General features: G+C 33.3%; 6 protein-coding genes across 17 annotated transcripts; 3 read left to right on the top strand and 3 right to left on the bottom strand.

Annotated features, from left to right (window-relative positions):
* Positions 1-7,859: 7,859 nt before the first annotated feature.
* LOC129003732 (cilia- and flagella-associated protein 251-like) lies at positions 7,860-11,288 on the top strand. The gene has a single exon (XM_054432028.1). The coding sequence runs from the start codon at positions 7,860-7,862 to the stop codon at positions 11,286-11,288; it is 3,429 nt and encodes a 1,142-aa protein (XP_054288003.1).
* A 40,297-nt stretch (positions 11,289-51,585) lies between these two features.
* On the bottom strand, positions 51,586-59,217 carry LOC129003002 (mitochondrial ribonuclease P protein 1 homolog). Of its 2 annotated transcripts, XR_008491609.1 has the most exons (4): positions 58,034-59,217; positions 54,518-54,832; positions 52,240-52,290; positions 51,586-51,763 (listed from the first exon to the last, which is right to left on the bottom strand). XR_008491609.1 is itself a non-coding variant. In XM_054431180.1 (3 exons), the coding sequence occupies exons 1-2, from the start codon at positions 59,154-59,156 to the stop codon at positions 54,522-54,524; spliced, it is 1,434 nt and encodes a 477-aa protein (XP_054287155.1). In that variant the 5' UTR covers positions 59,157-59,217; the 3' UTR covers positions 51,586-51,763; positions 54,518-54,521. The 2 variants fall into 2 exon arrangements, 1 of the variants encoding a protein (XP_054287155.1); XM_054431180.1 differs by lacking the exon at positions 52,240-52,290.
* Positions 59,218-62,109: 2,892 nt separating this feature from the next.
* On the top strand, positions 62,110-81,389 carry LOC129002959 (uncharacterized). Its single transcript, XM_054431097.1, has 6 exons — positions 62,110-62,276; positions 63,368-63,497; positions 67,178-67,317; positions 71,146-71,353; positions 77,278-77,428; positions 80,471-81,389. The coding sequence occupies exons 2-6, from the start codon at positions 63,369-63,371 to the stop codon at positions 81,169-81,171; spliced, it is 1,329 nt and encodes a 442-aa protein (XP_054287072.1). The 5' UTR covers positions 62,110-62,276; position 63,368; the 3' UTR covers positions 81,172-81,389.
* Positions 81,390-105,116: 23,727 nt separating this feature from the next.
* On the bottom strand, positions 105,117-130,674 carry LOC129004223 (uncharacterized). The gene is made up of 4 exons (XM_054432710.1): positions 130,556-130,674; positions 114,041-114,152; positions 106,465-106,671; positions 105,117-105,592 (listed from the first exon to the last, which is right to left on the bottom strand). Exons 1-3 carry the CDS (start codon positions 130,650-130,652, stop codon positions 106,479-106,481), a joined length of 402 nt encoding a protein of 133 aa, XP_054288685.1. The 5' UTR covers positions 130,653-130,674; the 3' UTR covers positions 105,117-105,592; positions 106,465-106,478.
* LOC129003731 (uncharacterized) lies at positions 130,654-135,408 on the bottom strand. Its single transcript, XM_054432027.1, has 5 exons — positions 134,926-135,408; positions 131,222-131,406; positions 131,053-131,190; positions 130,889-131,017; positions 130,654-130,853 (listed from the first exon to the last, which is right to left on the bottom strand). Exons 1-5 carry the CDS (start codon positions 135,240-135,242, stop codon positions 130,654-130,656), a joined length of 969 nt encoding a protein of 322 aa, XP_054288002.1. The 5' UTR covers positions 135,243-135,408.
* Positions 135,409-143,845: 8,437 nt separating this feature from the next.
* On the top strand, positions 143,846-250,663 carry LOC129002832 (neo-calmodulin-like). Of its 11 annotated transcripts, none has more exons than XM_054430919.1 (9): positions 191,308-191,431; positions 207,960-208,179; positions 219,857-219,898; positions 229,439-229,687; positions 240,654-240,687; positions 242,232-242,333; positions 244,313-244,448; positions 245,217-245,365; positions 246,595-250,663. In XM_054430919.1, exons 2-9 carry the CDS (start codon positions 208,093-208,095, stop codon positions 246,624-246,626), a joined length of 831 nt encoding a protein of 276 aa, XP_054286894.1. In that variant the 5' UTR covers positions 191,308-191,431; positions 207,960-208,092; the 3' UTR covers positions 246,627-250,663. The 11 variants fall into 11 exon arrangements, with proteins under 11 accessions (XP_054286898.1, XP_054286897.1, XP_054286894.1 ...); XM_054430918.1 differs by having other exon boundaries at positions 207,950-208,179; XM_054430914.1 differs by having other exon boundaries at positions 191,308-191,437.
* Positions 250,664-265,701: the final 15,038 nt, after the last annotated feature.

The following is a 265,701-nucleotide window of genomic DNA, read 5'->3' as shown; positions in this document are numbered from 1 at the left end:
GATTCTTTGGAAAAATCTTAATAAAATAAAAAAATAAAAAATAAATAAAAAAGTGAGATTAAAAGTTAAGACAAAATGCTATGATATCCCCCAATTCGGCAAACCTGCATATAAGGACAATCCTATTGAGACAAGATCGTATAGAAAATCGACAAAATACAAAATTATACCCCGGTTTTAGCAAATCTGCACACTAAGTAAATTACCAGTAGCTTTTTTGATCAAAGTATCAATATACAACACACTTTTTTGCACCATACCTGCATATAAGATTGGAACATAATCGTATCAATAAATCTACAATGTACTAAATTAATCCCTGTCGCAGCAAACCTGCCTATCCTGTAAATATCCCGGTTATTTTAAGTCATTATCTAAATACAACAATAATTCAAGTTGCTTCAAACCTGCATGATGATTTCAAGTTGGTTCTTACTATTTGCAACATAGTCATCAATAAGTCATAAAAAATTCAATTTGTTGCAAACAAAACTGCACGGTAAGTGCATTTCCAGTCACTGTACTTCTAGTGCCAAATTACAAAAAAATACAAAATACTTTCCGTTGCTGCGAACCTGTATGCTAAGTGAATTTTAAACTGTATTTAGACGATATCATCAAAACATTTTCAATGGGGTTTCGTAAGCTCATACAACACGAAAAAGAAAAGATTCTCAAACAGGAAGACAACGATAATAGCTTCAGTCAATCTCTAGAAAATTACCATAAGAAAATTTTAAATTTTAAAAAGTTGAATCTTTAATACTGAGAATAAAATACATTTAGTAAATTTGTCCATATTTTTTCTTCTTTCGGTGGGAGAATTATTCTATTTTTTTCTGAACAATGTACTCTGGTTCGGTACTTTGGTAAACCAATATAAGATTGCAGAGGACATTAAAACATCATCACTAAAAACATTGTAATCCCGTACAGTGAAAGGCAATACCGACTATAGGCGACTAGGCATATGCCTCAAGTGTTACTGTCGGGAACATAATTTAGATAAAACTAACTTGCGTAGGCGTAATTTAACACTACACACCCACTATTTTGATGATATAATACAATTTTGTTTGTGTTATTATGTGATTATAAACAGATTCCCTAATTAACAATACACCTACTAACTCGGTCTACAGTCATGAAATTTCCCCACATTATTTTAATATGACTAAACCCAAATGTTCACATAACTAACCAAACGAACGCATGACTCTGCATCACACCAAGAGATTTTCGACTATTTCTGCTTTGTTTACTAGAAATGGCAAATCCTGCAGAGAATGGCAAGTTAATTGGCAGGATTCCACGGCGAAACTTACAACAGGTCACCTGGGCTTTGTCAGGTGGGGAATCCCCAAACCCGCCCTGGCGTAGGAATCTAGGACGTCGAGCTGTCTACTGCTGCAACCCCTACGTGAACACCCTTGGACTCGGACAGTCAAACAAGTTAATAGTATTATGTCGCAAGTCGCAAGCAAGTCGAAAGGTAGGAGCGACTGAAGACGAGTCGGCTAGGTGTATATAGTGGGTAGGGTTGCGGCTGTTAATTATATTAGGGTGATATTAGGGATGTTCCTGTTAAAGGGAACATTCATTATTATCGACGATTTTTTTCGATTCATCAATATTCTATTTTTTGATCCGATATACCAGTATTAATGAACGAGATGTCAGCTGACAACTTAGATAAGTTAATATTGTTCAGTATCAACAAACAATTTACAAATGTCATATTGAAATGAAACTGTTCTAAAATAACCTTACCTAACCAACCAAACTTGCTGTAACATTTCCAAATCCCGTTTCATATTACTTACATGCCTTTTCTGTTATCAAACGAAATTTTGAAATGTTAGCCCTACAGTTTGGTTAGTTTATGTAATCTTTGGTTATAGTTATGTTAGGTTAGTTTAGAACAGTTTTACTTATTTCTGGATCCACAAGATATACTATTTTTGCCTAAACAAGATCAGATGTCAATTTGTAATTTAAATGTGTTTGAAGATATTAAAACAGAAGGCATGGATCGTAAAGGAAAACAGGTACTTTCCTGTTAAAGGGAACATTCATTATTATCGATGATTTTTTTCTCGATATATCGATGTTTTTGTTTTCCGATCCATTACAAATTGACAACAAGAAATGAAACTGTTCTAAGCTAACCTAACATAACCAACCATACTTGCTGTACCATTTAAAAATTCCCTTTGGTTTTGAATATAAAAGGCAAGTTTTAAACGCGGAATTTTTAAATGTTACAGCAAGTTTGGTTAGTTATGTTAGGTCATTTATTTTAGAACAGTTTCATTTCATTAATGTTTGTTGATACTGAACAATATTTTTTGTCACTGTCAGCTGATATGTTTCAATTTATTAATATCGATATATCTAGAAAAAAATCATCGATAATAATGAATGTTCCCTTTAACAGGAAAGTACCGGAAAACAAAAATATCGATATATATATATATCGTCAGAGATCAGATCGAATGAATGTTCCCTTTAACAGGAAAGTACCGATATGAGTATCCTGTATGGAACATTCGAAATGTGTACTGGCTGTCCCACGTATACGTTTAATTTTATATTACTGGACCCCAAATGCAAATGGGCAATTGAGTACAAAATGACAGATGTTCAAAGATTAATTGCATTTGAAATGCTATTATACACTACCTCCTCAAGGGGCGCCCGCTAGAAGACGGAAGAAAATCATGAACGTAAGCATAGGTCGAAAAAAATAACAACAGATTAAAGGTCTTTATTAGTAGTAGTGCAATACCGCAAACGCGAGCTCAAAAGAAGAACTAAGTAAACAATGGCAGTCGTTTAAAGTTTCAAAATTGCAGATTCAAGAAATCTTTGAACGGCTGTCATTTTTTAACTGGTTGCCCATTTCAGGTCCGACTTGCGGCATTGTTTTTAGTTGAATAAGACGATTAATTGTATGTACATATCAACCTATGCTTACCTTTAAGATTTTCAACTTACTACCTATGGACCGCCGGGGTGACATCCGATCACCATGTACACAAAACAGTAGCTTACCAGTAATGATGTGCCAAATTTGGTTTGATATCTCTTTTCGTTTTAAAGTTATAGTCGTCCTAAAACATAATAATTGTCACCCTGTATGTATTCCCTTAAGGGCTGGAAATAACTGTAAAATATGCACAGAGGCAAATGTGATAAGTACAGATACATAATACAGTGGGTAATAGGTAGGTGTAATACTGATAGATACATCGGCTGGTTTAAGAGATTCAAAATATTGCCAACAAGAAGAGTAACTCATATTAGAATTCACAGATAAATTAAAACAGTTATCAGTGGAGGTGTCGGTACGAGTACTACAAATAGATACAGGGTTGGGCAAATGTGTGGATACCCCTAGTTAACTTTTAAACGCGTTGCAATAGGAAAACCAAACTCGGCACATATTTACAACATAAGAAATTGCACTTTTTCATCAAAGTTACAACTTTGCCCCAGCCCCCAAAATGGGGTATTTTGGGGGCAGCCCCAAATTTTCAAATGTAAACACCTATCATGTGACCCCTCATTTTAAAGGGTTTATTAAGAGAAATTGAATGGCTCAAACCAGAGGTCAATATTCCACGCCTAATCAAAATGGCAGCCATTTTGTATTATTTAAGATGAGCAATCATGATAAAGTCTAGACACCCCCCAGTTAACTTTAAAAACTAAATATTTTAATACTGACCAAAAGGTGAATTCTCTTTTGTCATAAAGGTATGCTGAGTTCAGTTTTCCTGCTATAAACTGTTAAAAAATTAATAGGGGATATTCCAAAATGACTGCCATTTTGATTAGGGGTGCGATATTGACCTCTAGTTTGCGCCATTTAATTGTAATACCCCATTTTGGGGGCTGGGGCAAAGTTGTAACTTTGATGAAAAAGTGCAATTTCTTATGTTGTAAATATGTGTCGAGTTAGGTTTTCCTATTGCAACGCGTCAAAAAGTTAACTAGGGGTATCCACACATTTGCCCAACCCTGTATATGCAATAGGTTAGAGTTAGGGATGAAGACTAGATATTCCCAGTGGGAGGGGTAATACGGTTAATAGTGAGTAATACGGAGAAATGTATGCAGAGGGGTTGGATATGAGTAAGTAATACTGTTAAATATACACACCTAACGTGTTTTGCATCTTAAGAGTCTTTATCAGTGGTAGCCATATTGGATTTTAGTCCCATAAGAGCAATGTTAAATTTGACAGAACATACCATTATTTGAAGCAGCATGCCAGTGTTATTTATAAAGATATAGTTTTGAAAATTTATAATTAGGTTTATAACATAGAGTACTAGGGAATGAGGAAATTATATTTCAAATATTTGTTTTTGTCTTTTCTTAATAAATTATTAAATTAAAGGCTTTTTAATGCTCATTAACTTATTAAGTGGAGGAAAATTACAAAACTAAAATCCCCAATCCCTGGAGGACCAGTAAAGCTTAATTTTAACTCCTCAATCATTATTTTATCACAACAGGTTTTTTTAGAAATTCTGTTACCAAGTTAACATTGCTCTTATGGGACTAAAATCCAATACGGCTACCACTGATGAAGACTTTTAACTTAAAAACCCCCTAAGCTCTCTAGTATTTTATAATCACATAAAACTTTGTTGTGCTAAAATTGTAGAATTATTAATGCTAGATGCTTAACTTTTAACCGGGCATGATGTAGGGCCAACATGCATGTTGGTTGCGTCCAACGAGGTAACAATTTGATGAAAATTTTCTGTGTTTGTACTATTCATTTATCAGAAAAAAAAATCTACAAACAATGGGCAAATGTTCGATTCCAAATCCACCCTGATAACAAAGATTTAGAACAATATGTTTAAACCATAGTTCTTAAACCACAGAGTTTTATATAAGTGGTCAATGACTAATAAATTGAATATAAGGAGTCCAAGCGTTAACATAATTATGACATCGGTTTTCGCTGGAAAATGATGTAATCCATTATAAGGAAAATGGATTCGTTTACTCAATATAACAAATTAAGTTGAGTAAAGTAATTAAATTAGGTATTTCTGAACGCCGTTTTTCTGGAGCGTGTTAGTCCATATCATTTCATACATTTAGGGAAACATACTTTGGAAAAAGACATGAATATACAAACATATATGATTAATGGTTAACAAAAGACGAAGTTTATCACTAGTGTGAGCTAAACACCTGTCATTTGTATGGTTAAAATATGTGAAGTTTGGTTAGATTGATGTGAAAAACCACTAATCTTGTTTGCAAAATAAAGAGTAATACTATATTACCTAAACTATGCAGTATTTACTTGTATAGGCAAAACACAATACACAAATCATAAAAATAGGAATGAGCTTTAAAAATAAGTATGATATTAAAACAATAAGTTGTGCTAAACAATTAATACTGAACAGTGTAAGTAAAATTTAAAATCAATGTCTTAATAAAAGTGCGATCTGTTGTACTCTAGTTCCTTTATAAAACAAATATAAAGTGCTAGATGAAGGGAATTTCTAAAAATTATACCGGTAATTATGTGCCTAAAACCCCTGCGTAAAAAAATTGTTAAAAAACAAGTAATATTTAAGTTTGTAGGTAAATGCTAGTTTATTTTGTTTTTGCAGATATAAATGAATGTGTATTGTGGTAGAAATTAAAAACATAAGGTAATAAAAGAAATTTTCTAACAATGTGAATAGAGTAACCTGTTAATCTTTTAAAATGAAAAAAATAGTGTTATCGTCCTCAATGTTAACCCTTCTAAAGCTAATCCCTCTAACGTCTAACGTATAGGAAGTTATTTTTTAAATATTCCCTAAGTCTAACTTTGCTAGTCTACCTCTATCTGTTAAACCGTAAAAAACACCCATTATGCTTTAGTTTGCTAATCAAACCATCTTCTGCATAATCACCAAGATGATCCGCCAAGCTTAACTTCAATCCCCATCTGTTTAATGACCAAATGGGTTTTCAAGTTGAACTTTGCTAGTCAACCCCCTCATAGCTCATCTTTGCTAGTCAAACCATCATCTCCTCAGATACCAACCTTCTCTTCAAACACTAGAATGATTGTTCGAGCTTAACTTTGATAATCAAACCTTCTCCTCTTTAGACCTCAAAATGATCCTTCAAAGGCATGTTTGCAAGTTAAACCTCCTTCTAGTCAAACACTAAAATGATCCTTCAAGCCCTACTTGACTAGACCGTGCACGAATCACGTACGTACTCCGGTCTCCCGTCTTGTGGCCACGCTAGTCGGTAGTAGCAAACCTGTTAATTAATTTATTAATCGTGACTTAATTACCCTAATTTGTTTGCTCGGCGGCGCGTAAGCGTTTATTTCTGTCAAGGTCGGTCACGACTCAGAAACAACTTCCTTTACTCCCAGGTATACAATATGCAGTCTGTGGAAACTGATGGGATTGTCTCCTAGACTGATGTAATCACTGATTATCAACTGTCTTTATTTTGGCAAGTACGATTTCAACAACTTTTGATTACCCTTTGTATTACCAGATCATGTACTGGACAATATTTTCGTGTCCTAAAATGATTTAATACTAGGACCCCTTCTCCTTTGCCTCTGCAATGGTAAACTCCCTAGTTGTCAAATAGTTGTTCATTACCTCTATGCACAATGGCGAAGAATTACCAGCCAATAGCATTACAACAAATGTATAAAAATGACGTGAATATCACTAAACTCTTGGTGGGAATAGTTCATCAAATAGTGGCAGAGTACCCGTTCTTCGTACGCGGTTGGTGTATAAAATGCTTATTGCAGTTGTACTCGTGCTTTAGGTTTGCATAGGGGAGGATATGATTTGAGAAGATTTGGTTCTTTATATTTACGGTATGCTTAGTATTACACGTGGGGAGCGAGCTGGTCTAGTGGTTAGAGCGCAGAACTCCGGTTCCTGGGGTCCCGGGCTCAAATCCCGCCAAATTACCAATGGATTTTATCCAAGTGATAATGCCGTAACCCCTATAATGGTCTAACCTGAAGTTATGTGAAAAAACAATTCCGGGCTCCTGCCTAGCGCCTTAGGACAAAAAAAGTATTACACATCTACCATAGCCATACTTTTCTACCACTGCACCTAAACAATAGAAAAAAGTATATTATCAAAAATTTGCACAATGCCATACATTATTTATACAATTAAAAACATAAACATAGCTGTAAGCAATCATACTTTAACAGTAGTTCTCATTGTGTATCGCAGCTTTTTGATGTTGCTTACTTAATTAATTAATTAATAAGATAATTGCTGCACCCTGTTGGTAAACCTTATAACTTTTTAATGCTATTGCATATCATATAATCATAGACATATATAACCAACTTGTTTAGTTGAATAATGGTTGAATCAGCTTAAAAAATATTTAATTCCTTTTAAATGTTAATACCCATAAGTTTAACATGGGAAACTCCAGAGCCACTGGGGTGGAGCCTGAAAGGACTGTTGAGATAAGAATGTGCCTAAATGTTAACCGGGAATGTGAGCTACCATCATGCAAAAATGTTAGCCCAATATGACCAGTAGTCAATGCGTGATTGAACTTCAAAAAAACAAACAAACTAACTTTCACAATTATAATATTACAGTATATCCTCTTAACTGTTTTCTTGTTTACATTTTCAATCATATGCCATCTTGCGTTATTTATACAATCGTGCCTAGTACATTTCTGTACACATGTGCTATTTTATTTCTTTGTTTATCGAAGTTAAAGCTTTGTAAATAAAGTTGTCAAAATAAAGTGTCGTATGCTCACATATAGCCTCTACACTATGCACTAATTATACACATAAAAGACTCTAAATTTGTAAAATGGCGTCTTCTAATGAAGTGTCCAAAGAGATGTTACAAATAACAATTAAGAAAGCTAAGCCAAGTGATATAGGAAGGTTACCTGCGTTGAAGAAAAATGAGTTAATTCTTAACAGATTGAAAGCTTTGGCTGACGATGGACATAATAATGGTGACTCAAAGTCTGACGTTTCAATTATTTTGGAAGGAGAAGATTTGTCTAATAACTATGGTAAAATAGTTGTATCAAAGGCCCAGTCAAGTATAACAGAAGAAACCAATGTGTCATCAACTCCACCAAATATTAGTTTCAGTCACAACAAAGAAGAAATAGCCAGGTATATAATAGATGAAATATTTTCAAGATGTGATGTTTATAACTCAAGAAAAGAAAGTGATAACCTCAATAGAAAATCAATTCGTACTTCTGGTCATTCAAAAAATTACGACAGTACTTTGATAGGGAATATGGGCGAACCTAGAAAACGAAGGTTGTCTTCAGTTGTCCCCGCACTTGATCTCCCTATCTCCTTACCGGAGACTAAAACTCCCGGAGAAAGCCGTCCGCGGCTAGAGAAGCCAGTTCTAGATGCACAAGTAGCAATTAGTGCAACAATTATTGGAAACCAAGGAGATAAAAATCACGAAGAATCACCGTCAGATGTAAATATCGAAACAAAAAAGGAAAAAGAACTCTCGACAGTTGATAGCCCTTTCGACTTGTGCTGGTGTTTTGGGTTTAACGAAGAAGTGCCTGTTGTCAACCTCTCAGACGACGAGTCATCCCAAGTGGTATTCGCGAACTCTATGTACGCAGTGATCTATGACTTCCATGAGAATTCTATGTTGTTCTTGCAGGGTCATATGAACACAGTGAGCTGCGTGTCTTCCAATTCTTTGGGTAAATTAGTAGTCACAGCAGACTCTGGTTGGGACATTGGAACCTCCAGAGTGATCGTGTGGGACAGACGTCCATGTGTACTACAGGTTCTTGATAATGTCCATCCATATGGCTGCCAACACGTGGCGCTTAGTACCAAGGGTGATTTTATAGTCACCGTCTCCGCCAACGAGAACCCTGCCTGCATCAACATTTGGGAATGGATGAGAGATAGCAAAGCTCCTGCGGCCACGGTGAGCGTAAAAGAATCTTTAGGAAGTGTTAAGCGTCTCACAATACGCTCTGCTTCAAATGGTGAGTTCGCCTTAACATATGACAGGTGTGTTGTGTTTGTTCAGGTAATATGGCAAACGATATTTCAAGGTTATTTGGAGGCAGTTAGAGTAAAAGAAAAGATAATTGACTGTGAGTCCGACATTTGTGCAGTCACTGCACCCAAGATTGGAGCTTTGACAGACACTACGTTTGTAGAATACAACGAAACTGTCGCGTTCTCTTCTACGTGTAAAGGTTATGTGATAGTATGGGAAAATAATTTGAACCAACAAGCTACAAGAATTTATAGAAAGTATGTCCGGCTACACCTAGATTGCATATCCAGTATTCAGGTAGTTGATGAAAAAATTGCTGTCGCTACAGTTTCAGGCAATGTAAGCTTTTATGATTTTGAACTTAAAATTTTGTTCAGCCACAAACTTTTTAGTGAACGTGTGGCGTCTGTTTCCTTTAATTTAAGCCCTCAATACCTTGGCGTTACAAAGTGCCAAGAGCATATGAGTTGTGCCAATACGTGGAAAAGAGAACCGAGGGAACTTGAGGATGCGACTCTTGAGGGAGAACCTTTCTCGGTTCGTCACTTCATAGTTAGCACCGAAAGTGGAAGAATGGCGTACGTAAACGCATCATGTGGAACACCCAAATATTTGTCTTTCCCTAGTAAAGAGCAATTTACTGCTCTGGACATATCTCCAAACAGTAATTACCTGTTTGTTGGCACGGCTTCTGGTAAGTGCATATTATTTGACGTAAATCAACGTAAAGTCAAAGTCACTAAACAAATTAGTGACAACTCCCACATTCACCAAGATGTTTCATGCATAAGGTACTCGCCTTCAGGGTACATAGTAGGTTGCGGAATGCGTTCAGGCAACATTTGGCTCCTGGACCCAGTCATGCTTACTCCGATATTGAACTCTCCGTTGATAGATTGCAACGGTTGTATAACACATATGGCATTTACCTCCGACTCGGAATATCTCATTGTTTCCGATGATAGTTTTTCCATTTCAGTATTTTTCATTGGCGAACAACCCTTATTAGTCAGACAATACGTTGCTCATTACAAACCGATTGTTGCATTGAACGTTGAAGCCAACGAAGGGGATAAGGAAATCAAGGTTTCAACGTTGAGCTCTGATCGCAGTATTTGTCAATTTCTGCTCGACAGAGAGAAAAGGTCCTTTGAATTTATACTTCATCAGCAAGTAGAGCAGACAGCAGTGCCGATGTATAGTGTGTATTACCCTAGTCAGTACTCCTCTGAAGGGACCTACCTCGGGGTGAACAGTAATTGTAAGTTCAAGGTCCACGACAACCCTTCCTTCAATCCTGCTAAAGGCAGATCGTACAGACGGTGCAGGGGCACGTTTCAAGCTCCTGACTTCGGTTCTCCCATAAACTACTTGGAAGTATTTGGTGATGAATCTAAACCTTATTTATTTTTCAAAACGACGAATCACATAGGACTTCACGTTTTTCCGATTGATGGAAATCCGTTCGGAGCTCTAGGCTTCAAAGCCAGTGCTACAGCCTTGATATGTTCAAAAGTATCACCAAATGGGAAATACGTGTTCACAATATCAGAGTATTGCAGTGGCATCAGTATGTGGAGAATAAACACTCGCGCGGTCGATGACTTCTACAAGAGCGGCGGGGAAGGTCTAGAGCCTTTTTTGAAAGTATTGGGCGAAGAAAAGGAACAAGAAATTCGTGAATTCTTCGATCTCGGACAATTCCTCCACCAAGGAGAACGCCCTAGTTTGGTGCGAACCCTGCAAGACTCACTTCCGATTTGTGAAATGGCTAATGTCCTCCAAGCTTTGGGATGCATGCTGACAAGGTATGACATTTACGAACTAATACATGAAGTGTTAAGTTCAGAGAACTATGAGGGTTACATCGAATATGATAGTTTTGTCAGATTGTACATAAACTATCGAAAACACAACAAACTCGACCTGAGGGATTTGCGGAAAGCATTTCGTGATTTCCACGCAGGCGTATACACAGCACCTTGCTGTATCAATGACGTTGACCCTGTGTTCGACTCCTCGTCTTTAATCGGGAAGCTCCTAGCGACTGGAGAAGAAATGACTCATGCAGAACTGTACGCAGACTTCAGCATTCTGACAGGAGGACAGCCCGATCCTCCTGAGGAGGAGTATATGATGTATCAAGCCCCACCAACTATGCCTAAAGAAATTACATTCAAAACGTTTGTAAAAGACATTTTAGGATTTCCAGTAGATGACACAATGTTTAAAGAATAAATTACAAATTTCGTAAGAAATATTGATTTTGATTATTTATACGGACAACAATTTAAAGAAGCAATTAAAATTACCTAAATAGCTTGGGCAGATATTTTTTTTAAGTAAATTAGTCTTACGAACCAACGGATGTAATTTTATACTAGTTTTCAAGAATTGTATTTAGATAGATAAATCTATTTTATACTCCTCTGTAACGCATTACATGTAAATAAACTATAGTGTCCATCGTGTGAATGTGTCTAAATTTTACAAATGTGATGGTTTAAATACCTTCAATAACTATTATACTCAGTACATAATGTTAGAAAACAATTTCCATTTTTATTCTATATTAATATATAGATATAGATATAGGCATTGTTGTGTTAGTATAGTGTATGCTGGGTTGATGAAACATACTCTTCTATAGATTCATAATTCATAGTATAACCTCTCCAAACAATCTTAAGGTCGGTTCTGGCTGTTTTATGGAGAAAGTGTTTTAATCTTTACTATTTGCTTCGTGTAGCTTAATAAACTTTAAACCCATTTCTACTGAATATACCAATATGTTTGTAAACTATTGTTAGTCCTCTGGTGTTATACTAAGAGTAAAGCAAAAATCGCGAAATCTATATGAAATCGGTGCCCCACCCAAAAACCACCAAAATGTAAAACACATCAGGTTTGAGATAATAGAATAAAACCAGAGCTCAACTTGAACTTTTCCAAGTCATTGCTTATCGTTGTAGGCTCCATGCGGGGACTGTATGAGCCACCAGGGGTGGTAAATGTTGAGACCTGCCCACAACGTCGACACTGCGTCGTCGTCGCCACTACAACTTGTTGACAGCTGTTATCGCCAGATCTCAGTTGATTATGGACGTGCGAACAGCTGATTGCTTGGCGGGTAACAAGCTCCTCGCTGGCGCCAAGTCGCTCCCATCCTATCAACTAACTGCCGATCTTTCCTTGACTCTTTGCTCGTCGTATAAAATGCAAATGATTAGCATATTAGTGTCGCGGCAGCATTTCCTTCAGTGGGAGTGGAATTGATATCATAATGGTGGAGGAGATCATGTTTCATGGAATCACAGAATGTTGGTGATGGAGGTCACAGTTGTTGACAACACAGTACTGTAGTTCTTGGTCGCTTACTTTGCGTTCGGTGGGAGTTGAATTGTGATATCTTGATGGTAAAGGGGATCATGTTTCATAGAAATCGCAGATTGATTAGAACTGGGAACTTCTTACCAGTAGGCTATGTGCTCTTGGAAGATTTTATGTTCGGCAAAACTTTCCAAGGGAAATCAGCAAAGGCTCGGCTAAATGTATAAACTCCCACTACAGTATCATGTGCCTTTTAAACACAGTACCCCTACAGTCCCAAAGGCTAGTTAATACTCTGCCATACATACAATCGACAACTATTATGTTGAAGGGTGACACTTTGTACATCACCAGCTGATTGGCCGTGCATGTGACACCCGAGCTGCCCCCGCCTGCGTCTGTTGCGGTCGTCTTCTGTTTCCAAACACTCGCTGCCCGCATCCCTCGTGGCCCTCATTGTACAGCGTGTTTCCACAAAACACGGATACCGTTTCGTCGCGCCCCGACACAAAAACCGAACCTTTAGAATCGCGCCGGTTTTCGATTTCGCAGATGACATAAGAAAGAGATTGACTGAGGAAGGTTCGGTTGGGTATCGGCCGGGTATTTCACTGACGATTGAGTAATATCTCCTATCGGGCTTTGTTGGAAAACATCTCTATATGAATGGTGTAAATGAGGTGACCCATTAAATGAAATTTTCATTCTAATTTAAATTGGATCTACTGTACTAACATCATTCCTGAGTGTACTAACATCATTACTAACGTCATTAATCTTGAAATTTGTATGACGTAAACTATACGTACATTTCCGAGAAGGAAATTCCACTCATGTGAGCAAGTTGTAGCAATGATTAAACTAAACATAATCCTAGAGAATCCGATCAGCTGAATACAAGTTCAACGTTAACGGAACGCTCGGCTAATTTTCTTTAAAGTAATACCTCCTACTTATTTGAACAGTAAGGCTTGAAAATAATCTTAACGGTAATATCTACTGATTACCCTAACAGTAAGACTTTATAATCAAATAAATATTGAGATCCAATGTTTATCATATCAGTACAATATATGAATTACACATAGACCTACATACAAGTCTACTGACTACCTTAACTTTTAGTCGTTAGCTTAAATGTAAGATTCGCTAATTATATGCGCACAAACAAAACACCCAAATAATTATATAAATCAATCCTCAATCTGTTTCCTGAAATAAAATCTGAGTCAATCTTGTGACTGCAACGTTCATCTACCGGAGCTAATAATTGTTTGTTCTCTTTTAGTCAATACGGAGAAATACTACTGACACATCCAAATCATGACCGCTTTCACGCTAAGCTCTCCGCCTGGGATTTTCTATGAGGATCTTGAGGAGAAATCCGTTCTATAGCGGGATATCTGATGTGAAAGGGATGATTCCGAGACCTTGGTTGTTTAATCTTTTAATAACACCAGATGTACAGATGTAGGTGGGAAGTGGGAGAAATTCACTTTCAGGTTGCACAATGAATCAAAATGTAACTTGTAAGTTGGGATGTTAAAGTGCTCACCTGAAAATCAAAAGGATGGTGGTTCGATCCTGAAAAAGTCAGTAGCCTTTTGATGGTTGAAACTGGACCCAGCTGTTCCTGATCATTGGGCTTTAAATAAATGATCCTGACTGATTAAACAGCTAATCATAGAAAACAAAACTACACAGATCATCTCAAGCCATTCTACACTCATCCTTAACTCTTATTTGGGTTAAAATACACACCTAGGTGGAGTCCCATCTCAAATGATAATGATATATGTAACTCATTTTCGTGATATTTAAGAAATTGATCGTTTATTAAAAGCGACATACAACAACTTATGTAGGTAAACATTTCACTTAAGGTGTTTAGAAAGAACCTTTCTCAAAACAGCTGATTGGTATTTTAGTCCCCTGTCAAATGTACATATACAGGCTCCCGTGTGCTCCTTCATGAGGCAGGCGTGGGAGTAGTCTTAATCTCTTCGTTTGACCTTGGAGAAATACAATTTCGATGGTGGCACTCTTGAAAATTGTGCGTTTGAACGCCGAATGGTAAAAAACAAAATGGCCGCCATCGCAAACTTGTTTTCTTACTTATATCAGTAACCGTTAGGGTTACAAAAGAATTGTTGATACCAAAATGTAGCTATTTTAAATCTGCACAAAAAATATGATTACAGTTTTTATGTAGGATCAACCATTATTTCATAAAACATAATTTTATATTTTTCATAAATAAAATTAATCAGGGTGGATGTAATGTCCCAGGACAGTTAAATATTTCAAAAAGTAATAGAGGGTGTTTCAGTAAAGCGTTGTGGACTGTGCAGATTCAGATTCTATGTGCAAAAATAAGTCAAATATGTTGTATAAATTTGATTCGATTTCGGCTTAGTTTAGCCGTAATCCGCCATTTTGAATTTTTTGAAAATAACTCATAACTCAATAGCCCTTGAAGATATTTTTATGAAACTTGGTATAAACTTTAAGTCTAAAACTATTAACATTCTCCGAAAAAATCTTTGATTGGGCTCATCGAATTTCAAAATGGCGGCCATTAAAAGTTTTTAAAGTCAAATTCCATGAAAACCAGCAATTAAAACAAAACTTTGAAACACAATATGTAAAGTCCTTTTTATTACAAATCGAACAACACTTTATTTGCGAAAATCGGATAATAAATAAAAAAGTTATGTAACTTTTATAATGTTTTTGTCACTAGTTTCTATGGAATTTAACTTTGTGGTGTTAAAATGACTGCCATTTTGATAATTAGCATTAATAACAAAAGTTACATAACTTTTTCATTTATTATCCGATTTTCGCAAATAAAGTGTCATTCGATTTGGAATAAAAAGGACTTTAAATAATGTGTTGCAAAACTTTATTTTAATAGCTGGTTTTCATGGAATTTGACTTTAAACATTTTAAATGGCGGCCATTTTGTTTTTTACCCACAGCGTTCAAACGCACAATTTTCAAGAGTGCCACCATCGAAATTGTATTTCTCAAAGGTCAAACGAAGAGATTAAGACTACTCCCACACCTGCCTCATCAAGGAGCACACGGGTGTACATTTGACAGTGGACTATTTATTGGATGACTAATGTAGTAAAACGTGAGAGAAAATGCAACGAATATAGTGGAAAACTGGATTTATGAACGTTTAACTTATTTACGTTGTTTACAAATGGGTTACACTATGTTTAAATAGCCACAGTAATCCTAAAAATTAGGCGAATACAAAGAAAACGTGAGAGAAAATGCAACGAATATAGTGGAAAACTGGATTTATGAACGTTTAACTTATTTACGTTGTTTACAAATGGGTTACACTATGTTTAAATAGCCACAGTAATCTATATAATTAATACGCTACATGAAACTTTGTCGGTTGAACTCCTCCGCCATTTCTTAACCGATTTTATCCATTGACGTCTCATTGGAAAGAGCGCGTCGCGTATATTTGCAAACTGGCCTTAAATTTTTCTAAAAGTCCCTTGGGCTCTGCCCCAGTGGCTTTGAAAGTTCCCATGTTATCCTTATGAAGAACATGATTGTTTACATTTTGATCAGCTGTATAGTTTAATTTATTCAATTCAATGAAACGCATTGAGCACATTTATTTACTACGAGTTTGTGTAAACATAACCCCCAAGATGGATCGTGTTAGTATGGTCGTATCTTAAATTTGTGTATTTATCGTTGTTTTGTGTCGCTATGAGGGATCGTGTTAGCATGATTGTAACATAAATTTGTGCATTTATCGTTGTTTTGTGTAGCTATAATTTGTTTATTTGTTGTTTTTTCTTTTAAATGCCTCCGACCCCGACGCGACAACGAAACATAGACAGGAAGGCGTAATCGTGATGACGACCGCAGCTACAGAACAGTGGCGCATAGGTTACAAATGCGCCCTAACTGTATACCCCAAAACGACTTTTCGTTCTCAATAATTGACCCTATATCAATGACCTGTGTTTCCTGTACTGCAAGGCATTTTGAGAAGAATAAAACTGGTCGGAATGGTTTATCAATAACAAAGATAAACATGGTCTGAGTTACACACCGGTAATCTTTGAGTTGACTCTTTTACTCATTATAAATATGACTGTTATTCGTTTTTAAATGACTCCTTTAATACTTTTCAATTGCTCGAATTCGAGCAACATGTACACTAGTCCTAAAAATTAGGCGAATACAAAGAAAACAGTTTATTCTTGGATGTTGCACTAGGTTATCGAGGTTATACAGCTTAAATTGCCATTTTCGTCCAACTGACACAATATAGACAAACATAAATCAGATATTCAGAAATCAGATTATTGTAGGGCATAACACGTAAAAAACTACATGACTCTACGCAATGTATAGACAAAACTGTATTTTTTATAGTGATTGTTCTACAGAGATTGTAAACATGTCCTTTAACACAACAAGATCCTGAATCCTTTAACTTATACACGATATTACAGAAATGCTCGGTCGATGTGTATTTGAAGAAACACAGAGCAGTAGCCATACATGAGTCAGGGCTGTAGTGATGTGGTCACTATATAAGGCAATGGACCTCACACAGTACCTCATACAAGCGCGGTCAAACAGCTGGTTAATAACAGTTTTATCCCGTTTGGGTACAAATTGTGAGTTTAACAACTATGAATTTTTTGCTGCTATGCGGTCTCCAGCGGACAAGTCAAATGGTTCTTTTTAACGTGTAAGGTCACTTATTATCACAGCTACGAATAATTGATACGAACATTTTATAGACATTGATATAAAACCCGAACGTATCCCTAGGCAATACAACATGTTCCTTACATATCGTCAACATAATCTTATACAAAATAAATTCGATTTTCCATAAAAAATAAAGGATTAGGTTACCGATTTAGATCATTAAAATCGCAACCGACTTGAGTTAGTGGAAAGAAGTTTGGTGGCGTAATTATACTTGGTGTTTAAAAAAGGATGGTGTATGATATGAACAATATAGATGGGATTTTCCCCTAGTAATGATTTTTGTAATAATGAGTCTAAGGATACAAAGGTTTAGATTCGTTTTTAAAATTTTGTAGTATTGACAATGCAAAGTCTTAAACCAATTAGGAGACTAACAAAATATGAAAAGAAATAGTATTGTTGGAGCATTGCTCTTTTATACAGTTTTAATAGTGTTTGAAAAAGTAATTAAAACACTACTTAAATTGAAAATTACTAAGGAATTCGTTATTTCAATAACATATTATTATGAACGTAACAATGACGTTGTTGGAAATGTAAAAAAAACGTAAAAAAACTTTTATAAAAACGTGTTAATAATTGGTGACGTCAGAGAGTATAAATCTTCACTAAGTCAATAAAGATAATCAAGTCTTAACTAAGCTAGTCTAAAGTCAGTCTAGCTTTAATCTGAATTATGTTTTCTCTTAACACAATAGTAAAAAGACTCTTTTAATTTTCGAGTATTAGAAACTAAAAGGTCTTGTACAATACTTGATGGAACAACAATACACACAAACAAATACACGCTTGTTTTTGTAAAGATATTAACAAACTTTTGAGAGTGTTTTATAACATTGAATAAATAAATAATATAAAGTTTATTTATGACTTTTTAGACCATGAAGTCACCAGGAAACGTGTTATCAAAATTCAAAAAGAGTTCTTAATGGTTATTTAATATATTGCACTGAATGAACTTTAACTTTATAAACTATCAAGTGAAATAGCCTAATTTTATTTAATTTTATTTTCAAGAGTGACAGGTAAAATATTGGTACAGCTATCTAACATTGTACTGTGATGTGTATTTCGTATTTTTATAAGGCCAAAATGTAATATGGTAACATGGCTTGATATTCGAATGAGCAGTAAAGATTTGTATTAAAATAGTGTAAACCGAGTGTCGATACAGATAATAATGTTAATAACCAAAGGGGCGAAGACCCAAACCCTCCTAGGATACGCTCCTAGGTCAGAGCCCTCCGAGTTACCTGCCCGGGGTTTCCCAAGGGCCCGACAGCTTCACTCCGTTGGGAACAAAGCAAGACTGTTTCTCGGAACTTAAAGATATTCTGATTTCTTTTCACATATCTGAAGTTGGAAAACGGTCGCTGGTTTTCCCGCAAAACCAAAGGCCACAGCCCCTAGATATTTAGACTGTTGTGAAAACAAAGACGAAAAGAAATGAATTCTAAGCTTATTTTCTATTAGATTAACAATGGATACTTTGTAGATGTCTTAGATTGTGAGAGATGTTACCACACTGTTGTTACTAAATGAATATGTTATCGAATTAGAAATTAACATTAAACACATTAACCACAGCAATGAATAAATTGATATCCTAGAATCGGATTACAGTACTAATAAGTGCCTACTTTATCTAGCAGTAACGTCTTATTAGAAATGAACAAATCTAGTAATATTGCATGATTGGAAATAAACAATGAACTAAGTACTTGCTCAACATCTATAGCGGAAAAGAAAAAACAAATTTAACTTCCATAAGAAATACATGGGGAGCAAATTTTGTTTCCGTTTAAGCCGAGTGGGACTGTAGTTTATTATATGCCGATGCTTGATGTGTAATCTGTGCGTGCTTACCATCAATTTGAGACCTCAATCATGAAAATTGGTCGAGTAGAAGAGCCTTACAAACACGGAAAAGAAAAACCAAATTTAACTGCCATAAGAAATCATGGGAAGCAAATTTTGTTTACATACAAGCCGAGCAAGACTGTTGATTAATATATGCCGTGCTTCATGTGAAGTCTGTGTGTGCGTACCTTCTATTTTAGACCTCAATTATGAAAATCGGTCGGGTAGAAGCAGTAGAAGACATAAGATAATACCAAAAAAGTGATAGCCCAAATAATTTGACAAGCATCTTAGTAATGATGAGGTCTGTGAACACTTTCAACGTCCGTTTATAGGTATGCCTATTCTCAGTTCATACACATACAGGAACAAACTAAAAAAGCCGATGACATTAAAAGTTAACTGACGAGGGTGCAAGTTTAGTAAATCATGTTCAATGTAGAACAGGTTTTTGCACCTACGCTATATCCTATACTCTTATATGAGCAAAGCTTTTCTTTGAAACTCTTGCTTACAGACAGCTCAAATATATGATTGAAGGCATTTCATGTTGAAATTGTTTAGGGAGAGTTTCTACACCGCTACAAGATGCCGGTTTGTCCCCTGAAAAAATCCTACGCGTGCTTTTCATCTTACATTAATAGAAAAACAAACAAATTACAAGCTTTTATTTTATTTGAGGAATGACTATTATCTTATACGCATGTAGTCTATGCCAGAACGAGGGGATCTTTCACTAAGTGTTTTCCAAGGCGCCGGAAGTGTTCCTTATTTCGACTCATCTCCCCAAATAATCGCCACAGATACATCCCATCCTGTTTACATCGACCTCGCTTCTCTGATTATTTTTGAAACTGTTTCAATATATTTGTTCTGGATTAGATTCCGCCACCCTTCCGTTTGATACGTTGCGATATACTGTCGGTTTTAGAATGCGGCGAGGAAATGGGTTAGAAGTCAGGATTACTTTTCCTTGGTGTGTGAATAGAATTACATGCACATCTAAAATGAAATATATTCATATTTAAAATATTCATTTTTTTCAAGAACGGATAGTGTAATGTAATGCCCTGATTCAATTCCCTCAATGAGAGAGGACCTCTATCAGTCAAACACAATTATAGCTGTATATGGGCATTATACTGTATGTTTTTCTTAATTTATACTGCAATAATATAAAATTTCTTTTTATTTATTTCCCAGTGGTAATAACTCCAATGGTAAATCATTTCTGTTGCGTTAACTTTTTTGAAGTTTTTGTTCTTGTTTTGTAGTCCTTGTTCTCTAAATTCGTCTGTTTTTCCAATATAATTCGCCAGAGTGTATTTAGGGAGATTGTAACAAGTTATTTTATCTCAGATGTCACAAACCGTGGCGAAGCATATTGGAGAAAATACAGACAAACGCTACAGAACACGTTACTGTGACGTATATAATAAAATACATATAATAACTGAAATTGTATCTAATCAGCCTGTCCAACGATAGGAAACACTGAAAGGGATATGTTTTTGCAAAACAGACACAGATCGAAATTTTTTCTGACGTTGTTGGCCCGAATCCTATACTAATCTATAAATATAAAAGGCAAAGCCCTCACTGACTCACTCACTCACTCACTCATCACTAATTCTCTTACTTCCCATTTACCTAGGAGGCTGAAATTTGGTACACTGATTCTTTAGGCATTAAATAGGAAAACTAAGCTGTTTTTATTCTGATCGGACTCTCGGGCTCCGCCCCAGTGGCTCTGGAGTTTCCCATGTTAACCTTATGAGTACTCATATTTAAATGGAATTAATGAATCTTAACAGCTGTTTCAATTAAACAAATTGGTTCTGTTCTATGATGTTCAACAGCATTAAAGTTACAAGGATTACCAACAGGGTGCAGCACTATTATTTCTTTTACATTTATGACAACAGCTAATTTGCAACCAAAAGGTGAGTGAGCGTAGCGAACGAACTTCAACCTGGAGGTGAGTTAGCGTAGCGAACGAGCTAACCTGAGGGCAAGTGAGAGCAGCGAACGAGCTCCAACCTAAAAGTGAGTGAGCGTAGCGAACGAACTTCAACCAGGACGTGATTGAGCCATGCGAACGAGCTCACTTATTAAGTTAAACGGGACAAAGCCCGCGGGTACAGCTAGTAGCATAGATAAAACATACTCCCTTATTGAACATATGTTTTAGCAGTTCCATTTAAGCAATGTTAAATAATGTTTTTTCGGGCCAAAAACGTCATTTGTTTATGTTAATGATCCATACCGGTATTTTTCTATATCCTACTAATATTATAAATGAGAAAGTTTGGATGGATGGATGTATGGATGTATGGATGTATGTTTGTGACAAGTGAACGCGAAAAATACTGGTCGGATTGGGCTGAAATTTGGCATGATGATAGCTCACATTCCCGATTAACATATAGGCATATTCTTATTTCAAAAATCCTTTCGGGCTCCGCCCCAGTGGCTCTGGAGTTTCCCATGTTAACCTTATGAGAAATGGAATTATTGAATCTTAACAGCTGTTTCAATTTTAACAAGTTGGTTCTGTTCTGTGATGTTCAATAGCATTAAAGTTACAAAAATTACCAACAGGGTGCAGCACTATTATTTCTTTTACATTTATGACAACAGCTAATTTGCAACCAAAAGGTGAGTGAGCGTAGCGAACGAACTTCAACCTGGAGGCGAGTTAGCGTAGCGAACGAGCTAACCTGAAGGCAAGTGAGCGCAGCGAACGAGCTCCAACCTAAAGGTGAGTGAGCGTAGCGAACGAGCTCCAACCTAAAGGTGAGTGAGCGTAGCGAACAAACTTCAACCAGGACGTGATTGAGCCATGCGAACGAGATACAGTAATCTTGAAAATTAAGAAGTTAAACGGGGCAAAGCCCGCGGGTTACAGCTAGTAGTATATATAGTATTATAGTATTCGTGCAATTAACTAAAAGAACAGCTGGTTGTATTGATTTAACTGAAATGAAAATATTTGAATTATTTTGTGGCTTGAAAATTAAATGGTGTTTAGTTTAACTGCATAACACTTTTTTGTAATCGTTAAATGAATTTAAAAATCAACATGTTCTCTATTTGTTGATGTTTTTAAGATCGGTTTTTAGCGACTAAATAACAGTAGGTATTTAAATGTGTTCCGAATATCAATGTCATAGGAACGATGATTTGCAATCACCTAATATTTTAAGGGACAGCATCTGCCTTCTTCTACCACTAGGCTACTTTATGATCATTTTTTTAATGGGTGCTCAAGACAGAAGATCAGAACTACTTGGTAAGTTCAATCACTTCCATCCCTATGCTAATAAGTGACATAACATCCTTGCACGGTGTTTTATTGTGTATCTTATAACCCTCAAAAGGTCTAAACAGTCGCAGGTCTACAGTGTCTATGATGTTTTAACTAAGCAGAATGTACTCACATGAAAGTTCCTTTTTTCAATATCTTCATAGTATGCATTTCTTTACGAAAAACAAAAACATATAAAGCTTTTTGTTTTTACATAATTCACCTAAAAACGTGAACTGGGGTTGTAAAGCAACATTCTCATCTGAAATTTAATGATTGTGCCAATTTTTATTTTGGTAATTTTTACTGTGTCAGTAGTGCGAGTTTATTAGACCTACGACGGTTTTCAATTACTTGAGACGAACGAATGACTTGATTTTGTGCAGGGTCATAAGTGTATTAAATGACCAATGCTAAATGGTATTTATGGGAATGTCCTTTTCTGTTGAAGGCCTACTGTATTTAGTAATTTGCCACTGTACTGTTGATGATTTATTAAGCATTAGACAATTCATTTACTTACATTTTCGTAAATCTGTCATGGCTACCTAGCTTTCCATTTAAGCATTAGACAATTCATTTATTTACATTTTCGTAAATCTGTCATGGCTACCTAGCTTTCCATAAGACTAATGTAAAAATATAAAAATTTCATTTAAAGTTTTTAACGAAAACTAATTTACAATTAATTTATTTAAATTTTAATAAATCTGTCATGGCTACCTAGCTTTCCATAATATCAATGTTAAAAATATTAAAATTTCTTTAAGTTTTTAACGAAAAACTAATTTCCCCAAAACAGCGGCTAGCATGGATAGTGTTTTTAGCCTGAAACTAAGATATTCCTAACATTTTAGGGGAAATCATAGGAGCCGTTTTTGAAATCATTGTGCGCAAACGTTACTCGTATCATAGTTTTTAGCCTGAAACTAAGATATTCCTAACATTTTAGAGGAAATCATAGGAGCCGTTTTTGAAATCATTGTGCGCAAACGTTACTCGTATCATAGTATAGATTTGACTCTAACTAACATACAATTAAAGAAACTCTCCTCATTTTGTTCACTGTACTTCTGTACGAATAACTATTATATATTGAAAACCAAACGAAGATTGACAGACCAAGATAGGTTCAACGGTTGTTGAGTGGAAGCCAACTGTAACATTGCAGATTGCTACTTCAAGTGTCTTCCTCTGGGGAGTATAGTCTCCAGTCTGCAGACCGAGCGTTGGTGTTGACTGTTGAGGGAGCCAGGAGCCAGTACCACTCAAGAGGTCAGACAAGGCAGACGCCAGTGGCTCAAGTACCTGCTTGCTTGACCTATTTGATTATGTCAGTTGCAAATCCATCAACAATGTGGTTTTCAGTGTTTAATATATTTTACCTAACCCGCCATGTTAAACTTCCCTATCCCAAGCGTGATGTATACAACTTCCTTACTTCTCGAATGATGTAAAGTTGAAATACCCCCGCCGCAGCAAACCTGCAGACTAAGCGAATTTCCATTAGCCTGATGGGATTTACACTAAAATGCCTCCTTAAAAATATCATATTTATTCCCTATTTAAATAGAATTAGTTTAACTCGAGTACTTAGGTTTGCTGCAACAGGGAGGGTAAAAATGTGGGTTTTTTATGTTAATAGTTTAGTAAGAAATTATTGTATTTCCCAAATTCGATCATAATATGTTCATAAACAAGCAAACTACAACAGTTGACTTATTCTCTATAAGAATAACATAGGGATTTTAAATTTACAGTTTTTTGGAATTTTCTCCGTAACCATTGAGGCGCACAAAAACGCTTCAATATACTAAATTATTTGTTTTTTTTATGCACTACAAAATAGTGTGAAAAGAAATTGTAAAATTTTGTGTTTTTAGGGTCAAAAATGGGAAAACCCGATTTTTACCCCATAAAACCCCCCATAAACCCCCGTTCCCATAGTCCGATCATGCTGATTCGCGAACTCGTTCGAATAAATGTAGGTTTACACGTTTGTACCAAATTTCATCAAAATCGGATCATTTTTGCTCGAGTTATCGTGCTAACGGACACACACACACACACACACATATATATATATATATATATATATATATATATATATATATATATATATATATATATATATATGAATTTGAACGGATGGTGTTTTTGGCCTCTAGGGACCTCAAAATGAAAAAATAAATCGGTCCCGGGTCCAGGTCTTACCATGAGTACTACGGTAATAGCTTATTCCCTATATGGGAAATTCGCTAAAAAACTCACTCGGTGATGAAATGAAACCCATTTAAATAACATTGAGTGATTAACTTAAAAAAATATACCTCTATGGAGGCATCGACGTTCAACGCTAGAAATCAGCTGTGCGCTTGAATGTTATTGTTATGCTTTAAAGTATTTTCCTAACCTAGCTTTTGTTTGTAAAAAAAACGTTACTGTTAGACGGTAAGTGAAATGGATAATGAAAAATATTGTATGTAAACCCATGTATATTGTCGGGTCAGGTAAAATCTTGTACGTTACACGTTACGCAAGAGCGTGTTTACATCTCTTTAGGTGAATTATGCAACAATCACCTGCGTGATGTAAAAACGCTCTTACTACACTTGTAATGTAAATAGCTATTACAGTAGTTCACTTTGTTGTTGAGGTTTTTTCATCTGTTTGGACAATCTTCAATCACATGTTAATAGTTCAATGAGTCGCCCACAGAGTGTGATACTGTTAAAGTTATATTTTTTTGCCCTCTTGGTATTTATATTCCCTTTCTTCTAATGTGTCCTTTCAAAAGTCAATGGGTTTACATTTTCGTTTGTGGAATTAGATTTTAACCTCTGTATCAAGATACCAGATTGCCTTCATGCACATTAAAATAATGTTCTGCGGGTTCCTTTGAGTATACTATAACACGTACATCCTACAATGTATATAAGCATTTTTCGTTAAACATCTCGTCTGACTCTCATAGTTAGCTGACGTAGGAAATGAAAGAAAATATTCGTTTTACGGAATACCAGAGCCAATAATACCCCAATAATACAAAATAATAACACAATTGTACTCAAATATAAATACAGTACTATGTAAATGTGGGGAATAACACCATCCTTGTATATATTTGATTGTCATTCTCAACAATTATCAATAGTAATAAATTAATGAATTCGGAAAAATTAACAATCAATATATTGCAATAGCAATGTCATTAAACAATATTATTCATAAATCAAACTGAACAGAGTTTTCTATTGATAATATTTTTAATTGATTTTAGGCCTACTGTTAATCTTTATAAGGACACTAGGACAATGTGTTAAATGTACTAATTCAATTTTAGAGGTTATAAATGCCTTACATTCTTGTTTACAATGGTGATTTACGAATGACACATTCATTTGACCAAATCAGAAATATAAATTTTATTTGAAAACTGTTCTAAGTTAAACTGGTAAACTTAGTTTTCCCAATACTGCAGCAAAATATCTTTTCAATCCTTGTTCATAACAACATGTTGAAATTTGAGCTCGGATTGAAAAGAGCCACTTTACGCCCAAAATAGTCTATTACAGCTGATTTATTTCTATTACATTTTGGAAGAGCAAGTAAAGAATGTATGTGTAATCTACGGCACAATTTAATTGACCAGTTTCATGCTGTTGTTCTCTTTTTTTAAGACGTTGAGGGGGTTGGATTGATAAGTCAAATGAACTGAGCGACGTACTACTTTGATAGACCAACACTAAGATCCCATATTCATCAACAAAGTAATTGTTACTATTGAACCTGATCGTTTTGCTTTAAAACAATTTGCTTTCTAACCTTATTGATTTGTTTATATTCCATTGGGACAAGCCGAGGTTTGAAGGTCCAGGAAAGCGTTCCCGAATCTCCTTCTACTTTGGCATGTCGTCACTGGCCGTTAACGAAATTTATTTTGCCGCTAATAAAAGATAATGAAGCCGATCTGACGAAATAAAGATCGCCATAACCATTACCTTGTAGCGGCTTTAGGCTACAGGCTACAGGTCCGCTAGTGTAAAGGTGTCGCGCCGACGCGCCTAAATATTCGGCGCTTCAGTTTGGTAGTTACCATCGATGAATGTTAATTTAGTTACTAAAATGTTTTGTGATGATTGTGACTTTTTACTCACAATATAATCTGATAAAGCTGGCATATTTGCTCATTCCTGCTTGGATTAAGGGCAAAAATTACTTTAGTTTATGGAATTTAATTAATTCTATTGTAGGCTCTAATTACTACTCACTAGCCCCACACGTAGGGGGTAGTACATTACTTAATTTTGAACTCCATCTTATTGTACTTTAATTCAACCATCAACAAGTTATTGATTGTAATCCCCCATAGTCCAGTCAATAAAGGGGTTGTAGAGAACATGGAGAGGGGGAAATTTTTTTTCTGCGGGAATGTGTTCGGGCTAGTTAGAAGATAAAAATACCAAAAGTCCCCGCCCCTGGTCCTGCTGCTTCAGCGGTGGGAGGGGGGGAAAGACCCCATTTTTTAGTTTTTTACTTCTACACTGAAAACCGTGCATCGTACGGAAAAAATGTAAATTATAAAAAGAAAGATGATGAAATTCTCTACAAGAATGGTCATATTCATTTCTTCCGTATATGCATTGGTTTAAAAGATATTCTCAAAATAATATAAAAATTCTTAAATAAATTTATTTTTCATGCGTTTTTTGTCAACTAAGTTTATATAATTCATTAGTCTGTTGTTGTTTAACATCAATCAGGATAGAAAACAGGTTTTTTAACATTAACCTATATAATATAATATATCAATCGTATATATTGTGTTAAAAATAGTGTATATAAATTTAAATAAGTTATGTATATTTGTCATGGAAACAAGTAATTTTGGCATAATTATTACACTAAAAATTAAAAAGATTATAGTTGTAGCTATATTTGTCCAGGTTTATTTATATCAATTACCGAAACCAAGACTTCATACTATTGTTCATGGTCTCGGTCTCTCCATAATCCAATTCTAGTTCATTAGACTCAATATCTGCTATCGATGTGAGAGTGCAGTGTATATATTCTTCATCATCCTCTTTTATCAGAATTGGCATTCTATTTAAACGGCCCCCTTAGCAGTTCTGGCATAACGGCCAACGAGGAACATTTAATGGACATTTCATTCCATGTACATCTTTCATTGCTACAATCTTTAGTATATTTGCAAAAAACAAGCCCAATATTTCTCATGGGTTAGGTGGTTCATTGGTTAAAACTGGGAATAGATTACCTTTTTTGCGCTCCCAATCCCACATTTCTGAGGGTAGTTGGTTTTCCAAACAGAGTTGTCCTTGATTAAATGATACAAATGATAAAATATCAAATATTTCTAAACTGACAGCAATGTTTGAAAATCACCCACTCTTCCCTGAAACTCAAGACATCATGTCAATAGCATCTGGGGTTGTAGAAGATGAATCCGTTAACTGTTACGATGCTGTATTGCTTGTAATCATTTGAAGACAACAGGCTGTCACGGGAAAATATGGCTCTCCCTTTGTCCTATGTGAGTTCAACCATCGATATCAATGATTAAAACGTTGCAGCAAAACCTTTAATTCTGTTTCAAAGGAGTTGTATAAGTTAAAAAAGTTATCAAGATTTAAAGGATTGTTAACGATTTGAACCTGCTCCATTTCTCTTTATTTAATGAGAGTGGTATGAGTAAAGACCAAAAATGCCTGCACTGTTCAAGTTCTTTGGAACCAACCAACAACAGTTTAAACGACTTTTAATTTGGTTATCGATGGGCTATTTCTCACGCATAAGGTTATATGGCAAACTCAAAGGGGATCTTCAGTGTCTGCGATATGTGATGGATACGTCAGGTACGTGGATACCTATTACCTTGTAAGGTAATGCATTGTTGTTTTTGACGGATATAGCAATTCAGAAAACAGCACGAAGATGGCAGACCAAGAAAGACGCTACAGATTGAAAAAATCAGTAGCAGTGGCGGTTCCAGGTTTTAATTTCCGTGGGGGGGGGGCCTACGGTGGTTAACCCCCCCCCCCCCCCGAAAAAATGTGGAATTTAAAGCACAATAACGTATTTTGATATGCATTTGAGCTCTAAAATATCTTCAAGCTAATAGTATTTATATTAGCTAATAAAATATTTCGGAGAGGATATATACCTCCCACCCCTAAGGGACCGCCACTGGTCAGTAGATATTCATTTGAACATAGACACCAAAATTATAGTAACCAGGAACAGTTAATCCCTTAACCAAGTATTTTGCATATGTACTAAAGATTATAACAGTGCCAGATGTGCAATTTGCGCATGCAAGAAAATGTCCAATAATTGTTCTCCGTTATGCCAGAACTGCTAAGGGAACTTTTTACATGAAATGCCCATTCTGATGAATGAGGAAGATGAAGAATATATAGGCCTACACCGAATTCTCACTTCGATAGCCAATATTGAGTCTAATCAACAATAATTGAATGATGGAGATGTCCTAGATGGTGGTTTTCAGTTCCAGATGGCACCAGTTTTTGGGACAGAAGTCGGACCCTCTCGTCCCAAGTGAGCCAGACCATGAACAATAGTATGAAGTCTTGGTTTCGGTAATTGATATAAATAAACCTGGACAAATATAGCTACAACTATAATCTTTTAGCGAATTTCCCTATAGGGAAGTAGCTATTACCGTAGGTCTCATGGTAAGACTTAGGCCCGAGACCGATTTACTTTTTCATTTTAATGTCCCCAGAGGCCAAAAACACCATTCGTTCAAATTTTTATATATGTATATATATATATATATATATATATATATATATATATATATATATATATATAGATTTATATATATATATATGTGTCCGTGAACACGATAACTTGAGTAATTTTTATCCGATTTTGATGAAATTTGGTTTGAAGGTGTAAGGCGGGATAAACTTGAATGAGTTCGCGATCCAGCATGATCGGACCATGGGAACAGGGTTTTATGGGGGGTTTTATGGGGTAAAAATTGGTTTTTCTCACTTTTTACCCTCAAAACACAAAATTTCCCAATTTTTCTCTAAACCTTCTTAAAGAGCTTAAAAAACAAACAATTCAGTATATCAAAGTGTTTTTGTAGGGTTATTGGTTACGGAGAAAACTAAAAAATTGTAAATTAAAAATTCCCATGTTATTCTTATGGAGAATATTGTAAAATGTTGTAGTTTGCTTGTTTATAGATATATTTTGATCAAACTTGGCAAATTTATTTATTTTATAGTAAGCTATCAATATTTTACTAAAAACACACTACTTTATTAGTTTCCTTGTAGCAGCAAACCTAGGTACTCGTTAAACCTAATGTTATTTAAATAGATCAATTGAAAATCAATTCGGCCAAATGGAAATTCGCTTAGACGACAGGTTTGTTGCGGCGGGGGTATTTAATTATTAGTGTAATAATTATGCCAAAATTACTTGTTTCCATGACAAATATACATAACTTATTTCAATTTATATACACAATTTTTAACACAATATATACGATTGATATATTATATTATATAGGTTAATGTTAAAAAACCTGTTTTCTATCCTGATTGATGTGAAACAACAACAGGCTAATGGATTATATAAACTTATTTGACAAAAAACGCATGAAAAATAAATTTATTTAAGAATTTTTATATTATTTTGAGAATATCTTTTAAACCAATGCATATACGGAAGAAATGAATATGACCATTCTTGTAGAGAATTTCATCATCTTTCTTTTTATGATTTACATTTTTTCCGTACGATGCACGGTTTTCAGTGTAGAAGTAAAAAACTAAAAAAATGGGGTCTTTCCCCCCTCCCCCCGCTGAAGCAGCATGGCCAGGGGCGGGGACTTTTGGTATTTTTATCTTCTAACTACCCCGAACACATTCCCGCAGAAAAAAAATTTCCCCCTCTCCATGTTCTCTACAACCCCCTTTTGAGCATTCATTGACTGGACTACCAAGCAAGTTGATAAAATAATGTATGTACACTTTTTCCAATAAACTAACCTGGTATTGATTTGTGTGTAGAAGCATTGACAAAATAATTAAATATTTATTCTGTTTGTCTCAGGTAAAAGCTTCCTTGGTACTTTCCTGTTAAAGGGAACATTCATTATTATCGATGATTTTTTCTCGATATACCGATAATAACAAATTGAAACATATCAGCTGACAACTACGATAAATATTGTTCAGTATCAACAAAAGATAATAAAATGAAACTGTTCTAAAAAAATAACCTAACATAATTAACCAAACTTGCTGTGTAACATTTACAAATTCCGTGTTTACCTTGCCTTTTCTGTTACCAAAAGGAATTTTTAAATAGTACAACAAGATTGGTTGGTTATGTTAGGTTAGCTTAGAACATGGTCTATTTTAGCCTAAACAAGGTCAGTTGTCAATTTGTAATGGATCGGAAAACAAAAATATCGATATATCGAAAAAATCTTCGATAATAATGAATGTTCCCTTTAACAGGAAAGTACCGATTCCTTATACTAGGCCTAATTCTGAAGGTTAAGTGGTTCAATCACTCAGTCAATGAGCAGGTTTTATTGATAAGGTTATGTGTTTTGTATAGGCTACAAATATACAACGTCAATGTTTCCTTAATATAATACGATTGATTGGTAGATTGTGTGATAACAATAATTATGCTGATTATGCCTGGAAGGTTAAATAGATAAAATAAAACCAAGCTTAGATGCAAAATTTTCTAGCGTCGATAGCTTTGTCGGATTAAAATTATTGCTTTCAACGTTTTTCCTTTACTGTGAAGAAACACCCTGGGTGGATTTGCATGGACAAAAAACTACGGCCACCTTTAAAAAACCGTAAACTGTTCAAATAGTTGAATTAAAGAATTACAAAACATTACTTATGCAAATCTTATTCACAAAATGTAAACAGAACTGTTCAATCAGTCATTACACATTCCTCATAAAATAATTGTAAAAGTCAATTTGTGAAAACACTGATTAGCTTCTCTTTGATAACAATGTTCCAATTCATCCGAGTATCAGTGTCAGATTTATACTCCATGAATGAACGCTGGACGGAAACTGTTTTTCTCAGAAGGCCCATTACGACCGCGATAAATAACTGGAATGATATTCGCCGCCAGCGTCAAGCGTTACTTTTGCTTTCTATTAATTTATTAGGCGCGTATGAACCGCAGTACGCATGCGCGTACGTTGACCCCACCTAACCTAACCTGACCTAACCCGCGTCCGCAACGTTTACTCCAGAAATTCTTTCGAATAAACACTCTAAATGCGGCTAGTGTTGTTGATGCACCACTTTGGGATGTTTGCGTTTCTATTTATGCCCCTGATTCATATCCCGGTTACGTTTTTACGTTTCATTCAATAGATTAGGTCAAGAGTTTAACCGATGCGCTTTACCTTTGTAGAACTAGGTTATTCCATTCCACATTAACGTTGTGATTAGTTGTAGTATTAACATTAACGTGGTTGGATTGAGCTAACGGCAAAGTATGCTGGAGTATGCTGTGAATTCGCAATTGTTTAATCAAAACAAATACATAAAGTACAACTGTTTACAAACAATATTAACTTTAATTACTACTGAACTAGCTCAATTACCAAAAATAGAGAATACATGGAAGTACATTCTGCGAGTTATTATATTCATTAACAAATGTTTAAGCGAATTTCTCATTTAGGGAATAAGCTATTGCCGTAGGTCTCATAGTCAGACCTAAACCCGGGACAGGATACTTTTTTAGTATTCATGAACCCAGTTCACCACCCATTCAATTCATAGTACAAGTCCAATAGCACGAAAACACGAGCAAATATTATCCAATTTTCAAGAAATTTGGCGCAAACGTGTAAACTAACATTTATTTGAACGAGTTCGCGAACCAGCATCATCGGACTATGGGGCTTTTTATAGGAAGGAGCCTTTAGATGTAAAAAATTAATGTTACCCAATTTTGACCTAAAAACATAGTTTTGCAATTTCCTTCTAAATAATTCTGTAGATGATATAAAATATGAATGTTAAAAATATCAATGTCAAGACTTAAAAAGACAATTAATTATTAAGTAATAGACTTGATAATATGTATTTGACAAAATGGACAATGACAATATTCTTTTAACCATAATAAAATATAAGAACATATGTTGTATCAATTAATCAGAAAAACCAATGCAAAAAATTACAATAATGAAGTATATAAGTCAAATCATAACGTAGAAAAAAAAACCGTTAATTTAGAATACATATACTGTAATAATTTTAAGGGAATAATTAAACTGTTGTGGTTTGCACGTCTACGAATATATTTTTATCAAATTTAGCAAATGTGTTTATTTTATACTAAGCTAATCAAATGTGAAAGTTCTCATTAAACATAATTTAATTTGTATATGGCATAATTTGACAATTACAAAGAAATATTTTAGTGAAAATCTGCTAATAGAAATTCGCAGTGTCTGCAGGTTTGCTGCAGCGGGGGTATTTTATATGAATGATCGGTTACACCTGGTCCATGTGGATAGGATGAACTTAAGCACCCAAAAGTCAATGTGAAACCCTATTTCTATTGAAAGTTTGAATTGTTTGTGGCCAACTCGAAGTTCAAATATTACAGAATAGTTTGGTGTAAATTGATCACAGCTGCCCTTTGAAATGTGACTGCGGTTCGCTGCTAGAAAGCACGTTGGATACAGTTAGGGATGAAGCTTCCCCAAAGTGTGCTATAATCCACACGGTCACTCACCCCACTCTACTAGACTGCTTGGGGCCGAGGACTTATATTAAATTTATCGTAATCTCTTCTTCATTTAGAAACCCGTCAGGATACTTTCCTTTATCCTCACGTGTGAAAGGCGACTCAAATAAACCTCTTGTACTTATCTTGTTGTGTTATAGGATCCAAACATTTTCAAACGACTTCATTTTGCCAGCATTATTAGTAGTTTACGCAACGATTGCGTAATGATAGTGTTAACGACACGAGTAGAAAATTTTAAGTAAGAGCCTTGGCGAGTGCCTTAAAAACTTCCACGAATGTCGTTAACACTATTTACGCGAATTGCGCACACTACTTTACCTACGACATTGTTTTATTACTAAAAATCACTAATCATAACTTTTAAGAGAGGTTATGTTTTCGTTTATAACCTCTCATTGCCAATGCAGTGATGCAACGAAACATTGTAGTACACACTAATTGCACCACTCAAAAATTAAATTGTTCTGAACAGCTGATTAGTTAAAGTTCGAATCATTACAATTTTACTTCTTTTCTCTCAATCCTTGAACCTCATTGGTCCGTTACCCGTGTTGGTATGAAAAAAACTACGCTGTTGTTATGATAAACTTTTCAATTCTAAGAACTGAACTCAAACGGCTACTTTAAAAACCGGTCGTAGGTATCTTCTTTTCGAATAAAACATTCAATCGTCAGTTTTATCGAGTTGAAAATATCTGTGCAATCTTGAGAATCGAATAAATCAATTCAAATTTAAAATACAAGAAGTCATCAAACATTTCACATTTGAAATTGATTAGAAACGTAGACCAAATATTCTCAAGAATAAAATACTCTAATTTGAGTATTTTCCGAAACGACCCTGTCCAAGAAACCTTGAAGAGTGAGCGAATGTCCATGTCCCTTCCTTTCAAACTGCAACAGTATCCTTATTCTCCATAAGGTAACATGGGACCAATTTTCTTTTTATTTCTCCGTAATCATTTGGCGTACAACAACGCTCATGTTTAGTAAATTATTTGCTTTTAAAACGCTTTAACAAGCATTAGAAAGAAATTGCAAAACTTTATGTATTGTCAAAAATGAGGAATACCAATTTTTACCCCATAAAATCCCATTAAAACCCATTCTTATAATGCAATCTATGCAGGTTCGTGAGCTCGTTCGAATAAACGTAGGTTTATACGTTTGTACTAAACTCCATCAAAATCGTACCACATTCGTGCGCATACCATCATAACCACCTTTAGAATTTTCAACAGAATCCTTGTTTTTTTTTTTGTGTAGCCAGATATCCAGTTCGACCGATAGTAAATTTGAAAACATTTCCTCCAGGTAATATTCTTGGTTTGTTAAGAACACAACCTCGTAAAGGTTTCTCCATAATTATCGGCCTTTTTAAGTGTTCTGAGATGTTTAATTCGCTCGGAAACCAACGTGTGATTTATTCTGTCTGCAGAATCTCGATCAGATGAATCATCACAGAGCCGCATGTTCTAGTGTAGAGGGACCCGAAATAAATAACAAAGCTGGTCTATTTTCGAAACATAGAATCTTTTGTTTTCGGCTGAACAACGTAACCGTCTGAGTTAGTGGTCCTTGTCGCCAGTAGACAACTTTAATGATCAAAAAGTCGCGTTGACTGTGAAAATAGTTGGGAAATAATAAAATGACGTATTTCACTATTTAAACTTAAATTTTTATCGTAAATAGACAATAAGTCGTATTGATGGCAAAATCTAGGAGTGTTCAACTTATAACAGTGAGAAAAGAAATACAGTAAGCCTATAGAACCTTCTATTAGGCCGAGTGCATCCCGACTACAATTAATTGTTGATGCACACTTACTAGTACAACATATCTCTTAACTGTAACTCCAAACCCCTGAGATATTAACCGTAAAAACGAATAAGAAGCGATTTCAGTCGTACCAGAATGGGTTTCCTGCTTGAGTGACTCAAATTTCTGCGTCCTAGTGAGGCGCTAGTATGACTGATGGAGTCTCCGCGCCAGAATCGCTATTTTTGGCGCCCCAATAATAATTAATCATCATATTTTTGCCACCAGTTCGTGGAAATGACTATCCTGGCCGGATGGACCGTCTCGGCAGTGTCAATATGATCACATTCTCATCATGGAATTACGACGGGGTGAGATCATCATAATTTCGCTGTCATCATAATAATCACGCCCACCGTGGTATAATGATAATGATTCAGTCATATCATCAATCATAGTGTGAATTCCATAAGCACCTAAATACGAAAATATTTTATTTTTGGGATTGAGACTTATATCTGGAATAGTTTTTTTTTTTTTTTTTAACAGTATTGGTATTTATGTTCAAACATATTACTTCAACATTTTCTAGCATAATCAACACCGAGTCTGAAGCCACCCTGCATATTAATCGAATTCATTGTTTTATTGAAGGGGTATTCAAACAGGTTAACAAGAGGAAATGTTTAACTTGGACACGAAGACATTGACGTTACGCGCAAGTTCTAAAGTTTGTTGGTATGAGAAATAGCAAATACTTAATGTTTTTTATACGAAATATTGAAAGCCAGCCAACATATGAACCACCGGTAGCTTATTGTTTATAAGGATAACATAGGACGTAACAAACTACGTTTAGAAATTTTAATACATCGGTAACCAATATGTTCAGAACCATGTAGCGTCCATAGCACGGTCTTATGGATATCTTAATATCTCCTGAATATTTGAGAAAGGTGGATCAAATTCAATATATTTTATAGACAAAGAAAAGGCCAAAACTTTTTATTTTTTTACCAATCCCTTCTTCTCACGTCGGATACAGCGGGTTTGCCAATCCGTTCTCTAGAGCTGGGTATGGTGCACACTCAACAATCAGGTAGCCGGGTACAATCCTGATAAAACCCAGCAGTTTTTTTGTGATTCAAAACTGGGCAACAGATTGGACATTGGACAACAGCTGATCTTAGCCAGTGTTAAGTGCATTCATAGCGGTTTGAGATTGAGTGTCGGACGACCTACACTTTTTCCATATTCAGTTATTAATTAATAAAGAAACCTCAAATGTCCTGTGTTTTCCAACTACAAATTATTAGACTTGATGTATCTTATTTATAATATTAAGAACCTAACATTTTTTTAATTACAGTATTGGTTTCCCATGATTATCCGCTCCTTTCAACAAATAATAAGTGATTTTTAACATGACAACACAATATGAAGCATTAGACCACAATGGTATTTTTGTGCACTTTATAGCACTTGTTGCCACACTAACTCACCAGAAGCCTGGGCAATTGTTTATTGGTATTTAGAAGCCATAAAATAGCCATAACTCACGATTGTTTGTACTGACAATGATTGAGTGTGCTGTGGTTAACATCGTTTATCTAGTTATTTCAGAATAAAAGTGTTTTATGGTGTTTGTAGGTACTGTCATGTCCTGTTTCCCGCTGAGCGCACTTGTATAGGTTAAGGACCACGTATCCTTAAAGGTCATTCGGACTATTGTTTGATTTCAACAGGATAAATTTGGGCTTAAAAGGAAAGATCAATGATACAGATTTTCATTAGGTTGATATTACTTACTCACACGTAAGTGGGTATTATTAGTTCAACGACTTTTATTTTATGGTTAAAATTATTAAAAATTATTCTACGTCATTTAGTGGAGAGAGACCTAAAAAACCAAAATTTCTCCTCGTCTAACAAACTGACTTTAGCCTCCATACAATCAAGTCATACTTAAATAGCTCAAAATCTAAGGCAATTAGGTGGATTCGAACCCAACCATTAGCATAGTACCTCGCCCAACCCTTCATAAAATCTTATATTTTATTAATCTTATATTTTATTTATTTTATTATTAAATGGTTATTCTAGCTACTAACACCTGGTACTTTATACAGGGTGTCACAAAAAAGTGTGATGGACTATACAGGGCCTAATTCTACATGCAAAAATAAGTCAAAAATGAAGAATAAATTTTTTTGGATTTCGGCTTAGTTTAGCCGTAATCCGCCATTTTGTTTTTTGGGGAAAATATTTATTATTTCAAAATCCCTTTGAAATATTTTTACGAAACTTGGCAAAATTGTTTACACTATAGTAAGTAACATTTATAAAAAAATTATTATTTTAACTTTCCAAATTAAAAAATGGCGACCGTTTGAATTTTTTAATGCCAAATTTCATGAAAACCGGTACCTAAATCATGTACTTAATACGTTATATAAATTATTTCATTACATTTAATACATTTTAATATTAATAATTTGAGTCTAAATTACTAAAATAAACACAGCTTCTTTATTTATGAACCGATTTTATTCATTTTTGTTTTGACGGATTTGTCATAATAAATACTAAAACTTTTGTGTCTTACAAAATTTTGATTTAGGTACCGGTTTTCATGAAATTTGCCATTAAAAATTCAAACGGCCGCCATTTTTTAATTTGGAAAGTTAAAATAATATTTTTTTTTATAAATGTTACTTACTATAGTGTAAACAATTTTGCCAAGTTTCGTAAAAATATTTCAAAGGGATTTTGAAATAATAAATATTTTCCCCAAAAAACGAAATGGCGGATTACGGCTAAACTAAGCCGAAATCCAAAAAGTTTTATTCTTCATTTTTTACTTATTTTTGCATGTGGAATTAGGTCCTGTATAGCCCATCACACTTTTTTGTGACACCCTGTATAAACCTTGTTTTTATACTTTTCATCTTGTATTGTGTATTCCAGCAGATAATGTAATGTGTATTATAAACTATCTATTCTTGTGTATAGCATAACAACCGACTCTTTATATCAAGAATGAGTTGCTCATAATCTATTACATTCTTGGTAAGCCATTGAAGCATCGACATCACATGTCTCAATATCAGTAAATTGATATTCTAAACCAACCAGCAACGAGATCTATGAATTTCACACCTAACATTCTTTTACATGAAGTTAGTAACTTACAGTGCTATCGTGATTTCAGAACATTGTTTTGACAATCATAGTTCCCATGAAACATTACAGGCCTGTCCTGTACTTTTATTTGAACATATTAAAGCTTGAAATATCTTCACTTTGGAGCATTTCTCTCGCCATCAACATTGCAGAGATTACCCTACACAACACAATAGAAGAATCCTAATTGATCTACAAAGCTTGTGGATCCAAGTTGTTTTCTCCGTCTTGTAAACTCAATTCGCGATCTCAGATGGAGTGCGGCGCGGCGGCGCCGGCCTGGGGCGCCAGTTCCGCCACAATCGCGATTCCAATTTTTACAACCATCTATATTTAGCTGTATATCGGTGGCCCAATTGCCTCATGTTGTTATGGTTCTTTTACGAGTTGAGGATCTGGCAGCATCCATCAACGTGCGGTTCTTAGGCACATGAACGATATCAGCACGGTAACGGCACAGCACGATATCAGCACAGTAGGCCTACCGGCGTAGCACTATATCAGCACTCTAACGGTACAGTGCTGATATAGTACTGAGGTGCGTGAACGATCTCAGCACGGTACCGGCACGACATGATCACAGCACGGTACCGACACGGCATGATCTCAGCACGGTACCGGCACGGCATGATCTCAGCACGGTACCGACACACCATGATCTCAGCACGGTACCGGTACGGCATGATCTCAGCACGGTACAGGCACGGCATGATCTCAGCACGGTACCGGCACAGCATGATCTCAGCACGGTACCGGCACGGCATGATCTCAGCACGGTACCGGCACAGCATGATCTCAGCACGGTACCGGCACGGCATGATCTCAGCACGGTACCGGCATGGCATGATCTCAGCACGGTACCGGCACAGCACGATATCAGCACAGTAGGCCTACCGGCGTAGCACTATATCAGCACTCTAACGGTACAGTGCTGATATAGTACTGAGGTGCGTGAACGATCTCAGCACGGTACCGGCACGACATGATCACAGCACGGTACCGACACGGCATGATCTCAGCACGGTACCGGCACGGCATGATCTCAGCACGGTACCGACACACCATGATCTCAGCACGGTACCGGTACGGCATGATCTCAGCACGGTACCGGCACGGCATGATCTCAGCACGGTACCGGCACAGCATGATCTCAGCACGGTACCGGCACGGCATGATCTCAGCACGGTACCGGCATGGCATGATCTCAGCACGGTACCGGCACAGCATGATCTTAGCACCTGTACCGGCACGGCGCAGCAATCGATGTATATATACATCGATGGGCGCAGCTACGGTAAAGGGGGCTATAGAAACGTCATAATTTGGGTTTGTGGTGTAGAATCGGAAAATCGGCGTCATTACATGTTTCCGAATAGAAACGACAACTGTATGGTACGACTAAGTTATCGGTAAAGCACCATCGCTACATTCATACGGTATCGGACCGGCAAACGCACGATACCGGGCCGGCAACTGTACGGTATCGGACCGGCGCACGACGACAGAAACTTGGCACATCACCAACGTGAGGTACATGTGCTCTCTTGTTTACTCTCGACTGGAATGCGTGAAGTAAATCGGTCCACAAATAGTGCCAATTACGCTGTGTAAAGAATGCTAAAATGAATTTATAATTTAAAATTCACTTGTGAAATCTTTCTTTGATTTAAGTGTATGATTCCATGGACATTTAAAACTTAAGTTTGTTCTTTGATTTAAAGTGTTTCTGCTGCCGTAGGAATTTAAAACCGAGGTTATTGATGATGCTTTAAATTACAGTGCATGCATATCGACCGGCAGTTTTGTGTTCCCTTTACTTGAGCTACAATTTTCCATTTCCCATTATTTTCCATTTTCCATGTTGACGATTCATTGTCGCCATGGATTCAGCAGATTTCCTTATGTCATGTATTTTTCATCGTTTTTGGTTTACTATAGACAATAATGTTACTGTTTCTTCTAACTCGAGGTTTTCCTTAAATTAAGTACTTACACCTCAAAATATGAAAAGAGCTTAAATCAGTAACCAGTTTTAAATCAAGACGATGATTGCAGTATTATTTTAAGTAGACCAAAGAAAGCCTTAGGTTTTGACAACGATTTTACCCTTTCGATTTGCATTTAAATGAAAGTCTTAACATCCTATTATTGATACATACAACGATAAATAAAATGTATTTTTTCAACTATTTTATTCGAGGTTGAAACATTTGCATTCCAATTCTACTGTCTTGGGTTTTTATTTCTTGATTCCTTGAATAAGTAAGTGTAGAATGGGGTGGAGTTGGATCAGTGTAGCCTTGTTACTGATATATATCAGCTGACCAATTATTTAGCCACGACCATTAATTAAAAGTCAATGGTCGAGGGAAGCTGAGTCCATCAAAGTATTTTTCTCAGGGTTGAACCAGCGATTTTTAGATTATCAAAAGAGAACTAATACTCTCTAATTCTTCACTCAGCTAAGTAGCATTACTTTGACGTGTTTTATTTGCATTTAAACACACATATAAAAACTCCCTATAAGATAACTTAATGTAACGTCATAGTTCATTGCCAGATACCTCTATAGAACACCTAGTGATCGTTGCAGGTCGCAGGCACAGGACATTCCTGTGGCCGGGATGACCCTCGTGTCCTCGCATCCTTATGAGCCAGTGGGGCTAAGCCCCCGGCCAGCCACGCCGACACGGTCGTTGGAATACTGCCTTTTAGACACTAGGCCATAAATAACTCTGTTAAGGTGTGAAAACCATACAATTATACCGAGACTTTGACTTATTCAGCCTGCAGAAACAGGACCTGTTGAACAGTTGCCATGAAATCGAACAGATGAATTAGACTTGTAAATGTGTAGCGATAGAGGAGATTTATTGGCGCGGGAAGAAATTCTATAAAAACTGTTTCGTAATCATCATGAAATATTTCTTTAACTAATTTAGCATAATGTTCACGTGAGGAATGGGAAAAACTACGAACAAAGCAAAACAAGTTTTACACTGTGGATGGATCAGAATATTTTTTACTGAAACTAAATCAGAAAAAAAGGTTTGACGTGGAGAATGGGACATTCTGTTTCAGCTCAGTGGACAAGAGGAATTTTTATACTCAATGTAAACATTACAACCAACACAGGGTAAATCAAGCAGGCTAAGGCTAAAACATTACAGACTATACACATGTTGGACGAACTTGTTACTTTACGTTTTGGTGTAAGGTATGTAGTAAGTTAGCTTAAATAAAAAAATAATAGTTTACTTTAACAGTTCCAAAAACTATATCACACCAAAAGGACATCTGTACGTTCCACTAAAGATTCATTCAAAATTGATAGAAACCTAAACGAAACACACCAATCAAGCAGGCTAAGGCTAAAACATTACAGACTATACACATGTTGGACGAACTTGTTACTTTACGTTTTGGTGTAAGGTATGTAGTAAGTTAGCTTAAATAAAAAAATAATAGTTTACTTTAACAGTTCCAAAAACTATATCACACCAAAAGGACATCTGTACGTTCCACTAAAGATTCATTCAAAATTGATAGAAACCTAAACGAAACACACCAAATAAGTTATGGGTTTGTGCATTTTTACAAAAAAGTGTATAGCCAAAAGAAAATTACTCTAGACCCACAACAACATAAATTAAATTTTCAATGAATACTTAGATTTTCTGCTACCCAGATCATAAAGGTGTTTTTCCTTATCTTTAAAATTTTACTTTAAATTAAAGAAATAATGCAGATATACCCAAGACCTTCTAAAGTACACTGTTATAAGTAAGTGGGTTATTCTCTTTAAAGATAACATAGGGACAATGTACTGCATTCAGTATTACATTATAAATAAAAATGCCTTTATTTATCAAGCGTTTCTCAGTACAACTGCTTTTCAGAACAGCTTTCAATTTACATTATAAAATAATAACGCAATATATCAAATTTAATTGTTTAAATATGTTGTGAAAACAAAATGATTAAATTACAAATCGATTTATTTTTCTGTAACATCAAACATTTACATAATATAACTTTTCACGTGTATTCGAGGTGGTGTGTGAACACATTCAAGTTTTGTCCCTTTTCGTGTTTAATTTCGTGTATCGAGATAAAATAACATTTTATACCGAGATTTATCGAGTCTGCAGAAACAATTAATTAGTAAAACACTCCGTTTTCAAATTACTGTTGAGACATGAATAGATTAATATTTTTAAATTTAAAATGCCTTCCTTCCATGTGTATTGCATTACTTAAAGACTGGCGACATCTTCGGCCCCATCTCTGAGTCAAAATTGAACTGTCATAATTATCAAAATTAAAACAAAGGTCTAAAAACCTTTTAAGCCCATTAAGATTGTCTGAGATGGCGCCTTGGCTTAAAACTCACTCTTAGTTGCTACATTTACTTTTTCTTTCTAATAGGTTGAGTAGTCAGTGAGATACTTGACATCGGTGGATCCATGTTGACTTGTTAAACACCTACTAGTTTTGGCAAGTAAAGATAAGTAAAATGTGGTAATTTATAAAGTAAAAATATAATAGCCAATTAATTGAAAATAATTAAGTAAAACTGATTTAATGTCTTTATTCATATATTGACAATATTATTGTTAAATACACATCAAACATATACCATTGTGATATGTTGTATGCACTAGCTCCTGTTCCAATAACAAAATATTGAATTGGAAACTGAAAACAATACCTATGAATAATGGTGTACACCATTAATTTAAATAGTTGGTTACGTATAACATACGTAACTTAATACTGATAAGTTGAGTTCTCACCTTATTGTAAAGTTTGAAGCCCGCGTTGATATATATATATTTTATGTCTTTTTATATTTGAGCGTGTGCATACCAATTATTTTTTTTATTTAGTATTCTTTTTATTTCTCTACTAGCTGTACCCGCGGGCTTCGCCCCGTTTAACTTAATAAGCATTCGCATGGCTCATTCACGTCCTGGTTGAAGTTCGTTCGCTACGCTCACTCACCTTTAGGTTGGAGCTCGTTCGCTGCGCTCACTTGCCTTCAGGTTAGCTCGTTCGCTACGCTAACTCGCCTCCAGGTTGAAGTTCGTTCGCTACGCTCACTCACCTTTTGGTTTCAAATTAGCTGTTGTCATAAATTAAAAAAAAAATAATAGTGCTGCACCCTGTTGGTAATCCTTGTAACTTTTATGCTATTGAACATCATAGAACAGAACCAACTTGTTTAATTGAAACAGCTGTTAAGGTTCATTAATTCCTTTTATATTTGAAACTAGCTGTAACCCACGGGCTTTGCCCCGTTTAACTTCTTAATTTTCAAGATTATCTCGTTCGCATGGCTCAATCACGTCCTTGTTGAAGTTTGTTCGCTACGCTCACTCACCTTTAGGTTGGAGCTCGTTCGCTACGCTCACTCACCTTTAGGTTGGAGCTCGTTCGCTGCGCTCACTTGCCTTCAGTTTAGCTCGTTCGCTGCGCTCACTTGCCTTCAGTTTAGCTCGTTCGCTTCGCTAACTCGCCTCCAGGTTGAAGTTCGTTCGCTACGCTCACTCACCTTTTGGTTGCAAATTAGCTGTTGTCATAAATGTAAAAGAAATAATAGTGCTGCACCCTGTTGGTAATCCTTGTAACTTTAATGCTATTGAACATCATAGAACAGGACCAACTTGTTTAATTGAAACAGCTGTTAAGATTCAATAATTCCATTTCTCATTAGGTTAACATGGGAAACTCCAGAGCCACTGGGGCGGAGCCCGAAAGGATTTTTGAAATAAGAATATGCCTATATGTTAATCGGGAATGTCAGCTATCATCATGCCAAATTTCAGCCCAATCCGACCAGTATTTTTCGCGTTCACTTGTCAAAAACATACATCCATACATCCATATATCCATACATCCAAACTTTCTCATTTATAATATTAGTAGGAAATCATAAGATTAACATGGGGAACTACAGAGCCACTGGGGCGGAGCCCGAAAGGGTTTTTGAGATAAGAATATGCTTTAATGTTAATCGGGAATGTGAGCTATCATCATGCCAAATTTCAGCCCAATCCGACCAGTAGTTTATGCGTGATTGAGCAACACACACACATACACACAAACATACACACAAACTCACAAACTTTCAGATTTATAATATTAGTAAGATTAATAATACCATTGACTATTGGATAATTAATTGTCCAAGATAATACTTAAGCGAACAATTTTAACTGCTTAAAACTAGTAAAAAATGAAATATTAGATACTAAAACTACTTTATATGTCGATAGAAACGCACGGTCCGAACCATATGGGAGAGTTTTTCATCGTTAACTCTGAACAGTACGAGTAGATTTGTGTTTATATTTGACTGTGCTTTTTGTAGACTAAATCTTTCAATCGTATTCCATGTTAGATCTGACGATATTGGTTTACTCTTGAATTATAGTACAGAGGACAAATAATGATTACTTGTTATGTTAATGGTTACCTAGTTAAAACTAATTTTAAGCCTGGTTAATCAAGAAATTACAAAACTGTAGCTACACAACAAAATGCTTTCCACATAAATAGGACATTAGTAACCTTAAACGTGTCTTTAGCTGATATACTTAATACGAGGATAGTAAAGATAAGGGAGTATTTTGTCAACCGTAGCCTAATGGTAGATAACTAATGCAGGCGAAGTGAATAAATTGCCAGTAAACAAAAACAGTTTCAATAAATAAAAAAACCACACAGCACCGAACATATGGGGCACGATGTGACTCCTTCATTCTAACTACCGCAATCCCAGTACATATTCGTACGACACACTGTGGATTGCGTTATCTAAGGCTAGGCGTTCAACCTCAGACGAATGTTATTCATATTCATCCATTGATTAATGACCATTACTTTCCATTGAAAGTAAAAGCATCCCCCCATTGACCAAACTTAACCCTAGATTGGTTTCTGTTCAACATAAAAAATTACAGTTAGTGTAAGCTTATGTGGTTGGTATTCCTCCTAAAAGTGCGATTGACTTTACATATTCTATCAACATGGGCCTAATCATCGGCTAATTATTCCTAAATATTTTGCGACTGGTTAAGGTTCCATTACACAGTTATCAAAACCAATAACTAAAATGAATTTCATCTGCATTGAAATGCATGCTTTTGGTTAGTTTAAGAAACGTAAAGAAATGGAAACTACCTCTAGGTTTTACTGTTATATACTGCATCTCTCTTCACTATACAGGGTGTTTTTTTTTTTTTTTTTTTTTAACCTACATTATGTAAAAACCGCAATAGATAGAAATATGCAGTTTGCGGGAATCATCTATTGACGTAGGGGGCCCAATTGTTTTGAATTCAACGTTACATTCACATTCCCCCCTTCCCTCCACTTATTATTTTTTTAATAGCACGGTACCCCTTGTGATATATAAAATGAAAGAGCATGAAAAAAAATGTTTAGTGAACAAAATTTTAAAATTGGCTCATGAATTTGTGAGATATTCCCCCCTCCCCACCCCGGAACTTTACTTATCATACACTTAAAAATACAAAAATTAGAAAGTTTTCACAGTAAAATAAAATATATTTTAACATTCGAAGACATAACTAAAAGAGTCTTAACAATAATTATAGGTAACGTTATCCCTGGTTTTATATAGTATACAGTAGATTTCTGAATTGACTTGCAAATGAGTAATCCAAATGTAATATTTCTTACTATGGCTTAGTGATAAATCACGATCAGCTGTATTGAAGTAAACAAAAGTCAGCAGTAAATGGCTTCTAATGCTATTCAATTCAATTAATATACAGCTGTACCAAGTAAACAGCCAAACTCCGGGAAATGGTTCTATGGGCCAAAATAAAGAGAAAATCAAGAATATCATTTTTTCCCAAAATCGCTTTGTTAAACAGATATCCGCCATTTGGTGTTTTTTACATAAACATTTTTATTTTTAGATTTTTTCTACCGATCTTTATAAAACTTGGTATGTAGGTTAAGGTGTAGAAGGGACCCATGTTAGAAAAAAATTCATCTTGATCGAACATAAAATTTCAAAATGGCGGCCATTTTAATTTTTTATACTTAAATAACTCAAAAACGGCTAATTTTAAGAAAAAATGTTTAGAACGCTTTTATTTAGCATTTTTAAATCCCTATCAAAAAATACCAAGTTCAAAAAGATCTAATAAGAAATAGCTGAAATATTACGATTTTTAGTTGTAAAATGGGGTAGAATAAGGCAAAAGCTAGTCAGTACACTAGTCAAACTAGCCATTTTACAAAATATGTTCATAATCAAGCAAACTACAACAGTTTAAAATTTTCTCCATAAGAATAACATGGGAATTTTAAATTTACACATTTTTAAATTTTCTCCGTAACCGTTAGGCATACAACAAAGCTTCAATATACTATCTTAATTCTTTTTTAAGCTCTACAAAATGGTTGGGAGAGAAATTCCAAAATTTTATGTTTTTAGGGTCAACAAATGGGAAACCCCTATTTTTACCCCGTAAAACCCCCCATAAACCCCTGATTCCATAGTCCCATCATGCTGGTTCGCAAACTCATTCGAATAAACGTAGGTTTACATGTTTGTACCAAATTTCATCAAAATCGGATGATTTTTGCTTGAGTTATCGCGCTAACGGACACATATATAAATAAATATATATATATACTAGCTGTACCCACGGGCTTTACCCCGTTTTACTTCATAAGTGAGCTCGTTCGCTGCGCTCACTTGCCTTCAGGTTAGCTCGTTCGCTACGCTAACTCGCCTCCAGGTTGAAGTTCGTTCGCTACGCTCACTCACCTTTTGGTTGCAAATTAGCTGTTGTCATAAACTAAAAAAAAATAATAGTGCTGCGGTTCTGTTCTATGATGTGCAATAGCATTAAAGTTACAAGGATTACCAACAGGGCACTGCTGCACCCTGTTGGTAATCCTTGTAATTTTAATGCTATTGCACATCATAGAACAGAACCAACATGTTTACCTAATTGAAACAGCTGTTAAGATTCATTAATTCCATTTTATTATGAGTACTCATAAGGTTAACATGGGAAACTCCAGAGCCACTGGGGCGGAGCCCGAGAGTCCGATCAGAATAAAAACTACTTAGTTTTCCTATTTAATGCCTAAAGAATCAGTGTACCGAATTTCAGCCTCCTAGGTAAATGGGAAGTGGGAGAATTAGTGATGAGTGAGTGAGTGAGTGAGTCAGTCAGTCAGCCAGTGAGGGCTTTGCCTTTTATATATATGATACTAGCTGTACCCGCGGGCTTTGCCCCGTTTAACATCTTAATTTTCAAGATGAGCTTGTTCGCATGGCTCAATCACGTCCTGGTTGAAGTTCGTTCGCTACGCTCACTCACCTTTGGGTTGGAGCTCGTTCGCTGCGCTCACTTGCCTTCAGATTAGCTCGTTCGCTACGCTAACTCGCCTCCAGGTTGAAGTTTGTTCGCTACGCTCACTCACCTTTTGGTTGCAAATTAGCTGTTGTCATAAATAGAAAATGAAAAAAATAGTGCTGCACCCTGTTGGTAATCCTTGTAACTTTAATGCTATTGAACATCATAGAACATAATCAACTTGTTTAATTGAAACAGCTGATAAGATTCATTAATTCCTTTTAACCCTTTCAGTGCTATGAAACGATATATCGTTGTTTTAAAAAATCTCTAAGGGATATAGAGAGGAAGGTTATTTTAACAAAAAATAGCAAAACGGCCATTGGTGACCTGCATGTTCATAGGATACACTATCAACCACTTAGCTAAAAGATTCGCCCAATCCGATGATTTCGAGGTGTATGTCTAAACCAAGGATTATGAACACCTCACTATGCCCCAGTGGTTGTAGTATATCGCTACAAACACACAGGTCACCAATCATTTGCCACACAGGATGGGATTCGAACCCGAGCAGACGAATGCCACTGGCCAAGTGACACACGCCCTAGCCTTCTCGGCTATCTGTGCTTGAAGACTGGGGAGTCAAAACCCGGTATTTAAGCTGTCGCCACCGATTGCGAATAGATGGCGCTGCAGATGGTTGTTCAATGCATTACTAAGTAGCAGCACCAGTTAGTCATGGACTATTTAGATGCAATCTTTTAGTTTAAACACAACAGTGATCATAAATGTATTCCTGAGACTTTGCTGCAAAACATTAGTTTCCCTAAAATTGCTATATTACGATAACCTCATTCAACTAAATCAAGGTTAAATTCAATATTACATTGTAAACTGTCTTTTGATTTTATGAGATTTTGGTTTCAAATAATGCTATCAAAACATAAAAATTTATAGGAAAACCAGGAAAATTACAAAAAAAACTAAGTTTTATTTAATGTTTACTACAAATAGCGGGATTTATCTTTCTTATATATTTTCTTATTGTGTTATTATTCAAAATTAGCCTAATTAATAAAATAGTGACATGACAGTTAAAATTCAACAACAGGTAATGGAATTAAAAGGCAAACAAAAAAGTCTTACAAAATAAGAATTATTGGCCTAGCACTGAAAGGGTTAAACATGAAAAATCATAAGGTTAACATGGGAAACTCCAGAGCCACTGGGGCGAAGCCCGAGTGTCCAATCAGAATAAAAACAACTTAGTTTTCCTATTTAATTCCTAAAGAATCGGTGTATCAAATTTCAGCCTCCTAGGTAAATGGGAAGTGGGAGAATTAGTGATGAGTGAGTGAGTGTGTCAGTGAGGGCTTTGCCTTTTATAAGCATAGATTAATAAATAACTAGTGGTCGTCCTGTGGTCGAAACTCGACCAAAAATAATTAATGTACAGACTTCTCTATTTTCTCCCCACACTGTAAATAACACATGTGATTTGAATTTCTTCCATTTGTTTTGATTTTCTGTTTACATTTTGTTGTTATTTCGTCACCATCATGGCAACCCATATGCTCCATGTTAATTTTTTGAAGTTTTCAAATTAATTTTTTGTGCTTATTTGTTAGCCTATTTTAATTTTTAGAGGCATTCTGCACATCTACAGGAAAATATCTTTCCAACAGTATGCGTAGATTTTCTCTGCGATGCACACGACCTGAGAAAAAAGGTTTTAAAGAAACATGCTTGCCTATTAATATATAGATAGATACACCATAGTACCCTTTTCTTAATTATTATTATTATTATTTTTTATTAATATTAATTACAGTAGCCCTACACGTGAACAATATCAAATATAATATCTATATAAATTTGAATGGATGGGGTCCCGGGTCCAGGTCTTACCATGAGTACTACGGTAATAGCTTTTTTTCCCTGTGGGGTTGGGGTAATAGCCGGCCATAGAACGATTGGCACACATTTTTACCCGATTTGGAATAGCACGACTGGCACAATCATTAGAGGGGATTAAGAAGGATCAACCTGTAAGGTTTGGAAAGGCACGATTGGCACAACAGACCCGTTAAGGAAGTAACAGCCAGGTAGCCACAATGCGGGAAAATTGAAATTGTTTTGTCCCCACAAATTCCCTGCTGTGGTGCTTTTTGGAGTAAGCAAGGTGTAAGTGTGCGCGACAAATCTGCAGCTACGGTCACTGCGCTAGCTGGATCCAAATAAACTACACTAACCTAACCTAACATAACTTAACCTTTGAAAATACGCGATATTACCGGCAAATGACTTTCGTAGCAGAGTTGACTGGGAAGTTTAAACTTCCCGTTTTCCCTCGTTCAAAATTGTTGACCACAGTCTAACAATGGTAAATTTACAAAATGGTGGAGCTTCCAAAGTGGATAGAAAGATTCTATACTATAATAGATATTGGATTGGTTTCTTCTGAAGTGATTAATATTTAAATATATTATGAGCTCTTGATCTCAGGGAGGGGTGGTCGTGCCGGTTCGAATGATATATTTAGGCTTTATTTAAAATGCAGATAATTTAATTATTGTTCTGAAATAGGCTAGGTTTTTTGTAATTATTTATTGTTGTATTGTATTATTATTATTGTAAAAAGCTGGTTTAATTCACATAAATGACACTTGCCACAGTAATTTTGATTTTCTTTGGATAGTTTTAAAAATAATACTATATTTAAGATGTTATTATTATATTGCAATTTTCTTACAATTATATATTATCATAGACTAACCAACACAAGTAGACATCTAATCCCATTGTAAATTTTGAAGCTCGTTTTTCATGTCTAGTTCATGGCGCCACATGTGTCGACGAAATTTTGTTTATATTATTTTAGGGTTAATTTCTTGATTTTTGCTTTACTGTTTGGTTAAATAACTAGGGGACAATTTTTTGTTTATGATTAGATCGTATTAGGTGGTTAAACAAGGTTTTAAATGACTGTATTAACGGGAAACAAATTGTAAACAAAACATGACCTCTACATAAACCGTACAGAACTAACAATAAAATTGTCTTCAGCTGTTCCATTAGGATGAGAAATCTACTAAGGGAGTATGTTTTATCTATGATATTATTCTAAGTAAATTTGATTATTGTTGGTTTTGATAAGTATAATAGGATAGATCTGGTGAGAATTTGCATAAATATTATATTGTAACATAAAATAGGATGATATTTCTGTGGGGTGATGGGATATTATATAACAATGAACAAAATTGGAGAAAATAATACATTAACATGGAGAAGAAGCATATTAAATAACTGATAACACATTATCAGGGGCATTAACAAACATTATGGGAGAAAATATACAAAATAATAGAGAAATTAATGTTAATGATGAATGAATGACATGTAATATTACAACGGTAAAATTATTGTAATTTACTTTACTGAAGAATATTAAAATTAAAATTTAATTTATTTAGGGAAATTTTTTTCTGTTACGGAGGGGTCTTTATGAACTAGAACTAGTCACCGATGGATCACATTAACCATGTTTCCCTGCTGGCTTTGGGTAGACCATAGAACTACAACAAGTACAACTTGTTGTAGTTCTATGGGGTAGAATCACGGCCACCTTTAACTACAGGCTGCGGCCTGGTAGAATTGGCAACGTCTTAAGTGGTGTTGTTTAGTGACAGACGTCCCATAAGATAACATGGCAGATAGGTGACATCAACTCATTAATTTGCACTTTATTGATTTAAATTTAAGAACATAAATTTATTAAAATATTGAAAAAAAAATACAGATTTGAAAACCGAAACAATATGAATTAAAAATCTATATCTCTGTACCTACATTTTAAGCGGAGTCGATATTGTCATAGTCCAGTAACCAATCTTTTGTAAATACACAAATACCATTAGCTGCTTCCAAACAAAACAGCTGTTAGAACACCACTTGCAATTTTGCCACTTCGAAGGCCACGGCCTGGAGGTTAAAGGCGGCCGTGGTAGACTGCAGGGTCTGTACAAATGCTGAACAAAAGATTCAATAGATTCAATTAATTATTTTGTCAGTGTTTCACTATTGTTTTCCTGCATATGATAGCAACATTAGGATTAGGGACATCTGGACATGGACAAGAATGGTGGGTGAAATAAATAGTTAACTGTAATTTATGGTCACAATTTTACAAAAAGACAAAATTCAATAATCAAGACAATCTTACCTAAGCATAATACTTGACTATCTGTACAGCATGGTCTAATTTACAATATTGATGGGATGTTGGACCCATCAGTGCTTCAACACAAACTTGACCTTATTTGGCAACTTGAAGATCAAGGACCAACCTGAAAATGAGAAAAACAAAATCATAAAACTGTCATAATAACAGAACAATTAAATCTGCAAGTGCTTTGAAAATTTAATTGACAGCAACACAAAACATGTATATTTCCATTTCCAATATCAAGATTAATGAAATAGAGAGGTTACCAAGGAAGATTAAGTATCTTATAGACATAGTTTATCGACCTACCAAACAATGTCTTGGATGCAATAGTTATTTGTGTAACTACTGTAGTGAGCGAAGTGGCACTTTGCTGCACATGAGAGAAATGTTTACGCATGGTGGAAAGTTTCTTGAGTGCAGCAAAGGCAGTTTGCACTCACGTTACACATTATATTTTTCCTACAGTTACTATAACGCATATAAATAATTAGTCTTTTAAACACTGTACAACACATTTTTAGGTTAGGTTAAATCCAAACATTAAACAAAATGGGAAACGCTGCACCAGCTGATCATTGTCGTAATCATAATCACCTTTAAGTGTTGCCAACTTCACTTCTTTTCAGGCGTACAGGTATTAAGTACCTAAAAAAACACGCTGTTTTTTTAATGTTTGGTTAGAATAGGTACTTGAGTGTGGTAAAAGGAAGTAAAATCAGCAGCAATTAGCAACTTTCTGTACTATTTATAATCAGAGCAAGGAAGGCTACTTTGCCAGGTGACAGCAAGAAATAGTTATTTGCTTCTTATGTTAAGGCAGGTCTACACGCAAGGATTTCGCGTACGTTTTACCTGCGCAGGTAAAACGTTGCAGTCAAGTTGTTGCAAAGAAATGCGTCCACACAGTACAGGTTTCAGCACCAGCTTTTAGTATAGTTTTATGCTAACTTTCAGTGTATGTGCATGTAATATCATGGATGATGTGTTACTGTGGTCAATTTCTGCAGCCAGTGTTACAAGAAAGTCAACCAATTACATAATAGTTTCTCTGTTCATGTTCGAATCTACTGCTTTGTATTTTTAAAAAGTCTCTTAAGTCTTTTTCTTATCACAGTCAACATGTTCCTTACTCTTGACCCTCCATAAATAAGGAAAACTTCTGTACAATTCGATGAATTCAACAATAAATCACGGGAACATTGGCAAAAATCTGCGATCCGAATTAAAAACACACTTGTACCTCTGACAGCACGCTAAGACAACATGCATACTGGGGTTTTGACCGTGAAGACGGAGTTGAAACGGATGACAGTGTACACACGCAACGACTTGTCTGAAATCGTTGTCAAAACTATGCTCTACGCAATAGTTTTATCGCTCCGTCTTCCGTCTCCGCGCAGTTCTAAAAAATACACAATTTTGCGGTACACACGCAACGATTTGATCCTTGTGTGTAGACTTGCCTTTACATATTAGACTACACACAAATAAGTCTAAGCAAGCAAATTTTCCTATCATTTTTGATTCCCTTCATTATTTATTGACAAACATATTTGCCGGATTGAACTACCAATTTTTCTGACAACATAGGTCAAGAGTGTATATATATGAAGTTAAAAATAAAATACTAACAAAAGTTGTTTGCTTTTACATTTTTGAAAAATTCCAGGAAAGTTGGGAAGTTTTTTGTGAAACACAGGACTGAATTACATGAAGCCCCTTCTTCCAAACCCCATGAAACAGAATTTGGTTTTGCTTAGTTGTTAATATTTTCATAGAGACATATTACCTAAGGGTTCGAGTTTGTAGTATAGGTGCTAAGGCTCTTCACAAACTGGATATTTAATTAGACCAAACAAGATCAGTTATCTACATACAGTGACCCAAGGGCAAAGTATGCCTAAATTCAGAGCTTCTATAAACGGTGAAACCTCATGTTAAAGGCGGCTCAGATATAAAACTAATCTAACCTCACTATTAGATCTTTTGTCCTCTTATAATATACTTTTGCCTTAAGCAGGATGGCAATAGTTTAAAATCTAATAGAATCATTGGCTAAACAAGCTAGACCCTTGCTGATTCTGGTGACAAATTTCTGAATCCATAGAGCTCGTGCGTTTTCTGGTGAAGCCTGGGGGAAGGTGGTTATAACGGCTCTTAGATGGTTTTGTAGGGGTGGGGTTACACCGAAAATCAGTCTGCACTCTCACACTGTCCGAGCAACATGGCAGATTCACTCTTTTTAAAAAAAATTTGGGATGTCAGTTTGATTATCTTAAAACTTAACTTGTTTATACAGTGGTGTGAAAATACAATTGTTTAGGTATGTTTAAGACATAGTTTCGTATAATAGTAATGCATTATTTGTACTTGTTTTTGCCCATGAAACATCTCTGGCTCATTAAAGTGTAATTTTTGGAGTAGCCTATAGAGTAATATAGAGAATTTTATAACATAACTTATGCTATTCTCCGTTCTTAAACATTTTCATCTTCCTCTTAATGAGGTAAAAAATTTGATATTTATTGAGAACACTCATTTCTGTTATGGAACCCTTAATTGGTCTACATTAATATGATCACACAACTTGTGCGAGCAACCTGAACCGCCTCCACACCGCGGTCCGAACTCCGAAAAACAGAGAAATGTCTTTAGTCAGACTAGTAGCAGAATAGGAAGACGAAGTCAACTTCCCCTCTCGCCCTCGGCTCCCCACTTGCCACTACAGCCCCTCACACCCAGGCTTCACGAAGAAACGCACAAACTCTACGGTTATCTCCCCTGAATAAATTCAGGGTTACGAGAAGCAGTTAAAAACTCAGCGATTGGTGGTCATCACATAAGTAATTACAGTTCAGTAGCATGTACTTACTTCATTAGTAGTTCTTCTTGATAAAATATGTAGATGGTTGAAGAGTTGTTCCTCTCTTGTATTGTCTTCTAGGATCCCTCACGTGTTCCCCAGGTACACGAATCTTCCTTCGTGGAACATGCTTGAATGCAGTATCCCAATTACCTGTCACTTGCAAATCATGCATTATCTTCACCACTTGATTCACTGTTAGAGATTTGTTGCCCAATCCCCATTCAAGGTATCGATCCAAAGGCAGCTGAGCCATCCGTAACCCCTCACTCTTCGCTTTAGCCAAAGTCAAAGGCATCTGGTTCACTCTATCCACAATTGCTCCTAGAGAAGGTTAAACAAATCATCATCATTAGTTGTCATAACTTCAGTTACACCAGCCTCCGTATCGTTCAAGTCTGTAAAAAAGTCAATTAAGTTAAACTAGTGTACCTGTTGCTCGAATTCGAGCAATTGCTAAGTATTACAGGCGTTATTTTAAAATGAATAACAGTAATTAATAATAACAATATAATTATTAATAATTTATTTGGCCGTCCTGGTCACCATCTTAAATAGTCTCCATTATGTCGAACGTTTTTTGGTTCGGTTTTGATTTTGTGCTAAATTTTAGTATAACCAGCTGTTTCAAATATCAGTGTCAATTTCAAAGTATCCATCTGTTCAAATGTAAACAAACATTTTCTCCCTAAGAATAACATGGGAACTTTGAAGGCCACAGGGGCAGAGCCCTGATGGAACTCCAAAGTTTGTTTTGTTTGATGGCAAAACTACATGCTAAGACCTTTCTAACGACACCTTGGACATGGTGATCGGTAGCACCACCACTCCAAAACAGTTATGACAAAAATATGCCTAGCGTATTAAATACATCTAGATATTGATACTTATGTAGGCCTATGGACTAGCAAACCTGTCGTGGCTTTGCTCACAAAAATTTAAATTAAAAGGCTAAATGTATTTAATGTTTAATCTGATAGGCAAACAAATTTTTATTTTTTTATTTTTAAAAAATAAAAAAAAACATATTTGGGCTAGATCCATTTGTCTATAGGGCCTATTGATTTAGTTAAGCATGTGTGACTAACGAAGTTAAAACTAAGGGAAGAAGTCTTCATTTAGGCTACAACATGAACGTTTTAATTTTTAGTTTGTAATTTACTTCAACCACTAATACTTTACAATACTTAATCCACCAAATGCTTGAACTCCGATTTTAACGACAACATAGGTACCGGTACTTTTCATTCTGCAATTGCATGATTGTGGCATTGTCATTATCCTACAGTATACTCCCTCTTATCCGGACACCTTTTAACCGGACATCGGTTTAACTGGACTACACTTGGTAGAAGTGGCATCTCTTTATCCGGATAATTTTTATTAGCACATCAGTTTAACCGGACTAGATCGGCAGGAAGTAGGCGGTACTGAAACGACTGTTCTCATGGGAAAGATTTGAGACCAGTGATTACGTGTCTAAATACAATGCTCTCCTAATTTTAAGTCAAATACTGTATAGAGTATGCATTTAAACGGTCCGTTTTAACGAGATTTTGGGGACATCGGATTAACCGGAAAACCTGTTATCCGGACGGGCCTCGGTCGCGAGGGTCCGGATGAGTGGGAGTCTACTGTATATCTAGCTAGGAATAGATTGGATTGTACCGGTAGTCTATTTATCAAAACACCAATTATAAATATGTAGTTCTTATAGTCCAGGAGCTGGTTTGAGCATGCATGAAAGTATTACGCAATGTTTTTGCTGATTATTGTAATATGGACTGTGGTGATAAAAATTACGTATGTCGCCTATTTCAAAAGTGGTCGATAAGGTGGGGGTGAGGGGGCAAACATGGCGGTTTGCGATATGCGTTAAAACGCTGATATTTTGAAAATGGTAAAAGATAGAACATCGGTTAAAACGTCGTTGTAATTCTAAAAATGTGGACTACAATAATGGTTATTGAGTCCGAGGTCGTATCTCTATAAATAAACAAGTTATTGTATAAAATATGTAAAAATGGACTTTTCGTGTAGTTTTTTTACCGATGGCCTAGAATTAATTTGTGAGTGTCGCAAAGAAGTAATATCAAATATCTTTGCTGATAGTTGTATTATGGACTGTGGTGATAAAAAATATGCATGTCGCCTACTTTTGAGGTGGTCGAGAACTTGGGGGGGAGGGGGGCAAAGATGGCAGAACGTGCTATGCATTGTAACGACTGTAGCTCAATAACGGTACAAAATGGGACATCGGTTAAAACGTAGTTTTAATCCAAAAAATATGGCCAATAGAAAAGGTTGTTGGGTAAAAAGTTGTATCTTAACTAATAAAATAGTTATAACAATAATAAGTTTAACAAAATCTACATTATAGGCTACAGCTATTTTCTTCAAAAATCATATGGATTGTTGTTAAAAAATAGTGTAATTAGGCCTACTTAATTACACATTGCAGATACCTTATTCTAATCGTCATAAACAGTTCCCACACTCCGGACTACTCGCCTTGACTACTTCCTTCACCACTTCCTACGTCGCGGACCTGTCTCCCTCCCTTCCCATAGCATTTTAGGATTGCAGATACCCTAATCTTATCGTCATAAACAGTCCCACACTCCGGACTACTCGCCTTTACTACTTCCTTCATCACGGACCTGTTTCCCTCCCTTTCCATAGCATTTTATAATTGCCTTTACTATTTCCTTCACCAATTCCTACGTCGCGGACCTGTTTCCTTCCCTTCACATAGCATTTTAAGATTCCAGATACCTCAATCTAATCGTCATAAATAGATACCAAACTTCGCACTGCTAGCCTTTACTAGGCCTACAATGTATTTGAGTAGGCCTACAGGTAATCTTCAGTATAATCTTTGATCAATAGTAACAAGTGATGTTTTTCTTTTTGTACTGTATTTTGTAATTTGCTAGTATACAACTTCAAGCCTTTTGTTTACTTTTTCCTTAATTAAACCAACATGGTTACTTAGCAAACCATAAGACTAATGTTAAAAAAAATGTGATTTTCAGTTTCGAACAATACCTAATTAGATTTTTGTTGGCAGTTCTATCTGCCGGAAACTCGTTTTTAGGCCAGAAATAAACTATTTACAAAATTTGAAGAAAATCGTCGAAGCCGTTTTCGAGATCTTTCTGCAAGCAAGCAAGCATACATACATAGCCTACATACAAGCAAACATTGCTCGTATTAGAGTATAGGATACTGTTATTAGGCCTAAAGAACACACAGATCTTAAAAACCACAAGAAATATAGTAGGGCCCACCACATCTTGATTTTTTGATTCATTTAACTAGGCTAATTAAAAATGTGTTAGGCTATGCAGTAAAACACCTTTTCAAGCCACAAAAATAATTTAAATATTTTCCTAAATGTTGGTTATTGTCAATTCTCTGCGGAACTGTATCCAAAAATAAGAGTTAATAAATACAGCAACATGGGGTTTAATCCCTAGATTAAGTTACCTTACCTAACTTACAGCATCTACTATTATATCTTACCTATGATATAAATATCATCAGGATTAAACTCCTTCAACTCAGTACGGCAATGAGGTGTAAGATAAACCAGTTTTTCTTTTTGAAATAAGTTTAAATAGTGTCCTTCATGTATGTTGATTGGAAAAGCTGGATCTTCAATGGTGGGAATAGATTTTTTTAGAAAATGATATAAACAGCTATCTTTTTTGAGGTTGCAAAAATGAATATTAAATGGGTTTTTAGAAATTCGATTTTCTGCAAATAAGTAAACCAATTGTTTACAGCACAATTTGTTCTCCATTTGGTTCATATCGTTATAGAACCCACAGTCAATTACAAGATTATGACCGAACATCATTGCTTGAATCAATCTGTTATTATCATGAGCATTAATCGTTGTGTCATATATCCTTACAAATATTGTACTGCCTTGAAATCCATATCTTATGTGTTCAGCAGGGCCATCAATAAGCTTAAGTGTATTTTCTGAGCGGGCCTGTTCCGTTGCTTCTCTTTTCAGTGTTTTTTTTCTCTTTTCATTTAATTTTTTCATTTCAGTTTTAAACAGATACATTAAATACTTGCGTCTTTGACTCCTAGTCTGAAGAGCAAATAATTCTTTCCACTGTTCAGTTGACATTTTGGAGGGAACACACATTCCGTCTTGTCGCATCACATCAAGTTCTAGCATGAGAAGCTTAAAACTATTAGTCTTTTCTTCATCTCCACCTGTAATTTCGTCAAAGTTTATGTCTTCAAATAAATCTATCCCACTTGGGCCTATCGCTTGACTCCCTAAAGTACTGCCTATCTGATCACCTGATTTGACCATTTGATGTTGATCTTGTTTATTTTCACTGTATTCACACAAAGTTGATTCTGGTGTTTTGAAAATTATATTTTTGGCTGAGGTATCTGTCTTACCACAAAAGTTTTTGCTGTTGAAGTTAGTGCTCAATCTTAAATTTCTTAACACGTTTGAAGAAGCCACAACTGTGTGGTTTAGCCTATTACTGTAGTTGGAATGATTACAATATAGAGATTCGTAAAAATGTGCTATCTTGTTCAATATACACTGTTTGTTAACATTTGAACTTGTTACACTGGAAGAGAAGCTCAAAACTTTCAAATAGTTCCTGAACATATTAACGATTAGATTATGAAGTGAACCGGCAACTTAAAAAGGTATAGACATAAAAACAATAACATAACCTCACTTTACAGTAATGTCGTCGTCCCATCGTCTGTATCTGTATCTGTCTGTATATTTTTTTCACGTTTGTTTTTGGTAGCCCTAATTTGATGTCATGTAACTTAATTTTACAAACATGAAATCAGTAACAGCAATCATAGTAAGGTAATCATAGTAACTACCTTACTTGGCTTATGCTGCAATCTACTAAAGTATAACAAATGTTCATTTCATTCTTTTATATTTATCACCAATTCATACTCAACTAGCAAAGTTAATACAATTTTCGTGTGAAATCAATAATAATTCCAGGGAAACTGAATTTGCATGCTGTTAGACCATTTTGAGGTATGCATTTTCCCAAAAGTCCCTGATCCCCCCTTGTGCTTACCTCTGTCTCCACTCGCCCCGTTTTAAGATTAATTTGCAGTATTTTCGAAAATTATCTACAATTCCAAAAACGGACATGACACAACAATAGCTTTATAATCCTCTTTGTGATAAGATTTTCTACAAAATAATGTTCTTACCACTAGCATAGATAAAACATACATGTTGGTTAGTCTATGCCACTAGCCAACATGTTTATAGTACTGACAGAAAATTTACATAAGTAGGCTAATTAATTTTTACGGTCTATTTTTTTAGAACGTGTTTTTCCTTTTAGATTTTAAATCAGAGGTCTATACGAAAAAATGATTTTTTTATATTTTTAGTACATCATTTTAGCTTTAAACCGATATCTACATGTTTAGTAATATCTGTGTGCGCATAGTGTTTAAATTAATATAAAATACAGCAAATAAAAACCGTAGAACAATACAATACATCACGAGAAAGACAAAGATGGGCCGCTATCTTCACAGGTAGCCATACAAAATCAAGAAAACATTAGATAGGTGTGCGGTGTTTTTTAGTCAGCCTTCTTTAAGGTACATGCCATATAGACCATGGCCTCCACAAGGGTGGGGCTGGTGCAATTCTGGTCACAGGGGCCCGGATTAGTTATGTTAATTTTGTTTGTTTATTGAATATTTTACAATGTATCATATATTTTAAATTCAAAATAGCCTACATAGTTATTTCAAATTAAAAGTGGAAAAAATAATATTCATTCTAGATTTAGGTTTAGTTTAATTGGGAAAACTCACTTGACTTTTCAAATGTTTTTAATGATTTTAGCAAAAATGATTGTTAAGAAAGCTATATAGAGTATATAGAGTATAGACCATGGACCATCAAGCGAGCAGTTAGAATTGGAAAATTTGCAGCATGAACATTACCTAACTACCTACAAGACCGATAAACCATAGACTAAAACACAGGGAGATTTCCCTAAGTAGATTTCCAAACCTTATAAAACAGCTGAAGCCAATTTTATTGCTAGTTCTGTCACGGCCACCTTTAACACCAGGCCGTGGCCTTCAAAGTGGCAACATCGCAAGTAGGGTTGTAACAGCTGTTTTGTTTTGGAGGCAGCTAATGGCATTATGTATATTTTTTAATAATATGAAAGCTTGGTTTACTGGGCTATGAAAATATTGACTCCACTAAATATACAAAAATAGATTTTCAATTTAAATATTGTTTTGGTTTTTCAATTTTAAATGTTTTTAATTTCAATCTTTTAATGCATTTATGTTCATAAATTTGAATTTAAACTAATAATACGCGAATTAATGAGCTGGTGTCACCTGCCTGCCATGTTCATGGGACGTCTGGCGCTAGACAACACTACTTGCAACGTTGCCAATTCTACCAGGCCGCGCTAGAAGGTGTTAAAGGTGGTAATGGTTCTGTCTAGTGTACCTGCAGAGTCGTGTTTTGTTTACAATTTGTTTCTATTTTTAGGGTTAGTTTCTCATGATTTGTGCTTCACTATTTGGTTATATTATACAGGGTGTTTCAAAAAGAATCATCCGATTTTGAAAAATCAAAGCTACTCATCTATGAATCCGATTTGATCGAACATTATACTGTTGCAAAGAGGAAATTCTCAAGTTTCACGGAAAATATCTAAAAGTCCCATTTTCAAATTTTAACCCCCCCCCCCAACAAAAAATCCAAAATTGTAGACATTTTAAACGGCTGTAGCTAGAACGTGGTAAGAGCTAGCAAAGATTTGAAAGAATTTTCACGGTCAGAAATTAAATTTTCTACAAGACACTCTTAGGCGTTTTCCGAAAATCGCACCCCTTCACCCCAGAAAAACGCCCTACTTTCAAAAATTTGCATTTGTTTTCAAATTTTTTATTATTTTTCACAACTTTTTTCTACCTTAGTAAATTTGTATTACAAGTTGCACATATGCTGTACATCTAAAGGAGACCATATTGAGCACCTGTAAATGGTATACGTAAAACACTTTATTATTTACTCTTTAATATAAAATTAACCTCATGTCCGTATGATTATTAGTTTTCAAATTGTAAACCTACGAAATCGGATGATTCTTTTTGAAACACCCTGTATAGCTAGTGGACAAGTTATTGTTTATGATTAGATAGTTTTATTTGGTTAAACGAGGTTTTAGATTACTGAAATAGTTAGAAACGAATAGTTCAAAACACGACTCTACAGTACACCGGACAGAACTAACAGTAAAATTGGCTTAAGCTGTTCAATAAGGATGGGAAATCTACTAAGAGAGAGTATATGACAAAACTACTGTATGTATGCCGTTATATAAGTTGAAATAGTGTGGCTACATGGTACTGTAGTTTAACCACGCCAACTGCTTATAAGCAAACAAGAAAAGAAGAAGAAGAACATTGGTCATTTGGAGGGATGGAACGGAAATACGGAATAGGATGACGATGAATGATGATAAGCGAGGTGGTGGTGATAAGCGAAAGCGATGCATGCTAGGCTATACTATATATGCAATTTACACTTTACACAAGCATGAACATTCCTGTTCCGGTCCTGTCTCATCCATTCCTGAGCGTTTGGGCTTGAGGACGATGGCTTAAAATGACCTGCCTATAGTTATAAAATCAGAATCAGAATAATTTCTAAAGCAGAAGCAGCTCCAGTGATTGTGGCAGCAGTTTTGTATGTTTTGACTTTCAGGTAGGTATTAATGTTAAACATAGTAGCCTAGTCCAATAACTTAGTGGTATCAAATTTCCAAATCTTCTCTCTTCCAAAATATTTTTTATTTTTATGGTCCAGAACTAGGTTGCATTTTAGAATTTTTTGAAATTTTTGGATGGTTGTCCTGGATCATTGGGCTTTTTAACCCTCGAGGAGGCGCTTCACCAGTAAAACAGGAGTGCATCGTGCATGCGGGGTATTCCGCAACACTAAATAGCATAAATTTTACCCATTTTACTTGTTATAACAAAATATTATATTTAAATGTTGAATAACGTAATCAGAAACCTAATTTCTTTGCTATTAAAATTGTTTGTTTAACCTAACTTTATATGAGTAATATTTCAAATAATCATATTGAGCAATTTTCTAATATAAAGGTATGTTACCAAAGAGGACGCGTGCAGAGTTTTGTTCCGCAATAATGCAATTATAATAAATGCAAACAAAATATATCTGATAATAATTATAAATGAAATAATTATTTTAAACATGTTTATAATTTTGTATGTATAAAATATACACACATAGTTTGACAATAGCGCATAAGGAAATAAACTCTGCCCTAAGGACTTATTCAGTAGGGCGCACGCGGAGTAAAACCTCCGCAAACTGACACCGCGTCTCTGAATTGCAACTGACAACAAAATGAGGAGACGACTGCCGAAACCCATTATGCATATTTATATTAACAAAAACTACAAGTGCGGGGGAAAACTTTGTAAGCGCCCGCCCGAGGGTTAATAAATGGTCCTAGTGAAATAAGCAGATTAAACGGATCACTAACATGAATCATCTGTTAAATCTGCTGTTAAATTCCACTTCATCCCATAATCATCCTGCATCATTCTGGTTTTTTTTTTTAAGAGGTTGGTGGCCTCTTTTTACTTGCCGGTCCACATAGACTAACCGCCTGTGTGTGGATAGTTTACAGCAAACCAAGGAGTGAGCCGTTACAGTACAAAGGTGATAATAAGCTTTTTAATAATGCCCATCTTGGTAGCGTTGTTATCTCAAAATACTGTAGTGATAAAATTGTAATAATAATTTCATTTGATTGTTCACAGAATGGCTCAAGAACCCAACCTCTATGTGGAGGTTGCCCTCACTGATCCTGATTACATAGTCTACCTTTTTGACCCTAAAGAAGAATACAATTGTTACTTTATAGTTGGAAACCCAGAATTGGGACCTACAGTAAGTAAAATTTTGACAACAATTACAACATTTCCATTAATCCTTTTATCTACTGTATCCATCAGACAATTTTATTAGCGAATTTCCCATATTAGGAATAAGCTTTTCCAGTAGGTCTCATGGTAAGACCTCGACCCAGGACCGATTTACTTTTTTGTTTTGAGGTCCCCAGCTGGGCCTCAAACATCTCTAGAGGCCAAAAACACCCTCCGTTCAAATGCATATATGTTTTGACGTCGGTTTTATTCAACCTTATATCAATCCGATGAATTCTATTAAATTTCAATTCAAAAATTTAACAAGTTTTTTAACCAGAAAAATACAAATTGTAAAAAAATGCATCATACAGGACAAAAAATCAACACTGCAGGACTATTGATAAAGAGTTCAAACTTGTGTTTCGTAAGGTCAATACTACACCACTACAAACATTACTTGTATAGCTATTGTTGTACAGACAATTTTTGTGCACAAAATTATTATAGTAGAAAACTATTATAGTATTAAATATAGAAAATACTATAGTAGAAAACACAAAAAAACAAGACCAGCTTTTTAAAAATGATAAGATATTTAAAAGAAATGTTGAGTACCTATATTGATCTGTTATGTTCATCGTGAGTATTTCCATAATCTTCGAGTCGACTCTTTTAAAGTCATCGGAAATTATGACTGTTATTTGTTTTAAAATAATGTTTGTAATTCTTTGCAAATTTTGAATTCGAGCAACAGGTACACTAGTATACTATGAAAACACAAAATCTAAAGTAATAATAATAGTCATTTTCTTATTTACATTTTATACAAATAATAACAACTAGTGTACATGTTGCTCGAATTCGAACAATTGCAAAGTATTACAGGAGTTATTTAAAAACGAATAACACAGTCATATTTAAAATGAGTTTAAAAGAGTGAACTCAAAGATTACCGGTGCGTAACTCAGACCATGTTTATCTTCGTAATTGATAAACCTAAAGCATTCCGGCCGGTTTGCTCCTTCTCAAAATGCCTCGCTGTGCAGGCAACACAGATCATTGATAGAGGGCCAATTGAGAACAAAAAGTCGTTTTGGGGTAGTGTTAGGGCGGATTTGTAATCTAATAGTTGAGCCCATGTAGCACAGATGGTTGGGCCAACGTTGGCCAACTGTGGGACAGTTGGTCGATGGTTGGTTGGAGCTTCCACAACCAACCAACCGTTGTCCAACTGTATATCTCGTAGTTGGGCCAACCAATATTTACAACTGTGGACCAACATTGGTTCATTGTTAATAAAATACATTAATATGCATTGTTGGGTATCATACATCAAGCCAACCGTTGTCCAACCGTCTTTCACTCCGTTGGACCAACAAAAGATACTTTTGTTGGACCAACGATGGTCCATAGTTGAGTTTACACGACTTTCATTCTCTGGGTCTAGCTTTCACAACATAATTATAATAAAATATCTGGTTTTACAATACCTTTATCAATTTACCAAGTTTTTGGAACTGATAAAGGTATTGTAAAACCAGATATTTTATATATTACAGTTCCGGGGCTACAACAATGAATTTTAATAATTATAATAATGCAAATATTTTTTAAATTAATATTCTTTAACTTATTTGCAACAATTTAAGGGGAAAGAGTAATTAATCATATAACAGTCAATTATAGCATTAATAATCTAACGGTAATTAATTAATCTATATTCAAATACCAGTATCCTCTCTAACTCAAAAAAAATAACTACTTATGATGCCTTAACAGATTAACAGAATCATATTATACTGTGTAGTATCAAAAATGTTTGAAGTATTGCGACCATTGCAACTGTCGGCTACTCTTTCACCACTTGAAAACTCTCTGTATCAACAATCACAGATAGCTCAGTGGTAAGGTAAGAGGCTCATAAGTCGAAGGACCCGGGTTCGAGACCCGTCTGGGCCAAAAAATTTTGTTCCAGCTTTTTTTCAAAATTTGTTTTTATGAACTATTTAATCAATTTACTCAACTAATAATTATGCTTTTCGTACTAAATCTTTATTATTTTGTGTGAAATAATTTTGGTTGGGCCATTGTTGGACAAAGGTTGGCTGGAAAACAGTTTAAAGAGGTGACATTTCTACCGTTGGCCAACTGTGTGGCTCCACAATTTACCAACGTTGGCCCAACCATCTGTGCTACATGGGGATTGTCCAGGGTCAGGTGCTTACTGTGATGAGTTAAGCCTGTTACGCGCCACTGTTCTGTAGCTGTGGTCGTTATCACGATTACACCTCCTGTCTATGTTTCGTTGTCGTCACGTCGGAGGCATTTAAAAGAAAAAAACAACAAATAAACAAATTATAGATACACAAAACAACGATAAATGCACAAATTTAAGTTACAATCACGCTAACTCGGTCCGTCATACCTACACAAAATAACGATAAATACAGAAATTTAAATTACAACCATACTAACCCCATCCGTCTTCGGGGTTATGTTTACACAAACTCAAATAGTAAATAAATGTACTCAATGCGTTTCATTGGATTGAAAAATAAATAACAGCAATTTAATTATACAGCTGATCAAAATGTAAACAATTATGTTCTTCATAAGGATAACATGGGACCTTTCAAAGCCACTGGGGCAGAGCCCAAGGGACTTTTTAAAAAATGTAAGGCCAGTTTGCAAATCTACGCGACACGCTCTTTCCAATGAGACGTCAATGGATAAAATCGGTTAAGAAATGACGGAGGAGTTCAACCGACAAAGTTTCATGTAGCTTATTAATTATATAGTGATAGATACAATATTTTACTTTACAGCTGTAAGATAACTCAATTTTTCGTATCGATGTAAACAAAATTGTTTAATGACCATCTGTTTTGATGTAAAATTGAAAAAGTTCAGACAATTGACATCAAAATTCAGCACAAACTAAAAAATTTTTATAGCCTGTTATAGGACAAAGGGTTTTCATGGGATATCATCCAAACCAGCAAAAGGCACATGTAAAGGATAAGAGCTTTACATTGATACCCAATATGCATATAAAAATCAATATTTAGGGGTCAATTAGCTGCACACAAAAATCCAACAAATTCTTTTAATAATATAGATACTGAATAGTTTGTGTAGGTCTGTTGCCATGCGAACCTCCACGAGGACGAGGACGTAGTCAAAACATGAAGCAGTAGATAGCGGCCCAGATCAGTGGTGATATTTAAAAATATTATCCAAGAGTCGTTTCAGTCAGCGGTCTGAGGATGGTCTTTTATTTATTTTCCCACTGGCAAGAACTACAAAATTAAATTATTTGAGTTACCTTGTTTACTAGCCTTTCTTCTTACAGAATATGTTCTTTCCTCCAATATATTTGCCACAATGTCCTTGTTGTTTAAATTCACTGACTTATTTCTGGGGATGTTTGGGGTTGCAGGTTGTTGAGATTTGTATTTATATTGTTTAATTTTTTTATTTAATTCCAATGCTACAAAAAAGGTTTACATCCACTATCCAGTTTCAATTGCACGCCCTTAATTAGCGTACAGGTTTTTTTTAAACTGTTTATTGATAGTTCTATTGGTCTATTTGATATATTGTTTTTTGCAGGAAGATTATGTGATTTTGTGTACATCTTTTTGATTTGCTATTGAATTTCAGTTGAATATTAGTTTTAATTTATCTTGTCTTGTTTTCAAGGAGAGGATTGGTGTTGTGAAGAAAATGTTATTGGCTCACAGTAAAGTTTTAAGATTATTATTGCAAGATTCTAAGATAGCTGAAAAGGGCGATGTCAAGCTCCTTGATGTGTTTCCTAGAACTTTCAAAAACTTTATGAGGTGAGTAAAACTATTTGGAGAAATGGGGTACTATAGCTACAAGCCAATTAATTGAAATGCAAAACTTATTTCTGTTTTACCTTCATTAAAAAAACCCAGTTTACTGTTTTAAGACGTAGGCCTAATAAGCTTTAAACACAGTACCTAGGATGAATGACCAAAATTGGACATTTTGAAATGCTGTATAATATCGATTCATGTTTCGAAGTATTCATACTCAAATTTGGTATTCTAGCAAAAAGCATAAGATCAATTGATTTCAGTAGGATCAGAATCCTAAATATTTCTGTGAAGTAACTAGGCAGGGATTATCCAGCTGCAACACCCCCCCCCCCCAGTCTTTCTTCTACATCATTGGCTGTTGGGGCGCGTGATGTGCGCCAATGTTTTGGTAATAATAAAAAACTAATACTTTTAAATGAACTATGATTTTATTGATGTAGAAATAAAAAAAAAAATATTAGTGAACTCTGTAACTGATTTGTGGTGAAATAAATTGCTATAAGGAAACTAATGCGGTTGTAACTAAATGTTAACTAATACTAAAAGTGAGATACGTTGAGGGATCTGCCTCTCACGTTCTATATATGAAGCTATGCTAAGTTGACGATGTGATGCTCGTCAATGCAATGACAAAAGACATCTCCCTGGACCCAGATTGGAATTACAACATTTGAAGAACTGGTCAAGGAAGGGCCCGTCCTTTCGCAGAAGGACGAGATTTATGACTCTGTGCATCTCAGACAGATCACAGGAATTGTCACTGGCCATGGCTTCCTTAAATTGCACCTGCATCGCTTGAGGATCCACAATGGAGACACTGCATGTAGGAAATGTGGGCAATCAGAGGAGACTGCTGATCACCTACTTTACGACTGCACAGCTCTGAATGAGGTAAGGGACAGTACTCTTGGTGCAATGACAAGGGGCAGACACCTTCCTCAGGAGGAGCTCATAGACAGGATGCTGAAGTTCATTAAGTAACTCAGGTTTTACAGACTCTGAAGTATCATGTGGGGAGCGCAAAAAGCCCATCAGTGGCTGACATGCAACAGGATAAGGTCCTCCCCTACAGAATCAATCAATCAATCAATCAATGACTCTGCGCTAAAAGCCGACAAGTGACCCTAGCAGAAAGAGCGTTTGGATTTAAATGTGACATTTGAATATGATAAACTATTTACGTACAATATTATTAATATTAAGAACATAAATAAAACAATAACCAATCATGATACTAAACACTGGCGATTATCAGCAGTCCTTGTGTTGTAGCGTTAAATAATCTGATAACCGTCTTTTCCAATCCACTTTTTCTACAGCCCTGCTCTATTGACCATTATTTAGCTTGATTTCTATTGAAAAATACATGCAGCTAGTTGGATATAGTTTGCCTGGTAAAGTTGCAGAATTGACCTAAGAAAAAATGCAGAAGCTCTTTTGATGGTTAGAAACTGGACCCAGCCTACCATGATTATTGGGGATGAATGTCTTAAAAGCCAGCTGTTCTTGGTCAGTAGCAAGGATGTCTTCTTATTCATTTGACACTCATTCTTCACTCACCTTTCCAAATAAGCACATTGGTAGTTTCTGTTGTTTGAATCTAATCTCATGCAGTTTTGATTTTTTATATTTTTGTTCAAGTTACATCACACTTTTGTAATTGTCTATTTGAAAGAAAAGTAGTTTTAAATTTATTTTCCTACATTTAGCTGACAAAGTGGTCTTCCTTGCACTGATTATATTATAGCAAAGTAGCTATAATTGCTTCATTTACTTACTCATTTTACTTTTGCCGCACTCCAGAATCACCAAACAACCAAACAACACAAATCAGTGTGCTTTTATTAGGCTGTAATATGTTGTAACGAGTCTTTTTCCTAGGGGGGGGAAATATTTGCTATTTGGCCGCGCACCCATTGTCGAGGTAAGCAAGCGTCGCAACCAAGCTCCAACCAAAATCCAAGCAACCAAGCAACCAAGCGCCCTTTGACCCGGCTTATCAGTATACCGATAAGCCTGGGATATCCTGGAACTTCAGGACAGTCTGGGACAGATATTTTTTCCAGTGTGAGAAAAGTGTGTCGCGATGTCTACGCTTTAAAATGAGTTGGCGATACTTAAAGATACTAACTACGAAATGCGTTTCCCATTTCGTTCAACGCTTGGATTTAACCTAAACCTAAAAATGTGTTGTATAGTGTTTGAAAGATTAATTACTTATGTGCTTTATAGTAACTATAGGAAAAATATAATGTATAACGAGAGTGCAAAGTGCCTTTGCTGCACCCGAGAAACTTTCCATACTTCAAATCAAATCAAATCATTTTATTGGGCCAAATTAACAATTACCGTATACAGTTTGCATTAGCCAGGTCAATACAAATATACTATACATCAATTACTAATATTTCTAATATTTACAATAATAATTACAAATTAGAGCTTTCAAAACATTTCAGGAATTCTTGGACGCTATAACAGGTTATACTTACTATCAATTTATGTTTTAATTGTTTTTTGAATTTTGAAAGGCTTGGTTCCAACTTAAGGGATAATGGAAGTGAGTTGAAAAGCTTTATGCCAATGTACATTGTGTGTTTTTTGAAAAAAGAAGTTTTGTGTTTAGGAATTGGCAAGTTAAATGAATTGCGCAATGTGTATTGATTTTTAGTAGAGAAGTCAAATTCAGGAATGTTTTGTTTCAAAAAGGTCAAAGTTTCTAGAATGTAGATGGAGGGAAAAGTCAAGATTTTTGAATTGAAAAAGTACTCTCTGCAGGATTGACGCCTATGCAAGGAGAAAATAGTTCTCACAGTCATCTTTTGGATTTTGAAAATAAATTTGGTTTGTTTGCTCTCAAATCCCCAAATTGCAACAGCATATGCCAGATGAGGATAAATGAGACCATAGTAAGCTGTCAGCAGCACATTGAGATTTTCATTGTTTCTGAGATTGCGTAAAACAAAAATTTCAGAACTGAGTTTACTTGAAATGTGTTTGGCATGGCTGCAAAAACTAAGTCTCTCGTCCAGGATCAACCCTAAAAAATTTACATTTGCAGTTGGGTGGACCTCAGTCTCGTCCAGGAGGAGACTAAACCCAACATCTCGTCTCTTATTTAAATGGAAATTTATAAGCTGAGTTTTTTCAGTGTTAATTTTTAATAAGTTGTCGTCAAACCATTGAATTAAATTATTTGCTTCAGAAAAAGATAATTGTTCCAGATTGTACAAAGTGGAGCTAGATATGGAAAGGGAGGTATCGTCAGCAAATAGTGATAATTTTGAGGATGTGGTGCAGGAGGGGATGTTGTTGATGAAAAGGAGGAAAAGGACAGGCCCCAGAACGGAGCCCTGTGGTACACCTCTCACAATGGATTTCTCAGCAGAGGGATAGGATCTCATGCAACCAGCTTCATCTATTGCCCTTATTTCAACAAATTGGCTCCTGCCGCAAAGATACGCTTCAACCCAGTCCAGAGCCAGTCCTCTCACCCCCACTTCATACATTCTATTAAGCAGCAAACCATGATCAACCATATCAAAGGCTTTACTTAAATCGAAGAAGAGACCAGCCGAATACTTACCTTTGTCTAGTTCTTGTATCACCTCAGTTATAAAGTTATACATTGCTGATGTGGTGGATTTACCTTTTAAGAATCCATGTTGGTTTTTGAAAATTATTTTATGTTTTTCTAGAAAATTCCACATCCGTGCCACACTTGCCTGCGGCTTGTGCGTAAACATTTCTCTCATATGTAGCAAAGCGCCAATTCGCACACTAGTTACACAAATAACTACTGCTCTGTTTTTATAATGTTTTCAGATTTGTTTATGGCCATGATATTACCCAGATGTTGAGTTTTAATGACGCAGATAACCTGTTGTATGTCGCTGACAAATACATGATGCGTAATTTGAAAAACAGATTGGCAACTCGTCTAATATCTATGTTGGACTACAATAACATTTGTAGTCTACTCAACAATCCTGCTTGCTACAATGAGTTGCAGCTGAAATCTGCTATCACTGAGGTTAGTATCTTACCAGTAATCAATATCGCTATCGTTGATAATTCGATACAGAAATGTATCAGTTCTTGTTTAAATCTTTGAACCAACAATAATTAATTCAGATTAATTATTGGCAATTCATTAGACGATGAAAAAAGTATCTATTTTATTAAAAGAATTTTTTGGAATTTTTTGTGCAGAAAATCAACCCCTAAATATTTACTTTTATAGGCATATTGGGTATCAATTTAAAGCTCTACTCTCTAGAGTCTAGATGTGCCTTTTGTGGGTTTGGATTATAGGTACCTATCCCATGAAGGCCCTTCGACCTATAGGCTTTTAAAATTTCATAGTTTTAGTTTGTGCTGAATTCTGTTGTCAATCATCTGAACTTTTTCAAGTTTACATTTGTTTACATCAAAACAGATGTCCATGATACAATTTTGTTTACAGCCATACAAAAATGGGGTTATCTGTAGTTGGTGATGTTTCAGTGAATTTAATCAAAATAGTTGTAAAGTTATTCGTATAAAATGTAAAGAAGAAAATTACGTTTTCATAGTATGTTTCATCAGTATTTGTAATTTTTCTAAGATACCTAGAAGAGATTTTGCACACAATGAAAATAATACAGCGCAATGCAAATAATAGGGGATGAAAAATAATTGTTTTCACCCTTATCAACTATATATCAAATATAATACGGATTTTGAAGTCACGAAGTGACGCAGGTTGCTAGTATTACTAAAAAAATGTAACTGACATAAAATTACAATGAATGAAGTAAACAAGCAAACAGATGTTAATTCTAACATATGTAAACTATTACAACAGTTCTTGATAGTGTGGCGTCAACTTAGCCACAGCTGTGTTGCCTTTGGTCTATGCTTTGTTTTCATATTTGTTGTGTAACAGCTGTTGCTTGTTTTTGTACAAATGTTCAGTTTTGATTATGTTATGATTCCACACACAACTTAATTCGTTTGTCAATAAAACTTATCTAAATATTCGTTCATATAGTGTTGATATTATTTCATACAGAATAAACATCACTATATTGGTGACCCCGAATAACGACAACAAGAAGCACGACATTCCTACATCAATATTACCAATATCGCTAGAAGAAATCGAAGCTCAATTGGCGAATCTACGAAAGCATCAAAATGAACTTTCGACCAACGTTCAGCAACGCAACGAACCTGGTAATGTATCAGTTAGTCGAGTAGCAGTAAAGCTTCCACCATTCTGGGCCGATCGACCTAGTCTATGGTTTGCTCAGGTAGATTCCCAGTTCGCCATCTCAGGCATCACAAATGATGACACTCGGTTTCATTACGTCGTTTCTCAGCTTGAAACACGTTACGCAGTGGAAGTAGAGGACATAATCACAAATCCGCCTGCAACGAATCGCTACGCAGTACTTCGTTCGAAGCTAATTGAGAGGCTGTCTAATAGTGAAGAAGAATGTGTTCGCCAGTTGATAAGTGACAAAGATATCGGAGATCGCAAGCCATCGCAGTTCTTACGCCACCTACGTTCTCTGCTCGGTCCAGCTCAACTACAGGACAACATCCTTTGAGCACTCTGGCTACGTCGTCTCCCTGTTAACATTCAAGCGATTCTCACAGCTCAAAATGAACTTCCACTTGATAAACTTGCGGATATAGCGGATAAAATCATTGAGGTTTCACCACAAGTATCAGTAAATGCTACGGCAACTCGTGAACACACAAAGTCAAGTGACGACCTCACTGCTGCTATTGCAAGACTGGCGCAGAGGATTGGCGCACTCGAAGTATCCCTCCGGCACGATCGTTCGACCAATCATAACAAGAATACATCAAAATACGCAAATCAAGATCAGCACAAATCTACAAGCCATATCTGCTGGTATCATGCCAAATTTGGTGAGCACGCGTCAAAATGTACTTCTCCTTGTTCTTACGCGGGAAACTCCAAGGACGGCCAGTAACAGCGGCGACTGACTGTCAAGCACCCAGCCGCAGAATTTTTGTCTCGGATCAAAAGTCGAATCTCCGGTTCTTGATCGACACCGGCTCTGACGTATCATGTTATCCCAAACGTCTTCTACGAGACCGTCGCACATCTACAGACTTTGAACTAAGTGCCGCCAACGGTAGTACTATCAAGACTTACGGAACCTGTTCTATGACATTGGACCTAGGCCTTTGCCGTAGTTTTGCATGGCAGTTCACAGTTGCAGATGTCAGTGTTCCAATCATTGGCTCAGACTTCCTCAGTTACTACCATTTGCTTCCTGACTGTCGATTGTTGCGACTTCACGATGCCACAACTGGACTTGTTACAGGAGGACAACTTTCCGTTACGACTCAAAGTAGCGTAAAATCCGTAGTCACTACTTCTCCCCTCTCTAAAATCTTGCATGAATTCCCTGAAATTACTCGCCCTCCAGGATTGCCTCGAGAGGTGAAGCACCAGACAGTACATCATGTACACACGACTCCAGGACCTCCTGTATTCTGCCGACCACGACGACTGGCTCCTGAAAAGCTCAGCATTGCAAAGAGTGAATTTGCCGACATGGTAAAATGTGGTACTGCACGTCCATCAGACAGTCCGTGGGCTTCACCCCTGCATCTGGCGCCAAAAGGAGAAAATGGATGGAGACCGTGTGGAGACTACCGTGCATTGAACGCACACACCACTCCTGACAGGTATCCTGTTCGACACATTCATGATTTTTCAAATAATCTTTCAGGCTGTAACGTATTATCTGTCATAGATCTAGTAAAAGCATACAAACAAATCCCTGTACACCCAGATGACATATGCAAAACTGATATCACAACTCCATTCGGCCTTTTCGAGTTTCCATTCATGACTTTTGGGTTACGTAATGCTGGCCAAACATTCCAGCGTTTCATAGATGAATTAACCCAAAACCTAGATTTTACGTTCAGCTACATTGATGATATTTTAGTGTTTTCCTGATCAATTGAAGAGCATGAGCAACATCTTAGGACTTTGTTCAAAAGACTCCATTCCTATGGTGTTATTGTAAACTCGTCCAAGTGTGTTTTTGCAATGCCCGAAGTGACGTTTTTAGGGTACAAAGTTTCAGCATCAGGTCTCTACCCTCCACAAGACCGAATATCTGCTCATCAGGAGTACCAACTACCTAAGACAATGCGGGGTCTTCGACGGTTCCTAGGTATGATCAATTTCTATCGTAGATTCTTACCTAAAGCCGCGGAACTCCAAGCACCTTTACACTCTCTGCTTGGTGGTGCAAATAGCAAGGGATCACTTCCTGTGCCTTGGACCCCAGAGACTGAGGCAGCGTTTCAAGCTTGCAAGTCTAGCTTGTCGTCGGTGACACTCCTATTTCATCCGAAACATGACGCCCCTCTTGGACTGTTTACAGACCCCTCTGACGTTAGTGTAGGAGCTTGCCTTCAACAATTTGTTGAAAATTCCTGGCAGCCACTTGGATTCTTCTCTAAGAAACTTTCAGCAAAGCAAAGCTCTTGGCCGGCGTACTACCGTGAACTTCTTGCTGTGTATGAAGCAGTACAGCATTTTCGTCATTTTTTGGAAACCACGGCATTTACCATTTTTACGGATCATAAGCCACTGATCTTTGCTTTTCATCAACGTCGTGAGAAACTTCCACCTGTTCAACTACGTCAGCTTTCATTCATATCCGAGTTTTCTACAGATATAAAACACATCGGAGGTTCAGAAAACATTGTTGCCGATGCTTTATCACGTGTAGAGGCTATTTCATGTTCATTGGATCCTGAGTCAATTGCCAAAGCACAAAGCTCAGATGACGAACTCATCAACCTCATAAACAACAACAATTCATCTCTCAAAATTCAGAAGATCCAAATCCCTGGAACAAACTCATTCATCTTTTGTGACACTTCCACAAAGACCCAAAGACCTTATATTCCAGTTGAACTATGGAAGAGGGTATTTCATTCGCTACATGACCTCAGCCACCCAGGCATTAAAGCTACTGCAAAACTTGTAGCGGATCGATTTGTCTGGCCAAGTATTCAAAAAGATTGTCGTAACTGGGCTCGTACTTGTGAGCGATGCCAACGTTGCAAGGTAACACGACACGTTCATGCTCCTCTTGGAACATTTTCTTTGCCATCATCACGTTTTGAGCACATCCATGTTGACATAATTGGGCCTTTACCACCAGCAGGACCATACAAATACTGTCTTACAGTCATAGACCGTTACACTAGGTGGCCTGAGGTTCATCCTTTAAAGGGGATTACTGCAGAAGAAGTCGCCGAAGGTCTAGTCTCGTGCTGGTTTTCTCGTTATGGCGCTCCTTCAAGAATAACTACTGATCAAGGCCGCCAATTCAAATCATCCCTTTTCAAGTCCCTTGGAAGAACTTTCGGCTCTGAAAGAATCAGGACTTGCAGTTACCATCCCTGTGCAAATGGATTGGTGGAGAGATTCCATCGTCATCTGAAAGCTTCACTGATGTGTCATCACGATTCATCCTGGCTGGAAGCTCTTCCGATTGTCCTCCTAGGTATAAGAAGTGCGTACCGCGAGGATATTCAAGCATCAACGGCAGAAATTGTTTTCGGACAACAGTTGAGACTTCCAGGAGAATTGTTTGATCTCTCTGTTGACGGACCCAGGCATGAAGATCCTACTGATTATGTAGTACGGCTCCGTCAACACATGTCTTCAATCAAACCTGTCCAAGCTTCACGCCACGTCAAACCCAAAACTTTTATATATCAGGATCTTAGAAAGTGCACCGATATTTTCCTAAGAGACGACTCTGTGAAACGTGCTCTACAGCTTCCTACAACGGACCATATCCTGTAATTTCTCGTGATGAAAAATCCGTAGTAATATCACAGAATGGCAAACAAGTGCGAGTGAGCTTAGACAGGGTGAAGCCTGCATATATGTTACCCGAAAAGTGTAATCACCCAACTCGGTATGGACGAAATGTTAAGCTCAAGCTTCCTGGACTTCCAGTCTCTGCGGGGGGCTGATGTGGCGTCAACTTAGCCACAGCTGTGTTGCCTTTGGTCTATGCTTTGTTTTCATATTTGTTGTGTAACAGCTGTTGCTTGTTTTTGTACAAATGTTCAGTTTTGATTATGTTATGATTCCACACACAACTTAATTCGTTTGTCAATAAAACTTATCTAAATATTCGTTCATATAGTGTTGATATTATTTCATACAGAATAAACATCACTATAATAGCAATAGATTCTTAACTTTTGGGATTGATACCTATTCAATTTCGCAATTAGTTATAGCTGTCCAAAATGAACAATAAACTCAGGCTTAAAAAACAAAAGTTTTTGAAGCGTGTGGTATTATTTATTTGTGTGTATATATATTGCAAAGGGGCGCTACTGAGTGAAAATTTAAAAACGTACGTTTTCCATAGACCTTTTACGTCCCTGGCCTTTTACTTCGTAGATACTGGATTTGTAGTTTATTATTATGTGTTTCAATATTTCTTGGGACGGGGGCAACATGTTACACACATTTATTTGGTTTTAAATAGGTTCTAGGTATTTTTTTCGCATTTTTAAAGTCTCGAAATTCGGCCATGACGTGTCCCTAGGGTACATTTTCCAACTTTCACGCTGTTTGTAGACTAATTATTAATGCCGAAATATATAAAGCCATATTTTAATGTCATCAATAGTTATTAAACTTACAAAAAAGGAGCATATTATAATTTTATTATCATTGCAAACTGACTACCATGACAAAATAAGTCTGTCCCTCGATTTGGCGTCACGACCATTTGGGAAAAATTTGCAACTTTGGAGCACGACAGTGGCAAGGTTGGCGTCGATTGCGGGGGTCAAAAACGGGCCTGTATTGAATAACCTTTAGTAGTTAGTTTTGGCAATTGGACTGTGTGATGATGATGTCAATCAAATATTTCTTTATAGATTCTACAGACAGAGACAAACCAAGTGTTAACTAGTCCTTGCTTCCCTGATCTCTCCCCAAATGGTTTCTTAAAAATTTTGGAACAGGAGATTTGTAATGTGGCTGAGATTGAGCTCTGGAGGTCTGCCATTGATTGGGCCAAGAATCGAGGTAATTATGTAATATGTACAGACTGTTTTGTGTTAATAATATTTCAAAATGAACAAAAACAATTTTAAACCAAATTCTCAGGGTAGTTTAATAAAATGTACATATATTTGAACATGTATATGCATACATATATATATATATATATACATATATTGCACATATACTTAGTCTATATATTTAAAGCTATAAATCAGAAACAGAAAAAACTACAATCATGGAACGATTATTATCTATCTATTACTTATTTGATACTCAAGCAGGTTTGTTGTGACAATTACTCCTCCGAAACTACTGAACCAATTGACATGTTTTTGGTGTCATTGGAAAGAGGGTAACGTGGGAAATAATTAGAGAATGAGGCCATGTCCTATTTCTCCATAAGATTAACATGGGAACAAACATTGTTATGAAACTCCAGCTGTTGTCAGAAATTAAAAGTGAGAAGAAGAACATATGTTTATTGTAAATCTATATATATCAAATCCAATGTATGTTTGTTTGTTTGTTTGTCCTTTATAAACTCCAAAACCGCTCGACAGATTGTAATGAAACTTTCAGACATTATTAAGCATTATTCAAGAATGGTTTGTGTGAAGTTTGGTGCAGATCCGTCAAAAGGGCTCCGCCCCAGTGGCTCTGGAGTTTCCCATGTTAACCTTATGAGTACTCATATTTAAATGGAATTAAAGAATCTTAACAGCTGATTCAACCGTTCAACTAAACAATTTGATTCTGTGATGTTCAATAGCATTAAAAAGTTAATAGGTTTACCAAAAGGGTACAGCACTATTACTTTTTTTAAATTATGACAACAGCGCAACCAAAAGGTGAGTGAGCGTAGCGAACGAACTTCGACCTGGAGGCGAGTTAGCGTAGCGAACGAACTTCGACCTGGAGGCGAGTTAGCGTAGCGAACGAACTTTAACCAGGACGTGATTGAGCCATGCGAACGAACACATCTTGGAAATGAATTTTGACATAAAACCACATTAGGACAGGATGACGTCTGTCGGGCCAGCTAGTAGTAAATAAGTTTGCTAGTTTGCTACAAACATTATTTACTGACTTGGTTGAAATAAAATATTTACTGTTTGAATTTGGGTTGGCGTTAATATTACATTGGAAAAAAGCGAGAGAGCCTTGATAATTTGATATAACGTACTAAACAGAAATTGAATGAACACTGCTGCATTTCTTAGTAATTATTGAAAGAGCTGATTTGCAAACTATGGAAACATAGGAAAGTCATAGATCAACACCACAAAGGAGAAGAAATAGAAATAATGTTGTTGTTTTTTTTTAAATTTCTAATCGTTATTATGGACAATCTAATGGGGCATTTTCCCTCCTCTCCCTTAAAAAAAAAAAAACGGGCTATGAGAAAAAAATCAGCTTTTAAAAAATGATAAGATATTTACAAGAAATGTTGATTATATCAATCTGTTTTTTGTACATCTTGAGTATTTCCATAATCTTTGAGTCAAATCTTTTAAGTCATCAGAAATTATGACTGTTATTCGTTTTAAAATAACGCCTGTAATACTAAAAAATTGCTCAAATTCGAGCAACAGGTACACTAGCTAGTTAATATTACTCAAAATAGAATAATTAATAGACCGACAGCGGTGCTGCGGTTGTGGCGTCCATCGCTAGGAGTGCCATAGTTACGGCGCACACCCCTGGCAGGTGAGGAGCACACCCCTGCAGGTGAGGAGCCATATGCTACCAGCAGATGCTGCAGCAGTGTGCGCTGTAACTATATGACACTCCTAGCGGTGAAGGCCAGAACATATGCTAACCGCAGCTCTGCTGTCGGTCTATATTTATTCTATTTGTCTATGGTTTTAGTTACTCTATCACTCTATCTCTATGATATGGTGGGTTGGGTCAGATTCTAGATCCTGAAACACAATGATAAATCTTTTTTACTAATCATGGTTTAAAATGTCTGTAATAATCCCTCAAATTACCAATAAAATGGCTATGTTAATTTTACAGTTTTTGAAATTTCCTATGTAAACTTTCAGCGTACAACACAGATTTAATTTACTAAGTTATTTGTTTGTTTTTTAGCTCTACAAAATGGTTTGGAAAGATATTGTGAAATTTTATGTTTGACCTCATGGTCAAAAATAGGATAATCCAATTTTTACCCCATAAAACCCCTTTCCCATAGTCTTATTATAAAATAAACATAGATTTCAAGTTAGTACGAAATTCCATCAAAATCAGATGATTCTGAATCTTGGTTAAACAACTTGTTGACTGTGACCTTTCCATGGTCTTGTATTGTGTTAACCACAGCATAAAAAAGCTTGATATATGTTCCACTTTTCAAAACAATCAATTACATGGATTAAATCATACTTAGAAAACCGGTTTCAAAGAACTGTAATTTTGAAAATTATTTAATATCAAAGTATCCTTGGGAGAATATTAAAATTGGTGTTTCATAAGGGTCTATCTTAGGACCTTTGCTCAAAGTATATATAAATGATTACCTAGAAATGTTTCATCAACAATTCAACAATTAACTATCTTAAATTCAGACGATACAACTGCAATGATCGAAGTCCCAAAGTGTTAATTTTATTCTCCATTTCACTTTGGATCATACTTTCTTTGAATTCACCAGCTGGTTTGAAGCTAATGGACTAAAACTTAATCAAAATACAACTCAAATATAAAATTTTCCTAATGCACAGTCTAAAGAAGAATTACAATTCAGAAATCATCCTTCAGTACCAGCTGATACCGAACACTGAAAAGAATTTTGGCACTGCAAAATCCCTTAGTTTGGAACTGGCTATTAATTTTTCTTGGACTAACTGTATAGATAATATTATTAGTAAATGACATTCAGCCTGTTATCAAATGCTAGTTCTACATAATTACAGACCTTAAAACTAGAACTAATATTCACTATCCTTTTTTTTAATTATATACTATGGGATTGAGTTGTGGGGACTATCATGTGATTCAGTTTAAGTTTTTAAAGTACCGTACAGACCCTTGTTGTTTCAAAACTTTTCTTTATTTCAGGAGGATCAGAGGATGGGAACGTTTTGAGAAGTGAACTGAATGAGCACCTAAAACACATTCGAGTTTGTTCTATGTCTGATGAAGAAATATTGACTGAAGTGCTAACCAAAGAAGTACTCACACGTAGAGAACTGAAATTTATTGGCGAAACTCGTAAAACAAGAAAAGCACATCCTAACTTGAAAACGGTTTGCAACAAAGTAATGAAAAGGGTTTGCCCTTTTGTTCAATCAGAGTTGACTGAACTATCTCTACGCTGCGGAAGTGCCCATGGAAACAGTTCAGACTCAAAATTCAAACTCAGAATTGAGAAAGCGGGAATAGAACTGTGCTCTGTAGAACTTGACAGTTCAGAGATGGAAGCTCATCAGTGCAAATGCACTATATCTGTGAGACGAGAGGGTGAACCACCAGATATTGTTGAATTTCAAGGACAGCTCAACAAAGATTCCTCTTGCCTTGTTCCACTCCTTATAGAGAACGAGTATGTCCGGTTGCTGCCAAACTCCAACTATTTGATCAACTTTAAATTGTCATGCTCTTCCACTCATGTAGCAATGCATCCATCTTTTGGCTTTTCCCTTTGGGTGACAGGAGACCACTTTACAGTCAATTTTGAATCAAATTCTGAAGGAAATAAAGTGGTTCATGTTAAGAAAATCTGGTACAAAACACTGACTCAGAGAGTGGAAACTGTTTAGACTGCTATTGGGAACATGTGGTCTAGCATTTCAAACAAAACTCCAAGATAAAAGTAAGCCTAAAGAATAAGTGATGTACCAGTGAATTTGTTTCATCTGTCTTACATCAGATGAAACATCTCCTGATCAAATATTTTTGAATTTTAATTAAGTAGCTTTGGTGCAGATGAGATAACCATTAACAAAATTTATTGATGGTAAAATAAGAAAAGAAAAACTATATATATGGAATATGTTGTTTTTGTAATTGTTATTGGTTTTGTTTGAAATTATAATATTCAATAGTAATATGCTTTTGTGATTTAAGTGTTAAAAATCTGTAGTAATATAGTATGATCTTTATTTTTTTCTCTTATACTGTTAGATGAGAAAGGTTTGACTACAAAGTACCATTTTACTTATGAAAAGCTAAAAGTAATAATTTATTTTTGTAAAAAAATACAACCGACTTCAAACGCTCTAAAAAGAATGAAATAATTTCAATAAAGTAAACTTTTGTATTAGGCAAGCTCAAGTATTTTAAGTCGGCGCGGCTCTATGATGATTTTTGATACAAAATTGAAATAGGGTGTCCATATTGCAGGTGACTATCTATAACTAAAGGTGTTAATCTGCATGTCTTTTTCATAGTTATGCGTTAAGTGTTATTTTATTACCGTAATCAGAGATCGGCATTATAGTGGTATTAACGAGTATCTTTAAAAAGATTATAACGCATTTAGATGTTTCTAACTTGGAAAAGTAACGTTTTAATACTAAACTAGCTTCTTTTCCCTATCACAATATCAAACTAAATTATTTTTCTATTCATATAGAACATTTGTGTGTGTTATTTTCATAATGCATTTATTCTGAAGTAAACATAAAATACAAGAAAATATTTCCTTTAATATATAAACAAAACAGTTCAGTATGTTTTTTATATATTTATGTTATCCAGCTACAATTGATTGATTTTCAAAATACACACACAATATTTAATTTCAATCATATTTGCAGTTTGAGCCGCGCCGACTTGAAACACGTGAGCTTGCCTAATACAAAAGTTTACTTTATTGAAATTATTTCATTCTTTTTAGAGCGTTTGAAGTCGGTTGTATTTTTTTACAAAAATAAATTATTTCATGATTTTTAGTGACTGTATAATTTTTTGTATATTAATTACTTGAGGTTTTTTGATAAGCAAAACTGTTTGAAACAATCAAAAGTTCCACAGAACAATCATTATTTTAAAACTGCTTGAGTCACCTGTTCAGGTTACATAATCAATGGGTATGAAAATAAACATTTTTAGATATTCCTTAAGAAAGAAAGAGTTGTCCATTACATTAGGCCTAATGAAAAACTAATTGTCTTTTCTAGATACATTGAAATGTCAGACACCATCGTTTCCTGCAATCGGTGTAATTCTATACATTATAAAAATAAGTACAGTAACGTCTCAAGCCTTTTGGAACAATATGAAAGTTATTCCTCAGCTACCAGCACTAAAAAATCTCCCAAAAGTGAAAAATTGATCGTTAACACGTATAGTACCTTTGGAAAATATTATATGAAAGATTGGTTCAGCTAAAAGTGGTGTAAGTCATGTAGGGGGTTTTGTTTGCTCAATATATAGCCTAGTCGAAATTGCAAATCATCTTCCTCTAGGACATTCCGAAGCAGGCATAATAGTATTGATATGTTATAGTAACTGGGTAGAGAATATTGATAAACATTCCACATCTGCAAATGAAATATGTATATGAAAGATTGGTTCAGCTAAATGTGGTGCAAGCCATGTAGGTGGTTTTGTTTGATCAAGATATAGCCTAGTCGAAATTGAAAATCATCTTCCTCTAGGACTTTCCGAAGCAGGCATAATAGTATTGATATGATATAGTAACTGGGTAGAGAATATCAATAAACATTCCACATCTGCAAATGCATGTTTAGTAATTAAAATATTTAACACTTTTAAGGCAATTGACTATTATGCACTGTCACACTTCTTAGGTCGTGTAAGGAATAATTGCATTTAATTTATATTTAGACCTGATTTACGAATGATTTGGTTTTCACAATACACCTTTATTTGTCAATATCATACAGCTATTCACTGAAACATATATGTTTTTGTATGTCAGAATATTCAATACTAAAAACAGAATTACTGTATACACAAATCAGGTCAAACGTTAAAATACATTTTTTATAGTAACCAAAACAAAATGTATTTTTCTCAATGTAATTCATTTAGGCTCCATGGAAAGAAATAGTTTATTCAATATGAAGCAACTGTTTCATGAAGAATTGTCTGTAGCTTCATTTAAATGGTTTCAACTAACAGCTGTAGGAATGTTATTATTATTTATTGCCTTCTCTGCACAAATGTAAACAATCTGCACAAATGTAAACAAAATAAATGTTGAATATTTAAGGTTTTCAGAATTTTTCACCGAAACAAATATTATACTTAAACATAATATATAAGGTACCAAATAGAAGCTCTCCTGGTTATTTTGGTGGTGGAACCACACTGATCGGTAAAAGAATCACAGAGAAATTGGTGAACATACATAGAAAAAAAAAACATCGCCACAAACAAATTGAGAACCTCCTCCTTTTGTTGGTAGTGGGGAAGTCGGTTAAAAAGAAACACTAATCCAGTGGCTAATTAATTTTACAAACACTGTACCGGTAGCTATTTGTTCACAAACAAAAGAAAAAATACATACGGCAAAGAACAATGAATTTGTTAAGATTGATTGAATAATGAAGTGTCATTAAACAAAATCCGGGTATTGTTGAAATATTAATTTCTCAATAACTGTTGGAGGTAGAACAAATGTTACAATGGCTAAAATAATGTATTGTTGTGTGTTCTCTTAATTTTGTTCAAACCATATTCTGTATTTCCAATGGTTAGTGAAATGTGGTAAAAACATTAAATCAGCTATTATTATCCAAGCACACCATGCACAAATGTATATACACCACCATGTGCACCATGAACTGATGTGCATGAATGTTAAGTGATTCTTAATATTTTTTTTTCCAGATATAGGCGTTTTTGACCTATAAACCTATGCTATAACTAAACTAAATGCTTACTAAAGATTACTTGAATTTTTGGTCTAATTATTGTTTAATACTTTAAGCTTGTTCACCGTATTTCAATGATTATTTTTAAATCTGTTAAATGCTGGGTTAACTACTACGGTATCTACTTTCTCCTCTTTACAAGTTTTGCAAATTTATAAATAAATATCATTAAGTATAAATTTTCAACATTTTGAGATGAGATTAAGTATTCCACTAATCTTTTGTGAATTGCTCATTTCTAACTAAAGCTTGATAGAATAAAAAGTATTAAACACGTTGTTGTAAACTCTGGTGTAAATTTGGCATCTCACCCTTACCACTACGGTCTAATATCTGCTCACTTTTCACTCAATAATATGTTAAAACTAATCAATCTATGTGCATATGTCAATTTAAAGTAAAATATCACAACTAATTTCAATAAATATGAATTTCCAAAAGTACAATCACAAACCTTCTCAATAGCCTGTGTGCATGTACTCTGGAGTGAAACTTGTATTTATCAAGATTCTGAATCAACAAAGGGTAGGCCTAAACAAAATGAAGGTGTCTCTTTACTTCTACCCAATTTCTTTATCTGAAATTAAAGCAGTAATTAAAAAACTTCCACTCCGTAAATCACCTGGCCATGACCTCATTCCTAATATTATTTTGCGAAATCTCACCAATAAGGGCTTTTCATATTTCACATCAATTATTAATGCATGTTTGTCTAAATCTTACTTCCCTTCTATTTGGAAGCATGCGGAAATATCAGTTATTCATAAACCCAATAAACCAAAGTCTTCTCCATCGAGTTACCGTCCAATCAGCTTACTTTCTACACTTTCTAAAGTTTTTGAAAAAATCATCTTGAAACGAATTGCCTGTTACATGGATGCTGCAAATATAATTCCTGCTCATCAATTTGGATTTCGGCCAAAACATTCGCCCCCACATCAAATCTTACGAATATATGAAACGATAGTCAAAGGGTTTGAGAGGAAACAGCACACAGTAACGGCATTTCTTGACATATCTCAGGCATTTGATAAGGTATGGCATGACGGTCTTGTCTTTAAATTGATTAATTTTGGATTTCCAAAATATTTAACCAATATTGTAAAATCGTTTCTCTGTCACAGGACCTTATCTGTTAAAATAAGTTCTTCCAAATCATCTATACGGCAAGTCAATGCAGGAGTTCCACAAGGTTCAATTTTGGGCCCTGTATTGTTCAATCTATACATGGCAGACATCCCTCTTCCAGAAGACGCCTCATTAGCTCTCTACGCCGACGACACTGCTATCCTGTGCCAGCATTCCGACATCCACGAGGCCACGTATTCCCTGCAATACTCTGTGGATCTTCTTATTGATTGGTTCTACAAGTGGAAATTTCGCCTAAATTCAACAAAATGTAAAACCAAAATATTCTCCTTGAAAAAACATACATCGCCACATGAAATTCAAATATATGGTAACTTTCTACCTTGGAACCCTGATGACCAGGCCATAAAATATCTTGGAGTATGGCTGGACAAAAAACTTAATTGGAACTACCACGTTAATCAACAACTGTCCCAAGGTTATGCACGCCTTGCAAAGCTTTTCCCTTTAATCAATAGGAAATCTACTCTGAAGCCAGCTTGTACAGTTCTAATCTATAAATCAATAATTCGGCCCTTGATTACATATGCATCTCCTATCTGGGGATTAGCTATATCAAAAAACAAACTCTTCAAAATTCAAGTGATTCAAAACAAAATTCTAAGAATAGCGGTGAATGCTCCCTGGTTTGTTAGAAACAGGCATATACATGAAGAACTAGGAGTGGAGTCTATCTCGGCCTTTATTGAAAAAACCACCTCAAAATTTCTAAAATCTTTAAACCATGTTCCTGGTGCATTAACTTTTCATCTTGGTGAAGCAACTGAGAACAGGAGGCTACGTCGAAGGCTCCCTCAAGATCTATTGGAGGAATGAAGCTTAAAGAAGATTAAATTATTCTCTAAATTAATTATGTTACAGGGTGACTCAGGTTTGGGCGAACCCACGAAGTTATTATAGTTAATTTCTTATTACTTTTGTTAACACTTCTGTGTATAATGTCTACATTGAACCAGAAATAAATGATGCTGTAAAAAAAAAAAAAAAAAATTTCTACCCAACCCAGATAAGAATCTCTCAGTTAATCCAGGGAAAAGGGGAATCGTTAACTAAGAGAATATGCCTATTTCAAAACTTACTGTGTATTTAAAATATAACTTCCTTTGGTCTGTCTTTGAACACACTAGTTTCAGTTGTTATAATGTGTTCAGTTATTGTCCAGTACTGTCTTGCGGTCAATTTTCTCCTGTATTCATTTTAGTGGTTTCATCATAGTATTATCTTGGTCAAAGGCTGAGACTACATACCATGAACCTACCTCAAGAATTCATATAACTTAAAAGTCTAAACACCAAACATTTTTGTACTTAAAAAATTAAGGCTGCGCTCTACCTGTCTGGCGAGCGCAAATGCAAGGGGTTTAGTTCTTACTGATTGTAGCCCAATTGTGAACCAATTTAAAAGATCTTGGGACCTCAAAACGAAAAAGTAAATCGGTCCCTGGTCCAGGTCTTACCATGAGTACTACGTTAATAGCTTATTCCCTATATGGGAAATTCACTAAAAATACCTGGAGATACAGTACCATGGATAACCCACATGTAGCTCTACACACATCCACACACCCACGCACGCTGAAAGAACTTTTACTACCTTTCAATTCCTTAATTTAACATAGGAAACCCCCTTCCAAAATAACATGCAAAACAAGAGACGGAACAGTCTATGAAAGTGAATTCATAGCGCACAGCGTGTTATAGAATGAGCATATTTATACAGGCTAGTTGTATCATGATTTCTACCTGATTGAGGTAAGTAAATGACTCTTTATGGTGTTATCTACAATCAAAAAGTTTAATTTATTGTTAATTAGTAGTTTTATTCGCCTAAAAGCTGTCTGAAACGAACATATACTTTGAATGGTGTAATGCATTGTTATTTCGTCTCGCAAACAAGTTTAGAGACCTATTAATTATTGAAATGAGCAATTTGTTCAGGGGCCCCTCGTTAATCCATTTGTATATTAATAGGCAAGCATGTTTCTATAAAACCTTTTTTTCTCAGCTTGTGTGCATCGCAGGGAAAATCTACGCATACTGTTAGAAAGAAATTTTCCTGTGGATGTGCAGAATCTATCTAAAATATATTAATAGGCAAGCATGTTTCTTTAAAACCCTTTTTCTCAGCTTGAGTGCATCACAGGGAAAATCTACGCATACTGTTAGAAAGAAATTTTCCTGTGGATGTGCAAAATATTTTTATAAATTAAAATAGGCAAAAAATCACAAAAAATAAATTTAAATTTGAAAAAATTAACATGGGCCTTGAGGGTTGCTATGCTAATGACGAAATAACCAAATATAAACAGAATATCAAAACAAATTAATGAAATTCCAATCACATGTTTTATTTACAGCGTGAGGTGAAAATAGAGAAGATGTACGTACATTAGGGGGCCTACATATTTTGGGTCGAGTTTTGGACCATTGGACGACCTCTAGTAGGACGCAAGCAGGTTTTTTTGGACAATAATTACTCCTCCGAAACTACTGAACCGATTGACATGTTTTTGGTGTCATTGGAAAGAGCGTAACGTGAAGTTGTGCAGGAAACTTTCTTTTTAGGAAAATAATTAGAGAGTGAGGCCCTGGGGCCCTTTAAAGTTTCGTATATCTCCATGAGATTGACATTGGAAACAAACATTGTTATGAAACTCCAGCTGTTGTCAGAAATTAAAAGTGAGAAGAAGAACATTATGTTAATAATTGTAAACAGTCAATGTCTAAAAAGCAAACAGAGATGCCTTTTTACACAAAGATATGGTGAACAGGGATATCCATCTTTACAACTAAATAATTTGATTCGTAGTTTGTTCAATTGTATTACAATAAGGTGTTTTACATTTTGAGCTTTTTAAGGACATACGTCCCTACTTGCCACTAGTATATATTATTTTATATAATATTCAGCATATATAACGCAATTAAATATAAATATTATGAATTAATTTGTAATTTGTTTGTATTTCATGTGCTCAAAAGAGGATCGATATGTAAATATATGAACAACGTAAATAATATCTTTCATCCCCTTAATCTATGATAATTGTCTGTATATGAATTTAATTTGCAATATGCTAACGTTAATGAGACAGTTTTAACTATTGAGTTGTTTTAAGATACTAGGGGACTACGTTTAACACTGAATTTGATTCCCTAAACAAAGAATGGATGCAGTAGTCTGTTACTATTGAAATCACGCTTATTTACTTTGTAAAATTAGAGTTTGATAGTTTAGGATAGGTAAGGGTAATATGAAAGCGTGGAAACCCCCGATAAATCTCAAAGGGATGGTTGAACTACACAGTAAACGTTGCTGAAAAAAGTCAGTGAAGTGATAAAACCAACAACACTATCAGCTGTTGTCGTCTGTTGCCTAGAGACATCAAACATTGGATATTGATCTGAACCTGTATTTCCTTACATTTCTTGCCCAGCGGCATGCTTCCCAGCAGACATGTGAGTAGATTAGACAATAGATAAGATCAAGTAGACATTTGGAGTTGGCTTGAACAGATAATTAGAAAATCCCTAGAGTACTGCCGAGTAATAGCGTTTTCCTTCAGGCAAACATGGGTTTGAACATAAAGGAATATTTTAATTCGGAATACCAAGTTAAAAATTATCTTCGTTCCCTCTAGGGATTCTGACAATACTAGATTTTTTTACTATTTCAATTTTCAATGTCTTCAACTTGAAATACGAAGTAGATTCCTAAATTATAACTTGGTAGGTATTCCGCTTGAAAATGAACATTTAGGTCTGAAGCCAGTGGTTGCCCGATTAATAAAGGTCAACAGACCACTTGGTAGTATTATTGTTTTTAAATGAGAACTTTTTTGTTTATACAGAGATTAAACATGTGTTAGGTACTTGCTTTACCATGTAAGGAAAAAAGAACGAACATACTAATTTGAGGGGTTTGATTAGAACTGAACCTGAACTTTGCAGTGTGGGATAGCTAGCCCCCAAGGCCGCATTGGATATATTATTTTTATATAATATTGGATAGCCTCTAAAACTTTGAGATAAGCATTTGAGGATTATTTCACCTGTGAATCAGTAAAACGATCCTGTGTAGTTGCAGTGATTACAATTTGCATCTGTTTCGTACTCATGAGTAATCCATCAGACCCGAAATAACTTATGTAATCACTTGAAGTTAAGATTGACATGATGATTTAAATATGACACATAATACGCTGGAGACTATTATATCACGAATAGTACTTATGCTCTTCCACTTTCCTACCTTCTACAGCATAGCGAATGAAAAATAACAGAGATAGGTACAATAATAATTAGGTCTGAGCATCGGGTCCAAAACATTCATGACGGCTTCAAAATCGTGAGACCACTTAACTTGACGTTTATAACCTTATGATGGAGTTTTGACTATGGAACCAGCGAACCACTGAAGTCACTAGGTCAATAACAATAACTTCACAGAATATAGTTTGACTGGATGTCACGTAAAACAAACCTTAACAGTTAACGCATTCACTGCCAGGTCACAAGAAAAGTCCTCATACAGAGGAGTGTGACAGCTAGTAGACGGATTGTTAAGTTAGCTTATTAAATCTTAAACATTTAGGAGTTGCAAATAAAAGAGAGGTCCAAGAACCACCTAATTACCAGTTACTTAGTGTAGGTATTTAACCATTAGCTTTAAAACCATACGCGTTTGTTCCTAACGTTCAGATAACGTTTAGCTCTCGTTAAAAATTGCAAAGGTACTTCTGAGGGTTATTATACTGATCGCATATACTCGTACAAAGAAAGCATTAAATCTGTTCTTGGTGATTTTAACGTTCCACCTGTCCTGGGACGCTGGGCTATTTTACACATTGCTTCAGGCTAGAAATGGTCTCGAAATTACCTCAGCTGATGCCATTAGTGACTGGAGGGATTTGAACCCGAAATATCGTGCACCAAAGACCCGCTGTATCATTAAGTAACAAACTCAATACCCTGGGTATTTTATGGTAGGTGGTGTTGTTATTTTTCACCTTAACTTTATTAACCAATAATTTAACGTATTTATTTTGTCCATACGGAAAACTGATATTCTGCTGTTAAAATTACTAACAAATTTAAGTCAGGATTAACAATTGTAATTGATTCCGGTACAAAATAATGTACAAGGCATCACCTGCTGTTTTCCCAAGTCTTAACCTTTCACCCTTTCAGCTTTAAGGAATGTAAGAGTATTGTGGGATTTTCTCACCTAAAATAAACAATTGTATAAAACCTTACTTTACAATTGCTCAAGGGTACAAATAGCACCTTTTCAGAGTGAAGTTTTGCTGTAAGTAGGTTCATGCTTAACACTCTTATCATTTAAACATGCTAAACATTTTAAGTTATAATTTTTAAGTAATTTATATCTGATTATTATAAGATGCCGACAGTTATAGTTGTATTAAGACGTAGTTTCTTGTCAAGGGTCCGGATGCTCCTAGTTCTGGAGGATCTTGTTCTAATACCAGCTTTGTGACAAGGCACAGTCGTAACCCATCTTAAGTGGAGGTACAATAGGTCCTATCTAACAATAGCTATATTACAACAATAGCTATACCTATATCAGGCCTGGGATCGTTCTCTGCTTTGGAGAACACACTCCATACATACGATAACACAGTGTATTGATACTGTAGATATTTTTGCCCAAGACCAAAAATTTTGGTAAAACTCATAATGTTCTCATTGTGTTGATTATTGATGTATTAATTAATTAGCTGTTTGAACACAAAACAAGTTAATCCTCTGGTCTAAATACTACAACCTATTGATACATCAAAGCATGCATCGTAATTAAGTGATATACATTGTGCTGTTTATACTTACACTGTATATTGCTTCGACTCAGAATAATTATGATTACCATTGAGGTAAATAATACTAAGGTTGAGCTAAGCCTATGAAACTCTATAATACCGTATTAAGCAGCGTAATGTTATGCTGTCATTTTCTTAACGACAAATCTATATTAATTTACTTGTAGCATCGTAAATGATAATATGTTTAATTGATGAAAACACTTTTATCCTTGTAAAAGTAATAACCGACATAGTAAACAACGTTAGGTATGTAATTAGGATGAATTGGTATGTGTGAGATAATAACATAGCTGCAACCATAAAAATGCGTAAACCTAAAAAGGAGAATACAGTAAGTTTGTAACCGGGAGCTTTTCAATATTTGATTTATAATAAAATCTAGACTCTTACAATTTCGAGACAGTTTTCGCTTTACATTTCTGCCACGAATATTAGAGCAGAAATGGTACATAAACACAAGAAAATTACGTTACTGGTCCGAATTTATATCATTGATAATAGTTAGTTGTAACAACTGGATTAAGTTCCAGTTAAATCATACTAATCCAACTAATATATTATATATGTGAAATTTTGTCTGTTTGTTTGTATGTATGTTTGTTTGTTTGAAGTTTAATCACGCATTAACTACTGATGGTCGGATTGGGTTGAAATTTGGTATGATGCTAGCTCACATTCATCTTAATATAAAAATTAATATAGCAAAAAATCTAATTATCTACATGTTACCAAACCTACACACAAGACAGTAAACGTTCTACAATAGAATTAGAAGATCTTTTACTATTCAAAGTATATTATTATAGCCTGATAAAACTGTGATGGACAGCGTTGAAAGTTCTGTCCCTAAACGATAATGACAGCTGTGTTTAAAAATTCCAAAATAAGTTGAAGACATATAATAGCAGATGGGAAGAGGTGAAATGGCCTTTGTAATCATATTTTGATTGTGATTTGTCTCACGAATTCAGATTTTACGTTTCACTAAAAGGTATAATTTTCAAAAATGAAATATAATTTTCAGGCGTGACCAGTCAACAGGTTATGGGAATGAGCTACTTAGAGTGCAGTTTGTTGATACACAACCTTACGAAAAATCCAGAGTAAGTAGTTTATAGCTTACTAGTCGATGCTTTTAGAAAATAATCTTTGTACGAAATAAAACGATTGGAGAGGTTATCCATATATTAATTTCACTACTAGCACCGAAAGTGGCATTTTCCGTTACGTGCTCAAGTTTCAAGTGAGGCAAAGCCGGACACAGCTACACCTACTTGCGAGATTCAACTAACTTAAGGGTCAGAGGTTTGTAAATCATATCATATCTTATAGACAAGTCGTAAAATTTATTTTCATTCAGTTTAGAACCTTTTTTAAGGTTCACTTATAATGGAAGGTTGCATACCTCATCATGCTGATGAGGTATGCAACTACCATGCTGGTCGTGGGAAAACCCTAGAAAATTCAAGTAACGATGTAATGATCTAAAAAAGCTGTGTACTCTGCAAAATGTAACCAACAATTTATTAATTACTAGGTGAACCCCGTCGAAATCGACGGTTACTTTCAAGGCTTACGTTAATTCATTTAACTGCGATAAATTTGGGAAAATATACATATTTTGAGCATTTAGCGTTGTTTAAAGGGTAATGAGTGTAAAAAAACAATAATGATTTTAATTGTGTTAGTTGCCAAATTTGGTTGATCATTCAATAATTAAAATATTTCCCATACCGTACGTCATCGGAGTTATTATTAGTATGTTATATGATATCTCTTCCTTTGGAAGAACCTTTAAATAGTATTTAAATCGTATTGGTGGATCTTTCATAGTCAAACACTTCTGTGATTTCATCAGTGTAATATGATTTTATTTGAAAAGAAAATATTTTTTGGGAAGACATATTCTAACTTCAAAGGGAGGCATATCCGTTACGGTGTAAGTTTGATTTTTCCTTCGTCACGTCGCGTCAGTTCATATCGTACTTCTGTGCCAATGAATGAACCCTCTAGCATAGTTTTGAGAAATTGATTGTGGGGTTACTATTAAAGCTGGAATTTCTTGACATGGGGGATGTCAGTTAGTTGTCTCAGCCTTATCAATGACATAAAGTTGTCAAAATAATCTCTCTACGGAATGTTAGGTGTAGTGGAATACTTGAAGTGAAGTTGGCTTTTATTCTTGAACTGTTAGGGGCCTCAGCATTTATATGGTCTTGGCGGCTTCATTGGAAACAAATACTGTAATGCAAATGACATAGCAATGGGACATTTCAAAAAAGCAAAAATACTGTGAATCGGCTGTTACGTATATATTGACGTTTACATATTGGTAATCAACGTACCTTATAAAGGATTATGTGATCTAGTTTATAAGGAGTATGACCTTTCTGTCATGACAGTAGCTGCTTAAATCATATTTTCTCTTTGTACCATATTTTACAGCCAAAATGTAGTGTTATTTTAAATAGTTTACCAACCCAGTGCGCCAAAGTCCGTAATAGGCCTATAGGCAGGTGCAAATAATTTGTCAAGATGGGTACCATTTTAGGCAAGGTTTCTATGTTTGGATTTTATTAGACACGATAAGAGCAGATATTTCTACATAAATATTTTGTAGGTGTAGAATGATTGATAAAATGTAGGCAAAAGTGGTGAAAAAGGCAAACACCAACCCGTACAATAGATATAAGATAGTTCAATAAGAAATAATTTAAGAATACTGATTTCATAATGGAACGTTATATTGCAAAACATGACATGATAAAGAGGAAAATCAATTTTAAAATCACAAAATAACATTGCAAATACTTATTTGGTACAATTCAGTAACTCCCAATAAATATGTGTTGTTTGAAATACAATTTAAAAATGAACAGCTGTTTTATTAAAAAGTATTATTCACATTTCCAAAATGTAAACAACTATGTGGAGGGATCTTTAAACACTTCTGGGGCAGAGCCCTAAGGGATTTTGCTTAGTTTTTCTTTTGATAACTCATCTACAGACCAAGACCTTTCTTTGGACACCTCTACCAAGTTTCTACGCCCAGCCGTTCTCTCAAATTAGTGGGGACAAAGTTTCCAATTAAATATTTAAATTACCCCCATGTTAATCTTATGGGAGAAAATCCAACTTTGATGGCCTGAGGGGCAAAGCCCGAGGATTTTTATTGCAGGAATTGGTGAAAGGGGGCGTCTACACAAAAAATACTTTTTTTTGACACGTCGTTTGTAAAAATCCGTCCATTATTAACGAGGAGTAGTGTTTTCTAGAAATCGCCTTCACGTATTATATATAAGGATTATAATTCAGTTGAACCAAACACATTACTGTATATGTTCAGGTGACGTCTATATTAATACTAAGGAAATAAAGATTCCAGTTTATTATTCTTTGCAGCGATAAAATATATTTTTAAAGTACGCTGATTGTTCAGCAAACTTTAATTTTATGTTTCTATTTTATGTATATTTCATAATCTTTGGTTCAACTGATTACTTAAATGTTTCACCTTCAAAAATATGTCCTTAATGAAATTGAATTATTTCTATATTGTTATATTATTGACATTATGTTCTATATGAAAGTAAATAAAGCAGCGTCTTGTACTCTTGTAATCCTAAAAAGTGTGTTTAATATTCCCTCTCATATTCTATCAATATTTCTCATACATCAACATTTTACCTCCTGGTCCTTCGAATTCTGTATTACTACTCTATATCTCAACTATTCTCTTTTCCCATCACTCTCTATAGTTATTTGTGTAACTAGTGGTGAAAGTGGCACTTTGCTGCTCACGAGAGCAATGTTTACGCACGAGCCGCAGGCGAGTGCGGAATGATCTCGAGTGCAGCAAAGGCCTTTTTCACTCGTGTTACACATTATATTTTTCCTACAGTCACTATAAAGCATATAAATAATTAGTCTTTCAAACACTATACAACACGTTTTTAGGTTCAGCTGGCAACACAAATGGTGTCCTAGAGAAAGTAGTACCCGCGGTCCGTATCACTCCGCTATTTTTCCTCGGCAAGAAATGTGCTCCGCGTTTTGAGAATATAGTTCCGTATGTTTTTGTAATTTGAAGTGGTTTCCGCGCCTAAAAAAAATGTTTTAAAGGTATTTTCTCGTTTATTAAGATCGTAGGAATGTTTTAAAAACGTTTAAAAGAAAAGTCCAGTAAGTTCAGAAATACCGAAACTATAAACACGAAATGACAGGTTAAATCGTAGTTATAATAGTCAATCAGCTGCTCATAGTATTATATTTATATTATTATCATTAAGTGTTGCCAACCTATTTTCAAGCGTACACAGATTACGTGCATAATAGAACCACGCTGTTTTGTGTTGTTTCGTTGGAATCCTGATGTGCGGCAAAGTATAAACCGTACGGCAAAGTATAAACCGTACGGCAAAGTATAAATATGCAGCAATTAGCAGCTTTCTGTACTATAAACAGTACAAGGAAGCCAACTTTGTCGGGTGACTGTAGGAAAAATAATATTTTATTCGCATACTAATATGATTCTCTAAAAATAAACCACTGGATGTTTCAAGTTAAGTTTTGCGTTGGTTTGTTTTGAAAAAAAAAATATTCATGGACGGTTTTTTCTACAGTTTGTGAATTGGTGTAGTTTGTATGATTACGAAGTCCATAAGGTCTGAGTCTTTCTATTCTCATGAGCCATTCGAACAAATACTATGTAACTAGCATAAGCCAAGTATTTATGACATGTCAATGCTCTGTAACTATTGAATGCGTCAAAGTATTGTGTACATCACGATTTTTGCGACGCACAAGATTGTTGTGCTTCTCAGTATTATTGTATAATTTCACTACTGTTATTTTGAAGTTAGTATACAACCGAATAAAATAATACATGTGTAAACAACATTATGTTCCACAGCCACTGGTGAAATTTTCTTTGCCGTCTGTGTACAGGTTCAGCAGATTTGATTAACATAATTTTCAGGTGGGTAGATGATGGATCATGAGGTTTTGTCAAGAGTCTTTTGTAAAAAAACCCATATAAATATTTTGCCATTTTTTGCAGATGCCATAAGTTTAATGGGCTTTGCTGTTACGGCAGTTGTTGTATCGTGGCTAGACACCAGAAAGACTTATGGACAAACTGGTACTTTTGGTAAGGATCATAAAAATATCATGGGATATTAATTATTAAGTGACTTTTACTAATATATATCTATACTTTTTAAAACATAAGAAGTCTCTCTTCAACTGAGTCTAAATTGGATGTACCTATAAGCTTTGACTATTAATACAACTAGACATTCCAACCCTATATTAAAGTTGTAACCAGTTTTTTTTTTAGAAATTGTGTAGTTGATGTGAGCCACTGACAGAGGGTGCTGATTTAAATTAATAATTTCTGTCGGATACACAGACTTTTTAACCAAATCAAACGAATGGAATGACTAATTGTGAGCTATAGCAACTGTTATGACCCATCAACTTGGTCGATAAAACTTATGTAGGTAGAAAATTTAACTTTAGACACTGGCACATTCTGTGACTTGCTCACACTCTTTTAATAACAAATTGGTGACAGCAGGTCCATATAGATGGGATGTCTACTTCAGTATCCAATAGTCAATGCTATGAGTCTAATCAAGATCAAGTTATGCGTCCAAGCTAGATGAAGGAATGTAACTGGAGCAACCAAATCTTGATATAACAATTAACGAAGTGTTTAAATTGTAGGATCAAACTAACTGTGTTTCTGAAATAGGATACAATAATTGTATCCAATAACAGCTTCACACATAATTATTATGGGTTAAAACTGTGCTAAATTGAAAAATAAACTGTTCAAACTTTATAAACAAAGATTCTAAATGGTATAAATTTGTGAGTCTAAAACTAAAACTAGAACTAAAAATGTGTCCAAATTAGTTTTGTCTAGCTAGAGAATTAAAATTACTATTTAAAAAAACTATTTGTCCCAAATATTCAAGTTTATCAGTTCAGATTTAATAAAACTATGTGCCAAAAATTTTATGAAATGGTTCGTAAAACGTCCATCAACGTCTATAAATTGATCAAAATAATAGTAGGATTAGACAAAAATTGTACCAAATTCGGAGCAAATCGTTTCTCTAAAACTTTCCAAACCAAGTGTCCGAATGGGATCAAACTATTAATCAAAATTGGATCAAAATGAATCAACATTAAATCGAATTTGGAACCAACATTTTATCAAACGTGCCATAAGTGGATCAATCAATTGGTTCTAAACCATCCGAAACATGTGTCGAATCAAATCAGTTTACTTATCAAAAATTGGTTCAAACTATGTATCCAAATTCAACCTCTGAGCCTAAATCAGACCAGACGGTAAGCCAAAGTTTGATCTAACTACGTACCAATAACGAACCAACCTGTTTGTTAATAACTGTCCGAACTATTGTTTTAAATTCAATCAGACTATTTGATCCAAATAAGATCAAATCGTAAACCAAATAAACAAACCGTGTATCAAAATGTAAGCAAACTGATTCTAACTGCGTCTCTACACAGGCTCGTGGTGATGCTGGTGGGTCTGCTAGTGTTCATGTCTTTCGCCTCCTATGTGGCCGGTTCGTGCAAGCGGCGACGCCATCATCTCATCCGCATCCGCAACGCGTCGTGCAGCGCCACGGCGGCGTCGGCGTCGCTGGCCTCGGGATACGGGGAGACTGATCCAGAGGGCATCATACAACCTCACCTCTCGTACAACAAGAAGAACTCTCACAGGGCAACGGCCATCATTGCCAAGTAAGCTGTAGACAGGCACATTGCTTAAACTTTACAGGGTGGAGTGTAGTAAATGACTTTTTATGTATATCTTTAGCAGCGTGGTTAGTTGTGAAGAAAAGACAGGAGGTGTTTATTGGTGAAAACATGAGTTTTTTTTTTATTTACCCAGTTGCGGTGGACACTAAAGTACTTAGTTTGTGATCACTTGCATTTTTTGATCTCTTTAGAATGATGATGCAGCTTGCATTTCGTTTGTAATTCGCGATTCCCCAACTGCATATATTTTTGGGTGGCAGTTCCTAAATGCTCGGAATACATTTTCCAATTTAAAGTTGTTACCTAGCTAAGATGACCATGCAGGGAACCGCGAATCGCAAATGGAGGCTGAGCTGCACTGCAACAACCGAGTGATTCATCTATAAGCATATCTCACATGGCCTTGCTTTATACAACTGAGAAAAAGAATGGATACAACAAACCTTAAATTGTTACGTATAAACTACGATCAATCCCCTTCCTCTTCAACAACAACGCCTTTACATGATAAATTAAAGCATAAATACCACGCTCGAGCGTGGTCCATACATAAACTTTTTCATAAGGGTCTACCCTGTGGTAATCTTAGAAATTATGTTTACTTAAGTCAGCGCTATGTGATCTATCTGGCAAGGCTCGTAAAGGATCGTCGTTTTACACATAACTCTGTTAAACGACTATTTATTTATTTTATTCCAATGTTGTAATAGCTATTTACCTTACAAGTGTAGTAAGAGCGTTTTTACATCACGCAGGTGAATGTTGTGCAACGAGCGAAAGCGAGTTGCATAATTTACCGAAGTGATGTAAACACGCTCTTGCGTAACGTGTAACGTACAAGATTTTACCTGACCCGACAATATACAGGAGGTTACGAACAATATTTTTCATTATCCATTTCACTCATCTTCTAACAGTAACGTTCATTTACAAACAAAAGCTAGGTTAAGAAAATTCTTCAAAACATAACAAATAAAATTCAAGCACACAGCTGATTTCTAGCGTTAAACGTCGTTGGCTCCATAGAGTTATATTTTTTAAGTTATCCACTCAATGTTATTTAAATGGGTTTCATTACATCACCGAGTGAGTTTTTTGATACTTTACATCACTCGAGAAGTAAGGAAGTTGTATACATCACGCTTAGGATAGGGAAGTTTAACATGGCGGGTTAGGTAAAATATTTTACCTAACCCGCCATGTTAAACTTCCTTATCCCAAGCGTGATGTATATAACTTCGTTACTTCTGGAGTGATGTAAAGTTGAAAAAAACTCACTCGGTGATGTAATGAAACCCATTTAAATAACATTGAGTGCTTAACTTAAAAAATATACCTCTATGGAGCCAACGACGTTCAACGCTAGAAATCAGCTGTGCGCTTGAATTTTATTGTTATTGTTATGTTTTGGAGAATTTTCCTAACCTAGCTTTTGTTTGTAAATGAACCTTACTGTTATAAGATGAGTGAAATGGGTAATGAAAAATATTGTTCGTAACCTCCTGTATATTGTCGGGTCAGGTAAAATCTTGTACGTTACACGTTACGCAAGAGCGTGTTTACATCACTTAGGTAAATTATGCAACTCGCTTCGCTCGTTGCACAACTTTCACCTGCGTGATGTAAAAACGCTCTTACTACACTTGTAATGTAAATAGCTATAAAAACCAACATTGCAGCATTTGTAGGGACTAGTGGGTCGTTTGTGTTTAAGACACATAGTCACATGATTGGTCTGCTGCCTTTATCGGCTCGCCACCATTTTAACTAAGCCCACAACTTATGTGGGACCAGCATGCCATGCCTACACAGAATAAATAATGAGACACTCTAATCATGTGTTTAGGTCTCTTACCTCCCCCCCCAACCAAAAAAAAAAAACAAAAAGCAAAAACACACCAAAAACTTACTTTGTATTCTGTTATACCACCTCCAGGAGCTGTAATGTGTGATATTAAGAACTTATTCTACTGGGAATAAAATTTATAAAACTTATAATTGAAATAATCTCATAAGTTATTCTTGAAAAGATTATAATGCTTAACTCAAATATTGAATAATTTTTTCTGGCATAATATTTTATGGGTTCTAGCTTTTCCCACGATAATCTACGAGTTATAGAAGTGAACTAGTTTTGAAAGAAAAAATACGACAGAGAAGAGCTTTTTGTTCTGAATAATGAATCAATTAAAGTAAAATGAAATAATTCAGGGCAGTATTTATTGCCGTATTGCTAATAGATTACTAGCTAATTGATATTGGGTCATTAGGGAGCTCACAATATGATTGATAGCAACTCGATATTACGCGATTATTTTGATCTGAACAAATAATTTATTTTTTCGTCATTATTCTGGCCTTCATAGCGAAGTAAGTTGTGAAATTGACACATTTGATGCATTTTTAAAGCGTAGCGTGTAGGCCTATATCTTAGTTGATGTCATTGAAAATTATGTGTCTTACTGAAATATGAATATAATTTGTAGAGTAATATTACTCACTATTGATACCTTAGCACTAATTGATGACGTGTCATACGTTTTTATGTCACATATCTTACTACAGATGTCAATAGGCTTAATTCCTCTCTTTCAATTCAATTTAAACACAAATTTGAGTAACATCAACGAAAATTAACATGCTTTTAGAATCGATCAATAAATAAGTAGTTTCTAAACTATAGCAGAGTGACACAGTAGGCCTACATTATATGAACTGTACGCTTTAAAAGTGTTTTAATTTAGTTTGTATGCTCAAGTACAGTTTATGAACTAACCTGTTTCATACGGATGTAAACATTTTCTTAAAAAAACTAACAGACTTAACTGACGAATGTGAGTCATGCTCTACTAGAACATTAGCAAACTCTCCATGATAGTTGTGAGGCCAGAGTGCAATAAGTGATAAGATTTATAATTATTATATAGCTTCAAGGAAATAATTGTTTTTAACGTAACCGATGTTTCCTCAAAATCCGTGAAAATTGCACAAAACTGTTGAATGATAACGTTAACAAGCGAGTCCAGAATTTGAGGGTTAGGATTTTATTTTTTTACAAACACAATGTTTAGTGTTATGCAACCGTAGAAAGAGGATTGAATAGCGAGACAGTGTCAAAGGGCAGTTTACACAAATTTTGTGCAGTTTTGTGCAAACACTAACAACCCCAGGATCGTTAAAACTGTCAATGTCTATATCATCAAACGTTTTACAGTAATATGTACCAGTTTGTTACGGTATCCGAAATGAAGCCAACCTAAGCTTTAACATCACAATAACTATATCATTTTGTCTAATTGATCCATAACTAGTTCCTTTAATAATTAATTTTGTATACAAAAAAGTGTGTCTGTTGCCTGTCAATATTTGATTTCTAAAAAGATACTGCCCCAATTAAGTTAGAATACTAAACATTCCGATTGAATATTATATTAAATTATACAAAGTGTCAACATTATTATTCAAAGCTTATTGTGTGTGATTCCACTAAAAAGGTTATAAACTGTGGACTCATTTATATTGCAAAGGATTATGTTTCCAAGTTATTGATATAGACAGAGGTGATTGTGGCTTGATCATTATCGTGGACTTTAAGGTAGAAAGGTACATTGAGTTGAGCATGAATGCAAAACTAGTGCAGAATGGAGTGAGATGATCTATTTAACTTTGGTACTGACTAGGATTCGCTGTTAATAAGTTAGAACTATTTGTTAGAGGCGCAATGGTCATGGGAATCTGGTACTAATGATTTGAGATGTGGTTCCAATTTTACAGTCTCATAACTGAAAGATAAAGTTTCTTTGTTCAGTTGAAAGGATTTACGAAAAGTTTTGCAATTGTATATAATGCAAATATTTGTTTTGTAGCGATACTCATTCAGACCTTGTTTGGTTAGCAATGAAGATGAGGTAAAATGAGACAATGTCATGTTCGGTAAACATATCTTTAAGAAAATCTAGGATTTAGCTAATGAAGCAAATTTTAGCTGAATATTCAGTTCATAACGCACTAATTCTGATCTATTAAGGTCCACATTTAGCTGAGGTGAAAAACCTTAAGAATGAATAAAAATATTTAATAAAATATAAATCAACTCTTTAAATGTTGGAACCAACTGCATATTTTCCAAATCATTTTCCAAAATTTTCCAAAATTTTCCAGTCATAGTCCTGTTCCACTCTCCAGTTTGCCTCAACTTTACCACAGTAGTATGTGTTCCTTAAACTTACGTTGTACTTCTGATGTTGCAGTCCAGGAGACCTGATGGTAGAAGACCTGACAGGCCCGTTGTCGCCTCCGTACCCTCCGGTACAACAGGTGACCATCGTCAGGGGCTCCGCCCCACCACTAGGCTTCCGCCAGACCAACCACTACACGGAGCTGGTCCTTCCCCCTGGCTTCGTGGACACCCAATACACGAAGAGATAACACGGCAGACTGACTTACCGCTGCCTCTCACATATGGGCTACCTGTCAAAGAAGATACAACAAAAGGAATTGATGCTCTGTGAAGAGCACTCTCAAATTTATTTTCTAAAACCCTTAAACCCCTTTTTAATGGGAAAATACTAACATAACTGACTTTGGACACTGAAGGAGACATCCCTTCTGCATGGACCAGTTTTAGACAATTTCTACCTTGATTTGAGTCAATGAGGTAGTTGATGCAACATAAAACGCTAACAACTTGTGTTAAGCCTTAATAGTTCTGTACAGTGAATATTTTCTTAGCATAAATATAAAATACGAAAACAAAATGTACATTTTGTTGTAAATCTAGTAAATCTATCTAGGAGCTAGAGCTGTATATTTGGATTGTTCGATTACTAAATTTGTTGCTTAAAGAATTATTGTTTTTTGATGGCTTAAAATCCACTTTAAAATTGATATTTAGTTTAAGGTTCTCAAACTATTATTTATAATATTTTTTATATAAATAATTTTATTGGTTATAAGCTATAAAATCAAAACTCAGAATATGCTCTGAGGGTAAATGGCCATAATGGTTCCTAAAAAGTAATTCCGTTTTATAACAACATGACAAACTATTTATTTTCAGACTCAACGCCAAAAGCGTTTTTCGGACAAACAAAACTGTCAGAAACAATATTGTTTTTATTGGAAAAGGTTAGACTGGTTAGACGCAGTGTTTTTGTTTTACGCCCGTGGTCAGACAATTAGTTTTATTTTAATTAATCTGTGATGTGGACATAATGGGTATTTGAACGAAAACATGTCTTGAAAAAAAGTAATTATGAGCCTAAGATGTGTAACAGAATTATGTCAGGTGTGATTCTGTGTGTATGCAAATATAATGAAAAGTTTGTGACCTATGTATTCTCTAAATTATTACACACTATAATGAAATAAAGTGGGAATAGAATACATTGAAAATGTTTCAAGTTAAATAAACGCATTAAAACAAGTTTACGACAGTTCTGTAACCAAAAAAGAGAAGTGGTAACTTAGTGACGACAGGTTGTTTGTAATGTCAGGAAGATTAACGTCAAGTGATGAAATGTGACTTTAATTTATAATGGAGCGTTTTGTATGTCCAAATTCTACCACTCTTCACAAAAACATAAATAAAACAATGTGGAAGAGGAATAAAAAGCTCATTATGCATATCACTAAAACTCTAAAAAACACTAATAAAAATACCCAGGAATATTAGAATATAGGAATATCTCAAAATGTGAAACAATCAGTCGTGGTTGATGCAAAAAAGAATTAGAAATTATGAGACTTAGACGTTGTAAGACTCTAATTTTATAAATTATCATGTTTATGGACAGTGTTGGAGATTATATCCTAGAGGGGCTTGAGCATTCTGAAATACCCCCATTTCATAATTTAGTACCTATAATAAATGGAAATGTTAAACTATTAAAAACATAACGTATTATAAAGTAACGTATTATGAAACGTATTCATTTGTGATTATATAAATGAATATAAATAAAAAATTACAACCCGTTAACGAATAAAACAGTAATCTAAATGGAGGTAGTTGGTTTCTATTTAAACTTTAAATGGAACCTGGATAATTCTGAGCGCTGAGCTTTTATAATTCTATAGTTAATGATGACGTTTGAATAATATCCTTTTATTCTCAATCAGGAAAGTTTTGCAATATTATGTTTGTATTTATTTGAGTATTTCAATTTAAAACGATCGAGTAGACTATGTTTAATATTTTTATTGGTTATTTAATCTGTGAATATATTGTTAGAGTTTTCAATTGTGTTTGAAATATGTAAAATGCTAAATTTCTAAAATGCTAAATTGTAAAATGTAAAAATGTAAATGCTATAATTTCACCTCAACTTGTGAATTATTATGAAATACGACTTAGTCGAAATATATTGATAGGTGAAATTAGCGAAGTCTCAACAATGAGTTGGATGTTATTTATTTTTGATTTTTAATCTAAATATTGTTTACTAAATACCACAGTTCAGTGCCTACTACACTTCGTCATTTGTCTGACGATGACAAAATTGAAGCTGAAAAACTGGATTATGATGAAATAATTAAATTAAATGTTTATTTACACCAAAATGTATTAACTCATTCACATATCTGTAGGAGAAACCTATTAATTCAGTATGTTTAATCATAATGAACATAATTGAATGGTTCTCTCAACGAATGTGCTAATGTTAAACTTCTGTATGTATACTGCAGATTTATAGTAAGATAAGAAGTTTACTTGAAACTATTTAAAGTCAATGGTTCTACTCAAAATAAAACGTAATTGATTAAGTGTCTCATTTTTCACTAACAACTTAAAATGTTCTCTTTTGGGTTTATAATATGATAGTGGATGGACAATATATGTTAACCATACTTTTTTCTTTCAGTTGACATTAATTGAATGGTTCATAAGGAAAGATGCATTTCATGGCAGCACACTGCATCCATGACTCAACACAATTATTAGCCTAATTTTTTTTAAACCTACCAAACCTTAAAAATAGAAATGCCATGTATACTTCACGGGAAAAAGGTTAAAAAAATGTTTAAAACCAATGTATATTTATTTACAAAACTAATATTTTAAAACAACATAGGAATGAAAAATGTTATGAAGAAAACATACATAGAAAAAATACAAATATAAATGCAAATGCTATTGTTATCATATAAACGAATATGGTAAATACAAATGAGCCACAACAGACTATTAATAGAAAGTTATTGAAGCCAGGGTTTATGACAGCTATACACTTATGGTTACAAATGAATGGATTGATACCTGTAAGGTATAAAAACAAAGGATTCACAATGGACAACCAAACAATGTCTCTATACTTATATAACATATATATATATCCCATATTTACATGAAAATAACATACAGTATTGGGACAACAGTTAAGAAGCAAAACAGGGAATACATATATCACATGGTCAAAAATATAATACAGCTAATTTAAAAATAGTTACACATTAATTGTGTTCAATATCTGCAAGTTCTTATTTCAGACGAAAAAGCAGAAAACCTTGTAGCAAACGTCTTTGGAATCCATCAGTCCACAATGACCACACCTAGAACACACAAAGTAAATATTAATTTGATGTTAATTTATAGTGTATTTAAATATATAGTGTATTTAAAGACCCCTGTATAATATATTGATTGTGATGAAAATGTAACCCAAATATCATATTGATTTAAATAGTTTTACAAACGGGATTTATTTGTTAGTGTCTTAATCTTTTGTAGCAAAAATGGCTATGTAAATAAAGTCCATAAGTGGGTATTTCGTATATATTTATATTAGTATTGAATAATTTAAATCTGAACATAATGCGCCTAGAATTCCTCTCAAGCATCAGGTGACTTGGACGTGACGTCAGATGCAGCTTAGTGAGAGGTGTTCGGTGTAGTCTAGAAAGTGAAGAGTGAGAGGCAGGTGCAGTGAAATTGAACTAGGAACTGTAACTGTTGCTTAGGCGCTGACAGGGAAATTAGGACTTGGAGCATAGATGAGGAAGTGTCAGCTGGGATATAAGATGAACAAACGTCGATAGAAAACGCACAAGAGACTTGGATATGTCTTGACAGGGTCTGGTGAGTGAGTGCTAGCCTAAGAATCATAAGACGCCGGTTCGATACTGAGTGTTCAGAATCGTTTTGATAAGTTAAAACTGGACCCAAGATCATTTGGCTATGGTCTTGGCTAAAGAAACAGGTAGTCTTAGTCAGTAATACAAGATTACTTTATACTCAATTACACTCATATTGGTTTATATGTTCTTCTTGTTCTGTACCAGCAATTTCTATGCCCCCTTGATTTGATCTATATGTTCTACGCGGTTAACGAATACTAATTTTGTTGACAGTTGTGTGGTCGACTATAGATCAAATGATATGTCACCAAATACCTTTGTGTGGTTTAACCTTGTTTGCCACTCACCAGTGTGGGTCTCTCTACACATGAGCGATATATCTGTCCAGGTTGGACCAATTGCAGGAGTAGTCTATCTTGAGGTGGCCGAATGTGCTGAGGCCGAAGTGTCTTGGCTGGTGTTGCTGATGTCTTCTTCTCCTGGCTAAAGACAACAATTCGTCGTACATTTCCTCCGTCTCCTCACTCGACGTGGAGATTGGCTGGATGTATTCTCTGTAACATAACTTAGATGGTGATATCTTGTTAGAATTACCGTACTTCTAAAGCTGTGATGTTGTGGATTGGATGAAATATACTCCATCTCAGATTTAAGAATCCTACCCTTGTTGATTTTCAAATGAAACGTGTGCTCTTCAGATTTAAACCAAGTTTGTATCACATAGTATTTATACATAGGTATCGTATTATGTAAGCTTATATTCATCGAATAAACTTTATAAATTCAAACTAATAACAAAAATCTTCTAATAGTTGAAATGTGAATTGTAAGCATCAACTAATCGATCCATATAATCAACAATTTTTGTAATGGAATAACGATTGTTGGTTCATAAAATACGCATTTTCATACTTTGAAACTAGAACTCGACAGATGAAAATTAGAGCTTGAAATTAAATGACACGAATGAAAGTCCGATCTCTAACAGCTGGGCGTCATCTGTCTCTGACAGCGAGGACGAGCACGGAAGAAACTGGCACGTAATTGATGAATGAAAGAGCAACAAACTACTGTAATAAGCGTGGAACGTGATACGTGAGAGGACCAAGGTCAGGAGAAAGTAGAGGTTGTGTATGTGTGTGTGTGTAAGAGAGTGAGTGTCGTAGGACGTATGTGTACAAGCAGAACAGGCGTGTGTAATCGAATGCATGAATTAAAGTGAATTAAAATAGCGTATTTAAATAATACATTCCGTTGTAGTTGAATTTGTATACAGTTAAAACAAAAGTTTCCCCTGATTTTTAATAAAAGCCATTTTTTTAGTGAGACTATCAAGTAAAATTTCACTTACCAATTTTGCTGAACATTATAAACTGATGTAGATTGTGTTTTAAAATTCTACAATGGTAAAACAACGGGTGGTCAGTTGGCTGCAGATTATTATTGGTTCCACATGTTCTAGTAATACTTATTCTACGTAATAATTTAAGTAGACTGATTATCTAATTATTTGTTATAGCTTACATAAGTTGCATCAACCTGGTACAGCACCAGGACATTATCTACGATTTCTTGGATCTTTCGTCACTCAACATAACATGGTTCTGGTCTGACCGAACACTGTGACGGCGCGGCGCTAGTAGGAAGTGTTCTTTGTTTCGCTTTCTTCCCCAAGAAGCACGACGGAACTTAGCTTATCAGCTGCTTAACTACCAATTACTTCATTTAATCACTGTTTACATCAGTTTGTAATATACCTTTCACTCAGTTGAAATGTTATCATTATGGACACCTGAAGAATATTTTGAGGATAGGTTTCTGTGGTGTACCTTTTGTTTAATCTTGTTATCCAACCAATTCGTAGATTATTAACTGGATTATATTTCGGCAACACCCACTAGAGAGGTAATGATTTTAAGAAAACAACGAGTGAAAGATTTGTGTTAATAAACGAGGTAACACAACGAGGTATTTACTGACTAAGATCAGCTGGTACCTTTATTAGTACTATTTATTATTCCCTACGATCACTGACTGTGGGCACAGTTTCCACAGAAAAGAGGACAACTCCTATACAAACAGCACCAAAACGTGTCGTTTTTGCTTGTTTTAGCTCTACTTATTGATATTTATCTAAAATCCAGGTCATAAACATGTTGCTTGAAATAATGCCTCTTAATCTAACAGAGAAGAAACTCTGTTATGTAGTCTAGATCATAAAACCCTGTATTTTATTTTTACCCAGTATTTCTGATTCTTCACAAGCAACATTAATCATGTTTCCCAGAAGTGTATCATAGTTTGTCTGTAGTTTGTCACAAGATCCTGATGATATCCGGACCACTTAGAGGCTCGTCAGCGTCGTTGCCGTTACTTGACCACTTCTATAAAACTCGGTCGAAGATCCATCCGTTCTACATCTTAGCTTCCCTATCACTAGTCTAGATCATGCACGTGCAGCGGCAAACTGCAGTTGAAGCAAATTAAAATCCGCTTCGTTATATTTAGATTATAAAACATTAATCGTGAGAATTTTAATCTTAGGTCCACGACCAGCAGCATGTAGCTTTAAAAAAAATTGCTCTATAAGTACTCAGGGATGTCTGCTACGGAGTATTGAATTTAAATTACTTACTTAGATAACCGGAGCATGTATCAGCCTTAAATCACTTAAGGAGAGAATATGCCAATATTGTAATGTGAAGTTGCAATCTTCCAAACATAATATCTCAGAAAATACTGAATGAATAATTGTGATGCAAAAATAGCTTCTACACGTACGGTACTTATAAACTGCTTTTGAATAATTCAATCAGAGTTCGACCCCACGGGCTTCTCGTTTTTAGATACTTTTATGAACTAAGTCTAATCGTCTAGTAACGTAAAAAAGATTCTCTGCCTACATTTGGAATTCAGATTTACCCATTCGTTAATTTACTCATCAATTAAATTCTATGCCCATAGTTGTTTCTTCGGTCTAATTATTTCATTGATTAGACTAAACTTTTACACAAAAGTGAACCCATCCAACATATAGGCATATTTATGTTCTATACTATAAAATACTAAGTCTTCGCCTTGTGAACGTCTAAGATTTCCGGTGTACTGCTTTATTGGTGTCAATGATGACAATTAATTAAATAAACTATAATACAGTATTTACATTTGCACTATTTCCATTTAATTCGACGAAGTCATTAATTTTACTCTGACACACAACTTATTGAGTAAGACATTTTCGTTTAACTAAGCTGTACATATGAATTTCGTCATTATGACTAACAGCATAGCCTTCTTTACAAGAGGCTATGCTATTATAGGCGTATCATTACAAGATCGCCAAGTTTTTGCGGCCTATTCCTACGGTAAAGAGAAAAAATGTCCTTCTAAATTCCCTAATCAATGTATTTATTGGAAGTTGAATAGCTTTGTATTTAGTTTCTATAGTGAATGGTTAAGTATGAAACTTTTTTTACTTGAACTGAAAAAAATAACACATAATCCCCCCCCCCCCCCCCGTTGTTGGGAAGCACAGGTAGAGGTAGAGTGACTGGTATAAAACATAGACACACATTTTTTCTGCTGACATGCAGCTTACAATAAACACATTATGAACTATATTGTGATGTGTTACTTTCCATTATGCAAATCCTGCTGGATGGGTTTATTGATTAGTAGAAGGCTGTTAAAGGATTATCCTTTCTCAACGCCAGAGCCTCCTTTATAGCAAGGATTAGGTTCGCTTACATGATTACGTTGTTTAAACTATATGATGGTTCTCTTGGGAGGGTGAACGTATCAACATTTACATTATCACCTACATTTACCACAAACAAACTTAGTTAAGTATTTAACACTGTTAAATAAATTAAAGTTCTTCTATACATGTTATGAGTAGTTCTGCGATACTAAGAAAGCTTTCCTCGTCCATCTTATTTCCTAGATAGATGAAAATACGGTTAAAAGTGAGCAGTTCTTAGCTACCAAGTCACTGCCACCTAACCCAACTTTACTATGGATATTCCTTTATATCCCTGCGTTCAATTTGTCGCCATTGATAATGAATTGAGAAGTTTAATTGCACCACTGACCGAGTGCGCTGATGTTAATCATCGATTTCTGTTGCATACATCGACTTTTTTCAAGCCAAACTGAAAGCACAAATCACTGTAAATTATAGTGATTTCCTTAAATCGTTCGTTCAAAAATAAGAAAACAAATAGAATTTCGACCGAAGTGCAATAATAAGTGGGTAATTCAAATAAGTTCTATTCGAATTAATTTGCTGTTGTTCCATATGTGTGGGAAATGCTTTCAGGGAATAAACCAGAAACTCTAGTACAGAAGTCCCACGTCCATTTATCTTTCAATAATTACTTTAAAGACGATCCAAACTTAGTTGATTTCTTAAAGCCGAACATGAATAGTTCCTAAGATAGAAGTAGATCAGTTGCGCCTTCTTTTAGTTTACCTTTATATTACAAATACAATAATCAATCAATACTTGTGATTACCTTTAAACCTTTTTATACAATTAAATGAAAACTGGAGAATAAAAATCCCTACTCTATTTTTTATGTGGTTATAGCTTGCAGTAGAAGATTATTAATGTTAACAATTGTTGTTATTTTCTTAAAAAAATATAAAATCACGACGGACTCAACCACCATTAAACGAATTACAGCTATATTTTCAGCTATATTTAACTACCAAATAAAATTAATTTGGTTTTTATTCCGAAGAAGAGCAACATTTGTCAAGCTGGATACAGCAGACGCCACGTAACTATGTCAATAACACAGGCGACATGGCCGGAATACCGCACGGTAATTTTCATTCGGCCGGTTACGTGTGCCTTGTACGGTGTGCGAGTATACAAGGTGGTGTTAGTAGGTCAGGAAAAACAATCAGCTGTGACAGGACCTTGGGGACAGGTGCTACGGTTGACGTAGCAAGGTGGCAGGACACAAGGAGGCGATTTAAGGGTTTTGTCTAAATTTAAATGGTAGGTGAAATTTACCGTTTTTACTCATTGCCTTGAACTTTAAGTTTAGCAAAAATAATAGTAGGCCTACCACTAAGGACAATATTCTTGATGTTTTCATTGTATGTATAGTTAAAAAACCGTAAAAAAACGGATTATTAACTATTATTTAAGGGTAAACATTCGTTGAGAGTTTCAAAGTGTGTTCAAATGATGATTATCTTTGGTTGAAAATAGCCTTCTAATTACCTGAATAAAATATTGCATTATGTAACATTCTTCTGTAGATAATCTAAGAGTTTTAAGATATATGGTTTTGATTTGTTGTATTTAATGTTTTTAAATGGGATTTGATAAGGATGTTTAAGTAGTTGGATGGAGACGTTTTATGGACAACTGTGTAAAAGCGTGGTAAATGGGATATGACTTACTTCACGTAACCTGATAAGATTAATAATATGCTTTGTCCTTTCTTGGGACGTTGTAAGAATACCTATACCTGTGTTACTTATGACTTCTTCAGCTTCCAGAGAAAGTTGAAGTTCTAAAAGATTGGCTAACCTATTTACAGCCAGAATCTCCACACCGTTGTACTCTACTTCTTCAACCTCTAATTTTTTGCAAGGTCTAACTTACTAACACAGGTTTCTTCTTTTACTCTGTCCTATTACGAAAACTAAGCTGCTGTTGCCATTTAGAACGAGAGATGCGATTAACCATGTGTACATTTATTAACTCTATACAAATTATTTGGAAAAGAAACACACACTGCTTTCCTTTCTCTACATTAGACGAAATCGGGCGTTTTTTGTTTGAGGCAAATTATCTTTTTAACGAGCTCGTGACAACGTCTTTCAACCAAATGATTCAAAACAGGAAGAAATCTTACGAATCATTACCTGTATTTCTTTCCTCCTGTGTTCTGTTCTTTAAACAATAGAATTAGTCTTTGTAATATGGTTCTGTTAAGATAATGGCTTTAGGCCTACACCTTCATCTAAAGAATCAAATTGAAACAAGCTAAGTGCAAAAAGGAATAAATTATCCATTGCAAAACCCATTTAACCCTTCATAGTATAGCTAATTATATACAGTGGCCCAAGTAAACACATTTATTTAAACAAATACACAAATTTATAATAAAAATCATTATTAGTACATATTTTAGCTGTGTAACTTTTTCCTGTAACAATTATTAACATAATGAAAGGTGTATTTATTTGTCCGAGATATTTTCGAGGTGCATTGAGATAAGGACATAAGATAAGGATTATTTTTATATTAAGTAAACAGTATTTCAGTTAAGTATATTAATACGGTCTTTTTAACTTGAAAATTGAATGTTTTGAACACAAACAGTTTTTTCAATACAATTAAAATAGGAATAATTTAATTCCTGTTAAAAAGTGTAGACAGGTTCTGAAATAAATATATGAAAACTCAGAACTAAGAACTATAACTAATAACTATAACTATAACTAGAACTATAACTAAGAAAACTCGAATATTGCTGGAAATACATTGTTAAATTGAAGTAAATCTTCCAAAAGTTACAAAAATTTAAAAGATTAGGAATAAGTATTGTATAGTGTATTTATTAAATAATATAATATAAACGTCTCTATCACAAGTACTCCACAGTTACGATCTGGTTTTTTAGGAAAATTAGGGTTATATAGGCCTATAAAACCAAGTAATTATTCAAATCTAAAATTAATCCACATAAACGTAAAAAAGATATGTTGGATAAAATATTTATGTAATAACTACGTATGGATAGACAAACTTTCCATAACAGCAAATCTTCACACTCTTTTAAAAATAAACTGAAAAGCCAGGTTTTAAATGCAAAACTACGCACATTCAATTCAATACGGATGTAAATTAAATGATAAAAATCAGATTTTGGGTTTCCGAACCATTCCATTTAATTTGGTTTGGTGATTCAATATAGTAATCCTGAATGAGCTAATAACACCTTCTGATCAGAAACTATTGCCAATTACAACTCAATATAGGGGATCCATGTTAATCATTTATCCCGCAGTGTAGATGTGTTTAATATAAATTTGTTCTTTCTATAGAATTAGTTGTTATATTCCGTTTTAGTTGAAACACGTATTCTATCTTCGTATTTTGAGCAAAATTGGACTCCAATGGCCAAGTCATAATAATTCGTAGATAACAGTGGTGCTTTATATTTACGTGATACAAATCCAGACAAATTGGTAGTATTTGTATTTACAACAGTTTTAAATGTTGTGATTGGTCTTAGAGCATGCTAAAATTTTAGTCTTCCACAAGCTCTCCTCAGTTATGTATGTCTAGAGACCTCAGATATATTTATTACTACACACTGCGTTCTAATTCTGTCTTTTCTCCCCATCCCGTCCATGGTTAGTGTTATCAGCTTGTTCGGTTTCTCCCTTGAGGAATCCTCTCCCATCTCCCAAATAGCTGATTCTTCAATCTACAAGCCCTCAGTACCTTCTCTCTGTATCATGAAAATCTGGCTGTATTTCATGAGATCTTTATCTTTCGATACCAAATTCATCGCATTCAATTTATCTTTCGTCTTCTTATATTCATGACGTTACAGTGGGTCCACTGAAGTTATTATATGAATTAGTTCTCTTCGTCCTTTCTCTTTCATTTTTCGACTTTCTTCTATGCCTGCATTTTCCTCACTCCCTTTTTGTTTCCCCGGGAACTTTTCTCTTCATCTCCCAATCAGCTGATTTTCCTAGACCTTTAAAACCTTGTGTACAGTATCTTCTCTCTGCAACAGTTAATACCTTTTCTGCTTTTTAAGGATTTATATTCTTCACCTTCATAAACCAACTCGTTTATCATAGTTTTAATATTTGATCCATATGTCGCAAACCTTTTGTAATGCGCCAATAAGATAGTAATTACCATTATAGATTTCTTAACTGTACCTGAACTGCCTGGAAGGTTTTCTGTTCTGACGAGGTGTTTGGTAGACGTAAACAAGTGGGGGAGGCTCTTTGGTAGTTGACATCTGGCGGACTTTGGCTCTTTCTATCAAACCTAAAAATAAAAAAACTAATTATTTTTTTTAACAAATCAGTTGAGTTAAAATCAAAAACAACAAATAAAACACAATTAAATCAATTTTGAGTAAAACTAAAATCACATGTGTGTGTGTGTTTTTTTTTTAACTAAACGAAAAATTATCATTGACTTCTTTTTTTATGCAAAACAGATTGATATATTTTTAACTATAACACGTAAACGTTTGTATACATAATTATTACGTCTCAATGTTGCCATCATTTGTTCTACATTAACTTATTTGATGGTAATTTTTCGTGTGATTTACCCAAAGATTAAACATACAAGTAGTATATACATGAAACACTACAGCCACTTTTTATGAAATATTCAAATTCGTTGTTAAAAATAAATATATCTAGTTATTTAGCTTAGATTGGCTGAATTCGGGGTTTTATTTAGTGAAACAAGTTTTCCAAAATATGTTAAAACATGAACACAGAAGAAAGGAAACCATACATATTTAAGTCAGGACAATTTATAGACCATACTATAAAAGCTCCCTTTTAATCCCCCTTTTTGAGAACTATTCAATTTTATGTCAAAGATTATAACCACGAATTTTTTCGATAACATTCAACACAGGTTTTTTTATTGATGTAAACAGAACAATTTGCGCTGCCGGATACAGGAGTACCAGTATACATATAGTTTCCTCCTAAACCTTTTACAAATCCAAAAGTCCCATTTATAATCAAAAAACGCCGTTAAAAACTATTCAATTTCTTGCATGAAAATATTCAATCTTCATCTAAATCATGTATAAAGAACCGGAAAAGGAAGCTCTAGTGGAACGAAGGGAATCAATCGTCATCGATAGTTGTCGATTTCCTTGTCGTTTAACCGTTACGAAATCGATTCAAGTCAGAATAGTCAATCACGTACGCACGGCACTTTCAGTTCGTGGGTGCCTAAAGAGGTGACGTCGCGTAGACATCAGGGGTTTCACTGCAGAAGAATGTGTGCCTGCATAAGCAATTTAAATGACACAAGTTATTTAAATAACTACACACCTATTGATGATTAAGTAGATACGGGCGTGACTTTATAGAGTGTTTAGAGAGATTGAACATAGTAAAGAACTACTTTTCAAAAGGCACAGTTCCAATCCAGAAAAAATTAGTAGAGAAGAGATCAAATAGCTTATAAAAACGTATTTCAATCAGGTTATTTTTTTACAACTGGCCTGATTGTGGTAGCCCTGATTAAAGGAAAATTGTGTGGAACTAAAATTGACAAATTTATTGTTAATTAGTTGTTCCGTTCACCTACAACATAACCTTAAAAACGTAATGGATATTGCGTTGGATTTATTTCGCCTCAGAAACAAGATTTGGATCATATTAAATTGTGCAAATTGCACATTTGTTATAGTAATGCTTAATAAGTGGAAGGATCTGGTATCAGTTTATAACAAAGCTACACAGATCGAGTGCTTTGATAGAAATACGATTGGTCAAACACTTTTTAGAATACCTTCCGATGACATGAATTAATTGATGGAAATATAACCATTAACAACACATTTTCAAATTATTTAAGTGCACTAATATTATTCCTTATACTATGCATACTTATAAATTATATCTTAGGCTATAAAACAATGTAATCTCAAGGTCTAAGTACCGCAATGTATCACTACATCAAAGCAAGCACCTCAATTAAGGTGTATACCTTGTGTAATTCCTGGTTACATTGCATATTGCTTCGTCTCGTCACAGAGTCGTGATTGCCAGAAAGGTAATTGATTGATACTCTCTAGTCTCAAGCTATTTCACTCTTATCTCAATGAACAGTCAAAACAGATAAAAAATTCTGTGATTTGACCTTTGGCCTCTCAATCTATCATTAGATTAGCTAAAACGATGTCAAGAATCGTCTTTTAAACTATAAAAGTACCTGATGGTGTTATAATAGTAAATCATTATAATAGAATATTATGAAAACTGTTTAAATAAGTAGAGCTATTCAGGTACTCGGACTGTATTTTGAAAACATTGAATTTCGTACAACAAGATCGTGAAAATCTGCTGGTTTTACTAGAGAAATTCCTCCTATACTTTTATATTACGCAAAGCTAAAAGAGTAGGACATGGGAAAATGCAGGTGATAAGTTTGTATTTGTATAAATTGGTGTTTCCTCATAAAACCTAACTCTTTTAATAACAAATATCAACATAGGTATTGGTTGAGATATTCATAATTGAATAAGTAAGATATTCATTGCGTTTGTCGAATCCCAAATGATATTTAACTTATAACGGTCGTAAAAAATGTAGGGCCTATAGATATTCATATTATTATGTATCTTGTGTCATTCATATGTACCATACAGGCATGTATCCATACAGGCATTTAATAAACATAAAATTTTCTTTGAAGTTCACTAACAAAAGAATTGTAAATAACACGTGAATTTGTGAAACTGCGTCGGATATGTTTTCAATAAGGTTGGGCTTTTCAGAGTTCGTAGCACAAAAAGAACTTAGAAGCTTCGTTACGGCTAGATCGGTGTTGTTTTTTAATCTGACGTACAATGGAGAATGCTTCGGAGCCCAGTCTCATACTTTCGCCGAATTCAGTTTAGCAGTCCTGAACATTGCACTTTCTCCGATATTGTCCCATGGTCCTGCAGTTGTCACACGATAGCTACCACATACTGCGACTCTTTTATGTTCTTAACTGATATTCTTTACGAAGAGGTGGCTTTCATTCCTTCTAAATACCATATGTTTTGTCGTAATACCGGATTGCACAACGGTTAAAACAAAATAAGTACAACAATAATTTTTATAGAAAATATAAAAAACAAAATCCAAACGTTGGTTACGGTACAATACAATAAACAAGAAAACAATTCAGAAGTTTCTTTAAAGTACGAGGCTTATTGGGGGCCCTGCTTGTAAACTGACTGTATTTACACAACTCTGAACGTGGGTGATGCGTAGGTCAAGTACAAGGTCGTCTGGAAACCGGTCTTTACTCAGCAGTTCATAATGTTATTATAACTTGTAGGCACAAAATAATAAATATTGAATTTGACCGAAACAGTCACTTGATTCGTGACGCGTAAAGTTTAATATGACCGCATGGTGGGTTTAAAATGGATTGAACGATTTGTATGGCTTTATTACAGACTAGAATCAGCTGGTTCATTAGCCTGGATGATAAAACCCCAATGATTAAGGACTGGGTGGAGTTTTAAACCATCAATAAGCTACTGAATAATCTGATGTTCTAACTGGCGAATTTCTTGTCAGGAGAGCACCACAACCATTCAGCCACCCAACAATGTTTAATCTCAAACAAGGCTTGTGCCAAACCTTGGACTTAGCCATGTGAAGCAAAGTTAAAAACAAAATTGTTTTATTTTTTATTCATACGAATATAAAAATTATACTTTACGACTCAGCACAAATTGGTTACGTTAAAGATTCTTTACATCTCGCATAATCCCTTGTGGTTGGCTGAACAGGCCACGGTTTTTACGTAAGACATGTATTAGTTGGGAAGCTCATTAGGTAATAAGTTACAGTGCTTGATTAGTAATCAGAATGTCATCGATTCAATCCTGAGAAAAGTCAGAACATTTGATAGTTCAAAACATTAGGATACTAAGCTGGTATTAATACTTAGGCTTCTTGGGTTGCTAGCCTAGTGGTTACCATCTCGGATTTCGGTGCGGAAGGGGTTCAATCCCGGCACATCCACAAAACTTTGGATTTGGGTTTGGACCACTTTCCCTTAAAAGTGTTTGAAATGACTTCATAACAAAAATGCCACTGGCGTAGATACGAGAGAAAAAAATGGTCCTGACTATATTAAGAGTTTATCTAAGTCAGCTACCGCACAACATAACACTCAGATCACATCTTTCCATTCCAAATCTACATACAGGATATTAATATTAAGCTTAAATACGCTACTAAATGAACTTTCGTAATAGTTGTGATTGATTGATACATCGTTGTTATTATAAAATTTTATTACATTGTAATAAAAATCATTTCAGAACTGGGCATGGATACACACCTCAAATATAAATCACACCGTGCCAAAACTACAAGACTACGGGTACTGCCAACTTTTACTCACAACTAAAACACTTTCACAAAACAAAGAAACGCGATGCATCTGTTCCTTGGAGCTTGTCAAACGACCATGTTCCGCACTACGAGCCGGAAGCAGGATCATAACTGCCCGGAGGCGCAGGAAGTTGTGGAAGCTTCCACTTCCACGTAAACACCGTAACATCAGCTGATCTCTCCCTGGCCGATCATCTATTGGTTCACACAATTACCTGAGGAGAGACAAAGAAGAAGTATAACGCAGGGAAGAGTTTACAGGAGATTTGAGTTCCTGATGATTCGGAATGATTTTAATCACCTATTGAGATAAGAACACCAAAAGGCGAATTTCAACTTAAATATTAGCGAAGGATGAATGCAGTATGTAGTAAGATATCTAGTGCAGCGTTTGTAGAACAGCTGTTGCATTAGCCTATGGAATGGTTTTAACCATTCACTCAAATCCCAATGATCCAGGACAGCTGGGTCCAGTTTTAAACCACCAAGACTGGCTTGTCAGGATTGAGCATTTGCACGTTCGGGCGTGCCTTTTAACTACGCCTGCAGATGTAGAAGATGCATTAACACAGTCTGTAATGCCAGAACTCACTATCTCAAGTCACTATCTTAAGTTTGATAATGATGCAGCATTGATCCAGCATTTTGTTTACTAGTTATGTTTGTGTTATTGTAGGGTTCACCAAACATCAGTAATTCACCGAACAAGGTAGCACTGTGGTAGCTTCGGCTGACAAGTTAGACATAGTCAGATCGAAACCAACCGCCTCCACTATATAATATGCAGTATTCACTGGCTTGTTCATGTGACTTATACCATAAAATTAGTTCGCAATGCTTAGATCACTACGCAGACCAGAAGGTCCAGAGATGGCCAGTTAAGGTCAAAGAAAATAATTTGTTACAGTCTCTTTAGTTTTCGCTCTTCACTACTAGGAAATTAAGAATAATTTTTAGGACTTCAAAACGATACAAGAAAAAAATATGATGCAACAGATAATATGAGAGTGCTTCCGTTCATTCAGAACACCAAGTAGTTCACAAAGAAAGGAGAAAGTATATGTTCATAGGTGTAAAAATAGCAGACGATCGAGATAGTTTGTTTGTATGATGAAGTACGGGTATAAAAGAGACGAAGTGCGAGTATTGTGCGAGAAGATTGGTCGAGAAAGTCCTCTAACGGTTGTGACCGGTTTAATTTCTTCCAATCAGTCTTATGATTAGCAGCATGGGTCACTTCTGATGTGAATGACAGGTGAGATTCTGCATATGCACTTAAGGATGGATAAAAATGTTAATTCACGTCACTTCTACATCTCATATGAGTTTATTGCGAGTACCGGTCAAGTTGTCAAAATATTACCATTAATTAGAGAGTTTTAGATCGAATCATTTGCTATCTGGAGACGTTTACTCAACTACTACCGGAAGTTGCCAATTTTTTACACTAATCCAGAATATTTAGCTCTCACTGTATCAAAATAAAAGGTTGGTTTGATCCTGATGAGCGCTAGACATTGGGAAATTGGTTGTTACTTTTAGTTTTATGAATATAATACATTTTTACTCTATCAGAAGCACTTAAAAAAGAAACATTGGTGTGAGAGGTTTGCTATTTTATCTCTTTAATCACCACTAGCTAGACAATGACTAACTTCACTTTATTCAGTCCACCGAACAAAACAGGATTCTACGGTGATTGGCTATCAGTGATATTTTAGTGGTATCTTAAGAAGGAAAAACTAAAACGGAACTGTTATCCACACGAATGTTTTGAATCATTTAGAATGAATAAAATAATCTTGTTTATGAAGTTCTCGAAAAACTAAATAAAAACATATATCCATTCTACTGACCCATTCTTTAGGTAAAAACCGTCAACTCAGCCAATCTGATCCGTACCAACACACTCCTGTCAACAATTCTGAAGAGAATATTAAAGTGGAAAGTGTTTTGTAAGCCTTATAACCGTGGAAAGTGCGTCAAAACCGTACCTCATCTGGTCGACATCCGAACAACACAACGTAGTGTGGACACTACGGCGCGCCGTGCAAATTGGAAATGAGTGGGTTGCAAAAACAGCAGCAACGGCAGAGGTCTCCATTGGCCACGCCGAGGGTTAGTCAACGGTGTTGGGAGTGAGAGAGGGGCGAAATACGATAATCCTGGAAAATTGTGGAACCTTTTGTATAAGTGAATGGCAATTGGAGTTACATCGCAGATTGAGGGTGCATAAGAACATGTAAACTCAAATCAGTGAAATATGTAATGCGTTTGGACATCAATCGATGATGGATTGTTGTTTGTATTGGCCCCGATAGAAAATATGAAATAACTACAGTTCGGATATTCTGAGTAAAACCATGCAACACCATCTGAAGTATGTGACACAACGTATCCTGAAGATCACGACGGTGTTACAAGCATTCATGTTGTTTTTGATGACATGCATTGTATAGTGAATACCAATAAAAGCTTGTTTTAAATTTGATGCAGCATTTTCACAAGTGTACCTATAAATTAATATAAGTAAAATTGTCGCACTGAATTTATTTTAAGAAGAGGCTTAGGTATACCTGATTAGCCTAGCATACAAATAGATCACCTGTCGCTAATTTTTAAACAGTTTAGTAGCGTGATAAATTGTAAATTGTGTGTTTGTGCTTGAGGAATAATTAAGCAGTTTATGCTTCGATGTATAAATATGTCCACGCTATTTAACAAGACAGCTATCACACGCTCAGATAGGAAGTAAAACAAGGTGAGAGAATATAATGGTGTTTATGGTTAACTAATAAAGACAACTAACGGGTGGCTTCCTACACGGATTGAACCATCAATAGTCCAATTAAGACAGGTGATCCCAATACTGCCAACCTAGCTCCGATTCAAGATAAATTGTTACCAACCTTCTTGCGCCATCATTTTCCGCGTTATTGCTTCACGTCTCTATTTTCTCATTCATGTTATTGGCATTCATAATAGTTTTGATTGTCTAATAAGATAAAGTGAGTTTTAATTGCAGTAGAATATGTGAAAGCGAGGCCCGAGGATATGTTGTAAAGTTTTGCAGGTTAACTATATTCTGTATATTTCATTCAAAGATTGGCTTATGATGGACCTTTATTGAAATACGAAATAAAAATGTTAAAATATTTCTTCGAACTGTATAAGCTTAAAACAAAAACTATGAAGCAACTTAGTTGTCAAATTGAAAGTAAAATCTGCCTAGTAAAATTTATTTTATGAACTCTCAGTCCTAAATCATGCTGAGCTCAGAATCACACTCAAGTCAGGAATAGGTCAGGCTTAGTTATGATATAAATAAATATCAAATTCTAGGTCAAATGAATAGACAAATCTGTAAATTTCAGTTATTTTAGGCAAAACCTCTCCAAGATCCGGTTGACATTCATGAGGTACGTGCAAATTTGTTACGCAGTTGCAAATGCATATAAGATTGGTCGTGTGGGTTATTTTTCTATAGAGCGAGTTAATTAAATGCTGTTTTGATAAAAAATCTACGTACCAATTGAAGTAGGTTTATTTAGGTCTATTGTTGAAAATTTTTCTTTAAATTCAAAATAAAATATCTGATTTGCTTAAGGCTTTGAGTCAAGTGATCTTAATTTTTGCCAAAGACAAAAAATATATATAAAAGAAAAGTTTTAAGAACAAATAGCCTACACAGCTGGTGTGAAAATTGCGTTCAAGAGGTGTCTCAACCGAACCATTGAAAGCGATGTGGGAACTCCTGAAAGAAAAGAGGGCACCTAAGAATCAGATGTTCCCGCGCTGGTTGCACCATGGGAGTCGAGGATTGCTACTGTCAGTTGAGTGACATTAACCTCATTGCTGATGCTGATAAACATGACAACTGGGTGTATCGATATGTTTGGACTTATGAGTATATAGGTAGTTGATCTCTAACAACATAAATGCCTAATCACACCTATGAGATGTTGTTTATTGGAGGGTGTTCTCTAGTGCAGAGAAGGTTAGTTTGGTCTGAGGGACCTATTTTCTTTTGTTTTATTTGTAAGAGGACATTTAACTCAAGGTGGGCCCCGAATCAGTAATGGACTTAGTACAATCAAAAATGCATTCATAGGTGATTGGTGGGATTTGAACCTGACGTCTAGAGCAGGAGGTCCGCTCTCTAACCAATGGACAAGTCACGTATGTATGTTTCACGAATATTTTACGTTGCCAAATGATTTTAGCAGTTTGCTGAATTTAAAAGTATAAAATATGATTATAATAAAAAACTTAGTTGTAGGACCACAACTTTCTCGATATTACCATATTTTAATTTATATTTTTGTCAACAACTAATGATAAAGTACTAGGTTTAAAAATATTCCTAAGTAAACCTGTGACACGTTAGTAAAATATTTCAACATTTTCCAGTTAATATTATTGTATACCCTAATTAAATGTAGGATCACATCAAGAAATGTAAATATATAAAAAATATTAAAAAGAATTATAAAATGGTATCTAGGAATCTTTCACTTCTTTAGAAGAATGCTCATTATCATATACAAAAGAGTGCCATACTTTTAAATTCTTAAATCCAGTACACTAGATGAAGAGTAGAATTTTTTAAAGATTGTTTTGAATTGGATCAATATATTTTTAGGTACCTCTAAAGTAGTTTTTTTGAAAACTTTTGGATGATTAAATGATAGTAGTTAATGGAAATACACTTAAATTACCAAGGAAGTGGTTCGAAAACCATTAATTCGTTCACCTGAAGTATAGTTGGATTTTTCCAAATCCTAATTACTGTACAGCAAGGCTTATATTACACCTTAAAGGAGCCTCTATATCAGAACTTTGGTGCGTAGTTGAGATTCTATCGTGGGTAGGAGGTAAGAAGAGGATTGCCGCGCAGATCTGCATAATAAGCTTTACACACGTCACATCCCACGATATCACACCTCCGTGCCTTTTGTAATACTTCAAATCCTCAACATATCACATGTCAAGGAGTCGGTCGTACAAGTACAGAAATGTAAAATCGGTATGGTGTAGCCATTCAAAAACGAAAAAGCTATAGACTTTATTTCAGCTACAATGATCTGTGATAGTGATAGTGATAATCTAAAGCCGCTATAGACTATTTTACTACAATATTTTTGCAAGTTATGTGTATGAAGAGTGAGTGGTAAAGGAAACATCACTAAAATGTCTAAATTTGTAATATTTTATCTATGGTATGAAAACGAAATGCTCGAACCTAAAGAAATTCTCAGACACTCACATCCTTAGAAGAATTGAAGGTTTAAGTATTCGGCTTGGTGTTGGTGTAAAAAAATATGTTCACAATAAAATACAGGCAAAAGTGGTATGTAATTCGCAATATCTTTCACTAAAATTAATGTTTGCTAATAAAATTTCATGAAGGGAGAAAAAAACTCAACTCCCCTAACCTAGATATCAACCCTTTTCTACTGGTGAGCATACAGCCCAATCCGGACGCCAAACCTTGTGATGGTTGGGACGAGATCGCGAGTTTTCAACCCCGTTATTAAACTGTTTCATATCTGTGTATACAACTAACACATTTGACAATCGTCTCCTTCAAATGCCCATTGCGTAATTTAGCTTAGGTAAGGTTAGGGAACTGACATGGCCACCTATAATATTCCTGCATGTCATGCTCCACCATGATCAAATATGTGTAGTTTCTGCTCGGGGATTAATAGACTGTTACCATTAAAATTAAGAGTGTTGTCCATTTCGTGATCAACCAACCACTAGACAGCTGTGTCTGAAGGAATGTTGACAAACCCATTCATGTTACAAAAGAGGAGCCACGGAAACGGTTTGCGCAAAAACGTTCCAAACGCAGTGGAGCGGAGAAATTAATTACCAACAGTTGCTAACTAGGAATGCGGCCTCAGGTCCGCCAATTGAGCGGAGTAAGCAAGCTTTGATAAAAACAAATAACTTTAATTTGTTTTCATGATTCAAATTGAATACATGATGACGTCACCATAGCAACAATCCAATTGAATTCTCGTGCTTGGGTGGAAGAGTTAAAGGAAATATGAATCCAGTCAGCTGTTTCTATTAGGTCATTGATTTTTACTTGTATATATGAGTACTTGTCGCTGATTTAGTTAGTTAGTTTTACAAGTACTATGAGTACTTGTAAAACTGTGTGTTTGTAATAGCATAAAGATAAGTATTATTTTGTCAATATCCTAATGTTTGTTTAGCTCCCATTTATGTAATAGGCTTATAGGCTTCCTTCTCATTTTCTCTAACTAAAACATTTAGCCAATTAGTAAACTTTGCTCAGCGAACAGAATGACAGAAGAAGGTGACTATATATAGCAATACCATAGTCAATGGTAACCACAGGAAATAAGGCGTGGCTAATTTCACGAGCTGATGATGCCCTGAAAAAGATGGTGGTTGCCGCGACGCTAGTGGCATTGAATTGGTGATGTTTGTGCTAGCTCCGTCCCGTTGCCAAAATAGGCCAACTGTACTCAATAAATAGATTAGATTTTAAAGACGGCACTGGATATAGAATTGATTAATTAAACAAGAATATATTTATTCCTCATGCTAAATTACAGCATGATTAAGTAAAATACTGTATATGCATAATAAACTACTGTACAACAAAATTATTAAAATCATATATAAAAGACGTTTTTATATTAGACTATGGCAATTTAATTTGAGAACCTGCACTGTGTTGATGTAAAGCCTATTTATTGGGTTGTACTAAATTTCCAACCTGACATAAAAATGCCAACATGCTGTTCTGTTAGCTGTAATAATTCATCTTATAGTATTACGGAAAAAATAGGAATATTACATCAAGCTGATTTTATAACTAAACTCCCGTACAGGCCAAGCAGTCTAGGCTCTACTTTTTGTAATTATTACCTTATTATCTTCATCTTTTACCCAAAATGGATTGATGGCGTCAGACTTTCAAATAAAAAATATATACATTTAAACAAACAGGCATAAATTACTGAACATATATTTACAACATTGGCATGTGTAATTGTAACTGTGTCTGTATACCTGCACAGAGAAAATTACTTCCACACTTATAAGTTATAAATTGGACAACACAAGTTAACAAGTTTAGTTAAATATTTAATTATAATAAATAGCTATAACTGAACTTCTGTATAGGCCTAGCAGTCTAGGCATTAGGCCTACGCATCGTAATCGTAACTGTTCAAGCCTAACCAATTATTTACACGCCTTAGTTTAAGTGGACTTCTATAAAATCTTAGATAATTATTTATTTATTGTAGTCGCAACTGGACTTTGGTGTGCAAGCCCAGCAAATCACTGTATTTATTTAGGATAGGCTACCGTTAATAATATTTGAAAATAATGAATTCCTGCTTCGGAAATACAGTTTCTATAGTTTTCAATTTGAATACTCTCTTTTACTGTTTATAAACTAAGCACCTGGAGACAAAATCATTCCCCATTCTGCGATGCCAGCCTTTACTACTTCCTTCACCATTTCCTACGTCATTGTTTCCTTCCCTTCTCATAGCATTTAAGTATTACGGATACATTAATCTAACTGCCACAAACGGTTCCCACACTCTGCGATGCTAAACATTACTACTTCCTACGTCATGGACGTGTTGTCAACTCTTTCCATTGCATTTTAGTATTTTAAATACATTAATCTAATTGCCAACAACATTTCCCACACTCCGCACTGCTAGCATTTACTAATTCTTTAACCAGTTCCTATGTCTTGGACATCTTTCCATCCCATCTCATAGCATTTCAGAATTTCAATTTCAGATACAGAAATCGAACTGTTACAATTGGTTTCCAGTTCCCAGACTCCACAGTGCTCGCCTTTACTACTTCCTTCACCTCTTCCTACGTCGCGGACCTGTTTCCCTCCCTTCCCATTGCATTTTAAGATTGCAGATACCTTAATCTAATCCTTATAAACAGTTCCCACACTCCGGACTGCTCGCCTTGACTACTTTCTTTACCACTTCCTACGTTTCGGACCTGTTTTCCTCCCTTCCCATAGCATTTTAAGATTGTAGATACCTTAATCTAATCGTCATAAACAGTTACCACACTCCGGACTAATATTTACCACAAAACTAATAACAACAATTAAAAGAAATAATCTGCTTGGAATAATTCGGTAAGGCCGCCAGAAATTATGCCAATCGGTGTATTGTTAATCAACGCTTAATGTTATTCATCGGACTCCTTTTCTTTTGTACTGTCTTTTGTAAATTGGCCATATGTGCATGTGCAAGCTGAGGTGCCCGTGGGTACAGAATGTCGAGTCACATACGCTACGATTCTTTGTTTACATCTACGTTGTTATCTCGTAACCATCATGGCAACTCATAAGACTCATGTTAAACATTGCAAATTTTATGTCGGTCTTAAATTGTACAGGTATCATCAATTTGAAGTTTGTTTGTTTCGAAACATCAAAAATATTTGTCGTAATACCCCTGGTAAGTTTGGATTCAATATGTTCAGCCGTTATTGAGTTAATTGATTACATAGTTTGCATAAGGTCCGATCTCAAAGAGCTTCGCTCGCTTCGCTCGCTCCGCTCAATTATGTGACTGATTACATCGGCAGGAACCATCAAGCGATTGTGGAGAAAGTCGAGCGATTGCCGGAAACAACAAACGTCTAATGAGTTCAAGCAGGGGTAGCAATAACTATTTGTAACTTAGATTACGAATTCGACAGCCTAGTATGTAACCCCCTTAGGTCACATTTATAGATAGCAAGAGAAACTAACTGATAAAAATGATCGTATTGTTCGAAGATATATCATATTAATTTAATGTTAAAAATAAAAAAGTATACTAATATTTTTTTACCTAATCTGAGTGCAACTAGATTTATGCCCTAGTGGCAACGTAGAAGAATTAACGCAATCAGGGTTAGAAATAATAAACATCTATATATTATATTCAGCGTAGTCGAGTATTATAATTTTAAGAAATGCAAAATGAATGGATACAATAATTTGACGATGTATTACGACAAGACAATTGTTTTATTAAAGTTTCACTATCGCTCAGCCTCTAGTTCACACGTGTGTGTAAATAGCCGAAGAGCGTGTGAAATGCACAGAGAAAATAAGAAAGTAGTTCAAGTTCAGGGTCACTCAAACCATCGGCAAGTAAACTTTTGTCTTGATTATTTTTTTAATATCGGCAAAATAACATTTAAATACGAAGTTCGTGTTTAGCAAAGGACATAGTTCAAAACGTGAAATTAAATGGGATGATTATTAAAAAAAGCATTGCGTTTCCAATCCCATGTCATTTTTGTGCCGTCTAAATAGAAATTTGGCTCATCCAAAGTGTTAGCCGGTGATACATATCTAATATTATAACGATTTTACTTCAAGCTGTTCGAAAAAGCTGACAGAAGCGATAAAACACATTAAATTATGCTTGATTTATGAAGTTGAAAAACTAATGTGCCTAACATCACCATTTTAACATCTACAATGTACTTGTAAAATAAATATAAATCATTAAATGCAATGGATTAAAAGTATAGATAACGTAAGAAAATATTGACAAAAAATGAGTAATATCTCTTTATGAAGATTTATAAGTTTTACGAGCTTAGTATACCATCCATCTTGATTCACAAATACCATGCGAAAGTGCATTGAATGTAATTAACACAGTTCCCTAAATCTCTTAGCAGCACACCATACAGAGCTAGAAAAAAATAAGAAACAAACCAACAGACCTCAATCTATACATATAACTTTAGAAAATGGGTTGCACTATATCCCATAGAGTGCAGATTTTAATTCAACAACGCCTAAAAGGGGTAGAACCAGGTTTCTACTAAACAACTAGTTTATATTAAACACTACATCTCTAAACAAATTCTGTTGTACATCAAGTTTAAATGGTGAAACAATAGCTGCACGTTTCACACATTAGTTTGGTTTAAAAGAAGGATCGAAATTCACTCAATGTATGACTGCTGTATAAGTCATATCGAGCTTCTAGCAACGTTAAACCATCGGACCACAACGAACGTGGTGGAGTCCCCCAGGGTTCCACTTTGGGTACGATTCTTTTCCAGGTCAGAAGAGCTAGAGATTGTCTCCATGAAACACGCCATACTGGTCAATGTAATTGATTTTATTGCCACGTTCAATAGGAAATGCTCCACTTACCACTGTAAAACTCTCACAGGGTGCTAAATCTTAACTGAGGAAATCATACGAAAGGTCCACCTTGCTATGCAGATATTTTGATAGACTATAACAACTTCTCGTTGCTCAAATTTATTGAAAGTGTGATTTTAAACGTCTCTTTCATGCAATAAATATACGTTGGCAACAGATACAAAGTGTGAAAAGTTTAATTTTTTATACATAAATATTTTAAAACAACTGAAGATTACCTATTTTGTACCTTTACGGCCTTTATTGTATTCTATGATGGACACACAAAGGCATTATATTAGAGATTTGGTTTAGTTTAGATACCTCAATAGTAACGTTATAGAGTTACAAGTTTACATCTGAGAAATTTGACCAAATTAAATTCCCAGTCAAATACAGGCTACAGATCGTTCATTTCAGTTAAAATGTCCGATGTCCACTTCGGTTTTCAGGGTCAATCAATATTAGCAAGTCACTACATCTATCTGCCTACAGTTCAAGCCAATGTGTATACAGCTATTGACTATTAACCACTATAGTCAATGATACAACTCTTGTGGAGAACATACTCTTTCCCGTAAACACTTGTAGTGCGGTTCAGTACGAAAACATTTTCATACAACCATATAGGTATTAGAAATACTCCTTTATAGATTTAACATACTTATGGATAAATTTAAGACAGAGTTTAGTGTGATCAGTGTGTACTTTCTGTTTCTGGTTTTCTAAAGAAGAACTAACTGGTAGAACTAACTGGCTTGCTATTGTAGATTTCCTCTTATAAAACACACAAAAAAATACATTTAAAGATTGTAATCCACCAAAAATCCTCAAGCAAAAGCTATAATTAGGCATTCACCTAACTCAGTACCATAAGTCACTAATCAAGGTTACCAACTGTGACTGTAAGTTAAAGGAAAACTTGTACCCATGTTTGTCACAGGAAGGATGCGTTGCGTCAGGTCAGAGGGACGAGTTCTCGTCCTGAATCTCGAGCGGCAAGACACTCTCACTATCATCAAGTCTCGTCTAACCGGCCTCAGGTGGGACAAACGGTATCAGACCGGCGGCGGCTGGCGAGAAACTCGCGTGGGGAAAAGTAATGCATAATGAAGCTGGGGGATCTCCATCATAAATGAAGCTGCGAAGAATTAGACACTGATGAAAGGAAAAAGTGGTACGAATGTTTCTGGAAGTACTGGTGAAAGGATACCGTACTGAACGTACCTTGGACATTAGATATTTAGCACTTCACTAAGTGCTATGGATGCACTTCTAAAGCGAGGTAAGTTGTTAACATAATAGGATTACTGGCTGTCAATAAAGTCACGATCTTTGTAGAGTTTTTACTGGCTGAAGTAAGCTGTTTCTTTTTTCTGTACGGTGAAATTAGACCCAAACCTGGACGTTCAAAAAAAAAGCACACTTTTGTCACCAACTTTTTCAGTATTGTCCACATATTGTATGATGTTCGGTAAAAATTTAGCGTTGGGTTTTAGTTCGTGGGCGGAAGGAGGGGTGGGGGTAATAGCTGGAAAATTGGAACTTTTTTGGTTTTTATTAAATACTAGCAGAGTACCCGTCCTTCATACGGGGATGGAAGTATAAAATGCTTATTGCTTTGCGTTTGTGATAGGAGAGGACACGATTTAAGACAATTTGGTTCTTTTAATTTTGTTCCTATTCATTATCTTGTTAAAGTAAATGGTCACAGAGTTACAAAATTTAAAAAAATGGATATTTTCGACCGTTTTTAACGCTTTAAAAGACTTGGAGGCAGCTACATACTGGTCGATGCAGGCAGTCATGGCAGGAGCACAAGAGTGTCGTCCGGCCACATGGTGTACACAAGGTGGAGGTCTCATCTCACAGCGGGGGTTTTAGAAGTTTTCCTCCTCTATGAGAGCTTACTGAACATAAAACGGCAAGGGACTTACCAGGATGTAGAGTGTAGACTGAGGAGATGGTCGGTGCAGGCAGTCATGGCAGGAGCACAAGAGTGTCGTCTGGCCACCTGGTGTACACAAGGTGGAGGTCTCATCTCACAGCGGGGGTTGTAGAAGTCTTCCTCCTCTATGAGAGCATGCATAAAACGACAAGGGACTTACCAGGATGTAGACTGAGGAGATGGTCGGTGCAGGCAGTCATGGCAGGAGCACAAGAGTGTCGTCTGGCCACCTGGTGTACACAAGGTGGAGGTCTCATCTCACAGCGGGGGTTGTAGAAGTCTTCCTCCTCTATGAGAGCTTACTGAACATAAAACGGCAAGGGACTTACCAGGATGTAGACTGAGGAGATGGTCGGTGCAGGCAGTCATGGCAGGAGCACAAGAGTGTCGTCTGGCCACCTGGTGTACACAAGGTGGAGGTCTCATCTCACAGCGGGGGTTGTAGAAGTCTTCCTCCTCTATGAGAGCATGCATAAAACGACAAGGGACTTACCAGGATGTAGACTGAGGAGATGGTCGGTGCAGGCAGTCATGGCAGGAGCACACGAGTGTCGTCTGGCCACCTGGTGTACACAAGGTGGAGGTCTCATCTCACAGCGGGGGTTGTAGAAGTCTTCCTCCTCTATGAGAGCATGCATAAAACGACAAGGGACTTACCAGGATGTAGACTGAGGAGATGGTCGGTGCAGGCAGTCATGGCAGGAGCACAAGAGTGTCGTCTGGCCACCTGGTGTACACAAGGTGGAGGTCTCATCTCACAGCGAGGGTTGTAGAAGTCTTCCTCCTCTATGAGAGCTTACTGAACATAAAACGGCAAGGGACTTACCAGGATGTAGACTGAGGAGATGGTCGGTGCAGGCAGTCATGGCAGGAGCACAAGAGTGTCGTCTGGCCACCTGGTGTACACAAGGTGGAGGTCTCATCTCACAGCGGGGGTTGTAGAAGTCTTCCTCCTCTATGAGAGCCGCTGCTGCTTCCTCAGCCGTTACCATCAGTGAAGACCTTCGAGGCCTAAAGAGATGAAAAACATAGAAAGTACAAATACTTTGAATATTTAGGCTTTGGCTATTAATACAAGTGTACATATTTCATTTTAACGTTATGGTAATGAAGTATAAAACCCGTATATGGACCAGCTGTCTTTATTAAATAAGGTCATAAAACCACGAGGCCGAGTGGTGATGAGTTTTCAAACGAAACCAATATCATAAATAATGTCTTAATAGTTTATTTTGTACCTTAATCATAAAAAATCTAATTTTTTATAATAATGAACAGTATAATATTACAAGTTGATAGGCCTATAACAGTTTTATATTATATCAGTTAGATGATTATTTTCGGAGACACTAATTTTATGACAGGTTATTATTAGTTTATTTGGAATTATATCGGAATTAGGCTTTTTAATTTAACTGTAAAAGTTCAATATGACTTTATTAAAGAAGAGGGTTAAGTAGAAAGTCTATTTTAAAATTAAGATATTGTATGTTTTATGGATACGACAGTTCGTTTTGATTTGACCTCAAAATTTGACCACACAGTCCACTATAACTTCTCTAGTTAAATAACTCAACTGTACCTTTAGAGTAATTGAAAGTCAATAGCATTATTTACCAGTAAATTGTTTGTAGGATTGTTTTATGATCCTGAAAGTTGTTTTGACCAAAACAGATGAAATAAATACTAACATATCCATTCCTACTTTTAATCGCAAATAATCATATTTTGTTTGATTAAAAATTCTAAATTTTACACCGTAAAAATGTTTAACATCTCTTATCATGCATTTCAATTCAGCATCAGACTATCTGTTTCTTCTTTCTGTTGTCTTATTGACTTATACACAATATGTATTTGATTTGTGTAACAGTCACTGACACACTGCGTCATCTTTGTAGGAAGACTCTTCTTTTAGCGTCCAGTGTTTACATTTTTGGATAAGGAAATCCTAAGGTATTCGGATAAAATGTAAATGTGATACTCTGTTGACTCGTGTAGTGTAAATAGTGTGAAAGCCTGCCTGGCTGATGTCAATCTTCCTAATGCACCTCTTAGCTACTTGAGCCTGTCCAATATCACATTTGTAGGCTGACACTTTGAATACATGTTCACAAAACGTTTATGAATCCATAGAGAATTTTAATAAATTACTGGCCTTTACAGTTAAAATTAGAAATTGATTTGGGAACTAACATATTAATTAAGGAGAAATTACCTTAGATAGCTACTGTTGTTTTGTTTATTTTGTTTAGTTTTCTAACAGAATATTTACAATATGGGTGTCCCGGAAATCTCTACCAATATTTTAGGGCATTGCCCCTGGGTAAGAAACATACCTAAATATCATATTTAAATTGTCTGGAAGTCCTTAGTTACTCACACAGCCGCCATTTAATTTTTTTCAGTTATTATGTTTTTCTAAAGAATGGTTAAACATACGAAATGGAAACTTTGCGCAAACATTTATGACAACCAGAAAAAGCTACCAAAAAATTATGACGATTTTTAAAATTCATAAAACAAAATGGCGGCCGTTTAAATTTTTGTTTCTTAAATGACTCAAAAACCGTTGATTTTACCAACATTTTACATGAATAACGTTTTTAAGGCAACGTTATTACAAATCGATCGACACCTTAATCTTTAAGATTATACGGGTATTAACTGAGATATGGCAGTTTTAGTGATACGTGACTGCTGGAGGTTAGTTGCAGCGCATGCTGAAAGCGGTCACGTATCACTAAAACTGCCATATCTCAGTTAATACTCGTCCAATATTTAAGAATAAGGTGTCAATTGATTTGTAATAACATTGCTTTAAAAACATTACTTTTGTAAAATTTTGGTAAAATCAACGGTTTTCGAGTTATTTAAGAAACAAAATTTTAAATGGCCGCCATTTTGTTTTATGAATTTGAAAAATCTTCAAACTTTTTTGGTGGCTTTGTCTAGTTGTCATAAATGTTTGTGCAAAGTTTCCATTTCGTATGTTTAACCATACTTTAGAAAAAAAATAACTGAAAAAAAACAAAATGGTGGATGTGTGAGTAACTAAGGACTTCCGGACAATTTAAATATGCTATTTAGGTATGTTTCTTACCCAAGAGCAATGCCCTAAAATATTGGCAGACAGTTCCGAGACACCCTGTATATTTAAAAATAATGACATTCAATTATTATGAGAACTACTTAGTTTAAAAGTATTATGATACATTTAGTACAGAGTTTCAACTTCTATAAAACGACATATTTTAATGAACCCTTTATTGTTATAGCCTTCACATTGCCGACAAATTGTCAAAATCCTCGTCACTACCCTCCATGAACTCAAAAATACGCAAAAGTAATTATTTAATTTGGCTCTTAAATTGAAATAGTTTTCCTCGTGCTAGGTATCATTGTGTATTAATGAGTCTTAATAATCATATCTCAATTATAGTCCCGATTTTTTTACCTGGCTTAAATTACACCAAAGGTGTCTGAAAACATTTTTTTCGAGGGTTTGTTTTGGTCTGAAATTCAATTACTATGGTTTTCTTTTATAATACTCAACAAGGTCTATAAGCATTGGTATAACCTAGAAGTATGGCAAACTAAAAATTATGTTATTTAAACACGAAAATGTCTAGTTTTTAAACGTTTTGGGGTTTTACAGTGAGTTACATTTGAGAAAATGAATCAGACGCAAAATACATGAATATCAATGTACTGTATTGCCTACTCCATTAAAGGAGTTAAGCTAGCTGAAATCAGGGGAGCTTGATAAGTAGATATTGTTTGAACTGCTAATTATTGATCAGTTAGTCCACACTGCCAGGATTCTTTATAGAGATTCATTAAGCTGGTATTTGATACATAAATATATTTTCCCTACAGTTACCTGACAAAGTGGGCTTCCTTGCACTGATTTTAGTACGCCAAATAGCTAATTGATGCATTTACTTACTTGTGCCGCACTCCAGTATTACAACCAAACAACATAAAACAGTTTACTTTTATTAGGCACGTAATGCGTGGACGATTCAAACACGTGTTGTATAGTGTTGGAAAGACTAATCATTTCTATGCTTTATAGTAACTGTAGAAAAAATATCATGTGTAACACGAGCGCAAATTGCTTTTGCTGCACTCGAGAAACTTTCCACCTCGCCTGCGGCTCGTGCGTAAAAATTTCTCTCATCTACAGCAAAGTGCCACTTCCCACACTAGTTACACTAATAACTATTGTGTAAAAGTACCAGATATTCACATTGTTTATCTCTTTTATTTCTGATCTCCGTCAAACACTCAATGTATTTTACTGTATAGTTGAGTAGCTGAGTGGATATAGCGCTCGCCTAGCAATTAGGATTTTAAAATTGGACACAACGAATTCTTTATGCTTGTGGTCTCAATAAATAACTGGCTAAAGAGCCAGTCGATCTAATACAGTAAGCTTTTATGTTATTCATTTATCAGCCATCCTTCAGTACTGTAGCTTCATATCCACGGTCTGCGAGTTGTAAACATCTGTTCTTATCTGATTACCTGTAAGGCTGAGGTATCTGAGCCAGAGGTTGTCTCGCTGGGACGAAGTAGAAGTCTGAGTGTGCCGAGTCGAGACCATTGGTAGACAAGGATACCACAGGGTCTGAGTCCTCAGCGTCGGCGCAGTGACGACGTAGGTAGGCGTAGTTCTCCAGGTCCCACGGGTCCACGTAGTTACGAGGAGTGGAGTCCTTTGAACTCCTGGAGTCCCCAGAGTCCCCGGCGCTGGATGAGGTGCCTGTGCTGTTCATAGTGCTGATTCGACGGTTTGGCGGGATCCAGTAGGAGGATGACGAGAGACGAGGCACAGGAGGCATTGGAAACAATATTCCAGATCAACGCACTGATGTTCTATGTGGATTATAGTGAAGTTAACACAAAATATTAACTGAGCGGAATAAGTAATGTAATATCAGTTGAAAGATACAAATCACATAACAAGAATATCACACGATACTACTGGAGGAAAAATTTTACCGGTTCTAAAAATGGAGCGATTAATAGTCCTTCGCTCTCGTTACGAGAGTACCAGAAGCACGACAGCGTCACGACAGGTGCCTGCCCGACGGCGGCCGCGAGAAAACTGACGACTGACGACGAGCTCAGGAGAGTGTAGCTTCCCCACCTCTCTCGGTGTCCTGCAACCCATTCAGCGGTAATTTAAACGATTAGATGGATAATCTTACAGATATATTATATATTTTGATGGCATAGCCCAGCTTGTAGTTAAAGTGCTGTAGCTGTGTGGGCAATATAACAAAGGAATTTTCACCACAACTCGCTTAAGGTCATAATAAATACTATAAACAAATATGACGTGCAACTGGTATGATGAACATATGCGCGGGCACTCCCACCCTAAGGACGTGTGCTCAAATCCCACTAATCATAAATCGCTATAACCCATGTAACATAATGGTAACATGCTGTAAGATCACCTATCAGAAAATGAAAATAATCATTCTCTCCCAAGAAAAGAAATTTTACTGTATCCGAGAACGCCCTCCTCTAAAAGTCACATAAGATATTTTATTTGATGATTAGTATAACGTTTTTAATTACAAGCACAGTGCTAATGCATGGTTCGGATTCCTCTAGATAATTTGTAATCAAAAGGAGTACTGGTACTGCCACAATGTTAAAAACTCATTAAAATGGAATACGTTGCTTAAAAGCTAAACACTGTTAATCAAAATGAGCACATATATAAACCGTATATAACACTATGGGAAACCTAATACATGAATGTTTGTGACGAAAGTGTTTCAGTTAAACACTCTATTATGTCCCAGTTTCAAACAAGGTGATTATTTAATTAAATTGCATTCATGCCTGGCTTGGCGCTGACACCTAATTACTAAACTGTAATTACGACATCAAACATCACAGCCACAGCCAGCTTATGGGAAAAATGTGGTCATAACCCTAAATAGCGATTGTTATAATAAAAAAAATGTTTTACTGAAAAAATAGTAATAAAAAAGGCATATGGTTTAAATGTTTTTGTAATCTTAGTGAGGTGTAAAGTTCACTGGATGTTACAAAATTGTTGTCTTTACTCGTCAGACTTTCTGTGAAAATAAGTTTTTGTTTACTTTCCCCTGCAGATATACTAGAGAGGCTTACGTTGTATATTGATTACGGTGAGGGAGGTGTATTCGTCATGCAGGCTTGGGGTTAAGCCCCGTTTATCACCAATGGTTCTTGGAAATGTCATAATTCCGAAGAGTGGTTCGGAGCCAACTTGAGAATGTAAGTTTTTAAGAGGTTGATGGTCTCTATTCACATGGGCCACAAAGGCCTAGCGTGGAACGAACCCAGCAAAGCAAAAGAGGGGCCAGTATTGTACGAGGGTGAACTGGACTGATAAAAAGTTGTGACAGGTTCCAAGATCTGAATCCACGACTTCACTGCCATGAGCCCAAAGTCCGCGGCACTACCGACCGAGTCACTACTCACCAAAGTCCACTTATATAAAAAAAAATATAAAAGGTCTTAAAGATAGTCTTAAAGGCTAATCACGCGAGTTGAGTACACTAATTTACCCTACGGCGGTTTTTGAAAAAAAAAAACACTACTCATAACGTCCAAGAGAGGTTATGTTTTCGTTTATAACCTGTCATTGCCACTGATTTGATACATGGACTCGTTGTCCCAAACACTGCCATCCATTACCCATACATTACTGCCAAACCATTGTATAATCAATTAAATCGGCCTTTACAGCTAATAAGTTGATGTTCAAAACGCTAAAACTTTAATATACTTCTTTTCTCTCAATCCTTGAACTTCATTGGTCCAAACTTGTAAATTGTAAAGTAACAAAACAATGCTGTAAAGTGAATCTTTTCAATTCTAAGAACTGAATAATAGCTATTTACCTTACAAGTGTAGTAAGAGCATTTTTACATCTCGTAAAAATCCTCGTATGGTAATCCCGTACTCGACTTCGTCTCGCACGGGAACGACCACACTCGTCCGGTAAACACTTATTTTCAGGACTAGTAACGTAATATACCTGACCCGACAATCATTTCATTTACAAACAAAAGCTAGGTTAGAAAAGTTCTTCAAAACATAACAATAAATTATGGTGTGGGTAGCCTCCGGATTGCGAATAATAACTATGATAGTGGTTTAAATACCTTATTCATGCAATCCAATTGTTGTCTCCACAACTAGTTTCAACCTGCTAGGAGGTTTCACAATAATATTAAGTTTACACTAGAAGAGGAGAAAAATAATTCCATTAATTTTCTGGACCTTACCATATCAAAACATAGTGACAGCTTAAAGTTTAAAATCTACCGAAAACCCACCTGCTCCGATCAAACAATACATTCAGATTCACACCATCCATTTTCACAGAAATTAGCCGCATACCATTGTTTTGTAAATAGATTGTTATCAATTCCAATGAGCACGGACGATTACAACGAAGAGATAAACATCATAAAACACATTGCCGTCTCCAATGGATACACGACCACGTTAATAGATAAATTAATTTTGAAACACCAAAACAAAACAGAAAAAGTGAACCAAAATAAAAAGTTCTTATCAGCTGACTATAATTCATGCCTTAGTAATAAATTCAAAACATTAATGGGGAAAAATAACATAACAGTATCCTTTAGAACAAAAAACAATCTGGGACCACTTCTGAAAGAAAGACCAAGTACAACTAAACTTAAATATGAAAAAAGTGGTGTTTACAAAATCAACTGTTCAGATTGTAATAAATATTACATAGGCCAAACTTCCCGCTCTTTCTCCAAACGCTTTAAGGAGCACATACCAAAGAAGACTACCTCAAAACAAACTTCAACCTTTGCCGAACATTTAATTTCTCATCAGCATAATTACAGCAGCATTAATGAAAACATGGAAATTTTACATACGTCACAGGACAAGTTTAAAATTAACACCCTGGAAGAATTCGAGATTTATAGAGCCGTCAAATCAGACATGGATAACGTTTTAAACGACCAACTTTATTTTAATTCAAACATCATATACAACACTGCAATAGAAATACTGGAGAGGGAAGGGGAGGGCAGAGACAATGGGAATGGAACCGACGAGCGATAAGAAAATGCGCGTGATGCTTGACCAGCTGTTTACCCTACAGTCTAGACGCAACTTCCGCATTCTCAACACGGGTCCGCTTGTCGAGTTTCAATGTTTTTATCGGCCGTATATGTGTGCGCACTATGTGTTTATTATTCGTCGTGTGTTTGTGTAAATGTAAAAAAACTGTTACTGACGACCTTCATATGAAGTAATTCATCCTTGTACTCACCTGATGATGACCTCCTAGCAGGTTGAAACTAGTTGTGGAGACAACAATTGGATTGCATGAATAAGGTATTTAAACCACTATCATAGTTATAACAATAAAATTCAAGCGCACAGCTGATTTCTAGCGTTGAACGTCGTTGGCTCCATAGAGATATATTTTTTAATTTAAGCACTCAATGCTATTTAAATGGGTTTCATTACATCACCGAGTGAGTTTTTTTCAACTTTACATCACTCGATAAGTAAAGAAGTTGTATGCATCACGCTTGGGATAGGGAAGTTTAACATGGCGGGTTAGGTAAAAAAATAAAATAAAGGTTTTGCTATACGGATATAAAGGCCATGCTATTTTTTTATACGGAAAGGTGACTAATATTTTAGGCCCCTAAAGGTGGAAAAAGTAAAATAAGTAACAAAGATGGAACTACAACACTTGGTACAAAGTCACTGGGCATAAAAACTAACACTATTCCATTAAATAATGGTCGAATATACATAAGAATAGTTCCGGGACAGCTAAATAAAAAAAAAATTAATAAAGATAGATATACAAAACTTGGCACACACTGGGCATTAAAATCGGTTTAACACATCATGCAGTGATACGCTACCTACTCAGAGGGACGGTCCTCTAGGAGTCAAAATTAAAAACGCAAGCAAAGTTTTAAATTAAAGGTCTTTGTTAGTAAAATACAATACCGCAAACCCAAACTCAAATGGACAACCGAGTAAGAAATGACATCCGTTCAAAGATCCCTTGGATTCTTAATGAAATTTTTACGCTGCCTTCTCAGGGGAACGGCTCGCTAGGAGTCAGAAGTAAATAATAAATTTAAGCATAGGTTGATATGAACATCAATGTAAATGTCGATCAGGGTAAATTAGACGAATGCAATGCAGCAAATTTGAGCTCAAAAGGACAACTAAGTCTCCAATGGCAGCCGTTCGATAATACGAAATTGTAAATTCAAGCTATCTTTGATTTGCTTCCATTTTGACTCAGTTTTCCGTTTGAGTTTGGACTTGTAGCATTCCAACTTCAAGCTTGTATAACTACATTGTTGTACTAACCACAACATGCATGGCATTGTTGTGACTTAGCATTGTATAACTAAAAACACCTTCATTTGATGTGCATATCAACCTATGCTTACCTTTAAGATTTTCTTCTAAATCTTAGAACTCTTAGAACCACAATAGACATAGACACAATAGACAATAGACCACAATCCTCTTTGACCTGTCCGTTCTCCTGAGGAGGTAGGATATCACTACTTGATGTGTTAAAACGTTTTAATGCCCAGTAACTTTATGCCAAGCTTTGTATGTCTTCCTTATTGTTTGTTTTAATATTTAGCTGCCCCGAGCCTTTTTCCATATTCGACCACACTCAATGAAGTGAAGACTAAACACCGATTCAATTTAAAAAGTGATAAAAGTACACATGCATACTTATGAATAGCTTTACATTTAATTCTTACCACAAACAACCAAACAACCAATTCAACTGTTGATATAATGAAAACTTCAACAAGATAGTTGATGCAAATTGAGGGAGATACATCATACACTTGTGGTTGAGATTAATTTGAAATCCAAGTTTAGAAAGTGAAGAGAAATTTCGCCCGCAGATCGATGTCTTCGTGTTACCGAAGATGATCTGTGGTGTTAGTGGACACGAAGCAAAAGTCGTGGGCAATGTGGTAAACATATCAGGTTGAAATACAATTAGCAGTTTCTGGAAAGTTTAAAATACTTGCAAATTTAGAAAGCACTCTATTTTACGTATGCATACGGATTGTGTGTTTGCATCAGGTGTAAATCATATAAGAATTAATAATAACAGGTTTTAAAATATTTTAAAAAATATATGTTAAAAATAGTAGTCAAACCATTGGGACTTTTATTATTTTGTGCTGAATATTTTATTAGGCTACAATTGTGAATTGTTATATTTCAGATTATGCATTGTGAAATTCTGGTAGTCTGTATTTATTTTACTCAAACGATATAAGTAGTCTAATTCTATATCTTTGTTACTCGATATAAGTCTATTAAGGAGCTAGATAAATACTTTGCCGAAGATGGAATGAGATCAAAATATGATGAAATAATAGATATTTTATTATTATTATTTAAAAAGATTTTATTAAATAATTTGAAATCCTTCCCTCCAAGAGTGGTATAAACTATTGGTAATAAGTTAGTACTGTATTGAATTTACGATCTTAACATAGTACGATAAGTAAGCTATATAATCGAATGCTGTAATATATCTATATCTATCTAGTAGGTATCAAGGAACACGAATATTTGAGAAAACCGAAAACCTTACACCTATCTACCACATACTTGAATGAAAGGACTTGATGGAAAAATTCCTAGGAAAATCCATAATCCTAGGACTTTCCATAATCTCTTTCCTAAACACATGTGTAATAAAAGGTTGTCTTTGATCACGTTCAAAATATTATGAACTTCAGATGCTACATTTGTTTTAATTTATAATTGTTTCTTTTCATAAAATTTCCTTGGATTTCAATAGAGCTATCTTTATTCTTCTATAAAGTTAATTGAACCATGCCAAAGGAAATTTAATAAAAAAACGAGGTAAATTAATGTGAGCTTTTATTATAATCAATAGGGAGTTTTACTGTTTTGCCGATTTAAACAATGTCATTACTCTCCCTTGCATCCTCATCTGGTTGCCCATCATGGATAGATTAACAAGTTGTATAGATTAACTAGCTGTATAGGATTAACTAGCTGGGTATACTAGCTGTATAGAACTGATCAATCAAACTTGCGACATTCTCATTGTTAGAAGAACTCAGTTGTCCGTCTATATAGGCCTACTAAGGATCCGCTAAACATTTAAAATCTCTAGCTATTAAACATAATTAAAATAAATGTTAAGCACACTATGCTGGCTAGTACTGTACGGTTTATTGAATGACTGAACAATTTTGAGTAATATTAATGGTTATCATATTTCATTCTTCAAAGTTTTAACTTTTCATCCCTTCCAAACTTATTATTAGTTTCAATTCGGTAGTGCTAACATATTTCTCTTTCTTATCCATTAATCTCAATTATTACTTATAATACGTAAAAAGATGAATAAAATATTCTAACAACACGTCCAGGAAATAAATATAATGGCGAAATGTAACCAAACCAAATGTATGGCCAGAAAGGGTTATAAACATTGTTTACTTACATTCACAGAACAGCAAAACACCCATTACTATAATGCAAACTACCAATATTCAATGAGGTGGAATTGGGTTGCAGGGTTTAAATTGCTCTCAGTTGTAATTCCTTAGTTTTTTGTCACATATTTACACATTGCTCAATATATTGTCGTATTTGTACTTTTAGCTGAAGTGTTAAGCACTGTTTCTGTGTTACAACATTGTTAGTTTCAATGTTTAATTCTATAGAAGTCTTTTTATTCGAACTAATTTTAAACCACATTTATTGAAAATAAAACTTAAAAGTAAAGCAAATACCTAGTGTAAAGTGTGCCATCAAATGCAGGAGAGAAACGTGTATGTCCCTATCGATAAAGGCCATTAAACATTTCATGAACTAATTAATTACTTATATAAGGGATGTTCTCCAGAATGTTAAAAAATATTATAAGACCACTCCCTAAAACTGTGAACACAAAAAGTATGAAACAGTTAAGAGCAATCTGAATACTGCCTTCTCAAAGGTACTATAGTAAGCTGCCTTTCGACAAATTTGCGGACTATATCGACACCTATAGACACAGTGTTTTGTTAAAGCGTCAGTAGTACCTGCTTTAATCAATAAGCCTGATGATCCCTTAAAAACTAAAGATGGGGGTGCATCTGTCCTACAGGCTAGATGTAGCCGACTTTGTCATCGGCAGTATCAGTGATGACTTACATGCCGTCTATGTGTCTGTAGAACGGAGTCACATTGAATGTGAAACATTCAGTACAATCCACATAGCAAACTATACATTCCTTGAGTGAGCCATTATATTAGAGGGCTTTTTCACTCGTCCCAAGTGACAAAGTAAAGGATCTGAGCGTCACTCTAGACAGAGAGCTTTCATTTTTGACCACATCAGTCGGACAATCCCGCGTGCCATTGGCAGGTTGAGTGGATTGCATAGATAGAGAGGGTTATTGCCAGAAGCAGCAAAAGTTGAAATAGTGCAATCACTGACTCTACCATTATTTCAATACTGGCAACCTGCATACGGCATTAGTATCTTAAAGAGAATATGAGAAGAATTAAAAAAATTCAGAACAGCACTGTGCGATTTGTGTTCTGTATCAGCCGGCGTGATAACGCGTCATCTTTTAGAGAGGCACTAAGTTTACTCCCCATGGGAACCGTATGTATAATAGACCTCTGACCTGTTGTTAGGTCCTCAAAACCCTCAGTGTCTGTGTAATAAATATACTCTGCCTTCGTCAGGATGTCCTTCACAGGAGTACCTGCAAGATATTTCACGAAATTTAAACGAGATGTTGGGAGGGAGGGCTATACAAACCTTAAACACCTTTGAGTGGGTGGAGTAAAAGTTTTTAAAAGTTTGGAAGGAAAAAAACTTTTAGTTAAGTGTTCGATACTAACTGTTATGAGTGTTTTGTTACAGTAAAATTACATTTAAATGAAAAAATCATGTGTTAGAATAGTAAACTAACTTTTTGGTCTTTAGTATTGGATAGTTCTTATACAACGCAAAGACTTTAGGGAGTTTGTTTTTGGATGAAGTTCCTAAAGTACTAAGTGAATTTGGTTCCATATCCAGGGCCAAAAAACCCCCTAACAAGCAAGGACATCTGTATTCAGTTTTCAATGGATACGATACCCACAAAGGTTTGTAATTCAACAAAGAAAATAATGTAGGTAATTAAAATGTTATATCTTTACAGATAAATACTTAAACCAATGAATAAATAAAATATCTAACAAGTTTAACATATCTCTGAATGGGATAAAATACCTAAAAAGGGATACAATTATTGTTGGTTTACATATTGGTTAGGGGTGGGGTTGCCGGGTTGGGCGGTTACCATGGCAACTTCCCAGCACGCCGAGGATCTGTTGCTCAGTATCTGTGCTCCTCTCGCACCCTCTAGAATCTTCCCTTTCAACCGGTGAGTGCTATAGCTAGCAAGTGTCCAATCATAAACCATCAATCATCTATCATCATCAACCAATCATCATCAACCTCTAGACACGACCCCATGTTTTAGTCCCTGCGGTTAAATATTTTCACATAGAGTATCAAAACACAGACTTTTACATTATTGCACTTACAGTAAATGATTTATTACACACTATACAGTCATATGATGTGTACTACAAAATAAAAGAGCCAGGACTGGATGGTGAATTTATCACTTTTTGTTGCTAATTTATCACTTGTTTGAGATAGTAACTTGAATGCCAACTTTAAAACGAATTACAAACAAGTCCGTGAATCATATAATAATTTAAAAACTAACATTTTAAGATTTCAAACTTACTTTCAAAAGTACAACCAATCAGTTAGGGCTATGTTGATACTTTAAATCTCTTGTTAATAGTACTTGTTTGAAAGTATCAACTGGATGCAAGATTGAAAATACATTAAACTCAAAGTTTTCCGTGTAGTTAAAATAATTTTAAAACTTAAATGCTAGCAATTGGGATTCAATTTAACATTTATGACCAAACTTTGCCACCATCTGCTTACACTTAGCATGTCAGCGGACTTCTAGAACATATTGTGGTGAAAATCATACGTTTCATGCATTTCTCACACCATACAATTCGGAGTGACGATAAGCTAATCGAATTAGTAAACATTTCTCAGATCATGGAATCATATGGAATCCAACAATAAAATTAAGGTTTCAATAATAAGCAAAAGCAAAGCTAGTAATTTCCAATCACACAATGCTGAACGAGTCAACGAGTCATAACTATTGGAAAACAATGTCGTCAAAGACCACAAAGCTGCATGATACGTGGTAATCATTTATCGAAAATGATTGTTACCAATAAATTCAAAACCTGTAAATTTAAATTTTACCGTGTTAGTTTTGACCATTTTAGTTGTGTTAGTTGAACCGTATTTCTGTGGTCGGTGATGAGTTTTCGCTGTGATATTTTGTACTTTTAATTTACCTTAGTAGACATATCAATAATGCAATCTATATAATTAATACGCTACACGAAACTTTGTCGGTTGAACTCCTCCGCCATTTCTTAACCGATTTTATCCATTGACGTCTCATTTGAAAGAGCGTGTCGCGTAGATTTGCAAACTGGCCTTACATTTTTGAAAAAGTCCCTTGGGCTCTGCCCCAGTGGCTTTTAAAGTTCCCATGTTATCCTTATGAAGAACATATTTGTTTACATCATGATCAGCTGGATATTTAATTGCTTACGGAAAGTAAATAAAAGAAACGTCTTATAACACTTAAAACATATATTTACGCTTATACTGTTACTCACAAGACGGTAAATATACAAAAAAGATGGTGAGTGGTGATCGATTTCGATTGGACACTCCAATCATCATCAGACCCAATAGGCGAATGTCCCTATTATAGGCGAATTGCTGTTAATATTTAAGGTGAAATTCAAATAAATGCGTCCTACAAAAATTAAATCATTGAAAGAACCCATTTGCAAATTATGGAAACATAAAAAGGCCACTGAGTAGAAGAAATATAGATAATATTTTTAAAGAATTTATGATCGTTATTAGCCTATATAATGAAGAACACCTACAAGATGAAGATTCCTACAAACGATGAACGAGGGTATTAGCCGAAGTGCTACAATTATTTATAGTAGGAAACATGGACTTCACTTTTCTAGGAAATGTTGAACATCGTGAGTATCTCCATGAGTTACACACCGGTAATCTTTGAGTTGACTCTTTTAAACTCTTTGTAAATATGGCTGTTTTTCATTTTGAAATAACTTCTGTAATACTTTGCGATTGCTCGAATTCGAGCAACATGTACACTAGTATTGAATGAAAATAATATATTATATTAACATTAAATAAACAAATTATATTAATAACTAATCTTGACTTTATTTTGAGCATATTGAATTTTTTTTTGTTATTTGGAGCAAATTTTAAGGTAAACTAAAATAGTAAAAAAATATTCAGCTATAAATATAAATATGAAAAATAAATAGTCAAGTATTTATAATCACAAATGTCCCACAAAAAGTTTTAGAGGAAAGTTCTTTCTTTCGCCCAACTGTAACAAAACGCATTTCTACTCTGACATTGTGTCTAAAGCTTATTAAAGGCTGTTCCCAAATTTAAATTTCACCAGTGTAATACTACCCCATATTTCAAGCTGTTAGAAGAGCTTTGCTGTGTCAAATGGCGTAATTGGGATAGAATTCTAATTTCCCTTTAACACCCCACTCGATCTTTATTCTAGTGATGTGTTTAATTAATTTGGGAGTTTGATTTTCCTCTTTAACAGTGAGAATAAGTTTTTACTTTGCGACAAAATATGAAGTAAAATGAGTTGAATGGCACAGCTGGTGGACTTACTGTACAATGTGGTGGGTGATAACAATTATATCCTTCAAAAGAAAACACTATATTACATATAGTGTCACATTGATAGTTTTTTAATGTATTAGCCATGTAGTAACGTAATAGAAGTGTAGTCTATGATTTAAACTATAATAGCTTCCAGATTACCGACTAATATTATTAAGCGTGTAAAGCTAGTTAAGCTAGTTTACAACGAATTGGTGTTACCCTTAGCTTTAACACGTCTACGTGCAGATTCAATGGCACTGATTAGGCTCTAACAGTAGCTAATATGTTCTATTGAAAGAATGGAAGAATTCCTAGTAGCTAAGTGAATTTTAATGCTAAACCTTGTCGTTTTCAGCTAAGCCACGTGTAATAACGTTACTATGATTCCTGCTAATAAAGAAAGTACCAGTTTTACCATTCTATCTATGGTTACTACTAATGTGAAGTGTTGACATATAATCAATCAAGTATAGGTTACACACTAGCTCAGCGTATGTACTATACACATTGAACACAGATTATACCTGGGGTTCGTTGAGTATACACTGACAACTTATCTGACTTAAAGGAGTTAAATCAACCACCAACTGTAAACTTTGAATATTGTTTTCTTCTTTTGATCACTACTCCCTCGTATTTCTATAACATTAAAACCACGTATGAACATTTTGTTTAGTAGTTTCTATTTTCTTAAAAATATTTAAAAAAGATGACAATGATTTACGTTCTAGTAAACTAAACTCGCATTTCATGATGAGAATATTTTACCAAACATAACTTATCAGGCTTTTTAATTTGCTGATTGTTTTAGAATTATAATTAGATTTTGTTAATTTAATAGAGTAGATAATATAGCCAAGCTGAAGTGAGCTAACAAACTAATGAAATTTGATAATGCCTCACTATAAATCGTAAAACTGTAGTTTTTCTCTAGTAGTTAGGAAATCTAATGCCTTTAAGCCAGTTTCTAGTTTTGGCTTCAATTATTATCCATGCATGATATAAAATTGCTTCTAAAACTATTTAACTATTCAAGAATAGTTCTGAAAAGCAGTTGCACTGAAAACGCTTGATCAATAAAGGCATTTTATTTTCATTTATATTTATTGAAAAATAAATATATATATATCTATTTTTATAATACTCTCGAATGTGTATACCTACTTAAACATCCTCTTCCAGTGAACTTGAAATTAATCGTTACAAAATCGAAATATTTAATATGTATTTTTACATAACCCCCAAGAAAAGTGTAATACACGAAAACGTAGAAATGCTAATTGATTTATGCTGTACAGGAATGCGAGAATATGCATTTGACTAAGAATTAGTTCAGAAAACAACAAAAAAACTAAGACTTAAATGAATGACAAAATAACAGTCAAACTAACGAATAAAAGTGAGAAAGAAGACCAAATAATGAACGATGGGTTCTGAAAAGCTTTGCAACATTTAAAAAAAACAATGAAGTTTAACAAAAACTCAACAAAAATAAACTACCTGGTATATCAATAAACAATTGTACTCAACAACAAATTATCGAACATCAAAACACTGTTGTTGCACATAATAATAATGTCTTTGTTTGCTTCATGGTTTATTGTAATATTTGGTTGATTTTTTTATATTATTTGACAATATTAATATTTTATGATTGCAGTCAATCACATTGCATTGCAAACGTAAAATGCACAGTATTTTATGTAAACACTATTCATGTTATTTTTAATATTTCGTCTGGTTATAAATATTTGTTATTACTAAACAGAGTTTACTTTTAGTTTCCTCTGTTCTAAAGAAAAAATGTTTTGTTTTATGTTTAATACACCTGCGAATGCATTTTTAAATAAGATAAAATCCAACCTAACATAAACAAATCGAGTAAAAAGATAAATTGTCAAACATAGCCATAACTAATCCAAAATAACTACAAATAAGTTAAAGTAAGTATGAGAAAATTTGTTATGACTAATAATACACAATCATGTACAATTAACGGACTTAACAGAAATTATAAAAAAATAACTTGCATTAACTATCATTAGCAACTAACTGCTAGCATTAGTACACAATCGGACACAACACATACAGAAATAACCTAGAATAAAGAGGGTATAATATAACAATAAATTTTAGTGCTCGAACAGTATTTTCAAATAATAACAAAATAAAAATCAATGTTAAAACATTTTTTGCAAAGAAGTCACAGTGATTTTTACTTAACAGTAGTTTCTAATTTGATAATTACTGTTGAATATGTCATTAAAAAAGGTCTCTCGCCGATACCAAGAAGGCACTCTATTTTGATATTTCAACACATGGTAATAACTCGACACAAAAACAATACAGCAGTATTTCTTTGCTATGTATAGTAATGGAAAATATTACTTGAAATATTGTAAATTATTGAAGCAGATGATTCGTAGCTATGAGAGTCGTCACTAAAGCTGACCTAAGTGAGCAATTCATCAAAGGGTAGAAGAAGCTTAGGTCGTGTTAAAGAAGGAACATGAGACAGGAATGGTAATCATCCCGGCACTGGAGCGATGTGGTATGTATTGCATCTCACGTTCCCAGTATTGGAATACGGGTCTGAAATTGGCAATCAACAGGGATAAGAAATATGTTAGGGAGTTTATTACGCTACAAATACAACAAGTTTAATGTTTTTACCCAGTGTTATATGGCTGTTAAAATCATCGTTATATATAAAAAACCATGATTTTTTACTTTTTGATGTAGGCCTATTTCTCAAAAGCTGCCTATTAGGCAAAGTAAATTAGCTGTTTAGTACATGAGAAGTCAGCTGTATTGAAAACTAAAATAGGTAAACAAAATTCTACTTTCAAAATTCCCCTTAGATAGGCAACTGCAGACAATGGAATTTTTACATTGAGTTTTTGATATCCATACACAGAAAAACAACATTTTATGTACAAAATATTCAGTCCGGCGTTCAATCAGTTAAAATTCAAAAGACCGTTTATACAGGGTGTTCCAAACCACCCGGCCAGCCTCTATGGCTCCAATATGAAAGCAAATAGAAACTTAATTGCAACTGAAACCCCCTATTTTGACTCCAAGGAATTCAGCTAAATTATTTTTAAACCTAAAAAAACACACTAAAGGGCAGATTTTGGGGAAATGTTCAAGTTTAAAGGATGTTATACTTCATTTTAAAGGTCTCTGAGCCCTGAGTATTTTAGTAGAAAAAGTCTTAAACTATTTTTTTCCAATTTACAGGGTGTTCAAAAACGTACAAAAAATATACCTTTTGAACTACTTTTCACTGCAAAGAGGTGGAATTTCGTGAGGGGTTCAAATTTTTATACAGTATCACTTTAATTGCTAAATGAGCTTAAAAAAACTGTGGTTTCAAACCAATACAAATAATTTAAAACTTTTCTTACTAAAATACTCAGGGCTCAAAGACCTTTAAAATAAGATATGACACGACTCCCCTTTACATTTTAAAATTTCCCAAAAATCCTTTGGGGTGCTTTTTGGGGTTTAAAAATAAATGACATACCAAATACAGATACAACATTGGGGGTTTACTTTTTAGTTTACTTGTCTTTTCCTAATTTTTTATAATGTACACAAACATAATATTTTGTTTTACTTTGACTCAATAACAATTTTTGGATAGTGAAAAATACTATACTATAAATATGACTCCTATATTCACTATATTCCTATATCGAGTTCTTCAAAGTAAAAATCGTGTACTCTCGAACGCCTGTATGTAAAAGTGGCATTTGTGCCTGGCAGATAACCATGCTGTATCTGATATCCTCAGGCGGTCGTCGCCCGAACAGAGATTAACTCGGATATTTTAACTTTGAATCCTTTGTAAAACATATTAAAATGAGAATTTAATGCATTTGGTAATCGCTTGCATTTTAAACTGTTCAAAGGTCCTCAGATGACTGTTTTCGATTACATATCAGCATGTTGTGTATTTTGTAACGTTTATTTCAACTTCGCTGCATATTTAAAAGTTGAATGCATAATTTATAATCAGAGTGGTTGGCGTTAAACTAAAAAAAAATGGCTTAAGTTACAGCGAATACAAAACTTATTACCAAAACAACACTGTACAAAATTTAATTTAATTTAACAGTAATATGTTCACTGTAAAGTCAGATTGTATGTAATGTAATCAATTACAACGAATGATTAGTGGTAGTCACTTGATGAGAGCTAAATGAATGTATCCACATCCTCTCACAACTGATGTCAAAATCAATACCACACATTCGCATTGGACATTTATGTAACAGAACTGTTAATGTGTTATTACTATCATTATATCAAATTTGTAGAACTTAAAAGCAGACCATAAGTTGCTAAACTAATGCAAATGACTTCGACAGTTAAACTCTTTCATTGTAAAGTCTGCATTACGTTACTAAAAGTATGCTGATGATTTATTAGCAAATTTCACGCAGTCAAACTGTTTACGTGAATGCGTTTTCATAAACAACGTGTGATTGAGATATAATCTTTTGTTTAATATCCGAGAAGAATACATGATTCAATAAACCAATAAATTATTATTTAGACTCTGGTACGTCCCGAAAATTTCCAAACGATTAAATTTTGTCCATAAATTAGTAAAAAGTCGTATATTAGTATTAGTCATGAATTGTCGCTTTTAATGGTGCAATATATGTAGTTACAATTCGTGAATAGAATGAAATTCAAATCTACATGACAGTTCATTGATATTACCATACAAGTTACTAAGTGATATATTCTGACCAAAAAGAAATAGTACTTTAAGGGAACAGAATTGTAAAAGTTACAACAGACAGACTCTAAAAAGTAATTTCCGCTGATCAGAGTATTTCAGTCTTTAAGGTCTACCCCTAGTCCTTGATAGTGTTATACTGACATTTTCCCTAGAAATACATCTTGTGCTGTTTATTTAATTAGTTAAGTGACAAAACAACATCCACTTTAATACACTACCATACTTGGTCAAATATATATTTCATAAAAACTAATAACAATGTAAGGGCTATCAGAACAAACAATCCCATAAAAACGTTTGAATTTTCTTAACTTTCGTCTGTCATCACGTAGGTATATTTTAATACTTGAAATTAGAAATTTAAATCGATAAGATAAATTTGCATTTTAAAGATGTCTATAACCCATATAGAGTAGTAATGCGTGTAGTGAAGAAAAATATTTAAAGTAATTTTAAGGTGAAATCGAAAACATTCGTTGGACTTTTTATGTAGTCTGAAAGCTACAGAAAGCTAAGTTTGGATCCATGCTTCCTGAGATGCTCAGACACTACTATATAATGTAATTCGTGAGAGTATAGTGAACAGTAGAAAATAAACAATCCCGCCGCTGCAAATTTTTATTTGCCTGAGTGGATTTTACAAAAATATTTTTGTAAAAAGATTTTTACAAAAAAATATGAGAGCTGTGCAAAGATTCATTGAATTGACAGTGCTTATTATGGTAGCATAGTAAGCATTGTCAACTCAATGAATCTTTGGACAGCTGTCATATTTTTTTACCCACCCACTAGGTCTAGAAGACGGAAGAAAATAATAAACGTAAGCAAAGTTTGATAAGTACATCAAATAAAAGGTCTTTATTAGTAAAATACAATACCACACATTATTTGAGCTCAAAAGGACAGCCGAGTAACGAATGGCAGCAGTTTAAATTCAAAATGGCAGAATCAATAAATGTTTGAATGGCTGCCATTTTTGACTCGGTTGTTAATTTGTGGTCCGGTTTGCGGCATTTTTTTAATCTGACAAAACCTTTAATGTAATTTTTATATCAACCTATGATTACCTTTAAGATTTTCACCTTCCTCTCTATGGGCCGTCCCCCATAGGGGACACCCGATCACCTTGCACACAAAAAGTTACCAGTAATTATATGTCAAATTTGGTTGTGACATCCCTTTTCGAGTTATAAAGTCGTCGCAAGAATTAATTGTCACTTTGTATAATCATTTGTTTTCCAAGTTGTGTTGCTTTTTATCGTCAATACTACGAGGTAAGTAATTCATTATTTGATTACTTTAAAAGTATCTTGCGTACATTTAATATAACTATTAAAAAACCTTATCAAACGCCCTATTAATAAACCTTCATAAAAAATTTATTTTGCACAGCAGTAGAAAATGTTACGGATAATAATTGTATATCGTTTTAGAAAGTATCATTATTTTTAAAGACAAATATTGGTGAAAGTCAAAGCATGCCCTAAAACGTCCAATCTACAAACAAATTGGTTTTGGTTACATAAAATACACTATCATCAACCCCATATAGCATAATGAAACAAATAAATATTTGTGTTAGTATAAGGGTAGAAAATATGGATTATAATAACTCATAGAGCAAAGTACAGTGAAGTAACCTAACAGATAGACTTTGGACAAAATCAAAGGACTCACTTAAATAAGCTGTAAAGATCCTGTCTAGACCAGTTCATTGTGCCACAGCACTCGTTCTCACCTAAAAGCTTTGGCTACAAAGAGAAACAAAACTTGTCACTGTCGATGATTTTACCAAAGAGAAATGTAAATATCCTCGACGCAGTAAACCTGTATTTTCACTCGAAAATTTCCTTAAACATATCACATTTATTACCTACATGGTTAACATTCGGTTCAATGAGCACTTAGGGTTGCTGCCACAGGAAACGTTTAGTATAAAATAAATAACATTGCCCAATTTTATCAAACTATATCCATAAACAAGCAAACTTAATCATTTGACTCAGTCTCCATAAGAATACAATGAAAATTATTTATCAAACAATTTTTTATCATTTTCTCTATATCCAATGAGTACAACACCGCTTCAATTTATTAAAACATGTTTTTAAGCTCTCAAAACTGTGAGTAGACAAATTGCGAAAATTATGTTTAGAGGGTCAACGATGGAAAACCAAATTTTGTCTCTTAAAACCCCGTAACCATACTCTACTTATGCCAGTTCGCAATTTTTTCGAATAAACACAGTGTTTCACCATCGAACCATATCAAAATCGGATGGTTAATAGTTTTGTGCTAACGGATATCTGTATATAATATAACAGATATTATTATTGGCCTCTGGGTAACTAAAAAAGTACATTAGTCCCAAGTACAGGTGTTACTACTAAATCTACGGTAAAAAAGCTTATTCTCATCTGGGAAATTCACTAAAATGGAAAATTTGAACCGTGAAGAAAGATTTGCAATAGGCCTACATCCACCCAGAACATAAAAGGTTTAGGGACGTTGCTTTGACTTAAATTTGAGCTTCAATCTTTGGCATGACTAAAAACGTTCGAGGTTGTTTAATAGAGTTTTCCATCATTAGAGGTGTTTTAAAAGGTCCATGAAAATTATTTTAGTAGGAACGTTACTAGCGTGTGCGCGTGCACGCACGCATGGGTGTAAAGAAACACACTCTTAGTGTAAGAATATATTTATAGTGTACACTATAGTGTAAGAAATATTTATCGAAGACACAATAGCTTTTTTCATAACTTACTAATTCCTCAATTTTCTTATATAGCCTATAACACTATTACTGTGAAAACAAAATATCGTATGACTATTTTTGCAAAGAAATGTATTTTAATACGAGTTTAAATTTATGTAAATACTGTAAAACACTATGGAGAGAGAAATAACTTTGATATATGAGTATGATGAGACGTTTTTAATGCTCAATATTCAAATGTACCTTTTTCCTGATAAAAAATAAACAATCCTTATGAAACGCTATTGCCTTAGACAATAATCTGAAAATGTGTCTTTCGGTCCTTATTATTTGTATACTACTTACTTTATATTTCAATCAACTGTACAAAATGGTAGTGTGATTTACTGAGGGAAACACTATTGAAAAACGTTTTTGTAATGCAACAAAGAAGAGTGGTAACCAAGCATTTGTCCAGGACAGATGGTCTGTCAATTGCAGGACTTTTCTATTTGGCAATGACCTACAGGGCAGTTGATTAAAACACTGATGCAAAACATTTATTTGGTAAAAAGATTACTTAAAAACGAAATATTTTATTGTAGATTGTTAGATTTTGCAAACTTTTAAGGGGAAAATAGACGCGGCTGTGATAGAAATAGTCAATGTTACTATTTCATTTCCAGTTCCTCGTACATGTTTTCCCAAACATTCAATTTGGTATTGTACAGAAAATAAAATAAAACCCTTATTTCTCATCAATGATTAAACATTTATTAAATCTAAGGCACAGCAATATAGTAGGTTGCATTAATACCTTTAATCAAACAACAAGCTGCAAACGAGTTGTATATGTTTGAACAGTTATTTAATTGATAAATTTTAGAAATTTTTTGAAAAATCCAATTTCATCCAATAATCTTGCCCAACATAAAAACTATCTGACATATTTTGTATTACTTGCCATTCTATTCCTGTATTATTCTTTAAAAAACTATAAGTAGACAGAATGTAAAAAAAACATTTATTAGCAGTGTATAACTGTATGTTAAAACTTCATAGAAATTTTTAGGAACATATAGGCTACGTGTCATTAAATACATAAAAAAAATAAAATAAATAAATAAACAAACAAATAAATAAATATTTATACATAAATAATCTCTCTCGTGTTCACAAAAAATATATTACATGCATATTTGGTTATATAGTTCTTTGACAGAATAATCAACTTTCGACTATTATATCATAAACCTTTTATCATAGAAACCAATGGATACAAAGAGTGAACCATGCCTAGTCTAATCATATAATTAATTAACATAAAGACAGTCGATTAATGTACAAACTTAAATAGTCCACTCGCGTTATCCAAAGTTAATAATATTATATTATAACATTTAATATTTTATAAAAATGAAAAAGTTTATTGTTATGGTATTATTGTTGAAGATAAGTTGCAACGTAAATACATAGAATACATATATACAGAAACGTATTGCATTTAGCGTGATCACAAATACAAGTTGAGTCAGACTGCATTCCATTACGAGTCTTGGATTAATAATAGTTGTATTTATAATAACAAAATTAAAATAGTATTCATACAATTGTACAGCGGAATTTAGTGTAAACAAATAATATTACTATTATTACTAGGTATCATATGATATGCATATGTTTTAAAGACAAAATGTTTACATATTTCTTATTGCTTAGGAATGCTCATTCTTTTTCAGATCACATTCTATTCAAGCTTATCCCGTCAGCGCTGACCGTGAATTACAGGTATTGAGAAGTTTTCTCCAAACCCGTCTAGAATAAGCTGAATGTAGAAGAATAATAAATTTCCAAACAAAGAATTCTTTCTAAATAAAAACCTTTGACATAAAAAACTCTTTAATAATGGTGTATTTACAAAGATTTCTCATCAACCTCCTCATTATTTGAGTAAGTACGTGGTTTTAATACTGTACGTTATTTATACCTGCAAAATTATAAATAATTGAATAAAAATTAATGACTTCGACAATACTGAGATACCCAACTGAATAACTACTGAATATAAGCAATTATTTGTTCTGTGCTTTATGAAGTAAGAGAGAGAAAGGAACTTGAGTGCATGCAGCTCGGGGAGCAGTGTGTTGGTGTTCCAGAAAAGTACTCCAGAGACTTGAAATTGATTTTAGTTGTGTAGACCTTGTAAAGCTGCTTGTTCTGGGTTCTTGGTTTACACATTCAACAAATCCATAAAATATTTTAAACTAGTGTCCCTGTTGCTCAAAATTGAGCAATTGCTAAGTATTAGAGAAGTTATTTTCAAACGAATAACAGTCATAATTTCTGATGACTTTAAAAGATTCGACTCAAAGATTATGGAATACTCAACATGTACATAACAGATTGATATAATCAATATTTCTTAACATACATATCTTAACGTACGACGTACATATCTTAATAAAACATATAACGCGTCGATTAGCACGCCATTATGGTTCTTGTCATTCGCCCATCGGGTCTGATGATGGTTGGAGTGTCCAAACGAAATCGATCACCACTTTAAATCTTTAAATCTTTTAGAAGTATTTACCGTCTTGTGAGTCCACAGTATTTAGTGTAAATATATTACTACAAGTGTCATTAGACGTATTTTTTGTTTTTATGCAATTTAATAACAACGTACGATGCAGATAAAGAAGTTATTTAAAACAATTTATTTATAATACTTATTAACGTTTAGAATACCCAACTGTTAAATTTACTTTTCAACTAAAATCAAATCAAGTTATGTTCATTTCACCTAAACAATGTTGCTGACCAAAGATGGACTGATACATGAAAAACGTAAACTTACAAAAGTTTGTATGAGTTTAATTTTCAGTGTCTCCATGTAATCGGGAAAATTAAGAACTTAACTAAATAGCTATAAATAACTTAATTAAATTAACAACATGGTACCTGAAAAATTGAATAGTCTTTTCAACTACTTTGTGTTTTGTGTAGGTACTTAGTGCACTTTTCTGCAACTAATAACATGAGTTTGAGTGTTTGCTGCTTAATGAAATTGGTTCAAAATGGTGTTTTAAATATCGTAGATTCCCTAGTGATTGGCGAGAAAACCCCCCAAAACATAATTTTAAATACTATGTTTCACAAACAAATATCAGTTTTTGGACGTTCATTCCAGTTAAGCTATGTTTAAAATCGAATTCACCCTAAAATCGTAATCAATTACATCACTAAATCAACATCGAAAAATAGCAGAAGCCCTACTGGCCTAACTTATATCCGGTAGTGAGCTTTAGACCAGCATCGTTTGGACTAATACTAATCACTCTTATTCTACAAGATCTATTAGTGTTAACTTATATTATTAAACCTTTGTTCCTACTTACCTTATGTTTCTATAAATTAGAGTTATCATTTTATGTCTGTTCGTTGTATAAAAATACTGAGTGTACTATACCGGTTACTAAAATATGGTTGCTAGAACATGTGATAAAAAAAAACATATTCGATCAAAGATACAACCTACAGATTATTGAGTAGTTTGATTCCGTAGTTTATTTTATTTTTATGGAAAATACAATAAAACTGTATTACACATTAAATAATAATAAGTGTAAGTTGACTGTAAACAAAAGTAGTAGACTATTAAATGAATATATTCCTTTCGCCGGGTTCAATAATCTAAGTACAATTTAATTAATCTTTTCTTCGTATTAGTTGTAATTAAATTTAAGCCATTACCAACAGTTTTTTTTTTAATTTTAGACCTCTAATTAGATAGGATCTCTAATAATATAAGTGATCTTTGAGATAATATGCTTTTACCTTACAAATCATTCATTCATTTTACAAATGTGTTTGAAAGACAAAAATATGTTTGCTGTCCAAAGAATATCCATAACCCTAATCCTTAGTTGCTGTGTGACTGAGTACTATAATAAAGATAAAACAAAACCTGAGATGTTTCTATAATACATGATGTTTCTCCATTTCTGCTCTCGACATTAATAAATATCCATTTCGTCCACCCTTGAATACATAAGGATATCAACTTTGAAGAATATTTTTTTCAATTATAACAAACGTTTCGTAAGATTAACTGACAGGTGATAACGCATGAATAAATTTTTTTACCCGAGGTAAAGTTTAACGTTCGAGACGAAGCCGAGGTCGGAAAATGAGCGAGGGTTAAAAAGACACTTTTTGCCCTTGTGGTGGACTACCGTATATTTCTCATCATATTGCAGCATTAATAAACAAACTAAGCTAGAAAACGAAATCATTTGAATGTAAAGATAACCTCTCAAAATGACTTCTAGCTTGTTTTTAATTCTGCTAATACAAATAAGCCGCTGTTTAGTAAGTGATTTAATCATTTCGTCTATTACGATGTGTTACAGTACATTACACCCTCGATATGTCGAGCAACCGACAACAATAGGCCAAAACCTAACCTAATAAATCAATCGATACGACTGCCACAATTGCAATTTACTACTGTTAACAACAACGGATTTTTACTCCATAGAGAGATAAATGCTAATCTAGACCCGCAACGCATGCATTAAGAACGGCTGTTTTTTTCTGGAGTTTGACGAAAAAATTCAAGGTTTCGTGTAAAAATACAAAAGATGACACATGTGCTGACGTTTCTTAGGAGATACTATCATTGCCTAGAAGTTGTAGGACGATGTTTTTAGTTCTTGCAAACCCTACACACATGATGAACAACCACTTATTTAATAGATCCTCACTCTCAGTAAAAAAAACATATACTTATTTCGGGAAAGACCTTTACCTTTCAAAAATCATTATTTTTGTCTAACTCATGAGTATAACTAGAACAGACTAAAATTTTAATAATATAATAAAATAATTATGTTATAAGAATGGCCTACTAACATTAGTAAAAACCAACAATTTGAAATTTGCTGCAAATTGAGTTTTTTTTTAATGAATCATAAAAGAGATGCATAAACGGACTAAGTAATCCGGAACCGGAAGTAAAACGGACTAAATCTCATTTTAAAAGTTCATGTATTATTAGAATAGGGAGAATTCTCTGGTGAAATAGAAAACAAATTTTAATTCAAATGGTTTTCCAAACTTAATGACTCTTGACGCAACGGCAGCTTCAAGAGCTTGTTGAGTAGGCAAGAGAGCGAACTGTTTTTGACAATTCAATTATATTTCTGACGAATTTCACAATAAAAATACGTCTTTAACCCTTTATACTCCATGGGCTATTCAGCGATATGATTTCGTCTATTTTATCAAGTTGTTCCTCTCATTAAGAAGAACAATCCGTAGCATTTTGAATAAGTTGTCTTCGGAGATCCAACTCAAGTAAGTATAAGCAAAAAGTTAAACATATGCTTAGTTTGATGTGCAACTCATGAAGAATCCAATCATCCCGTCAACTGAAATCTAAGTAGTTTGCTGTTATGTTTTGTGTGCCTCCACCACCAATTTTTTGCCTCGTTCTCATCGTTTTCATGATGCGTAGTACTGTAGGTCGAAATACTTATCATCATGATCAGTCAACGAATTTCGAGTCAGAGAATTTGCGAACCTTATATTATTACTGTTATCACGACGCGTTGTAGCTTGTAGATCTCAGAAGCCACTGACGAGCTCGGAGAAAAAAGGGCGAGCCATTCACGCATTGGTAGTTCATGAGCTCAAATATAAATAAATACTACTTTACCTCGACTAACCCCTTATCTAATGAACTTCTAGCCCTTAGCACTGTTCTGAGCCGTGAGAACAGTGCACCGCCCGAGCCTCAAACCAACACGAACCACTATACCCTGGTGCCTTGCTGAATGTCCCACTACTACAACAGTCTAGGGTTGCATCGCACAACACGCGTCTTTAGATAGCCATCACAAAGGTGAAATATGTTTTTTTTAGTTTTACAGAGAGTTCTTTATGGAATGATCAATCATGCTGTTTTCGATATGATGCACAGTGGATTATATTATGTTTGAATGTAAATATGAGTGTAGTAAACAAGTAGTACATTTCATTACAAATACCAAAAGAGACCCTTATTTTGGAAGTGGTTCAAAAAGCGATGCGAATGAAACCAATTGGGGTTTTACACTAACATTATTTAAACAAGAAATTTAAGCTTCACAATATTTAAACAATATTCAAATGTAAAAGATGCACCAAGGGTTAAAGTTAGTCCAGAGAATGCAATGTCCATGTATCTTTCAAAGCTTCAAAGCCCCCAAGGGAGTTTACGTGCAGTTCCAAATCTTTTTGCAATTGTCTAAAGCCATTACAACTAAAACGCTTGAGTATTTTTTTAAGTGATCTAAAAAACCACTTACGAGTTATTTAAATTAAACTAAATATCCCTGATCTCTACATGTATGAATACTAAAAATGTACAAAATAAACAAGCTAGAATATTCTTGTACACATTTTCCATTTGTCAATAATATTCTATTTTAGTGTTTCATGTTATTCCAAACAGGAACTATTAACACTATTAACTAATATTATTAAATAACAACCCCTGTCAATTTACAGTAGTAATCATACTAATGTACGTGGTGTTGCAGATCAATGTTAAATAACTACTGGACGAAGAGTGACGAACCAATAATAATTGTGTCATAGTTATAATTGTGTTGGTTAAGTCAAACCATCACAAGTATATTGGCGAACAACCAATTTAAAATTATTTTATTGGACGTGTGATACAGATTGGAAAATAATTTTTGATTGGTAAACATTTTCTGCAATCATAATAATTACGATGTCTACCAGTTCGGTGGCACCTGGACGAGAAACCATGAGTTCGCTGCCTTGAATTAATCCGTGTTGTGTTCCTGTCTGAGACAACGATTTGCAAACTGTCTGCCTACTTAGGAGCATCATCAGAGAAACTTTTTCCGCTTATAATTAAAATAATTGTGAAATAATGAAAGGATGTGAAATCAGTTACTATGCATATTTTATGCTTTTTCTGAGTGAAAGGTCCAAACCTTATTCTTGTTACTAAGTAATTATGACCTTTTACCAGAATGGCTTCATTAATTGATAGTACAATGTCAAATCACATGAGAATCTCCTAAAATTTAACCAGTGACCTTTGGTTTTGAAGGCGGTCTAGGATACCGTCTAGGATACGGTCTGGATATCCAGATTACTCGGCTATCCAGACAATTAGTTAAAAATACAATAATAAACTATGTATTATACTGATCATTATTTAAATTAAAAATAAAATAAATACTTTTTAAATCCTCAAATTATAAAAAAAGTTGATCAAGTACGCCTGCTTGTGAAAGTAATGTGATCACAATTTCAATAGTAAATAGTCAAATAATTAGTCCAGCGTATCTAAAATCTACACACAGTATTTCTAGCAAAGCTTTGCGACACTATATGGGTATACACGTGTTTCAAAGTTCCGTTAGTACATTCTCTGAAACCCTTCTCGCCACAACCATGAACTTTAAGATGCATCCTTTTAGGAATTGTAATTGTTTAAGATAGTATTTATTACATACAGCTTTTTACAAGTGATCATCAACCATATTTTGTTAAACAAGTTATTAGCTAACCTTTGCATAAAAATGTTAGTGCCTTTTTCGTGAAAAATTAGTGATTGCATGAATTTAGTATCCTCTATATTAAAAAAATGGTATAAAGTGTGAATAAAACTTGTCTCTTTTCGTGTTGTTTTTATACTTTGACGTTAAATTTCAATATAACTATACAACAATATATTTACATTTAACAAAAAGCATCACTAAAACGTCAAATTCCTATTCAACAAATAACATAATTTAGTTTACATAAAATTTAATATTGTCGTTAAACCCCGAAAAAAAAACATATTTAAATATGTTTGTTACTATAACGGTAGATTATGCAACATAACAATTTTATAGAGTTTTTGTGGAGTAACAGCTCGTGAAAAGATAAAGTCAAAGGATGCACTTAAATTAGTTGTAAAGGACCTGTCATGTCCAGTTATCTGTGCCGCAGCACTCGTTCTCACCTAAACGCTTTGGCTACAAAGAGAAACAAAACTTGTCACTGTCAAAAATGTTCAAAGTGAAAAAATGTAAAAAGATAGATTCCAAATTTTAGATTGAGTTTACCTTTTTATAAATGTATTTTATTTAGGATTTATTTAAAATTGTATTTATGATGAGATACAAATCCCAGCTTTTTTATAAATGCCATGGATACAAAGACTATACAAATTTTTACAATTCATGCAGCGTTGGATAAGCCATAAGATAAAAAACACATTTCTCTTGATAATTTTTTGGGGAATCACAATATTTAATATTTGAAACGAACGTAATTTTGAATTTTACATTGACAGTTGATGATTTGTATTTATATCTCTCCTGTTTGTCACCACGAAGTTGACAGTGTACGAAGTCAATCGCTTAAGGAGTTAAAAAATGATGGATGCATAAAAAATATCGCATAGTGTTATTAAAGACAGACTACTGCACTAATGGAGGGTTAGGGGTTAAGGGTAAGGGGTGTATTACTAAAGGATATTAGACCCGTGTTTATGAGACGTTTTCTTATTGTTTTGACCGTATATGTTTTGATCGTTGGAAATATAATTTCAACTCCATGTTTAATAATATATCATAGCATTTATCAGCTTACGAATATGAAAATCAGCCTAACCAAATCAAAACTTATTATAGATAGTTATATCATAAATAATTATATCTTGTTTTCCATTTATGAGGAAATAAAAGAAGGAGGTATCTAAAACAGCAATAACAATCCAAAGACTACCCTCTAGGGTGATAAAATGGACCATAAACCGATAACAGAGTTGGTTTAGTGAAACAGTTAGCTTAAGAAGTTTAGTTTAAGAAAACGATTAAGTGTAGAGACTATTTCGATTTGTTTAAATTGATATGTCATATACATTTTCCAGTGTAATTATTAAAGATACCATTGTATTTAAGTAATGACTTGATTATTATACCCTATAAAACCCAAAAAAAACTATTGTATTAAATTCATTGCAAGGATTTTTCCAATATGCTATTTATTTGAGAATTTTTGCTATTTATTTATTCTACGACTGTTTATTAGGCTTGGATTTAATGAAAGACTGGCTCCACCCTCTTAAAAAGGGTGCTAGCTTCTCTATTTGTTCTTAACGATAGTTATTTTATCCAACGATTGTCTGAATTTTCTTCGGATACATTTAATTTCAACTACTTAAGCTTGATCTAAAATATACCTAACTATAACATCATAGCCTTCAGTATTTCTCAAATGGCCTTTCTTCACATTCATTAGGACATTAGGCACAAGCCCGTTTTAATATCTAACTATTTAATCATTACTTTATATGAGGCTTACAGGGTCGTGGTGTCGTTACGTATCCAAACACCTTAGTTATTGGTATGTGAACATGAACCCGTGATAGTGGAATAGAAAAATACCCCTGCCACAGCAAACCTGCAGACTAAGCTGATTTCCGTTTACCTCGCTGGATTTCTACTAAAATATTTCTTAAAAAGTGACGTAAATTTTTCTTATTTAAATAACATTAATCTATATATTAATAGGCAAACATGTTTCTTTAAAATCTTTTTCCACAACTCCTATGCATCGAAGGGAAAATCTACGCATACTGTTAGAAACACATTTTACTGTAGGCGTGCAAAATCCCTTTATTAATTAAAATAGGCTAAAAAATAAGCACAAAAAAGAATTTAAAATAAATAAATTAACATTGGTCTTATGGGTAGCCATGCGGGTGACGAAATAACAACTAAATCTAAACAGAAAATCTAAACAAATGGAAGAATTTCCAATCACATATTGTTTTATTTACAGAGTGGGGTGACAATAGAGAAGTCTGTACAATACATACTTTTGGTCGAGTTTTCTACGGGGCGAGAGCTCTAGTATTAACTAGTACTTAGTCTTGCTGATACAAGGAAGGTATTGATGTGTGATTTTTTTTTAAAATGTTGATAGCTTAAATGAAATAATCAAATTGGCAAATTTGATTACAATAATATCCATAAACAAACAAACTCCAAGAGTTTATGTTTTATTATCCATAAGAATAACATGGGAATTTTAAATTTAAAATTTTTTGGGATTATCTCCGTAACCATTAGACATTCAACAACACGTCGATATACAAAAATATTTAATTTGTATAGCTCTACAAAATGGTTTGGAAATAATAGTGAAATCTTGTGTTTTTAGGGTCAATAATGGGAAAAAACAATTTTTACCCCATAAAACTCCCCAAAAACCCTTCGTTACCATAGTACGATCATACTGGTTCGCGAACCCGTTCGTAAACATTGGTTTACACGTTTCATAAAATGTCACCTATATAAAAGGTAAGTATATACATGCATTTGATTGTAAGGTTTTTTTTTCCTCTAGGGCCTCAAAAACGAACAAGTTAATTGGTTCCGAGTGATTACTATAAGACCTACGATGAGAGCTTAGCCTCTGTGGGAAATTAGTTAAAAAATACAAAACCCACGAGCAAGGAGAAAACAGTAATCTGAAGATCAAACAAATTTTAAATAGCGTGGTATTGTAACATGAGGTTTAGTTGGTGTTTTGCATTGTTTGCACCCCAACACAGCCAGTTTCAAATTTCGGGCCAAGATCTATTTTTAAGTTAGGCCGGGCGCGCACTATCCCGACCACGACCACGACCACGACCAAACGCCCGACCAGTGGTTGTCATTCACCATGCGACCAGTGCACGACCCGACCACGGCCCGACCAAGGCAACGAATGTTTTACAAACTTCAGTGTCAAGATGATTGTTGAAGAAGTTGTTGTTATGGTGCATTTGTATTGTAAGTACGTTAAGCCACAGAAAACGTACTACTATAACCCAGAATGCCAACCGCATGGTAAAAAGCATTAAGCGGTTTGAGAGAGCTTTGCCTGTCAATCCGTAGGCAGCGCCACCAGCGTTGCTATGCTATTGCATGGCAACGATGGTGGCGCTGCCTACGGATTGACAGGCAAAGCTCTCTCAAACCGCTTAATGCTTTTTACCATGCGGTTGGCATTCTGGGTATAGTAGTACGTTTTCTGTGGTTAAGCGGAAGAAGACACTATACTGGGTATATCCAATGTTAACTATTAGGTCTGAAAGGGCAATTTGGAACATTTTATGAAGAGCTACGTCAATATGAAGACACGTTTCAAAAGTGTCAAAATCCTGCGACATTTTACCAAATGAGTCACTTCACAGACCGGCGCAAAAAACTAGTGCTTATACCGTTTGATTGATCTAGGAATACTGGGGGTTGAGTGGTGTACTGGTCGGGTCGGAGGCAAGTCGGGGGTAGTGCGCGTCGTCCCATTACATTGTATGCTATTTTTGGCTGCAACGACCAGCGGGTCGGGCCCGACCAAACTGGAAAATTTTGGTCGTGCGACCAGTGCCCGACCAGGGTCCGACCAGTCGACCAGTGCGCGCTGTTCAATTTATTCCTATTATAAAACTGGTCGTATCCGACCAGTCGGAGTCGTGGTCGTGGTCGTGGTCGGGATAGTGCGCGCCGGCCCTTTTACCATTATTGGCTAGCATAATGTCTCTCTCCAAGAGTAAGATTTCCTTAAGCAGCTCCACACTAACTATTAATAAACAAATGTATGTTAACGATTAAAAAAATATTTTGGTTTTTAGCTTTCAAATTGTAAGTATGTTTATGTTTTCTGAAATTGAAAAGGCATATTTAATGTGTGTTCGTATAATAGAAAGTATTACAGTTTCAATAATTCATAAATATAGTAATGGAGCAAATCTAACTTTAATAATTGTAGCATGATTGGCTTATAAGCTTTCCAATAACCTACTCGATCCAGTTCAGTCCATTAACTCAATCTAGTTCAGTCCGTCTACTCGATCCAGTTCAGTCCGTCTACTCGATCCAGTTCAGTCCGTCTACTCGATCCAGTTCAGTCCGTCTACTCAATCCAGTTCAGTCCGTCTACTCAATCCAGTACAGTCTACTAACTTGATCTAGTTCACTCCAATAACTCAATCCAGTAGTCCACTAACTCAATCCAGTTCACTCCACTAACTTTATCCAGCTCAGTCCAGCAACTCAATCCAGTTCACTCCACATACTCAATCCAGTTCAGTCCAGTAACTATATCCATTTTACTCCACCTACTCGATCTAGATCAGTCCAGCAACTCGATCCAAATCAGTCCACTAAATCAATCCAGTTCAGTCCACTGACTCAATCTAGTTCAATCCACCTACTCGATCCAGTTCAGTCCACTAACTCAATCCAGTTAAGTCCACTAACTCATTCCAGTTCAGTCCACCTACTCGATCTAGTACAGTCCAGCCACTCAAATCCAATGCAGTCCAATATCTCATCCTCTTCACTCCACCTACTCGATCCAGTTCAGTTTACTAACTCGATCAAGTACAGTTTACTAACTTTATCCAGTTCACTCAACAAACTCAATCCAGTTCACTCCACCTAATCGGTTCAGTGCAGTCTACTAACTCAATCCTGTTCAGTCAACTTACTCAATCCAGTTCACTCCGTCTACACGATCCAGTTTAGTCCACTACCTCAATCCAGTTCAGTCCACTATTCCAATCCGGTTTACTCCACCTACTCAATACAGTTTACACCACCTTCTCGATCCATTTTATTCCACTATCTAAATCCAGGTAAGTCCACTAACTCAATCCCGTTCAGTCCACTAACTAAATCCAGTTCAATCCTCTAACTCAATCCAGTTACTCCGTCTACTCAAACTAGTTCAGTCCATTAACTCAATTCAGTTCACACCACCTACTCGATCCAGTTTAGTCCACAAACTCAATCCAGTTCAGGCCACTATTCCAATCCAGTCCCTTCCACCTACTTGATCCAGTTCAGTCTAGCTACTCAATCCAGTTCACTCCACCTGCTCGATCCAGTGCAGTCCACTAAGTCAATCTAGTTTAGTCCACTAACTTAATCCAGTTCACTTTCAACTCGATCCAGTTCAGTCCAGCTACTCGATCTATTTCAGTTTACTAACTTAATCCAGTTTATTCCACTTACTTATCCAGTTCACTCCGTATACTCGATCCAGTTCAGTCCACTAACTCAATCTAGTTCAATCAAGTAACTCAATCCATTTTACTTCACCTACTCGATCCAGTTCAGTCCAGCTAATCAATAGAGTTCAATCCAGCCACTCGATCCAGTTCAGTCCGTCTCCTTGATCCAGTTCAGTCTACTGACTCAATCCAGTACAGTCCACTATCCAATCCAGTTCATCCGACCTACTCGATCCAGTTCAATCTACTAACTCAATTATGTCCACTACACCTACTCGACCCAGGTCAGTCCACTTACTCGATCCAGTTCAGTACACCTACTCGATCCAGTTCAATACACCTACTCGATCCAGTTCAGTCCACTACCTCAATCCGGTTCAGTCCACTATTCGAATCCATTTCAATCTAGCTACTCAATCCAGTTCAGTCCACTACTTCAATCCACTCCATTCCGATGTCTCAATCCTCTTCACTCTAACTACTTGATCTAGTTCAGTCCACTAACTCAATCCAGTTCAGTCCACTAACTCAATCAAGTTCAGTCCAATAACTCGATCTATTTCAGCCCAATTACTCAATCCAGTTTAGTCCATCAACTCAATCTACTTCACTCCACCTACTCGATCCAGTTCAGTCCACTAAATCGATCCAGTTCAGTCCACTAACTCAATCTAGTTCAGTCTGATATCTCAATTCTATTCACCCCACCTACTCGATCCAGTTCAGTCCACTAACTTGATCCAATCCAGTCCACTAACTCGATCCAGTTCAGTCAACTAACTCAATCCAGTTCAATCCACTAGCTCAATCCCGTTCAGTCAACTAACTCAATCCAGTTCAGTCCTCTAACTCAATCCAGTTCACTCCCTCTACTTGATCTAGTTCAGTCCATTAACCCAATTCAGTTCCCTTCACCTGCTCGATCCAGTGCAGTTTACTAACTCAATCTAGTTTAGTCCACTACCAAAATCCAGTTCAATCCACTTTTCTAATCCTTTTCACTCTACCTACTCGATCCATTTTAGTTTAGCTACTCAATCCAGTTCAGCCCGATATCTCAATCCAGTTCAGTCCAATAACTCAATCCAGTTCACTTTCTACTCGATCTAGTTCAGTGTTATAACTTGATCCAGTTCAGTCTACTAACTCAATCCAGTTCAATCCACTTACTTAATTCAGTTCACTCCGTCTACTCGATCCAGTTCAGTCCAGTTACTCGATTCAGTTCAGTCCGCTAACTCAATCTAGTTCCGTCCACTTACTTAATCCAGTTTACTCTGTTAACTCGATCCAGTTCAGTCCACTAACTCAATCCAGTTCAGTCAAGTAACTCAATCCTTTTTACTCCGCCTACTCGATCCAGTTCAGTCCAGCTACTTGATCCAGTTCAGTCCAGCTACTCGATGCAGTTAAGTCAAGTAATTAGATCCAGTTCACTCCACTAACTTAATCCAGTTCACTCCACTAACTTAATCCAGTGCAGCCCACTAACTCAATCCAGATCACTTTCTACTCGATCCAGTTCAGTTCACTAACTCAATCTAGTCCAATCCACTAACTCAATTCAGACTACTCCACCAGTATGTTTGATAATGTACTTTAAAAGAATATTTTGTAAATTAAATTGAACTACCAAATCCCAATAAAACGCCCTGTATACATGTACATGTATATGTTTGTGTAAAAATAAATTAATAGTAAAAATAAAACAGACTCAAAAACAAAATGTCAAATTGTATTGTTAGTATAACGGTGTACAATGTATTAGATAGCAATTGTATATAGTTGTAGAAAGTATATTTTTAAATATTTAGATGTTTCTGTAAATATTGGAGGAAAGCAAAGCATGCAATAACACGTCAAATCCTAATCATCAAACAAAAAACATTTCACTTAAATAACACTAATGTCATCAAACACAAAAATGTTAAAACAAAATATTTGTTAATATTGTTAAGTACAACGGCAGAACAGATTTTATAGAGTTTTAGTGGAAAAAATCGTGAGAAGATAAATACGGGACAAAATCAAAGGATGCACTTAAAATAAGCTGTAAAGAACCTGTCTAGACCAGTTCACTGTGTCGCAGCACTCGTTCTCACCTAAAAGCTTTGGCTACAAAGAGAAACAAAACTTGTCACTGTCGATGACTTTATCAGATAAAAGTGTAAAAATAGAAAATATTCTTTTGGAGAATTTGATATTGAACATTTATCATGGTGTAGAACCTATACTCTTGATAACGCTTTAAATAGGACTGTTTTATAAGATATAAGTGTCCTATGATATCTTACTGCCTAGTATTATAGAAAATACGAAATAGATAAATTAAACGAACATGGCCTCCTATTGCCAGGATAACACAAAACAAAGGTCGGGGAACCGATGTACACTTGCATCCGACATCGATATTTTCTGTAAATGTAATCGTCTTCGGAATAAAACTGAGTCATATTTCGGGTAAGTTGATGTGTTACACGTTGGATTTGTTAAAGACAGTAATCTTCTGGGCATAATCGAGTTATGTTGATAAAACAATTTAGCCGCAGTTTTTGATCTGAGTTGTAACACAACCTTATCCGGACTTCCATCTTCTGTTAAATTTAAAGTACTTTTCTGAAAGGAAACATCAATTATTAACGATGATTTTATTCGATATTTTTGTTTTCCTTTACGATCCATATTCCTTCAGTGTTTGTATCTTCAAACACATTTAAATTACAAATTGACGACTGATCTTGTTTAGGCAATAATAATATATGGATTAACAAATGAAACTCTTCTAAGCTAAAAACATAACTAACAAAACTTGCTGCACCATTTCAAAATTCCATTTGATAGCAGAGAAGGCATGTGGGGAATATCAAACGGAATTTTGAAATGGTACAGCAATTTTGGTTAGTTATGTTAGGTTAGTTTAGAACAGTTTAATTTAAATACCATTGTTTTATTGTTTGTTACTAAACAATACATATTCTTCGTAGTTATCAGCTGGCATGTTTCAACTCGTTAATATTGATATATCGGATCGAAAAATAAAATATCGATACATCAAAATATATCATCGATAATAATGAATGTTCCCTTATTGAGTATCAAATTTAATTCTTTATAAACTTGAGATAATTAAACAATACAAGATGAAAAAATAAAAAAAAGCAACTACAAAACTCCAAAAATACAACAAACAAAACTTTAAACTGAAGATAAAACAAATTGTAAGTGGCGATTGTCAGTGGTTTAGTAACAAGAGGTATAGTTGGTGTTTTGCATTGTGTGCACCCAACACAGCCAGTTTATACCTTGGGGCCAAGGTCTATTGTTTGAGTTGCCATTATTGGCAAGCATAATGTCTCCCTTCGGGCGTGGTTATTAGCCTTCCTGAGAATCTTCTCTGTTACTAATAATGATACTGTTTTGTAAAGTGTACTGAAAGTTATTGGTTGGTAATCTTAATTTTGCATGTATGTTGTTTCTAGCAAAAAAAAAAAAAAACTCTTTCCACAGAAATTTTTATGTGGTTATTCGTTAGCTTAATAAATTAACAAGATACATTACTTGACCTAAATTACTAATTCAAATCAGTATATAATATCATAACCACATAGGTCCAATAATTTATTTACAGGAACAGCCTAAGAAATTAATACTCGGATTATTGTGGGAGTACTTATTGCAACCAGTAAATGCAGTAAGAAATGTGGTAAATAAAATAATTACTAAATAACTATTTAATAGATCAATAAGTAAAAATAGTTTTAATTATTGCAGGCATTACAAAAATGAAATCTTATTTCATTGAATAATACAACGTGTTCATTAATTTAATTGGTTTTTGATTTTTTAGTTGAATAAAGTCCGATGACAATATTTTACATATGATGCAAACATACTCACAACCAATATAAAAAAATGCTATACCAATATATTTAACTTAGATCAAACTATAACCAAGATTTTACGTTCAAAAAGGTTTGCGGTACTTAAAAGATAGCACCAGTTACTAACTCTTAAACAAATTATTAATTAAATAACCTTAGCCCCATTTTTAAAAATTATTTATAATACTAAATAAACTATATAAATAGACCCAATACCATATAGCCAACACCATACGAATAACGTAATTAAAAAGCACGTATCTCTCTTCCGATGAAATATTAATGTCATAGAACAAACGCAACTTTGTTCGTCAAGTTTGACAAGGTCAATAATCACATTGACTTGAACTTATCATAAATCAAATCTAACCTTTGACCTTATAAAAAAATGTATTACCTATTGCATAAGACCAAGTGACAAACTAGTACCATAGATAGTAGACCTACCTATTGCTGTTGTCATATCTATATTTGAAATAAAGTAGCAAACTTATATCCCTGAATAACAATACTTATAAAACTGGGGTATCTAACAAAACTAGTGCTATGTATTTTGAAAGTATTATTTGTATTTAAAAATTTAATTATTATAATTTATATTTGTCTACATTTTTGTATTATGCAACTAGTTTCAAGATTCAAGATTTGGAACGTGACCTAATCAGCATAGTCAGTTTATTGTTGAACATAGAGATAACCAGTAATGCCTGGGACAGGTCTGACCCAATAATATTGCAGGTACAAAGAATCTGAGGATCCTGTCACATCCAAGCATTGAGGAAATGTCTTCAAATGTCTCGTGTTATTATACCTCAGTGGAATTCCTTGTCAAATAAGCTTTTAATGACATTAGTTTTTAATGCCATAAATGTTTACAGAAGGTAAACATAGGTGTTTATAGAACGATGTTATAATAGAAGGTATTAAGTTTCCTAAAATTTGACTACAATATTTCTAAGGAATGAATATCTTATACATTCATAGTAGCTATTATACGTAGTACGTTGACATTATGATTATTAAAATTCAATGTATGGTTAAACACATCAGTTATTGCGTTTCCAAGCTAAAAAATAAATAAAAATTACTTACACAAGAATGGAAAAATTAAAATAAGTTTAATTCTATTCATATATTTAATTCAAATTGTTAAGTTGAATACCATTTTTTATGCAAAGCATTGGTGTTCATAATTATTTTTGAAATTAACATATTCTAAACAATGATTAAGGAATGTATTTAGGCGGTCCTTTGTTAACATATAACTTGGTTAAGTTTCTGCAAGGAAATTTATTAACTTGTTTATTTAATAGTACTAGCTTCTGGCACAAATCCAAATGTTGCTTTCAATTGTACATGTTTGAAGTGGATATAACGGAATTTAGTATAAATTGTATCATACTTCGCAAAAGATTGTTTGCAGCCTTAAAACTTTGCACTTTCCCGTACTATATTGAACTTATAAAATCATTTAACCAATAGCATTTTCATCATTAAAACTAAGTCTACTTCACCTTTTAAACAGTTTTGACATTATATTTTTTGAGTAATTTTTCAACTTAATAAAAGAATGAGTAATAGATTTAGTGACACTGCAACAAATTCATGGTTATAAAAGACATAAACTAGACAAACATTTTATCTGGAAAAAACATTTTGTTTCAGAAAACGAATTTGTGTAGACTAATAAAGTTGTCAATTGCTATGAAACGTAATGAGAATATTTTTTTATTAATGAATACTTGATAAAATATACAGTTTACATAATATACATTATCGAGGTAAATTATAAAGTTAATGAAGTATGTAGAACAAATGTTTTATATAAAGGTAACACGATCTTTACGATTGACTGTCGACAAATGTTACACAGCTGAAAAGATACAGACGTTAGACGTTGACACTAAACAAACCATGATGGTTGGGATAAATAACAGTATATGTTTTGTTTCTACACAGATCATGTTCTATGTTCGGGGTTTCCTGTGTTAAAACAATTATAATAGATACACAAAAGAAACTTATGATCCTGAAAGAAATTGTAGGCCTAATAAAAACCAAGTTATATAATTAAGTTCTTTGATATGTAAAACGATATATTTAATATTTTTATCATCTTAGCCCTAAATGGACATGAAATATGATTAGAACACTGGTCAATGTAAAATAGAAAGTTTGTATTAATATTAACGTTATCGTAGACAATGATCATTACAGAATTTGCACAACATCCCGATTTTAAATACTGAGGTTAAAAATACGTTTGCAATAATTGAGATGGAAATGAGATAGCCAGAGTGAACCGCATGTAACATAAAGTTAACAATGCAACAAAATTTTACAGTCACTCTGCATGTACGGTTTCTAACTGCATTTGTATGATTATAAAAAGACAATGTTTTTTAAAGACCACTCTTAGTTAAAATTTTAGTTTTGTCCATCAACCAGGGTGGAAAAGGGTCCAAGGATGGTTAAATGATAAATAATGAATAAAGATAGAGCTACAAAACTAGGTACAAAGTCACTGGACACAAATGCCATTTTTAAACATTATTCAGTGATACGCTACCTCAGGGGGACGGTCCGATTGTAGTCAGAAGAAAATTTCAAATGTTGATATGCAAATTAATTTAAAGGTATTAGAATAGCTTAAATATAATAAAGAACATAAGAATCTTTTTTTAGATTTCAACACATCACTATTGTACAGCTAATCGTTGGTGTTGCACCTTTCTTTACAGTCGTATTAAATTTAATATTTTTCCTACAGTAAATGATTTAGTTTCTTGGAAATGTGTAATGTTTAACTATATTCCTAACAATGACTTGTAAATATATTTTTGTCATGAAATATTCTATTTGGATTTAAATGATCGTTTAAGCTATAAATATTTGAACATGTTTGAGTGAAAAGTTTCATCAAAACTATCATGAATTGTTTACGATTTTCTTTGTTTATTCTTTGTTATGAACATATAAATAGTTCATAGCCAGCGTATTGTACAGTACTTCAACCTTTTATCGGAATATTCTCTGGTACTTAATTTTATACTATACAGTCATTGCAACACCATTTTTTGGAATTAAGCAAATATAAATCGTTACTGCTAACGGCATAATCATTGCGCGATAGTTAAATAAGATATAATACAATTTGGTGACACTAAAAATATTTAAAACATACATTTTATCTGCACATTGATTTGGTTAGCATAGTAAATGTAATAACTCAAACCTGTCTTTTATTTTGCATGTCTGTGGTGTATGTCTCTGGTCCATCTCTGTATTATAATGGCCTTATTTCTCAGCGTTTTACCGAAAAACAAGATCACCGTTGTTAATGAAAATGGCAACCAGTGGTATGGATGAAATGGAGAGGTAATGGAGAGGTAAATGGAGTCTCTAACCACTGTACTTTTAACCAATGTGGAAAAATTGCTTTTTCCTACAAATTGTAGTTACCTAACAATGTACATGTTCTCTCACTGATTTGAGATAGCAAAGTGGCCAATTCGCTCATCAGTTAGACAATGTTAACATTGTCTTACTCTAATTACTTTGTCTCACTCCAGATTTGCAACGTGAAGGCACGAAATAGTGAGCGCGTAACATGCAGGCAACGTCGTATGCGCGCGAAATACGTTGGCAGCACTGGCTGTAAATCAGCTAGTCAGCTGTTGTACTGTTGTATTTGTCACTTCACATTAAATGTTATATTAAAAGTTCACTTCTGTGTAAAAATAGGTTATGTTTTTTCACCAATTTATTTGTTTTATGGTAACTGTAGGAAAAGTATAATGTGCAACTCGGGTTCAAAGTACAATTGCCTCACTCGAGAAACCATTCCTCACTCGCCTACGGCTCGTGAGTAAGGATTTCTCTCGAGTGAGTCAATTGCTCACTTTTATCACTAGTTGCACAAATAACTATTAATTTTACATCCAGGGCCTTAAAGAGCTACAAAGCTGCTGTTTTAATTGAATCATCGGATATAAAAATAGACTAAAGAAATAAGACTAAACATCATCGAGCATACGTATCTATTTGAATCCTTTTCCAACTAAATCAAAAAAAAAAAATATTTCAAGACCACTGCACTACTATTATCGTACATACTTTTGATGCTGTTTTATTAAGGGTTGTTTAAATTTTCAGGTAGAAGTGTTCTTTTCCTCTTCGACTTACCTAGAACTTCTACAAAATGAAGACTTCTTCATTCTCTCTTCGAGTGATGCGAAGGGTGAGTTTTAAAAGATTATATTTATGTTAATACCTTTAAGTAGGATATTATGTAAGTGAAACACAATTTTCAAATGACATAGTAATCCATGAAATATATTTAGAATAAAATATTATTTTGTACCAAATTATTACGAAATAATAGTACTTTATAATATATATCTATCTTAAATATAATTTGCTGAGCAGCTTCGTTAAACAGTTAGTTGGATTTGAACTTTTAATTAATTACACACAGCATATTACAATAAAATCTCATTTTAGAAAGTATCAGAAATTACACATTTACATTGTAAAAAAATATAAAATATATTCAGATGTAGTAGAGAAAATTGTACATTGAATTAAATGACCTTAATTAATATAATGCAATATTGAGGAACCTTAATTGATATTGCATCACATATTCGCCCTAGAAAACATTTAATATTGCAAACATATTTCTTTATAAATAAAATTAGAGGTTTGTCTGTACATTGGTCAGAATTATATATTTTTAGGCTATTTTTACGTTTTTTACATTAAAGAAGCAGAAACGAGGCATATTTCTATTTCTGTTTATCTGTCTGTCCATCTGTCTGTCTTTCTGTCTGTCTGCATTTTATTAAATAAGAATCATTAATAAGACTAGATTTTAAACTAAGGACATTTTTTTATGCAATTTTTTTTATGCTGTACACATTTGGAACCGTAAATCCATTAGGAATTTAAGATAGTACAAAATTGTTGAATACTGACAAATATTATACCTTTATATACAATTTAAATTTATATTGTTGATTCTACAAATAATGCAACATTTTTTTACCGGTCGTTAAAGTATAACAATCCAAAGCATAAAAACAACCATCAATTCAGCCTAGCTCAACTAAAAACAAAGAAATAAAATTACCGTGATTCTTGCGCATAAAAAGTAGCAGTTATATTCTAAATCAAAACAATCTGAACAAAATTCTACAGTAAAAAAACCAATTTCCCGGGAGTCACAGAGGCTTTTCATCAAAATATTTTACTGTTCATAAAAGTTTATCTTTCGGTAAAACAAACATACTAAGACATTATTGTAAATATCAGAATCATCAACGACTACTTTACTACTCCATAAGAGGTTATTCAGATGTACACTACTTGATCACGACCCATGAGTGTCTATCTCCGGTCCTTTGATCTAGAGAATGTCCAACGGTGACTGAGACACATTCGTAATTGGTGATTGGAACTTCAGAAGCCAACGTTTGATTAATCCAAGGCTCACACGACGGAGATTGGAACAGATTGGATCTTATGTGGGAAACTTACATCACAGGTGAAATATGACGGAATGAAAATATCATATGTGACACTCATGATGCATGCAGATACAACGTATTCATCTGTATAATCCAGCAATGTTTTGTTTTAATAACATATAGTTTAATGGGTTCACAAATGCATTGCACTTCAAAACGGTTGAAACGTCAATTTAAATATGAATTTAAAAGAAATAATGCAGAATTATAGCTTAAATATCCATATTTTGGTAGGTAATGCCTTTTGTATTTTTAACATAGTTATTAAATGACTCATGATTATTGCAATTAGTTAAAGAAATTATGGTATTTCGCATATTAGTACCGTTTATCACTGAGCCCAAACCAAAGCATTTCGGTACCAGCTCTAGTTTAGGAAAACGATCGAGGCTTAGAAATTCATCGTGCAAAAAATTCACAATACGAATGTTTCACACATTTTTATATTTGTATGAAATTGTTTACCTCTTGTTTTGCTTACTTAAGAAAAGATTTAGCTAATGCTTGTTAATATACAATATACATTTTATAAAGAAATGTAATACACACACTTTTAGGCAAGTTTCATTTAAAGTAGAACCAACATAAACCAGTTAAGGTGGTAGCCTACAAAAAACCTGAAAAATTATATTTTGTAGAGAAAAATTTCGTTCCAAAGATCTAAAAATATCCTAAAAGTTACTTCAAGTTATTCGTGGAATACGTTAATTATGAGAATAGCGCAACTTGGGGCACAACTTTTAGCTCAACTTAAGACGTAGGAAATGAATTCACGGTTGAGAGAGAAATTAAACAAGGGAGAATTGTGACGCGCTGCAGTTTGTAAGGTTCCTATCTAACTTTCTGTAACCTTACTAAATATATATTAGAGATGAGAAAATTTTCAAAACAGTTTTAAGTTGGTTTCTTCCAACCATCATAAAATTAACAACTTGAAAAACAATTGCATGCATATATCTTTCTAGAAGAAAACTGTTAAGTCACACTAAAATCCACATGCATAATTTTCAAGTAGCAATAAATATATACACTACCCAGTTAAAAATATATAACTAAAATACAACAAAGAAAATACCGTAATGATTCAAAATAACATTGATAATATGAACATTTAATTGGAATAAGATTCAAATTTGCTTCTAGTTTTTAACAGGTCTCGATTTTAATTTTTTTCTAAGCCAATGGATAAAAGCTATGCTATTACAAAACTATGATGAGATTGACAACACAACAGACAACAGAAGATCCAAAACTACAAATGGGAACACAAAAAAGAAAAAAAAAATATTTTGTTTGTTAAATACTCATATGTTTGACCAATACACTAGGAAAGCATTTGATTTATCTAATAAATGATGATTGTAAAATAATTTTTTCAACACTCTTAAAAATTGTATTCAATGATGTTTTGTTTATAAACAAAATTATATGTAAACTATTGTAAACAAGTTCAAAACTGTTTTTTGGCCAAAAGGAATACCAGTTGTTAACTTACAATATTTCAAACTGGAATTAAAATTTCAATAGGTTGTGCAGAGCGTTTCGTTACTCTTTGCCGGTTTAAAAGGTGTTATTTCTGGGTTAGTTACAAATTCAATTATCACATTTTAATCTGTTTTAAGTCATGGTTACTCTCAACGCCACCATTATGAATTGTTCAAAAATTGTTTTTTTAATAACCGTGATACATAGAACTTCAAAATACGCATGAATTTTTAAACTAGTCCTACTAATTTATTAAAATAACATAAAAGATTTCCAATGTAAAAAATCAAAATTAGGACCGTGTTAGTTTCTTGAACAAATATAATTATAAACCGTTAATCTTATTAAAACACACAAGGATGATATTTTATTGGCTGTTTTAAGACAAACGCAATGACGCCCCAACATTGGAAATTCAATAAAAATAACTGAGCTATTACATTTTTCGTTTTGCGCCGCCATTAGGGTGGATATATACGCTGGCTTGATCGTTTACAACGATATAACAATCGCAGAACCAATACAATAGTTCCATAAACGTTATGATCTCTGATATAATAGGCTTTTTAATTATCTTACAACTGATCATGTAAAATAATTACTTGGGAATATTTTCCCTTAAAAGAGCAACAGCGGGGAAGGGAAGAAAAGCAAATAACTCCGCAACGTCGGGAGGGAGTATTAGAAGGGTTCAACTTACACGTCAACTTGGCTGTATAGTGTTTGTAAAGCTCAAAGTCGCCCTTAAACCTGCTGAAACCGCTCCTTGCGATAAATCCTCACGACTTGTGTAAAGCCTTAAACGCAAAGGGAACCTTACCTTGGTTATAAGTTGTTATAATTCTCTGTTGAATGCTATATACTTTATAACTCGAAAACTCGTTATTATTCAAGTCAATTGATAATGCACAAACCACTTGATTGACCAATTTTATCTAGGTTAAGTGCTTATAGTGAATGCCCTGAAGATTGCTATGGTTCGATCCAAAGTGAAATAGTTCTGGACCCAAATGCTAATTAAATTGATATTGGGGTATGATGATGTCTAAGAAAAGCTCTTCCTTGCATAGGGCCAACGATCGTTCCCTAACAAAAAAAAAAAAAAACTAATAGCCCAAAAATTCGAAAAGGAAAAAAAATTTTAAAATATAATAATAAAATTTAAAATGATGAAAAGTACTAAAACTGACCATGAGTGATGAGCGATAGGAGAAGGGCAACCATATGCGAACGTTGGTCATAAGCTTCTGCATCTGGTCAAGGACACGGGTATAGGCTTACCTAGTTAGTGGTAAGGGGGGTATGCACAATAAGCTTCGGTTGACGTGCTGGGATCTGAGTCCGCCCTTCCTACAATACAATATCATGAGCGACAAATTATCTAACACTGAAGATTCACCTGGGCCTCAACAGTTTTAATAGTTTCGTGAGATGTTTCTGGGAGAAGGTGGTTAAATGCGATTTTAACTGGTTAAAACATTATTTATGATTTTAATTATTATTTTCTAATGGGAAATATATGTATGGTGTTTTGCTAGTTTGTATATGTTCAAGCGATCTATCCCAAAACTCTATTAGAACCACAGGGAATCCTCGGAATAAAATTGGAATACATCATTTACTATAAAATTAATACGATTTAATTCATGTTATTTGTGATGGTTTCTGTGATCCTTTTTTAGACAGTATTATGTTGTCTAGTTTTTTGAGAAAGTAAGGAATACTGGTTTGTTGGAGAATTTGGTCAATTAAAGGTTATTTAGAAGTATACACTCCCCTATGACAGTAATATATCATAGGCCTACTAAGCCACGTTTGTGATTTCTGAATTTCCGTGATTTCATGACGGATCTTCTAAAAGTTTTAAATATAAGCCCAATTAAAAAGGAAAGAAGAATAACTTTAGTTTTGCCCTTACTGAATTGCAAATCTAATATGAATAACCAATATGATTCGAGAAGATTTAGGTTTATTTCCGTTGAATGGACTCGAATAGATTTAAGAGAGAACACAGGGTTTATTGCAAGATAAACCCCTTCATGAGTGCAATGATAAAATCTTACATTGTTGAATATGATGGTTTTGTATTTGTAGACTCTTTAGCTGAATCAAGTTCTCTATAAACATAATCCTTATAGGTTTATGATTCGGCTTGATATGTGCCTGATATCAAAATAGTGATTTATTTAAATAGGTAATAAATGCAGATTCTCACACTAGGTTTGGTAAGTTACTGTGGGGATATAATAAATAAGTAAGGATTATCAGAAATTATCCATTGAAAATATATTTTGACAAAATACCAATAACCTTATATTCGTAATGTGTGTTATTTTATACAGAATGCAAAAGTTGGTGTAATAGATTATACAAGTATAATTGACTTTAACTATACATCGACTGATCGACCATGTCATTCGGCAAAAAATCAATCTGTAATCTTTTATGATACAATAATAAGAAATCTTCGTTTCCTATTTGGTTCATTTGAATTTAAAATAATACTTCAAACCACTACAATACTCAAATGGGGCTTAACGTAAATAAGCAATACACTACGGACATTATAAATACCAACTGTCACTAGCACTAAAACATTTATTTAGCAACCAAAAATGATAACCGGATTGGTAAATAAACTCTAATTTTCGTTTAACGGGGAACCACTTTAATTTTCTATAGAACCTGTTTATAATAGCTCTTTAACTTAAATTCTACTAATACCATTGTTAATACAATTCTTAAGTAAATATACTCGTCAAAGTCGTTGCGGTGGTATAAATAATTGAACAGAACACAACTTAACAAAGCTTTACAGATCTCTGTTCAGGGACAATATTACAAAACAAAAGAATTCTTAAGAGGCAATATTCCTGGAACACAAAACGGATTGCACAAAGACTACTCGTATAAAATTGAAGATAGGAAAGCGCATGGCTCAAACAGCGCAGCTAGATCTTCCAGCAATACTGAGGCGGATTAAATCGTACTCATAAATAGTTGTAATTGATGAAACATTGTTTCAATAAAACTTTTTTTAGTGCTTCATATATTTTTTCAGATTAAATGGCTTTAAGAAGTGTTATTTTTATACTATTTCCTAATACCCAAATATTTTATTTTTTTGCAAAAAAAATGTAGTTACTATCCATTGATTGTTGAAATGGAATGTTAGTGAGGGAAGAAGTAAATGCAATAAGTGATACTCTAAGTCTAATTTAAAATTTTTAGGAGTAGCTTTAGCAGGTTTATAAAAAGTAGCAGGATGGCAATTGATTTTCAGAAATCATCCAAATAAGGTGAGGATTGGGGCCTGTTTCATATAACCCCTGTAATACAATGCCTGTATTACAGGACTTTTAAATTTAAATATACAATCCTGTAAAATTATGTTTCATAAAAATAATTTTAGTCCTGTAGAATCACCTGTAATATTTACCTGTATTATTTATTTTAACACACAGCTGTTACTGGTAATTTTTTATATAGTTTCGCTGCTATGAATGAACTGTTGTAGCTTCCTTGTCTATGGACATATTTTAATGAAATTTTAAAATTTTGTTTACTTCATACTAAGCTATTAATATTGCAATAATTAACCCAGTATTTTCATCCCTGTAGCAGCAAACCTAAGTAATCATCAAAGTGAATGCTATTTAAATAGACACTAAATCTGACAATTTAAGGGAATAATTTAGTGGAATTCCAGCCAGGTAGATGGAAATTCGCTTATTCTGCAGGTCTGTTGCGGCAGGGTATTATGAATATAGTGATATTATTTAATCTATAAACTTTTCCCTTGATAAAATATCTTTTTATGAGTTTAAGTCCTGAGATATTGATTTAAGAAAGAACCAGTTTATTGAAATTAAGATCATTTTTATACCACACGTCGATCATAAATTGATATTAATTGTTTATTAGTTTAGTCTATTTTGACCTAATTTTCATTTGGGTTATAGGTTAATATTACATAAACACGCTGTTCGTACACCTTACGAGCTTAACAGTTGTCTTAATTTTCTAGTGTACATTTTTGTTTTGGATCCCGATGAAATGTCATCTAGGATAGAATTATATTTTTATTTTAAAAATATGCATGAGTAAAATTCTGCACTCACCAACTTAGTAGGTTTGCTGCCGCGAGGGTATTTTAAAGTAGACGTTTCAGTTCAATAATTCTTAGAATTAAAAAGTTTCACATAACAGCATTGTTTACTTTCATAACAGCAAAGTTTTACGCACAACAACACGGGTAACTGACCAATGCGGTTCAAGGATTGAGAGTGAAGAAGTAAAACTGTAATGATTTGAACTTCAACTAATCAGCTGTTCAGGCCAATTTAATTGTTGAGCCGTGGAATTAGTGTTTGGTACAATGTTCCATTGCATCACTGTCAGTGGCAATGAGAGGTTGTAAACGAAAACATAACCTCTCTTAGAAGCTATTAGTAGTGATATCTAGTAATTAAACCACTGTCCTAGGCAAAGAAGTGTACGCAACTCGCGTAATTAGTGTTAACGCAATCGTTGCGTAAACTATTATAACGTTGTTAGTGATTATTAGGATGCTCAAGGGTCTATGGATTGAACTTTCGTGCTTGCACTGGGTTCTAATGCTGTGAATTTATAATGATTTTGGCTGTTATTATTTCATTACTCCACATATATAAAACAAACAAAAGCAAAGTCTCTTATGTCAGGGTTACTTACTTCAATAAAAGCCTCGTGATAATATTCAACTATCCATGTTGGTATATATTATGTAAATTAACTTATAGATTTGAACACATAATTGCATAGTTTATTTCTACTACAGATTTTTTTTTATTTTACTTAAAACGTGTGGTAAAGTTTAACGAAATCAATACATTTAGTGATTGTGCAAAATATATACTTTTGAAAAATAACTGTATTTGCATTATGAAGAGAAACTATTATTGAATTAGTTTTGTCATATTTTTGTTTTATACACACAAATAAACAAGCTTCCTATTGATGTTAAATCTTTGAGTTCAGCAAGCAAATAATTAATTAATGTACTATTTCAACAATAAACGCACTTTATTCTGAAAAAAATGCATCTTTGGGACGTTTAAAACTTCCAATTAAACATGTTATGGTTGTTCTTAAAATTTTGCATTAGTTTACTAGTAGTCTGTGGCATTTTTATTTATGAAAATATAAAATAGATTTCTTACCTATTAGGAACACTATTTTAAGGAACGATGAATATATTTAATTAAGGATAAATATAAGAAAAAAATATTTTACAGGTACAATATCAAATTATATGTTAATACTAGATTGCATTGTAAACTGTTGTGATTCTACTTTGGATACCTCAAACATGTATGAGAGGTTGTGGAGAATATTTATTTAATACCGCTCCAACTCCTCAATGGAACTATAAAGACTTCGTCTCGCATGCGCGATTACGTTACCAACCTAACAATGCTACATTTCCCTACATAAAATTACCAGCAGTTCTTGGTAGAAGTAAATGGCCAGAAATATTTCACATGCTAATGTACTTTTGTTTAAAGGTCTTTGTTTAAAGGCACATCCTTAGGTTTCTCGTAAATATTTTCCATAATACCACTTTAGCCCAAAATCGTATGTTTATTAAAGTATTGCTAAACGGCCTTTGTTTAGTGTATTATGAATACTTGAGGCGATATATGTTGAACATCGCAACTGTTAAAATGAGGGTGTCAATAAACACTGTACAACTTGATTCCCCTCAATATTAAAAATTGTTAATAGGAAAACAAATCTAGTTATTTAACTCGGATATCAATGAGCACATAGCTAAACGATTGAATTGCTTCTAATTGATTTGTGAAATTAAATTATAAATTTATTGTCGTTTTCTCTCAGCACTACATACGAGTCCCTAACCGGAACGAGTAGTTCAAAACGTTGAACGTTGAACCCGGAGGATAAATTTATGACCTAGGAAAACTCAATTTAGTAAAATAAACTTTGATAAAGATTACATAAAAATTTAAAACATTTTATTTCTTTTGTTATGTTTAACAATTTAAATTATGAAACCTAGTTTTAATTCTATAAAGTGCGATTATATAACTTGAAAAGTAAAAATGTTAGTATAATTTAATATCATTTATAAAAATGGTAAATGTAAGGGTTGAATTCTCACATCACTACTTATAATTCATTATACTTATGTGTGGTCTTACTTTTGGAAAAACCCACTCTCCCCCTCTTTATCGTTGTCGAATAATACCAGGAATTGATAAAATTATAAAATGTATTTTTGAACTGAATTCTCGTATGAGTTTTCACCTAGCTACGCAAGTATACATTAATAAATGATGAGGAGGGAAACACTGAATGGGTGGAATGAATGAAGTTTTCAGACTTTAGTTTGAGGGGATATTTCGTGTTTGAATTGGTAACCCTGTATTTAGTGTAGCGCAAGTCTGGCAGATGTCTCTGAGAACACCTTCTCTACCACCCTCCACAGATCAATATAAACCCTAGTTTCATCGAGATGTTGAATGTGTCCTAACAAAAATTAATTTCGGGTAGTATACGTTATATAACAAATACCAAAAACAGTTTATATTAATTTTAAGCTGAGTATCTGCTTTTAAGTAGGCAGTAAATGAAAACAAAAATAAATTTTACGGAGTTATTTATTCATTTTAGTCTTGCATTTAGACTTATCAGGTATATTCAGAAGTGCAGGGTGGTTCACAGGAAACTGAGATTTTTGAATCGCAAATTTCTTGGTGACTGATGGAGGGAGAAACTCGGATATAAGGTCATTCAGCTCCCTATCCAATGCCATTTAGTTACCATTATGCTGCTATGGACGAAAGATCATTGCATGTTAGCATACGATGCTTTTGTAAAAATTGGTAAGTCAACGTGGTGAGTCAAGAGCTTAACGATGTTTTAGACGTCACCTTCGTGTTGGTTGCCAGTTACTATACAATTTTAAGGCGGGCTTCTTAATTAAAACTTAAGGATCAGTTGTGAAAACAAAAACACATGGAACACAGTTTAGTGTGCTGTGGGAAAATTTGAGGTTTATTGTCCATCTCCCTTTGAAAAAAAGAACTCCTGTCACTGTTAACTATCCTGCACGATACGTGAACTCGTAAACATGATAAGAGACTTTTTCATTCCAGAACTTAAAGGGTAGAAAATCGTCATCAATAACATATGATTTCAACAAGTTTGGGCTACTGCTTACACGGCCAATGCCTCTATGGCAGCAGTTTGAGTGTTATTTCATGTGATCTCATAGTTTGGTGATATTGTGTGTGGCCACCGCGTTCACCGGACTTGTCAATGTGTGACTTTTCCCTGTTGAATCACCTCAAGACATGTATTTACAAAGAAAAACTACGTACTCTGGAAGAATTGAAGGCCACAAGCAGGAGCCAAATTTAACTAATCAAAGAACAGTTACTGAATAAAGTGGAACGTTTTCGACTAGTTAAAAAAATGTGTGTCCGTTTCAATGGTCGCTATTTGAGTGATGTAATTTTCAAAACTTAAAAAAAGGTATTTTTATTTTACTTTGAAAATAGCATAATCTTTACTTCATTTCTATGTCAATAAAACTTTTCTATTTTAAAAACTTTAGGAGCAATAGTATTTTTAAATCCATCCTCTTCCTATGGACAAATAATTCCGTTATACTGCAGTGACATTAAGGCTAAATAAGTACCTTCACTCCAAATGGCGAAACATAATCAAACTGGTGTAACTGGTGTAATCTAAATAACTTAAGAACCATAATTATACAAACAATGGGTTTTACTGTTTACTGTATACCCACAATAGGGTTTTCTGTTCACTGTGTTAGTATGCAAAACGAGTACTTCTCAGCATGTTACTTTGCCCACTTTTCTAGCTATTTTCATTGCTCAGTCATCATCAGGAGTGAGAAAAAGTAGTGAACAGTGTGGACTAATAACGTTTCCTCACTTTGCATGACAGCTGATTAAAACAAATAGTAGTTTGCATCATTAGGAGCTAGTAGCTCCTTTTAGTAAGCAATTTTGGCACCGAGATTGGAAATGCGATTATGTGCCAAACAGACACTTTCGTTTTGTGTGTAAACCAGCTATTTTCATCATACTGTGGAAACAACCTTCAAATTGTTACAAAATTAGACCACATAATTTGAAGTCATGCAAAGTCGTCACCCATGTTTACGTTCTATTGTTTACAAACATATCGTGTTATTAGCAGTATTTTCAAACAAACTTTGAGGTCATCGAACCAAAAAATTAACAATTTTTTTTGTTCCCTGTTTGAAGTTACCCAAAATCAATAAATTTGTGGACGATTACGAGGACTGAAAATTGGCGTTTTCCAGACAGTACGATGAAAATTTAGTTTTAGTTTATTTTTATCTAATTATAATAAACCTTAGATTGGCTGCATTATATTAATCCTTCTTACATGTAAAATGTTATAAATAAACGAAAAACAATGTTATGAACCATTTGATTAAATTTATAAAATAATTGACAGTATTGCTAGTATTTTGATTGCGGAGTTTAAGGTTAGCAATGACATTGTTTATTTCGTCACCACAACAATGCAGTGCAGTCACAAAAATCCTAAACTCAATGTTGTATGTACACTTGTAGAGTTTATTTTTAAACAATGAAATATTTATTTTCGTCATAATTCATAGAAGAGAAAAAAGTTATGAAAATTTACTTCAATCAATCAATCAATCAATCAATTTTGAGATGGGGACGCCACCTAGGTGCGTCTTAGTTATGCAGTAAGTTACTAAATTATGCAAAGGCTACAAACGAAAGAATTTCCTAATATTCAGTCATTGTTTCTTTTCAGGTGGGTATTGGTTTACAATAATTAATTTAATGTTCCTCATTTAACGTAAGTACTCAATTTTATTAATTAAATATTTTAGACAAAAATCAATTAACAATTGATAATTCATTATAATTGATTTTGCGTTTTAATAATCGATTAAAAAAGTGCAAATATATACAAGATAAAATACAGCATATTTATTTATGGTAGGGGGGAAATTGCATTAGTCTAAAGCAGTTCTATTAGCTCAGCATTGTAGTATTCTTATGTTTTAATAATGGCTTTGAAAATTTGTTATTTCTATTCTCAAACAGTAATTATAATAATATGAACATAAAAACCCCACTACTTGTTTTATTTTAAAATGACACAACCCCATTTTGTTTTCAAGTACAAAATATAAATTGTCAATTAATTCGTTAAGATTTTTCCTTAATCAACCACCTTATACGATGACGGTTTTATGTCACTTACCGATATAAATGATAAAAAAGTAATACTTTAACAAATTATACAGTTTTAAACAGACAGTATAGGCTAATAATGGAGTTTAGTAAGACACAAAGCCAAAACACGAAAAAATAGTATGCTTTTCTCTAAGTAGCAAGTTTAGAAATTTATAGCTGAGTTTCTATGATAAGTTTTCTATTTTTTTGTGTCATAGAAATATTTTTATCTAAGCATTGTAAACATTGAAATAATTAAATTTAGTTTTCTATCATTTTTTAAAATTAAAATTCCTTTAACAATATGACTAAATGATTATTTGAACATACTTTTATTAAATAGGAAACACATTTTTGGGTAAAAACCGTTAGAAAGATTTTTGATATCACGGGCCAAATACCGGTGATAGTGCCATATATAGTAAATTTTTACTTTAGATAGTAGATCAATCAATGAATAATCAATGAATGATTAAAACAAAAAAAATTACAATTAAAGCAATTACTATATAATAAATCTCAGATATTGCCTGCCACAGCTCTGTAAGCGAACGGCTTTGGTTGCTGCCGCAAAGTAGAGGTAGTTTAAGCCACAAATTGGGATAAAGAAACCCAGATGGTCTCATTGCTGCCAATTCTGTGGCAAACCTCCTATCTCAACCCAAACTCATTTTAAGCTCACTAAACCCCCATTTATTTATTTTCCAAATACGTTACTACCTACCTTACATTATTCCATCTACTTCGTATTCATAATATTTGTTATCCGTTTCCGTTATTACAAGAGGCTATGGAATGTTCCAATTGGCGGGAAAGTATTATCTAAATATTCAAGAATTATTAAAAGTTAAACACACTTCTCATTGTTTTACAAACCTTAAGGATCAGCTATGCTAATACCTAATACTTGTTAAGCATGAGGTTTGTCCCGGTTTGATGGAGAGAATTTTGTTGTTTAAGATGCATTTTTTGTAACTAACCAATTGAAAAACTATGTTAAAAGAAACAAATATAAAATTATAGGAAAATCACTTATAATGTTGTGTACTTATTAAAGTTAAAAGTTTTATCGCAAAATATTTTGGAGTTTTTAAAAAGATAATTTACTATTTCATTACAGGTACCAAAAAGGCGAGTAATATTAACGAGAGTCTCTGTAACCATCTCGACTCTTGTAAACCTTTCAAGAAATTTCCCTAGAGGGGTATTTGTACTTTTATGAAAAAAAAACGTCAGATTTCGCTTTTGCATTTCTTTTAGTTTGGAAATGACAACTTAATGACAAAGTAACATACTTAATTAATTTTTCTTAATATTGAATATTACAAGTAAAACTGGTATAAATTGTACACAATACGCCTATAGATGTAAAAAAAAGTTAGTTCTTGATTAACCAGAAATTCAAGATGCAGATTAGGAAAAGCCATTGAAATACACAAAATTATGAATGGATGCAGCATTTTATTTGAACCATATGAAAAATCTTCAAAAAATAATACGCTTTTTGGGTAGTCTATGCAATTCTTAAAGACCTAACTAATAAAGGAAGGAAAAGAATATTTAGTAGAATTTAGTGTTCTACCATCAGAAAATTTCATTTATATGTACCAACAGTGTAAGTGTAAAATATTTATTTCAAGTGTTATTAGGCGTATTTCTTTTCGTAAAATTACCAACGCGTAACGTAGTCAGTATATATATATATATATATATATATTGCTTAAGTAATTTATTCGTTTGGCTATGTACATTGAATACTCTTAAACAAAGAAACCATTCTATTTAAGAAGATAACAACTTTATTTTTTACTTATGATTATCAATTCGTCTACTGGAAACCTTTTACGCGTGTAACGCTAACAAAAAATTGTAAATATTAAAAATTAAAATGATCGTAAGAATAGCTATAGAAATAGTTAAATTCATCTGCAAACAAGCGTAGTGACACAGAAAGGCAAATAATCTTTGATGGTTAATTATTACAACTGGTCTTGGATTGGTATTGAGTCTCTTATCGGTTTAGGCAAGTAGATTTTCTCCACGAGGGCTGGGTTTAAATCCCTACAATCAACAATAATGTATCATGTGTTTAACGTTGATTTAACGATTCGTGTTTGTGTGACTCAATGGTTTAAAACCATTCATAAAAAGGTTCATAAATCACCATTCATAAACCATTCATAAAGCATAAAAAGGTTTCTTTAACATGACCGTCTATCTTTTATGGTGTATAAATAAGTGGAGATGTACATTTACTCTTTAGATAGGTTTTGAACCATTATTTATACACCATAAAATATAGACGTGTCATCCTAAAGAAACCTTTTTATGCTCGGGAAACCTAACTTAACTTGAACTACAAATTCATGACACAATATTTAACCAATAATTAATGATTAAACTTTATGTCTTCGTTCCTCCTTCTTTCCATACTCCAAAAAATAGAGAATATAGTAATGTTAAAAGGCAATTAGTAATAATTAAATGTTTTAAAAGATAGTTGTATACAATATTCACATAAGTGAAAAACAATATGAGTTACTGAACATGTCATTCACCATACTCTTTACTCAGGAATCGTCCCTGGAATGAAACATTCTGTAAACTATTTTTTTCTGTTACACTTATTACTTTTGTAGTATAAGTACACTTATTATATTCTGAAAATTTCAAATATCATTATTCCAGTTATTTGACAACCTATGTAATTAACTAAAATTCCATAAGGTCACAGTGTAACCAATTATGATGAAGCCAATTGTCTTTCGCTCAATCCAAATGTCACTAGTTTCATTTGATTCATGAACACTGGTTAGGTATCACTACTAAGATAACAATACCAGTGAACAGTTAGCAATGGGCAAATACAATCACAGCAGAATTAATATTAAACCTTGGTCTTGGTGGGGGAGGGGGGGGGGTGGGTGCTGAGGTGGTTTGGAGGGGAGGGGTGGAAGCCACTTTAGAGTGGGGGGCCTTAGTGGAGGTAATATTGCCAAACCTGGAAGTTTCTTAAATTAGTTTCTTATTCTGTTCTACAAGCTTCAGTACTCACAATTTCAACATAATTTCCTCTTAAACACTGTCTCTGGCCTTATTTTAGTTTGGGAACAATGCCATTATAACCGATACAGTATAGTTGCAAAGAATTTAATCAGAATATAATCTGACAGAATAAACCACATTAAAGTTGGAGTAATAAGATTTTATAAAAAGTATTATATTACAAAAGTCTCTTAAAGCATAGTTTTTAAGGAAAGAAATATATACTATAATTTCTACAAACTATAATTTTTTTGTTGAAATAATAACAAATAATCTCACCTAGATACATTTTAATTACTATGGAATATTAAAAAGAATCTACTCTTACTATGTTCAAACTTGATACCATTACTACTAATCGTATACAGTATTAGTAGCATATTGCGTTTGGTTAAAATACTTATTCATAACCGATAGAGAAGCTAAACAAAGTGAGTGAGTGATTTAATTAGGATACAAAGTCCAATATATTCTGAATTTACGTCGAGTATTGTTAGTTGCTAGGAACTATAAATAACTATAAATTATTAATTAAAGTGGCTGGTGTAAAGCAGTAGGTAACCATAAAATTAAAGTAAAATATAAATCAATAAATATTCTGCCAGTTCCGCTAGCGTTCAGTGCTCGTAGCTCCCTAATTAGCTTAACAAAAGTCCCATATACGATATGTCTCTAATACGAGATCTGACGACGTTAAAGGACACTTTCTTAACTGAGTTAAAGCAACATCAAATTGAATACAAAAATCTTGGTTATAGAGCGGAAAAACTACCTAAAAACGAGTACCAGAAACGAGTACTACCTAAGCAACAAATTAATTTACCATACAAGCTACTGCAAATAATTCTACATTCAAGCAGCCAATTGACCAATGAATGACTGGAAACCATCAAAAATAAATTACTTATGCACTTAATCTATAATAACAAATTAGCATTAGAGTGTGTGTTCTTAGTATGTATATACCATTTATATATTATATAATATTTATATAGGTTACAGTTAGTATAATTAACTATCATATCTATTTCACATTGTTATTACAACTCACATACTCATTAATATGTGGGAATTTATTGACTAGGCATAAAACGGCTATTAACTTTTAGACTGTTTCAAAAATGGGGGTCTGAGATATTACCTGCTTGACTAAGGGGTTTAATAAGTCAGCTGATGCAGCTCGTTCATATTCGGGCGTTTCCGTGTATGCTCGGCTATGTTCGTGTTGTCCCGGATCACGTTCGGTTTCTCGGCTACACACTACCCCAACATCATTCGGGTTTCGTAGCTCCAGAGATAATAACGTTTCTTCTTGCGCGTTCTTCCTTCTACTCTTTCGTCTATTTTCTCGTTTACTTTTGTGCTCTGTGATTAACTACTATCTTCTTTTATACGTTTCTACTATTTGTTAAGGTTGGGGTGAGTTGTCACCACATGGAACCTAATTAGTATAACTAAATGATCTGCTTCGTGTTAGGAACTTATTTTGTTTAGAACTATTTTCATTTCTTCACCACGTATTTATATATTATTTGTAAAAATAATATACAATTGGAACAGTATATTTTACAAAAACGGGTAAACTATACCAAATTTGGTGATGAATTGAATTTTAGTTCAACACAAAACATTTCAAGAAAAAAATGTATATGGTAAAATTAATCATTTTACTTAAATCTTTTAATGTAACCATTGAGAAAAATTATATTTACACCTTGATTTATAGATATTATTTATTGTTTGATTTGGAAAAAAACTGATCGGTAGTCAAATACTTAAACAAAACAGTAAAAACATGTTTCACTACAAAAAGAGACCATAAACAATGTTTAGGATAGATTTACAGACTTTATTGTTGGTTTCGTTATGTTAAAAAATTGTTAAATAAACACCATAAGACATTCACAGACTTTTCTCAGAACACAATACCAATACATTCAAGGTTAATAAACACGTAACAGGATAATTAACTGATTTACCAATTCAATTATTGACATTGTTACATTTATTAATTTGTATTTTGTTCTAACTATTGGGTTTTAAGGTGGTTTTTAAGACAATACGTTAGAAGAAATTCAAATATAACTGTATCATTATTCTCTTCGTTAGCACATTGATCTTTTAAAAGAGTATAAAAAAAACAACAAGATTTTTCTCTACGTCATCGTTAAGGCGTTTATTCAAGACCTTAAAATAACAACCATTTGTTTCACTGCTTAGTAGTATCTTTGCAATAGTCAATGGTAATTTATTATGCTTGGTAAACTATTTTTACTATAACAAGGCTCACATGTTATTGTTTAGCTTAAAGAACTTTGAAAATGTTTTAGCCATGCCATTCTTTAATTTTTACAAAACGTAACCCTAACAATATTACCAAAAGTCTGAAATAAACTGGAAATTTAAAAAAAAATATTTTTCTGTATAACGTGTTGATCACTCTTTATATTACTGTAATCAATAAAGGAATCATTGTTTTTGGTGATATAAAGTGATATCATAGCAAATATCAGTAACATCGAATACTGTTCAGTGCTTCCAATGTTTACGAAAAGTTTATTTGTTAATTTATAGTTTATACAATATTTAGGATAATATTACTATATAAACAATTTATTTGACCGGTAAAAAATTATCGTGCAATGATATATTTGTTTATGTAATATCATTGTAACGTTAACTCCGTTTACTCATTGTTCTACATGCATAGGTCATACTGAGAAAATTTGATTAATAAGAATTAGTTAATGGTAAAAATAAAAATTTCAAACAATATTATATTTAATATTAAAATGCATGACTGTGAAAATTCCAGTAAATGAGATGAAAACCTTTGTTGTAAAGTAGTGAATATAACCAATAAGGGTGGTATTGCTGGATTTCGGAATCACTGCACGGATATTTCTCCTAATACTTGTTCCAGTTTCACCTGCTTTTACCTGCAGATTGTTCTGTCGAGTTCAATATAAAATACTAACCGTAAGCGTTCTTATTCTACCAATACAGTTTTAAATCAAGAATCAAAATCGCTTACGTGTCCGATGTGTGCATCGGTTTTATAATGTCGAGATTTTGATAACTAAATTTTTACTATCACATTGATTTATTACTAATACGTTAGGAGTTTTAGCATAACAGGCAATACGACGTTAACATTTGAGTTTAAAAGTAATATTTGAGTAATAAAAATAAACTACACTATTTTTTGTTCCGCTAGTTTTATTACGCTGTCATTCTTCAGTACTTTTTCACATATCCTAGATCAATTTTGTTAGAAGGTAATACATAGGTAGCTGTACTTTGAAATAGAGGTTTCACAGTTTGAAACAATTGATACAAAATTAGTTGTTAGGAAGTAACACCAAGGAGAGAGGTCCACATGACGATGAACTTATTGAGTAAGATTTTTTACTAGTTATTCTAGTCCGGATTTTTACAATACTATTTATGTAAATCCCATCTAGTTACTTACAGATTAAAAACTAGATCTGCAGTTAAAAATTTAATTAATACATGACCAAGGAAACTTAAGCGTCACTCTCAAATGGCGAAATCATAATAATGATAGTCACTTCATAGAATGGAGAAATGAAGACATAGTGTTATTTTATATAAGACCAATGTCAAACAAATATTTTCTTTATTTTATTTAAAGGAAATTTCTACTTGTTTAAGTAATTACCATTTATTAAGTTCAGTTAAAAATGAACGATGGTTTGTGAGAATAGCATAACAATAAATAACTTTACTACTGAAGCTATACTATTACAACAGCTTTAGTATTTGTAGAATCTACAAAAGCTGCAATACACCATTTTTGTTATTAGGAAGAAACATTTGCGTAATTCAAACAATTTCAATACGATAAATAACTGGTTGAGTAAAAAATATCTTTACCTGAGCTTTGCGTCGGCTCACTAAAAATTCAGAATAGAAACAAACAACTTTAAATCCCGCTAAGAAAGACAGAAGAAAGATAGATGGCATCAATCGTATCAAAGTGAAACAAATAAATAATTTATTTTGTATAACCCCGTTAAACATTCCAACCCCATTTTAGTTGTGAAAGAAATTGTATTTGGTTTCGATAATATTACTACACAGAACCTCGCTAGTTTTATTAATATGATTTATTTTTTATTTAAATATTTTATATATATATATATGGTCTTTTGAGAGCAGATAATTGAGTAGAAAAGTAAGCATTAATCGTTGTTTTTCTAAATACTATTTTCTAAGACAACATAGTTATTACAGTATGTTGACCTCATTTAAGTTAACTGTGTGGGTGTGTGTGTATGTGTGAGGGGGAGGTTAAATAAAGCTTTGGTCGCTATTTATAGAAACGTGTCAACTATATTACTTATTTAGTAATTACTTATCCTTTATGTGCCTTTTATTTTAAGAAAAATAAAAAAACAAAAAAAAAACAAAATGGGGTTTGTTTTTTGTTGATGGTGTAATCTATGGTGTAAAAATGAATTTCCCCATTTTGACTCTAAAAACATAAGATTTTGCTATTTCTTTCCATAAAAATCTTTTGAGCTTAAGAAAAGAAATAATGTAGTATGTTGAAGCGTTGTCGTATGTCTAGTGGTTACAAAGAAAATAAATAAAAAGTGTAAATAAACAAATTCTTTTGTTATCCTTGCGGAGTACAAACAAACCGTGTAGTTTAATTATTTATACACATATTTTTAAAAACATTCGGCAAGTTCATTTATTTTACATTTGGCTATCCACATTTATTTAAATTAAATACTGTACTAGCTTATTCCCTATATGGGAAATTCACTAAAAACACACCTAACTTTTCTGTAGCAGCAAAAAATACTCATTAAAAGACATTTTATTTAAATACTATATAAATCTGACAATTTTAAGGTAATATTTTAGTGTCAATGTAGTCAGGCGAATGGAAATTCGGTAAGTCTGCATTTTTGCTGCGGTGGGTGTATTTAAATGTTAATAAACCTTGTTGTCAAACGTTATCAAAATACCCATGTGTTAACAATAATTGAAAATAATAAAACTTATTGCTTAATATACCACCTTTAGTTGCAGATTATATGTGTAATAATATTATGTATTAAATTAATTATTTATCATTAGTGACGTTTGTTAAAGTACAGTACTATTCAATAAGCAAATTAATTTTTTAAAGTGAACCTAGATTAAAATAACACATTAATATACATATTATTGAGACATAAATTATCTATAATTATTTAGATAATAATATAATTATGTAGTAGAAGAACTATTCACCATTGTGTAGGCTAACAACAAGCAATAGCATTAACGACGTTTCAATACACGATAAGGGTTGATAAAATATAAGGGTGGGGATGGCAAGCGCCGCTCAATACTTTAACTGCTACCCTACACAATGATTCTGAAGTCACGCCGACTTAATTTCATCTCTACCTTTATATTATGTTCTCTCCGCGGCCTGCTTAACCCTCTTGTATTGCACAAATTGATAATACCTGAAACGTCCAGTCCTAATTAAAACCTATCTTTATACGCTAATGTTCAATCTCGTGACCTCCTGTGGCAGTTAAGAAGGCTTAGTTTAAACTATGAATATGATATAACATGTGCTTGAATTATTAAATTTTTCCTACTTTAGAGAAACGTTGTTATCAACCTGGATTTTAGAATGCCTAAATATAGCTTATGTGTCACTTACCCTGTATGTTTTTATGTGGGTCTGCAAATCATTTACATTTAGTTTTCTATTGTTTATTTTAAAAGTAAAGTCCGGGTGGTCAAACAGTTGTAGCAAAAGGCTTGTTCTAAACAACCTAGTACCAATCCCATTATTTGTGTCAGTAAAACTTTGTTTATGCATAGTAAAATGTTTCTCCTCACGATGTTATAGTTCAGGGATGTGGAGGAAAAATTATTTCGATAGTAAAATTCAATTTTCCGTTGTAGAAATCAGCTTTGTTGAAATATGGTAGAAGGAAAATAACTGTTATCCATTGCATTATTTTTACCACAAAACTATCGTCACATACAAGAGAGAAAACATAATTAGACATTAGCACATCTTATCCAAGGATTGTTTAACGGTGATATATTTGAATAAAAACAAATGGATCCAAACGTTGAATATTAATGGTTTGTCTACTACATGCAATAGTCAATTTTAAAATCTTTTATGTCAATACCATTTAACCGCCCAAGCTAGATGGCTTGGAAGTTAACGTTAAATGTGCATTGTCTTGATGAGGCTTTAGTTGCTAAAAAAAAACAAGTACAATTGAATTATTAGATTGTACCTCAAGAAGCTATACATGGTACAAAATTGTCCAAGGTAATTCTTAAAAACAAATCTTGTAAAATATGGAGGATAAAATATTTCTGATTTTACTGATTTATTGTGTTGGTTTCATTTGATTATTTATCTCACATTACTCTTTTAAAATAAGTAAAATTCATTAAAAGCTTTTTCTAGATACAGTTGTGGAAATGGACCTATTTGCATCAATAAAAATTAATAAAGTAAAATCTTTCTACTAAATAAGTCGAATAGGGGGTGTTACTATTAAGCTTTGAGTCGGTATCTTTACATAAACAACCAACATTTATAAAAAAATAAATTAAAGTATACTTAAACAAAGATAACGCTTCCAGTTTTGATTATATGAGAACAATCTATCAAACTTGATTGACGATACTCTTTATAATTTGAATGGTAATCTCAAATCTCCAATGGGTAATTGTTTCATGGTGACCTTGACCCCCTCCCCTCCCCCCTCGAATACCCACTTCAGCCAAGGGTTCATTACGGAACGCACGCAATATATAGCTCATCATTGAGGTTATCTTTTTAATTATCTAAACTTACATAACTTAATACCTACTTCGTGCACTAGAATAAAGCTTTCCCACGAAATGTATTATTTCAAAAATTATATATTTGACCGAATTAAAAAAGCTTATGTATAGGAACGTATTCATAGTTTCACACGATTTTACATTTAAGTTATCATATGCACTCGTTTGTTAAGTTAAAACTTGATCCCCATAAATTTTAAAAACTTGTTAAGTAAAAAAATTGATTGCGAAATTTGTACCGGACAAGAAAGCAAGCTAATAAAAACTTTTTAAAATAATTATACCTCTCTAAAAATTTGGTTTTTGGTTAATATTGTATTTGTTGTTCCTAAAAACAAAATGCCGCAACTTAGAGAAGATATTATCCATAATAAAGCGGTCGTTCATATGTCGTAAAAAACCAGTAAGCCATAATCCTAAAACGGCATCCATACTATCAGTACTCTCGGTATTTCCATACTATTATTTACATATATTATTTGCGATTTTCGAACGACTGGCATAACACAACGGTTAAACAGTGTGCACCGTTAGAAGAACTCAAAGGGTAGGTGATATAGATTATTACTTGAAAGGAACTTACATAATAAATTTTAAAAGATCATTAAAAATACAAAATATTTTATTTCAAACTCTTTTAGAGGTATTGTATTTAAATATTAAAATGATTTAAAGCAAAAATATTACATGTTTTTGTTACATTTATGAACATCTTTAAAAGCCCAAATTTTCTTTAAAAACTTAAGCCTTGAAAAACTAGATTTTATGACCAGTTGTCATTTTATTTTATTTTTAATTATTAATAAGAGGATGAAATCCCTGACGTGGCAATAGGCCTTCCCTGGAAAACCCCTATTACCACTCTCCCAAATAGCTGTGTTTCGTGTTCCACATTGTCAAGTTGATAGGAGCCCATTGTAGAGTTTGACTCCGCTGTACTCTAATTGTCAAAGATCTCTTACGTGGCGTGTATTGTGTTTGTAAGTGCTGGAGTCAGAAATTATCTAACTTTTATGTACAATTTGCAGGCAGTTGAAAATGTATATTGAGGTAAATGTTATTTTATTGTTTCTTAAATGACTTTACGAAACTGTAAAAGATGTCCTGAAAATAGCTCTAATAGCTTTTTCTTGTAGCCGGAGCACATCTTCTTCCAATACTTTCCCAACCTCTGGTTGCATCAAGGTAAGAAGGATTAGGGAAAACTAATCCATAATGTCAGGAATCATGCAAATCATTCAACTTTGAAAAACTTATTCACACGAATATATCTATACTTATTAGAGCGGAGGCTGGTCTATACCCCCCCCCCCTCCACCCTGGTGGGAATTTTTGAAATATACATTTTTGTGCTCGTATTGACATGTACTTTAAGGGTTTAGGTGTTTGCCCCTTGTAAATTACAGCATGTTCCAGAAAAACACAAAAATATAATGATAGTTAGAATATATATAAAAAAAAATGTTTTTCTTTTCCGAGTGTGTTTGGCTCTTCTACCCTACCGATTTTCATGATTGAGGTCTCAAATTGATAGTATGCAGGCATAGATTTTAAATCAAGCATCGACATATATTTATCTACTGTATTACTCGACCGAAAAACGTAGATTTGATAAATTCGAATTCTTACTTCAATTTAAATTATATTTCACCATTTATAATTATATCAAATCCTATATATTTTGGTCTATAAACCTTCAGTGAAATACTAGCTTGCATTTAAGCTACTGTATTAGTTATTCAAACTGGACGAGTTTCAAGCAAACATAAAAAATAACAGTGAACATCCAAATAAAATATATTTTTATAAGGTTTTTCTATGATTGAAAATCAATGGCTCCAGTATATCGTTTACGTTTTTTATATGTTTTAGACTCAAATGAGTAAATTATAGGCTTTAATTTGAGCTATTGATCGTTTGAACCTGTTAAGTTTAAGACTTTACACAAACAATCAAAATATCATAATTTTTTTATTTTTCAGATTTGATATTTATATTAACGCTGCGGAGCAGCATGGGTCCTCTAGTATAGATTATTTTATTTGATTTGATAAAAAATAACAGTGAACATCCAAATAACTGTCCCAGGAACGTGTTATTAGCCTTGACACGCTGATGGTACCCGTGCATTGTGGACGTACCCATCAGGTCCAGTACCATGGCCTTAGCCACTGCCGATGGATGTCCAACAAAAAACAGAAAAGGCCAAACTGTTTCATGCTTTGGCGAACAAGGGTGTATAGGTGATGAACCTCACAAGATTGAAGAATGTATGTTTGTAATTGACGACATGACTTACTTTTAGGTTCTTAATAATATTCCAGAAACCTCTGGTGAACTAGAAGAGATTGCCTTGAGCCGTTTTCCAAATTTCAGCAGGATATACTTTATTACGGATACCTATTTAGATGTATCTATTAAAATCATTGAAAGAGAGAGAAGGGGATATGGAGATACGTTTTTAATGAGAGGTCCTAAAACCAAGATCCTAAGGGATTGGAAAAATTCCTAGCTAATGGAAAAAATAAGGAATAACTGGTTAACCTGCTACATAATGAATGGGCTCAGCCAAATATGCATATATTCAAACGAGCTTTGATACACGTTTCTAAGGTATCTTTTGGTGATATTTTGAAATCCACCCCCCCCATCCCCAAACAGGGTTGCTGAGGGTAACTTAAAGACTTTTAAATGGCAACCCATATCAAGTAGCACATTATTTTAAGGAGCTTTAAAAAACAAAATTAATGTTGCAAATCAGATTTTGATACGACGAATTTTCTTCCACGAACCTTACGACCTTCTTACGACGAACCTTATACAATCCAGTTAAATTAACGTCTAAAATTGTTTTATAACATTTCTTTTATTATAATAGAATCTCTTAAAACCTCTTTCCTAGGTACTCGTTAAACCTAATGTTATTTAATTAGATTTTATTAAAAATCAATTCAGGCCAATTAAAATCCGCATAGTCTGCAGGTTTGCTGTAGTGGGGGTATTTTATTAACTTATTTTATTTTCATTGGAAGCCTTTGAATACATACTGAACAAGTTCATAAAAAATATTGCACCAGTGATTAATGTAGGCTACCCTTTTGTAATTTAAATAAAACAGTTTTTAAATTGACAGTTTTTCTTTATTTTCCGGAATATGCTGTAATTTTAAAGAGGCAAACAACTGAAGTCTTAATTGGTACGTAATACCAACAAAAAAGTATAAGTCATAAATTCCCACGGAGGGGGAGGGTTTCATATTGGTGGCTCGTGGTCTATATGTTTTTGCAAGTGTTATGACATTTGAACCATGCAATGTGAAATTTGAGGTTCTTGTCTTCAAAAGACCAAGAGATTTAGGAGGGAGTGTTGCAATATGTGATCTTCCCATCTCCAAGGATGTATCCTTGGATAGGGAATATGCACTTTTCACCACACTATGATGTTTTTGGCTGTATTACATACGTTAATTGGTGGCTGAAAGTTTCGTTTTGCTGACCATGCCAGCTGTCATCGAAATTTGGGGACCGAGCAGGTTTTTACATCCCGGGGCCGCAAAATCAGCTGTCCGCTTGCATATTAATTACACGAACAGTATCCATAGCATTGAAATAGAATTGTTTTATTTTCACCGTTGCCTAGCAACTGCTTATTATTATTTTTGCTGATTTTTTAAATGACTTCTTCACATAACCTTAAAGTTGCGTTGACTATCAGTTTTCATTATCATTATTGTGAATTAATATTAGTAGTGTGGTGAAAAATAGTGTTCGTACCACGGACCGAAAATGGTTTTGCAGCTCTCGATCGATTTAAGTTCTCGACTTCATCTCGAACTTAAAAACTATCTCGAGCCGGAAAAACCTCTTTTTCGGCCCTAGGTACGAAATATACTATTTCAACTTCATCATCTGTTCTTATAGTTTTAGATTTTAACTATACAAAATTTACTGAAAAGTAGTTAATAATCCAAACAATGGTAACGTTTTACATGTTGAGTTGTCGTAGATTGTTAATCAAGATACACACCCTTATAAAGACTGATTTTTATCTGTTCATTAGTTCAGCGGGATTCATCGATGGATTTTGTGAAGCTATCTTTAAATAACATATAATGGATTTTAACATACCACGATTTTTTGGACTTTCTATTTGTTCTAGGGGTGAGTTACAAATGGTTTATCGAAAGCGCTTACTTATTTGTAGACTTTAGTTAGATTTATGATGTTTTTGGTTTTTTTCCTTTCCTTCCTCATTTTGGTTCGGATTCCTCTAATTTGATTTTAAAAATATTCAATTGCACAACATTTTTTAGTTCAATCTTATTTTATCTTATTTTACGGTCACACATTTATTTTATGTTAAAAGATGTTATTTTGTGAAATCTGATCCCGTTGAAGATAGTCTAAGGTGTGAGATAATTTTATAAATTTTAAAAGTAAATTTCTTAACTATAAATCCTTAAGAGATTTTAGCATTATTTAGTCGGGTTTGTCTCATAGTAGTTAATTTGTATCTATATATGTTTATCTAAACTGTGGTTGTAGACTTAATTCCATTCCTTTCCACCAAAATTTTATCTAAGCAGCTCTACATTGGAGGATTGTGGCTTAAAGAATTCCTTCGTAATTTGAACTATTTAGGATAAGTTTCCTGAGGCTGAGCAGATATTTTCTTTATGGTTAAAGAGATTTTTATAAGTTTGCCGGCTTTGACGCGATAAACGTTTAGGTTCGTTAAGTAGGAGTCAAGTGCGTTGTTGGTAACTGGTGAGATTTTTTGGAGGTTGTTTCTATAATTTAAATAGTGGTTTCAATTTACCATGTGTCGTGATATTTTTCTTCTTATTTGAAGGTGGCTGCATGATTCGTATGTTTTTTCTAGAAAGTGTTCTGGGTTCTGGTTTGGTGTATTTTAATACAAAAATTGTTTCGTCTGTTTTTGGTTTCAGCCGCGACATTTTCCCCTGCACACTTAATAAACCCAAACTTATAACCTCTGAATAGTAGATTTTATTATGTTAACAGTGTGGTAAGAAATTTTGAATTTAAAAATGTGTTCAAAATTACGGACGCCTCGTCAAAAACTGTGTTATTGACTATCATCAAAAACTGTGTTATTGACTATCATCAAAAACTGTGTTATTGACTATCATCAAAAACTGTGTTATTGACTATCATCAAAAACTGTGTTATTGACTATCATCAAAACTGTGTTATTGACAATCATCAAAAACTGTGTTATTGACTATCATCAAAAACTGTGTTATTGACTATCATCAAAAACTGTGTTATTGACTATCATCAAAAACTGTGTTATTGACTATCATCAAAAACCGTGTTATTGACTATTATCAAAATGATTTTGATTAACTATGTAGCATAATAAATTATAATATTTAACCCAAAACTGAAATCACATTTGCTTAAGAAAAAAGGAAATGGAGGGTAGTGATTGGAAAGAGCCTTTTCTACTTTCAAATCGCAATCTCTGAGTTAACGGAGAGGTTGGGTGAGTTGAAGGGGGGGGGGGGGAGGAGCGGTGACCCGTAAAACAGCAAATTGATCGTAACACCAGTCCTGGTCTTTTGGACCCCTTTATACTATTGTGTTTCTAATACTATTTCAATATCATTTGATATAAATGGCATTTCAATAGTCATATAAATAATATAATACTATGACCAATCAAATAAAATCGATTTAACCGTTTGAGCTGTCCTAAAATAATAGTGATAGATTAACCGCAAATGTCTAGAGAAAACTCGTTACATAAACTTTTTTGGGAATCATATAAAATAATATTGTTGATAGATGGAATGTTATATTTAAAAAATGAAACTTAAGATTTCATATTAAATGCGAATTTATTACAGAACATGTACAAAAAGTTTTAAAACTCTTGTTCTCGAACTGTTGTTCTATTTGCATGACTAATTTTTCCATTCACTAGAATAAAATTTTTTAAAGAGGAATGTTTGTTATTAGTTGTCGGCTACTGTATAACTATTCCATTCAGCGGTTTCATTAAATCCTCTCCTTATCTTATAAAATAATAAATACCCTGCCACACGAAACATGACTTATAAATAAAATATGCGATAGTTTTTTGTTTTTATAGGCCATCAAAAGGATATGTCTGTGGTTTTAGGAAATATCAATATCATGCAGACCTTTAGGTTTTACTAAGATGACTATTATTTCATAGTTAGTAGTAGTTTATGAATAAGAGAAACAATAACTACAAAATATACCATAAAATATTCGATTGTAATCGCACAGATGGTTTCAACTTTACTGCATTGATAGTGACTTCAGTTAAATGCAGTTTGTTGCAATTCGTTTTGCAGGAACAAGTTATAGACGAACAATTATATATGTACCTTCATGTGTATTTTGATAGCACTTCTTTTCAAGATTATTTAAAAGGTTGGTTCCAAAATTGAAGATTGTTTAACCATTTTTATTGTAAACCAAAATAGTAGTTTACGCAACGATTGCGTAAATATAGTGTTGACGACACGAGTACAAAATTTAAGGGTACGAGCCATGACGAGTGCCTTAAAAACTTCGACTGCGTATACACTACTTTACCTACGACGGTGCTTTAATTACTAAAAATCACTTCTCATAACTTCTAAGGGGGGGTATGTATTCGTTTATAACCTCTCCTTACCACTGACGGTGATGCGACGTAACATTGTACCAAAACACTAATTGCATAATTTAACAATTAAATTGGCCTAAACAGCTGATTAGTTGAAGTTCGAATCATTACAATTTTACTTATTCTCTCTTAATTCTTGAACCTCATTGGTCCGTTATCCGTGTTGTTATTAGTAATACTATATTGTTAGGAAAGTAAACAATGCTGTTATGAGAAACTTTTCAATTCTAAGAACTGAACTGAAACAATTACTTTAAAAAATGTTTTAGGTAAAATATGTTACATTTTAATCGAAAGGATCCATATCACGTTTTATTAATTGTAATAGAGTATAGCACACCTAAATTGTAAACTTTGCACATAAAAGTCTTATAGTAATAGTGTGGCCAAATCTGCAAAAAGGAAAATTGTATTGTAAAATTTACACAGAGAAAATAAATTAAATGCTTCATACTTTGTATAAAATAAGCATTAAGCTTTGTTTCGTGAATAAAAAACCGTTGTGATAAATGTATGCTAAATGTTAGCGGCATACTTTTTAAAGTTGTATAACACGCATCATAAAAGGGTATTCCTGCAAGTTTAACTTATTATACTTAAGATCTAAAACTATTAAATAGATTAGTACAACATACGTCAATTGGTTTCATACCCTATTATAATACATTAATATACATGTATTACTTATCAATTTTGAAACAATCTGTGTATCTCTTTTGACCCAATAACCCCTTTTAACAAACGAGAAAGGGATTGTGTAGGAAGAAAAACGCTACTCCTTTGAACCGTTAAGCCGCAGAATCCCAAAATTATTTATTAACAAAAGCTTTTACCCTTTTTGTCTGATTGTTTTTCAGTTGGCTCAATTCCATGAAACTCAATCTTGGAATATGATTTTTAAAACTGCTTCACTGTTTTCCTTTAGTGAAAAATGAAGTTAAAAACATATAAGAAAATAGTTGCAAGAGTTTCCTTGTACTTAATAGTATCACAAATATTGGTTTGTAATAAAAAATTATATTACATTAGAGTGAAAAGTAATTTTATGTTTTATAATGATTTTGTGACTTCAATATCTTGAAATACAATATTTGGGTTTATACATCTTGGTTGGGTCTTGGCCGATCTGGTAGTTAGAGTGCAGGATTTTGTCTTGATGGCCTGAGTACGAATCTCGCCAATCACAAATAATGGTTTGCCATGCAGTAATGGTGTTTGCTAATAATTAGGAGCAAAGCAAAGCGTGAAGTTCACTATCTAGGAAACACGTAGATGTTCCAGGCAAGGAATTCTTTTTCTGTATTGCAGAGATCTCTTTGCTAAACCTTCATACCAAAACATTTCATAGGCTGTATAATTTTTGGAATTCAGTTGATAGAAGTTGTATGCACTATCCCTTACTAATTTTCAGTTGAATTGACGAATGGAATTGTTAAAAAACATGGTCAAGACGGGTTCATCCAAGGAAAGTGTGAAAATAAACCTTTATTAACGAGGTCTCGCATTTAACTTGATTTTGAGTGGATAAAATTACTAAAATTGTTAGGCTAATATTTTGTTAAATATTTGTTAACGATAATCTAATTTTGTAATAGTACCTTGTACCTCACGGTTGACTGGCAATGCAAGAGTGGTTGGAGCCTGATGGTTCTTTTACTTTAATTTTACACGGTAATATTATTTGTTTGGTGCATTAATAGTTGCCTATATTTCTATACTAGACCCAAAAGTGACACATTTCTACTAGATAGATAATGCCAAAGGACAAGTGGTGTTTGGGACAGGCAAAATCATATGTTTTGATAGATGGAAAACCAAAGGTGTAGTAAATCTCAGCTGTGTGGATATTATTTGTATTCAGAGTGATACAAAGTATATTTCAATACTCGTAAAAAAATAATAAAGTAAAATTTTTAGCAATTAACGTCTTGTAGAAAAAAATATAGACAAAAACGAATAAATAGAATTTTACTTATAACTTAAGTTAAGTAGACTCTTCTTTTAACAGCCTCGTGCTTCTAACAAACTCCAACGACTATGATAGAGGACTCGAATGCCTAGTCAAGATCTGCTCAAGGTACAACGCATCTTCGTTACTTGGTGCCATTAGCGTTTCACTAAATACAAGATACTAAATCATCACCAGTCGAGTGTTTTTTTGTACTGGAGTGAAATTTGATTATATCAAACAATCATGTCAAATAGTTTGTACAATAATAGTGCTTATCCCTTTTGTATCTCGGTCTAGTCCTGAAGACAGAAATTCAACTATATACATTGACCGCGGACGAATACCTCCAAAACCGACATTCCCTTTAAGATTTTAAGCTTGGCATTTTTCTATAACACTTTGCGATGGATGTTCCTTTGTTAACTACAGTTGGTTCTGGAATTTAAGTTGAGAAATTTGGTAAAATACTTAATGTTTGTAACAAATTCACGTTCCCTTTTAATTAGATTCAAAGAAAAGAACATTAGGCCTAAAACCTTTTATCTTTCAAATTTGGAGTTTAATTCTGCAATTCAAATATCATTATTGCTTTTTAAATCGTGAGACCTGTCTGTTAAGACACGATTTAATCGGAAAAAGAATACCATATAATTAATTAAATACTAATAATATGTATTACTTATTTTATGAACACCCCTATTTGTTCAGTTTTGAACATTTAAGCCTGATTTGCAAACAAATAATGAGTTTATATATCAAAGATGGTAAATTTATGAAACATAAAGAAAATTTACCAATTTCATTCGATTATGTGAAATCAGCTAATAGCTAAACGCTAAAAACTTTGCTACGGTATGTTTTGCGTGATAAATTACAGCTGAACAATCATAGTAAATATTGAATAATTATAAATAACGATATAGTGTATTGTAGTATCTAATAATATATGCAATTCACATCTACTACTTAAGATACGTCAATAAAATTATTTTAATGTCATACTAATCTATTTGATATGCACGTTTTACAGTTTATTACGCCAAAGATTGTAATGGCATTTTAATGGCCAACAGATAACCGTTTGAAAAATATTTATAAATTGTAAAATATAACGAACAACCAGTCTATAAATAGGTGAAGGATAGGGGTTGGAGAGGAGGGTGTTTTGGCGCCTAAAGTTGGCCGAGCCCCGCCCGCCCTGGTATCGACCCTGTGAGTCCCCTAAAGGGGGGCATGGGAAATGGAAGGGGGTTGGGGGGCTGAGCACAACATCCGGCCCCACGCTTCCGGGAAACAAGAGGTGCAAACTTGCTATTCCATGTATCTAACCGATAGGCTTTATACATTATAAAATATTAAATAAACATAAAGGTGCATATAAACTATTTCAAGAACTTAGTTTTTGGTAAATTTAAGCAGAAATTGTAATGGCATACCCTTTTATGAAGACCTAAACTTTCAATGCTGTTATTCTAAAATGTAAGCTTTGTTACACTACTGACGATTCGGAGACTTTTCTACCTTCAGGCCGCAGATGCAGTATTGAAGGTACTACATACTTCTACTCGACTCGGATAAGGTGTATTGCCAGGAAGTAGTTTGCATTGTGCCTTTACTAACTGATCTGCACACTGATGTCTTTGCAATGTTGGCATCCAAATTCTTGTAATGGAAAATAATTAGAAAAATCGTAACACAAAACAAGAAAGGGGCCTAAGCATGGGTTCTACTTCAAAAATGTTTAGTTAAAAATTTTGGTGCAGTTTATCACTTTCCATGCATGTTAAAAACAAGATAACTATCTCGTGATTCGAGAACAACATTGCTTATATTTTACAAGAAAGGGTCAAAGAATATCGGATCGGCCGAGATCATACATCACCAAGGCTATTTGTGAAACATTTCTACAGCAACACATTGCAATACATTTCCTTGAATTGTGGGACTGAACAAATTGGTGAAACTCTTTGATCAACCGACGTAACAAAAAAATATACCTGTAAATCACCCACATACTTAATTCGCTTACGGTGTTAACTGAGTATGTGAAAATATTGATCGACATTTTCTTAGGTGTCTGGAATAACCCAAATTCAAAACAAAAAACTTGTATAAAAAGGTTTAAAGCTTGATAAATTTAAAATACTACCTAAAAAGTTAACATATCAACGTTGAAATACAGTAAATCTACCTGCAAACAAAAAAATCTGTATGAGGTTTTAAGTTTCAAAATGGATTTGTCAACACAAAACTAAACATTTTATAAGAGTATGTGCACATTTTTGCAGAAATTCCATATTTTATTATTTTATGTTTGTAATATTAGACTTGCTGAAATATTTCATTAGTTTTAGTTAACTATTTTATGTTATTCACATTCTAGCCTTAGAATTAGAAGTTTTATTTTAGGATTTTAAATCTTGGACAATGACCATACCATATTTAAAATACTATTCATACTAATATAATAGCATTATCTAGTGAGCTGGACGTACTATAAAGAACTCTAGTTTAACAAGAATGTATTGGACTTATGGACCCAAGTGTTAGCTAAAGATTTATAAAAGTGCGCGCCTAATCTTGTCTTTCGTACAAATCTCCGAAAGCAAAAACAATGGCTTTCGCTGCGGCTCGTATGATCCTTAAGGACAAAAGGAGGAAAACATCGAAAGAGGACTTCGTACCAAGGAGCAAAAGCAAGGTAACTAATTACTGTAATATTTTTTTACAATTTTTTAATATTAAACATTTAGAATTTGCTTATAGCTTATAGTATTACAACTTGGAATTTCACATAACGTCTAAAACAATCTAACTTTTTTTTATTGTTGGATTCAATGGATTTAATTGCTTTACAAAACTGAAAAATAAACAATTTGGTATATTTTAAAAAGTTCTTTTTCAGATATTATATTTTACAATAAATATTTTCGCTTATGTTAGCCACAAAGAAAATATTTTTTTAAATGAAATCTACACTGTTAACATTACCGAGCTAGAAATTTAAACAATAAAACTGCGATTGTATTGTATTAACCATGGATTTGTATTATGAATGAGGCAGTGATTTTACCCCTCCCCCACACGTGTTAGAGGGGGGGGGGTCCCCATGGGTAAATGTGACGTTTAAGTAATCTCATTTAGCAAATTAGGGTCTAGTTCAACCGGGAAATGGTAATAGTGCTTCTCTACTGCTGTGTGTCAGACGTACAAATGATTGCATCGTCACTTCGCAAGAGAAATGTAAGATTTTTTCTATTTTCTCAAAACAATTATTTAAGATAATTTTTCATTTTATAGTTTTATTGTTATTCGTCGTTTAACATACAATTTTTTTACTTCATATTTTTATTAAAGCGCAATCTTCTGTCAAGGAGGTACTGTAATGTCGTTTTAATTGATCTGGTAAAAAATCAGTTAATCCAAAAACATTAGGTAAATTTTTCCCTTTGCATACTGATTTTACGTAAAAAAATTTTCTTATGGAAATAAAATATAATTATAAGTCTTTGCAAATGCATTTCATCGCACTGAATCGTATATTCAAGTACAAAAGATATACAGTATAGATATATAGTTTGTGGCTCCTAAACTCACAAATCAGCTTTAGTAGGCCTAATGGTATAATCAAACTATGCGAAATGAATATTTTAATTTATTATTTTGTTGGTAATAGATCTATAATATGTGTTTATAAATAAATATCATCTATACCTTTATTTTTAATACTCTGACCAACGGATAATTTCATTTCCAGTATGTAAGCTATGAAGTAAAGCTCCCTAAATTTAATCTAAACACGTTGAAGCTGCCTTAGGCTAAAGTTCGCTGGTCTAACCAGATCCATTATAACTTAGCTTTCCTGACCAAAAGCTCAAAGTGGTTGATAATGTAAAATTATCAAACATTTTATTCTATCTATATAAAAAGGTAATAAGGAACACGAAGTTTTGAGAAAATCACAAACATAAAAATGATTTAATAAAAGGCCCTGATGTGAAACTTCCTATTAGCTTTTCAAGAAACCATCTCCAAAGAGCACGGACTACAAATTAAGGGTCGAATTTTATCACATTAAAATGTTGAATATACGTCAACTTTTTAAAATTTGTTTGGTTTATAAGTGTCCGTTAACGTTTTCCTGAATTGAGCTAAAAAAGAGACAGTACGTTTTAAATATAAAGTGAGATGGTATTTTTTTTTGTCTTCATACCTTTTGATTTTTTAAACTAAATGTTCTATTGTTCACATAAAAATCTATGTTGAACACAGTACTTTAGCATTTAAAAATGTTTAGTTTAACTACTTGGAACGAGAACCATATATTTTGGAAGGAAACTTATGTTTACCAGCTGGTAAAATATAAATCATCTGTTAGAGCATTTGGGAATTGCATTCATTATAATATTACTCTACTTTACACTTACCTTACATTCATAATTAACATAAAGCGACCTAAAGCGTCGTTTTCTCAAAGAATAGATAGTATTTTTGTTCATATTTATTTACTTAAAAAAACGAGCACCCACTCAACTACCTTGCAAAAGAAGAGAAATATTCCTTAAATAAATATTGTCCAAAATTGTCAATATCTAAATATTGCCCAAATTATTGTACGTTAATTTTACAACAATTGGCTTCAAGTGGTGGGATCTATTATTTTATGTGCGTTATGTACCAAGGTTTTGGGCCAGTAATCCTGCAAACTGGGAAAACCTATCCTTATGGGGTTATGTTTACAACGGTAAATTTGTATTATCAAAAATAAGTTAGTTGTGGATGGCAAACAACTGTTGGTAGTAAACGTAAAACCTTAAAAGAAACCAGTATTGGGCAAGCATGAACAAAAATATTTCATTGCAACAAAATTGTTTTGTTGTTTGTTAATTGATTGTTTAACGGGGGTGTGGCGCCCACTTTTTCCAGTATTTCCCAATGAAAAAGGTTTCCTGATAAAATTCCCCCTGTTAGTTCAAAAGTTACAAGAGAACAAACAAGTTTTAAATTTTAGCTTAGTTGAGTTAAAATTGACACAAACAACTAAAACTATTAATCTCCTAGTCGATCTGAAGCTATTTAAAACGCGAAGGCTTACTTGGAGAATTAAATTAAACTGAATTAAACTAAAGGAAAAACAGCAATGCTCTTCTGTGTTATGCTTATGTGTAATGCTCATCCCGTTGCGAAGCACAAGTAAAGCAACTAGTACGTGCTAGTACAGTATAGAACCCTAATGAACACTTAAACTTAGGCTATATAATTAAATGCAAGTACAAATTAAAGACTTGGATTTTCCTAGTTTACTCTTATACGAGACAATCTAACTACTATTGGTAAACTGTGTACTTTGTTCTAACATTCAAGCTAACAATATCATGGTGATGATTAATTATTTCTTCGTTTTTTAATAGTAAAATATATAGTAAACACTCTTTTCCAAAAAAGAAAATTCAAAAACACTTATATTTGTGGGTTCAAGTAAGTTAAGTATACATATGAATTACGTTAATGTATTTTTACATGTTATACATTTTCTTGTTGATTTTAATGTAAAATATCAATGTGATAGCACTTAAATAAATGAGTTAGCAATGAATATGGTCGCAATGTCTACAACAAGAAGAAAACAAGACCATTAACATCTAGAGTAATTGATTTCTGTTGGAAGACACTAAGTCCATTCATTGGTTGGTGCTACTAAATAGCTAGAGACTTACAATTCCTTTGTTGTCTACATAATGAATTTTATACTTAAAATCTTTCACCAGTAAACATTATTAAGTATATTTTCAAGTTTTTTTTTTTAGTGGTTGGTTCATTGTAAATTCGACAGACGTTTGCGAACATTGCCCATTGAAGTTAAAGTGTCAATACATCCTCTGGTAAGGAATATCGCAACGAGTATTGCATAAAAATGTTGGTGTTGAGAAATACAATTATTGCTGAAAACATTAAACATTTTTGCGTGGATCAAATGCAAAGCTAAAAATATATAAATATAAAACATACTCATTACACAATCAGGAACTCAAAATCAAGAACCTTTGGGGTTGGGCTTAAGCTAATATTTTAATTTAGTCTTGAAGATGATATTTAATATTCATTTCAAATTTAAAAACTTGAAAGGTTCATGAGTTTTTTCAGTGTGACGTTTGTTTTATGTTATAACGTAACCAAGCCGGAATAAATGTTTTATCTAATGCCTGATTTTCGGATGGTGAGGTTTACTTAGTAATAATTGAAAAGTAAAATAGGGGGATGGACTATTTGTCATTGTAGAGATGAAGCTATAATACTAATAATCTAATTGACGTTTTACAAATACTTAATTATTTATATGAAGTTTTAAAGTATTTATTTTAATTAATTTAATAACTAAGTCATCTATATTTCCCTAAAACACACTTTATAACCTTTCCTGTAGCAACAAACCTAGGACCTCATTAAACTTATCTTGTAAATCTGACAGCTCTAAGGGAGTATTCGAATGGAAATTCCAATCAGGCAAATGGAAATTCACTTAGTCTGCAGGTTTGCAGTGGCGGGGGTATTTTTAAAACTGGTAGTGTCAAAGCAAAATAATAAAACAGGATCAAATTTAAGAGATAATTTAATCAAAGATTCACTATATTGCAATGGTTTTTTGAGAGAATTTACAAACTAAATATCACTATACAAATCTATTGTTCATTATAGTGATAAAGTAACCAATAATCGTTTCCATGATGACAGTATTCAAACAAAAGATGAGCGAGTGGTAGATATTAGTTGCAAACTCATATCAATCTTTGTCATTGAGACAGGTGTCGGCGTCATCATCAACTTGCGAAATGTAAATGTATGGAGAGCGCCAACCGTGTCGACTTTAATCCACTGAAAAATAATTTATTATTACCTAGACCAATAAAAAATGTAAGCTTACATACCTTAATAAATGCAATATTTTTTATAGAAATAGCATTTTAAAATAGTTACTTAAGTTAGTAGAAATTGAATTGGAGGGATTCTATGCGATTATTCTATAATGGCTAGTATACTTGATAATAAATTTAGTGGTGACCACATGTACAAAATTCAGCAGTATCATAGAGTATGTTTTATCTATGGCAGTATCTTGCCTAATCAGCCTAGGACGCTTTCACTAAGTTACCGTGTTGGCTTTGTAAAGATTATAAACTATAGATCGCAGTTTTAGGTTTTGTGATTACCAAAACATAAGTAATGAATAGGAAAAATGAGTACTGCCATAAAAGTAAACGCAGCATATCTAAACATATTCCTTTTTAAACTAATCGTAAAAAAGAAAATACAAGTGGATTTTAGGTTACTCTCATCCAACGAAGAAGTTTGCATGTGAACGATGTGGTGGTTAAGTCCGATTATTAAACAAATCTTTATGCAACTCAATCGATAAGAATTTGAATTTGTTCTTTCACACTGATTTTGTTGCTGCAGAGTTGTGTTCTTGGATCTCAGCTGACTTTAAACACTTTCGAACAGAGAATCTTGTTTTTAATGTCTAAAGAAAACATTGCTGATAATTGATTTTGTATTGTAAGTGACGCTTACCTATGCTCGTAATGATGTTACGACAGTAAATATCTTTTCATGTACAAATACCCATAGATACTCCTTTTTAAAACCGTAGGCGAAATAGTTAATTTCTCTAAGTAAATTTATCTTGCGCATTGCGACTCGGACCAGAGTATAAATGCTTGCTTTGAATATGTAAAGCGAATGACAATGAAGCCTCTTACCCCGGCTGGCTTTATATAAATAATATGTAAATGAGCTCAGTGTCCATTCAACTACTTGTATGCTCACACACGCGCCAAGGCCCGACGGTCAGTTTAACACATTATTTAAAACATAGAATTGAGGATTGTATAGATTTCTTCAGATTTTAGTAGCAAAGATACTTGAAGTTATTGTTGATGTTTCTTGACAGTATGGGCATTTGCTGAATTTAATAAATGAATAATATAGGTTTACATTGACAAAATTAATACAATGACATTAATAAGTCCCATTACAAACCCAACTCATTGATGTGAAGATGAATAACAGTCTCGTTGTCGAAGGGTAAAGAGCGCACTTAGTTGAAATATATTTGCTGCATAGGGAAATTAAATACATTTTTAAATATTTTTGTTTGAAAATACTAAACTATTGCCGGCCATAGTGTCAGTACTCTTGTTTATATTAATTTGTTACATCATTATAGAGTTTTCCATTATAAATTAACGACATATATAATTATGAGTTGTATAAAGCATTCAAACGTTGCATCAAGACAAAATCTATTGCCTTTAACATACACTATTGTTGATTTGTTTTCTATAAATAAAGGTTAACGGCTATTGTGTATTTTATATTCCTTTTTATAGGAAAACTCCAGCTTCTACTTTTTATATAACATTTAAAAACATTGATGGATGCCTTCTATTAAACACAAGTAGTTATAAGTAAGTGTGTATCACACTTTTTTCTGTACTATTATATAACAAAATAATTTTAATCGAACACTTAGTCTAAAATGTTACAAGCACCGCATAACCCTACTTACATAAATGAATACTTGCTTTGAATTTGTAATGCGAATGACAATGAAGCCACGAATGGGTTCACCAGAACAATATTTAAATAAAGGACAATCGTTTTTAAAGGATTTAGAACAACCTTATATGACATATAAGGTTGTTCTAAATCCTTTAAAAACGATTGTCCTTTATTTAAATATTGTTCTGGTGAATCCATTCGTGGCTTCATTGGTACACATTGTGTACCATCCAATATCCCTGCTTGGATGTGTAGCTTCTGTAATTGTGTTGTATGAGTTATAGGGAATAAAACGTAATGACGGTTCAAATAACAAAGCGAATGATTAAATTAACACTCGTATAAACATCTGGATTGAATCCAAGATTCCTTGTTGTTGTGAATACATTGGACATGTATTCTTTTTCTTGACATGTTGATTTTGTTTAACCACTTAGCTAAATGTTTTCTATACTGTTTGTAATATTTAACCAAGTATTACACTGAAGTGGGGTATTTTGACATGCTTCAGTAATCCATACTGCGTATTTGTCCACCAAAACTATGGATGGATCTTTTCATACGATGATTTGAAATCACAATAAAATACTGCTTATACAAACCAACGAAAATAACTGGAAGTCTAGGGTTTGGTTTAGTAAATATTTCATATAAAAGCCAAGCGGCTCCTTTTAAAAATGTTCAGTAATATTTAAGTAATACAGGGTGTTTAAAAAAGGTGGGGATATAATTTACGTAGTGATTTCTTGGGTGAAAATAAAGAGAAAATCAATAACAGTTTTTTTTTGCTTCGTTAACCAGATATTTGCTATTTTGTATTTTTTACATAAACATTTTTATCTTTGCATTTTTTCAACCAATCGTTATGAAATTTGGTATGTATGTTAAGATAGAAGAGACCCATGTTGGATAAAAATTCATCTTCATTCAACTTGAAATTTCAAAATGGTGGTAATTTTAAGTTTTTTTAAATTTACATAAAAAAGCTGATTTTATGATTTTATGATTTTTATGAGAATGTCAATAACACTTTTATTTAGCATTCTCAATTCCGTACCAGATGATACCAAGTTCAAAAAGTTCGAATAGTAAATAGCTTAAATATTACTATTTTAATTGTAAAATGGGGCAAACCTGACTAGCTTAGCCTTATTCGATCCCTAAGGTGTTTTCTTATTTCTGTATTTAGATGACTTATTCATTGTTTCATTGTAAGTTAATTCCTACTGACTCTGAAGAAACACGATATAAATAAATATGTGTATCTATTTGTGCTTTCTTGAGGTTTTTTTGAAAGCGATATTATACGTATCTTCTCGACGAAGGGTGTAATTTTTAACTAGATTCTTTACGTTTATTAATCATATTGACTATGCCTTTGTAAATTAAAACCAGTTTCCCCCTCGTAGGCTACACAGTACACATGTAATTGAATTACTTCAGAACAAAATTACTTCCATAAATTCTGAGTCCTCCATTACCATAAAAAGGACGTTAGGTCGAAACAATGACTCTGGCAGAATGGAGCGTCCGGGCAGCTTTGTACATAATCTATGAGGTCGAGACGCCAGTTTGTACCTTCCAGGACAACTCTGTAAGGTGGTGCTTAACTTTACAGCTTTTCTGTCCATCAACGAAGGCATTTATGTCACAATTTACTGATGAAAGAGTACCTTTTTGCAAATAATTTTACTTAATCAAAAGGTACTATAGTAAAAAATGTATTTGGTTAATGAAGAAAAATTGAGTTTAAATTTATTTACTAAATTCGGTATTTAATAAAAACCTTCCTTAATATATTTCAAACCTAAAAGAAATGAGGTGTTGTATTGAGTAATAAAACATCTTTCAACTAAACATCAAACCATGAAATCTTATTGACATGTTAAAAATGACTAAAATCAAAGTTTTTTCAATAAAAAAAAAGCAGATGGCGATAAGTTTTGATTTCTGGACTTATGGGTGGTGAATAATTTCTCAATATGAATGGTGGTTTTTAATGCATGAACAGCTGAGGGTCACAGTCCTCCTTAACTAATACGCAGTTTTATTAATCTAAAGGCTTTACACTTGCTCAAGTAACAATAATCATGGATATACTTCATGTCTACACATTTCTCAATAAGTTATTAAAAAGGTTCAGCGAGCAAATCGTAAAATAATAGAAAAGCAACTGCCATTCAGTTTCATACAGTGTTGTGGCAAAACCTTGCTGTATTTTATATTTATGATTATGTATTTAATAACACATTGTATGGATTGTATGTATTTAATGATTAAAAAAGTATGCACATTTTTACCTATTTTAAAACAGTTGATTATGGGCAAATTATGTACACGAATGACTTCGTAGTACAATAAATCTCCAGTTGAATTAATGTTGGTATGTTTATGAGAATATCTGAGATTTTTATGTTAGACTAAATAAACATTAAATAACAACGTCACTCAATGTTTTTTAATAAAACATTACTAAAAATATATCAGAATTTATCTTAAGGATTTGTTATTCAAACTATTAAAAGGAATCAACAAACGAAAAATTGTTGGCCAGATTGTCTAACTGGATTATTTTATTGCACACATTTGTTCCCTGCAGTATAAAAGGCCATAGCCCTTTAAATAGCTCCTATAATATAGTGTGCCTAATTAGGCGATTCTCTTGTTACCTCTAGTATCCAGTAATAACACCTTATATTTATAGCTACAAAAGAAATTGTTATTTAAATCATGGATATACTGTACCAACAATAGATAAACCAGATGACTCATGTTTCCGTTATATATCTGAGAGTAAAGATTAAAATATTATAAGACTATGAATAATATTATGGTTACTTTTATTGTGTCACGCAATATACGTTCCCTGTGTTCTACATTTGAGTAAACTAGTAAAAGTAAACACAATACTTTTTACACAATATGCTTACAAAATGCAAGCAAAAAATTTGAAAACGGATTTGATACAACACCTCTTACACAGCAAAAATGGTGTAAAAGAAATGGAAGTTGTTGATAAAAGGAGGTGATTTTTCCAAAGAGTAATGGCGATGTTTTGGTTCCAGTTCAAGTTGTATTTTGGCGCCGCATTTCGGAAGATATAATGTTTTACGGTTCCATAGTGAACGACCAGGACCTGAAAATGTAGTTTGGAAAACTTTGCATTTATTGCTTAGCTCTCAGAAAAAAATTTTAACTTTTAAAATTGTTGAGTTTACATTCGAGGGTTGTAATAGTTTACATATTTTATTTAATGGCGAGAGGAAAGTAAGTTTTGGGAAGTTTCGATACATGTCCTTCAAAGAGTAAAACCAATAAGTATTTAAAATAAATAATCAATGGGTATTTTCGTACGAAAAATAATATTGAATATTTACTTTGGAAGTAAAACATAGAATTAAATACTCGTTTTATTAACATTAAGTACCTGGTAAATGTAGGAAAAAAGCTGACATTTTACCTATCTAAAATAATATTTTATGCATCGTTAAAACAATGCAAACCACCTAATACAGTGTTTGATAATAATTTTCAAAGCTACAACTACACACCAACGAGCTACCCAATGAAAATGTAAGTGAGTGAACTACTCACACACTTATTACTCATCCATTTTACTGGCTATAAAACTAAATAAGAATAGTAATGTTATAAATTAATAAAATTTCAAAAAGCATAAGTAATGTGCGTATTTAAACTTTTTAAATACAACTTTAATCTAAACATATCTTTAAAATTGTTGTCATAAAAATACATCCTTATACAATAAACTAACAGATTACAAGATACATTTAAACTAAAAGAGCAGTTAAAACAAAAAAAAAAAAAAAACGTTCTCTTTTAAACTTGTGAAAAACTTATAAACAATGTGGTTTATGTTAAGTGCGAAGTTTTAGCTATATATTATTTTAGTTTATGAACAACTCCTATATTTTCAAGTTCGCAGTTCATTCTTAACATTTTGGGAACCGATTTACTATTAAAAAAATGCTATTATGCTTGTGCGAAAAATGTTTCTTATTATTTCTTGTAAAGGCCTTGACAACGAGAGTCTAGAATTAAAAACTACTAGCTTTTGAATTTAGGTTATTCTTTTTCCAAGAATAAATTAAGAAGTAAAGCCATTCAAAATCAAAGCACACTCCATTAAAACTATTTTTATTGCGTACTATGAATAGCCTGTTTTATGCTAAACAGAAGGTCTTAAATAGTTTTTAACTATTTTTTGGTTGTGTATGAATAATTAAATATGTATAGTTAAACGTGTAATAGTGAAAATATTATGAAATAACATGGTATAATTATACGACAAACAGTGTGCAATTTTTGAAAATATCACGTAAATGGTATTTTGTTACTGTATCAATACAATCATGGATTTAAAATAGAAATTCCAAGTTGTACTACTAGTAGATAAACGTTTACAGATATAACAATTTGGTGTTACTTTTGTGTTTACATTAGTTGTGTGGTATGCAAGTATTAGCATAAGATTAGATGTTGGAACAATATAATCATGTGAATTTCTACTTAACTTAATATACTTGTTAATCCTATGTTTGAACACACCTAAGCCATGTGTGGTATTTGTTATGTTCCTTGAAGAAAGCTGTCCTTTTATAAAATTATTTATAAAAATATAGCAGAGCGAACCGATGTTAAGAAGATGTTTGTTGTGGATCATACGTGTGAAAACTGGTATTTGTAAATTTATCGTGTTAATATTTTATAAATCATAATATTCTAAGTTTATATATTTGAAGCAAACTGTACTCCCAGACAATTATAAATGTTTTCTTTAAGGATTCTGTTGTAAATACTTTCCAAATAACTTTCCAATTAAAATAAACGCATTAAGCTGAAATACATGTATGAAAGTACCTCTAGACTCAAAAATCATAGTTGAAGTAATCATCAAACTTTGCTTTAGTTTGCGAAACATTAGTGCATTATTTACAAACTTGATTAGAAAGTTTATACTTTATTATTCAAAGATAATTTTTATCTTCGATTTAATAAGTATATTAAATAGTTTTAATATCACAATGTCCCTTATTTCGTTCAATTCCCATAAAGCTGAAGACTATATACATTTACTCAAGCCAGTTTTAAACAGTAAATATGCAAAAGGGGTTTACAGGGATAGAACAAAAACGAAATAAACACAGCAATTACTTGAATGCAGAGTGTCTTTGAGAACTTGCCACTGTTCTTTTGAGTGGAAAGATTAAAAAGAACAAAGAACTGACCCGGACAGCTTTCTTCGCCCTTTGTTGCTTTCAATGTAGCTTTGTAGTACGCGTTGACCACTTGTCTTGGTATCAATCTCGCAACAAAAGAGTTTAAAGTATTGTTTGATGTGAAAATAATAGAAATGGTTGGAATTAACATTTTTATTTCTCAGTTCTTGCAGTTTTATTTTATAAAACAAAGGTTGAGAGGGGTGGGCCACTTTTACAAAACAGAGCATTACGTATGCAAATAAATACATATATTTTTTCTCCTAGGACGCTTGGCACGAGCCCGGAATTGTTTTTCACATTACTTTATAGTAGTTCATAGTAGCTTATACTAAGCTAAGGATGAAATCGACACTTCCACCAAATATGAATCTTGTTCTATGATTTTTGTGAAGTATTTGTAGAGGAATTAAAGAGCCCAGCGGTGAGTCAGATTGAACTATCTCAATTGGTGGTCCAATCTGCTAGGTTGAGTGTACATTTTATATCGGTTGGGAGGGAAGGTTTTAGTGATAGACAAGTGGCCAACCAGTTATTTTTGTGTATCCGTGCCTTCCTTCTTCTATCTATTTCTTGCAGACAAGGACTCCAAGCACTGGTAGCTTTAGGAGTGTCAGTCAGGTATACATTATTCACATCTTCACTAGACTTGGCTGGAAACAAATCTGCTTTACAGCTTGTTTACCACACTCACAAGAACAAGATGAAGGATTAGTAAAGGCCATTTAGTTTAACATTCGATAAATTTTGAACCAGCTGAAATATTACTCCATACCTTAGAGAATTTCAATATCTCAACTAAACAATCCTTAATAACTGCACGACACACTTAAAAACTATAAGAAATGAGTAGCGTTTTAATGGTTAAAAACTGGACACAGAATTGCCATTATGTATTAGAGTAATGACAAAGTCATCGCGCATTAATCCAACATTCACAATACTGTTTATAACCAGCTTAAAATGTACATCAGGGGCGCGTTGGTTTCCTTAAGTAATAATAATAGTTATAATAGTTAAAACATTAAAAAGGCATTGATAAAAACAAAATTCAGACAAATATGTTATCTATGGTTGTAAGATATAAATTTATTACAACGCTGAGATGTGTAAAGATATTGGTCAATCGGACCTTTTAACATTTTGAATGATCACGCTACAAAATTATGACCTTGCTAAATTGAATTTCATCTTTAATAATTTAATGCTTTAATAAAAATGGTCACCATTATTCTTTAATGAATATGTAATTGAAGCTAGTTGGATAATAAGCCAACTTCTACATAACTTATTAAATAATGAACGAATCACATTTAATTAGATTCAATGTTAGTTTTAAAACCCCAATCTAGTTTGCACAAAACTCCAGTAGGTCACATAAAATGTAAAAAGTTATAAAACTTTGTCATATTTAGATTTTACTCAATCGACCTTAAACGCTAAATATAATTGCCTTGCAAATCCCTAACCTAGTTTTGGCGAAGCTGTCTGCAACTAATCCTTTGTCTGAATGATTTGTGACATAAAATAGACTCCACAAATATATAGTAGTGTCCTAAATATTTTATATTTGGTTATCACACATTAATCTCCATAACGTTTAACTCCACAAACTTATTGTAATTTCATTAAATGCTTTGCTTATTTAGTGCATACAGCATAAGCTTGTAGTGAAACATCGCTTCAGAATATAGACAGTCTTGATATTGGTTTGATAGAACTTTTAGTAATGATTTACGTTTATAAACAAACAAATACCTTTTCTGTTATACGCACATACTAAATCATTTTAGAATATTTTATCTTGGCGTACAAACAAATTTGAAAATAGATTATTCCCAATATTCGCTAACATTTCTCTAAAACTATTCAAAGTCTATCCTGTGCATCTAGGGAATCTTACAATTTGTTTGCATGTTGTGTAGTGGCTGTGGTTTCTTGACTTTAAGTATTAAACCCGTTTTAACACAAATATGCAATTGATAAGTGCAAAGTGTATAAATGTGTGAAAGGTAGTGTTAGAGACGGCCCAGAACCATTCTATTATGATAAAAAATTACACAGTGTTTACTTTGAAGGTAATCATAAAGCATGTAGAGCAGAGCTAGTATTTTAATACAAAAAAATTAAAACATTCTTATCAAAAGTAGGTCAAGTAATTATTAGTCTTATATATTGTGGGAAAGTTTCAGTGAACCCAATAGACATTTTATGTAAAACCATAGACTAACCAACACAAGTTAACAGCTTGGGGGAATATGTTTTATTTATGGTAAAACTGAGTATATTTGTTAAGGTGGCATTCTTTTTCTATTCTTGTTAGTATTTTAAACCTTTTAGCACAATTGTTTAGCTGTATAGCAATGAATGTACAGTAAATGCATACCTTATTGCATGTATAATTGCCTAAATAAGTAACAAGTATAAATGACATGAGTAGACATAATTTTCATTAATGATATTCAAAAAGGGACCCTACATTATATCAAATTTAAATTTTACTTAAATGAAGTTACTCCATTACTAACCATAGCCTATTAATATTATTATATAATTCTCGATTTTCCTTTTCTTTAGGGTTTAAAACAGCTAACCATGTATAAGTAGATTAGTTTAAGTAATTTGTAAACAAATAGCCATAAACATCAATTTAAAAATGTCTGTACATGCTATGGCTGGGACATAAAGCAAATTTTAGATGGTCAATTGAGCTTTTATAGGCAAATAATGGAAATCATCTGGACCCATTCTCGCAGCGAGGGCGGAAATAAATTTGATACATGGATGCATTGTTGGCTCAGGGTAGGAAACTGAAGTACATTAACTTTTGGCTTAAGCAAACGAGCTGATTTACAGCAAAATATTGTTCACTGATTATTAATAGTTGTTGCCTAAAACAACCAGCCTAATTTTTTTGAATTAAGATATATGTAAATAAAACACTCTCCCAGTTGGTTTGCATGGTATGAAAATTAGATTTTAAAAGCAGTTAAAAATAATAAAACCAAAAATAACGATACAGTTATATCATTCTTTTATCCAAAAGAGGTGTAATTTGGAAACAATATTCTCGTTTAGATAGATAATGACTTTGATTGTAAAAGTAGATTTGAAATTTAGTCCCAAACGTAAACTACATATAAAACCCTGCAGATCTTATTACTTGTGGGTGAAAAGTACCTATTCTGAATGTAGTACTTAAATGAATACAGTCTGGAAGAAAATTAAATTACAAAAAAAATATTAGGAAAATAGTTTATGTGGTGTCTGGTTGGTTTTGAGTATCTGTAAGCGTGAACGCGCATACCCTTTCCGGGATTACGTGAGTGGTTGGATACCGTAATGGCTGCCGTGTGCAGGGCGCAGACTTGCCCTCAAACTAGAGTCTTAGTTGTAACTCGAGCCCCGGCACAACGCCTATTTTCACTTTTCAAAAGATTGGCTGGAAGTGGGTGGAAAAGGATTTTCTACTGAAGGCTCTATGATCTACCCTAGCAGCTAAAAAGCTGGGGGCACTAGCTTTCAAAGGAAACATTAACAATGTAAAATAGTTGCATATACAGTTTTATTTTAGCAGATGCCTTGATGTGATCGTAATATTGGATATGTTATCCTGTCGTAACCTGACCTGTCGTGTTCTGTAAAACAGTTTTTGTACTAAGAGACAATCGGGAAACATTGACAATTTATTTATAATGTCTAGATTTGAGTGGCTTAGAATATAATATCGTTGTACATAATTATGCCAAGGAATCAGCAACACATAAACATTCTATATCGGCTTTAATTTTGCGAGTTGCTGAGTAAAGTGATTATTTTGCCAAATACAGAAATGATTTACGTCAATTGTATTTTTTTAAATATTGACAACATTATGTGAAAGTATTACGTAATGGAAATTAAATAATGGAACTATAAAAAATAACTATCTGTGAAATAAATAACTTAGTTCAACCTTAACGGGTTATTCAAAATACCATAATTTTTATTATGAAAAAAGCCTGTTAAAATTGAAATTTTGATACAAAATTGTTGAAAATTTCACCTACGGTCAATCAATAAGTATAATCAAACTTGTAATGTGCTGTAATTATTGTTACACACTTTAACCATTGTTAACTTATTTGTACAAATATACTTGAAAGTTTAACATTTAGTTTGTCATAATAATTATAATTTAAACCAACTGAATCCTAATAAAAATTGAAACACATCCAAGAACCCATGTACGTTTAAAAATATAAATACTAAACACAGTATACATGCACCAAGTAACAAATAGTGTGGTACTCTTAAGTGTGAATAAAAGCCAAGCTAAAATAAGAGGAAATGGTTTTCCATTCACTGACTACTAGCCTGACATACCGAGAGCGCAGTCTGGTGGCGCATCGCAAAACTACGTACTGAACCACTTTTGTAAAGTCACAATGACGTTTGAACAACCTCTCGTTAAAACACTCGCTTTTGTTGCAAATCATTGAAAGTTTCCGCCTTTTAACTAATGCTTTCACTGCTCAAAGCTTACAAACGAGAGTGCTAGCGTTACATCGTTAACATACAATAAAATAAGCAATAGCATTGAATTTGAATAGTCAAAGTGAACTTATCATCTTCTTGTCAAATTTGACGCTTGCTTTATGTTTTTCACGTTTATAACGTTTAGCGTGCGCTGTTTGAACCGAACTTTTCTATTTAATATCAAGATAAGGTTTGCAATTTGTGGTTTACTTTTTGTCTTCAACAAGCTATTGTCAATGCTTAATTTTTTTGGTTTGATTAGATGTCTATAAAAGTAAGTTAAATAACAAGAAACAACTAGTAAACAACAAATAATGATTTTTAGAAACCGGACGTGTGTATAGCCTTAACATTAAAAAATCAGGTGTTTCAAAAGATAATACATGTATGGGGAAATTCTCCTAACTAATAGAAATAAGTATCTAAATATGGTATTTATCAAATACAAATAGTTACATTAATGTTGTTACATTTTTATAATACTCTGAGGAAATCTACTTAATTTATATTCATGCTTATATCTACACAACGCAAGCTTAGCCTCCTAAACTTTTTCTCTCGTGGATTTGCAATTCTTATATCAGATGAAGAAAAGTTTGTAAGGCTACTCTACTCCGGTAATGCTTAAGTTCGTTTATTACGTCTATTGGTTTATTAAAAAAATCTTCGAAATCTTCAACTACTCTGGTGCTATGGTGAAAGGGTAAAATATGCAATGTACGAAATGTCCAAACGTTCGAGAGAATAACTTAGTGCTCATGAACCATAAAAATAATGTGAAATGAATGACCCATAAAAACTATCTTATCAATTTTGAAGAGGTTTACAAGTATACTCGTCACCAAAAAAGGAGTATTTGGTGTAATATACGAGTATTTTAGTGGTTTGGTACAGTACATGTAAAATAATTTTATTTTGTATAAAGTAATACTGTTTTATTATATTCTTTGAGTTAAGTGTCAATGGTAAAAGTGCAATTAATTGGATTCGTTTTGCTGATAACTAATAGTTTGGATTATAAGAAAATACAGTGATAATAATACTAATATATAAACCTCGTTGTGCATTTATTTACACAATTTAATACCGATTATAAGCATCCAAACTAATAAATCTAGAACCTCGTTTTAGGCTAATTAAATGTTAATACCGCTCCTAAATTGGCATTTAACCGGGCTACTGTTATTAGGTTTTTGTAATGACAGCTTATATTCAACATGATGTGAAATCAAATTCATTTAACTAAGAGACTTTCTTATCAGAGTTATCACGGGATCGAACGGAAACTTCCGGTAAGACGCCGAGCTAAGCGGAAGCGGATCCAAAATGGCGGAACTCACCGGATAAGCACATCAAACCATTGGTTCTAACAAACGATGATTTCTAAATAAGAAAAAAAGGTAGGGCATACAGTCAATATAGTCTCACAGTTTCTATGAATCTTATTTCTACAAACGGCATATCAATAATGCATTATAAATTAGGACTCAACACGTCAATACTGTGATATGAACAAAAATTCTCTAACACAAATTTGAAATATTAGTGATATTTGTGTAAAATCACCAATAAAATTTACCATGGGTTCTTGAAAGTTTTTTTTAAACCTTTAACTTCACAAAAAATAAGCAAAACTATTGCCAACAGTCATTTAACACCTTTATAGCTATACTTATATTTAAAAAATTCGTTGTTATTTTATAAAGGAATTGGTCAGGTTTACATTTAATTAAAGCAGGTTTATGTTTAATTTGCAAATACTAATAAAACATATTACTTATTGATTTAGTAAAGTTGTACAAAGAAAGGACATTTGAAAACTGTTTATAACTATTATTCGTTTTGTAACAGATGTAGTCCTTTACATTTTAATGTACGAAATAATCTTTAGCCTATCCAAAAGTATTGTTGGTTTAACAAAATTGTACATATAACAAGTATTTTACTTTTGGGGATATTACTTTTATTTCATTTGTGCTCAGTGTTTTAAAATGTTGGTTGAAGCACCACCAATTTACTTTATTACAAATTGAAAGATATTGTATCTGCATGTGCATGTTATGGACGGCTATAAAAAGGGTTTTTAAGCAAAGTGTGCTATTGCGTCGTTGACTCTTTGCATCCTGTATAGCTATAAAAACTGTTTTTAACAGTAAATGAAATCAAAGAAATGTCTCATTTATCCCACAGTTTTAACTGTAAGCCTACTACTATATGTTGTTTGCCGGCAACTACTATGTTAGGCGAGTTTCTTGGGAGGACAGTTCTGCGTGCTAAGGGATAGTTTGTCCTGGCTGTCATCACAGAGGTACGGCTATGTTGGGGCTATCGTGTCCACTAACGGTCAGTCTTCACTGCAGTTTCCTTTTACTGAGATATCGATTAGATCGAGGTTATTATGTGGCTGGAAACCATTGCAGTATTGTAATGCGGCTGACAGTGAGAATGATTTAGCGTAGTTAAATGCAATTTCCATGACAGACTTTGGATTTGTTAATTTGTGTCTCCTCAAATGGCATTTTAAGAAATTCGCAATAAAGTTTAAGGTTAAGTGGTTCAAATCCCTAAAATATAGGGTGCACCTGGAATAAGACCCCTTTCTTTCGCAGAAAAATCTGACTCACTAACTAACACCAAAAAACTGCTAACTATCAAACAAACCACTTTTAAAATTAATGTTGTATTATTGTATCCATACATTTAGTTTAAGTAATAGATAAAAACTTTCTAAGTTTACTAATTTAAAGCTGCTGCAGCGAAGCATAAAACGTTGAATAGCTGTATGTACAAATTGTTTTCAAGCAAAAATATTACAAAATTATTTGTAGGTTAAAGTTTATGCTGGTTAATGTTGTTAACCACAGATAATCTTATTATTTATCGAATAGCAATGTTATTATACTTTTAAAATATTGCAAGATATACTACATAAATGCTGTTAATGATTGGACTTGTTATAACACGAACTCTTTCGATGTTGGAATATCCATGTTCCACTCGAGAACATACACATCAACAAATAAACCCATTAAATAAATAAATAAATTATTTCATTGTGCATAATTTTTTGTGGTTCTGTGTCGAGAAGATACATAAGTAAAAATCATATTGTGAAGGAAAAATATTTTATTGTAAACATAATTCAAGTATATATTCTAAATCTTTGCGGGGGTCAGTTCTAAATCAACTATGTCACTTTTATTTTTTTGTATACTGACTGTTTTACACAAACATTAACCTTTTACCTCTGCAACCTGTGAGGCCTTATGAAATTGAGAAATGAAAAAAATATAAATTAAGTTATAATAAATACAAAATAATACCAGGATCGTCATCATTTTAGAGCCTATTAGTTATTTAAGGTTCTGCAATTAATTCATTTAAGTTGTGCTGTTCTTAAAGTTTGGTGTCCAAACTCTCCAAGCTGTTTCAAACTTGATATAGCCCAAGTTTGATAGTTGGTAGTCACAACGTCAAAGGGCTTTGCATTAGACGTAACTTAGACCATTACTTCGATCTGGTACACAAACAAAGTGTATAAGTTAAAAGTGTTCTGATAAGACGTTAAAAGACATTAGATTTGGACTCTATAAACCTAAGATCCGACAGTTCTTCCATGTAAGGTAACGCTTAAGCCAGACTGATGGTTATGTTTACTTCTTGTGGGGTAAAAGAACAAGGATTAATATTGGCTATGTGCCGTAATTTAGAGTAGAACCCCCAATAAGATATGTTATATAGGGTTGTTAAATACTTTTAAAATTTGATGACGTATTTAAAATTACTACGTTTGAAAAACTGTCTCGTCTTAACCAATTTGAATGAATCTTTAATGTTACACTCAAAACCTTCCATTATTATAGTGCAACTACCAAAAATTATTTTTTTAGTATTTTATATAGTATTTAAAATGTAAATTTTAAAATATTTGAATTTATATCTGGATAAATCAAAAATTAACTCACTAAAAGCCTAAATACTATTCGTTTAAATTAATTTAAAATTAAAATATTTTTGCAGATTCCTATTTTGTATAGATATAACATTAGCGAAACAATATAAATTATTGAAATTAATTTTTACATGGCCAATAATTAATTGTAATATTATTACTGTTTTAATTCTTTAATCAGTATTGATATACTGACAGATTCTCCTATTACACTATTTGTGATATCAATAACATGTTGTGATGGGCGGGCTAGGCAAAGATCCCGCTTGACATTTTCCAATATGTTTGGGAATTGGGCTCTCCCTCCAAATAATTCCTTACCACATCAGTCAAAAGATTCATCCTTTCAAAATGTACAATAATAGTACCCTCGATATATTGAACACATAGGGTTATACACGGGCTTTAAAATAAGTCTAGAACGCTGTTTGAAAAAAACAACAATAATTACGTTTAAGATTAAGTCGAGAAAAGACGATTCAAGTGGAACAGGTTAACCATTATTTCACTGAAGTAGAGTTTAACTGTTTAATTTGTAGTTAAACTCTCAACTCAATCCTAATGAACGCGCGTCATTTATTATGACATTTTTCAACCGTTATTAGATACAAATGATTTTGAAAAGAATATATTAGGTTATGTAACAGAATAAGAAAAAATTCTCGCATGGCTCTTGTTAGTATATAGTAACTGTAGCAATGCTTACGTGCTATATACATTTTTTCAGCTTTTGCATTCTAGACAGTCATTTATAATGGATAGAATCTACGTAGTGTTAAACGTAGAAACTCACATTTACGTCACAATAATGGTATATTGTATTGAATAAATGTAGTGTATTTGGCAAATCTTAAACCAACTACAAGAAAAAATAAATAATTACATATTTCCCTTTTTTTGTAATTTTTAGGTAAAGCTTAATTTTGCTCACTGAAAATATTAATTAACCTTAATTTAGGTCACAACCTAACCTGAACTGATACTTACTGTATCTAGAAGTAATCAGAATAAAGTTGAAAAATATATTAAGGTCCACCACTATGTATACCACTGTATCACTGTATACAATAAAGTGCCTCCAGTGACTATGTCTCTTTTCCAACTCGAGCAAAATTTCAATTACAAAGCAGGGTTTTTATTTTGTGCAATTTAGTTTGAAAAGGAGAATTTTGCATTATACTACTTCATATTATACACTCAAGATAGTAATATGTTTTGGTATTTTGAGAACAGTAGAAGAAACCACTCCATAATTAACTTTGTCACATGAGTCTGCTTATTGTTGACTAAAAATTATGTCACTCGTTTACTTTACAATTAAATTTGTGTTGTTGTTGTACTTTTTCTATTAGGTGATCACGATTTACTCGAATTAAGATTGTGGAGAAAAACCAAAAATTGTCCAAATATGTTTTTAATTGGTCTTTAACATGCAGCTGCTGTCTTTGCATTTACCTGTTCACATTTGCCATGAACGCATGTACATAGGACACGTAAATTAAGGGTTGAGCCAATATTGTACGAGGGAAGAAATAAACTATTTAATTTTAGGATTTGGCAAATTGAAGACAGCTGCTTCCTTGTTTTGACAGTAAATTGCACAAATTGTATGTACTTGAACGACCTTGGAATGCTATAAATAAAAATATAAGAGGATTGATGTGTATTACTAATCAGTATTTATTGTGCAGGCGCGCAACAAGCCTGCAGACGGAGGGGGTCATGTCAACCAAAAGGGAACAGCCGGACAGAAGTCAGCGACTACGCCGCAGGCCAAATCCTCTCAAACACCGGTCAAGAAACCTCCAACTGCACAGAAGGGACAAGTCAAAACTCAGCCGAAGCCAGCGCCCCCTCCAGTCAAAGCAGCTAGTGGAAAACAAAAGAACAAGAAGGGGCAGAGACATCAACAACATGATCTGGCAGTCACCATCAATCTAGTAAGTTTGAATACACAATTTATAATGTAATATTAAATTTTACATCTACGTAGGAAATTCTGCTAGTTCAGTAGCCGAAGCCATTGACTAAGCACTGCACAACATGATTCAACGCTAAATGCATAGGGCTGAAAACAAGAAAGCAGCAATACAAGCAGTAGGAGGTAACTACTATTGAGGACCAGCCGGTGCTGATTCATGGCTATTGTCAGAATGCAGTTAAATGTTAACGTATTTTTTTTATCCGTAGTTTGTGAAGCCCTAAGCAAATGTGTTTTTCCAAGAGGTATGCTCTTTAGCCTTGCGTTTGTCCGTATTCAGCAAAGTAAGGGATGATCTGGTAACTTACATTATTTGAACTGTAGTAGGCCTACTGATGAGATCCGAGCCCGTGACATTGCAGCCGTGGCATCAAATCATTGGCTTCAAATGGCTACAAACTGAGCAACCAACCAATATGAGCCTTAGGTTTACACCTCTCACAAGTAGAGCGCTTGAAAAACGACTTTCTTAGTACATGTACTGTTCTTTATCAGATGCAATATGTGTCATTTGGCAGTGTTTTCTGGAATTATATTAGAGTAAAGTCATAACATCTTCCCTAAAAGCCACATGTTTGGCTAGTCAAGTTTGATCATTTGCCAAACGATGACATACGGTGCTTATATTCACTTAGCATGGCTAATACTGGCAGTCTCTGTTATACATGACTTATAAACTTGGGTTGAAGTCCTGATTTTATGCCCCGACAACATGTAATACAGAGAGCGTAACACAGTTCTTAAGCTTTAAAACTATCACTTGCACAATGTTTTTAGTGTAGTTTTTCGAAAATGTTCATCACAAACTAAAAGATTTTTTTATATTGACGTTATTGCCGTTTGGTCGATCAAGTGTTTGTAGTCTCGTTAATCAAATGATAATGCACGCCTTTTTGAAAAAAAAAATGGCATTTTAACAGAGTTGTATAGTTGTTTCCGAAGCAAAACTAATAATTCAATACCCTTCTACCTTTGGTTAAGACATTAGGTGAATAAAAATACTAATTTACAGTAAATTATTACGTAGATTTTAGATATAAGCCATAAATAGTGATTACCTTCCCCAATCGGTTTACCATTATTCCCAAAGGTAGGAAATTTTAAAAACCATTTATAAAACGTTTCATCTCTTGTTTAGAATCTGACTGCGGTTAAACATTTTTAACTGAATGATCTGCTATTAATACAATCCACATTTACATATAATTCCGTTAAAAGGAAAGTCATTCAGTTGAACTGGATTCGCCTTAGAGGACTCTAGAACCAAATAAAAGCTGAGGAACGAATCCTAAAAGACATTACATTTCTTGTAACTTGTTTGTTCTATAAAATGACACCTCAATCGTAAAGATTGGAGATAAGTTGGACGGTTGAAAATGGGATGTATCAGAGAAAACCCACATTGTGCTATTAATTAATACATATGACAACATAGGATCAGTATTAGAAAAAACATGGTACATGGTAACCCAATCCCTCTTTATTTGTCAGCGATTCACATAAAAGACGAGAGCACCATTGTTAATGAATATGTCAACTGGTATATAGTGTGAAATGGTGAGGTCAAGTATCAACAATTTTTTGCCTCAAAGATCCATAAGGCTGCTGTTTTAGTTTAAATAATTCGATATCAAAATATAGTCTAAACAATATATGACCACAAGATATTTCTTTGTGAGACATTTTGTTTTCCATAAACCTGACAGATATGTGTGACGGTTGTGTGTACCTATAACAGATTTTCTTGTATATCTAGAAATATGCAAACTTGCAATATTGAAATGTGATTAGGGAATAAATTCAATTAAAATCGGCTGACTCTTCTTTTGACCAAGGGAAACATTCTAATTGGAATATTTTAAGTGGAATGTTTGTAGCAAATTGAAGGTGAATCGTGCATTTCCTGTCCCCAATTATAAAGCCCTCACAGAAGCACTTGTGACTTGTGAAGACTCGTCAACAACCTTTCAATGACCTTCTTCTCCTTAGCTTTCTGATCACCACGTCTGTGGGGTTTGATAAATAAAAAAAGTGTGAATTACTTTAGGTAGTAATACAAGATTTATTTGTAAATTGAAAAGATTTTTGATTCGAAATTACATAGAAATTACGGTTGTTTTGAGTTTAATTAAGTTTTTTTTTCAGGAAATCGTTCTGATAAAAATCTGTTAAGTATTTATTTTCTAATTAATCCGAAATATATGTGTAAATTAAAATACCAGCCAATTAGTAGTTGTCTAATGGAACATTTGCTAATTTCTTTAATTAGCTAAATACTCAACTGAGAAATTGGCTTTTGCCATACAGTATTATTTGGGCTGTTTAAATAAGCTAGAGTAGCTAATATGTACTCGTATTAACTAACTGATGGTCTAAAATGCACACTTTCATGGAATAAAAGAAAACATCTACTTTACTGTTGTTTAGAAGATAACTTATGCCATTTGGTGGATTTATTGGCTATAAAGTGTAAGGAGGTTTTTATAATAAATTTAAAGCTTGATTGTTATTTTTTTTTAATAAATTAAAATTGAGCAAAGCTAACTATTTCCGAAACTGGACAACCTAGTTGATTCTAAGACAGGTTTGTGCTACATGCTTTACCACGGATAATCTTTCTCTTGTTTAAGCACTAAAATACCGTATCCTAACTCATAACTGATTCATTGTAGAGAACATAACAAAATGTTATTTAAAGAATGATGGGAAAAGAGAATAATTGAGATAGAGAGAATAAATGAGAAACTGTAATTAGAAATATTCGAAGGACCAGAGAGTAATGTTGATCAATGGAAATATTGATGAGATAAGAAAAATATATGAGAGAGAGAGAAAAATGAACACACATTTAATGGTAAAGAGAACAAGACACACTATTTATTTACTTTTTGGTACACAACACATGTTAACAAAAGAGAATAATTTAATTTGATTAAGAACACATTTTGCAAGGGAAAGATGTGTACATTAAATCGAACATAGAGTGTTAAATTATATGAATGGTTAAAGTTTACTGAACAATAACCTTTCCAAAATATTCGTTGTACAAAAAGTGTGAAATATTTGTCAAATTCCTTAAAATTTGATTTTTAAACCCTAAACTCAATTATCTTATGCAAAAAGGAAATGAAATTTAGTCATTAACTAATCATTCTAGAAATGCTCTTGAAGCCAGAAAATATTTTTCATAATAGTATCTTAATTTCTTTGGTTCAAAACATAAAAAAAACTTGATTCCCATAGTTTTCAAGTTGACTCTATACTAACCCAACGTAAATTTACATCTACAACCCTTTGATAACATTTAATTAATCCAATGATTATATGGAATTCTGGATTATGTTGATTGTAAAATAAAAAAATTAATATATTATCAATGATTATTCATATACTAAAATGTCAATCTCATCCTTATGTATATCATTTTAGAAAGAAGACTTGAATTGAAATGTGGTAAATATTTGACAAGGATAAATAATATATCAATATCATATTTAATATCCTGTGTGATCCTGTCATGCTAGTATATAGGACGACGAGTTAGACAGGTATTTGATACATAAAGCCTCGAATTTCTATTACAGCCTGAACGAACTTTCTATAAATACAAAAATAAAACTTTCTGTCAAAACCACATTAGACCGCCCTTGATTCAAATGGAATGTCAAAATTCTACACGATTTATCTGGTGTACCACGTTAACGTGAACAATTAATATTTATTTAGCTTATGTGAATAAAATATTTGCAGAGTAATATGTAGGATTCATTTAGAAAAGATTATGTCACTCAATTAAATATAGGGAATGTTGGTAAAATCTTAATATTGTTTCTACGATGTTGTTTACGGAATGTAGGCCTAAACTGATGAATAAGTTAAATATTTAATAACTTACGGTATTAAATCATAAATGTTGTTGGTTTGAAAATCTGATTTATCACAATATCTAGTCACATAAACGTACATCTTGTACTTATTTAACTAAATAAATAATCTTCAATAAATTACTTTTCGTTTGTCTGAGCCAGTATTACTAATATAATTTTCTTAGATTATTATGTATTTTATTTGTACAGCCAACCTATATAAAAGAAACATACATAATGTGGCAACGTCGATAAAAAGATGAAACGGTTTTCATTTTTTTGCTCATGAAATGCATTTTCTTCTTATTCTAACGATCAATCCCGAAAAATTTGGTAGAAACATAGGGAATATGTAAACGATACCTACTTTTTGCTTGACATCAAAGGGTAAAAATTGTTTTCCCTCAAAGGAAAAACCTACTCATTGAATTTTATACAGTTGTTAAATAACGTTAAGGAATATAACAGAAAATTAAATAACCTTAAATGTATAACCTTAACAACCTACTTAAAACTAATTTAAGAGTAATTTTCATCAGAAATATTTTATCGAGAAAGACTTAAGTTTTAAACCGTTATGACAAATATTTTTCGTCATACTGCAGCAAAAACAGCCGTTTTTTTATAAGCGTTGTGGGCTTAAAGTAGCATTTTTACTCTCTAGGGAGTAAAAAGCCTTTTTAGTCCCTAGGGAGTAAAACTGCTGCTGCTGTAAACAGTTGTAAATTTCGATTGCAACAATCACATGGATCGAAGTAATTTATCGGTTCATTTATTAGGTAAGGTTTTAGCTTATTGTTGCATTCTTGATAATAGTTCGACATATCAACGGTATAATGCACAGTCACAAAATGGTAATAGACGAAATTATTGAATCACTAACTAAACAGCTGCTGATTTACATTAGAAGAATTAAAGAAGAGCTAGAAGTTATTTTGAGGAGTTATCTTTAGAAAAGTATTTTAATTTCATAGCTTAGTTTGTTAAAAAGTGATGCAATGTGAGGAAAAATATAGTTCATCACACAGGCAAAAAGTGTCTTTTCAACCCTCACTAATTTTCCCCCGGGTCGAAAAGAGTCACTTTAGGCTCTAGCTACGAAATATACTAAATTAACCATTAAATTGTACAACAAATCCCTTTAATTGTTTTACAACAATACAGCTTGGCAAGACTTTTATGGCATCTCCATAATAAAACCATAACAAAGTGATTCAAATGATACAGTGCGTCCAGAACAGCCCTGCTTACAATATCGGCCCAAATGTTAAAAATTGGCCTCTGACCAACTATGTTTGGCAAACAAGCCTCTCCAGGACTGTAAACGGCGCCAATAGCATGCAATACATTCTCTATAAATGTGTAAATGTAGCTGGGTTTAATTGGAAACTTACATTGGCCTGAAAAAGGACAGGTTTTTACAATGATATGATTTTTTTTAATGTTTATGATTGCTATACCACTATAGCATTGTGAAAGTTATTACAAGTATGACAATTAAAAAATATTGTTGAGTTTGATAAATAGCATTTCTTAACGTAGTGGTATACATGTTTTTTTCTTGTTACACATATGTGAGTTTACATTCAATTGGTCTACGCATGAATAAATATTTAAATAGAAGGTGAAATTTACAGGCTTGTCCATACAGAGTGAAAAAACGTCCCGTGACAGTCAAATATTCCAAAAAGTAATAAAGAGCTTCAAAACTTATCACACACTACACAAATACTAGATATTTACATTATTCTTACACATTATTCAATGATACGCTGCCTTCTCAGGGGGTCGGCCTGCTAGGAGTCAGAAGAAAATCTTAAATGTAAGATATGTTGATATGCACATCAAAGTAAGAACTTTACTAAGAAATTTAGAAATAAATTTAATAGTAGAATTTAATGCCTAAAATTTGAACTCAAAAATACAACTGAGTGAAAAATGGCAACCGTTTTATTGAATCTGTCATTCGAATCTTTGAACGGTTGCCATTTTTTACACAGTTATATATTACACAGTTGTTCTTTTGAGCTCAAATTTACGGCATTGCATTTTCTTAATAAGACCTTTACTTTGATGTGCATATTGACCTATGCATAAGTTTATGATTTTCTTCCCACTTTTAGTGTGCGCCCCCTGAAGATTTAAAGTATAAATATCATTGCAAAATAAATGAATCTTTGAATAGCATGCAATGCAAGAATCATGAGGAAATGTTGAAAGACTAAACAGAGTCTTGATTTGGATAAGGCATTATATTTTTCAAGCATTGCAGATGACGTGATGAAGCTATGCAAAAAGCACTATAACATAAAAGATATTTTAACGACTGTCTATATGTATTTTCACGCCATATGTGAACTCTATTCAAGGATGCAGGATGAGTTCTTAAATGAGAGCATAAGTCGAGGAGTAGATTAAATTAAGCGTCTCTATTAGGAGAACACAGTGACACATCCCCAACCCCAAAAGGTCATTCCTTGCCAAAACACGGGAGATTGTTGCTTGTTGAATATAGCTACAATATCGTTGCTGTTTGAAATTAAAAAGAACACCATTTTTGTTTTGTTCAAAGTCCAAGTTTGTGATTTTAAACTGCCGTCGTTTTGACTAAGATGAACCATCTGAGGTATCTTTTTTGGTGCTGTGTTTTTCTTTGTGATGACCCAAATAAAAATTCTTATTTATATTTGCTTCAAAACGTATATCTTTAAGTAGGCCTACAACTCTTATTTGAAAAACTCGGTTGTATTATCTGCGATGGTAAAAAAATTACTTTCCTATACTTTTTGAGACCGTATAGTATATTCTTATAGGTAATCCTCAGGGCTTAACATTTCACGTTATTCAATATTTTTCATTGCCATGCACAATATAATAAATAAGATTTAGAATAGCAAGCTAGTTTAACTCTCTCAGTATAGGGAAAGACCAGTATGTCTGAATATTAATTTAAAATGTAATATTTTTGCATATATTTACCATCTCGAACATATTAATATTAAAATCTTAAGCTTTGGTGAGTCGGTGGCTCAGTTGGTAGTGTCACGAACTTCGGGCCCAAGGCAGCGATGTCGTGAGTTCGGATCCTGGTCACTGCCACTAAAATTTATCAGTACAGTTCACCTTTGTACTGTACTGGCTCACCCCTTGCTTTGCTGGATACGTTCCACGCACAGATATGTGGACGGGCAAATGCAAGGTTAAAAGAGGCCGCCGACCTCTTAAAAAAATCAAAATTATCAAGATATGTTAGCAGAGGTTTTATTTTATCCGACTACCTTTTCGTGACGCATCCGTTTAGCGCAGACCCTTGTCATGAACATGCCTCCATTTTGTAACTCTTGGCGTTAGCAATTAGCGTAACGACTCTTAAACTTCCTCTTCCCCTTGTTCCATTCATCCCATTTTCGTGAGTAAGATTCGCTCTTGAATTCTAGGACAATAGGAATGTTTGTAAGCACGGATTAAGCTCTCTGTTTTTCTCAGACGGTTTACTAATTATTGATTTTGTTACGTCCCTATATTACAATACTTCGTTAATCTCTAACATAATGATTCTCATCTACTTGGACCATCTCACTTTGGAAATTTTGTTTGCTCAAAGAGGAACTAAGAAAGAGGAATTGCATGAGCCTTTCATAGCGGCTTTTCCGTATCGCATAATCAAAGTTTAGCGTAAATCTCATAACCCTATGTCAACTTTACTTAAAATCTCTATCGTGAACATACAGTATATGCAATAACAAGTTAGTAAATAAATACAAAGATTTTTTTTTATCTCAAGGATAAAACTTGTTTTATTTTGTGTAGAAGTATTTTGATTATTAGATTAGTATAATCAATATACCAGACCTAAATGTTTGTGGATTTATTAATAAGAATTGGTCATTAATTATAAAGACATAGTTACTTGAAATGGTCTTTTATGCAGAAATATTGCAAAATAATCCAATTGAATGAAAACCCATATCATTTACTAACACGTGCTATGTAAGTTCTACGTAAGTGAAAAATACTTATAAGATTTACAATCTTTAGAAGATTTTATTGAAAAAAGAACTAGTGTAACATACCCTGTTTGGAGATACAAAAAAATGAAACTAGGCATTTATACATGCATAAGGCATCATTGAAATGGAAAACATAAAGATGTGGTATATAGTAGTATTTTAAAGTTACTTTCCACTATTCATACAAAGTTTAAATGTGTTGCTTTTGATTTTCTCATCATCTCTGACACCACCAACTCGTTAGTCTCTTTCTACCTCGATAATCAAAAGAAATGTCGGCCCTTTTGTCTGGTTTGTGGCTTGTAATGCAACATGATATCTTTTCGTTGTTTGCCAACACATTCTTTTCGAGTATCAATTTGACAATCACCTCAAAGCAAAAATTGCGCGTTTCTATATGTTTATTTACTGTCATCACATCATACTGATTCAACATATTATTATAACAGTTAGTAGAGTTTAAATACAAATGCATTAAATAATGGCAATGTCTCGTGTATGTTTAAAAAAATCAAATATAAGTCACCATGTAACGAATCAATCAATTCTACCTATACTACCTACAGTGATTGCAGTTTTTTCGTCATCTATCACTAATCCCAAGGATTTGAAGATTTACTCTTTCTATACGTAAACAACAGTAGTCACTATCTACAAAGTATCGATTAATTATCAAACAGGCCAGATAAATTACAAATGTTTTACGTGTTGATTCTGGGTATAAATTATAATGGATTGAAAACATATTAAAAATATTATAAACTCAATTTTCTCATAAAGTAATGAGGAAAATTATGTTTCCTCTTGTTTACCATAGTTAAGTTTCCCTTTTCAATTTACAATTCCGTAAAGGCTACCACACTATACATCTGAGACGATGACAAACGGCCTAGAAATAACTGAGTCTCAACATCAAGTATTATTCTTAGACGACGAAGAGCCGAGTGGGGGCCCCACCTTCTCAAACTGTGATATTTCGGAATGTTCGTTGTCATTGTCGGTGCACCTTGATACGAGAAAACCTACAGAATAAATTAGTGATTTAAAAACTGTGATCCAAAACAATTGTGGTTGTTCAACTTTAAGTGTTACAATGGGGGACTGCAAACTGTCTGTGAACTACAAGAAAGAATACAGAAGGCTGAGAAGAATTACCAGCAATATAGAGAAGAAGATTTCGGTATGTTTTTGACTTGATAGATAAGAGTGTAGCTACAGTGAAAATTACCATTCTTCTGGCTAATAAAAATGTTTCATTATAAAGTAAATGATTACACTTAAAACTTAATTATATCATGGAATTATATGGACATTTAGGGAGATTTTCTAAGTTTATAACCTATAAAGCTTTCACAACAATACAACTCTTAAAATTTATTTTATGATCAGTATTAAAATATGTGAAATTAATAAAATCCTACAAATTTTAATTATTAATAAACAATGTAATCTTATTTACTGTTTTGTGGAATATTTGGTTAGTTTTGTAATAACCGAAATCCATGAATCGTTTCATTATAAACTTGGCTTCTGGCAAGAACTATCTTTTTCGAAACCCCTGCCACTTAAATTATCATAAGTAAATTATAGTAAAAGTATAAGTAGCCTATAGTATAAGTATAGTAAGTATAGTAAGTATAGTTATAGTAAAGTATTATCATAAAGTATTTGAATTAAAATTAGATTAGTAAATAAGCTAGTATATATTTTTTTCTTCATGATATACTAAAAGTACTACAACATGGCATGTTTTTATAAGTGTAGTGCCATAATAAACTGGTTGTTCAATCCCTTTGTATCTTTAATAATAATGAAAGTATTTTTTTTTGTTGACCTGGAAAATACATTTGATTAAAGAAAACATTCTATGAATATTTTAATAAGTCTAAACTCACTTACTAAACTACTAGACTTTATCCAAGTTCACAGTACTGTATGAAACAATAGTCTTTATTCTATCAACTAATATTTACCCAACATTCACACATCACCTTAATTCCTTATTAGTAATTTTATGAAAATAAAAGTAAAAAATAGGATATATCTTCAGTGTTTTCATTACCATTATTATTTAGATACGTGAACACAATTCTATGTATGACTATTATTGTGAAGGAGTTTAGAAATCAGTAAGAGTCTTTCGATGACTGTAACTGCATTTTTCTTTGCCAAGGTCATTAATTAGGAACATAGTAAATGTGTATACTAGTAACACGGACTAGTTTTATAATGTTTCAAATGAACTGCAACCAACACAAGATGTCAATATGAAGGTGAAAGTGTAGGTTCTTCTGAAACATAAAACTTCTTGTTCATTCAAATCTCTCCAGTCGTTATGATATTGTATTTCTTGTTCTTACACATGCTACAGGTTTTCCTTTCACATTACAAAAAGAGAGTATACGCAGTTTTTAATAATATTTCTTGTTTTGACAGTTGATTATATTATAACGATCAGATATCGTGGGACGCCAATACAATAGCAACTGTCGCAATGTTTACCGCATTTCCAGCCCGCACGCCATCAATGTTTTCGAAATGAAATATTTATACTTGTGTTGACATATAATAGATAAGAGCCGGCTGCAGGACGGCAGATATTACCGTTTGCGGCGAAATAGAGGAAATGCACGCGATCCAGTCTCTTAGCAAAATTGTTACGAACCTAGAGAAAAGGAAATAAAACAGTGTTAAAGTTTTTCGTTAACATCCTAGGTCACTAGGCTCTTGGTTAGAAACGTTTTATGCAAAGGATGATGAACTGAAGATACACAAACATTTTTTCTGAGGGAATAACCGTTCGGACGCATATGCCGTAATTAAAAAGAAAATGTTTCATGTGTTCTATATTAGGAACGGAAACAATACCAACGGGTTCAACAATGCTCATTACAAATTAAGCAGTACATTATTACAAATTGTTTCTCCAAATAACTTTATGCGATAGTTAACAAATACTGGTAATGAACATCCAGTGGATTGTATTGATCCAGTTGAAACATGAAATCAAGTTTTTTATTCAACACTAATTGTGTTTTCTTTTTTACAGTCGGAGTATGGACTTTGTGAAGACCAGGTGGCCGGTAGGTACAATTATGTAATAGAAAAGATAAAAAGGAATTAGTATTTAGTTTGAAAGAAACAAGTAAAGATTTTTTTTTACTCTTCTATGTAGCATATTTCTTTCTGCTTTTTACAATACGATAAAACAATGGAAAGAGTATAATTCTTAGAGTACTCAGTGCAGAGTGTTCAGTATGTATTCTAAGTATTCATTGTAGCTTGATATATTCTAACGGATCATACATTTACACTGAACAGTGTGTCAATATTCTACTACATGTATTAATAATGCCATATGCAGTCTTAAATTAAATTATGCTTTTCGTTTAGCAAGCTGCAACATGTTTCCTGGCTCGTGTACAAGAAGTAATGAATAAAATAAGCAATTATGTCTAAAATAATTGAACATTCTAATTTTCTATTAGGGTTGTAGGGTAAACAATTTCAATTCATAAAAACACAACATAGACACATTTTACTTAATATCTGAGTTGTAAATATAACAATTTAAAAATACAACATTGCAGTGCTTATGGCTGAAACAAATATACGAAAACATTTTAAGTTAAATAAAGAATAAATCTTATTGTCTTTTGCTGACGCAATTATAAATCCTATTGGAAGACCGATTGAATCATATCCTGTAGATAAATATTTTGTGAAATGATTAAATAGTCAGTTTATATTATGATGTAGAAGATAGACATTATAGAATGTTTACATTCAATTATTGGTAGTGGTACAGTTAAATTTGGTTACTCATCCTGTTTTATCTTAACAGAACTGTTTTTCAAACAAGAAAAAGTTGCAAGAATCTCTAATAAAGTGTTCTGCAATTGAGTTAAATTCCTCTTTTATTTTTTCACATTGTGGTGGTTGACGTTAAGAGAAGCAACGCTTTAAATTCTTTGCTCTTTTACTTAGAAACGGTTAGCTAGTTAAGTGTAGAAATAGGTAAAAAGTATTTAAAACAGAAAAATTTCTCAGTGGCTTGATTTATTTATGTCCCTTGCAAAAATAAAACTAGAAATCTTGTAGTTTCTTTTGTAGGACGAATATTGTACTCTGTCACTTATTTGCTTTAAGTACCAACATTTTTACTGGGATGACTCTAGGTATAGATGAAGACCTTGTTTAAACCAGTTAAGGTATTCGACATGTATTTAAATCGGCTGGCATTGGAGGAACATGTCAAAAAAGTGTAAAAAACATTGTTAGTTCTTGCTTTTTGCAATAAATGTAAACCTCTATCAATTTAGCAATAGTGCTCTTAGTGTACTTGTGTGATTTCCAAATGACTGATTGGAGGTTTTAATTAATAGGACTTTTTATAAATTAAGTTCGAATTATACCTGTACACAAATTTATTATAATTGAGTATTCTACCATCTGTTGAGTGTTTAAGTGTTTTTTAAGTGCCCATAGTATCTTGGTATACTAAATAGCAAATACAGTAATTTAAAAATGTCTTTTGGAATTTAATATGAGAATGAGACTTTTATTAATGGTAGTAGTATGATCAAAGGTGGACCTATTTTTCCCCTAATGATTCTTTTTTACGCAGAGTTCAAGGAGGCATTCATGCTGTTTGATAAAGACGAGGATGGGACTATCACGATGGCAGAGCTCGGAGTGGTCATGCGATCGTTGGGGCAGCGACCTTCAGGTAGTATACCAGATAGATTATGCAAAGATTTATTATGTTTCGTCAAAATTACTGCATGATAAACTACATTTTACAAATATTAGTTATACAGTAGTACCAAAATATGTCAGCCGTTTATTCATGTAATTTAGGCATATAATAAAACATGCCTTCAACACTTTTTAATGAACGTTCTAATAACACTTAAGAAGGTAATCGTAGTTTACCCAAAGATCTCGTAAAGATAGTTTTTACGACACAAGTAGTAATTTAAGACACGAGCTTCTGGCGAGTGTCGTAAAGTCTAATTAAGTGAGTTGCTTAAACTAATTTACCTACGACCATTTTTTAAATTAAGATTTTGAAGCTTCATTACCCGTACTCTTTAGGTTACTTTTTCATGGAATAGGTACGGCAATCAGCATTTAGGTTAAGGAAAGAATGTGTGACTTTTCGTTGGAGGTCGGCAGGTCAACATCTTTGTCGTTACCACCTGATAAACTGGCGTTCGAAGCATTACAATTTTACTTATTTTCTCTTTTAGTCAGTTATTTTACCCCACTAAATATGTAAAGTAACTAAACAATGCAGTTAAATAAATCTTTTTGATTTCAAAAATTGAATTAAAAAGGCTAGTTAAAAATATTTTTAGTAAATGCACTATAAATATAGTAAAATGGTGATCGATTTATTTGGCATGAAAAGGAACACTATGGTATTTGCACTTGTTTAAGAAGTTTGTGTTTCAAATTGAACCTGGTGATGACTAAAGGGATTAATCAAAGTTGATCGGCAATGCAACATATTTTGGATGCTTACCAAAAGGTAGATAGGATAATACTTCGCAGGACAACAGGTAGACAAGTACAAGAAAAAAGTTATTTGAGCGACAGGCTGAAAGGATTAATGGTCACTAGTTAGACATTAAGGGTATGGCTTGTCGGGTAAAATATTTATATGGTTTAGAAGCTCAATTAACACGCCGCGGTGTGTAAATGAATGCGAAAAAAGAGAAGAAGGAATGCTAAATAGTTAATCGCTAACTGGTTGATCTTCTTCAACCCAAAAATATTGTTAGTTATCTATTATAAAAGTGATGTAGTGTTTGCATCAACCACTTTACATACAAGAGAAGGCTTTTAAATGCAAATATAACTAAATACTATCAAGCTTTTAATGCCCACCCATTATTTATTGAACACATAATTAATTCAGAACCGTGGTTTGGGTGGTAATGACATACACCTCGTCCAATGATAGATGGCACCTAGATGGTAGAGCCACTACACTCTGGCTCGTGACTGATGGCCATTAGTAATGCATGGAATATATTATTCCCGCTGTAATAGGCAAGCCCCTTTGTTCTCTTATTTGGTAAACTGTTTAGGTCTGATTTACCTCTATCATTTACCAACACACTGTTGAGCCTGATTGGGATTGCATGATGTTAAAGGTGTTTAAAGTAACTTCCTTGTTTTGTGTTTTAAGAAAATATATTTTATTACAACGAGGTGAGATATCATAGTACAGCTAATATAAGGTAAATAACAATACTATAATAAATAATGTCTCCTGGGTTATTTGTTTCCCCTATAAAATAAAATTTTAGGTGATAGGGTTTGTGGTTGGTAGTTAAGTAAAAATCAGTACAACCACTATCCTCTTAAATAATTTAAATGATATGTAATTTTAGCTTTGTTTATTACTTACAGAGCAATCTTTCAGTATCTTTTAGATTATTAAAATATAACATTTCAAAAGTAACCTTATTGTTAATGTATATTTTTAATAAAATAAAATACTTTTATGACGGATCAAATATTTAAATGTAATAATAATTTTGATATTTGATTTTAAGACATATTTTAATTTGATCTTAGGGATATTTGTATCTCGTTTTACGTTGTTGAGCTGGTTATGGCCACACTTTAACCGCCTATGGTGACAATGGGCCTACAGTATCTCATCTTTATTTAATCAATATAATGAAACTTTAACAGAAACTGAGCTGAGAGACATGGTGAACGAAGTGGACCAGGATGGCAATGGAACTATAGAGTTCAACGAGTTCCTTCAAATGATGTCCAAGAAGATGAAGGGAGCAGAAGGTGAAGACGAGCTTAGAGAGGCTTTTAGGTTGGTTTTGATTACACATTGATTTACTTACTTAATACTTGATCTCCAAGAATATGTGGGAGAACAGAGTGGAAACTCGATCTCAATAAGAATCTTTAGGGTTTTAATTGATAAGTGTAGTATTATTTATTTTTATCTCATGCCTTTAGAGATATAAAAGGAGAATAGGGCATGTACACGCTTAGGGAACGCTTTAAGGAGGTCTTTCAGATAGATATCTTCATCAAATTGGGTGAGTCCGTAACTCACTTAGTAGCTCGACACTGAGAAGCTAAGGTAACAATTTCTTGAGTTTGCTTTCATATGCTACCAACAATATTCATCAAAACCATTTATTTTTGGATTGTATACTTTACTCACAAGGGTTAGGGGAAGTCTTGATCATTTACGATATCACTATTTTTATTTTTAGGGGTCCAAAAATATGAATGACGTAGTAAAAAATTAAATCTAGTATATCAGTAAATTTAAAAAATAAAAGCGATTTCGTATTTTTTTTCGAATACTGTGTTTGATACGTAAGGTCCCAAATGAAGAAATTTTCAATTAGTTATTGAGCCATCGATATGCTTAGAAGTTCAAAATAGATTTTTATGTCAGAACTTTAAACAAGAAAATTCTACCCTTAAAATGTTCAAAAAGACAATTTTTTGTATTGTAATATGAATCCGTAAAGGCCTATGAGGGTATGTATTGATTGTGATTTAACGCTATACGCTGTTGTATAATTATTCTAATTTATTAATACAAAGTCGATTCGTTTATCAGGGTTTTTGACAAGAACAATGACGGCTTGATCTCGTCGACAGAGCTGCGTCACGTGATGACCAACCTGGGAGAGAAGCTAACAGACGAGGAAGTGGACGATATGATCAAGGAGGCTGACCTCGACGGCGACGGCATGGTCAATTATGACGGTAATTATACTATACACAGTGTATACTACCCCTTGCCTGTCATAGCAGAAGCTGGGGAGATATCCAACATTCATTCAGTAACTGACCTGACTTAAATAACTTCTATATTAGTATTTTATGTAATTGCGGCTTCATGTTAAAATATAAAAATGCTCCATCCAATATTTAATTCATATGCTAATACTTTCATAAATCTTACAGAGAGTATGTATAGATTATGGTAGATACAAGAACTACTCTTTTATTCTGTTTGACTGGGCTTAATGAAGTGACCGGTAAGAATTAAATCGAACGCTTAAATGCAATTTCCTATACATAGATTAACATACCTGTTATTTTATTCTCAACAGTTTGAAATAATTTTAAGAGTATATAAAGGTACGGTATTTGAAAACGTACTTTGTTAAATAAACAAATCTCTTTGCAACTTAAAAAAATAACCATGCATATAAAGTGTAGGTATTATGCTTAAATATGTGGATATAAAAATTCCTTGTTTAGCCTCTGGATGTACATATGTGTAACTATTCCAGTAACTATGTACCAGTAAAATATTCACTCAATTTATTTGAATTGGATGGACGAATTATGATCGTGTGGAAGTATAGCGAACATTTTTTGTTTTTAAATAACACACAGAATAAATATTCTATTTTGCTATTTTTGTATTATTTATTGAATTTAAAAGCGTTAACTTTGTGCTATAATATAGGCAGTAAAAGAAAACAAAAAAGGCTTTGCTGAAGAGCTAGTTTCATGCATTATGGTATTTTTTTTATTATCCAAGCGATGTGATTAAAATTTGCCAAAAAAGGTTAACCTATCAAGGTATGGGTTTTTAATATATTAACCAGAAAGTCCTGAAATAACAATATCGTGTTTAACAGTTGTCGTGAAATTAATACATTGTTGTTTGAAAAAAAAAATCACTTGTGGTAACACGATTTAAACTTAAATATTATGAAATTTAAATTTGTAAATTCGACTTTACAAGTCGCAATTTTCTGGAGAATTCATTGTGTTTTATTAAAATATTTAGAGTTGATGGTTTGCTTTTACAGCTAAATACGAGTTCATAATACTGATTAATTTTATGATCAAATCATCAGGCACACGTTTACAAAACGTTGACATATTGACACGGTAAAGGTGGGAGTAAAACTCGCTCTTTTTACAGTCACAATCTTTCACCAACTACAGAAAGGTAAAATATTCACGATTTGTTTCAGAGTTTGTAACGATTCTGACATCAAAAAAATAAACGCTAGGAAGGTAGACTGAAGACGTCTCTGCATTCTAGCGGGGAAACCACTAACTACACGTCCACTATGCGATGCGCGCGCATCCCCATCGATAATTATTTTCAACCAGTTTTAAAATTTCATTTTAATCTACTTATACAATGAATATTACTTTGCTATTAATATTTTTCTCCAGGAGAGTACTTTAATCGTAGTATAATTTGTATATAATTTCTGTAAGTATTTTGTATCCGAAGTAGAATGATAATAAGGAGATTACAAACATATTTTTATATTGAAAGACATTTGAAGGAATAATTTAGCTTTTTTAGACGTATTTTAATAGCAAAACTGCGTAGTAAGATTTAAAAGTTTGAAAAAACATAACCAATGGAGTTTTCACAGCAGCCGAACGATCGATTCACATGAATTTAGCTATGAGCACGTTGGTAAAATAAACTTTAAAAGCGATAAAGATCTTACTGCGCAGTTAAATTTAGCTATCGTTATGAAAATCATAGATTATTTTACTGTACAATCATATTAATGGTTTAAATTTTGTATACAATTACAATAATCGTTATTTTAAATTTTACTATTCGAACTGAAACAATCGATGAATAGGTTGTGTTAGGGTAGTCTTGGATTTCAAAAATACAGTTTTGGTTTAACTACAAAATAAACCTTCCCGGATATGCCCTTAGTAGCAAGTGAAGGAAATTACATAAAATTCACGTAAAGGGATGGACAGTTTAAATGAAAAAAAATTATTTTACATTCCACCATTTCTTTTGGATGCCATTAACAAAGGCATGCCATAATCATTAAGGATTGGATCTAGACGATAACAATGAAAACATACATTTTTAGTTTTTGGAGCTTGCTAAACTATGCATAGTAGAGAAAAGAAAATTTACTAATTAAAGTACACCGACAGAAAATCTGACTCTAAATGTTGATGGACTATGTTAAAACAAGAATCGAAATTGAATGTAGTTCCCTGAACCAGAAACGTTTAATACAATCATTATAGTTTAATTTAATTTATTGGTAAGTGCTCAGAATTTGTTTACGAATATAAAACAATCGATCTTTAAACTTTTATCCTCATCAGGAATATTTACTAAAGTGATCACCTCACACATTCTTTTCCATCTTGAGCTTAAATTATTTCGTCACATGTAAAGCCACAATTATTTATTGCTATTTGCCTTAGAACACGAGGCCTAGTTAACCAAAATAAAAATAAAAACCACCACAGTGTAAATCTGACCACGTTTGTTCACATCATTTTGATTTAGTTATGTTTGTTTGATTATGTTTTTAATTTGTACATAGATAATAACCCAGTCTAAAGAAACTGGCAAGAAGGATGTTCAGTGTTAGAAAAGCTAGTTTATATAATATATGTTACCGATGTATGTATTGTTGTGTTGACGCATATTGTGAGCAGGTACTTATAAATATAACAAATTGTAAATCTATTTGTATTTCCCTAATGGATATTCAAGAAAACAAACACTGGATGTATAGACAAATAGTAATGTTTCAGAATGGAGCTAGTCATACTCACAAAGAAAACTATGCATCAATTCAGTTCATTAAACACTTATCATTTAATTTTTATTTAATAGGCAGCATTATTTAATAAAAGTAACGATAGTACAGTGAGTTATAGAAAAAATATTTGAAATTATTACACCATATTTAGATTATTAATAGGCATTGGTTGAAATACTACACCATGTTATACATATGCATACAGTTTTCACAAATATGGTACTCTTCTTAAACTTAATTGTATAAAACTCGTTAATGAGTTAAACATTGATATCTTCAGTAGACCGTTAATAACCTTAATTTGGCTTTTTCGTTTAAGAATATTTTGTAAATTTACGGTGGTCTTTTCATTAAGTTAAAAGCATCCCACTAAACAATGTTTCCAATGTAGACAGCCTTTAATTAGGATTTAAATGTGCATTTATAAAGACATCTGAAATATTATTAGTTACGCTTACCTGCTCACAATTAAAATAAGTGTTCTCAATAAATGTTTGTTTAGCAAGGAGATCAGCCAATCATGTATCCTTATACCCTCAATCATATGAGCGGTTATTGGAATTTGTGTAATTCTTAGTAAAATCAATCTATACAAAGCTAAATTAACATTGGTTTCAATTTGATATGGATATAGCTGTCAATAATCATTTTAAGTATTGCTATTTTGAGGTAAAATAGTCGTTGTTAATTTTACTTACAATAGTTAACAAGTATGTTTCACAGTTTAGTTTTTTACGAGATTCGTTCTCTTATTAAGTGCGATCATATTATTTCAGGGAATTCTAATATATTACTGTGTTCATAATATTAATACTCGCGTACAAATATGTTAAATGCAGTTTATTTAACAATATCAACTGAAATGTTGAGTGGAATTAGTGTATATTATTGATTGCATGATATGAATATGTTGCTGTTGTTATTGTCATAGCCCAGAGTTAGGAACGGTTGGCTCCATTGGTGCCATTTATTTATTTAGCTTTATACAGCATTTTTAAATTAGTTTACAAACTAGGTTAAGAGATTTGTGAGATTTTGCTTCCACAGCAAATGTTTTCTTAGCCCAATAAGATACATATTTGTAAATTAATTACTTTAGTAAGTAATGACTTTGATACGTTAATCGATACGTTTTGTAATGTTAGTTAGTATTGGTTGGTTTGTTTGTTCGTTCGAATTTGATGATACCGATAGATTAATGTTGATGAAAAATATCTAATTATTAGGAAAATATATTCATTCACTGTTATATTCAACAAAATAAACTTAACAGAGTTAAGAATTTTATATATTAGTTTTCAGAAGAATATTTTCATCCCGGTAACAGTACGAGGGGAAAAAACTTATGACACAGAACGTGTACACTCCACCAACTACGCGATGGTACTAGTAGGTTGCTTCAGTAATAAACTTAAGACACTAACTCTTAAATAAACGACATAATCAATACCAATGTTGAATAATCAACTAAACAATACCCACTTAATAAAATGGTTGTTAAATAATACGGAGGAAGAATCCCCATTGTTGGCACGTGAATATAGTTTTATAGTGAGGAAACTATTAATGATGTTAAGATGCCAGAGTCTATAACAAGAAATGTTACAAATATTTTGTAATACTGACTTGTAATACTTAAGCTCGCGATCACTTAGAATAATCAATCTATTTCTATTCAAGGTAGTGCGTATTTGTTACATCGTCCGAAGGTTAGCTGGAAAGAAGGAATATGCTTAATGTCTACTGTAGATTCGTAGAAACCCATGTTAGTTAGCGGCCTTGGCCAGTGTTGATGTCTCTATGTATATAGTACGGGCTGTATGTGTAGCAGGTGTATGTATGTAGAGTGAAGTAGGTGAACTGTGGTTGTGTTACCTTGTACGGTGGTAGTGTGTGAGGAACATTTTTAAATATTTAAAATTATTATTTATTCACGCTGAGCTCCCAAAGATGGTTTTCCCAGAGATGAAAAAGCTCGGCAATGGTTAAATTGTTTAACTAATTCCTTTATCCGTCTAGTTTTTTTAAATTTCTAAGTTAGTTTTCTCCTTTTCTTTCTTCACTCCATTTCGTTCCAGCCCTTGGGGATTTTGTCTCCGGTTTAGGATTTTTTGTAACAAAGTTATTTAAATATATATATTTTTTGGCCTGATCTTAACCTGGTCATATAGTAAAATATTTATTTCACATTGCTTTTGTTAAACTATTACATGTAAAGTTTGTATTAAAACACGAAGTTGCAGATATTTGCATCTAAATCTAAGGGGTTTCAAAATGTTAACTTTTAGTTTAAACAATTCTGAGCTAATTGACATCCCACACTGCCACCTAAAGCCATTAATGACTGGTGAAAACCCAAGATACGCCTCATATGAACACATAGATCTCCGTTACTGCGTTTTAAGATTGATATTTTATGCTGATGCAAGATGGCGGATCGAATGTACTGTCCGAAGTTTATACTTCAGCGTCATTGTTTAATATAATTAAAAGATCTTGTTGTTGTTTTATTTAACACCCATTCAGTAGTTGGTTCATTAATATTTGTTGTTAGCTTTGATAAAATCCACCTTAGAATAATGAGTCGAATCAAATTTTGAATAACGATAGATAAATACCCCCACCACAGCTAACCTGCAGACTTAGCAAATTTCCATTTTCCTGATTGGATTTACACTAAGATGTCTCCTTAAAAATATCACATTTGTTCCCTATTTAATCATAATTAGTTTAACGAGTACTTAGGTTTGCTGCAACAGGGAGGGTAAAAAGTTTTTTTTAAATTTAAAATGTTAAAGGTACTGTAGTTTAGTAATAAATTAATGTATTTTCCAAATTTTATCAAAATGTGTTTATAAACAAGCAAACTACAACAGTTGACTTATTCTCCATAAGAATAAAATGGGTATTTTAAAATTACAATTTTTTGAATTTTATTCGCAACAATTAGGCTCATAATAACGCTTCAATATACTAAACTATTTGTTTTTTTAAGCTCTACAAAATGTTTTAGAAAAAAAGTAAAGTAAAGTAAGTAAATGAAAAGTGTTAAAAGAAAGCAGCTATAGGGGTGTTCATTGGAAAACGTTCCATATAAAATGTTGTGTAAGGCTTTTAACTGACACAAGTAGAAGTAGTTGGTCAATTTGTAATGAATCCTAATACATCGTTGCGAAAATGGCAAAGTGTTTTCATAGAAATTTAGTTAATTTTACCATACAAAATTACGCTTTTCTACTGCAATTGTTTAATGGTAGGAGATAGAAAGAAAACTTAAACACGTAAAATATTTGTTTAAAAAGAACTTTTTAAATCATATAAAATGTATTATATATTTCTGTTTAAAGGTCTTGAATTTTCAGCTTTTTTTAATTGCAAAATAACACGAAAAATTCACTTACTACAAGTTATTTTAAATAGTAGTTCAACAATAAGCTTGAAAAAGATTTAGTGCTGTTCCGATCAGTGGTTAGGGTAATATGTAAAACAACTTCATAGTCTTTTTTTAACGTTTTGGCCCACCCTGTAAATATGGTTAAAGATGATTAGCTTTTTTTATAAAAAAATTATCAGAGTTAATTAGTCCTTAATTGATACACCCTAAAGTACATCCTAAATTGATGTATCACACAACCCATGTTTACATTTGAAAATATCTCAAAAAGCGTTCCTACCCCACAAGTTGTGCTCTTTTGGGACATTTTTCGATATTTGAAATGTGATTATTGGATTTGGCAAGGCCAACCTAGGGGGAAATGAGAACGAACAAGTGTTAAAAGCCTTACCTTTGTACACAACAGAAATGGATGGTTTTAAATTTCACACCCTGTTTATTAGCATTAAAACGGTGGGTATAATTAGTGTAAATAAATTGATTATTTTAGATTTATACTATACTGAGATACTATACAAGAGAGAGGGTATTTCAAAGTAAAGATAAGTGAAAGGTGACAGTTTTGTTAATGACTAAGCTCCGATGGTTCCCTACTATCGCAAAAGAGATTAGGAGCTTGAGACTCCTAAGACAGCTGGATCAAGTCTTAAACCATCATGAGGTTTCGTTGTGTCAACCCAGCAGTTATTACTTAGGCTAGATCCACTGTCAGCCTGATGTGACTGATTTGAGACGGATAAAGGTTTGCTGATGAAAATGAAAGGCGTATAAAATGCCACAAGGTAAGATATCTTCAATACTGTTACAACTAGAACCTCTATAATTCTCCAATAAGTATAGGATAGTTTGGCTTCATTCAGTTTTTGATACTAAAGAGACATTATTTTTATTCAAACTAGAGATATCTAAAATGGCTAGAGTACAACTATATATTTTTCTATAAATGGAAAGTGTTTGAAAGTAAACAAACTTGAACGGTCTGAATTTCTGGAATGGCGACCATAAAATTTTAGGCATTTTAAGCCAAGTAGTATGGATGGAGATGGGTGTAGGATGAGTGGCGCGATCTTGTTAGTGACTAAGGCCGACACGTTCCATACACAGATGTTAATTAATAGCCCATACAACGAATGGAAACTGGGGACCTACACTGCCCAGCTAACCCAAAGTGTCGTAATTAACAAAAAGTGGATTTTGAGAAAACCCAATTCAAAGTTCACTATATTGCTGAATTTTCCCCCTCCAGTACTATTTTAATTTTATTTTTACCAAATGATAGATACATTCATGTTGAATAAATGTGGCAAGTTAATTTGATTGTTCTTGATATTAAATAAGTAAATAAAATGATGATAAAAAGGCATGTCGTACATACGGCGGTTATATAAGTAACCGCCGTATTTATTTGTAGATAGAGTGCCGTAAGTAACAAGGAAAGCTTTCATAAAGGAATAGTATTTTATTAATATAAAATTAATCACCATTATTTTTTCTCAAAATTATTTAATATTTGTTTAAAGTCAATTTTTTATATATAATAATATTTTTATGTAAATTAACAACATGTTACAAGTACTTAGGGTTGTAAATAATAAGTTATGGGACATTCTAAAATAATACAAAAATTTATTGTATGGTGAAAAACAAAGTGATACAAAATTACATTAAGAAATTCTGAATGAAAAATTTATTGCATAATGAAGTAAAGTTACCAAAACGTGAAAAAATTAGTCATAGCAAGACAGGTTTCAGTTAACAATATGGTAATGGTTATTATATACATAAATGAGGAACACAATTTAAAAACTGAACAGGAATTTTTTTAAGTTAAAATTTACATGAAAAAGTTATGAATGAAAAAGTAATTAATTGTATAATGATAATGAAGTAAAGTACAATAACATGACAAAAAGTGGTCATAGTAAGACAGGTTTCAGTTTACACTATGACAATTGTTAGGCCTCTTGAAACTAGAATCTATTATTTACAAAAATGTGGAACAAAGTTTTTTCAAACTTTTCTGTCAAGCCTTATCTAAATTAAACTATTTTATTGTAACAATCACTAATGCTTACTAGACAAAAACTTATTTAACTATTTTATTGTAACAATCACTAATGCTTACCAGAGAAAAAATATAAGTTAGGTAACAAAGTAAAGTCTGTTAACATAAAAAAATGATTCATCCTACAGAAATTGACAATTTTAAGTTTAACCTTTTACTTTCTCCCCCTATACCATAGTATATGGAGAAAGTATTGTTTTCGTCAAAATTTTCGAGTTTGAGTTTTGAGTGGATATATTCGTTTTGGGTCCCCCTGGACCCGAAAAAGTGGTTTTCGAAGTGATGTCTGTGTGTGTGTGTGTGTGTGTGTGTGTGTGTGTGTGTGTGTGTGTGTGTGTGTGTGTGTGTGTGTGTGTGTCTGGATGTGTACAGAGGTAGAGACTACACCTGTGGTCCGATTTTGATGAAATTTGGTATGTAGGTTCTAATCCATGGTATATCCAGGCATTTTTTTCATTTTTTTGAAATTTTGATTTTTCATGGGGATTTTCTCATAAAAACCCATATAAAACCAGAAAAATAGGATTTTCTCAAAAATGGCCCAAACGATTTTGATAAAAATTAAGTATGTTGTAGCCCTTTATATTCTGAACAAAATGGTACAAATCCCATTTCTGTAAAAATTATGGTTCAAAAGTTATGGTAAATTATGTTATTTTCCCATAAAACCCCCATAAAATAACAAAAAATTGGATTTTAGACAAAATCCAGTTTTTATTTAACATACTATGTCATGGTCCTTACAATTTTGATAGTTATTTTTCATTTTTTTAAAATTTCGATTTTTAATGGGGATTTTCCCATAAAAGCCCATAAAATAACGGAAAAAAAGGATTTTCCCCAAAAATGGCCCGAACGATTTTGATAAAAATTTAGTGTTTTAGTCCTTTATATTCTAAACAAAATGGTACAAATCCCATTTCTGTAAAAATTATGGTTAAAAAGTTATTGTAAATTATATTATTTTCCCATAAAAACCCTATAAAATAACGGAAAATAAGATTCTCCCTAAATTGGCTCAAACGATTTTGATAAAAATTTAGTATGTTATAGTCCTTTAAATTCTGAAGAAAATTTTACAAATCCCATTTCCGTAAGTTTACTCTCACCGCTTACACACGATAAAGGTTGTTGACAAACTTATGGGAGAAAGTATGTATCAGAATGCTGATACCGTTTATTTTATGAAGGATTGTTTTTTAATTGGATTCATACTAAAATGTTGCATAACAACTGATCTATACATAATCAATCAGAAAAAATAAATTCTCATAATTTTCTCAGGATTTCATAGAAGACAAAGTTACTAATCCTCACCTCTGTTAACTGTTTTTATTACCATTAGATGAGTTTAAGATTGAAAATAAAAGTAAAAAAAAAAATGTTATAGGTAAGAATTAGGACTTTCAGAGAATAGCCATAATGTAGTGTCATTATCAAGATATCTTATTATAAATTAACAGTACTTAAAATCACCTCACCTCCGTGATAAATTAGTAAAAAATGAAATATTCCCTCCTCATTAAAGTCCATGTTATTCTTATTCTCACAGGTTGAACTGTTAAATCTACTCTAATTTTTTGGAAGCATCTTGCTTTTTTTGTTTAGTTGATTTGTTTCCAAATCAGTTTCCAAATCTGTTGGAAAAATATTTTTCCAAAACTATTCAATGTTGGGGTAATTAGTTAATCCCTAGATAGCTAGTTAATAGTGTTCCATCTAAGAAACTAATAAAATACTTATTTTTTTATTTATCAAAACTGAAACCAACCAGGTGAAGATCTTCGGCGAAGAATTCCAAACAGGCCATTGTTTTACTTTGATATTTTACATTGGCATTTATATTTTTTACATGTTAAAATGTACCGAAAACATTAAATTTGTCCTCTTGTAGAAGCGTGGGATTAACACATGTTTATAAATGTTAAACGATAAAGTGGTGCACCTTACGGAGATGCATGAAACTACAAGGAGTATCATGTCATTGGTTAGTGCTACACTCTAGCGAGCAATATTGCAACTTCATATTGCAAGGGTAAAATATAGAACGAAACAAACCCTTTTGGAAATCTTGAATTTCAGTGTCAAATCTAAGCATTCAATCAGTAATCTAGCATTAGTCTGATCAATAATTATTTCGTTAATTAAGTACCAAAAATAGCCTACTAAATTATATTTTGCATACCATATTTTGTGGCCATTTTATATTTAAGTAAACAATCAAAAAATGCTGTATATTAACAATAAGATATGCCAGTTTTAAACAGAATGAACTTCTAAGTAACCGTAGCAAAACAAAATAAACCTTTTAACAATTATTAATTAATAACAAAACATATTAATTTTATTAATAATATTTATTTGTTCTTTAGTACTATTTTGCCTGGAATCTGTAATTGTAAGCATTTACGCAACACGACTTTAAATTACACTCCCTACTCAAATTTATAATGTAATAGTATAAGTAATATTTCAAATTAAAACATTAGGTCACCATTAGGTCTTGATGTTTTAAATTAATGTACTGTATCCTTCTCGCCCTCTAAACCTTATCATGATAAACTAAAAGGGCAAAAAATCCTGTATATTCAATTTTTTTCGGATCAAATTTAATTTAACAATACAAAACCCTCTCGCTGCAGCAAAAATGTTGAATGTACGAACTTACATATACATGTGCACACTGAATATACATGATGTATTTGTCTTATTGAACTGTCATACAATATTTAAATAAATGGAATGTTTGGGTTTAGGAATATAAAAAAGCAAACAGTTAAGTTATTCCAGGTCGAGGTCTTCCCACACCACCTAAAATAATAGGTTTTTATACAGAAGACATTTGCTGAAAGTAAAGAGTAAAGAGAATCCATTCTGTGCTAAACTGAAAGTGTAAATCAAACTTAAATATCATCATTGAGCATTGAGCATTGAGAGAGCCTCGCACATCAAAGTAAATATACAAAGCTATAATAATTAATTAGCTAAATATTTAAAGCTGGATATATATGAAAGGTGTATGTGGAATGAAATGAAATGATTTGTGTAGACTTGTTATTGACGAAAATCAGACATTTATTTTGCCAGGACCAATTAAATCCTCAATAATAAATGACAATATGGGTCCAGTTTCCAACCATCAAACCAACGCTTGTCTAACTCTTACTTTAGGCTCTGATACTTAAAATAACGGAATGAATACCTCAGTATTCGAATTCAAATATATAAGTAAGTTTACTAAATAAAGACAATGTATAGGTGGTTTAAGGTGAAATGGAAATCCTTAGTGAAATTGAAAACATTGAAACGTCAATAAACTCTTTACTTTTTGTCAACTTATAGGATCAAACTAAGGATTGTTGTCACAAGTCTAAAAAGTTCAAAACACACCAAAGTCACGGAGTTGTCAAAGTATTATTACTCAACAACTTCATCCATTAGCAAGTTTTTCATTCTTTATCCATCAGAGACGTTCAACTTTTAAGGTTTTACGAGAAATTACAGTAAAACAGTATTTTAACAGTTTATTTAGAAGGTAATTTATTTTAATGTGTCTGTTTAGATCTTTTACTAAAACAACTGAATCTTCAAAAAGAGTTTCTCTGGCCGTTTTATTTCATAAATTGCATTAAGTAATTACTTGGGGACTTGGAGTTTAAAATAGGCGTATACTTTTATAGATCTGTATGTGTATAAGCTAGTTTTGGCATGTTTATATCTTCATCAAGTAGGATTACATTCACCTATTTAAGCCTATTCTTGACTCGATTTTATTTTCTTTTTTGTTACTCGATGTCATTAAAGTATAACGCGTGGTTAGTTATTTCGTCATATATTCGTCTTTTAAACTGAACTATTGTTAATATAATGATAAAATGAAATATGAAACAAAAAGGATTAAGTATAAAAGTATATACACAGTTTCATGATATTATATCTGTAGGTCAAGACGGTTAAATTAATAAGTTTACCTACAGCTGTTTTTTTTTTTTTTTTAAAGTAGCCATTTCAGTTCAGTTCTTAGAGTTGAAAAATTTCACTCAACAGCATTGTTTACTTGCATAATAGCATAGTTTTACTTAACAACACGGGTAGTGGACCAATGAGTATCAAGGATTGAGAGTTTAAATAAAATTGTAATGCTTTGAACTTCGAAGACGGCTGTTTTTGCTGCAGTGTGACGACAAAATGATTGACATTTTTAAACAAAAACTGACTCTTTAAGAACAGACCCTAGTATAAAATATTTTTTTTACTTAAAACTAAGATTTTTCAAACAATATTTAGAGGAAAGCGGTGGAGCAGTTTGTACACGCAATCGTTACTCATATTAAAGTACCGGATACGCATTCCTAAGTGTGAAGCTACTCATTATGATTTTTTCTTTTCTGTCCATACAGTGAAAAACTTGAATAATTTTGAATGTTCATAAACAAGTCCGAAAATGTAAATTTTACATAAAATAAGAATGCACATATTATGTTTTCATGTAGGATACTAATGGATAGGTTTTTATGCATGCTTGACATTGAGATTTTCAATATAACAAGCTTAACCTAAAGATAAATCTACGTAAGCTTACGTAAAGTACGCATACAATGTTAAATCACTGCAATGTTATGCTGTATTTTCAAAAGTAAGAGGCTTTGATATAAGTAAAAATGCAAAGATTTCTTAAGCCTTATTTTAGAATGTAAGAACCAGTAAGAACGAATCATCCAAGTAGCTTACTTTGATCTTACTTCTGAATTATTTCCCGGTTAGAACCATTCAACGGTCTCTTTGCAGAAATAAACCGTTCAAAGAAATTATTATTACAAATCTTCAACTAAATAACCTACGTTCTTTATTCTCATTTTAAAACTATATCAAACTTCATAACAAAATATCGAATTATATTTTTCTATAAACTATCTTATTTTCAAAGGGATGTTTACGTTAAATGATACCGAAATATTAAGGATTTTTTCGAATCTATTCTAAAATAATACATTGTGCAATATTTAGATGATATACAAAAAAACAAAAAAAAACTGGAAATTCTAGTATCAAGGAAGGATTATAATTTATGAAATATAAAGTAGTAGGCCTATCTACAGATGTGACTATCAATATAAAAAAAAATAAATACCAGCTCGTTGATTACATTTATAATGCTTCATATTTCTATAGTTCATATAGTTAGTAATATAGAATCCTCAAATTTTATATGAAGCAAAAGAATAATAGAAATACAATAAAGACTAGGGCATGTCACCTGAAATAATTGACCCAACTTCAGATTAAATATACGAAAACATGTTATATTATATGACGATATTTGAAGTAAGGTTACATAGTACTTATAATTGGTTACAGGTTTATTTTCATAATTTGAGTTGTTCGAAATAGTGTCATCGTTTAGTTACTAGTGCATTTCGTTCCGACGACAATCAGTAATAAATATTTTATGTATGCATGCTGAAATCAAACAACTCTATCATGCAAAGGATGTTTTATCGTAAAGGAACCATAAGTAAGGGCTTACTAAGGCTTAAGTAAACCCTGCCTTTCCACGTGCATACTTTACTTAGCGATCATCCTGGATATACATTACCCACTCGTTGGTTGTTTCCTTATGTGATTTTCTTTTTCTAGCACTTTTTAACATTTTACTATAACTAAATTATGTAATTAGGCTGATGAGGAAAACATTTCACGTTAAGCTGTATTAAATATTTATTTCTAGAGACAATATTAAATTTTTAAGTTTGGCATAAACTGTTTAAATGTAGATGTTATTTGGTATGGAGTAACTGGTTTTAAACTGTAACCAATCTAAGCAAAATTATTCACTTGTTTTACATAATATATTTAAGTAGTCTATGTATGAAGAGCTATTTTACCAAATATTATGTAAATAATTGAAAACTAAACTATGTTTAGATTTTACGATTTCTCAGTAACTCCATTTGTGTCAGAAGTGAATAAGATATTTTCAAACACTTATCGCGGTTCTGCAGAAGCTACTTTATGTTCAAAGAAAACGTTTCTCAACATCCTTGAACAAAAACATTTCCAAACGTTTATATTGGCTATTATATTATAATAATATTATGCACTCTGTCCCTCTATAATATCGGTCTGGTATTGTGCTTTTTAGTTATATATTAGAGTGATTTGTGTTTTTTTTTCAATTAGTTGTTGGGTGAATGATAATTCATACAATCAAAAATAACCGACTAAACAAATAAATCACACTTGTGATAGTTTTAATAATGCTTAAATTACGATATTTTTTTGTAATTCAACTGATAAGTTGACATATATTGAACACTAATAAATTATCTAATTAAGACACATTGAAAAATGAAATCTAGCCTGTTAGATTATTTTATAATATACAATTATAAGATTCACATGTTCATACTATGGAGAGACATGTCTATACTATGTATAGTATTTATAGAAATCTAGTTACCCATTACATTATTTGAACAAATATATCCAATCTAGTGAAACAAGTATGCCACACCTTTCTGAACAATAATAACAATAATGATAATTAAAATCAAGTAGACCTAAAAATTTAAGTTTGAGGTGTATTAAAAGAGCTTTGGTGCTGACAAAGGAATTTAACTCGTTATTCCTTAAGGATAGCAGGTTCTATAATCTTTTAGTACAACAATAGTTTGGTTATGAGCCTAAACATTTTCCTGGTCTCATCAAAGGTGTACAAATATAGTTTTTGTTGACTCTCTTCTTTTATAGCCTAACTAAAATAAAGTCTTATCGGTTTGTATGCTGCCAGTAGTTATACTGCAGTAGTCTTTCTGCAGTAGTTTGTACCTGTCTTCCAACAATTCCCTCTCAATTCAATACGCCAAATCTTTAGATTATAAGCCAACTTTCTTTTTAGTAAAACATATTTTATTTCCACTACACTGCAAGGTGTCTTAAGATTTGTTCAAGTAATCATGTACTTTCAAAAGTTGAAGGGGGTATTTTCATTTTGTATTAGCACTAAACGTATACTTTTTACATTTTAATAATATATTTATTTATGTTTAAAAACGTTGATCATTCCTTGTACGAAGCACATTAGTTAGCAAAGTACAGGTTCTTGTGGGTAATGGTTAACACCATAAACAACATTAGCAATGATTTGTTGTTATTTGGACGTTAGAGATATATTTAGGTTAAGTCGCTTCTCTGTTCCAATAAACAAAGACTACTTTGTCAGTATCACCGAGCCATTAGGAGAACGTAAACAAACATTTGAGATAAAGTGAAACAAAAACTATTCTTTATATAAACAGTGCTGGTCTTCAACTGCTTTCATTAAAACTTGCAAATCCAATTCATTATACAAACACATTTATGTGTTGGGTACACTGATTTCTATGCTTAAGAATAATTCTTCACATAAAGATCACTATATTATTAAGAGTGTCACTTTATCACTATAATATGTAAGGATTATCATTTTTGCAATCTATAAAAAACACTGACCTATAAACGCTAACTCTTACAAAGTTAAAACATTAATTTATTTTATGTTTATTTTATCATTTTATTCTATTTATTGTAAGCAAGCTTAACATATGGTCTACAAGTGACTAAGCAGCATGTGAGTATGATTGTACCATACAAATGTTGTACCAAAGTAGCAAAAATATGTTTTAAAGGAACAAACCAACTAGAGACAAACATAGAAAATAATTGAAAACAACATTGTACTTTTACTTATTTACCTCATAGGGGTGTTGCTACAAGTTTAACTAAATTGTATTGTCCTCTTGTTGGTTATTGATTTATATTAATTTAAAGTATTTTAACTTGCTAAACTCTGATTAATATTGCGAGGCAAAATATACTTTAATATAAAACCTTAAGCATTGGATCAAATAATCAGCGTAAATGGACCTATATAAACTGCGTAATTTAGTATAATTACTTTTAATATCATAATTTAGTGTTGTACTACTAACTATTAAGTGGTTAATAAATATAAAAAGCTCAATAAATTGGAGGCATTAAGTTGGTAAAACTTATCATATTATAACTCTCAAGGTGCACGTTCGTTTGCGTTATAAACATACTTTATTTGGAACTTTTAGGAACAGAAAACTTTTGCTTTTACCAGCAAGTGTCATTCAAGAGATGACAAATATCTTTTAATTTACTAAACATTTTATCCACCGGGAGAAAGTCTGTTTTTAAGATAAGTTTGTAATTGAATGTATTATTACCTGTAATGTAAAATATAACATAAAGTAACTCGGGAGACGAGCCTCGTTTGGTAGTAGTTAAAAATAATAAAAAAATAGACAAAAACTGATTTCAATACAAAATCATAATTAATTATTAATGTAGTCACTAAAATAGTAATAAATCTGTATTGTAAGAATGTGTAATAAAATAAATTGTGGGATAAACATTATTTATTTTTGCTCTCTATTCGTTGAAACCCGTTATTCACTTTTTACGAAAACCGACGACTCACATACAATATACAATCAACAAAATCATTGTAATCAGAAGATATTTTGCTTATCAATATAGATGTTATAAGCAAATCATATTAGTTCCGAAATAGCCATCTAAAATTTTCACCCTGTAGTTTAATTTAATCATATCATTGTGGTATATTCTCTGAAAAAGATTTAACTGCACTTTTAAATGTCTCAATTAGTTTGCCCATTAAAAAAAGTATTGTTGCTACTAGACATCCCATACACAATTTCTATGCTACTTTTTGCTGAAATATGGAAACCCACATATACAGTATGGTTCGGAGTTGCATGAAAGCTAGCGTTTAGAGGGGAAGAACAAGCAAACAACGGTTTGGTTACATTATACAGTACCACAAATCTTTTGCTGAATTCCTTTTGTCAATGGATTAACATACTTTTACAAGAAAAGTCAATTTGGATGCTTGTGTTGTTAAAATTGATAATAAATCCAAAATACATTCAAAATTAAGTTGAAAAAAAAATGCAAATACAAGTATAAGACTATTTAGAAACACAGGACATGTAACTGCAAGAATAGCTTTAGAGTTTTCTAGAGGAGATGTAGTTTTTCTAATTTTATTTATCTCATAAAGTAAAATGATTTTTACTACAATAATAATGAAGTGTATCAGTGGCATCTTGGTTTCTCTAGGACAGTAATATCGTCTGCAAAACCGAGGTTACTCAAACCAGCGTTAATGTCCTACTACAATTGTGTACTTTTAACTGCTTCCACTTTTCTCATGCATAGTCCATTACGATCGTCAAAAGAAGAGTAGAAACCCAACATCCTTGCTTCACACCAATCTTCACTAGAAGAGGTGACTAGTTTCGCCTCATGTTCTCCACAACACATTGAACATCGTGGGACCAATCGTTCGTAATATTAACCTCTAAAAAAGTTCGTTGAATTAACCTTTCAGTTACTTTTCAATGGGTCAAACGTATTCAATACAGATCAATTCGGTTAAAACTACTGCAGGCTTAAACATTAGCATGAACAAGCTAAAATGTTCACATTTTCAAATTTAAATAAATTAATAATTATTTCGGTTCAAATAACTCGTGGTATTTTACCGAGTATTTCTGAGTGCCTATCTAAAACCAATTAATTTGTCGGAAGAACGTACTCAATTCGGTTGTTTTATGGAGCTTGGCTTTATGAGTATGGTTCGATCCATTTAGGTTCCGAATTCCTCGTCTTAGTTTTACCATCTCTGAGCAAAATGACCCAACTGTTATTTGAAACATTTCAGTAACAGCGGCGTTAAGAACTTTAAAAGTATTATTACAAGAAACTTTCCTCGTTTACAACTTTTCCATTCTTCCTTCCAATTTTCGATGTAAAAAATGTTAGTGGTATTTCTAAAAAATTCCGTTGGGTTTTTATCTCTCCATAAGCAAGATCGAACCAATGTATTAATATAGTTAATAGTTATTAATTTTTTTATGTGAGTTTAGTAGCAAACCTGCATACAATCGAACGTCTATTTTACTTGTAATTATAACAGAAATAACTTCATTGCTGACAGTAAGACCTGTAAGTCAGAATGACCTCAGTTCAAATACCACTTATAAGTTTAAACTGGCAAATTACATCCACGCTAAAATGGATGAACTTAAATTCCCTGTAAATAACGGAATAAAAATGTACAAAATAATTATTACGACTAGATTATTGAAAGTTTGGAATAAATGTTGTGACCAAAAACTGATTGTTTCCCTAAAATGTTAAAGAATATTCCGTCACTAGAGCGTAAAGTAACTCTTCCACTCGAATTTAGGTTTGCCGATCGAGGCGAATCCGAGGTGGGAAAATGAGCGAGGGTTGAAAAGTCACCTTTTGCCCGTGTGATGAACTATATTTTATTCATATCGCAACATTATTTAACAAACCAAGTTAGAAAACGAAAATACTTTTCATGTAAGGATAAACTCTCAAGACAACTTCCAACTGGTTATTGATTTTGTCAATGCAAATAAGCTGCTATTTAGGAAGGAATTCGATCATGTCGTCTATTAAAATCATGTATGTTTCAATCAATTTCGATTTATGAGATTGGTTACATTTAAAGTTTACTACTGAGTTTACAACAGCTCACCTATTTCCTAGGGAATAAAAATGCTTATTACTCACAAGAGGGTGAAAGAGCAACTTTAGACGCGCAATTTTTCATAAAAAACTGTGATTTCAGCTGCATTATGATGATTATTAAAATGTTATTGAAGCAAAACGGCTTATTCTCGAATATAAAAATAAATAAACTCGTATTTATTATTACTTAATTTAAAACACATGCCCTAAATCTAAATAAGTTTTAGCTTTAAATCGCATATTACTAACAAAATAATTTTGATTACTATATTATTTTACTCTTTGAAGAAATATTATAGACTCTAATTATACATTTCAGGTATGAGTTGGTCATACGTGATAATGAAGTTCTTCAAACCATTCAAAGTTAAACTACGCGTCTCATTCATAGAACTATGCATTCATACAATTAACAAAATCTATTATTATTGTATTTGAATGTGCTTTGTGACTTAGGGAAGAAGTACATTTTCTTCTTTTGCTATTTGTTTTTAAACGTATAACATGATTACAAAATAAATTAACATATGCACCTGAAATCAACATTGTTTTACTAAACATTTTAAGGTTATGTTAAACCATAAATAAATCATATTCTGGCCTCGTTATATTTACTATGCTCTGGGGTAGAAGTAATATTTTATAATTTATATGTTATATGTTATATTTTATATGTTAATATGTTATATTTTATATTATGAAGTTGCTGAAAAATCTGTCAAGGAAATTGGATATCTGGAACAGGAAATTTAACCTACGGAGATGTGAGATCACCTAGATATGGATTGTGAATATTGATTCATTTTAAGATATAAATTGAATGTAGATTAATTCCTGCCTTATAATTAAATCTTAGAGAAAGTAGCAGTGGATTAGGAGCCTTTTATGAAATACGAAATACTCAAACCAAACTAAAATGGTTTAAATTAACTTAAAACATGTAGTGATTAACCAAACAACGTACCTTAAGATAGCTATTATGGAATAGGTACTTAGAATAAACAAACAACTATCATGAAACAACTGACACCAATATGAATCAATCTATTAATTAAACATGGTTTCAAAACAACTTAATTTTTAAAGTCTGCCACTTACTTTTTGTACTAAATTTGTATCTAATTGATGAAACTCGTTGCCTAATATTCGTTATGTATAATGGATGTTTCGCGGGAATTGTGTTATAATTTAGCCATTCTCAAACGTTTGGCGCTAATTAAATGGTTGTGACAGAATTACTAGTCGATCTTTTATTTCATCATCTAAGCTTTTATTTGGTTTGGAGTTGCAAAGTAAAGAACAATAAATATTAATTTAGCTTTTTCAACAACTAGTCCAAACACCAACTAAAGTAATTATAACACAAATCTAAGCTGTTTAAAATAGTAAATTCTACCACATGCTGTATCGTGTATAGCGTATAGTGTCACCGAATATTCAATCGATTTTAATGGTAAATATGTCAACGGTGTGTTTTTTAAAGTAA

Source organism: Macrosteles quadrilineatus, unplaced genomic scaffold, assembly GCF_028750875.1.
Source record: "Macrosteles quadrilineatus isolate MER2022 unplaced genomic scaffold, UCM_ALF_1.0 Scaffold_9__3_contigs__length_116548681, whole genome shotgun sequence".
Lineage (NCBI taxonomy): Eukaryota > Metazoa > Arthropoda > Insecta > Hemiptera > Cicadellidae > Macrosteles > Macrosteles quadrilineatus.
This window is presented reverse-complemented; position numbering and strand designations above follow the sequence as displayed.

Bases quoted from the DNA above. Each gene is read 5' to 3' on its own strand.
- LOC129003732 (XM_054432028.1), top strand. From the start codon at position 7,860: ATGGCGTCTTCTAATGAAGTGTCCAAAGAGATGTTACAAATAACAATT.
- LOC129002959 (XM_054431097.1), top strand. From the start codon at position 63,369: ATGGCTCAAGAACCCAACCTCTATGTGGAGGTTGCCCTCACTGATCCT. The intron at 63,498-67,177 runs GTAAGTAAAATT...CTTGTTTTCAAG, and splicing joins ACCCAGAATTGGGACCTACA to GAGAGGATTGGTGTTGTGAA. The intron at 71,354-77,277 runs GTTAGTATCTTA...ATTTCTTTATAG, and splicing joins TGAAATCTGCTATCACTGAG to ATTCTACAGACAGAGACAAA.
- LOC129004223 (XM_054432710.1), bottom strand. From the start codon at position 130,652: ATGAGACCTCCACCTTGTGTACACCAGGTGGCCAGACGACACTCTTGT. The intron at 114,153-130,555 runs GTAAGTCCCTTG...TTTTATTTTTAG, and splicing joins TCTCCTCAGTCTACATCCTG to GTTTGATAGAAAGAGCCAAA. The intron at 106,672-114,040 runs GTACAGTTAAGA...GTTATGTTACAG, and splicing joins AAACCTTCCAGGCAGTTCAG to AGAATACATCCAGCCAATCT.
- LOC129002832 (XM_054430919.1), top strand. From the start codon at position 208,093: ATGGCTTTCGCTGCGGCTCGTATGATCCTTAAGGACAAAAGGAGGAAA. The intron at 240,688-242,231 runs GTAGGTACAATT...TTTTTTACGCAG, and splicing joins TTGTGAAGACCAGGTGGCCG to AGTTCAAGGAGGCATTCATG. The intron at 244,449-245,216 runs GTTGGTTTTGAT...TTCGTTTATCAG, and splicing joins GAGCTTAGAGAGGCTTTTAG to GGTTTTTGACAAGAACAATG.
- LOC129003002 (XM_054431180.1), bottom strand. From the start codon at position 59,156: ATGTTCAGGAACTATTTGAAAGTTTTGAGCTTCTCTTCCAGTGTAACA. The intron at 54,833-58,033 runs GTAAGATATAAT...AACCTTCTCTAG, and splicing joins TGATGATATTTATATCATAG to GAGCAATTGTGGATAGAGTG.
- LOC129003731 (XM_054432027.1), bottom strand. From the start codon at position 135,242: ATGCCTCCTGTGCCTCGTCTCTCGTCATCCTCCTACTGGATCCCGCCA. The intron at 131,191-131,221 runs GTAAGTCCCTTG...ATGTTCAGTAAG, and splicing joins TCTCCTCAGTCTACATCCTG to CTCTCATAGAGGAGGAAGAC. The intron at 131,018-131,052 runs GTAAGTCCCTTG...ATGCTCTCATAG, and splicing joins TCTCCTCAGTCTACATCCTG to AGGAGGAAGACTTCTACAAC.